This window comes from Puntigrus tetrazona, chromosome 25, assembly GCF_018831695.1.
Source record: "Puntigrus tetrazona isolate hp1 chromosome 25, ASM1883169v1, whole genome shotgun sequence".
NCBI classification, from domain to species: Eukaryota; Metazoa; Chordata; class Actinopteri; order Cypriniformes; family Cyprinidae; genus Puntigrus; species Puntigrus tetrazona.
The window spans coordinates 12,887,212-13,174,177 of NC_056723.1; the positions used below are offsets into that span (position 1 = coordinate 12,887,212).

Here is a 286,966-nt window from a genome sequence, read left to right on the forward strand (position 1 = left end):
CATTTTTTAGAAACGTGCTTAGTGTGCATCTCAAGACACTGGTGTGTTTCGGTACACTGTTAGACATCACCGTGACCTGTTCTAGATGTAGACGTTTTTAGCCCGATGTAAATAAAATAAACCGATACATGATCATTTGTGCGCGGGCAGCGTTCTGCGAGTTCCCGCTTTCAACGCAAACACGGGTTACGCTTCATTTTACGGCTTAATTTTAGGTAAGTACTTAGTAATATCAATGAACTACGCGCATGGTTAGAATTAGGGGGTCGTTTAAATAGCAAGTACAGGAAGGACGCCGTAAAACGAAGCGTAACCCAAACACGCTTGTTTGTATCTGCGCGAGGGCTCACGCGTCTCGCTGTCACGCACCTAGGCGCTCACCGACGCGCAGGAATTCTGGATCCCTCGCGCGCCCGTGACGTCGCGCGCGAAGCGTTGTGACTCCACACACACGCGCGCACGGGCGCACACACGCGCTCCAGATCCACGGGGCGAGCGACGCGGCAGCGCTCCTCCGGCGGCGGCGGCAGCATGTCTACGGTGATGAGCGGTCTGGTGAACATGGCGAGCCTCGCGGATTTCGAGCCGCTCGCGGCGGTGATTCCCGCCACCAAAGTTGAGATCACCGTGTCGTGCAGGTGAGCGGCGCGCTTCCGTGGTGATGGCAAACGCTCAGCGCGTGCAGGTCCGAGCGCGGGGCTGCATCAGCGTTTTCCACGATTTTCGAAATTACTTTTTTTATTTAAATGTCCGTTCTTGCTCGTGTTTCTTGCGAGGCTCCGCGTCTCTGGGGTGTTTGATTCATAATTTGATGCGTGCGGCGTTTGATTGCAAAACAAGCATCTCGCGCTGATCTTAAAACAAATGTCATGTCAGTCGTGCGTCAGTCATGAAGGCTCGTTTGAGTGATTTATGATAGGCTATGCAATAGATTAAACGTTTTCACCTTTCACGAAGTCTATATAGACTCGCTCTCTCTCTCTATATTGCCTAATGCCTATTAGAACTTCTTATTTTTCAGCATGATTGTATTCATATTGCATGCTGCATCAAAATGCATGGAGGCACTCGACGTGGGGTCTTATCCGTGGGTTACGCATCTTTTTGTGCTTTACAGTGTATTATCGACTAGTTACGATGTGGTTGTCATGTACAATAACGCAGCTGGGTGTAAGGTGGATGTTGAACGCATCGCCCAATGCAACGAGGATCCAATCTACACGTTACAGAATGCAATATGCAACGGATTTATGATGCATTCCATCAGACAGTTCTTCAGTATTGCACAAAGTTGCATCCGAGTTTATCGATTCAACTTCATTTTGACCTCAGAATTCAAATCAGACGCTTTGTCCGAAGCTCACAATGGACACGCATTGATATGTAAAAGCTCCCGAACAACTGTAGCAATTCGGTCTATTCACTGCTCATTATTAAAACGCATCTCCATTCACACCTGAGATAAGCGCCGAGAGAGCAGCGGTCTGCCGGGAATGTATGAGACGAAACCAAAAATCACATCCAGAACCGCATTCCGCACCTTACGATTTATTATTAGTCACGCGCGACTTTTGTCAAGCGCTGATTTGATTCAATATGTTTTCGCGTGCATTCGCGTGAAAGGTCATAAAACCCCCAGCTGTGTTTGGCAGATTTCATGTAAAACGCAGTGGCGATATTTCAGACTTTCTTTATACTCCTAATGCAAGGATGTGCATTTTAAATGATATATTTTCAACAACTATTATAAGCCGTTTAATATTTATTAGCGTTTCAAGATTGCCTTTTGTATTCATTTCACCCCGCAATTTTACAGTCATTCGATGTTTAACAATACGCTGAAAATCAGTTGTTGCAAAAAAAACGGTTTTTGTTATTCTTAATACATTCTTATTTGTTTTGTCAAAAGACTCGGTACTAAAAAAAACCGGAACCGATTTTTTTTTCAAGTACGGTATCCGGTCAACCCAAAGTGTGGTACCATGATTTCCGCGATGCAGAAAACGCGGCTTTAACTTTAAAACCTGAATGTAGCCTACAGTTTGCTATATGGACTAATATCTGTAAATATTCAGCCGCAAAAATCGATTCGAATCCTGCATGTTCTGCGAGACTCGGTGCGAATGAATCAATGGCGGGGACGCGCTCGTCTTAATGAGGATATAAATACAAAATAAAAGTTCGGTTTAGCCGTTGTGCCAGAAATATATTACTGTTATTTAGAATAATGTACGTGATAGGCTACTGCTACCACTACTGTAAAAAAAAAATCCCTTTATTTAACAAAAAATAAAATGTTTCTAAATTTATTTAGAACATACGTTTAACAATAATAAAATTTATTTCAGTACAGTAGATACGAAATGCCACAGTATTTTTACATTATTGTACATGAAAAGCGTCTTTTTTTAAAGTGTATGGCATTGTTTTACATCCTAGATTTATCACGCAAAATTACTTGAGTCGGGCCTTTGTAAAATGCCTAAATCAAGCCTCGGTAGTCGTGAAGGTGAAAACAAAAGCCAATCCTGGGTTCTGCGGCGAGGCTTTTGACAGCAGAGAGCGCTCGTATCGACTGATTGACTGTTTCGTCTGAGCGTATTGAAGCGGGACCCTCTGTGTCGGAGGCCGTGTCGATACACACCACCGGAGAAAGAGGCGAAGGACAGAATAGGCTTTCTCTGCCCTTTAAAAACAACGACAGGACGGCCTCGCCTGGCAGTCGAAATCAGAAATGCGATTAGCCGCAAGCCGTATTAGAATCGAAAAGATTTTCAGCAGAAACCCTGCGTTTATTCATTAAGAACGAATTAGGCGGGACTGCTGTGCGTCTAACTCAAACCCAGTTAATAGACATGAGAAATGTCAAACAGCGCGCAAATGCTGCAAAAACCTGAAAATAATAAGAAATATATGGAATTTTACATATTATATAGTAAAAGCGGTGCATTTTTGTTTGCTTTGCAATGTGTTGGAAATCAACTTACATCCTTTATAAAAATAGTTTCAATTATGATTATTTTTTTAATTACCACGGTTACTGTATTTTCTATGGTTTATGATTTTAAATTTTTTAAAATCAGTTTTGATTTATTTCATCAGTTTGATTTTCGATGCTCTCATAACGTCAGTCCATCCGCTGTTTCGGCGCCGTGATCTTTGACGGGCGATATCGTTTTGACTCGATGACTTTCTCCCCGTCCCACAAGGGACACGTCCTCGTCCGGTGCCACTAAACTTTATCACACTTTCGTGCTTTAATTACGTTCCTCGTGAATTATTCCTCTGTGTTTTCGGCGCCGTGATCTAAATACGAATGTGGAACGAGTCCGGGAAAGAGGGGGACGGGATGAAACATGAATTAAAACCAGAGGAGCACAGGGAGCGTCGGTGGGGCTTGTTTGTGGAAGTGGGAGGAGGGCTCCGCTGTGCTGGGATTTCTAATGGGAATGTGCTGTTTCGCGGGGGACGAACGTGTAAATGTTTAATGAGGATTCTCGTTCTGGAGCGGTTCCTGTGCTGCGGGCTACCTCTGCGTCGTAATGGCCGGCTTTGACTTTTTCAGGTGGCACTCAGATCCGCTGCGTAGGGAGGAGAAACTCGAGGATAACCTAGAAGGTGCTTGGGGCGTGCTGCATCATATAGTACATAAAAACAGTTTGCGCCGACGTAAATGAACCAAAACGACGTTATTGTTAATTTAGTACCGTCCTGAATAAGCAGTTTCACATAACAGATGTTCAAAATAATAACTAAATTTATGAACTGTTTTCCTGGCTTGAATCTATGCCATTTTTTATTATCCCTCTTATTTTGTTTCAATTATTCGTTTTTTGCAAGGGGTATGTAAACTTACGAGCACACCTGTACATATAATCTCTGTTTTTAATTTTCCCCAGTGCTTAATGATCTTTTTTTTTTTTTACGTGATTAACGTTTTCTGCATTCTGCAAGGGGTATGTGTGTTTGTGCTTATATATATATATATATATATATATATATATATAGAGAGAGAGAGAGAGAGAGAGAGAGAGAGAGATTTATTCATATATAATATCATGTTTTGATTGGTGACTTTGCTTAATCATTTTATAATAATTCAAGAAAGATGCATAAGATTATTATTCATAAGATTTGTAATATGCTATATACAAGTTTAGAGTGTGTCATATGTTTTGACTATTATTTATTATATTATCGATTCACAGACAGAGCGATATCACATTATTTTCCCCCTCGATTCTGTTGCTATTTTGCATTTATGTATTGCATTCATTTTTGTCCGTCCGTATGATTTCCAGCAGTTCCGTTTAATAAAGAACCGAATCTAAATCATCTCTGAAAACTACAAGTGCTTCTGTGATGCACGCTACTAAACGATCCCTGCTAGAAAGATGGAAAGGTGGAAAAATATCCCAGATATCGCTCTCTCTCTCTCTCTCCCCGAGACGCTTCGCCTCTCTCACGCAGTTTCAATCACGAATCGATTACGACGCTGCGATGTATTGAATCACAATGATGCATGTTGCGTCTTGGGTATAGTTGACGGCGTAATGTTCACGATGCTTGAAATGAACGAGTGCGACGCTATTTAACAGATGAGACATTCTCATCGAAAAGCTGGGTGTTCGTAAAAATACGAACGAATGCGATAAATGTAGTTCACGTCGAAATCCGAAGCGGTCTTCATTGACGTCTGTTTCTTCCACAGGAACCTCTTGGACAGAGACACCTTCTCAAAATCCGATCCAAGTAAGTATTTCGTCGTTACACCCTGTCACGTTATAAAAGCCTATACGTTTAGCCTGTCGGGCATCGAGACACGGACGCGAAGATGGGTTTCTATCCGACGGCACTAGAGCGAAATCACGATGCGGTTAGCGCTCATCAGCAGAGCTCCGATCGCCGCAGGGAGCGTCATTAGCGTGCGATATCTTACCTGGCCGCCTGTTAATTCTCGCGTCGTTTTATTAGAAAGCTTGATTGTGCATGAAACCCCCTGCCGTTTGCGCGTATTCTTTCCCACGCGATATCCGCGTCTTCACGCGTCGCGCGTTCACGTGGGTCGCCGCGGCATCGTGCAATCCAGATGTTGCGTTTGGCTAGCATTCGCAGCTTTAATGAACGTACAGATGCGTTTGACTGCAGGCCCTGCATTGTTCATTCTGCTGTATGGCTGATTACACTGACTGTTTCTGACACACACACACACACATTATATGCTCTAAAAGATTTTGTTTTGATTATTTCTCTACTAAGAAAATGATATTTTCCTTTCATTTGGAAAGGGAGGTAGGCTACTGTCTTTCCAGGTATCTGATCTCATTATATGTCGTTACCTGCATGCGACTTTTAAGAATGAATAATTACTTATCAAATAACTAAAATTTATGCCGATTTGCTCATGGTCGTGATGTCATGACCTTGCTGACTTCTGAAAGTCAATTACCCAAGTTTCTTTTATTTTTTTTATAGATTGCAGGTGTCTGAATTAGTACTCATTCTACTCAGGGGTTCCGTTCTCTGCAGGAAAGCTGATCTTGAGAGTTTCAGAACCCCAGATTTTATTTCAATTATGGAAGTCTTGGATGAGTAGGATAACAAGCTTTGAATGCGGTTTAAGTAATCCAGTCCCATGTGGCACTGATAGGACCGATGAAGGAAAAAAACACATATTCCATAAGTCGTGTTATCATCGAAAGAGCAGCATGATGGCGAAGGATGTCTCTTGTCAATGCTTTTCCGGGGAGTGCCGCCAAGTCTGTTGTTTTTACGCTATTGGGTTAAACCCGAAAAAATCCCACCTCATCAATTTTTCAATATGAAGAAGCAAAACGAACTGTTTTGTACAGCTAAAAATAGCCGGACACGGATGAGACCGGAAGCTATACCCATAGAATTTACCAGCGGAGGCACCTATTTTTACATCAGGAAAATGAACAAAAGAGCAGCTAATTTGGGATTCTTTTTTTTACACTAATTATGATCACTGGGAAACATTACAGGGCTATGTATTTTCACGCAGTTTCTTGGACAACTTTTTACCCTAGTGCTGTTTTAAATGAAAATGTTTTAATGACATAGCCAGATTAACTGCTGTAGCAAACTCGCTCGGTGGCTCACCCGGTACAGCAAACGGACGCCCAGTTTTCACGAGTTCGTATTATTTTTATAGGGACTTTCTGAAATGTCTGTAACATACTTTGGTTTCCCTCAATGGCCATGTAAAACAACACCCTTTTTACCTTTTCAAAAACTGTTCGCAGCGACCCCATTTGAGGAAACGTTTCCTTAAATGATAATGAGCTACTGTTTACTCCGCCCCTCCCTTTCTTGGGGCGTGTCAAACAAGACACGTGAATATATCTGTTTATGGCTCTGAGCTGGTCTCATTCATATAAGTGAAAACCAGCTGCAAGTTAAAACAGCTTAAACTGGTTATGCATAGCTTGAAGACCTAACCGTTATTCCCTTTTAAAGACTTGTAAAAGCTATGTTTGTTTTTATTACGCACCTAATACTACCCGAAAACGTACGCTAATCTTATTGTAAGTTATTTTCGAACACGATAGAGCGTTACGTGTTTAGCCTCACGTTTCTCAAGCATTTCGAATTCTGAAACCAAGGTATTCTTTGATTTTTGTTATCATTAATGCTCAGCAAACACGTAATCGCATACACAAGAGCAAACGGAGATATTAGATTTAACCTGAACTGTAAATGGGATATATTGTTACGGAACACAAATATGCATGTAGACTTGAATTAGTGCGTCAGTGCAGCAAGAAACGATTCTTCCCCTAAACACCAAATATATAGACTATAATATGATCAAGCGCTGTGGCCGCCACACACAGGCAGTGAGCGAAGAGTCTATATTTAGCCGTCTGGAGTCCCTGATTCCAGCGTCTTTTGGCCGGTGAATGTAGGGAGGAGTTCTAGCACTGCGTGACTGGCCCCATCACGTCAGCACAGCTCAGACTCAGCACATGTGCCGCTCCATATAAGAAGAATCGTCCTGCAGCACTGCTTATGATGAGGAGGAGGAGGAGGACGAAGGCCTTGGAATCTTGCGAAGAGCCGGGGCTTGTGTGAAATCATTCATTCACTCACTGGAAACAACCTTTGTCTTGAAAAATCTACAAGAACATTTTCTACAAACCTGTCAAATTAAATCGAACAATGTGTATACACTACCATTTAGTGGTTTTTAAGTTATCTAATGCATATTTGCAAATGCTTTTGCTGCATTAATAATGATTTTTAGATGAAATACATCAGGAGAAGATGCCACAAAACACATACCCGCATATGTCGACCCCAGCGGGTTTATGGAAATCTTTCAGCAGCATGAAGCTGGTTAAAACGTCTCAACCAGTAAGGCACTATACCCAAACTCCAGCGATCCATGGTTGGAGCCATTAGGTTTAAATGTCAAAAAAAGAGAAAGAAACTCTGCACAGCAGTGAACCTTCCCAGCTGTGGCTGTTCTTCCAAAATTTGTTGAAGAGCACAGCACCGACTCATCCAGGAAGTCCCACAAGAACCAAGGACAAATCCGATGTATCCATACACGACTCCACTATCGGAAAGATGGCAGAAAAAGATCACAACAATCAAAAACCCAGCCTGATCTCACTTCAGTTAATACATATTTTTCGAAGTAGCTAATTCGTACGCCCTCACTGGTACAAAATCATATGATTTGAGAGAAGTTGTACGAATTAGCCACCACGTAAGATATGTACGAATTGGTCATGAGACTTGGAAAACCCAGAAGACTCATCTGAATTATGCCACAAGGCACATAAATGACTCTCATACCTTTTGGGAGAACATTTTGTCGCCTGAGGTACATCGAACCTTCAGCCAGCATCCTTTCACCACCTCGAATTCGCTCTCGATTTATTCGATTCGATTTATTCTGAACTCAAAGCCCTCCACTCAGACAGCATGCTCTTTCTTTTATCTTGTACGTAAATGCGTATATAAATTTTGTTAGCTGCGTTAAGAGGGCATTTAGCGTTCGAAAACCTTACAGTGTGGTTGAACTAAAGCAGTTCTGCAAAAGAGAATGCACCAAAACGTTCCCGCGGCATCGAAAAACTAAACTAAACCAAACAATAAGAGTTTATATATCTCAATTCAGACTTCGCAGCTCTCAAATGCATGGCATGAAGAGATGTAAACTTGCAATTCTTAGAGAGTCAGTTGCGATCAATTTGCGTTCACACCAGTTGCGTTAACACCAGATGCGAAAGAGATTTACATGTTAAGTCAACGCAAAGACGTGATTAGACATCCTAAAGTGCGAATGAGGTTTCAAATCGAGCGTTTCAGGCATTTGTGTTGAACAATCTGACCTTTGGCGAAAACCTGTGCTGCGTTAACCAATCAGGAGCCGCTCTAGCGGTCACGTGATTAGGAAATGAAGACGAAAAAGTTTTGTGAAGGGAATTTCACGCGCAAATAAAGCGAGTAAACTCAAGCGTCCAACACGATGAAGTCAGAATTGAAGGTTATCATGCGATTATTACTTTTAAGTTTGATCGTGTTTATATCACACAATTCTAAGAAAAAAGTACAGGGAGAAAGGGATTTTTTAAAGGGATAGTTCACCCAGAAATTAAAATGTGATGTTTTTCCGCTTACCCCCAGGGCATCCTAGATGTAGGTGACTTTGTTACTTCAATACAACGCAAAGAAAGATGTTTAACTCAAAAAGTTGCAGTCCGTCAGTCAATGTTCCAAAGCTTTGAGAGTCAAACGAAACCAAATCGCACCCCGTGGCTCGTAACTATACATTGAGTTCTTTAGACGCAAAGCAAGAAACGAACAGGATTTTTATCGTTTTTTTTACCTCCACAGTGTCTGACTGTCCTAAACACATTCACAACATCCGTCGCGTGATGACATAACGTGCTTTGGCACATAAATATATACGTATAAACAGCCACTGATGTGGCATCTATGTATATATTCTATGTGTCAGAGTGTGTTACGTGTCACGCGCCGGATGTTGTGAATGTCATGGTGCATCAGAGGTAACCAGTTATATAAATATCGTTCGGTTTCTTGCTCAGAACGATCGTTTCATGTCTTAAGATCTAAATGTGTAATCACGAGCCGCGAGGTTTAATTTGGTGTTGACCGTGCATGTTTTTTTTGGTCTCTCGAAGCTTTGGAACGTTTGGTAGCCATTGACTACGACTAACAGACTGCAATGTCTTGAGTTAAACATCTTTGTGTTCTACTGAAGAAACAAAGTCACCGAAGTGCATCCTGGATGCCCTGGAGATAAGCAAATAAACATTACTTATTATTTTTGGGGTGAGCTACGCCTTTAAGGGGGAAAATAAGCATGTTTTGGTTTTTTTGCTTCAATATAAAAGTGTTTACCCGGTTTGTAAATTTAGTATAAGAAAAGTTTTGCCTTTGGCCAGTTTGCTCGGTTATGATCTAGAGACTGGTTGAGCCCCACTCCTAATTTCTTTGACAACAAACCATATCGGTATATAGTTGTGTACTGTATGTTATTATGTAGGTGTATTTTTGGAAAGTGTCCAGGTCACCATATGCGTCTACACACCCAGCTGACAGAATGAAAGCTAAAAGAGTTTTTCAGCGCATGCAGACAGCTGAGGCAGATTTCTCTATCTCTCTCTCTCTGTTTCTCTTACACACACACACACACACACACACGCACATTCGTCTCCCAGGACAGATACTGTATGAGTACAGGTGGTCATAAAAGTCACACACTGTAAACTCTACAGGCTCTGGGGTCCACACACCGATATAAAGGTGGAGATTAAGCACGCTTTGCCGGGCGATTATAGCCTTTTTTTTTTAATTAGGCATATTTTTAGACACAGTCTGATGGCAGGTATTGGCTCATGTTTAGAGGCCCCCGGGCAGCCAAACAGATGTTCAGAAACAGAATTATTTCAGCCGCCTGCCGTTGCTTGTGATATGAATTGGCGAGACTTCTGAGCATGTGTATGTGTGTGTGTGTGTGTGTGTGTGTGTGTTAAAGACACTCTTCTCTCCGCATGCGAGACAAATGAGTCAATAATTGTATCCTCAAGAGCTGCGCTCATCTCTCTTTGCCTTTTGTGCATATTTGATTTCTTAATTTGCTGAATTAACAAACCGAGGCTGCTATATTTTCACTCTTCTTTCCAGCAAGGTGGCGTTTCATGTCTCAAGGCGTTTTTCATGCATATTTTATATTCTTTTCCGTATAGTTTGTGTACTGTACACTCAGACTGTGGCGAACAGGGAGTGGAGAGAGGTATAGTATTTCCTGAATTTGCGTTTTTAGATCTGTATTTTTAACTTGCATTGCTTTTGTTCATGCTGGTAATATGCCTTTTGTGCCCTTTACTGATTAGTTTGGCAGGACAGAAGTCATCGATAACACGCTGAATCCTGACTTTGTGCACAAATTCATCCTCGATTACTTCTTCGAAGAGAGACAAAATTTACGCTTCGATCTGTAAGTACAATATGAGTTGTGTATGTATGAGTTCATTATCATGTTTTGAATCGTGTTTTTGTGTGTCAATAACTAAAAAAGCAAGATAACGCAGATTTGAATATTTAATGATCTCTATGTTGACCGTAAAGAATTGGACATGCAGAGACGACATACAGAGGAGCTGTTTTCCCAATGAACATGGGAGACCTTTTAATGCAGTTTTGTATGATTTCACACATACTCTGTCGCACACACACACACACACACACACACACACAGCCTGCAGGGTTTTGGCTTGTTTCCGCTCAGTGAAGCACATTTTATACAGCAGTATCCCAGAAATTACATTTATGCATTATTCACCTACATCGCACACGCACACACACACACACACACGCACAGTCAAACACATACTGCCAATCCTCCATTAGAGCGGCCCGCTCCATACGTACCACTGCAAATCATCTAGGGGCACATGATGCACATTATACACGAGTGCTTATTAACATAGGCTGAATAGAAAATCAGTGGTGTGTGTGTGTGTGTGTGTCGGTTGCTCATGTCATCATCTCCCTCTCTTGGTATTATCGTATTGAGGATATGACATTTTGATGGATATGTCAAATCCATCTGTGAGTGTGTGTACCTGTCAGCTTTACACCTGGTCCCTTCTTATTTTGTGTTTCTCTGAGATCCAGAGCTGTGTGTATATAAATGAATATATACACATATATAAATTCTAAATCACCATCACCTGCTTTCGAATGGAGAGGCATTTAATACACATAGCCAGAGTTCACGGACAAGCTAGGAAATATTGTGTGATAAATTTGCGATAATGAACGTGATATTGTGTAGCAGTGAACTATGGCTCTGTGTAATAAATGCTGTTTAACATGGCCATGTAACATTTATTTATTTTTTACCCCTAATACCTGTGTACTTACATAGTAACAAGATGTGTACGTAGTATATAACCACAGCGTAAGTACACATTGGTACATAGTATGTCCAATGTCTACTTACACTGTAGTCACAAACTATTCAGACACCTAGTTACTACGTAAGTACACAATATGAAGTGGGACCCCTAAAGCTCACTAGCAACCCCACGGCAAAACACCAACCCCCTGAGAACACCGTAGCAGCCGCATACAGTAGCAGCACCCTGCAACCTACCCACAGTGAGAAAATTGAATAATAATTGACACACGCGTATCCATAATTTATAAATTTGTTGGTGACACACACATTTCTCAATGTACTGAGCATAAATAATCCAAGGCAAGAGCCAGCACAAGCCGAAAAACCAAACCCCTGTGTGTTTTGTGGTAGATTGTTGGCTTATAGCCACACGCATGCAACACAAGCGAAGCAAAACGTGTAGTATACTGAGATCTGAACACGAATGTTCGGTCAGGTAAAAGCGTGTCTTGATCTTAGTGGTCTCTCCTGCGGTGGCTGGAAATATCTGCACATGTGCTGACGCTGCTCATTTTGCACAGCGGGAGGAAGAAAGAGACAGACAGACAAAGAGAGAGAGAGAGACGGCCAAGAGTGTAGATTCATGCTGAGAGGAAAATAACATGTATCCCAACACGACAGATTTTTCCTCAAACATGTAGGTTGTCGCCACCCACCGAGGTTTCATTTAAGCTGCCGGTGAACAACAGGCTCGCGCTCGTTCAGAATGTCACAAGAAAACAGAGGCGCCGACATATTTTAGCTCCTAGAGTGAAAGCTGCACAGAAAACAAGAAGTAATGCCTTAAAGGTAAAGCGCGCCTTTTTTAAAGGTGGTAAAATACTTTCTTCCGTCCTATTTCACAAAGCCAGCCTTAACAGTTAAATACAGTGGGGCAGTCTGCCAATAGCATGTCTGTCCATGTCATTCGTTTGTCCTTTATAGTTTTTCAAACATACATTAATCCAAATCACCTATTCAAAATATACACATTAGCATTAAGGTCCACCCTAATACCATCCCTGAAACTATCCCACAGTAGGGTGTAAGTGGATTGTATGATTTTACGGAAATGTAAAACAGTTCTGAATAACTACAGTATGCCAACATGTAGTAGTTACAGATAACGCTGAAAACCAGTTCCATGTTTCCTGAAGATATCTTCCGAGGGTTACATGTGCAGAGTGAAAAAGCAATGGTCCTAATACTGAACCTTGTGGTACTTCACACTGCACTATGCTGAGAATAGATGGCGGTCACTATTTGAACCATGCTCATACAATTCCAGTCGTGACGACGTCTTTTCAGAAGAATTTTGGTCATCATTATCACTTTGCACCAGCTTTTTTTTAATCCTTATTCGAAACGTTCACATTGGAAAATTTAAGTTCGTACAAGAAAAGTTCGAACATAACTAAGAAGGATAAGCATGTCAACAATTTGAGTTCGTCTCAGGTCTTGTTTCAGGTATTTACCCACTGAAAAAATATCTGGAGGTGCAAAAGTAATCATCTTTCCAGATTGAAGGATTCCCGAAGCACTTTTAGCGTCATTCACAGAATTTTCGTTTTATTTTCTAGGTATGACCTCGACTCAAAGAGTGAAAACCTGTCCAAACATGTAAGTGTTTTCCTGTAAATCTAACGTTTCTGGACACTGCGCGCATGGGTTTGCGTGTTGGGGTGGAAGGCTCGTTGTAGGTTTTACTTGTGTGTTTGCGGCCCTACGAACGCCTCGTTTGACCCTCATCGCAAAGGGTTTTATCGTGATTTATCCAAGCGTTTTAGGGTCAGAACCGAGGGTCGCTCTGTATCTCAGAATGCACCTGTGAGATTGATGTTCAGAGATGCTGGATACAGTCGTTCTGATCAGAGCTCTCGGGAGAATATCTGCCTTTTCCGGTCCTTCCTTTCCGAGCGCAAAAACTTTTTGCCGCACATTTCTCCCTCACACCCGATCTGATCTAGAATAAAGTCTTGTTCTCATCCATATTTACATTCCATCTTATTTCATGTTTATTCAGATTGAATTCATTTTTTTATTCCGCCACATTAGTCATATTTTCCGCACCTTTTACTTTTAAAATGCATTCTAGAATCAAATTATCATGAAAAACGAATCTTTTTTTCAACTTTTGTGCTAATGTAACTAAGCAGTCTTAATGTTATAAATATAATATTAACCATAAATGTACCCTGTATTTCATGGGAAATAAGTACCAGTTTCGATTTTTACATTGACTGTTTACTGAGATAACAAGCAAGTTGAACTTAGATGGCCTGAAATCATAAAGTGTGAATAATGATTTCATTCCTGCTGTCTGTGTGTGTTTACAGGACTTCCTGGGCCAGATGTACTGTACTCTCGGAGAGGTGGTGGGCTCTCAGGGTAGTCGTATGGAAAGATCGCTTGTGTAAGTGCTGCATTTTTGCCGAGCGATGTGTTGAAATACCATTTCAGTTGGTAACATGTATTTGTGTTTGCATGGGCAGTTGAGTTCAATTTTACTGCATATATATTTTTCAGTTGGCTAAACTGGAAAAAAGGCCGGTCTGATTATGTGAGAAATATTTTTTACAATAGAGCCCTGTTATAGAATCAAATTAATCTATTAAATACACTACTAAATCTGAAAACATTCGTGGTGCAGCAAACCAATTTTTATGAGGATCCTTAAAAATGAGTCGGATGAGTATATTTCAATCGAACTAGCGAAAGGCAAATGCAATCGTAAAATATACAAAATTTGACCATTTTAAAAACTTGATGCTTAGCCTTTGTCTCTTTGCCAGTCAGCCATACATAAGCATACGTATAGGGGCATCTCGTTTCCCTGTATATGATGTGTGTGTGGATGTTGTGTGTTTGTGTGTGTGCTGTTGGTGACATATTGGGCGGTAATATGGAATGATGAGTGTTATATAACCAGAGCTGCCTGCACTCGTTCATTCACTCAGACTTCTTTGAACATTCATTTAGTCATGTACCGCAGCAAATAAATACATTTAGACGCGTTTACAGTGAAAGCGCTAGCTCTGCGCTGAATCACTCATGGAAATCCGCACGAATTCGTTTCATTTCTGAGCATGTGTCCATTCACATTCACAGTGGCACATCTCTGTGTCCACTTCAAGCAGTTAGAGGGTCCGTTCACCCCCAAATTGAATCATTTGCTCATTTACTCAGCCTCATGTCATTCCGAATCCGTTTTTGAAACGCAAGTGAAGATACGGGAGATACAGATTTCTATTTACGCAATCCTGAAAGTCTACTGACGAAACGCGATCGCTTGACACGATGAACGGATTTCATTTAGCCTTCTGTTCGCATGCTGTGTAAACCATGAACGACACATCCATAGAGAGCTCGTTGGTGTTTCGAAGATGAATCGTGTTTCGATCTGACCAATCATAACGCTTCAGCCGCCATTTGTCCGACAAACAATTCAAACAGGAGAGCAGATTAACTTTGAAAACTTAAATTAAATACCTTCCGATGCTCATTTATGTTTATTTTATGCTTTAGGCACATGTAAAAAAAAAAAACGACTTTAATGTAGTCACGAGTCTGGTTTGTTTGTCAGACAAAATTGGTGATCAAACCTTTGGGTCAGTTAATATAGCTACTTACAGTTGTGCAAAAAAACATAAAACTGCATTTAATGTTTTCAGCGCTTACAGAAGTCAACAAACGTAGACATAAAAATGATATAATGTTATAATATTTGCTATGTTCCTGCTGCTATGTCTTGATGCCTCACATGTGATATCAGGTCAATTAAAAACGTAGCTTGATTGAAGTTTGAACTGCTTTTAAACACGATTAGCTTGTAGCTTTGAGGTAGCCTTATGCTCGCTCCCTCTATTTTTTATTGTAAGCAATTCCCGAGAGACGGCTGAACATTTCAGGTTAATTTAGGAGAGTGCCTCAAAGGACATGTGTAGATCCGGAGCAGATTAAAGACATGTCTTCAGTTTGCAGAGATCTGCTTCTCTAACCTCTATAACATAACCCACAACTACTTAGTGGAATTGAAACAAGCACTCAAGGCAGCGCATAAGTAAGGCAGAAGTTTGTTCTCTCATCAAATCATCTTCAAAATCTTTCATCGTTCATCTTTGTCAGGCACTTGCGCGGGATGCTGAAGTGTTGGCTCGATACAATTTAAATTCAATTCTGGCTTGGGCTCCTTGAGTGTAGGCTTATATAAGAGCACAGCAAACACTCATGCGTTCGCCTGTCTGCTTCTACAAATGCTCATTTATTTATGCAGCACAGATACATGCGTTCGTTACTGTTGAAAGGGGACAATCACTTATTGATGTTCACTCATTCATACAGCACGGGCTGAACATATGCATTTGCTAATTGCTCTTTTAGCAGGCACTTTTCTGCAAAACAGGGTTCTGTTGTTTAGTTCGCTTAAAACAGGAGCGGTCCTCCTCGAGCAGGGTGAGGTTAAGAGTCAAGGATGTCCTGTTTAGAGTCGTGCGTTCCTCAAGTGCTAGTTGTCAAGAACAATATTGTCTGGGCTTCTTTAGTAACACAGTGTTCCTTCTGACCTCAGAGGCATTCCTGGGAAGAACTGTGGAACTATTATTGTGAAAGCTGAAGAACTTGGAAATTGCAGGGTACTTTGACTTTGACTCTTCTTGTATTTTCTCTTCTCTCCTTGTCTCATCTTACCTCTTCTTGTCTCTGTTTTGTCTCATCTGTTCTCCCCTCTTCTCTCTCCTCTCCATGTGTAATGTTGGTTTGTATCTTTTTGCATGATCTATTGGGTTTTTTTTTTTCTCATTTGTCTAGTCTTGTCTTTTTCTTCTTATCTAGCATTTCTTATTTTTATTCTATTCTGGTCCCATTTGTCGTGTCTGCTCTTTCCATCGATTCTCTTCCCTTTATGTCTTGTCTCATGTCTTCTGCCCTGTCTCGTTTCTTTTCTTCTAACATCTCATGTCTCATGTCGTCTCCTCTCATCCTCTTCTCATCATATCTTGCATTGTCTCATTTCTTCTCATATTTAGTCTTTCTTTAACCTTAAGTTTTCTTGTCTCTTGTTTTGTGTCGTATAACGTCTTCTCTTCCTGTCTTGTTTCTTCTCATCTAATGTTCTTGTCTTCTTTTCTTGTTTCATTTGTCTCGTCTCTTCCTTTCTCATTTTTTTCATCAAGTCTTTTTTCGGTCTTACCTTTATTTCCTTCTTGCTTCGTCTCATCTCTTATTGAATTGCTTATGCGTTGTTTTTAATCAGGAGTCGGTCTTGATGCAGTTTTGTGGCAACAAACTAGACAAGAAAGATTTCTTCGGAAAGTCAGACCCTTTCCTCGTCTTTTACCGTAGCAATGAAGATGGAACGTAAGTGCTTATTTTTCTTCATATTTTCCCATTGAACACAGAAAATGTCTTTATTTCTTTATGTCGCTTTTCATATATTTTGAATGTAACATTCAACGTTTTTTACTCTAATAATGTGGTCGTGTTTGAGATGCACATTGGTCTCCAAGCCTGCTCTTGGTATTCCATGACACTTTTTGACTCGCAGTAAATGATGCATGTGTGATGTGACCTATTTGAGACCCTTTCACACTGACTGATTCTCACCTCCCATGCTGTGGTTCCTCATCTTTGACGTGTCCTGTTTCTCAGATTTACCATCTGTCATAAGACAGAGGTGGTGAAAAACACGCTGGACCCTGTGTGGCAGGCCTTCAAGATCCCAGTCAGAGCACTGTGTAACGGGGACTATGACAGGTGGGTCAAATATTACACCTCTGAACAGGACACTGACACGAGTGAGGAGTGTATTAGCGTTCATTTTTAGCTGATGTTTGGAACATTACAATTGAAATTACCTGTTTAAAATGTTACATTTTAAAAATGTACTGTATTTCTTTTTTGCAAAGTTGCATTTTCAGCATGATCTTCATTATCACGTCATCTTTTGGAAATCATTCTAAAATGCTGATTTCATTCTAAAATTTAAAAATATATACTTTTTTAACATGCATGTTTTTAAATACTGATTTATGACTAAGAACTAAGATGATTCATGATTAAAAATCCTGCTGACCCTCAAATTTAGGGCGGTGATGTGTATGTTTATGTTACAATTATAACATTTTATTTAAAAAATAAACTATTCTATTAGCCATTTTCTTGCAAGCTGCTTTAAATGCAAATGAGCTCCGCTCACCCCGCCCCTCTCTTTTAAGATATTTGCTTAAATAACATTAAAATTGACTGATCTATATAATACTGCATTCTTTCAACGGTTGACTGTCTTTTATTTTTTGCAGAGCAATAAAAATTGAGGTATATGACTGGGACAGAGATGGAGGGTAAGAAAGAAACAATCACTCTCTAATACTGGAGATAAGAATCATCAAGATAAGGCATGAGACTGTGTGTGTGTGTGTGTGTGTCTGTGTTTTCAGTCATGACTACATTGGCGAGTTCAGCACCAGCTACAGGGAGCTTTCTAAAGGCCACTCTCAGTTTACTGTGTGGGAGGTGAGCCCCTATCATGTCTTTTTCACACACGTCTGCCTAAAATATCGTAAATGTCTTTTATAAATATCTTCATGGGTGTGTAGTTGAGGCCTACGGAACAGCGATGAGAAGTAACTAAAAGCATCGAATCTACTTATCTGATTTGTAAAACAGTTCAATGTTTAAGCTAAATGTATAGCTACTTGAATATTTAAACTAAATATTTGCCTCTGAACTATGACTGCGTTTACGGTCTTGTGTAAATTATGTTTATGGCCTTTCTGTGACATTTTGTCCCCCATCCCTGTGAAATCTCATCCTTTTTCATCTTTTGTGTGACCTCCACTTCACTGAAGCGTAAATCAAACCCATAAGGGACGAGAACACTTATCAAAACCGGCCACGGCGCAAGTACTTTAGATACTAGCGAGAAGTCTAGGAAACGCAGTGAAATGTTCATCTCCATCAAGAGCTTCTGATGTTCTTCTTCTCTGTGGTTGAATTTCTAGCCACAGTCATACTGTAGAACATTCACCATGTGCACCTATCATGGCAAAATATAGGTAGAAGAAAAGAAAAGAAATAGAACAGAACAAAAGAAACTGAGATCAAGCAACATTTTAGCAACATCATGTGTCTGACATGGCTGTATTTCTGTAGGTGCTGAACCCCAAGAAAAAGAAAAAGAAGAAAAAATATCTAAACTCAGGAACCGTGAGTGAATTTTAAATCCTCTAGTTTAATTCATGGAAAAAAAAAAGTTCCAAAGAAAAACAAAAGAAAACAATACATGTTTGTTCTAACAAACAAACATCCTTATTGGTAAGACTTCTTATAGAAGGTCCTACATTATATCTTCATAAGCAATGCACAATGCCTTCATAAGCTGTGCATATAAATATTCATATATTTTGATGTAGCTCATCATTGGTCTGCCCTGATGCCTTGAATCGACTTGAGTTACATCATGACCACAGGCATGAATATTGATATGACATTTATGATTAAAGTATGCATTGCTTATTGAAAGTGTGATGATGCCCTTTAGGACACTACATAGGAAGTGTTACCAAACTTTCATGTTGACAGGTCACTCTGCTGTCCTGCTTCATTGATGTCGAGGTTACGTTCCTGGACTACATCAAAGGAGGGTCAGTACTTGTTTGTTTGTGTGTGTGCACTTTTACAATCCTTCTGATATATAATATATTTAATTAAAATATATGTATGCAACGACATCTCTACTATTGACGTAACCTCCATCCCCTTGGGTGGGAACAGAAACATTCAGGGGTTGCTACATATTCAGAAAAGGGCATTGAAATTGGTGAGTGAAATTTGCACACCTGGCCAGGCTCAGAAATCTGGGTGTATAAGAAGCCTGTGTGCAGTTGTGAATGCTATGCGTAGAACAGCAGTCTATTTATAACCACTCAAGGTAAAACAAAAATTGGACCTGAACAGAATTTATTACAACCTCATGGAATGAAAAGGTACTTAATGCAGCTCTATACCCTACTAGTCATCTACAGTAGTGTAAAAAAGTGTTCAGATCATCAAACTAATTTAAATAGTAATCAAAGATAACACTAGTAAATACAACATGCGGTTTTTATTGTGAAGGGAAAACATGACCCTGTGTGAAAAAGTATTTCTCCCCTAAACCTAAAAACTGATTTGGCCACCCTTAGCAGGAACAACTGCAATCAAGAGCTTGTCATAACTTACAATGAGTTACAACGCGTCGGAGGAATTTTGGCCCACTCATCTTTTGCAGAATTGTTGTAATTAAGTCACATAGGAGGGTTTTCAAAGATCAGTGTTCATGACTCCACCATAAGAAAGAAACTGGGAAAAAAACCACTGCTGAACAAAAAGAACATAAAGGCTTCTCTCAGTTTTGCCAGAAAACATCTTGATGATCCCCAAGACTTTGGTGAAAATACTCAGCGGACTGTCGAGATAAAAGTAGAATTTTTGGAAGATGTGTGTCCCATAACATCTGATGTAAAAGTAACACAGCATTTCAGGAAAAGAACATCATATCAACAGTAAAAAATGGTGGTAGTGTGATGGTCTGGGGCTGTTTTGCTGCTTCAGGACCTGGATGACTTGCTGTGATAAAAGGAACCATGAATTCTGTGGTCTACCAAAAAATCTTAAAGGACAATGTCCAGCCATCTGTTTGTGATCTCAAGCTTAAGCAAACTTGAGTTCTGCAGCACCATTGGCAAGTCTACCTCGGAATGGCTGAAGAAAAGCAAAATGAAGACTTTGGAGTGTTTCAGTCAAAGTCCTGACCTAAATCCTATTGAAAAGCTGTTACATGAGATTAAAAAGGCGGTTCATGCTCAAAAACCTTCCAATGTGGCTGAATTACAACAATTCTGCAAAAGATGAGTGGGCCAAAATTCCTTCACAGCGCTGTAACAGACTCATTGTAAGTTATGACAAACGCTTGATTGGAGTTGTTCCTGCTAAGGGTGGCCCAATCAGTTTAGGGGACAAGCACTTTTTCACACAGAGTTAGAATTATGTTTCCTTCACAATGAAAACCTTCATTTAAAAACTGCATTGTGTGTTTACTTGTGTTATCTTTGATTAGTTTTTTTTTTTTTGATGATCTGAAACTTTAAAGTGTGACAAACATGCAAAAATAAAAATAATCAAGAAGGGGCCCAACACTTTTTCACACCACTGTAAATGAATTTTTTGGTACACAAAACTGCAGATGAAACTAGTTCCATGTGTAGATTATAAAATCTGTTGGTATTGGGTACAGCCCAGCCTGCAGCTCTGCATATGTTTACATATGTGAGACACTTTTGCAAAGAAGCTGTCACACACCTGGTTGAGTGTGCCCTCACTCCCAAAACCTCAAATTTGATATGACTGAAAAAGAACTATTCAGATCGCCTTAAACTCTTTATGCAAGAGTTTCAAGATATATGTAAATAAGCATGCACTTAGCACAAGAAAGGCAAGACTGGGACTCCCTTATTGGGAGGGAGTGTTTGCTGGGTTACTGATGATCATTAAATAGGGTAGTGGGAAACCTCAGGACATACCTGAACCAGGGACTAAGAATTATGTGGAAGTCTGCCAGTCCGAACTCCAGGCAGATCTCATTAATGGAGAGGATGATCCCACTAAACTGACTGTAGGGACTCAAGCAGATCTCCTTGCAGGGCATGTAAGACCACCGAGAGAGCCCAAGAAAGTATATGATTCGCACTTGGAGGATTTAAACACCTTGCAATTCTGCGGAATCTCAAAATGATATTGTGCTTTCCTATTGATATGCCATCTTGCAAGTCAGTTAATATTAGGCAGTCTTATGAAAATGCCAGCTTCCCTCAGTGGGCCATGGGCCAGCCTCTGCGCCTTTCCAGAAGACATAAGGAGACAGTGACAATATGACAGGGAGGAACTTGATATGCATGTCTCAGAAAACAGCATGATGGGCCAACCAAGTGTCCAGTAAAAGTAAACTTCGGACAGGTTCTTCAAACAGGTATGCTATTTGTCATGCTTAGTCAGCAGGAACCAATTAACAAGCCTCAAGCACTCAGGGCAGGTTGGAAGATTTCACTCAAGCTCAATGCTCTTGGTCACCTTGGCATGCATGGCTGCCATTTCTGCCTTGGGCTTAGACTGAGCTTCCAAAAAACAAGAGGTCAGCTGAGACATCAAACATCAGATAGCTCAAGCCCACTCTCCAATGCTCTGAATGAGAAATTGAGCTCACAGTGGTCGCAAAACCATATGGAAGAGACACGTGTGAAGAGAGAAATGGGAGTCCATAGGGTCTGACCTTGCTGAAAATTTCACCTTGCATCTTCAGGCTCACACTCAGAGCACATTGTCAAGGCCTGTACCCGACACTAGAAAGAACTAGGACAGAAAACATCTGAGATGACTCTCAGTCTTTTGAGAAAGTATGTTCTCACAAGCAGAATAAGAACCATTATCTTATCATTACTTTATCTGTATTTTGAGGTGAGCAGAGTCTGCAAATTGTGTTATAGAATTTAATAGTGGTGAGAGTAGAATGCTGCTTTCAAAAGAAACTGCATCAGCTGCAAAGAACAAAATTAGATGAAGCAAACAGGCCACTTATATACCCTTATGTATGGGGCGTGGCTATGCATGCAAACGTCCCTTGCCAATTTCAGAATGTCTGAGGTGTTTGAGCTCCCAAGAGTAGCCCCTAGACTTTCGGGGGACTTGACTTGAACCATGTCTACAGACAATGGTCAGTGAAAATACCCGTTGTAGTTAGGGTAGAATTGAAAACAGCTGTCAAGTCGAACACTTTCTGCTCCCATTAGTGATGCTCATGTGGTGTTTGAATGCTCTGTCACTAGTAACGGTTTTTATATTGTTCTTAATACAATACCATCTGTTCAAGAATAAAGCATAATCATATACTAATTAAATACTGATAAAATGGGGGTATATATGCTTCTATGAGTGTTTAATGATGAATGTGACTTAGGGCTTGGCACCATTATTGTGACTAGCCGTATTATGTTGTGCCATGATATGGATTTTGTTATATCGTGAATACAGTTACATATTCAGGGATTTCGTTGGATGGACAGTCAAAGATATTTACTGTTCTAAAAAGCACAGATTTGTCAGCATTATTGGGATTAAAGATGCTTGAATAAACCGGAAAACACACATGGGAGCCGGTTGCTCGCAAATCGCTATCGCGGTACTTTGAGGCCGCACGTGATAGTCATGTGACAGTTCCAAAATTTCTAATCGACATGCTCTGCTTCAAGAATTTGTTTGATCAGTGCAGTGCCGTGGTAAGTTAAACGCAACTAATTTCTACATTTTCTGAGGAATATGCAAGTGGTGCACGCTGTGATGTTTTGGGTGGATGCTTGGACATTGCTATGCGGTTGCTAGGAAGTTGGGGTGGTGGTCTAGGTGGCTGCTCTGGTGTTTAAACACTAGTAGGGTATGCTGTCAGTTTACTTCAGTACAAGAGTTCCTACTACCGTAAAACCGTGACATCTGTTTATCATGCTGTAAATAAATGCATCATTTTGGAAACTCCAGAATACAGTATCTCACATATTTTGGTAACTGTGACGTCACCCGGGTTTTCCGTGCATATGAACATACTTGAACTCATCTATTGAGACTGGAAACACATTGCTGTGCCTCACCATCCATGAATAATTCCCTCTTCCTTCCCCTCTCCTCCTTTCCACGTCACACGCACATATTCACAGACAGCTCACTGCATTATGATGCCGTAATAAACCGAGCTATAAATAGAGCACTCTATTCTGAGAGACACAGAGACCCCAGGCACATGACCTGGCCTTCAAACAGTCCAGCAAACACTGGAAATAACCAATGAATAATTGGAAGGATCTGCAAAAAGACTACTGTGAAACATTCTTACAAAGAGTTAGTGAATCTAAATATATACGCGTTCTGTTCAACAGACAGAAAAATCAGGAAGCTGCGGAGAGAGTATTAGATAAACGCAGAGTTGCTCTGAGGGAATAACTTCTTCATTTCTGCCCGCAGATTAAATTGAGCCGAGACACAGTTTTACACAGTCAGCTCACTGGGGATATGAATGAAGCGCTTTATTATACTTTAATAAGCATCATATATTTTATGTTCGTAAGCTGGCTCACGTGCGCTAACGTCTTTTTTTTTGTTTGTTTTTTTTCCTCTGTTCACTTGCAGCACTCAAATTAATTTCACAGTGGCCATTGATTTTACTGCATCAAACGGTGAGCTTACACTGCTCTTCAAAAAAAATGCATCATCTTACATGTTATGATAATGGCTTATTTTCCCTGTGCTCATGTGAATTTACTAATAGTTATTTATTGTAACTATTAACAATGTGAACTATTCAGATGACTCAAAATACTCTTTTAAAGATAATGCATAGATAGTGTAAGAACGTGTACGGAAATGTGAAGAAACGTTGTATTGATTCATGCATTTTCTGCTTTATGTATGGCAGGCAACCCTTCCCAGCCTACCTCTCTACACTACATGAGCCCGTATCATCTGAATGCGTATGCTCTGGCCCTCAGAGCTGTGGGGGAGATTATTCAGGACTATGACAGTGATAAGCTGTTCCCTGCACTGGGGTTTGGTGCAAAACTGCCACCCGATGGCCGTGTGTCTCACGAATTCCCCCTGGTGAGGACGCTGCTTTTTAAATTTTGCTAAGCTGCTTGTTTTGTTTAGTGTTACGTTAACAATCTTATACCGGCAGGATGGAATATGCCGCGTGACTTTTGCCCAATATTTTGTTCTGTCAGCATTTCGGGTCCAGTCTGCAGATTTACATACACCCAAAAAGCTTTCTTTGTAAATATTTATATAGTCTGGTTCAGTCTTCAGTTTTTCTGCAGCTCCCTTTTAGAGATCCCCTGAAACCCTCCACCTCCCCCAGCACCACATGTCTAGATTTGCTGCAGGGATTTTTATTGATTGATAATGCATAGCACATCTAGTTTTACAAGACAAAATACATTAACGCTGTCTAAACTACCCTGCGAGTTGCCATGAAGGAAATAGCCTAAATGGTATTCTTAAATTGGGGTAAGAAAAGCGATTTAAGAAAAAACCAATTGAAATAATTCACTGCCCCAGCTATTATGTTAATCAGTGCTTTATCAACTTGTTTAGTGTATTCTGTTATACGTATTTACCGCTTTTGGAAACAGAATAATCGAACTTTGGATTTTTGCACTGCAAAGGCAATGCAAGAGTAATAAACAATGTGCACCAATGACATTGAAATGAGCTAGTTTAATTATTATCAGTCTCTTGTTGAACAAATAAATGCACTTTGTCTGTTCTTTGAGACATTTTTAACATTTTAGATGGCCCTCCTTAGTTACTGTTGCTATGTCCGACAAGTAACGCATCTATACATGACACCACGTTCTCACACAGTAAAAAATACACTGACCCTGAAAACACAAAAACATGGTGAATTCTGTCTTATGTTTCATCAGATCACCTGTCAATCAAACTCTTCGCGAACGGTTACTTCATCAAGTGTTTTGTCTAACGAAGTGATTCATTCATTCATAGAGGACATACCTGGTATGGCTTTACTCCTCCACCTCTAGCTCTTTCGGTTATGCTTCTGAACCTGTCCTCCAGCAGGACCCTTGGAGCCTACACTTGTGGTTTATTGCAGCCTTTTTCCCTTGTGTCGACTCATTTCATATTAGTCAGAATATCTCAACTGTGCTTTCATTTGATTCAAAAGGCAGTCAGGGCTGGGACAAGCGCAATGAAACAAATCTCAATTCCAGCCACTTCCTTTGTAATTAAGGAAGGAGATTGTATATGTGTGGTGTGTACATCTATTAAAAGTCTATTTTATTAACTTGTAGAAGTGCATTAGCATATAAATGACCCAAAAGCCAACAAACATGGACTAAATGCCAAAATGCACACAACTACAACTACGCCACTGGTAACCAAATAAGGGCCCCGCAGGGTGACTAACTGATAAATATGGATGAGACCGTTCATAAAGGAGATTGAAAAAGATTGATAGACATTAGCAAATGAAGATTACCCACAGCTGTCTCACATTTCTAAAGAGGACAGAAATGATTTTCTTTATTTGTTTCTCTTTTTTTGCCTCTTCCACACCCACGAAACCGTCACAGAGAATCTATCACATAATCCCATATACAGTGAGACACAGATCCTTCTTATTGGACCAAACAGATGCACTGCCTGCGGCTGCAGCTGCCCACACACACAAAACACACACACACACACACACACACACACACACACACTTCTCCTCAGGGCTGAACGCGGGAGACTCCATATGCACTCAGCAGAGCATTAAAGCTTTACTTGAGTGAATAGCGCTCTTTAAACGCGTCTCTTACTGCAGGACGCTTCTGGGATGTGAGCTCGGATGGCCAGATCAAACTTTTGATTCTTGTTGTTGCCATTTTGCTGTGACAATAATTGATCACTGTAAATACAGTATAGTCGTATAGGATTATTACTACCCATAATAATATCTACTATCGATAAGTTAGATGAAGAGTGAAAATACAAACTTTCATTTTACTTAAAATCTGTTCCATTACAGAAATAATCTTCTTTAAAAGAATGTACTTAACTCTGAACCGAATATATATTTTTTGGACATTTAATCGCACGCTAATCGAATCAAAGTTAAATGATAGTTTGGATATACTAAATGCAATAAGTTAAAGCGTGCTTCTTTGATCCGGTTACTTAAGTGACTTAAAGTACATCTTTATGTGTCATTTCATAATTACTTGCATAACAATAAGACTTTGATGTCATGTATTTTAACATACTGTATTTGTAATTACAAATTTGTACATTTAGTAAGTTATGTGAACTTTAAATGTAATATGAAATAATACTAATATGATTTACTTTACACGCTCTTTTGTATGTTAGTTGATTTATTAAAAACACAGTACACATTTTTTTCTAAAAGTGTGCTTAAAAAAGTTTACTCTTTACACTTAAGTTGCCTTCTTTCATTAATGTGCTTAATATAATAAATATCATTTATTTGCAATAAGGTTTGTATATCTGTATATCCATAAAATAAATGTTTTTACAATTTAATGTACACCTCAAGTGTACAGTCTACAGTATATTTGTGTCTTGCTCTACTTGTATATGAGAACGTGTTTATCACATGTACATATGTTTATTTTTATGTATACTTACAGAACGGGAACCCAGAAAACCCATATTGCAGTGGGATAGAGGGTGTTCTAGAGGCGTATTATCAGAGTCTGAAGTCTGTTCGTCTGTATGGACCAACATACTTCTCACCTGTTATTAATCATGTAGCAAGGTAAAGTGGCCAATTATATTTCAGCATACTTATAGATTATTTTTCACACTTGTTAAGTAGCTCTAAAAATCTCCTGTAAAGTTTACAGTTACAGTTACAGTTTTTTTGGTAAAACTGCATATAATAGAATGTTAAACCATTACTTTTTTCTTCATTATTTTTTTATCCCGGTGCCTCATTAAAGAACTGATTGTAGGCAACAGCCCAAAAAGAAACTCTACGACAAATAGTACACTATCATGGTACTTTTGACTTTTTGTAGATGGGCTTTTCTTTGTGACACTAGGATGGATTGAATTGTGATTCAGCCCCGTGTCCGTTTCATGAAGTGATCGGTTTGTTCCTTTGCAGATATGCGTCATTAGTAAAGGATGGCTCCGAATACTTTATCCTCCTCATCATCTCTGATGGGGTCATCTCAGACATGGCCCAGACGAAAGAATCCATTGTAAATGTAAGTATAAAAAAAGAAAAATCACAGTTCCCTGCAATCTTTATGCCGTTTGGAAGAATATGAGCAAGATTTTGACATAATGTCAACATTGTGTCCCCCTTTTAAGGTGATGAACTATTCCATAAATACATTTTATATATATATATATATATATATATATATATATATATATATATATATATATACACACATTATTCCACGATAATGTTGCTTTTTAGCATGTCAGCCCTGTTACCATGATGTTACTATGCCAACTATATAACCATGGTAACAGGGCTGACATTTGAGGATCATACCTGATTATCTACCTGCTAGAATGTTTCAAAACTTTATCACACCTTTATCAACTGTTTGCTTAGTAAACAATAGGCATTTATCATTCTAATCACTGGAAAGCCTGTTTATTGGATGAAAAATGAGACTATCGTTGAGCTGCAATAAAAGAGAAGAATTTACACCCACTCGCAAAGTTTGTTGATTCCTCATTGTGGATACTATTACAATATGATGAATACAATAGAAATAAAGTCCTAAACACAATACATTTGTCTTTCCTTTAAACACGTCAACGGGGGCGCTGAAATGTGATACATTGCGCAGAAAGTGACGGTGCAGAGTGTCTTCAAACCATGACAGGAGTCGTTCATAATGTGTCAGCTTGCAGATAGTCGAGCCGTCTACCCTCGAGCACGGCACATTTCCTGGGCTTAATGAATGGGCCTCATGTTTCAGATTTAAGAATTGCAAAGTTCAAACTTTAAATAAACGTAGAAGTTCAGTATAATGTATGCATGTGTCAGAATGCATAACAGGGTTGCAATTAACATTTACGGTATATAAAGTGTTTGTATATTTAGACAAAATTCACAAAAAAATGTGATTTGTGGCGGATCCCGCTATTTTTAGCTGTACGGAAAAGTTTGTTTTCTGCTTTATATTGAAAATATATAGCGTCTAACCAACCGGAAGCCTCGCCCAGCTCACGTCCACGTTTGGGAAAAAAGGTGGATAAAACATAAAAAAACTCAGGTGACAGGACTGAACGATTTAGCTTGACAATTTAGTTATGATTATGATTTAGTTATTATTCCTGCAAAAATGTAGAAAATCTTTCTGGAATGGAATGGGGAGAAATTATGCAGTAACAGGGTTGAACATAAAATGCAGGACGCAGCTAAATATATATTTTTTGCTCATTATTTATTTATTATTATTTCAAATAACCATTTTACAAGGATCAAAGGCCTTTAATTGTTTAATATTGGCCATTATTTAAAATTGTTTTTAAAAAAAAAACTGTGCCATAATTGAAAAAAGTGCCTCATATGCCTCCATGTGTTGTATTGCAATACTGCCATCACAAGTTTTGAGCGTGTTTTATAATACAAATGTGACCCTGGATATGAAAACCTAGCTAAAGTCATTTTTTGTGAATTACTGTTTTCTACATAAAAAACACGAGATGAAGAACGTTCAGTAAAATGTACCCTCACTATCTTTAACATCGTACGAGGAAGGCCAGGCAAAGACTAAAATCGTAGTGAAGTTAATGGTTGAAATTAAACTTTGATGCTTGTTATCTCATAATTAGATTTTGAGACTTTAGCCTGGATTTCAGAGAGAGTCACAAATGTTGAATTATAAGAGGAGGGTATTCCTGGGGGTCTTGTTTTAATGAACTGTTCCTTTCTGTTGAAGGCCTCCAGTCTTCCGATGTCAATTATCATCGTTGGAGTTGGGCCGGCAGAGTTTGACGGTAAGATGAGAGTGATATGGATGTCTTTGGGGATGTGATATGCTATCGGTCTAGTCCAACAGAGAACCATCAAACCGGATTAGATCAAAGGAGAAACCTGTTTCACACATGTTCCAGTGAGACCAATCAGTCTCCCAGAACGTCATTAGCAGCGCATGTGCCGTAAGAGCTTTGAAATTTCCATTGGCTTATCAGTTCGTTTCTTATATAGCCCTAGACCCCTCCTTTTATCTGAGAAATGTGATCCAGTTACTTAGTTTCTGTCATCTGTCATCCCTGCCTCATCTGCTGTAGCTTTCATATTTGGTTTGTTGGTATCAAATTTGCTTAGAGTGAATGACATACACATATTGTGCAAGTCAGATAGTGGTGCAATTCTGGCACGATGACTATGATTTTACAAATCTGCAGAACGTTGTGCTTTTTGCATTTTTTCCGTACATGCATTTTGGATCTATGATTATTGTGTGTCATAATAATTTATGACTTTGCAGGATTGTTGCAAAACGGTGTAAAACGTCCGCACACAACACATTTTGATTTGTAATGACGCGACGCAACACGACACTGTACATTTTTACGCCCGCTAGAGGGCGCTTAACATAAAAGCGCAAATATAAAATCGTCGTAGAAGGTACTTGCGCGAACGACAGATAGGGTCATTTTTTGTTGGAGGACAGGCTGGTTTTATTTGAGTTTTGAGTTTTTTTATTAAGTTGTGCTTTTATGTTACACGTCAAAAAGCAAACCTTGGTCTCTTCTGGGTTTGCAATTGGTATAAAGGTTGATTTTCCTCCCTGTAATGAAGATAAAACCTCATTTACATGCAGCTCCCCGTGGTCTCGTTATCTCACTGCAGTCATGATTTGCTCTTTGAACTCGTTTCATAGCTGCTACATTAAAGGGTGTATTTGAACTCGTATGAAATCCAATGATAGCGCACTTGACTATAACAGTCCATGACGAATGTGAGCACCGCATAATGGTTTTTCCTGTGCCCTTTGACAGAGATGATTGAACTAGATGGAGATGAGGTCAGGATATCATCCAGGGGTCGCTTCGCGGAGAGGGACATTGTGCAGGTGAGCTTTCTAGCCCTGTATATGTGTATATGTGACAGAATCAGTAAGGCATTTTTAATGTAATGTCCTTAATTATGGGTTTGTTTATTACAAACGCTTTACTTTTCAAGATGTTAACTGATGGGCTGGGGTGATGTGGATTACTTGTGGATTATTGTGATGTTTTATCAGCTGTTTGGACTCTCATTCTGACGGCACCCATTCACTGCAAAGGACAGTAATGGAATATTTTTTTTTTTCCAAATCTATTGTAGAAACACTCATCTACATCTTGAATGGCCTGAGGTTGGTCCTTTAGGGAAGGAGCATTCGACGGGAATATAATTTCCAATTTGTTATTTCTTAAAAGCCTTGAATGTGCTCTTTACAGGACGCCCGGGCTTAAAACTGTAGAATGTAGAGTCTCAGAGAAATTGACTAAACTATAATGTCCAAATATGTGCACGGCAGGTTGTAGGAGGTTAAATGTATTGGTACTGCGTTGGGAAGGCTATGGCCCACTATCACAAAAAGATGGTCTCCCCCTTAATCTACGAACAGAGGGCAATCAAAGGTTGCTGCATCTAAGTGACCTAGATGGATTGCAGCAATGTAAAATATACACTATACTATCAGACAACAGCCTGGCTGCAGCATTTTAAACCAGGCGTCCAATCAGTGCTTGGTTTGCAGAATTTTGAACCTCATAATACTCCTACTAGAGTGAGTTGTGGAGTAATGAATGCACTTCCAGTAAAGATGCTAGCAGGACCTCTATGGAGCTTGAATCATTATATCTAAAGCGGAGGTGCAATTGGGTGTCATCAGCGTATGAGTAAGATGATACTCTCCAAAAAAAAAAAACCCACAATGGCAGCAGATATAAAGAGAACAATGTTGGTGCAAGAATAGATCCCTGTGGAACACCACAGAAAAGTATTTTTACCAATGCATGCAGAGAACTTCCTGTTAGTTAGTTGAAGGTTGAGGAGATCCCCCTCACAATGTAAAGAGCTTTTACCGTCCAGAAAAGCTCTGTATAAATGGAAGGTATTATCATAATAACGGAAACCAACTTAGAACAGTGCCCTGAAGATTTTTCAGTCAGGAAGCAAGGATTGAAGACCAGAAACGAATGTAGTTGAGTGAAATACAACCTTTTCTGAAATTGTTGAAAGAACGGAACGATTACAAATTGGTCCGTAATGACCTAAAGTCAAACTGATAAATCTCTCCCGTTCCTCCTCAGTTCGTTCCCTTCCGAGACTACATCGATCGCAGGGGGAATCACATCCTCAGCATGGCCCGTCTGGCAAAAGACGTTCTTGCGGAAATCCCGGATCAGTTCCTCCAGTACATGAGGAGCCGAGGCATCAAACCTCAGCACTCGACCCACTCCACTTCCTCCAAGCCTCCGTCCGCACTCGTCCAGCCGCTGCAGACGCAGATCTGAGCCATCGCACAAACCGTACGTCTTCTCTTCGGGTTCACTGTCACTCTCAGGATCACACACGGCCTGTCTGAGTGAAACGCTGCCCTCCTGCACGCTGTCTTTCAGTACGTAGGGCGACGTTAGGGAGCTTTACAAGCGGCGTCGTCCTTCCTCGGGCGGCGCTGAGGTTTTAGGTGGTGTTTCAGACTGTTTTAAAGTATCGCGTGGCCTCTTCAGTCAAACATCAGATATGACTTCACAGTCTCTGTCTCACATAGCCTACTATCTCCCGTTCTCATGTCTGTCGAACTACTGCAGACGTTTACAATTGTACCGTTTTTTACAAATGGATGTTTTTTTTGTACCTCATGAAAACTCTGAGCTGCTTAAACAATGAAATTGACTCATTTTATTACATGACATTGTAAATAGAGCGAGTGTGATTTCAGAAAAAGCACGAATCCGCTCTCAGTGCAAACGTGAGAGAAAACTTTCACACGGATGCGCGAGGCCTTGGTTTTCATTCATTTCCATTATTTTACTATATCAGCGTTCTGCGCGTCCTGTGTAACTGTAAAGAATTTGTGCTTAGCTGCACTAGCGCAGAACAGAAATTTAACAGGAAAAGCCTTACTCTCCGTTAAAGGAACAGTTCACCCAAAATGAAAGATTTCGCATTATTTACCGAACCTCGAGAAATGACGAAACGCATATGATTCGATGGGTTTGTAAGCTGTCGTTATTACACGTGATCTTAAATTTTAAGCTTAATTAAATGCTATACACAAACGTACGACATTTAGTGTTATTTTTATTAGGTAGAAGAAAACTTCTCTGGATGTGTGTTTATTGGTGGAAAAAATTGGAATAGGAAGGGTTTGCCAAATAAATATCCACCAGAGAACTAATGCACTAACATTAGGGAAAGTTTAGAGAACACTTTTAAGGTGTTTTTATGTGGAGCTTTTGTAGCTACGGCCTCCAGTCACTTTCCTCGTATTGAAAAGAGCAGCACGAACCTTTTGCTAAATACCTCTTTTTTTTCCCCCACTTGAACGATATGAGAATTTCAGTTTTTTTAGGTGAACTGTTCCTGTAATGACAGAACTGTAGCTGCTCTCGATATCTATATCCAAGCACAGAAATGCAAGCACAGCCTCATACAGAAGTAGCATATGCGTTCAAGCATGCAAGCACACAAGTGGCGTGTTTTATTTGCGTTTGTAATGGTCAGTCTTATTTGCATGTAGTTTTGAGGCATGTTCTTGATTAGTTCTTTGGGTCACTCTACAATTGTGGCGACGGATGCTTTTGCTTTCCGACAAACTGCAATAATGCACCACTCTTTAGAAAGCCATTTGTTTTTTTTCCTCAATTTTAGAAATTGTTTTACATTTAAAATAATAACTGTAACTTATGTAGAAATGATCAGGGAAAATCTGTAAGGCATCTTTAAAAAAGATCAAATTTTTATTATTTTGCTTACCCCACTGGCAGATTATTTAGCTTTTTCTACTTAATTTTGATTTGTTTTTTTTTCAATAATTTTTACTTGCCTAGAAAATCCTCCTCGGTTTAAGAATTTTAAGAAACGAGACCAAAAATCTAGCATTTAAAAGCGTTTTAAATTTAAAAGCAAAGAAGAGCGAAGCCGATCAAATATTTATCATCGCCTCGACACGACAAAGAAGGCGAAAATAAAATTGTACGGTGTGTTTAATTTAGAATCGATGAGCTGGAAATGACATCACAATTGTAGACTGACCCGTCGGAAGATCATCATCGAGAACGAAATGATATAAAAATGTAAATTCTTTCCAATCCAATCCATCAAACCGAACAATGCTCAGTGACACCTGGTTAAACTGCCTTTAACAAAAATAAAAAGCTACCGACAGCACTTAACGTGTCTCTGGAGATCGCTCCAGTCGGTGTCAAGTGCTCAGATGTGCCCCTTCTGCTCCAAACCCTTCATATTTCAGCAAGAAAATACACGAGCGAGCCTTTACCCCAGCAACCCCCGAGAAAAAATAACTCCGACACAGGCACAGAGCTAAGACTTCATTTATTTAACATGACAGTGTGTCAACGTCAGGCTCACACCCACTCACGCTGCTTCTGTGCTGTATTATCTCTATAAATCATGCAGAAAACATGCATCAAAATTTAACCGCGTATGGGACGGGAACGCGTTTTTTTTTTCCATATGGTTTCAGGCATTGTCGCTTGCAGTCTTCCTCGTTTATGGTCGTATCGAACGGAACCTCTTCTGTAGATTATTTGTACATTGACTATAATAATCCATGAATGAAACAAATCGCAGCCGAGTGACTTAGAACTTCTCGTCGGTTTTAAAACGAACTACTTTGACTGCATGGCTAATGAATTGTTTACAAGTAACAGATATCGTGCATTTAATCTCAGGTGTGATGACCCTTATTTGTGAAAGTGGTGACAGGTGCCAGTTTGCTTAGTTAGGATCAGTTTACCTGCTCATTGCACCTCAAAGGGTTAGAGGTCGTGTTAGTTGGCTGTAGGTCGTTTAATGTACTTTTTTTCTTTAGTACAGCGCTGGCTGAACGGCATGAATTTTAGTCACCATTCCGGTGAGAATTCGTTTAAAACGAACTCATATAAACGCAGATATCGTTTACCTTCGTTATTTATTAATTCACCGCTTAATATTGCCTGCATCATGTTTGCATGAGCGGTATTTGAAACAAAATACTTATTTTGTAGATCGTTTGTTTTAGAAAATGAAGTCTGCCTTAACAGAGCATTTATTTGTGTTATGCCAAATTGACTATATTCCGTTTTTTTTTTTTCATTTCTTTCTTTTACAAACACTTTCCTTGTTTTGTGAACGAGACGCATGCAGGTGATGTTAAACCAGTGTAGTTTGGCATTAAATGCACTCACAGATAAATCAAGTGTAGCACTTATCAATGCAAGAACGGATCTGCTTAAAAATGCCGATTATTATCGAGATACCCAATATCCAGAACAAAGAAGGCCCAAATTTTGACCAAAGTCCAGTTTTATAATTATAGTTTCCATAATGAGCGGAGAAAGACTCGATAAACTCTGAATCGATGTGAAGATATGTTGTAATGATTATAATATCTGTTAATGATGCCCCATTCTTATTTTATAAATAAACATTAAAATGAAACACTCCATGATGCTGGGTCTTTTTTTTTCTGTGTGATTACATTCTTCATTAGACAGATGTCAACATTAGGGGGAAAAAAAAAATAATAATACATTTTCATAAAGATCCTGTATTGCCCTCTACTGTTCATACGGAGACTTACATGGTTGATCGTTTTGTAAACCCAAAACGGAAGTACTACAGATTAATATATTAAAAAAACTACAAACGGAGTGTTTGTGACTTGACAAATCTACCTCATAATCTTTTAAGGTGTTATGATAGGTATAGTCATTATATATGATAGGTATTGTCATATAGTCACTTACGATTTAACTTTGTTATACAGCTAGATGGTTTCTAGGGTGGTTTATGTGTGATTACTGGGCAGAGATATGGAAAAATAGATGATAAAGGTTGTCAGAAGAGGTAGTAGTTCATAGTAAATACTGTATAAATATTCACCATTTTCCAGGTCAACATGTGTAGCAGCTTTCCGTACCAAAGTGTTGGAACTATAATAATATCAGTATCATGAATTTGTCTATGTACAATATTTGTGCAGTAAAGTGTTGCAGCAGATTAGGATCTATGTTTCTGTAACACCTCTTTTGACTTAACCCAGCAAACCTGCCATACCTCATAGTTTCACTTCAACCGCGACTCTTAATCGTTTTTTAAACACTGTTTCTCTCAAGAATGAAACTATGCGAGATTCGTTCTGTACCCACGAGGTCAAGTCACGCACATGCTGCTTATAGATGTTCCAGGACATATTCCGAGTAGTAGTTTCCATGATGTCCTTTGTTGAACTTATAATGTAGTCTTACATTTTCTTAAAAGCATACGCACATATCTTTTCGTTTAGATTTTCTTTCGTTTCCAGGTAGAGTATCCTGTTTGTGGGAGTCGTCTATAGGTGCCTGATTTTCAGATATTATTCCATCCATGAATCTGTGAAGTGGACGTTTAAATTAGCCGTTTGTGCTGAGATGAATGTATTGCAAAATAACTATTGAAGTTCTCAAGAATCTCAAAAATCTGAAAAACGTATCTGGGGTCAAATTTCAAGATAAAAACCTGTCATTAGCAGCATGGCTATATTTGTAGCAAAAGCCAACAACACATTGGGTCATCGGATCAAATGTCATCCTAACAAAGCTTTATTCAGCTTTTAGCTGATGTATAAATCAAAATTTCCCCTTATAATTTGGTTTTTGTTTGGTTTTGTGGTCAAGGGTCACATATTACGCTTTTCAATCCAGCATGTTCTACCCATTTCCCATTACTATAATGCAATAAAATTCAATTCATAATACTGTGATGCATATCTACTGTCTTTTTTGTTTCAAAGTGAAATGTGGCCCAAACATTTACTTAAGATTGTGGCAAACAGCCAAAATATATACAGTAATCCAATCCTGGCTTCTTTTTGTTTAATAATAATACATAATTTTGAAACAAGGTGTAGATTATCATATGATATCTAACGGCATAGTCTATTGTCTGTAAATTAAGTTTCAAACACTTACTCAAATTCTTCTAATTTACTTTGTGGATCCTCTATCAGAACTGAGAGCAGCTTCACTCCTGTATCCCTCAGTTTATTTCCTCTGAGGTCCAGTGCTTTCAGCTGTGTCTGGTTAGAGTTGAGAGCTGATGCCAGAACAGCACACCCGTCTGCCGTGAGCCCACAGTATGTTACACTGCAAAGAGTTGTTCAGTTATTACAAGATTACTTTATATTACATATATTTTGTACAAGTAATCAAATATTCTGTAGTGTACAAATATATTGTTCAATCTGAAATCTAAGTTACAGTTCACATTAATATTTATCTTTCACTATTTGAATTCTCACTTCATTTAGTTTAAATCAAAATGACAAATTATTGGAAATATTTGAATACCTCAGTGACTGCAGTTGTGACAGAAGATGGCTTAGTGCCAACGATAGCTGCTTCAAACCTGAATCCAGAATTGCATTGGCACTGAGGTTGAGCTCTATCAAACCTGAGGGTTCTGATGTGCTTACATGACCCATCATCCAACAGCTTTTTTGAGTGAGATTGCAATTATTAAGCCTGAGAAAAGCACAAAAATAATGAATAAATGCTCCAAAATATCATTTGTTAATTGTGATGTACATTAAGTGATTAACGAGGAAACTGGAGACCTGTTACCATAATCTCTCTAGATGCACACGTGGGTCTCCAAACACAGGAAGCAGATGCTTCACTCCTGAGTCTGTGAGGTTGTTAATGCTGAGGTCCAACTCTCTCATGTGTGACGGGTTTGACTTCAGAGCAAGTGACAATGCAGAACATCCATTGGCTGTAATTTTACAGTCTGATAGACTGCAAATAGTAAAGTGGCAAATTATCATGAACTAGTGTCATGTGATAGACAACATGTGACATTATTTGATCAGATGAGACATCTATCACCATCATGTTATTACCCTGTACATGAATACAGATTGTAATACCTCAGTGTCTCAAGCTTGCAGGAAGGGCTCTTTAGACCAACGCAGAGCAGTTCCACTCCTGAATCCTGAAGGTCATTCGAACTTAAATCTAAATGTTTCATGCTTGTAGATGTGCACTGAAGCACTTGGGCCAGTGCCGCACAACTTTTTTTTGTAAGTTCACAGGCCATTAACCTGAAATAAAATGCCACTAATTTAAAATAGACATTTGATAAAAAGTAGTGTTATTTTAAGTGCAAAATTTTCACATTTGCAACTAAATCCCAAAGAAATTAATGATGGTTTATCACTGAACGTCCAAATGCAAATGAAGACTACCATGATGTTGTTTGTTTTCCACAACATATTGTACAGTATATATTATCACATACAGTGGTGACCAAAATTATTAGAACACCAGTATTAGTACCAGTACTAGTATTTGTTTTTTGCTGTGGTTTGTCAGTAGGAAATATCAAAATACATCAAAAATGTATTTTGCCATTAATTATAATAATTCAGTGAGATTTTGCACGAGGAGTCTGACAACAGCCAGTGCTCCACACAGAGATCTGATCTGATCATCATCCAGTCTGTTTGGAATGAAACACAACTAACAAAAAAGAAATCCAGAAAAACAGTGGCAATATTTCTAAGATGCTTCAAGAAAACCTACCTGCAAAGCTATAGTACAGATAAAAGTTTTAGGCATTTGTGTCAAAAATAATGTCTGAATAGATTTTCTATATCAATTAACTCCTATTAACATAATTTGACCATCCTTTGCAATTAAAGCAGCCTTTGCCAACTTGCGCACAGTTTTTAAGGTAGTCTGTCTCAGTTTGTTCTGTTTCTTAATGTCATTCCAGACAGATTATAGATGATGATGTGATCTGAGTGGAGTATTGAATTTTGTCAGACAAAAATTTATTAAAAACAATGCAGTTTTTTTTTTTAGCACAGTGGCTTGATCAACAAATTATCAGATGTCACCCAAGTTAAATATTTCCATCACAGATTAGTAGTAATGACTTTATGCATTTCTTCTCTAATAAAATAGATAACATTCAATAACAAATGTAGAAATTCAATAACAAATGTAGAAAAAAATGAAATCAGGTAGAGGTAGAGCTTTTTCACGTTTGGCTCCCAAACTCTGGAACAATATTTCTGATGTTTAATTCTAGATTAAAGATGGATCCAGCCATTAAAAAAACATCTGAGACCTGGAAAGTATTGATGTCAACCCCTCAGGAGTCCTCAGATAATGTTAATACTTTTTAATACTCGTTTGAATAACTGTCATTAACTAACTGCTTCATCTTACTGATCATTTCTACCATATGGACATCACCTTGACATAATACCATAATCATAAAATAAGCTATCACTAAATATAATCCATTTAATTTTCTGTGAAGCTGTTTTGCAGCAATCTGAATGGCACTATACAAATAAAAATGAACTGAATTGAATGTCATCACTGTGAGTAAACCCAAGAGGAAGTGTAAGTTATGTATTTTAGTGTTCATTTATTACATATTAGAACCCACCTTAGTGTTTCCAGTTTACATCTCTTATCTGTTAGCACATCAGAAAGCACTTTCACACCTGTATCATGTGGCATGTTGTGCGTCAAATCAAGTTCATTTAAGTGAGCTGGGTTTGACCTCAAAGCTGAAGCCAATGAAGCACAGCCGTTTTCACCGATTCTGCAATTGAAGAGTCTACAACCACGAGAAAGAAAAGAAAAATCACAAATAAACTTCATTTCAATTTTCGGTTTCAAAATTATTCTCCTGAGAAAAAGAAAGGAGTAATCTTAAAGTCTTCTAGAGATCTCTAAAGTGTATTTTAGCATATATTGGGATAGACTCCATGGACAGGTAGCCAGTCTAAGGCCAAATTATCTGTGCTATCTTTTTTGGATCGCTCTAAACTGTATGTCAAAATATTGTCCCATTTGTGCTTATTTTGTATCTTTGTAATTTGGCGGTTAACAATAGGCATTGGAAATTTTTGCTTCTTTTCTGTTTTTTCAACATTACATACCAAGTAATCACAGACTGCTTCCTACCTCAGAGTCTCTAGCTTACACTGAGAATTTCCCAGTCCGGCAGAAAGCTGTTTTATTCCTGAATCTTGAAGATTGTTGGAATTTAAATCCAGTTCTCTCAGACATGAGAGACTTGAACTGAGAACAGAGGCCAGACCTGAACAGCCTTTATCTGTCACATTACAGCACCTCAAACTAAATGGAAAAACATAATAAGGTTAGGTAAGTATGGAATATGGTGACTTAGTGTTTGCATACTTGGGTAGAGTACGTTCCTGGCATAACCAGTGAGATACCTACACAACTGATCGGGATGCTTTGATAACTGGCAGCAATCTCAACAATCCCTCATTTGTGGTCATGCTCGGATGAATGAGCTTTGACAAGTCAAACACATCCAGTTCTTCAGCAGATGTCAGCAGTATGTAAGCCAAAGCAGAAAAGCGTGAAGGAGAGAGCTTTCCACGACTAAACCCATGTGAGTTTATGAAGTCCTGCACTTCCTCAACCAGAGAATCATCTTTCAACTCACTCAGGCAATGGAAAAGACTTATTGCCTTCTCTGCTGAAGGGTTGTCCCTGATTTTTTCCTTGACATATTGAATTGTTTTCTTGCTGCTTTCAGTATCGCTTAACACCTCAGTCAGGAGTCCCTGAAGAAGAGTCTGGTTGGACTCTAGGGACAGTCCTAACAAGAAGCGAAGGAAAAGGTCCAGATGTCCACTGTCACTTGCTAAAGCATTATCCACAGCACACTTCAGAAATTCATGCACTGAGATTTTTTTTAAAGTTCTTATTATTTTACAATTTGTCATCTGATTGAGGACATTTCGTTTATTGTTGACAAACACAAGAAATGCATACAACGCAGCCAAAAACTCCTGTATACTTGCATGTATGAAACTGAAGACCTTCTCCTGAAGCAGACCTGCCTCTTCTCTGAAGATTTGGGTACAAACCCCTGAATACACAGATGCAGCATTGAGTTGAATGCCACATTCCCTCAAATCTTCTTCATAGAACACTAAATTACCAATTTCAAGCTGTTGGAATGCCAGTTTTCCAAGCAACAATATGGTCTGGTTATCCCACTTCAAAACGGCTTCAGAATTCTGATCATATTTGTGACTTCCATGCTTGATCTGGAACAGCAGGAAATGTGTGTACATTTGCGTGAGGGTCCTGGGAATTTCACCACTCTCTGAATCAAGAAACATTCTTTCAAGAACTGTACCTGATATCCAACAGAACACTGGGATGTGGCACATGATGTGAAGGACCTTTGAAGACTTCAAATGAGAGATTATCCTGGAGGACAAGTCTGGATCACTTATTTTTTTCCTGAAGTATTCTTCCTTGTGTGAGTCATTGAAACCTCGTACCTCAGTCACACGGTCAATGAAATCTGGCGGTATTTGACCTGCTGCACCTGGTCGCGAGGTTATCCAGACTAACGCAGAAGGAAGCAAGTTCTTGCAGATGAGGTTTGTCAGAAGGACACCGACTGAAACTGACTGGGTCACACTGGAGCAACTCTTGTTGTTTTGGAAATCCAAAGAAAATCGGCATTCATCAAGTCCATCCAAGATAAAGACTACTTTGTATTTATCCGAGTGTAACACTTCTGGATCTATTTTTAGATTGAAGAAGGACTCAAGAAAGTGTATCACACTAATTTTCTTTTCTTTAATTCCATTCATTTCACGAAAAGGGAGTGGAAATATCATGCAGATGTCCTGGTTGGCTCTGCCCTCAACCCAGTCCAGGGTGAACTTTTGCACAGACACTGTTTTACCGATGCCAGCGATTCCTTTGGTTAGCACAGTTCGGATTCGTTTAGCAGATTTGGGAGAAGCTTTAAAGATATCATTAGCCTTGATTGGTGTGTCCCATGTGGCTGGATGTTTAGATGCTGTCTCGATCTGTCTGATTTCATGTTCGCTGTTGTGCTCACTGCTTCCACCATCAGTGATGTAGAGCTCTGTATAGATATTGTTAAGCAGAGAGGGTCCGCTGTGCTCTTCATTCCCTTCAAATATACACTGACACCTGTTCCTCAACATCATTTTATACTGATATGTCCTCATTAGATCCTCTGTGAAGTTTGTCAGAAGATGTAGTTAGAATGAAAAACAACTGGATCTTGCTAGATATAAAAATATATACGACACTATTGAAATGAATACCATTTAGAACATTTGACCTTGATTCCTTTTGATGAATTCTGAAAGACAAAATACATATATAAGTGCATTTAAAGTTGCAAAACTGGTCTTTGTTGAAGGTAAAGTGTGTTTTTCATGCGCGCAAAGCAGCCGTATGTAAATGCAAGCATTTGTATTTATCTCATGGTGATGCATATAATAAAAGTTTTTAATTGTTTAACAAATTGTAAGCATACTTTAGTTTTGTACGGACTGATTCTCTGCTGAGATCTAAAGGATAATCCATCGACTGCTTAAACTCAAGCAACCTGAAATAAAGAAAGAAATAAAGAGTCTTTACGTCACTTGTTTGAGGCAGAATTAGTATATTTATAACAGAACTGTGAACTCACTTGTGTGCAGAGGTTTCTTTCATAAGGGATAACGGGGAAGACAGAGGTGGATTCCTCAGAGACGCATGACTTGGTCCTGGTAAAGCTGTATAATTTGGCTTTTTCAAGCTATAAATAAATTAATAAATATATATATAATTATGCATTTCTGTCCAAGCACTTTATATTGTGGGTTGAATAAAGCACATATGCAATCATGATTGAAAGATAAAAAATGAAAACAACCAAAACCTTATACAATGCCTTATAAAGTGCATTGTAGAAATCAGTGGAGCAAGCTATTGGTCTCTACAATCAGATCACGCTCAAGATGGTTCCTGATTCTCATGTCAAATTGGTAGCAAAATTGTTACCATATATTTTGTTTTTGTTTTAGGTTAATGAGTGAAACATCATGCTTCATGTTATTATTATTATTATTTTACATATTTTCATTAATCAAGTTCTACCAACTTGTTAAAATGTTTTCTGATTTTCTCAGGAGATTGGCCTGGTTCCTGTCTGCTTTTGTTGTATCGAAAGGACATGTGGTTTGAGCATTCTTCAGAATGTCATCTTTGGTGTTCCGCAGAATGAAAAACATGCAGGTTTGGGTTGACGTGACAAAAAATATTTCAAAGCACTATTCGTATTTGTTGATAAACTCTGTTGTTCTAAATCACTAAACGTATTCATTTTTGTGCATCTAGAGCAATGTGTATATTTGTGTATATGTTTGGGACAACAGGTTTCTTGTGATGCAAAAATGAAGCGTTAACTTTAGCTCTGGCAGGTCAGTTGAGTCAAGCTTGCGTCAGCTGATTCTCAGCTACCTATAGGAATACGACACCTATCACGGCATTAAGATCTTTCCGGTAATAATCAGCAGCTTTTCCACTTCCTCTGGAGCAAATTACCCTCCTCCATCCCCAGCTCCTCCTTTCGCACAGTCAGGAACTGTCTCTCTAATATTCCTTGCTTAATCAGACTCCTATATCTTGAATTATGTTACGTTTAAATATCATTAAGTGCATCAATGATATCTGCTCGTTCTGTTTGTTAACCCTAGGGGGGGGTTATTAATGCTGCTTTTCCTGTTCATTCGTGACATGCTGCATGGATGTTCAAGGAGTTTTTGCACAGAACAGAACCATTATGCCAAACCCAACTTTATGCTAGCATCTATCATCCTGTCTAAAGACTAAAATGAATATTTAAGTGCATCGAATGCTGTTACGTTATTGACACATTAATACACAGACCGTTGCTGAACACATACTTCATTTCTGTAGGCGTTTCTTCTCCGCTGATGTTGAAAGGATCATGCATTGACTGATCACTTTTCATCGACAAACCACTGGGCAGAGAGAAGTCAGAGTCCTCACGATTAATCAACCTAAAAGTAAGAAATTGTTTAACAGGGATAAGATTTTTTTGTTTGCGGTCCTTTCCACCAGTTTATCAACTCACCTGTGTTGAGAGGGTTTCTCTTTCAGGTTTGACCGAGGACACGTAGACTCATTACCCAAATACTCGTAACTCCTTCCCTTTGAAGCCGATTTATTCGGCTCGTTCGGGCTTTAAAATGAACGGTAATTGTAAAAATCCAATAGGAAGCTAGCATAATGCATTTTATATTTATGTTGACTTGAACTGAGTGCAAATACAATCCAACGAATAAACAAGGACACACACAAACCTTAAATCAGCCAGTTCAATAGCAGCGTGTCTGTTCATATTCGTGTTAGTGTTCGAACGACGTCAGTTCAACCAAACACTCTTCAGCCTGCAAAATCAGATTCACGCTGATGGAAATCAACATTAAAAGTTCAATGATAGGTGACAGAATTCTTACAGGGGTCAAATTTCATGTGCAAGTGTATTCAACCCCCAGGTTTGCACTCCTTATAACCTCCAGTAAATGTTTATAAGCTTCTGTCACCTTTACACTGGGATCCTGGCACATACCTCATCTGCAAAATTTCCCGGGTCACTGATTATCTTTGGTTTTAACACTGTTTATTCACTTTTTCTCTATCTTTATATTAGGAGGCCTTAACTGCTATGTACTTATATTTAAATGAATAATTTGGTACAATGCAGTTACTGTGTACATACATGTTTTGACATTGTACTTCTGTAATGAAATTGTTGATTCATCCATTACACCTTAACCCACCCTTAACCTACCCATACCACCAGAAACTGCCTCTAAACTTACCCGTATCCACCTCTACAGCAGCAAAAATGCATTACATTACAATAGAAACACAATAAATACATTGTACTTATTTGTAAGTACAGTACGTAGTAGTTAGCGCCACCAAAACATACTTTTTTGATTATCACCGTTGTTGAGATTGTCTGTTTGTGTTTAAGTTAAAGACACTTTTAAAAGATTGTGATATTTTGCTGTGAAGCAAACCTGTATATTATTTGCTATTCAACTTTAACACATAGACTAAATTAATGCGTGTGATCTAATTAATTTTTGTTATAGACTTTTCAGTGGAAAATTATAGCTGCATTAGGGCGCGAAAGCAAATAAACAAAGATAGAGAAAATATAATAAAAAAATATTCTGGTTTGTTGGAGGTTTAAATAATTTCACATAACATAACTAAAGCACACAATGTGCCTACAGGATGTTACATACATTGCATATATTAAAAAGTCAATATTTTATTACTTACCTCACAGTAAAATAAAACATTTTAGCTCCGGGTAGGTTAACGTTTCTCTGCTTTTCAGTCGTCTGTGAGTATTATTTTTCATTTCCCTTTCTTATATAAAAAGGAATGCAGTTCTGCCACATCAGGCAGCATGAACCGTAAAGAACAACAGGTTTTTTTTTTAAAGAAACAGTGCAAAAGCAACCCAATTGACTGACATTGACACTTTCAATGGCAATAACAGTAAAAAATTGAAATAATTTGCTCATATATTATTAAAAACAACAATAGCAATGATTATTGTATCGCATGTCATATTTTTTATTCGTAGTTAGGAAAAATCAATGAATATCAATGAAATATGCTAAATGAATACGTATTTTAATACAGAAAGTGAATATTGAAGATAATTTGCATTTGTGAATACGCTTTTGTGCCAATAAAATAATTACATTTGCTACATACTCTGTATTACAATCGCGAGGAAAATAATAATTATAAAACACACAACTGATACAGTTTTTGAAGCGACGAAAGTGGGTGCATTTTATAATAAAACCAAAAATGTTTTTTTTTTTAAGTGCAAATAAAAACAAAGGGGAAAAAATGAAAACGTGGGAAACCCTGATACTGACGAAGTGAAGTCGGTCGGACGTCACTTCCGCCTAATGGCCTGAAATGCAGGCGGCCATATTACGTTAGCAAACAGTCTCACGCGCAGCAGTGGGTTTGTTGACGCTGTGAAGCGCAGCAGTATTTTTTTTTTACGCAGGCTCTCTTGGTCTACCGCAGGTTTGTGTGACAATGAGCGGCGGCACGCCGTATATCGGGAGTAAGATCAGTCTGATCAGTAAAGCGGAGATCCGGTATGAAGGCATTCTCTACACCATCGACACAGAGAACTCCACCGTCGCGCTCGCCAAAGGTCAAAACACTCCTCAAACACGCCACACGCTTTTCACGGGCTTTGCTCCTCGTCAAGAGTTTGCGTTTCGCGTTGTACGCGCTAGTGTTTAGTAACGAGGTCGTGTCTCAATCGCGGCGAGCTGCCCTACGTAGGCGGCGGTGTCGCGCGCGGTAGCCGCGAGCAGCTTTGCGCTTCGTTAAACGTATGTTCAGTCGCGTGCGCCTTATTCACCTGCATAACGGCAAGATTAACGAGTCTGTTATGCTGCGAAGTGTGTTCACGTCGGCTTCTCTAGGATTTTACACAGCGTGTTAAACTTCAGCTGAGGGCTGCGTACCATTACGAGCTCGCCATGTTAACCAGTTTTTGACAAAGTACGAGTGTTATTGTTACTACTGCAAAATCATAGCGTGAACGTGGGATGCAGTTGATAAGTTGATGGCGGTGGTGAGTAACACAGTCACCACAGCTTCGTGATTCTATGTAGAGAAGAATAATTTACATTAACACTTATTTTAACCATATAGTAACTAAACTGTTAGTTAGTAATGTTTTAGTTGTGAACACCATCTCAAGTGCTTTTTGAGCACTATTCATTTATAGCACACAGTAAAGCTAAACCATATAAACAACTCTGTGTATCCGTATCAATGTTATAAACCGTAGCAACGTGATTCTGTGGCAATGTGGCGCACTGTGAGGATTATTAGCCCTGTTTTGTAAATGGTGAGGTCAGACAAGCTGTCTGATTTTTTTTAAGAGGATTGGAGACGGTTACCTTTTTTGTTCAATTCTAACCGCGGAGGAAGTTAAATCGCGTGTATGTAAAAATTGAAAACTTGCTCGTTTGATTCTTGTTGTAGTGCGCTCCTTTGGGACAGAAGACCGCCCCACGGACCGCCCCATCGCACCCAGGGATGAGACGTTTGAGTATATTATATTCAGAGGAAGTGACATCAAAGACCTGACAGTGTGTGAACCTCCCAAACCGACATGCTCTCTGCCTCAGGACCCCGCCATTGTTCAGGTACAGACTAGAACACGGACACTGTGGCTAATCGGTGCTCAATCGAGAAATAAAGCTTTATAATATGCTTATTTTTATCTGCCAGCAGTGTTTTTTAAGCACATGTAGACCAAAGTCCGGTGAGCCTTTCGACGCATCAAAAAAAGCCACAAATTTGGATCCACTCTTTTGCTTTGCCCGATCATTATAAAAGTTTTGGTATATAGTTTGGTCTTCTATTAGATGAAGACAGATGCGGTATAAGTTTAGTATTAAAAAAAACAGGGCTTGTAGTAATCGTACAAAATCTTAGTTGTCTTTTATTGTTTAGTCTGGCTTTGTTGATGTACCAAAGCAAAAGCCATGGAAAATGAATACTTCACTGCGTCAAAACCTTGAAATAAAGACATTATCGTGAAAAAAAAATAATCTCATGAAAAAGCACCAGAAGAGAAAAGAAAATGGTCTAATTGAAATATTTTCTTTTTGTTATAATGCTTATTTATTTTACAGTTATTTACGTCATGTGCTTTTTCAGGCAAGATTTTGGGATTTCTGTAATGTTAGATCTGTTCTCTGGGTTATTTCAACAGATTCCATTCATTTTTCGATAGTTATGTATTCTTTTTGCGTTGAATAGGGTGCTGCTGCTTTTTCAAAAAAAGTTGTTTTTTTAATTTAAATTCCATACCAAAAGCAAAGGAGAAAAAACGAAGAGAACGCGGTATCTACATTTAAAGCCATTCATGTCAGGATGAGTAGATTTATACAGTTTAAGAAGATTACTAAGATGAAAAAGTAATTTTTCATGGAACATTTTGGTGCTTTTTGTAACACCACCTGCAGTCAGACTTGATTAAAGCCACAACGATGCATGGAACACAATTGAACTGTTTATGAAACTAAAATGAGTTCACCAACACCGTGCAAGCTAAGAGCTGTCCAACGAACCTTAAAGATTGAATTGCTTAGAAGTCCTTTTTTGATGGAGCTAGTGCGGAGGCGCTTAAGTTTTGTTTTGTGGTTCTTGGCTTTCAGTTTGTCGATGTTCGTGAGCAGTGATCTCATGCTGTGTTCGTGTTTTAGTCCTCTATGGGATCTTCCACTGCCCCGCCATCATCCTTCCAGTCTGGGAACTCCTACGGCCTGTTCAACCGTCCTCAAGTCGCACCGTACGCCCAGTTCAACCCCAGCCCACTGGTCTCACCACAGTTTGGCACTGTTGGAGTCGGTAAGTCCCCTTCGCAGCCTTGTAATGGAGAAGATGAGGAACATTTTCATAATAACATGCACCTGGGTTCTGAGCAGAAGTCAAAGAACAGGATATTGGAGTCATTTGAAGACCTGATGTGTCTTGCCTGCTCTTCCTTTCCTCACAGGAAGCACAATGGGATTGTTTGGTAGTGACACTGGTATGACTGCAGCACTGTCTCAGAACAGTGCTGTTGCATCTGCTTTCAACAGTGACACTTTGAGTGCATTCGTAGCAGAAGGTAAACCCCTTCCTGGAGGCCAAATGATTTGGGTTCATCTGACTGCCAAATCAAATCAAAACGTTACGATTTCTTTTTATCAGTGTGAAAATAGTGACGTGTGTAGTGCTCGGCGAGATCCTAACAGTTTGGTGGTCTCTTGTGTCTCAGTTGTCCCTGTCTTTATAACGTTACGGCTTCACTTCTCAGTCATGGATGAATTTTTAAGGCACCTGCATGTGATAACTTTCTGATAACCTAAATAACTTTCAGGCCACATACACACTGCAGATATTTGAGAGTTGACAAAACATTACTGGAAAAATGGATACAAACTGTTTAACCCATTAATTGTCTAATAGTATTTTGCCCGCTCCTAGATTAAGTATTAAAACTTTTCACCTAGGTCCATCTCCACATCTGTGGGCACAGTTTAGCACATTTGGCCTTGGTGCAAAATGGGGACAAGTTTGCTCCTGTCCTAAATGTGTGCTTCAGGATGCCTGTAAGCATTGAGACTTTATCATGACACCACCTGCACTTTCCCTGAAACACTGCTGCTTTGCAACTTGAGAGGACGTGTGCCTTTTGATTCTGCAGACTTCTCACAATCGTAAATTCTCTAGGGATAGAGGTCGTCATAGAGAACCCTAAATAGAAAACTGCTCCAGCCTCATGCAGTAATGTTAACATCTTCGAGGATCTCTCTTTGAAGCTCCTGCTTTCCATCGTACCTCTTCCCAGGTTTCTCACATTTGCTTAGACCAGTGTTTCTCAGTCCTGTTCCTGGGCGCCCCACCCAGGGGTCCAGAGCTATCCACCATTAAGCTGGGTTAACCCCTATTGTTAGAGGTGTATTGTTGGTAATTCTTTTCAGTGCTTGGGTTTCCTGTGACGTCCCTTAGTTTAGGTAGCCATTCTTTTGGAGATACTGGTTCATTCGCCACTGTGACTTGTCCCTGGGGGCCAAAAGTCCAGAGTCAAAATTAAAACTACTTTAAGACTGGTTGTCAAGTTTTCTGTTGTCGCTTTAGAACTGAGCTGGTTTAAAGGAATAGTTCACCCAAAAATTAAAATGTTGTCATTTACTCACCCTCAAGTAGTTCCAAACCTGTTTGAATTTTTTTGTTCTCCCGAGTACAAAGGAAGATATTTTGGTTGTAACCAGGCTGTTTTGGTCATCATTGATTCCTATAGTGGGAAAAACAAGTACTATGGGAGTCAATGGTGACCCAAAAATCTGTGCCTTGCTTTGTGTTTGGAACTATCTGAGGGTGATTTTTAAAATGAATGAATTATTTTTGGGTGAACAATTCCTTTAAGCCCTCTACAACAACTGCTGTGTATGTGGCCACTTTGTTTTAAAACTTCTCCAAGAATTTTACATGAGAGTGTGTCTGGATTGTGGTGACCTCTGTTTAATCAATAAGTTACTTCATTAACACTTAACAAGATTTTGTCTTCTAACCAGCACTGAGTTCCTCACATCAGGGTGGCTACAGTTCTTAACCTTACAGTTAGAGACTTAACTTTCACCTCTGTTTTTCCACAGATCACGCCAATCTTGCTCTGGACTCTCTGAGAAAGAGCTCGCCGGTGGAAACTGCTGCCCCATCAGCACCTGCGGTCACCACCTCTGCTCCCACGGCTCGCAAGAGCCCCGTGGAGACTCGTGCAGCCTCCACCAATACACAAACACCTGTGGACCTCACAGAACAGACTAGGGGTGAGAAAGTCCAAATGCCATGAACATGCTGCTCAAGATAAAAGTTTTTTAGTTCAACGTTACCACTTCTCCAAAGCATGCTTAAAAGTTAGTTCTGTGGTTTAATTACTTCATGTCGTTTCAAAGAAGACCTTCATTTATCTTTGGAACATCAGTTATTCTGATGTCTTTCATACTTTTCTGGACCTTGACATTGAAAATTGTCAATGTGACAGTCACAAGCTTCCCAGTTTTCATCAGAAATATCTTAAATCGTGTTCTGAAAACAAACACAGTGAACTGCTCCCAGAATGTGACCGTGAAGTGCGATGACTACCACAATGAGGACAAATAGGAAGTCAGTTTGGGCATTCCCATGTCTGACTTCATCTCAAATGTGGCAATAGTGATTCACGTATTTAAGAATATTACTCGTAGCTTTTGGAGAAGGCGTTTAAATCCATGTCATTCAACTGAATGAGAAGGTTAGTCCTTTAGTGGTACTACAATAACATTTGGATCCCTGACGGCCACGTCTGCTCTACAGGTAGGTCGTTTTTAAGATGCGGCCAAGAGTCACTTGACAAATGTAATGGATTCTGTGTATTCTTTTAGGAATTTTATTAGGGCTTCTTGGAAAAGGAGCAATATTAAGAATAGAGAAACATGACACCGTATGAACAATTCTAGTGTTAAAACAGGTTCTGCTACAAGGATTTGGTACGGCTTAATGTGTCTTAAAGAGTTATACTCTCCCAGGCACGGATGTCCCGAAACCAAGCGTACCAGAGTCCAGTCAGTCCAGAGGAGGAAACAGGGACGCTTCTAAACGGCTTGCAGGTTACAACACGTCTGCTGAAAAGCCTTTCACCGCACTTATGTCGTGCTGTTGGATGCTAAAACTGCATGATTCTTTATAAAACTTCGCCCATCTCTTTTTCACACGCATCCACACAGCGGCTTTTAGCAAGCTCCTTTCTTATTGAGGAACTTCTAAACGGTGAATCTCATGCAACCCGATGAGCGTTTCACCCCAAGATTAAAAAGAAGAAGAAACCAGTTTTATTTTTGTGGACCGGTAGGCTTCACGTGCGGCTTTATTTTAACTTTAAAGTTGTATAGCTTGCTCTTTACCAGTGTGCTGATGTTAATAATAATTAAAACTGTAACAGGAGCTCCTAATTGTCAGGAAAATGTGCACGTGTGCATATTTTTTATTTTATTTTTGTGGAACGGTGACCTGAGTGTTTTCATGAGATTCACTCAATATGCTGAATCTGCTCATATCTGCTCTGTGTGAAATTTCATTTTGAATTTTAGGTCACTGTTTTCAAGTTGTGCTCGTTTACTTCAAGTTATAGCTTACCTTTTATTTACATTTTTTGTTTGATCATAGTAGACAACTGCTGTGTTGTGCGCACCAACCACTAAACTTAAAATTGCATCTGTGAGAGTAGACTTTTCGTATTTATATTATCAGCAATTGAATGTCACAGCATGTTGTAATGGTTAGAAATACGTGTAATTTCCGAGGTGTTTGTATCTAGAGCTATAATCGTGTGTTCGTTCTACCCAGCTGGTGGTCCTCCTGCTGCCCGCCGCGGTCGTGCTGGAGGTCATCGCGGCAGAGGACGGTTCCCCGTGAGGAGAGAAGGACCCATGAAGTTCGAGAAGGACTTTGACTTTGAGAGCGCCAATGCTCAGTTCAACAAAGACGAGATTGACAAAGAGTTCCAGAGCAAACTCAAACTGAAAGGTACAAACAGGACTGTGCAAAAAAAAAAATCGTACGTTTCTGTGTATTAACTGTACATGTTTGTTCAGATGAGAAGTCGGATAAGGCTTTGAATGGCGAGGATAAGGGTGATTCAGGGGTGGACACTCAGAACAGCGAAGGAAACGCTGACGAGGAAGATCCTCTCGGACCAAACTGCTACTACGACAAATCCAAATCCTTTTTTGACAACATCTCCTGTGACGACACAAGGTCAGATCTCTTCCAGAGCCGCTTTACTGTGAGCCTTTAAACTTTCGATTTGAACAAATTCGTAAATCGCCAAATCTCTTTAAACAGAAAGGAGAGGTCTGCGGTGTCCGGTTTCCCACGGTGAGTACAGCAGAAGCCAATGCTTATTAGAAGTAGCCTCGGTTGGGTAGAAACGTTGAAATTTAAAGAATTGCATCGTTCAGAGAGAGAAGGCAGACCTGGGCGGAGGAGAGGAGGATGAACGCAGAGACGTTCGGCATCCCGTTGCGGCGGGGCCGCGGAGGCTTCAGGGGTCGTGGTGGCATGGGCTTCAGAGGGGGCCGGGGCCGCGGAGCCGGGAGGGGCTCGTTCGGAGCTCACCCTGGCGGCAGTGGCTTCAGAGGAGGATACAGAGGAAGCCAAGGAGGAAGAGAGTTCTCCGATTTTGAATACAGGGTAACGAACGCGTCTCGTAATGATTATTAATCCACATTCATATTTCATAAATGCGCTTTATAATGTAAATGTATGGCGCCAGTAGTGTACAAATTATTACTAGAGGAATGCTCCACAGATGTTTTGTTTTTTTGCAGTACTACATTTTATAGTAAAGATGCAATCGAAAATGATAAAAGCCATGTCAGCGCAAGGATAGTATGTAAATAATGAATAAGAGTGGGCCAAAAACAGGTCCCTGGGGGACACCTTGCTTCATTTGTGTAGTAGGGGACCGAAAATTTCAGGTTTGGATTTTGGCCCAACTAATTTGAGCACTTACTTGCATCCCATTAATAAAACGTACAAAAAAAAGGTAATTTTTCCTAAAATTAAAAGGTATGGAATGTAAACTTTCGTTTTCTGTATTTTTATGCGTCTTGGGAAAACGTTTTATTACACACGTACTCTCTCTTCATTCGTTTCTCTAGAAGGATAACAAAATCGCCGCGTAGTGAGCAGACGAAGTGGATCCGGAAGCCCTGATTTGCGTGGGGAACTGCTTTTCGGGTCACGTGTTTTTTGCTGAGAACGAGGAGATAAACGCACGTGTTGTAAATCTGTCACCAGCACTGGGCTTCGACTGCTTGAAACCTGGATATTAACGAAAACACCTACTCCGTTTCTTCCCGAGGAGTGGAACATATGCTATTTTTGAATTGTTAATTTGATAATAACACCTCCGGATGGTTTCAAATACGTTATGATTTCCGAGGGACCCTTTCCTTAGTTTGTTGACCTTCAACGCTCGACCCGAATTTGATTTATACTGCTGCTTACAGCTTTACGGATTATAACCTCGAACAATGTATCGCGACGATTCTCGATCACTGAATGAGCTTTATTTTTGACCTGTTTGCTATAAAGTATCTTACAGTGTATTTAGCGTCAAAGTAGACTGCCTGGAACTCAGTTAAACATATTTTTCTAACGTAATTACATAATTTCCTTCAACGTCAAACATCACTATTCCTGTAGTGCGTAGTTATTTTCCCTCTTATTATACACACATATATATATAACTGGTACTTAGATTTCTTTGGATGTATCAGTCCCTTGTGAGAGGTCCGTAGTGAGGTTCCTCGTCGGGGCGAGCGCTTGAAGACGTGTCGGCATTGTTAGTTTCGCTAAAAGTGAAGATACGGAGAAATCGATTATAATAGCACAACTTGAAATGACACGACGTTATCAACCAGTGCAAAGCGACCTCGGCGATTGCGTTTCTATATATTCCGTGGGTTCGATTTATATTTGATGAGGTCCGCTTTGCAGTGTGTAGCACTTTGTAGCAGACGTCTACCGATAAGCGGACGTCCATCTTTATTAAGAAAATAGTGCTACCCCAGAAACCTATGCTGCGGTTACCGTGCCGACGCGTTCTTGCCACTTTTGAGCTTCTGCCGCTAAGGATTACATGCCTGTCGTCCAGCGAGCGTAAAACGGCGCCGAGCCTCGAGCCTTGGCTGGACGTTTGCGAGTTCCTAGGATGATTTTGGATCGTTCGGCAGCACTGCTTTCTGTCTTCGAGCGGAAACCGTTAAATGAAGCCGGAATGCGTACTGCAATGCAGACACCGTTCAGCTTTTTCCCCCCCATCTTCTCTTCGTTCAGCTGCTGTCTCGTAGTCACCGACTGCACTAGCATGATGTCGTAAGGTCGCGTGACCTCGTTGCACGTTGTGATGTCACAGCCACATCTACGCATCACTCTAGACGTCAGCTGCGTTTTTAATTGGCTATTTACCAAATTTACATTGCTCTCCCGGTACGTTTTTGCTGCGGAGGAACCAATTAGTATTCTTTTTATATTGATTTATGACTGAAGTCGAAGGTTTGATATTTTAAGCGACCGGGTTGATCGACTATCCATTCGCTTCGGATTTGATTGTGTAGCGCGTGGCTGTGACATCTCTGCGGGGAAAAAAAAAAATGTTGTTGTTCTCGTTTTACGTTTGTTAAGCTGTTCAGTTGATATCGAAATAAACTTTCAGATTATAGCATATATCAAAGTCCGAGTCTGTAAGATGTAAACATTTTGAGTTTCGGATCTTGTGTGGATATCCTTTTTGCACAGTTTCAAGCTCTTAAACTCAGAGATGCTTTATTCCAACAAAAACAAAATTACTTAATTTAAATCTGACTAAAGCGAATCTTCATTTAAAGCACGTGGACATTAATTATAATTAACTGGTCAATATGGAAAAAAAAAAAAAAAGACCCTGGAGCTCAAAATTTGTCTTAAGTAGCACAAAAAGGTATATTTGTAGCATTAGCCAATAATACATTGTATGGGTCAAAATGATTTAAAATTCTCACATAAATATCAAAATTTTTGTTTAGTAATACGCATAAGTCTTCATTTTGGCAACCTTTTTAAAAGGCTTTTTTTTATAAATACATTTGCACATCCTCAAATTCCAGATTTTCTCAGTTGTATCTCATCTAAATATTGTCCTATTTTCACAAACCATACATCAATGGAAAGATTATAAATCTCAGATTTGAGCAATTGGTATTGTGGTCCAGGGTCAAAAATAATAATATAGGTATTTCCTTTACCCAGGAATAATAAAACACCCATGTTGTCCTAAGTTATCACTTTTTTTTTTTTTTTTTTAATAGACATAAGTATTAGGAATGTTATGATATTAGTCTGTTGATTTGATTCCAGAGTTCTCTTTAAAGGCCGTGTGTTTGTTCGTTGTTGGAACCGAGATATTCACGTATAAATGGGAAGTTGCTGCATGCAGGTCTCATCACAAACCACCAATCTTGGCGACGTTTGTGAGGTGTTTGCCCGTTCTGGAACTGTCTTGTGATGAACACCAAATCCTTCCATCAGGGTTGACACAACACTTTCCTTGTGAACCCAGTATCTGTTCACTACATGTGAAGGGGTTTTTACTAGAATAAACTCTTTACTATCTGTGTGGTTTAATCTTTTGGGTTGAGTGTTTATTGTCCGTCCATTAGCCCTTAGGTTTTTTTTTTTTTTTTTTTTTTTTCTCCCAGGCATGAAAATATAGTTTGTTTACATTTCAATGCATCTAGTTCAACAAATTTAATTGTTCCAAACCGTTTTTTTTTTTTTTTTTTTTTAATTAAGAGAAATTTTTAATGTAGTGAAAATGCTGTTGAAATATAAACCTTTTATAATTACATTTGTAATGATAGTTAAGATTTAGTGTATTTAAAATGACACCGTGATACGGAAGTGAAATAAATTAGAAAACGTTCCAAAGTGTGTTGAAATGTTAAGAAACAATCTTTAGTTATGTTAATGTTTAGCTTTTTTTTTTTTAAATGTATGAATATGAAGTATACTAAAAGTGTACAAAAAAAATGCTTTTTTTAAAATTATGGCTAGTCTTTTAAAGTTGAAAATCTAAAAATGGTTTAACTATAATTAATGGATTTAAGTAAACTCCAACTCTATTTACACACTCCGTAAAATAAGGTAAAAAAGGTGAATGTTCTTAAATGGTGGACTAAATATTTTTGTGATTGTTTGGTTCCATCTAGTGGTGACGTTTTTAAAAAGGCATAGTACGTTTAAAATACGTCAGTTGATCAATATGTACCGTCAAATGTATTTCAAACAGTCAAATGTAATGAAAAACGCTTGGGTCTATATTACATAACAGCGCTACGTTACATCAGACCATCTCGGTGCAGTGTCATGGTGGGCGGGGTTACGCGGGATTCGCTGTCATTGATGTGGGCGTGTCGCAGTCGTGATGGGCGTGGCTGTCAGGATTTGTCATTGGACTTCCTCCTCACGCTTCTGAGCGCCGAATGAGTGCTTGAACGCTTGTGATTCACATCAGCAGCTTTGGGCCGAGGCACAGCGAGGTTTATTCCATCATGGGACTCACCGACGACCCGAACTACCGCAAGCTGGAGCAATGGTACAAGTCCAGCGCCGGAAACCTCAACATGAGGCAGATGTTCGACGCAGATCAGGACCGATTCAACAAGTTCAGGTGAAACGCGCTTCCGCTGCGCTCGTGAGCTCTGTCGCACGCTTACGCTGGCGTTTCGCCTCATCTTCCTCGGCTGCATCACGGTTTTCAGCGCCGTCAACCGTTTCCACGACTTGCATCTTTGGTCGTAAGGCCTATATGAGCGAGTCTCTTGTATGCAACACGATTCATGCACTGTTTTTTGTAAGATAGCATATTTATTTAACATCAGGGCGCATATTACCGTATATATGCGCATGTCGTTATATTCGGCGTTACGCGTGAGCTTTGATTTCCACGTTGATGTTGCAAGGTTATTGCCACATCAGGCCAATAGTCTCGAGCTCCGGGTTCCGCCCTCTGCACCTGCTTCATATCTTCATTTACACTCGTATTAACACACACCGATAGCGTGTTTAACCGTTTACGTTTGTTTTAAAACAAAAAACACGGGCATATTAGCGGCTAGACGAATAACAAGGTCACTGATCGTCGGGCATGTGTTTTTGAGCCCTGAACTCACTTTAACACAGCTCCTATATAGCACTATACTAATACGGGTCACTTTTGTGATCGTTTAATTAAATGCACTTTATCAGGCATTCCTCAAGTGCGGTCTCTTGAGAGAGCGTCACATCCCCTGTTGCGATGCTTTTGTATGTATATTTTGTATGTATATGTTGCATATTTACAATAGTCTGATCGTATGAGAGCGCATTAACCGCTGTGGGCTAAATTCTGATTAGTGCGAGTTCATATGTCTGTAGTAAAATGTATTTATTCTCAGAACAGTAATGGCCGACAGAGGGCGCTATAGCAGCATGTTGTACGTGCCCTTTTGCACACACTCTCTGACGCGCGCGCGCCCGCGCACACACCTCAGAGCTGAATCAGTGCGTGTGTTAATACTGAACTTGTAGTGTGTGTGTGTGTGTGTGAGTAGTAGCACGTTTTCTATCCGTTCACAATATTTAGGATTAAATTTTATTTAGGTAGAAATGTATAAGAATATTTATTCAACTCCAAACGTTATTGTTGTGTACGGTCTCATCGAAATGAGCACATGTTTGCTCTTGCTGACGTCATGAGCTATACATTTATTTTATATAGTTATAATAATATTAATGTACGTTTATGCAGTATTTATGAAGTAAATTTTAATGTATAAAATGTGTGTGTGTGTGTGTTGTACAATTCTTAAAAATTGTATGCAAATGTATAAATATACAAATATTATTTTTTTTTTTGTTAGTTACTACAATAAAACTGTTAATTTAGTTTTAGACACTAAATATTTGGTATAAAAATACATTAACCAAGATTTTAAAAGCGTGTGTGTGTGTGTGTGTGTGTGTTTGCTATTACATTTTTGTAAAGGATACATAAGGAATTTAAATTGCGAGTGGAAAATTAATAATGAAAAAAAAAAAAAATTATGTACAAAGTAACTTGGCATTGCTGCGATCCGATCCTCTCTGCTTAATATAACAGCGCTGTGATGTGCCTAATACGTTTTCTCAAATGGCTATTTTGGCTTTCCTCGTCTTCTTAACTCATTTCTCCAGTCTAAACATCGCTGAGGTCCTCTCACGCGTGTGTATGCTAGGCTTGAGTGATGTCCGACGTATCCGCGTTGTACGTGAAGCGAAATGAAAGACATCCAGCTTTTGCTTATCCCGACGTGTGTGATTTTTGTCTCGAGCAGTTTACAGCTGACCACGGATGACGGGGACATTCTGCTGGATTACTCTAAGAATCTCATCAGTGAAGAAGTCATGGGCGTGCTCTTCGACATGGTACGGTCTACCGTCTTCACGTCAGAAAACGTTTCTTCATAAAGTCAGAGTAGAGAGCGTTCCTGTTACTGTAATCTCTCAGCTAAGAGATTAGCCCTCGTCAGGAGCGCGTGTGTGTGTGTTTGTCCGTCTCCAGATGTTAATTGGCTTAGTGCATGTGTCCTTAAACCTGCTCCTGCTGAGAATAGAATGAGTGTGTCGGGTTAACCGTATCACTGGGACGCTCGAGGCCGTTTCAGCTTAAGTTCAAAGTATCCTACAGTTTTGATTTAATTGATAGCGCTTCTCTGCAGCAAATAGTATAATTATATACGTAATTATGACAACGCGAACATGGAAGCATGAGCAGTTGCGACGTTTAATTTTAAAACGACCTCTTGTAGTCCTTTCACTTTACGTCTTGCAGTGCCAAATTTCCAATTCCATATTTAACGCGCCTCGCTTCAGTACGCCCTTCAGCCAATCGCAGGCGAGGTTGTGAAACCGCATCACCGTGAGGCAGCGCGTTCCTCGCAGGAATCACGGCAGCGCGCAAAACACGATTGGTGTTTGCATAGTTCTTTGTTTTGTGTGTGTGTGTGTGTACAAAAGTCATTCTAACCGTTTTCCGTCTCATCGTGATTAGGCAAGATCGGTGGGCGTTGATGCTGCCAGAGACAAGATGTTTGCTGGAGAAAAGATCAACTTCACTGAGGTAATGATATCACGGGAACGAACTTGAGCTTGAGGTTAGGTTGAAATCGCGAGACCTGTTGTAATGCGCCTGTGTAAGTTCCGTCTTCTCTAAATTTCAACTTGCACATATCAGAAAGTCCTGTTAAAAAACCCTCAGTTTCCCCTTTCGACTGCTGTCTCTTTTGTAGCTCTTGATGAGTGATATTTAAACACCCCGAGCAGGCATAACCTTCAGAAATGATGACAAATCAAAACATCAATATATAAGGTGTGTGTGTGTGTAGGGTCGTGCTGTTCTCCACACCGCCCTGAGAAACCGCTCCAACACCCCCATCAGCGTGGACGGTAAAGACGTGATGCCGGATGTGAACAGAGTCCTGGAGCAGATGAAGGGCTTTTGCCATGTAAGTGAACATGCGTGTAACATTATAACAATGTCGCTTATAGAGCACTCGGTCCCACTTTTCAATTCAACTTACAATCATTCACGACTATTCCCTTACGTCTACCCGCGCTACCAAACGCACATACCACCTCAACAGCAGCAAAAGTGTTTTATGATATAATACAGATTGTACGTAGTTAATATAAAATGGGATACGTTTATTCTAACTCCCGGCAGCCAATCATAAAGCTAGGAGAAAGATGTCACTGTGACTGACCTCTTTAGCAGTATATGTTGTTCTCAAAGTTCAAATCAAAATACCCACACGAGGTTTTTCCCCGCATTTTAAGTTCTCATAAATCCAAATGAAATCAATTAAATTAGTTTACATTGTCATCTAAATCCAAATGAAATCAACGATATTAAAATATGGAGGAATAAACCTATTACTAAAAAAAATTCCATTACTCGTTCTTAAAGGTGACGTATCATGAAAATCTAAATGTTTTAAGTTCTAAAATCAGGTCTCCAGTGCATCTAGCGACCAAGGGGACTTTTAGTAAGCCTTCTTCTGCAAGCTTTGATGAAATGGTCGACTTTGCCAAGGGATCTCATTATAATAATACCTCCCCTTAATCTGTAAGTTTCCAACCAATGCTCAGTCTCGGTGTACCCTTTCTAACGCCACGGCGAAGGTTTGAGCAGAACGAGCGAACAGACACTCAGGAGACACGAGAGCGGTGGATTTATTTACACTCATATTGCTGCTGCCGCCAGGTCTAATACAAATTTGCAGTTTATCTCCCAGCTGTTTACCTTCACAGACGTAATTAACAGACTGTTTTTGTAATTCGTATTTTTAATGTCCTACTGTAAAGGAATATTCCTGAAAACTGCCTACGCGCGTTATTTTGCAGAGAGTGCGCAGCGGCGAGTGGAAAGGCTTCAGTGGTAAAGCCATCACTGACGTGGTGAACATCGGCATTGGCGGTTCTGACTTGGTGAGAGTTTCCTGAGATCCAGTGGATGTTTGCAAATCGTAATTGACCGGTAAAAAGATTCGGCTATTACTTGGGCTGATCCTTCTTGGAATAAACCTGAGTGGTCTGTTATAGTTGGTTCCAATAGCGGGTGTTGCCTCTTTCTGGATTGAAATGTCAGTTTGATAGACTCCGTCAGGATAAAATGAGAGCATTTAATCTTTTGTTCTTCAGGGTCCTCTGATGGTGACTGAAGCTCTGAAGCCGTACTCTAAAGGAGGACCCAACGTCTGGTTCGTTTCTAATATTGATGGGACACACATGGCCAAGACCCTCGCCCAGCTCAACGCTGAGACCACCCTCTTCATCATCGCATCCAAGGTAAAGAACGCTATTTACAGAAAACAGACCTGTATAGTACCCCAGTCTTCATTTACACTTGTTCACTTTGCATTTCCGGTTTTGTTTTTTTTTAGACATTCACCACTCAAGAGACCATCACTAACGCTGAGACGGCCAAAGAGTGGTTCCTCCAGGCCGCTAAAGATGTTAGTACCTTTACTGTCTTAACGAAGATTAAATTATGCGCTACGTTGTAGATGGTTGCCTGTTTTCTCATTCAGCGTCTTGTGTATTTTCAGAAATCTGCTGTGGCCAAACATTTTGTGGCTCTTTCCACTAACGCGGTAAGTTCAGGGATATGTCAGCTGTTTGATATTTATATTTTAAATACGTTTTGCTTAACATGAGTCCGTTTCTTCACCAGCCAAAAGTCAAGGACTTTGGTATCGACACCAACAACATGTTTGAGTTTTGGGATGTAAGTATTCCTTGCGTTATAATGTATTATTGCATGAGAATGGAAATCTTCATTTTGACTGGCTGAAAGTGTAAGAGACTGAATGCATGATTGCTAGTAATATCTGACTGAATTAGCATATCGCTTCTCGAAGCCCAGACTGTTTTTGTGATCCTGAATGCTCATGTTTTAGTGGGTCGTCGGGCGCTACTCGCTGTGGTCGGCTATCGGTTTGTCCATTGCACTGCACATAGGTACGTCTGCTGTATGAACATATCCCATAAGGCCTGAAACATGCTGTATGTGAACTCAAACGATTCTTGCTGTGCAACTTTGATTTGGTATGTTAATTAAATCATAATAGTCTTTTTTTTTTTATTTTAATCCATGTTCCTGGTTCTATTGTGAATGACTCAAAGTTATTCCCAGAAATATGGTTTGTTTGGCAAGAAGGTTCTGGTTCTGGAAAATTTATTTGGTAATCACATTTTGGCCAAACATTCACATTTATGTACTTGTGTAGAGATGTTTCTGGCCTAACATATGCCTGAACCAAATGTGAAAAGACGCATAATTTTTTTTTTTTACTTTTTTGGATTTGTTTTTGTTTGTTTTTTTTTGTCTGTAAATGTTTCAGTAACTTTATTTTTTTGTCATCTTACAGGTTTCGACAATTTCGAGCAGCTGTTAGCTGGTGCTCACTGGATGGTAAGCACAACGTTAGTATGCTAGTATACAAGATAAACATTACTGTAAGGTCCCTAGGAGCGTCTGAGAGTTTGTGTTTCCGGGTTTAATTTCTCTGTACTCCTTCTTTCAGGATAACCACTTCCGCTCGGCCCCTCTGGAGCAGAACGCCCCAGTCATCCTGGCCCTGCTCGGTGTCTGGTACGTCAACTTCTTCCAGGCCGAGACACATGCCCTGCTGCCCTACGACCAGTACATGCACCGCTTAGCTGCGTACTTCCAACAGGTCGGTCTGATGAAGTTTCAGGAAAGGCACTTGTTGAGACCTTTTGTTGAGTTGTTGATTATTTCTCAGGGAGACATGGAGTCCAACGGGAAGTATATCACCAAGTCTGGCACTCGTGTGAATTACCACACTGGGCCCATTGTATGGGGAGAACCGGGAACCAACGGACAGCACGCCTTCTACCAGCTTATTCACCAGGGTCTGTGGTCCTAACCCACCACTGTGGACTAGTTCCTAGTGTAACTGCCCATTTGTGATGCATTTATCACATAACAGATCTTTTTATCTGCAGGCACTCGCTTGATTCCGGCTGACTTCCTCATTCCTGCTCAGAGTCAGCATCCTATCAGAGATAATCTGCATCATAAGGTACACAGATGATCTGCATGGTTCACGACACACCCTTGTTTTCTGGTTCTCTTTGTCATGCCCCAGATGGAATTTGAACAGTGTTTGTCTAAGCGTTACTTCTCATTTCATAAATCTGGTAGATCCTGATGGCGAACTTCCTGGCGCAAACAGAGGCTCTGATGAGGGGAAAGACCTCTGAAGAGGCCAAGAAGGAGCTCCAGGGTGCTGGGATGTCTGGAGATGCACTGGAGAAACTCTTGCCCCATAAAGTGAGTGGTTGTTTACTTGACAACCATTTGTCGATACATCTTTTTGTATTTAAACTGGAACTGTAGGTTGGTGGTTAGTGGACATGCTTTGACAAATGCACTGCCATCGGCGTGTTACGGTCATGCAGGGTTTGGTTTGAATATACAAAATAATTGCCAAGGTGGCCTAAAGCAGGAGTAGCCAACCGTGCTTCTGGAGAGCTACCATCCTTCAGGCTTGGAGTTGCAGGAATGTAGTTCTCTTTAGGAGCAAGGCTTTCTACCCATGACAAAAAGAGCATTTCCCAACCCTGTTCTCGGAGGCGTTCTGTACAGTGCACATTTTTCAAACTCACCAAAAATGCATGGTAGATGCTGATATTTTTTTCCCTCGGTAGGGCACCATGGTGTGAAAACAACTATGGCCGCCATATTGAACAGTTGTTCCGAAGTGCTCAAAACTTGTGGAATCAAGTATTGCGAAGGGTACAATTTAGGGATACTTCGGGTCTCCATGATCCTTTGCGTACCTTCTTTACATAATGGCAGTGCCTCAGTGTGGCCACAGGATAATGTACTAGGGCACTAGTAGAAACAGTTGCGTGGATTATATAATATTTACAAATCCTCTCTTATGGCCTAATATATGCATGGTTTAGAATCCTGCCAGAAGTAGTTAATCCGGGTACTTTTTGCTTACGGTTTTATCACACTATAAGGTTGGTCCTAGTCCTGGATTTTTTACTTTGTGGCATGTTTTTCTGGTGTGTAATTTATACAAGAACGGACCATGAGTAAATTCGAGTGGTGATTTCATTTGTAGGTTTTCGAAGGGAACAAGCCAAGCAACTCGATCATCTTTAAAAAACTTACCCCTTTCATGCTTGGTGCACTCGTTGGTAAGTATCAAAACATGTTGTACCGCTTTTCTTTTTCTAGATTGTTGATTTTAGTTTTTTTTTTTAAACCCCACGCTCATGGACAATATGATGTATTTCAGCCATGTATGAACACAAGATCTTTGTGCAAGGTGTGATGTGGGATATCAACAGTTATGACCAATGGGGGTGAGTCCAGATTAAAGTCGTTAGCAGTTTCTACTGGGTCGAAACCAATTATGACTACCTTGTAAGACATTGGATGATTGAGGTGTACATTTACAGAGAATTTTTATCTGTACCATCAGAGTGGAGCTCGGCAAGCAGCTGGCCAAAAAGATCGAACCTGAGCTGCAGGATAACGCAGACGTTCATTCCCACGACTCCTCCACCAATGGACTCATCAGTTTCTTCAAGAAGAACCGCTCTTAAATGTTTCCTCCCCTTCTACCCTACCTCTGCTGGGCCCCCTCATCCAATGAGATTAGCGAATTATGTATTAACGCTTGGCATAGTTCAGACAGTAAGCCTAGACGAGGAGGATGAGCACTTTATGTCTGTCATCATCTAAAAGCCATGAGATTCTTGTGTGTTGTGTAAGATTTGACTCTATCATGTATCTGTGGACCAGTATGGACGACCTGTATCTGTTTGCACTGCACATTCTAGATGGATTTCATGTTCTCCTTTGGATCAAGGAACCACAATAAATATATTATTTGTCACCTTGCTCTCCTGGCTGCATATTCTTTTTGTTCAGCAAAATGTCTTTAACGATGACAGATTAAGTGTCTATTACATGGACCAGCACGCGTTCCAGAACCATAATTGGCAGCCTTTCTCTTCAACTGCAAGCCATGCCTCATGTTTCTGGTGCCTTTCGTGCAAATCAGGTTATTCTACCATTATTTGCCAATGTTACATCCACACAATGAGCAAAACGCTTTACTTTTTTGTTTTTTTTGTTATATGTTCCATAACCTGTTTTGGAAACGTGACCTGATTTGACACCACCTCTTGTTTTAGAAACTCATGTTTCAAACATTACTTGGGCTTAATATTTTGAGTTGAAGAGGGGAATTTCTCTCTAAGTTAGCAAACATATTAAATGTACAACTACTGTAGACTGTATGAACATAGATTTATGTGACATGAATGTTGGTCCAGAAAAAAACATTGAGCTAGACGTCACAGTTACCTGAAAGGGGTGCATTACCAAAATCACCTGATTCTTATTTGTGTACACAATTCATCTAGAATTACAAAAACTTGATACTAAAGCTTGGTGGTTGTGAAAGTAGATCTAAATGTTTCTTTAAATGCTGTCAGGCCAGGGGACCTTTGAGCCAACAAGTGCAATTTCACATTTTATCAGGTTAATGTGTCCAATTATGTTGTTAAAAGCACATTACATTTTACAGTTTCCGTTTGATTCGGTGTAGCTGTTTGTACCCTAAGATGAAATGGGGACTACAGCTTTATATAAGAAAATAGGTTTCATTTTATTTTAGTTATTTTAGTCATGTAGGTGCAAAGTTAAAGTGCCGTCAAAATAAAGTGTTACCAGAAAATGGTAACCTTCAACCCAATTTTTCTACAGCCGTAGGCACGTTTACACATGTCTAAATATACAACATATGATATGCACTGGTTGAGGGCGGGATTCGTTTCGGTGCGCAGCATAAAACCTGGAAGATTTACAAGATTCACGCACTCATCAAACCAGCTGAGCACAATAGACAGGTTGTAATCTCACACGCGCCTTTCTAGATCTCCTGATAGCATTGGCTGCTTCGTTCCTGTGCGTGGTGTAGACATGGAGGCGTTTGTAGAAGGCTGTCTGGGGTTTCTGTACGATCTGCTGGTGGTAGTCTGTGTTGGGCTGCTGCTTCTGCAGGTTGCTGAGGGCCGGACGGTGAGGTGGCTGGGGCTGCTCGTGGTTTCTGGAGTGACTTTGAGCTGTTTGGTCAATTCAAGCGCTCTTAAAGTAGGCATTGTGAGTGTGCTGTGTAGTGTCATCCACTATGTAGGGCGAGAAGGGGTCATGCTGCCTGCCCAAAACAAGGCTGTACTAATCACAGGTAAGACATTGTCCCATTTGCTTCTGTGCATAATTGGCTAAATGATGTGTTTGTGCATTTGTGTTTGTGCAAAGTATATTCTACTAGGGTGATTCTCATTAAACTTCTCGAAAACTAAATCGAGTTTGATATAAAATTGCAGTTTCTATAAAGTAATGAAGACTAACATTGTTAACAATTTAGGACATTGTTTTTTTTTACATTCCTCCCAACGTTTCCAGTCCTGAATTTCCAGTCAAATTTCAATACAGTAATGTTATCAGTACTGACAGTATACATAAATAATTTGAAAGAAATGCCTTTAAGCTGATTAAAAAATTATAATAATAATTAAAGCAGGTGGTAGAGTATTATAATAATAAGAATACCATCTAGGGGTAAATGTTCTTAATATCGCTGTACATACAGTATAATCAGTCCTTAAACTCTTCTTCTCAAATGAAATGTGAGCATGTTTGAAATCAGTATTTCTCTGCCACCCAACTAAACTTTGCACCTTGAACTTCTCTCAGTAAGGTTAACTGCACTGGTTCCTATAAATCACCGCTGCATTCTTTGATGTCACTTGACACAGACTGGCTTCTGTACAGATCAAAATTATACGAACTGCTGCGTTTCTACGTAGATGCTTTCAGTAATTTCCTTTGGCAGACGGCAACCCAATGCTACCCATTTGCATGGAATTGTGGAAAACGTAGCAGAACTGACCTTGTGTTTGTCTTACAGGTTGTGATTCGGGTTTTGGTCATGATCTGGCCAGGTTTTTAGACGTTGCAGGGATGAGGGTGTTTGCCGGGGTTCTGGATGAACTCGGTCCTGGAGCTCTGGAGCTAAAGAAAGCTGCATCTCCAAACCTCACTGTCCTACAGTTGGACATCACCAACAGCAGCCAGATCACACAGGCACACCGGTATATCCAGAGCCAAACAGGCAAAACAGGTAAGAAAACCTCACTGACTTACAGGTCAGTGTACCTTTTTTGGTCAGCCAAGAAGGGTTTAGCATACTATTTTGAATGTTCTAATGTTAGCTGCATTCCTTCTTATAGCGACATCCTCTTACATTTAAAAAATTTAGTTTAGTATTGCTCTATCCTAGTCTATTCTCTTCGGAGCTCAAAGTAAAAATACAAATATGAATATAACCCATCGATCTGCTTCAAAAGACATGTGTTAACGCCCCCAGAGGCAAGTTAGTTTTATGATGGATATATCCGGAGCTTCAAAATAATAGACACAAGCATTACCAAGCTTTGAAGAGCCAGAATAATAATAAAAAAAAAAACTAAAACCTCTGTGTTTGTCTGAAAGAAGACTTGGGGGTGATTTTTGGGTGTACTGGTCCTCCAATCACCCCCCTAACGCTATGTGGTTGCTACAAAACCCTGTAACAACCACATAGCAATGCCCTGGCATTAAGCTTTACTAACATTCATGCTATTTTTTGTCTTGTGCGCAGGACTCTGGGCACTGGTGAACAATGCTGGAGTGCTTGGATACATGTGTGATGGAGAAATTCAGCCAATTAAAATGTATAAAAAATACCTAGATGTGAATTTTATTGGTAGCGTAGAGATAACAAAAGTCTTTCTGCCTCTGATACGCCAATCAAAAGGACGACTCGTCAGTATATCAAGCATGGCAGGTAAAGTATTTGTAAGCATGCAGTTTTGTAGACCTCGGGTACTGAATAGTCTCTTACAAAAGATGTATCCTGATTCTATTAAGGAGTAAAAAAAAATACCAATGAACAGCTTTGAAATCAATCACTGATTTCCTTCAAGGAGAAGTTCCGATTCCTGGATTCGCGGGATATGGAGCGTCTAAAGCGGCACTGACCTCATTCTGTGGAGCGATCAGACAGGAACTCTTACGCTGGGGAGTCAAAGTCATCATCGTTCAACCTGGAGCTTTCAAAACAAGTGAGAATGAAGGCCCTTTCGCACCAATAGCCATATTAGCGCTAACACCGAAAGACGTTATGCAGTTTATTGTAAGCATGCTGTAGTTAATAAATGCTCAAACTCTTAAAAGTAGGCGTACTCTGACTGGCCATCAATGCTTTTATCATTCAGTGGCTAAAAAAGAAGTTATTACAATAATATCATTGCAAGGTTACACTTTATTTTGATAGTCCACTGTAGACATTACTGTAAGTAACTTACAGTCGCAGTTACAAACTAATCTAAACTCTCTAATTTGCAACTACATGTCTACTGTCTCCCAGAGTAGACTGTTTTATGGTAGGTTTAGGGTTAGTAGAATAAGTTGACAAGTTTTTGATAGTATGTTGTGGACCCATTGAAATAAAGTGATAGAAGATATTAAGCAGACAGTCTACTAATACTCTAATGACTGCTGGTTGACATGTAGTTACAAAGTTACTTACTGCTAGTAGAATATCTAAAGCGGACTATCGAAATAAGATGTTACCGGTTGCTATTGCTATAGTCGTTTAACGAGTTTCAGAACGTTGCAGTCATAAATGACTAGTCATCCAGTTTTTATTTGCATATTTGAAAATTGGTACGCTTGATTGAACCGTGAAGAAATGTGTGTGAGCCGAGGATCATCAGCATAACAGTGAAAGCACACTGTGGTTCCTGATGGTATCTTTTTAGGGTAACATGTAAAACAAGAAAAGCAATGGTCCTATACCGAGCCTTTTGGTCAGATAAGTAGGGTTTGAACCATGCTAAACTAAATGGCAGGCCAGAAGTTGGTGATATCTCTGTATAGAAACACTGCGTGCCTGTGCATGTTCCTATAGAGCAGATGTGGCGAACTCCAGTCCCAAAAAGCCCGAAACCCTGCAGAGTTCAGCTACAACCCTAATTAACCTCTTAAGACCCTGCGCACTCATACGAGAACATGAATTTTTAGCGAATTTCTCTGAGACTAGACGTGGGACATGCCAGTTTTAGATCTGGGTGTCCTGTAAAGATCACGTTCAGAGCTTTTCAGAGATACCGAGCGATTGGGTGTTTCCTTCTTTTTTTTAAATCAACATTTCATGAAAATGTTATGGGGTTTCAAATCAAATTACGAAATTTCTGTTACAAAACAGGATGTTGATTACCTATATTTCCTTATATGAGGACCCTAGGAGTAAAAGCATGTTTATTATGCATTTTGGGAGACCATATGATGTATGAATAGAGATACCATACGAATAGACAAATAAACTATACTTCGGTATTTTATGAAATTTTATATTATTCTGAAAATCTTACTTTTTTTCATGATGTATTGCCCCAAAAACACATTAACCCAGTGAGTTTTGCCACTGCTCATATCGCGAGTCTTTTTTTCCGCACGTTATTAAGAAAAATACATTGTTCGAATACTCCGTAACCATGTAATTTAAAAACAAGTAACTCCTGATTAGGAGCGTTTTAAAATGTGATACGTTTCTGGAATTGAATTGCCTGATCCGATTACCTGTAATCAGATACCTAGCAAAGTTGTTTAATTTCTATCTTACTCGACTAATAGCGCATCTACAAAAGCAGCAACCTTCGATTGAGAAGATCCTTCTGGAAGCTAACCAACACGTCGCTTAGCATTAGCGTCGCACCATTTGTTTTCTTAATCTCATGTGAACGGATACTATTAAAAGCGACTAAATTTGAGTAAATTAGCACTCACTGGATCGTTGGCCTACGAGTTCAAATTCTGTCCGAATTTATTTACGTTCAACGTCACATCTCGTCTGGTTTTGTGCTCAGTTTTATTAATGGCCGTCTTGTCCACAAAACTTCACGTTCCAGATATTCTGGGCAGCAGAGAGCAATGGGAGAGCGCCGAAGGGGACGTCCTCAGCGGTTTGTCTCCGGAAGCGATGGCGTCTTACGGAGAGGAGTACATCTGCTCGATGCAGCAGCGGCTGGTCCAGATGTCCTCATTATCAAGCCCAGACACGGGGCCCGTTCTGGAGGCTCTAAAACACGCGATACTGTCCCAGACGCCGAAACCCTTCTATTACCCAGGGGCCTCGGCGTGGGCTTTTCCATTACTCTACCGGCACTGTCCCACCTCGCTGTCTGACAGAATCTTCTCACAAATGTTTATAAGCAGCGATATAAAACCAGCAGAAGTCCTAGAGTCCTGATTTGTGCTTCTGTTTGGTGACGCCAACGGGGCCAGGAATGGCACACTTCACATTTACATACCTCTCTCGACTTTCTGAGAAAAACGCAGGGCGAGCGAACGCCACAGCGTCAGTGCTCACACGACATTTAACACGGTTCGAAAGAGACTGCATTGCGCTATTATTAACAATGGACCTTTTCATCGCCTGGCATTCGCTAGTAATGCTGCACTCTACTGTATGTAAAGCCTTCACTGCACTTCTTCGTCGTCGCATCCAGGTCAAATTTTTACTGTTGTTTTCTAAGTTGGCACATTCACACGGGAAAAAAAAAACACAAAACATGTTTAAACCAATCCACTTGTACCTTTTAACAATGCATGTAGTTGTCATTGCACATAAAAATAACCTAAAAAAAAATGTCCGCTGCATAAAAATAAACATCTATATACACGTATAGCGTGTGTGTGAATAAAATTTCTCAGTCCTGTGGTTTCAGGAACGCCTTTTTGGGTCGGTTAACTTCGTTGCAGTTGACGTCCTCTTCGCTCTTGGTAACCTCGGAGCGATTTCGTTTCTTGGCGAACTTATTTCTCATGCTCTCGACCAAGCTTTCGTATCTGAGGGAAAGAGCAAAATAACTTAACGTCGGGTTTCTGTACAACGACGTCACTTTGAGATCCCTTCCTCTCTCTCTTTCTCACCTTCTCGCCATGTCTTCATCGGTAATATCCTTTTCCATTCTGCTCACGTCATCGTCCTCTTCTTCGTCCTCTTCCTCTTTGCTCGCGTTCATTAGCAACATTAATTTCTGCAAGAGAATTGGGTTTAGCTGTAAATACGTTAAGCGCGCGAGATTACAGATATCAGGACGTGGCTTGATTCGCGACCTTAACCTAAATTAATCAATTTAGAAAAATGGAAGCAAACTTACGCTCTTGCATTTCATAAAAGTTCACAAAAGATGTACCTCGACGCCAGGATTGAAGCCTCGGAATGACATTCTGCCATAAACCAAATCCTCGCAGGGAGCGTAACTTCTCTCCTCAATTATATAGTTTCTAATAAAAATTAAAAAAAATCAGGTTTATCAGAGCTAGGTTTTTCCGAGCTATTTAACTAACGTTTTGGTGAATAAATGAGTACATTGAGTACAAATTAAAATAAATGAGTACATAAATATAATTCATAAATAATAAGTAACTTTTAATTTTTACATTTATTTTGAACAGAAAAATGCTTCATATTGTGGAAGCAGATTTCCACCAAATAAGAAATAAAAAAACTGATATAAAGCACCGGTAATTCAAAATTGATTAAGTTTAAATTATGAGAAAACTAATTACACAATTATGGGATAAAAATGTTTTTGACTCTTCTTATATTAATAACTTTGTTACAGTTTTTTTTACGATGACTTAGTATCTAACATATTTAACTTTTTGGACCTTTTCTCAAATATAAAGCATTTCTCCTTTTTGGCAGAAATGAGACTCCGTAGTTATTTGTGACACCACGCAGCCGTATAGTTTTCTGAGGCCACCGCATCTCACTCTTTGGCCTTGAACTCGGGCAGATCCAGGAACCAGTGCTCGTCGCTGATGATCCTCTTCTCCTCCTCGTCCAGCTGCTTCTTCGCCTCCGCGTCCAGACCTCTCTGCATGAACTACAGACGCACAGAGCTGCCGTCGGTGATTTACAAAACAACATTCCAGCGGGTATCTCAAAACAAAACATCCTTCTTACCTTCATCCGCAGGAGATTTTTGGACAGTTTCGCTGCGCCGTCCTTCGCCATTTTATACAGGAGCGAAACTGCGCGTTTTAATTGTATATTAACTGACCGTTTCCTATGTGTTCCACATGGACGGCACGAAGCTAAAATAAATACGGGGCCACGTGAAGTCTGCGCACGCGCCGTCGCAACACGTGCAAGGCTCGATTAGTCGAGCAACACAGATCGACCAGAAATGTGCAGTTTCAACATTCGCATTACAAATATAGTAGCGTAATGCTGTGTTTATGTAATAGTAGCTTAATACATTACGATGCGTTATACATTAACGCGGTAATATTTAGTAACAACGTTTTGTTGTTGTTGTTTGTATCGTTGTTCGATTGCTCGCGTCTGATAACACGCATTAACCCTATATTTTCCAACGACGCCAAACGGTTATTTGTCGAAGTGCATCACTAAACATATTCAGTAAGGATTTGATTCTGTTTATTTATTTTGGTAAGTTATTGGGTTGTGTTATACATAGTGGGCGTGAGTTATATCACTTTAGTCACTATATTGAACTAAAGAACTCTTTTATTTATTAAAACACATTTTTTAAGCACTTTGAAGTACAATTTAAACGGTGTTTACCAATGGCATTACCAATAATTACTGTAATTAAATATATTTTTTCCTGTAATTTAATTCCAGCAGCTTTTGACACAATTGCATTAAACACATCCGGACTATAAAACACTACTACTATATAAAACACCAGAATTTAATATCTAAGGTAAAATAGTTTTTAATGTTCTAAATACCAAATACTTTGGTCAGATATAATAATTGCAGAAGTATGATATTTGCAGTTATTTATTCGAAGGAACGGTGTTGTGTAAATCCTTGCATTGTTCAGCAGGTTGAGGTTGATGCAGGATTTAGAAAGTAATTACTACAGTAATTATATTACATTGCAGAATATAGTACCTGGAAATTAATTCCTTAGTTTTTTTAACTTTCACAGTTGAATATATCCAAGCCCTATTAGTATTTCTTCACAAAGTGACAGCCCTATAGGAGACAAGGAAAAGGGGGCCAGTGATCTCGGACAGAACGGACCCCTGGGTTGTCATGGAGAAAAAAAGGATCGTCTGAATCAAGTGTGACGCTTCGGAAAGATGACGTGAGTGGGACAGACACACACACGGATGAATGTTAACAATGTGAACACACAGTATGAAGTATTTAAAGTGTTTAGGTATTAAACTGTAATTCTAATTTTGTCCCAGAATGGAAAAAATGCACACCTGTATTGTTTGAAGTTTTTTTTTTTTTTTTTTTAATTCTGCGAATCATTGCAGCAGTTTAGTTTTATAGTCATTATAGTATTTCGACAAATTTTGGTTTATTTCTAGATTTCTTTTCTTTTTAGCTTTCATCACATTTTTTTCAAATAACGTCATTGTAGTATTTCAACTTATTTTGGTTATATTTTCTGGTTTTAGTTTTCAATTTCAAATAACGACAGCTCTGGTTTTACTGGCTTAAAGCTTAAAGCTGTAGCGACGTTGCTTTTCATTGTTGTACAGTTTTCCAGTGAGTTGTTATGAGTTGGTGGCTTGGTAGAGTGATCTGGTGGGTTCAAAGATTCTGGTTTCTTTCTGGTCCAAGTCAAAAGATCCCACACTGTAAGCTTAAGATGATCTTACAGTATGTCCATTGGACTTATGCATAAGCCTACGATGCTTTTGGGAAAGACCATCCTACATTGCAAATATATGGGAATTTTGGTATTTTATAATAAAAATTGGATCAAGTGATGAACTAACCTACTAAACACAACTACATCGCAGGTGTTGTTGATTATACAAACTCTTGCACCACCAGTTCTTTAAGGGACATCTCTGACACCTGTCCATTTGGAGAGTCTTGCACTCTGGTCAGCTCATCTTGTAAATGGGCCACAGGCAGTCCAAGACTGTAGCCCAAATCAATAAGAGCCTCCAGCAGGGGCCCTTGATACTGGCGGAGCTCATAGCGTCTGACTGTGGGCAGAGCTCTTCTGCCGGTTTGAAACGATGCATCAAAATCTTCTAGATCTCTTTGGCACACCAGTATGGCACACAGGGTTGGTACCATCAAAGTAGGGTTATGAGAAGACAGTTTTTCCTGAAGTATCAACACGTTCTTTAGGCCCTCAAGGGCCCGGGAGAAGCGCCCCCCGCGCAGGAGGTCATATGAAGATTTTAATTCCTTATGGGTGAAGAACGCCAGAAACGCCTGTGATTTTCGGACACAACGGAGCGAGTAGAGCTGAGTGAGATAGTCTCTGAGGGCCACGCGCCTCTCTGCGATGTTCTCCTCTGAGAAGTTGCCCGTCATTTTCTTCCTGGGCATCACAATGTCCTCCATCTCCTCGACGAAGTCCCGCAGGAGCTCCTGATGAAGGTGAAGGAAGTCTGAGTAGCGTCGCTCAATAGCTACTCGCTCACAGTCGTAAGTACCTGAGCGGATCGCCACAACCTGGTACACCTGAAGAACAGGAATAAACTGTGAACTTAATGTGGAGGAGGCGAGAAGCATTGCAGGTTGCGTTAGGTCTGGGATAAAGGCATGTACAGCTAACAGTTTTCCCAAAACATAAGCCGGGGGGCCCAATCCTGTTCTTTGAAGATCTCCCTTCCTGGAAATTTTAACTCCAATCCTGCTCAAACTTACCCAAACCAACTAATTACGATATTGAAGGAGCGATTACAGACAGATGTGTTGCATGAGGTTTAAAGCTGAACACTGAAGACATGTAGGAACAGGATTGGCGATACTCAAAATCTGATCAGGATTTGAATGATTATGATCTTGTCTTGGAGCATTTGGCTTCTGCCTTTGATATGAAGCAAGTTGAGGGAGTGCTACAACACTATCACCAGTTCCAGGACCGAGTTTTGACACCTCTGTTCTGAAACTAAAGAATAGGAGGGATTGGCTGGGGCCAGTTGCGTAAACTTACTCAAAATGTAAAGACTCTGTCTTAAGAACTAGTTTGACTAGCTGTTAACCAAGTGGTAATCAGTATCAGGTATTCAAATTAGACCAATATATTTTATATAACTGTATGACCAGTTTTAAAGGAAAAGGAAAAGTTCAGCAGCAGTTCCCAAAAAACTGAGGACTTGGTGACGCTTAGGAGGCGGAACAAGTTATTGCATTTTGATAAAAGATAATGATCTGTTGGAACAAGAATTTTTTTCACTGTAAGCTGCGACTTGCCACATATTTGGAGATTTTCCGATCGATGATTCGCGTGGTGGGGATGTCAAAGAGCAGTTTGACGCTTCTGAACTCCTGCTTAACGGCTCTCCAGTGCTGCTGCAGTTCTGCTGTTGTTAGACACGAGGCGCTGAAACCCACGTCTGCCTCTTCAGCTGTAACGAGACGTGAATAAAGCGAACACGCAATTCTACACGCGATCTCGCAATGTCGGTTGCAACTTAGGAATCGACTTAAACCGACCGTTGTCGCGTGACCTGTCCTGCTGAGCTGAAGAATCCTCGGGAGCTGAAGAAACATCTTCTTTAGCATCCGCTGCCTTGGTTTCATGCGGTTCTAGCTCTTCCTCCATTACAAAGTGCCTTAGCTTTAGCTTTCTGTAAATGAATGTATAACTGATATGTGCGGTTCACCTAGAGTTAACATGTAGTTATAAATTTTGGTACAGAAATATGGGAGATAAAGCAGTTTAAAGTTTAATTTCTGACCTAAATAGGCTATATATATATATAGCTTCCTCAATCACATTCAGTTGTGGCTAGACATGGACTATTCATGTAATGATTATAAATGATGCGGCTCAACCGCAATGTCATCTTGACAAGATATGTTTTTGAGAAAACATTATAAATTGCGGGAACTGAGCATTTCCCTAAACAAGCTACTTCTTCTTGAGCACTAGCAGACAACACCGAGCAGAGGATAATAATACGCGCTGGAAGCTTTTACAGCAGTTCTTTCCAGCGAAAATCAAACGAACAGAAATGTTAGCAGGTCCCCAAATTTCACGACATCAGTCGTATTGCCGTTCAGCGAAAAGCAAAAGGTCACACTTCCCCGGGAAGTACAACTATAATTAAACCTCTAAAGGAAATGACTCACAAACATGGCAAGGAGAATCTGATAGTGTGGTGCAGGAAACAGAAGACGTAATGGATGAAAACGTGACCTCGCACACACAAAATACCGACCCACCTGAGCAAACGGGAGTCCAATAATCTGAATGCGATGCTATGAAAACTTGAGCTTTGCTGTGTTTCTAGAAGCGGTCGTGTTCATGTTTTCTCTTTCTGTTTTTCGTGTAGACCTAACTGAACTTTGTTCATGAGGAAGTGAAACTAGAAAGAGGGAGTGTCTTTTTTCCTCACGTTACGCGTTCTGCCAATTATCATTGCTTTTCACGCAATTCTGTAGTGAAACATCTGCTGCATCTTCTGCTCCAGAACAAGCTGAAGTACCTTCCAGGGACGCTGGTCCATGATAGCAGGTATGTTTAAATGAAGAGCGTGTGTGAAATATTCCTCAGGCCGCTACACCATCAGCAGCTGTTTATATTATGGGTTTGTCCAATAGATGGTGCTGTACAGTTAAATTACATGACAGACTGCTCTGATAATCTCTCTATATCTCTCATAGAATACATATAAATTAGCAGCTGAAAGATAACATTATAGATTTATAATAATATATCTATTTTTCAATCTATCTATCTTAATATCTAAAAATTATTTTTTAATTTTTATTTAAACTAAACAGAAATAACATCACTTAAACAACCAAATCTTAAATATTAAAAAAAATACTATAAATAATATTAAAACAAATTATTAAATGAAAATGTACACGCATTAAATGGGTTCGAAACTTCAGTTGAAAGTCGTTTCTTTCAGTCCAATAGGCAGATTTTTGTGCTGACAGGTAATAAAAAAAAATCTTTATAAGCAGCAGACGTTTGCTCAAAAATATCTTCATGAAGTAAACGCATTAGTTCGTGAATTCCTCAAAAGCCGCCAAACACAAACACAGAAACGCGTTCCAGCAGTCTTGCCAATCCGGCCTCACAAATAGCTGTTCAACGAATATGCGCTTTTATGAATTTGGATTTGTGCCCTGGTCATCCATATGCAATATATGTCATTGAACAAAAAAAAAACAAATATGTCTAAATCGGAAGTGAGTGGCATGATGCAAACTAAAAGCAGAGAGCGATACTGTTTTTAACGTTTCAAACCTTTGCCCTTTGCCCTGACTTATTTCTCACACACTTCCCAAATCTTCGCTACCTCAGACAACAGGACGATTGGATCCAGTTTAAAAAAAAAAAAAACCCTGTGAGTGACGCATGGTTTGATATTTATTTGTTCCGATATTTTAAGCCTCCGAACACCTTGGGGGTCACCGTACTGCGTTTTTTGCTTTGCTTGACGGGTGTGTTTGTGAAAGTCCTGCGAGCGATACGGGGCAGATTGCGAGGCTGAACGCGTCTGAAAGGCTCATCACTGTATGGGACAAGGACGGCTCTGTGATCTCCGGCCCGTCTCATTCATACAGACATAAACACATAAACCCCGCTCTGCTCGGAGAACAATGACATCAAGCCAGTTATTTTAATACGCCCCATTGTGTCTGACGTGCCAGCCCGAGCCCTGGTATCTATTTATTAGTTTTGATACATACATATTCTATTGTTCGCAGCATAAGTCGTGTTTTGTTCGTCCAGGGGTGGTCTGGGGTCAGTGCGGTCCGTGCGGACCAGCTGTGAGATCTTAGACTGCTTCATTGTGGAGCTCAGAGCTGCACTGGAGATGTTAATAAGATGTGTCATCTGAAATGAACATTATTCATACTCCAGAACTGAGGCGTTTGTTTGTGCAAATAGTTATTTATTTAACCATTTTTGTTCTTCTATATATATATATATATATATATATATATATATATTGATATATATATATATATATATATATATATATATATAGATGTATCCTGAGTTCAAATGCAGCTATAAGCACTCAAAAGTCTCTTCAAGGTGAAATGACTGTGAGACAACAGCTAATTTATGATCTTCTGAGCTGATACACATGACTACATGCCAATGTGTCGCGCTGATAAGATTTCCTTCACGGCATTAATGAATTTTGATGCTTTGTTGCATTTACATGTGCCGTCTGCTCCTGGCGCGGACATATATACGTCCCTGAAAACAAATGGCTGTACGCGCGCATCTCTCCGATCCGCGAAATATCATAGCCGGGCCGTTTTGGGTCGCATGATTTATTGATTAACATTTGGCTTCAAAAATGACAAGAGGATGATGCATGGCTTTATCTGGCCATCGAAACACTATAAAGAGATGAATAGCCCGGAGACAAAATTGTAAAAGGTAAAGGGAAATAAATTAACATATCTGTGTTAGCAGACACTGATGGGAAGTGTATCAGCTGCCGAGCATTTGTCATGCTGAGGCTTTATGACTCTGCGGCACCATCATAAAAGTGTCATAACATTCCATTCAAACCTTTAACTAACACCAAAAATAGACTTTTACTCTCTCTCTCTCTCTCTCTCTCTCTCTCTCTCTCTTTTAAATACAATTTAACAGGCTTGTTTTGATACTGTACCTTTAAGGCTTTATTTAAATGTGTACATGTAAATGTTATTGGTTGATCTCCGTGCAGGTGTCAAACGCTTCTTGTCGCCAGGTTGTGTTCTTGGCTTCTTCCCAGCCCTGCGTTTCGAGCCTGTCCTTTCGGTTAAGACCGAAAAACGTCCCTATATGTGCCTACGTTTTAGGAAATGTACAAATTTAAATGCGACTCAAAATGCGGTTCCCGGCTGAAACGAACATCGGAGGAGATAAAACACCAGCAAATGTAATCCCTTTTCATCGGGGCGCCGTAAACAAGGCTTAGTTTAGGATGATTCTGAGGGCCCTTTAAAGTTACAAAAGCTGTTCGATCAAAAGCAGCGAGAGATTCCATTGGTTTTTGCTGTTTGATTAACATTAAAAAAGTCTGTCACTTTAAGAGAACGCGTGCAGTTTTGCCGTTAAAATAGTACGCTGAGGATTTAATATTCTGTAACTAACCTTACAGAATGGGCATTTCTCTTTCAGACGCAATATTTATGGGAGGAAAGTATTAAAACGAATCAGGTAGCGTGATTCGCTAACAATTGCGCTCATCGAATTACCGGTATTGGCGGCCATTATTAAACACCTCCTCAAAAAAAACAGTTGTCTTAAAGCAGGATGTGATTATCGCTGCTATTGGTATCGCCATAATCTGTCTAGAATTGCGCTCTAATGCTAATTTAGCCTTTTTAGTAAAAATCATGTAAACGTACAAATTGGATACAATTGGATAAAACTGAATGCGCCATTAGCACCGCTTACTCGACACTGTCAATAAAAAATGAGCCAAAAGTCATTTTACCAAATGCTTTTTTTCATGAGCCCGGGTTACCGCTTTTATCGAATTCTCAACACTCTTCATTGTTACAGTTCTGTAGCCGTATAGATTTAGACAGATGACGTAATCGAAATCAAGGGGCGGCTGACCATTCACAACCAGATCGCATTCTTCACCTCAAAAGACAGGAACTAATTAGTGGGCACTGTATTATCTGTCCAGTACAGTAGTCGACTGTGAGAGGCGGTCCGCTCTAGTGCGCCGAGCCGTCACGTTTTCTTCCACAGCATTAGTAGTTGTTTGGGTTTTCTGGGATAAAACCGAGAGCAGAGTGGGATGTCGAAAACCTACCGCTCCATGTTTCAAGGCCTGCGTTCTCTCAGAGGAAAACCAACAGCTGGGTCACCACAGAGATGCTGCGCGTATCAGAGTAGACGATTCTTTAGCAGATGGGGTTTGCACACTTGTTTTAGGGGTTTGGATGACTCTCAAGACATTTTGTAACTATATTTCATATTTTATGTTTAGGAAAATTGGTGACATACTAGGGAAGTCTGTTTCCATCGCCGAATAAAAAACCTTTTTCCTTACAGGCTTTATTCTCAGACTTGCGTGTTTATGCGGTCATGGTCAAAAGTATTGGCACCCTTATCAAAAAACCCCGTTTCGGTACTGATGTGTTGTTTGCTTTTGATTGATACAGTTCCACACGGAAACCAAAAAAAGGCACTGGACAAAATTATTGACAGCCTTAAATTAATATTTGGTAACACTCCCTTTGAAAAATAAAATAACTGAAATCAATTGCTTACCGAAGGAGTTTTGAACCTTCACCATGTTTGACTGTAGGGACTTTGTTCGTTTCTTTGAAGGCCTCATTTCTTTTTAGGTAAACAATTCCACGATGTCCTTCACCAAAAAGCTCTACTTTTGTCTAATCTGTGCTGTGTGGAACGTTAAAATGTACAGGAGCATCACGTGCTTGAAAAGCAATTATTAAATGTTTTTATTATTATACTATATAAATAAAAGTGATTGATTTTGCTCAGTGTGAAATTTTAGCAAGTTTGACTTTTTTGCTCAGCGTAAACAATAGCAATAAACACTTGAATACCCCAACATTTTCAACTGGAACAATTTTTTTTTACAGAATTGCAAGGGTGCTAATATTTTTGGCCATGACTGTATTCATTTCTTTTTGAAATTTCTTTTAATTACTATTATTAGGAAATTGCAGCTTCATGATATTAATAATAATTATAATTATTTTATGTATGTACGTATGTATGCGTGCGTGTGCGTTTTTCTTAAACTAGTTTTAGTCGTTAAACAATTTAGAATTTAAAATTCACATTGCATTTTAAGTGTTATTACAATGTAATGAAAATAATTAAAAAAATGTAACCATGGCAATTAGCTGGGTAATTAATGTTTTATCTGTGTATCTCAGGGAATCATGAATGTGGTTTCCAGAACATATCATTTTAAAAAGCTACAAGAAAGGTATTTTCTTGGCAAGCTGTATCGTAGCAATAAACAAAAGCCAAACTAAATTGTATTGTCGACAATCACTACCTACATCGATACCGATTAATTTGCATCTTTTTGGAATGCAGACATGTTCCCGTCGCATGCAAATATACGACAAAATAAGTTTGGATGTGGACGACTTCCTGCGTGAGTGGTAGCAGACTTACCGGCAAATGCTACTCACGACTGTCTCATCCATTTTTTTTCATTTATTGCAAATCAGTGAAAAACAACATTTGTTGACATATCGTCAAGAGTTTCAACGGGTGTCGATGAATATTATATAGCAAGGCTAGCAACATCTATTGGAAAAGCGTAGGGACGGAAATATGGAAATTCCACAAGCCTCAAAATCATAATAACTTTTTTTGGGGGGGAAATTCGAGATTCGTACGGGAGCTAAGTGAAACTGAAAGGCAGTCACACCGGCTTAGTGTGAAGCAGTATAAAAACGTAAAGGATCTCTCAAACACTGACTGGTCGCGCACATGCCGGGGCAGCGCTAGCCAAAGGCACTTTAAAATGCTTTATTAACATGTATAGAGGCAAATATCGTCTCTGTGAAGTAGAGGAGATCAGGTGTGCTGCGTATGATATGAGGCCGCAATGACAAGGCTTGATATTTATTCAGACAGGCAGGAGTCCCATCAGCCCCTGCAGCCAGGATCATCCACACATATATTACTGTCAATGCCAGGTACGCCCTGAAAACTACAAGCACCTTTTGTCATAGAGACCTGAAAACCTGGACTGTCCCTTCTGGGCACGCTGATACGAAGATGAGTTTTTATTGATAAAACGCGCATGATTTTTGTCGGCGTTCTTGAACATACGTGGTAAAAATCTTTTTTTTTTTTTTTTTTAATTGTAGAATGCTGACGGCCCAAAACAATGGGCGCTGTTGAATAAGGCGACACAAAATATGCAATTTCACGAGTCGGGATGTTGTGTTAAAATTGCCTGCCAAATTTTATTATCAGGAGATATGTGGTCATAATTCTGAGATATGTCTGGAGGAAGCATAAAGATGCATTGTGTTTGTCCTTGACCCCAGACTAAGACAAAAATGTAACAATAGACCGTAGACGACAAATTGAGCTAGATGTGAACGAGTCTGTGAGTGACAGATGTACAGTTCATTCAAAATGTTATCCTGCTATCTATCTATCTATATATCTATCTATCTATCTATCTATCTATCTATCTATCTATCTATCTATCTGTATGTCTGTCTATCATCTGTCTGTCTGTCTATCTATCATCTGTCTGTCTGTCTGTCTGTCTATCTATCATCTGTCTGTCTATCTATCTATCTATCTATCATCTGTCTATCTATCTATCTATCTATCTATCTATCTATCGTCTGTCTGTCTATCTATCTATCTATCTATCTATCTATCTATCTGTCTGTCTGTCTGTCTGTCTGTCTGTCTGTCTGTCTGTCTGTCTGTCTGTCTGTCTGTCTGTCTATCGTCTGTCTGTCTATCGTCTGTCTGTCTATCTATCTATCATCTGTCTGTCTGTCTGTCTATCTATCTATCATCTGTCTGTCTGTCTGTCTATCTATCTATCATCTGTCTGTCTATCTATCTATCATCTGTCTGTCTGTCCGTCTGTCTGTCTATCTATCATCTGTCTGTCTGTCTGTCTGTCTGTCTGTCTGTCTATCATCTGTCTGTCTGTCTATCTATCTATCATCTGTCTGTCTGTCTGTCTGTCTATCTATCTATCTATCTGTCTGTCTATCATCTGTCTGTCTGTCTGCCTATCTATCTATCATCTGTCTGTCTGTCTGCCTATCTATCTATCATCTGTCTGTCTGTCTGTCTATCTATCTGTCTATCTGTCTGTCTGTCTGTCTGCCTATCTATCTATCTATCTATCTGTCTATCTGTCTGTCTATCTATCTGTCTGTCTGTCTGTCTGTCTGTCTATCTATCTATCTATCTATCTATCTATCTATCTATCTATCTGTCTGTCTGTCTGTCTGTCTGTCTGTCTGTCTGTCTGTCTGTCTGTCTATCTATCATCTATCATCTATCATCTATCTATCTATCTATCTATCTATCCGTTCACCATCTACATATCTGTCTATCTATCTATCTAACCCATCAAATGGACAAAAGAGCACGTGTATCAGCATCCCACTGCTTAAATCTTTTCCTCCTCCATGTCAAGCCTGTCAAGAAGCGCTCAAACATCATCATTTTAGTGACAGATCTGCCCCGGCGCAGTTTGCCCCCTCCCAGGCTTCATGTCACCTCATGCGCCGCGACTGTTTGGTGTTTTGTGATTCTAATGTGGCCTGTGCCGGCGAGGCGCTGACCTGAGGTGATTATGACGCTGATGTGTGTGGATATAGACGCACACCGGAGAGGAGAGTTCTGACAGATTCATGTCCATTTCAGCTGTCCGCACCGCTCACATATGAATGCATACAACACGTCCCCTTCGCATGATTCACGAGGATGCACTTTGACCTTCTTAATGTGAAAAGTGTTTGCAAAAAGCATTACCGAGTGGTTATTTTACAATGCAAAACATAATTGTTCGAAGCACAAAGGACAATAAATGCAGCACACCAACGCACAATACGGTTCTGTTTGTTCTAAGCCCCTGCCGCTTTAAATGTTCAGACTCTTTAAATCTGAGTCAATGTTTTATCATTCATCACCTGAAAAAAAAGGAACATTTTCCAGTAAAAATTGAGTTTGCTTTTATTTTTGCTCGCTTTTTTCTAGTACTCAACATCATCTTCAAAAAAATCGAAACAAAAAAAACTTGCCAGTGGGGTATGAAAATAAACATAATTCAATATTTAAAAAAGATTTCAAGTTTCGCTTTCTCTTAGCCGTGTTACAAGCTGTTGGTGCATGGATAAGATCCCTGAAGTTGTAAAAGTCTCAAGACCAAAGAGAAATATTCTTTATATTAAAGTTATGATTTGTCCGCACCCTCTTAAACGGCTAACTTAATGTTACAAGACATAAGATAAAAATGAAAAACAACAAAAACAAACATTTCTCATTTACTTTTAGTTTAACTTTCTAAAATACTGTATATGCCGAAACACACTAAAATACTAAAACGATCGATTAACTTATTAGATTAACACGCTTGATTTGTTATACTTGGACAGTATAGCTACGCTAAATCCGACCTAAATGACCTCATAGCAATGACACTTGGGTACGAGGGCGGTTAATTACAGAAACACAGACACAAAGAGGCATGGGGCCATTCATCACTGCAATACATCCGCTCTCTGTGCATCACAACGCCGCTCATATCACACTTTATTAGGCCTCAGATGCACTGGCATTTACAAATGACTGCTGCCTATGGAAAACAGCACATTTGCCTATATTTCTGCATACATTTCTGGGGTTTGATTCAATGTCAAGGAGAGCGGCTCTCCATAGCTGTCGCATTCGCGGAGATTAGTCAGATAAGCGCCGTTTTATTCAGTTCGCTGCTCTTTGACACACGGCTTTAAACGCACATCATAGATCTCGAAGGAGTCGGGGAACGAAAACATATTTAGAGCATGTTTGAAATATCGTTCAAGGTTAACGGGGCTTTCAATAAAGAAGATCGGTTTGGAAACTGTCCAAAATTGTCTTTGAATAGCATTGCACAAACACAAATGTCCGTTTTTTGGGCGGACTGTCCCTTTAACGTCGTATTTTGAGTTTACAGTCATAAGGACATTCATCTTTTTTACAACATTTGTGGTACAATGCACGTTTATGAGTTATGTTTAGACGTTTGACGTCCAAGAGATCAACGAGAACCACGTAGAAACCATCGCAACTGTGCTGCCAAGACTCGCAAAGGTCACTCATGATCACCAAGTAAAAATCCAGTTAATATCGAAATATCATATTTGACCCTATTGCAGCGTTCAATTCTACTAGTTGCTTATTAGCATGCCTATTTATTAACATTTTTTTTGCTGTTAAAGCATGGCCATATTCTACATCCATGATCCCCAATATCGAAACTAGCAGTGAATTAGAAGTGTAATAAAAATGAAAATTTTTGTCTTAAAACACAACGCGACTGTCATTTTTAAAAATGGAAAACATTTAATAATTTAACAAACAAATAATTTAACTACTTAATAAGTCACTCCAGCTAAATGTCATTGACATAAAATGTAGAAAAAATAAAATGGAATGATAGTTAATATCAATCAAAGGGTCGAAGCTGCTCTACCGTAGTGCCACCATATTTGGGATACGGTCCCCTTCCGTGTGTCACAATCAAAAAATGGCAAACTCAGCTGTCCCGTGCATGTTATTCTATACAGCAGCACCGACTGATCCCATGGTCATCAAAGAGCCCACGCAGCGTTTATGATCAGATATGATCTGAGCCGTACGGATGCCTAACACAATGCCATAATCACAGTGTTATCAATAGTCGGGGGTTCGGGCTGGATACGTTTAAGCCCCGCTGGAGATTTGGCCGTTGCTCTGTTATTGAATATTTCCATTGTCAGGCCAACAAAAGTGTGATGATCGCAGGCAAAATGCTTACACAGGAAATTCTTTCTTTGCATTGTAAACAGTGGCTGATGTCAGCAGTTTTGAACAGAAATATGTGATGATTGGAAAAGCGCTGTTTTGTTCCTCTGTGATGAGTTCTTAGAAAAAGCTGTCCGGCCTGTGGACAGTTCGACGGCTCTTGTGTCATTCTCTGTTTTTCATGTCACCGTCCTTCCTTTAAAACATGAGAGAGAGAGAGTTACATATAGTTCTCAACCTAATTCAACGAAATAAGTTCTAATACAGCAAGATTCAATTACATAAGAATGATGTTTTTTTTTTACTTAATCTAACGTCTGTCTGAAATTCTTGTAATATTACTGTCACAACACAACGCAGTCCCTTTGACATCCCCTATATAATTGTAAAGGAAAATTATAACCAATTTTTAGAAACATTAAGATTTTTTCTTAATTACATTTAACCTAAAATTCTCAACTTTAACATACAGTTATTATCTTTTAATCATTCTGATAAAATCTTAGTTTTTTTGGAGTTTTATTCATGTTATACAGAATTTGTGTTACTATTTTACACATTAAAGGCAGTACAACAAATATTGCTTTAGGTATAAGTACAAAATTCGTAATATATGTATCATTGTTTTCCATTACAAAAAAATAATAAATATAACCCGGACATACATGTTTTGTGAGTTTCGTCGAAAGCTGGTACATACGCTATGAGAAATAATTTCTGTTTTTGATATTAGGATGAAGCCAAGCCACCATTTTGGCAGCATCCATGTATCTGGTAGATCTGGGGATGTAAAACATCATCTGAACCCTAGTCAGCCGTCAGGTCTTTATCCGCCTGCTTGCACCTCCGGTGCCTCCCATCTGCTTGAATCAGATATGTATCTGGAGAGCTCTGGACTCCCTTGAGCTTCATTCTAGCTGATTGCTCATTTTATAATGCTAATGGTGGCAGGCGGGATGGTGTTGGGTTCGCGTCAGCTGGTCTCTGAGCTGGGAAGAGTGTCTAATAGACTTTGACAGTTAAGAAGGCAGATCTTATTCACTGAGGGATTTGGTATGTTGTATTATTGTGGACATACTACTCAACGGATCTCAATGATGTTTTTGGATATACAGGATTTTTCCATATGGAGGAATAGAACTTGCTGGAACTGCTCTGCACGCTTTATATGCCTATTTAGTTTCTCGTTACAATTGAAATGAGGAATAAATCTTTGGAGAGACCAAGACTCAGTAGGGGTCAGCCACCTCTGATAGCAGATACAATTAAAAAAGTAGCCATATCGTAGCGCATTAGACATGTGAACAATGATCACGGTAATAATGACCACAACACTCACAAATTGCTAAAAGCACTTTTTTTCACCTATTAAACAGACTTTCAGAGTCCAGACGACAAACGCTTTGCTGACCATCTGTCCGTGTGGTTTTCAAACATGAGGTAGAGCTGATGAGTCGTACCTGCTCGATGAATGGCCTCTATTATTCTGTTTGGTTGTAGAAGTATCATCTTCCATTGGCAAAGATCGTTGCGTATTAACACAATGTGTTATTATTGGTAAGTTTATTGAAATGTAAATGCAGAGGACAAGGTGACCTAGATTTTTATCAGTAGAGAAAGGGCATGAATTCTGCTTGTGTGGAAGTAGGGAAAGAATCATTTCTTTGTTAAAGGTAAATCAGTAAAAGAGAAGACAGGCGCTTGAAGGTATAGACACTCATATGCTATGACTAAGTAAAATTACAAAAGCACACTCCTTTTAATCAAACGGGAAATGAAATAATTCATGCTTTGTTATAAGCCAAATGCACAGAAATGGAAAATGGCTTTGAGAACTTATGCAGTTGCCATAATATACAAGACATGATGCCACAACATAAAGTAACGTCACACATAACGGTTCCTCCAATGTAACAATATAAATGTATATTGGTAAAAAATAAAAATAAATAGTTTTAGTATGGTTAAGTGTTTACATTTACAACCTAAATACTGTACGCATAAAAGAACACAGAATTCAAGCACAAAATATATTAATGTGAAACACTGACTGATAAGTAGTTTTTGATAAGAAATAGGGATTCATTTATCCATGGTACAAACATACCTCATCACAAATCATTTCAGCAGATGTACTGGATGAATACCTTCAGTTATTAAAAAACAAACAAAACTTAATTGTAAAATAAATCGTAGCTGCATAACACTTAGAATGTTCCTCAGCAAAACAACAAAAAGCATCAAAATAATAAAAAAAATACAATCAACACTACTTCAATTGTGAAGATCTAACTAGGGAACATCAACCAACAGCAGAATTTGTATTGTTGTCACTACATAGGGTACACTTGTACAAAACCCTAAAGAAACAACAAATATATGAAATTGCATCACATTTGAATGTACAGGTTTGCACCCTGAAAGACGAAAATCAATTTGTAACTGTTGTTTTGTTGTCTTCTACCAGTTTCCGGAAATGAAAAGTTGCACCATTTTCGCTCAATCTCTCAAGCCAAGGTAAAGCTCTGTTGAGTTGTAATTTTTCCATGTTCTCCAGTTGCCCAGCAGAAATTGACAGGTGAGGTATGACACCATTTTGAATTACAGGTATTTCATTTGTTCTTGCACCCAAACCACTTGTGAGAGAGGTATATTGGCTCCAGAGGCCTAAGGAATTTCTGTTATGCACTTTACCCACAACATCTTTTGGGGAAGAGTCCTGAAATTGCTCAGAACTGGTTCTTAGGAATGGACCATCAACAGAAAGTCTGCGACCTCGTCTGGCTGGAGAACTGCTCCACATGTGAGTCCCCATATGAACCTAGATAGAAAACAAGAAAAATGCCAGTAGGTAATTGGTTGTGAGGTGTCTGGAATGCTACAACTGAACATATTTAACCACTTTTAACTGCTGTACCTTCAAATTTCCTTTCGTGGTAAATGCACGTCCACATATGTTGCAGGCAAAGGGTTTCTCACCAGTGTGGGTTCTTTCATGAATTTGCAGTGCACTTGAAGAAGAGAAGGTCTTCCCACAAGTGTGGCAGAAGTGCTGTTTAGCTGTTCGCCGAAGTGGTGTTGCTGTTAATGTTGGTGTAGAAAGTGCAGGCAATGTGGAAGCAGTTGAGCTAACTACACCTGTGTGTGAATCTTTAGGATGTTTTTTGATGAGGCCATTGTGGTCAATCCTTTTCGGGGGAATAATTGGTTCCATAGAGGGTAGAAACTGATTTGGTGGAAAAATCAGAATCTGATTTGCTGGCTGAAATAACTGTGAAGGTAACTCTCGCATTTGGTGGGTAAGCATGTGCTGTTTAAGGTTGCCTTTGGTTGAGAACCCTCTATTGCATGAAGTGCAGATGAATGGTCGCTCTTTGGTGTGACTTCGGTAATGAATATCCAGAGCACTTTGACAGGCAAATGTCTTGTTGCAGATATCACAAACATTGCTTTTTAGGGATCCTCGCTCATTAAATGGAAAAATCATGGTCAAGCTATCTTTTGGTGAATCCCCAGATGTTCCATCAAGTAATCTAGACACTGTAAGATTTGGATGTAGGCTTGAGATTTTTGATTCAGCAGAGTTCAGATTTCTGTCAGTTGTAGTGTATCCTTGCCTTTCAAAAACAGAGCCATTGGGGGAGGATGGGTTCCAGGAGGGTGTCGTCTCAGTGATGGCTGAAATCCTTTTCCCTGCACTCTCCTGGTCACTATCTAGTGAAGATAATCTCAGGGTTGAGCGTTCTCCATCCACTGATCCATTCCCCAAAGTCAATTTATTGACATTTGACAAATTTTCCACATTTAAACCCGCAATCTGACTCTCTGACCCAGTTGCCATGGCAAACTCAGAAGAAGCAGGTGAAGAACATAGACTGTCCGGTAAAGAGGCTGGGTATTTTGAATCAGATGCACCTTCCATAATATCCATGTACTCACTGGACAAGGTATCCTCTTCTAAAGTCCTATCATCTACTGAGTCAATATCCTGATCCATTGGTTCTGCACAGCTATCGTGCAATGGGACATTGGGAATGTGACCACCCATATGCATATGGATATGCTGCTGTAGAACCATTGCATTTGTAAACTTTTCTTGACATATGGGGCATGAGTGCTGTATTCTAAGAGGTGTCATGGAACGATGAATGCTGTAGTGTGTTTTGAGATTGCCCTTGGTTGTAAATGCCCGTCCACATATTCTGCATTTGAATGGCCTTTCTCCGGTATGTGTGCGGTAATGCATTTTAAGAGCACTTTGACAGCTAAGAACTCGGTGGCAGATTGCACACTCATTGGGGTCAGTAGACTTCTTGTCAATGTTCTCCACCAACTGCTCCAGCTTTGAAGTTTCAGATGCTCCAGGAGGATTCGGAAGACTTGCAAAAAGACACCTGTTTTCAAGCTGCTCTGATTTTAGCTCGGTTATTAATGTTGTATTGACCGAGGTATTAATAGCAATGTTATCTCTTGAACCTTCCCCTGAGGAGCTTAGTAAGGTAGCAACACTCAAGGGTTGTGTAACCTCATGAAATTTCTGATTTGAAATTAGGGGAGGGCTACGACTAAATCCCTCTGGATGTCCATTACTTGTCTCACACACCTCACTGACAACAGGACTATGATGTTTAGTTATTGATACCCCTTCGTCCTCTTTTTTAATGATGGGTAGAAGACTTGGCAAAGATGATGGCAGCCTAAAGCCAAGTGAGTTACCTACTAAAGATTTACTATCCAACCAGTTGAGAGCAGCCTTCTCAGGAGGCAGAGACATCCCATATGGAATACCTGTGTTGGTTGGGACGTTATCTAAATGCTCTGGAACTGGATAAGGATTCATTAGTATGTTAGGATACTTCTCCTTGTGACGCTGGAAATGGACTTTGAGATTTCCACGGGTGGAAAACCGATTTCCACATATGTTACATTTGTAGGGTCGCTCTCCAGTGTGAGAACGCAGGTGTATCTGCAAAGCACTGTCACTTCCAAATACTTTGGCACAGAACCTGCATTTGTGCTTGAATATACAATCTTCAGATGGTCTCTTGTGTTCACATACACTTACGTTGAGGGGTTTGACTTTCCTATGCTGGGCTAGGGCAGTCAAAGCATTCAGGTCCTCCACAATTGCCCCAATACTAGGCAAGGTGTTTGCAGACATATTAAAGCCGTTCGGTTTATGGGGCAATTCGAGTTTGTTTAGAAACCCATCTGTAATTGACGCAGGAGATTGTGCAGGATTTTTTAAATGAGTTGTGCCATCAGCTGTATCAATGACTGTGTTGCCATTCAAAGACTGATTACTACACAGATCACTACCGACCTTTGATGGGTTTCCTCTGTTTTCATCAATTATGTGGAAGTTTCCTTTATCACCCCTTAAGTCATCTTGTGTGTTTTGTGAAATAACTTGTTTAGACGGTTTAACATTAGCAGCTAGGTTTTCTACCAGCCCAGCAGCTGCTGTGAGTTGTTCAGAGAGGTGTGAACTTAGTTTTATCAGCGAACTGGTTTGAGACAGACCATTGTAGGTATTTGTGGCCACGGGAGTATCAGAATTTTGGGATGCTAATAGCATTATTTGGCGTCGAATTTCTTCAATTAGTTTTAACTGCTGCACCTGCTGTTCCTGCAGTGTTAACAGCTGCTCAATCAAACCAGATGCAGCCATTTTGCTGTCGCTACGATCTCTGCAGCTTGTCTTTGGATTTAAACTGGTTTCATGTGAGAACTGAGCAACAGCAACTTTAGTGTTTTCTAGGTTCTCAATGAAGACATTGCTATTAATGGCTGATAATTTACATAACTCAAGTAAGGTATTTTCTTGAGGTAATACAGTCGATAAATCTGTACTATCAACATAAACACTGTTTTCATTATCGTGATATAAACGAAACTTTTTGCCAATGTCATGACTACTGTTTTGAAACGCGTGTAAGGATTCTTCAGCTTCTACCGATGATCCATCATTTGAAAAGTCACAAAGTTCTTCTGTATAGTCGTTACTTGCCGCTCCATCCAAATTCTCCTCGGTGTTGAAGAATGGTGAATTAATTGTGAGGCCAGAAGGTGGAGAATCTAGGCTTTCGTTTTCACTTATTATTAGAACTAACTGATCTTTTGAACAGTGTTTTTGATGTTGGTATAGGTCTGTCGTACTGGAAAATTCAGCACAGCATTGTTCACAGATATGGACATCGTAGTTTGGAATGGGGTCATTCTCCATTGTATGATCTAAATTTTCAAGAAGATAAAAAGATACATTTTTTTTTTTTTAAACGAGATCATATTAGATAGCAACTCAATGTAAAAGACAACACACAGTAGCATGCATCTTTTTAACACATTTCATGACATAATGGGAAAATACAATTCTTTCTCTAAAATTGCTTTATAGTTTCCAAACCTAACATTTATATATTTTTGTATTGTATCAAGTATAACATTGATTATTTAGCAAAATATGGTTACCGTTTATAATAACTTATTTCCACTATAATGCAGATCATATAAAGTTGAACAGTGCGAACTATCTATTAGTAGGTTACAATAATAAGATCTGTTTTTCTATACACTATCTATACAACAATGAATTTTAAAAAATGTAAAATTTGCAACATTAAACTAGCCCCACTTAGTAGGGACAAGCTAGTTTGATACAAAATGACAAAATGTTCCTTTATAGATGTTGACACATAAAAAATGTATGACTATTTTTTCCAACATCAAAATTTTTATTTATATTTGTAAAAATGTAGATTTCAAAATGACAACGTCTTGTTTCCCTACCAGGTAGATAAAGTCACACATTATGTTACTTTTATTTCTTTTTCTTTTTTTTTTTTGTAATATGGTGAAATTCATGCCATAAGAGAACAGTGTTTAAAATGCGGGACAACTAGGTATTGACAAGTATTGACTATTTTCTGAGGCACACACACACACACACACACACACACACACACACACACAATATACAATAAAACGATTGGATTACAACTATTACAACTTTTCAATATTACAACTTTTCTTAACTAGTGTCATAATGGTATCTGGGAGTTGTGGATTGAGTTGTTGTAACAATGTAAAAAAAAAAAAAAAAAAAAAAAAAAAAGAGTTGTAGTAATTGCTTTGTATTACAATCCGCGGACAACAAAGAAATGTTGCACACATTAGGTACTTTTTTCAAAAGTGACTCAAAACTTACCGGTGAAAACATACTGTGGCTTAGCCTGTTTCCTCCGGGACATGCTGGAATAAAACCCGTTTTCTTCCTGAAGAATCCACAAGTGTCCTTACATTAAAAGCAATCAGTGACCGACCCAAAGCATCCTTGTCAGTGAGCCCCGGTCAGGGTGAACCTACCGCGGGACTGTTTACATAGGCGTCATAACTGAGAAATAATAAGTTGGCAGAGATGAAGTTGCGACAGGAATGCGCTAATCACAGTGATGTCAGCAAAGAATTAAATAAGTTAAATAAGCGAAAGCCGTTCATACATCACCGCTCTGTCGCTCACAATATCCAAATTAAACACACTCCCACAACTCAAAACATGACAACTCCAAGACCGCAAATCCATGAGGAAATTCTTTGACAGCGTTGAGAGAGTTCAGCCCCGCCCTTAGATGTTCCTATTGGCCAACACGGCTCGCGGCTAGGGCCACCGGCGATCCTATTGGTCAATGCGTTTCAGATAGGCGTAGCGTAGACTGTGCTCATTAAAGCGTGTATGAGAGCATGAATCAGTGGCTGCTAATGTAAAGGATTATTGTTTCACAGGCAGTAACACAAAACCGCAGTGATGTAACCTAGTAACACTTTATAATATATCTTAATAAGTCTAAACACATAAATGGCTAATGCTAAACATATACATAGTTAACGTACCTTTATATCCTTTCGTACTTTAATGCCATTAACTAATATCTGTTAAACATCGAAATGATGACCTTCATGGAATTTATTGTAAAGTGTTCCCTATATAGTAAAGAGTGATTAAATTTAAAAGAAATGCTTAATTTCCAGGAAAATCTATCTCTACTTCGAAATTCAACTGTAAACTGTTTATTTAAGTTTTTGTAATTACAGCACAACAAAGGTCTAACCATAAACCAGTCATCATTTACTCACCCTCGTGTCACCAAAACCCCCATGAATTCTTTCTGAATTCTTTCATAATTCATTAATGAACAGGCTTAGCCTCCAGTGCCTAAAAAGGACGCGACATCACAACAAAGTGTCATTAATGTCCTCAACAAGACAGTATGATAGGTCTTTTGAAAAAGTGTGACAACTTTGTGAGAGAAGTAGACCTTAATTCAGGTCGCTGTGTTCCCTCCAGTGATCCATTTAATCGGTGAAATGAACTCGAGAATCGGTTCGGTTGGTGAACGAATCATTGTAAACTCGTCGTGTTAACCGAATCAACAGAATCGATTCTTTTAGCGAACAACAATTAACGCTTGTGTCTTTCCCTCACACAAAGCTCACGGTTTGTTATACAGTTTTTTTTTTTACCTAGTTTTTAATTAGAGACTGAAAATTAAATAGATACAAGTATAAATCGTCCATTTATTTTTGAGCTTAATTATGCCTCCTGCTTTATTTATTCGCTTGAGATTTCTGTTCTGTTCGAAAATAAATGGTTTTGGATGGAAATAGTCTTTTGCAACATAAAATGGAAGGAAAACTGACAAAATAAAAAGGGAAATTGTATCATATTCATAATTCAGTGCCGCTAGCCAGCCTGCATTACAGACTACAATTATTTTTAGCATGTAGGCTAGTGACTTCAGTTGGCAACGCAAACACACATTCATTATTTCCAGCCCACTTTTGATTAACTCATTCACCTCTAAAACCACACACACGCACACACACACACACACACACACACACGCACAAGGCCCTTAAAAGTTGACTGTGTCCAGTACAAGTCATTATAATCAAATGCATTAATAGACGATGAGCCACGCTGCCTCAGAGAGCCTAATGATATATTTTGCATGGTTGTCTGTTTTTCGAAAAAAACATGATTTTATTAAATGCCACTGTGATGTAAACAAGCTATTTTTACCTGTCTCTTCTTCTTGCGTTGCTGCAAACAATGAAGTGTTGACCGAAGCCGGGTTACCTTATACGTGAGGAATTTTCCCTTCGCTCTTTGATGGTGCGTGAACGTGACTATTACCGTCCACCTGATCTTTTGATTCATGGTTCTTCCGTGCGGCACACAAATACATAAATACGTATGTCACGTTGGTTTTGTGTGAACAGGAGCACACCAGGTGCTCATCCTGCGCTCATATGAGTCATGTTTTACAGTCATTAGATATGAAGGGCTGTGCGGGAGCGCTATTATCCGTGGCCTAGGGTCCTTAGCAACAGACTTGATATGGACAAATGACACCTTCACTTCCTACAAAAACAAACACAGCGTGCCAGCACTGTCTGACACCAGTGTTTTTCACACTATACGTGCATAATTATCTCCCTGGACTTCCTGCTCGGGAAAAAAAAAGAGGATGTTTTCCTCAAAGCCACGGCCTGCTTTTACACATCATTTTGCGGTTTGGGGTTGAACTGTTTTACGATGCATTCCTTCATACTGCGACTTCATTTTCGAGAGTTCACTCAATTCAGTTCAGATCATTTTCAGCTGTTAAAAGCTTAATTGCAAAACATAGGTATGTTTTGTATGCGAGGACTGATGCCTGTCACTGCTGTTTTGTCCGGGGTTTCGTTAAAACCTTTTTTTCACTCGTTCTCGATATCCTGTGAAGACTGAGCTACTTAGACAGTCCGCAAAAGCACCGGACGAAAGATGGAATAGCACGTTCATTTTCATAGTGCCAACGGACAAGAGTGAAATACGTTCATTCCCTGCCTCTTCTTTTTCGTACGACAAACAATACAAGAATATGAACATTACCAGCATTACCGTTTAGATTTATTGCTGTTGCATCGCTTTAGCTTGGGAACCATATTCCGTGTTTATTAGTATTTAGAAAGCACCTATTAATGCAATCTTACCACCTGAACTACCATATAAACTATTAATAAGTTGACTTTCTTGAGGCAAAAGTCAAAGTCGATATAGAATATGTATTCCCTATAATATAAAACGTCACTGTATCTTGCTTTTAGGACTTTTTTGATGTCACTCTGAAGAGAAAAATCACTTTTCTCACCAATAAGATGAAACTGAGACCAAATGGACTCCTCAGACTGTTCTCCCATTCATTTCGGGCGCTCTAGACTCTTACTGTATGTCAACATTTGTCGACTTTTTTTTTTACGGGCTCGCAGATGAAAAACCCCAACCGAGGAGCCCCCGAGCCGCGAAAGAGGCCGCGTTTTTACTGCCCCAGCGTTGATCAAAGGCAGATACCTCATTGGTAAGGACGGCCTTGGGGATGAATTAAACCCGCGAGGTTTGCTCCGTTCATTTTTGTTTTTACGAGAGCGAGCGGCCATCACTGCTGGGTATTGTCTGACATCTGCATAAACGCAGCGCATATTTATGACGCGTCAGCTGCGTTCGTCAGGCCGGACCCTCACGGTGCGCTAAATCCAGACCCTAAAGCTGCCAGGCGCTGAGGGGGCGACTTCAGGACTGACAGGTCTGTGAGTGACAGAACGAATATTTCTTCGGGAATACTCAAAAACAAGCCTGCGTTTTTTTTTTTTTACTGCCTCCGCTGCCGTGATTGGAAAAAGGACCAGAGGGTGTATATTTAAGAGGAAAAAAAAAAAGCCGGATTGATTTTTTTATGTCAGACATTCTCTGGTCAAACTTTATAATACAATACACTCTTCCGCTTAATTTCGTCGTCTGCTAGACGGCGATGGCATTTAACACCAGATACTACTCTTATCTCCAAAAATATACATTTTCAAACGTTCTGAGGTAGACAGAAATCCACGCAAATAATTATTTCGACGCAGATGAATTTGGAACCTATCTGCCATCATTAAAATCCGGCGTGATTTTAAGAAACAAACAAACAAGGGAATGAACGTTCCTGCTTATATTCGACACGGACGCACTATTTTGGTCAAAAAATCTTAAAGGTTTCTTAAATATGTAAATATTCAAAATTGGTTAAAGGCTGAAAAAAGCACATCGATCGTACGCCATATATCTTGGCATTTTTCAATATTAAAAATGCCCAGAACGTGTACATTTCATATGACGTGACCGAATCATATCTGTGACTGAATGTGCAAAAAATGGCACTTTTTAACTGAAAAAGACGTGTCGCATCGAAAGGAAGTGACGAAATCATTGTTTTTTCAACTTTTTTTCTTAAGTGCATTAACTGGAATCCAATCCGATGAGATCCAGAGCCTTTCTGAGGCCGCTGAATGATCTCCGTGAGGCTCTCCGTGACGCTGAGTGATTCGTATGAGAGCGGCATGTGGTCATATTTCAGACGCTGAGATCACACACACACTGACTCACAGCCTCGGCTACGGTCGGCTTTCGTTCAGACTCAGGAGCACAAGTGCTGAGACGCACACACACACACACACACACACACACACACACACACACACACACACACACACACACACACACACACACACACACACACACACACACACACACACACACAGTTCCCAGAAGCTCTGAATCATCACAGCAACCATGATGGAGGCCAAATCAACACAGGTGTTCCCAGCCGTTAGATAATGTCTTGATAAATGTCTCCATAAACGATCTCTGTGTGACTAAGAACAGATATGCATGTACAGCAATGACAATAAAGTGAATAATTCCATATAAGAACAATCTCGCATGCAGGAAGAGACTGGGATGGATATGCCATACAGATATTTTTTTTTTAGCTTTTGACACTGGGTGTGTGTGTGTGTGTGTCACATTTTAAATAAATAAACTAATAAATAAGAAGCAGATTGACATTTGCCATCTGTACAGTGTAATTATTACAGCTGTTTATAACCGATCGCCACGTCACAGATACGGCAAGTCATTCAACCAATCGGAAACCGCTACCTTCGCGCTCCTCATTAAATATTCATTACGTTTCTTCCGTCGCGGAAACGTAAAGCGTTTGCGTTTGCCAGACGAAAACTGTGGGTTAAACGTGTCGCGCGGTGGCGGTTACTAAAAGTTCGGTTAACACTTAAAACGCGTATCATGTAGGCTACTCGTCGGATGCGATTGTCCCAATTGTTATGAATACCGCACACGAATAAGCGCGTTAACCCTATATGAATTCTTAAAATTCACTATTCTGGATTACAATACAGCCAACGCACATTTCTCAGACGCTCCTCCCGTGTTTCCCCTCAAACGTTCATCATAGGCTCGAGTAGCCCTTTATTTGTCCCCTGGCTGCGAGGGAGCTTTTCGATATTAAATTCATACAGTGTGTTTATGAGTAATGCTGAATCATGTAAGTCGAAGCAGGTCGTCTGGCTCCAGCTCACTGCAGCTTATTGTGCGATTTGTATTATCATACCTCTAGATATTATAACCCCGCGATATTTGAGCCCAGAGGCAGGTCTCTTTGTGTCTGCTCTCATTCTTTGAACTTTGTTGATGACACACCACATGTGGCATGGGTCCACACTCCCTCCTCTGTTTGGGATAAAATACAAGAACACATCCCGTCCCGGTTATGGCAGTATTATTGTGACTTTTTAGGCTTTGAGAGGAAGAGAAGAAGAAGTCCATCCACATTTTGGCTGCTACAACAGATGTGGATTTGAGAAATAACTAGATTTTGTTTTGTCTACATGCATCTAACTGTGAAATCATAAATTACATTAAAGCTCGTTTCGACTCTAGAAGCGTCTGAATAAGTCATGTCTACAGGCCTGGGGGTGAACGTATAATAATACAAATTCATAACTCTACTGCGCCATCTGCTGGGAAAAATCAGCAAGAACCAGCACTTTTTTTTTTATCATGTCCTGATACAGAAAACACACAACTTGAGATCAATTTTCTTAGAAAAAATTTATTAATGTTGGATGATAATTTAATGCTGGGCCGCTGTGTTAAGACTCACTGGAGAGATTATCAGGAAAGGCAAAAGGTTCAGGAGAAAAGGCACTTACGACAAACACATTTTTCAGAAACGAGGGAAGGAAAAGTGATCTTATGTTAACGAGCGGACACTATTGAATAAATTCCTTTCAGAAATGAAGATTCTAACACGTCTAATTCATGCAGAGAACAACGTGGCAAATAAATACATCGAAAGAGCACTCGCCTCTACTAATAACGTGATTGTTACCTGATGTTATCCGTCTAACGAACTACAGTTAGAAAAATAGCATAAATATATAAACCGGCCTTACACACGTACAAGACGGCAAATCCACAGAGTTCACGCACATCTCTATACATTATAAAACTCTTTATGAAAAATAACTCTTTATAAAACACACACGGTAAACTCAGAGCAGGATCTGCAAACAAATTAAGTGCTTCGAATCTCCTTCAGTCTATGACACATCCGGGCATTTCAAGCAAACGCCGCGTCTGCTAAACACCCTTTAGCTTAAAAAAAATCCGCGTAGTCTGGGCGAAGTCTGTCAGTTTGAAAGCAGTGTTTCTCCCAAAAATGAAATGACAATGTCGTTCTAATCCCATGCGAATTTAAGATATTTTGACGAATATTCATGCATCTCTTTTCAAAAGGAGCCCTGCACATGATTTCTAGAGAAACACGAGGAGATTTTATGGATTTAAAGGGGTCATATGGCGATGGCAAAGATATTATTTTGTGTATTTGGTGTGATGCAATGTGTTTACGCAGTTTAAGGTAAAAAAAAAAAAAAAAAAACATTATTTTCCACATACCATGTATTATTGTTGGTTCTTTCTTCTCAGATTTTTACAAAACTCATTGTGTGACGGAAATGTTACGCCCCTTACCATATTTGGAGACGCACGACATCTCCACGACAACAATGCTAAAGTATAAGAGTTAGGTCTTCTTTCTTTGCGCAAACATTTGGACGGGGTTATGCAAATTTTAGGAAGAAGTGGACGAATCTTAGCCGGATTTGTAACTTTATGGATTACTTTATATGAGCATAAGCAGCTTGTGACGCTCCGAAGACAAAGGAAAAGTTGAAGTCGCATCATATGACCCCTTTGAGAACGACCTCCTAAGACAAACTGCTGCCATATTGAACTTGTTTCCTCACTTTGCTCGAAGGGATAGTTCACCCAAAAATTAAACTTCTGTCATCATTTGTCATCGAAGTTTCTGTTGAACACAGAGTAAGATATTCTGAAGAGTGTTGGTAACCAAACAGTAGAAGATAGCCACTGACTGCCATAGTATGAAAACGCTACCAGTGTTTTACAGAATATACTCTTTCAGAATATACTCAGAAATAAACATGTAAGGACACCAGGGTGAGCAGATGATGACAGAATTTTCAGAATTATGGGTGATGTATTTTTTCAACATCGTTTTCACTGTTAAAGTGCCCCTATCATGGATTTTTGAAAATGAGCTTTCATGCAGTGTGTAACACAGCTCTAAGCGAATAAAAACATTAAATATGAAAGTGCATCGTGTATAAATCATTAAAAACAAATCATTTTTAAAACGAATCCCAAGCCCGTTGGCGTCAACGTGAAATACTAGCATATGGCCTGGTCGGTTGTTGTTTTTTTGGCGTCAAAATGGCAATTCATTCTTTGCCACTAGATGCCTTTGGAGCAGTAAAAATAACGTTTCTCCTGGTAACGCGGTACACAAAGCGTGCAGGCGTGATGAAATGAGACCGATCACGGTAGATTAGCCGTGGAAAAATGATTCATTAAATAAATCGTTCTTGTAAGGTACAAATAAATGCATATTATAAGACAATGAAAGTGTTTTTTTGACCTTGCATGCATGTCAGCCTGAACCTTTTATTACCCACAATAGAGGCACTTTAAAAATGATTATATAAAACCCAAGTTCAAATGATGCAAACTGGTGGCTTCAACAAAAATCAATTAAAACCTAGACGTGTGTAAGTTATTGTAAAAAAATGTTTTCTCTGTAGAATACAGGCTTGCCTATATTCTACGTAATCAAACATGATTATTGGAGCATCTGTCTGCTGATGCATGGACAGGACTTTTCGAGTCTGTAAATACATGATTTTGGGTGACTTATATTTTTAGGGGTGTGGACTCATTAGTGGGAGGAGCTTCGGTCGTTGGCCACATCCTGTAGGCGTCTGAGCAGAGCCGTCTGATTCTCCTGGCAGAGCCTTTTGGCGGGAGACTGCTGCTCTTCTTCCAGGGCGATACTTCGCTTCTTGGTGGGCGTCTCGCCTGTTCGGATCATGCTGTTAATTTCTCGCAGCCGCTGTGAGATGAAGTAAAAAAATAGTTTAAGAATTATGTTCAGATGAATCTGAACAGGGAATAATGTTTTTGGTCCTTTACGTTAGATGGGCTGGAGCTGACGTAGTAGAAGATCTTGTCTCGAGGAGAAATTGGGCTGCCGGTCTTGTGTGGAGAAATGTAGATGGAGTGATTGTGGGACAGGAGGACCCGACGTGGAGAGCCAATGCGGAGTGATGGATAGGGACAGAGGGGAGGAGCTTCACTCTGAAAACACACGCGGTTATAGATAAAAAATCTCAATCTGAATCATCACTGAACTTACTAGAGAAGGACAATTATCTTTTAAAGGAAGAGTCTACTTTTTTGGAAATGGGTTCATTCTTCAACTCCCCCAGAGTTAATAAGTTGAGTTTTACCATTTTTGAATCCCATTCAGACGATCTCCAGGTCTGGGCGATAGCATTTTTAGCATAGCTTAGCATAGATCATTAAATCCGATTAGACCAGTAGCATCCCGTTCAAAAATGACCAAAGAGTTTCTATATTTTTACTTTTTAAAACTCTCTCTTTTTTCTAGGTTGATATGATTATATGAGCCGATATGATAGTCCCATTCCGGAGTAATAATCAAGGAAGCAGCAGGCATAGTGGTATTGGTCTAACTGGATTCAATGATCTGTGGTAAAAACGTAATGCTAAAAGTATGCTAAAAACGTTATCGCCAGACCCGGAGATCGGCTGAATGGATTCAAAAACTTTGAGAATGATTGAGAATTTCGAGTTGCTTTACAGCATAATGTGAATCTGTCTCATATTTGAAGATGTTTACATCAGCGATTCTGTTATTTTCCTGCTTTTTACTGTGAAGCTGCTTTGTGTATGTGTTTTTTAAAAGGTGCTGCGGAAAGAAGGGTGACCACTGCAAAAGTTACCCGGTTTTTTGGCGAGTTGCTGGAGTAACGCAGAGCGAATGGTTTGATCTGTTTGATGTAGACGTGGTTGTAGAAACGGATGAGGTCTCCTCTCTCCTCCTCCTGCTCCTGGGGGCCCCCAGGGGCCCGGGTCGGGGTGGATGGGGCGCTGCTGGGCTGGGGAATGGGCAGGGTGCTGTTGGAGCGCATGGACACGGGACTGCTCTCGCCGCTGGCTAAAAAACAGAAAAACAGGAAGTCATTAAATATGCTACAAATGATTTCTACCTTCCCAGGGCTTGTAAAAGAGTCATATCAAAATTCACAATATATGATTATGCGGAACTATCAAAATTGTCAAAAACTTACCTTGTTCTTGTCCTCCCTCAGTGGGTGAACACTGTCTGTGGATGTTTTCATTGTTTGAATGGCGTCTCTTTCTTCCAGAGATCAGCACACTCCTGTACACCTGAGATGCAATCTTTATTAATATTTTCATCACATTAACTTCATCCTTACTGTACGCATGCATTAAATTACACTCACACTGCTGCTGGCCTGAGGTTGAGATCTGTAGCACTTCATGATGTTCTGAAAGGACTTATCCTCTTTCGTTACCTGGACAAAACAGTTAAAGCAGCCATTTTTCTTAATCTTTTGAAATCTTAATTTCAAGCATCAAACTGCACATTAACAAAAACTGCTACAAAAGACTGTCATTTAAATACCTTGGTCATGACGTAGATGGCACACATGAGGAGCTGGTCCAGATGTCGGTCCATCATGAGATCGGTGCAGTGCACTAGTGAATACTCGAAACATGTCCAGATTTTTCTGCGAAGATCTGTGCTGATGTCCAGTTTAGCACACAAGTCTCTGAGACGCACACTAGCAAGGTGATATACCTGATGGGGGAAAGAGGCATTGATTTTTCAATGGACAGTATAAGCAAGTTGATGGATATGACACTGTTAATGCATTTGGGTTTTGAAGAACTAGATCAGCTACACACACAAATGCATAAAACCCATAGCAGATGTAGACAGGTGGTGCTGGTGGAGGCGGAGGGTTTCAGTAGAACGGATCTTACTGTACCTTACGAAAGAACAGGCAGAGAGAGCCGGTCTTCTGTGCTCGTTTGGTGGGAGTTCCCTGCTGAGGGCTCTTCCTGTCCTGTTTGGCAGGGCTGGGGCTGTTCTGGACTGTGCCTGTGGGTGTTGCCGTCAGCTGCTGGGCGGTCAGGGTGCCCGTCAGAGCCTGGGCGCTGAGCGTTGGCAGAGCCGCCCCACTCTGACCCGTCACGCTCACCTGCACCGGGATGAATGTAATGCCACCGCTCTCATTTGCTATTCCTATAAACAAAGATGTGAAAATATCCAAATTGTTGGATCAGCAGCATATCTTACATGATATCTCATTAATATGAGTGTCGTTGTTGTTGTTGTTTTTACATGTCTTGCATTTTTAAAGAAGAAGATTCAATAGGTTTTTTTATGTGGCAATATCTACTGATTTATAAAGGTACTGATGATAAACTGATTGTTTTGTAGATAGCACCTTGAACAGGTATGGTGACTGTCTGGCCATTGTTTGCAGTGACGGTAGCTGTTGCCATCGTGACCACCGTCTGTCCAGCTGGAATGGGGCTGACCAGAGACGGCTGGGCCACTTTGACAGGTTGAGCAGGCTCAGATGTTGAATCTCCATCGACAAAGAGGCGGCGACAGGCCGTGCCAGTAGGGGGCGAGCTGTAGCGGTCGTGGAGAGATGTAGGAGATGGAGAAACTCCTGCTGGAGAAAAGGAAACGATATTACAGTATGATTCTTTTTATTAAATGTATAAAACTTAGTCACAGGGCTTGTTTTTTCAAAGTAAGCTACCTTTTCCTGCTCCTGTGATATTACTGCTGAACTCACTCTTGGGAGTATGTGTGCTGCTTCCTGAACTGTCCTCCAGGTGTTGAGGAGGCATTACCTGTAATTCATTTCACACTTAAGAATATTCTATTATGTGATGTTTTAAAGTATCCTAAAATGCGTTTCTTTTCCCAAAGGGATAGCAAACATCACTGATCATGTTTATGTGGTTATATGCAGTTGCATTGTTCTGACCTCCTGGCAGGCAGGAACACAGTTCTTGGCTTCTCGGATGCTCTCCCACAGCGGGGAGTTTCCTTTCCACGCCAAAGATTCCAATACCTGCTCCTCAACATGGTTCAGATGTTTCACTACCTCCCGGAAAAGACCCTCCTCCGCCCGTACCAACACTTCAATCACCTGCGAGCGAGATAAAGAGGCTTTAACTTTATGAATGAATGCATACAATTTTATGGTTGTTTTGTATCGCTAAATACCTTGTAAAAGTGATAAGCGGGAAGGTCAAAGATTTGCAAGACTCTGGGAAACTCTCCCGGTGGTCTATACGAGAAGATGACAATCTCCAGGCAGCAGACGATCAGTGACCGGTGAAATATATCTTGCTCTAGAATGCCCTGAGACACACAATATGATATTCATCTGACATAATTACCTAAAGTGTGCCTTATGGCTTAGTTAAGACTAGTTAAGTGATTTGTGTGAAGATGAAACCTACAGACAGGTCCATGTCTCCAAGTCTCTTCTTCTCCTGGTTGATGATCACCTCAAGTGATTTATAATAAAGTGCCTCGGCCAAGCAAAAATACTTCACTGCAACATCTGCGAAAACGGATGCCTCAATTTTTTAATCAATTATCAAATGATCATTGTTTGAATTTCACAATTTAAAGAAAAAGTATGAAAGTATGAACATGCACACCTCTTGCTAGAGTCTTGTTATCGTCTCCTGTTCCTTCATAATTCTGAAGAAAAATCTCTGACATTTCCTTCAGTCTGGCTGCTATGGACTCACTGGGGTCTCTTACACATGATCTGTTACACGCAAACAGAAAATACCAAAATAACAGCAAGTTTCACTGTGACTTTCATGGGTCACTGGAATCACTGCAATCACAATCACTTCAATCCCACTTCACTGCAAACTTTACTAACATGTATTACTGGAATCCCAGTGATTGTTATATTTTTTATGGATTCTCTGGATTCTCCAACAGTTTTATTGGACTTTAAAATTACAATGTTACTGAACTCTCTGTTTACTGGTCTCTCTCTAATCACAGTTTTATTGGACTCTCTGTTTACTGGCCTCTCTCAAATCACAGTTTTATTGGACTCGCTGTTTTACTGGCCTCTCAGAAATGGCCTTTCAATGGCCTCTCTGGAACCACAGTTTATATGGATTCTCTGGAATCACAGTTGTCCTGGACTCTCTGGAATCACATTTTACAGAAATATCTGCAATTATTGTTGGAATCACAGGACAATGGAATTAGTAAAAGAACATTCCAAGTGATTTCAGTAAACTGTAGTGCTTCCTGTAAACCAACAGTAAAGACAGGTACTTTGCTTCTTGAATTTGGGCGAATGCAGCAGATTGTGAGTAACACGGGAAGCTTGGGCTCACCTGAATAGGTCTCTGAGTCTCATGCTGGGTCTGTATTTGAATCCCGTAAGCAGTGTGTGCAGACGGCCCACGCTTTGCATTGCCATGGAAACGGGGGTACCCACACTGCTCTCTGGCACGTACCTTCTCCCTGTCAAAGGTGTGGACACTTTCAGAGCTGATGCCTGTGAAACAAACCAAATATTATATTGCTGTTCATTATTGGGAATTATGTTGATGTGCCTTTATGTCGCATACTGTCATCGAGTTCTGGAGGGGGTTGGTCAGTCGTTCCTGGTTCTCTATCCCTTCACACAAACAAGGTCCTGGGGTGCCGATGTCTTCTCTGGCCGCTTCTCCCAGAAATATCCTCTCGTCCAGAGAACCAGATGACAACACGTGTTCCTCATACACACGGTTCAGAGAAGCACTGAAGAAACAGAGAGAGCGACGACATTGTAAACTACAGGAGAAATGTTTCAGAAGCTTCATGCAGAGTTGGTGTTTAACTGAATAGAGACACTCACAGGCTGTCACCAAAATTCACCGGCTCCAAAAACCCTATCAGCGTGTCTTCTTTCCCCTTTAAAACCTGTGAGAGAGAAAAGATAGAATATACCAAATGTTCCAAACAATTCCATGTACCAAATACTTTTAATATTAGAAATAATAAATACAGTTTATTTTCTATAAGAAACAATGTTGGATGATATCATGTAAACTTTGAACAGCTGACTAGCCTAAAAAAGTGTATTATGTGTACAAGGGAACTATTATTTCCGTTATTTTTAAGCAGCCATCTTCAGTGTCACGCAATCCTTCAGAAAACATGTTCTTCAATATCTGAAGGATCGTGTGACACTGAAGACTAAACAGAGGAATAAATTAAAATATAAAAAAGAACGTATTCTTTTGAAATGTACGTAGTTGTTTATTGTTATTTAATTCAATGCATTCTTGGTGAGCCCAAAAGCAGTCTTCATCGTATGTCTAGTTCCAGTACCTTGCGCTCAAAGAGTTTCTTAATGAAGGGTTTCCAGAAATGCTCCTTTGCTCCTTTGGCCTCCAGCACCAGCCCATCATGAAGCTCACACAGCTTCTCTATGAAACATAATGAACCCGGGCCAGGCTTATAATCTTTACAGTTGAAGTCCTCAGGCAGCCCTGCGCACAAAACAACGTTTGATTGACCTTCTGAGATCTCCTACTGTCTGGACACAAATGCTTCAGTACTGTGTGGGGGACCTTTAAAAGCCGGGTTGAGCAGATCTTTCCGACTAGAGCACAGGAGAGCGTTGCAGTAAACCAGATCCAGAGCACACAGGAGCAGATGATAGGAGTTCACCAGATCATCACTGATCATTGGAAAATTTCCTACAGGAACAGAGGAGAGAACATGTTTTAGTAAAATATAAATAATTATATATGCTAGAGTGGTGGTTCTACAATGAATTCCTACAGCTTTTGACTGTAAACACCTTTTTGGTTCTGGTTGGGATTTTTTTCCTCCACTGAAACAAAACCATCTGGTAAAGAGCTGTTAACAATGGTGTTGAGGAGGAACGCTTTGCTGGTCACACAACATATATCAAGCAGACAGGTGGCCAACTTTACGGCAACAACAGGAAAAGTCTGCACAAAAATTAACGTGTGCTGTTAGGCCACAATGCCTGGATTGATCATTTCCTGTTTTATTCATTTTAAGTTACTGTAGCAGCCTGTACGATGCAAAGAATACATCGAGCCTGTGAAGCTACATGTGTACTCATAGAAAATCTTGAGTGTTTGATTGCTTTTCAGGTTTTTCTTGTCGCGGTTATAACATTGTTAAAGGGTTACAAGCGCATTTCTTACAAACGTTCTTCTAATCTTCTGTATTTTCACCCGAAACATATATATTTTATATATTGCCAGAACATTAAAATATTTATTTTTCTGATTAGATTATTATTTAAAGGATACAAAAAGTACAAATAATATCTTAAGGACACGTTGCTCTATTATTTTTATTAACAATAATTAATATCATTCATCGAGTAAGAATAATGGTAAATTCTATTGGCATGCATATTACAACGTGACTGTTCGTTAGCGTTTATACAGCACATAATAATTCCTTATTCTGCATGATTGCATTTTAGATCCCTTCCCATCGCTAAACTAAGCGACTACCTTTTACCAACCGTCAATAAGCAGCAAATCAGGAGTCTTACGAGAACGTTCTTCTAACATTTTCTCTCAACATTACGAAAATACACGTTAAATATGAATTAAGTAAAAGATTATTCCGTGAACATTACTAGCTTTGTCCAAATTATATTTTCTTATAAATTACATAGTCTAAAATCATGACTTGTATTTAATATTGACATATTGTCAGAATGCCCCGTTACAGAAATGTACGACTTTACATAATAATGGCGCGATTCATGAAGATTTGCGAATGAATTGTTCATACCGGCTTGGAAAATGACTCGAATGACTCACTGACAGAACTCAACTGATTGAATATTTTCTTGCGTGAGTTCACGTTTTCTATATGTTAATATGACCTACTACTTTTCCGTAATGTGGAAAATACAACCAGGGCAGACTGCATCCCACAGTGCAATGCATTCCGAGTCAATAACCTTCTGTTTGCGAATTCGAACTTAACTCTAGTCTCCCTACTGCTTTGACAGAACTGCTAAACCTGCAGGCCAGAAAACGAGTGCGCAATAAAACACAGCGTCAAGCTCAGCCGAATTAAGGTACTTACATGCATTTTCTCATTTCACTCCCCAGATAAAGCGACTCTGCATCTTTGACCAGCGGCAGGCTCTGAGTTGATCACAATGAGGGCTTTTGCTCCAGGATGGGACACAGAGGAACACGGCGGCCTGCTGGGCTCCACTCAAACACAGACAAGTCCCGACTTGTCATCTGGGCTGGTTGCTAAGTTAAGTGACGCATGAGACGCACGAGGAAATAATGCACTCAGCCGGCGTCCTCTTACGCTTTTTTTAGGTTTGACTTTAAATGTTTGTGGTATTTATAAAAAAAATATCATGAGCTCGGTTTGAGCTTCGTGCGTTGAGCTCGACGCGCAGCATAATAGGGCGTTAATAAGGAGACGGGAATAAGGACTCTAATGAATAATTCACGATTTTTGTTTTATTTTTAAAGTGTTTTAAAATGAATTTTATGATGCTATGAAAGCATTTAAGACCCTAGCCAGGGCACTAAACGCTATTTAAATATGCATATTTTCCAACAAATTATCTTTGCTAAAATGATGTCGAATATTTATTTATGCCAAATTACATCTGTAAAACAAACACTTTCAATATAGCATTAAATGAGAATAATGCAATGATTCGAATTTTTTAATTTTGACAGGGTCTTGAATGACGGATTATGCAATTGAAGCTGAAAACGCACTGGGAAATAAAAACAGCACGACCTGAAAAACGTGACACGATTCACCATTTTCTGCTTGATTCATTTGTGAGATCTTACTGCAGCATGTCCGATCCCACAGCTCGATACGAACATAAGATATGTGACATTAATGAGCCGAAATTAGCCCGCAGCGTCACGCCGGTGGCTCTGCAGATGAGGTGGGCTTGTGTTTACGTGTGTGTGTGTGTGAGGAAACGCTCCGTCCCCGCTGGCCTCTGACCCGAATCAAACATGCCTGCGCAAGCCCGCATAATGAGCACGGGTCACATGATCCGAGCTCTCAGCGCTCAGCCAATGAGGGCCCGCCCTTCCGTAAGTCACTCCGCACGGCTCGCGACCCGCTTAAGAGACACCAGAAGAGGAACAATCCTGAGAAACACTGCGACTCCTCCCTCCTCATTACGGCAGGAGCTTTCCTCTAATCTCCTTCTGTCCGGTCTTTCTACCCCCGACCACAGTTGCTCAGCAGTGACTTATTACAACTTAAAAGTCTAGCTTTTACGAAATCAATATCCGATGCACTATGCAGACATGATGGAACTTTTCCGCAGATCTCAATTTCATGCTGAAGTTATTATTCAATTCTGAGCTCCCGTAATGCATTTCTGTTAAAGAACTCCTCACCTTTAGCGTGTATGAACAGGATCCAGCAGAAGTTGAAGACCTCGGTGACGGTGCAGGGATGTCGTCTGAGGACACAGGAAAGATCTGAGTTAGAGCTGTGCGTCTCCATTATCCAAGAGCTTTTATGTAATACGAATCAAATCCATATGCATATATAAACCGATTGTTTGCACACTTCAGCAACCTGAAGCCCGAAGTACCTTTGTTTCCTGCCTCTGTGCGTTCTGGGTAATTCATCCGTGGGTGCCTTGAAGATGTCTTTAAACAAGGGCACGTATTTCTTAAAGATGACGGAGGTGACGGTGAAGTTCCTCTCCAGCTTCTCCGTGCTCTGCTGGAACTCTTTGGGCAGGTTGGCCATGTCCTGCCACTTCTTCATTTTATTGAAAAACTCAATCAGGCTGAAATAGACAATGAAGTTATTTAAACCTCAGCACAGCAAGCGTTGCATTTTTTTAAAAATGTTCACCAGTCACCTTTATGTATATTTAGCACTTTTAACGATACAAATTGTGTCAAAGCCGCTTTATTTTTTTCTAAAAAAAAAAAAAAAAATTCATAAAGTCATTTTCACGTCTGTTTATGATAATGATATTATTTTAAAATATTATCTTCACAAAAATCATGCATCGGTTTGTAAAAAGCATGTTATAATCTCACAGAAATAACATATATATATAATAATTAACACTAAACCAAAATCTAACCCTGACGTTAAAAAGTATATCAAAATATATATGTATATTTTTGAAATTATTAATTATGTACCCATTAACATTTTAATTTTTCTATGATTATTCAATAGCAACATTACACAACTGTATAGACTTCATCCATAATCTGCGGCTCACAAGCTATAAGAAGCTACACGTTTACCTCAAGAAGAAATGCAGCTCTGTATATCCCCAGCTAATCTTTAAGTTGTCTTGGGAACATCACAACATGTGTGTGCGTGCGTGTGTGTGTGCGTGTGTGTGTTCAGCTGTGTCTTTTGCATCTCTGTCTGCATTAAGGCCAGAAGAAGCGCGTCCGTTGACCGACCTCTGCTGTGAAGAGCGCAGGATCCTGGTCAGAGACACGTAGTTGCCCTCCGCTGTGCCTCTTCCTATAGTGGGCACCGATGAGCGGCACGCTACATACAGAGCACACGCCAGCCAGTGCAGTTCACTGCCCTGTCACACACACACACACACACACACACACACACACACACACACACACACAAACAGAAGATATAACACAATGGCTTCAGACAGAATTAGCCTGAACCATAAAGTAATATTCTCAGAATGCTGCAGAAAGGTTTTTGAGATCGCATCGGTATTAATGTACCACGAAAATCAAATCTTCGGATAGCTAAAGGAGACACTGGCATCTTGCTAAAAAACTAAAAACATGCAGTTAATCCTTTTTTTAAAAAAAGGAAATGAAATAGCGTAATAAAACAGTTATTGAATAATTGCTGACGAATGTGGCCATTTGTGCTAATAAAATAATTCAGATGTGCAATAATTAACATAAGCAACTGTAATGTAATCACGCTTCTTTTTAACAACTGTATCTGTTTACAAGTTGGGTTACACTATATTTTAAGGTGCCCTTGTTACAGAGTAATAACGCATTTAAGTGCTTTATTACACGTACTTACTGTAGGCTTGGGGTTTCTTGCATGTAGTTACGCGTAATTAACCGTAATAATGAAATTAAGAACGCGCAGCACGTGACAAGGACACGTTTAAAAATAAAACGTTACCTTAATTTGTATTTGAATTATGTAATTTAACCGGATGCTTCCAAACGCTGCTTATTAGCGCTACCGCGTACCGTGCTTTATGCAACATGGCATTAGACAGAAAATCGTGCTTTTTTATCATTTACTGTAAGAGCAGCGTACAGCAGGCTACATGTTTTTCTGCACAAGCACAAAACGACTGCGGCGCAGATGTACTGAAATACTAAAAAAAACGCCATTTGAGAACAACAGCTTGCTCTGTGCATTATTATAATCGTTCGGCTGCAAAGCTGTTCATTCAGATAAAGCCGCTGATGATGTCACACGCAATACGTAACGTGCGCATAAACACATTTTAACGTTCGCCACGTACTTTATTCGTCAAAACATAAAAATAACATACTAGCATGTCGATTCACATGGATATTATTCCGTGCATGCGTATGTTTATGAAACGCGCGCACCGGGGTCTGTGTTTCGAGCTTTCGCTTTACCTCCAGAGTGTAATTTTTGCTGATATTTTCATAACTCCTCCACGCTCCGTTACTCGACTCCTCATCCATATTCAGAGCTCGACACAGGTCTTCAAACGCATGTCTAGTTTTCACCAGCGTATCTTCTTCCTCGCTCATTTCTGCGGCTCCTCTCGCGTATCCGTGTAAATGTGCGGGCTACGTGTGTTTGCCTGCACCGCGGGAGGCGCGGAGAAGCAAACCGCTGCGAAGTGAACGGCGGCGAAACGAGAATGAAGTTATTTCATGACAGCGAGAGCGACTGTACAGTTCTGCACGGTGTAGCCATTTAAATGTCCTTTGACTGACAGCTCGCTTCTGCCGTGTTTGAGTTACGCCGAGCGCGCGCCGACGCGGACGCGATGGGAACGTACGTCGCGTTTCTGACGTAAGTATGAAAGCGAATGCGGATCTGTGCGTAGGGCCTGTCACACGGAAGTGGAGGTCCCGCCCACTTTCTGACTTCAATATGCCATTTCCCCTTGACTTAACTCGTAAATTACTGTTTTTTTTAGAGAATAAACCTGCCAGCCTGCATCGCATTTTAATAACATTTTAATACAGGTCAAAGAGTAAATCAGACTTTTGCTGTGTTAAATTTGGTTCAGTACTCCGTTTTCTTAACTGTATTACATTGTTATTCCCCATAGTGCGCCTATTCCATGTAAGATTTGTTCATGCATTCAGATTTTTACTTAATGGAATATGTGATATGTTAATGGCGAATGGTTACTTTATACAAGAATTTCAATGAAAACTCAACAGATGTTTTTGAGAACACTTCATTCTAGGCACTCGAAGACTTCACGCCATATAAACTTCATTTCCCGATAAGCCAGCCGCCGGAAATGTCGTTGGAGCGGAAGTGGGTGAGTTGTTTGTTAGCAACTGTCGCTGTGGTCTCCGTGTGATGCTTATACATCGGTGAGATCATGTTTGGGTTAAAATATTTATGTCTTGTGAAGCTCTAAAGTACGCGGTGCGCTTATAACATTGTTTTTCTGTGTTTTATAGGAAACTTAAATTTGCTAAAATACTGCATTTCCGTTACAAATGACTTAACGTGATAGAAAACATGTATCAGATCGTTCCGATGCAAGTATGAAGTACACAAGTATCAGATAGTACTTTGATATATAACATACTAAATGTTTACCATATTCGTATGTGGTAATATTTACATTCATGTCATAATACATGTCCGAGGTGAATATGGATACCGTTGCGTTATTTAGTGTGTAAAATTAAGTTTTAATAACATAATATACTATAATTCATATTTTTACGTGCATTTGCTGATTGATTTCAGTCTGAATGATGTTTGCTCGTGCCGATGAGACAGCTGGAGATTTTCCTGTGAAAGACATCACCGTCAACCCAAATGGAGCAGGCACATTGCCTGGTCAGTATTAAAGTATTATTATAACTGATAATAACTGCTTTAGTTAATGGCAGGTGAATAATCCTGTTTGAAACTAATTTCAGAGGCCCTGCTGTCTCAGAATGTCAGAGAGAGGCAGAATGTGTCCAAGTTCAGCAGGGAGGAGCTGGAGGACAAATTTCTACGGCTGCAGGAAGAAAACCTCACACTTAAGCAACATACATGCAAACAAGAAGACAAGATCCGCAGGTTCGATCGGTCGTTAGATCGCAAACGCGCAGATGATCTGTATTCTTTTCAAAAATGGATGCGGTGCAGTGAATGGCCAGACGTCTTCGGTGTTTCAGGATGGCCACCAAGCTGATCCGTCTGGTGAAGGACCGTAAGCAGAGCGAGGGCGGGCGAGATGTTGAGATGGAGGAGGTGATGGAGGAGCTGCAGGAGAAGGTTCAGGAGCTGGAGAAACAGAACGAAGGGCTCAGACGGCGTCTGTTGGCAGCCAAACAGCAGCTTCAGGTTCAGAACCGCCGGCACGCTCCCTACGGCCACGTCCAGCCCCGCATCAACTCCGGCCTGCGCAGACTCCGAGACGTCGTGCCCATCACAGCCTCACGACCTCACACTCCCAGAGCAGGTACACCTCTTCTGATCTGTTCTGAGTGTATCCTGTCATACTCTTTTCAGTGTTAAATTCTACTCTGTTCAACGTCTGTTTTGTTTTCTATTCTAGTTTAGTCTAGTGTCTAAATTCTTTTTGTTTGGACTCTATACTCATCTGTTATCTCTATACTATTCTGTTCTTTTTTCTTTTCTATTCTATTCTATTCTTTTTATTTTTAAATTCTCTTCTATTCTGCGCTACTATGCAAATTCTGTTCTCTATTCTTGTAATCTTTTTGTTCCGTTTTCTTTTCTATTCTGCAAATATTCTGTTCTATTGCAATTTCACACTGTTGCCTTCTGCAATTTCTATTCTATTCTGAATGTTTCCTATGCCGCATTTTGTTGTTTTACTGTACGTTGTTACATTCTATTCCATTCTATACTATGATATGAAAAATGTTTATTTTATTCTGCAATTTTACTATTCCTCACTATATTTTCATTTATAATTTATGCACTATTCTGTTCAGTTATATTATGTAATCGATTTTGCATTACGTTGTTTTATTTTAAATTCTATTCTATTCTATGCTAGTATCTAAATTCTGTCTGTAATCTTTTTTTGTTCTATTTTCTTTTCTGTTCTGCAAATATTCTGTTCTATTGCAATTTACACTATTACCTTCTGCAATTTATATTAGGTTTTATTCTATTCTATTCTATTCTATTTTGTCCTTTAATTTATGCTGCATTATATTATGCTACATTATGTTCACTGTTATATTCTACTCTGTCCAATTTTTATTCTGTTGTTGTCTTTGTTCTTTATTCTGTTCTATTCTATTACTCCAATGTTCTAAAATGTATTAAATTCTTTTGTATTCTTATATATCTAAATTCTGTCTTCTATTTTAATTCTATTTCATTCCCGTCTTTAGTGTTCTGTTTTGCTTTCTTTTCTATGCTATCAATTATTCTGTGTTCTATTGTCTTCAACAATCTTTAATCTATTCTATTCTATTCTGTTCTATTCTATTCTATTCTGTTTTGTTCTACAATTTAAAGGATACTACGTTTTGTGTTATCAAGTAATTCTAGCCAATTTAGTAATCACTTTGTTAGGGGGTTATCCATTTAGTGTTTTCTAGGATGCGTACCGGAGAAAATTATGAAGATATTTAAAATATGGGTGTGTTTGTTTTTTTGTTTTTTTTTTAATTCAAAGGTATCAGGCATGTTGAGGGAGACATGAGTGCAAAACCACCCCAAGGTCTGTTGCCCCGCTACGGACACAGTCTGCTGGACGAGGCCCGCGCCGAAATCCGCAACCTGTGAGTCCCGACAGACACGCAAGCACTCGCGGAGTGGATCACATCACATATGTTCACGTGTTTTCGTCCGTTTTATCTGATGACAGAGAGAATGTGATCGAGAGCCAGCACGCTCAGCTGGAGGAGACGGAGAGATCAGCAGAGACGCTGAGAGATCAGCTGAGGAGGAAAGAGAGAGAGTTTGAGGAATCACTCCTCCAGATGAGAGAGCATCAGGCCAGCGGACAGAGGTGCTCGTTTCAAACACCGAATCCAGATTAAATTGCAATCGGATATCGATACGACTGCAGCCGGCGAGTTGAGATGAGACGACGTGCGTGTGTTTTGCAGGTTAACGATAAAGGACAACGTGGAGATGATCAAACTGCAGAAGCTGCTGTCTGAGAAAGCTAACACACTCACAGTGCTGGAGGGCAGATTTCTACAGCAACAGGAGGTATGACTGACCGCCAGGCACTCGGTGACAAAAAGATTACAGTAGAGCCAATTACAGTTCATCCGTTATTAGAACGGCGGAGCGCGTTCTTCTGCTCTTTCTTGGATTTGAACATCTTTGCATGTTGCACGTGTAAGAATATGTGTGTGCCCACCAATGTTAAACACACTAAAGGCTTTTTTTTTTTTGATAGAAAGTATTATTTTCGTTTAGGAAAGAATTCAGTTAGTTGTTCAATAGTCATAGTAATGACGTTTACAATGTTACAAACGATCTCAAATACATTTCCCTTAAACATTATATTTATCAGAGAAACTGTGTGTTGCGTTTACTCAAAGTATTAAGTATTAAGCAGCAGAAAATGATTAATCGCAAATGCGTCTTGAGCAGTAAATCAGCATATTGGAATCATATTCTCATGATGCATACTTTTTTTAAAATGTGTTAAAATAAAAAGTTATTTTAAATGAATAAATCACTATATAACTGTATTATTAACATGTTGTTATTATTATTGCTGCGTTTATTTAATCAGATTAATATGTTTTCTTTCAAAAACGTTAGTAAATAAATCTGTCATCCAATTACAAATTGCAAGCCATTATTTAGAACCGTAATAAATCTATCATACATTGTAAATCTATTAAATCTGTTTGTTGCGCTTCAACATTACCGTCTCGTTTGGTGTGCCCTCTGCTGGTGGTCATGCCGATAGCAACTGCAGTGTTTAGAGAGAGTGTGTGTGTGTGTGTGTGTGTGTGTGTGTGTTTTTGTAGAGTATGAAGACTCTGAAGGCCAGTCATGATGCAGCTCTGGTGAAGGTGGACGAAGTGAGCCGACAGCTAAAGGAGGAGAGACTGAAGAGTTTACAGCTGGAGACACAAATTCAGACCAAAGCTCTGGACCAGAGACACGCACAAGAGGTACACATACTTTATATACAATATGATACATGCTTTTGAAATTGCAATAGCATTACGGCCAGTGTTACTACTTTAAACTAAAACTCTTAACTCCAATCATTTTTCGACAATGTAAATAAAGCTTAAATCAAATGTAAATATAAGTTGAACTACTAAAAAAGACTATCCTACGTTTTAAAAATATAAAATCTTTTCACGGTTTACTTAATTATTATTATTGTTTTTGTTTTCAGTTACAAGAGAGGGTCCAAGATTTGGAGAAGGAGAGAGACTTGCTTAAGGAAAACTGTGATAAATTAGTGAAAAGGTGAGAAGATAAAAGTTTGAATGAACTACATTAAATAGCAATAATAAGAAGGATAGAAATTACAGTTCAGAAAACTAAAAAGTATAGTACACCACTTCATTTTAAGGTGTTCTTGTTCTTCTTACTAGTGTAATTACAATTAATTATGCATAATTACATGAAAATAACCAACAAACTCTAATTCTATCCCTAACCATGTAGTACATTAATATACTCAGTACTTATATGTAGAATTTCACAGTAACAAAGACACCTTACATTAAAGTGTAACATAGTATTACTATTGTTATTGCTCATGCTTAGTGTTAAGGATGTCAACAAATCCCTATCATTGTGAAGGAGCGTTTTGCTCTGAGAACATCACTCAATTTCTGTTTTTCTGTTGCAACAGTGCATTCGATGTGAGTCAGGAGCAGAAATGGAAGACGAGAGAACAGCAGCTCAAGCTACAGGTGGCCCAGCTGGAGACGGCCTTAAAATCCGACCTCGCTGATAAAAACCAGATCCTGGATAAAATCAAGGCAGAGAGAGGTAACCACACGCACATGACCTTAAGTGCTTTAAAACCGCTGTTGTGTTAGCTTCACCGCTCTTTTATTTTCACTGAAGATTCGTATGAAAAGCTGATGCAAGAAAACAAGGAAGTTCAGCTGCGTTACCTCGAGCAGAAACAACAACTGGATGAAATTAAAGAGCGCATGAAGTTCTTTACTAAGGTAAAGTGCAATGTTTGTAGCAGTAGAGAGGAAATAGCCATTTAAAGGAGCGGTTCATCCAAAAAGAAAATGAACGTAGAATAACTTTTAAAAAAATAAACAAAAGATTTTCAGATGATTTCTTTTACATTGACGCCATTGATCTGATGCTGTTCTCAAGGAAAGTGAAATAGATGCAGCTGAACTCAGTGAAGCCCTGATGCTTATAAAGGTAAATTCAAAACTACCAAACTATATACAAATTGCTTAAAATAAATGTGTAAATTAACAACTTACTACCACTCAGATGTATACCATAAATCTCAAATGTAATTTGTGTATAGAAGTTGTCATTGTTTCTCCGGTCTCGTTTAGGTTCGGAGGAGTCAGAAGAGTGGAGAGCTTGGATTTCTGGAGAAGGTGGAGGAAGATGTAAAAGTGGACGTGGAGCGATCTTTGAGGGAATTGCAGGCCACTCATGCTGAGACCATCCAAGAGCTGGAGAAGACCAGGAACATGCTCATCATTCAACACAAGATCAATAAAGACTATCAGGTTAAACTAACAGACCTTAGATAATCATCACTATCCATTATGCAGAAGTCAATGTGAAATCGAATTTACCCTCTCCTCCATAATTTACGGCATCTTAGGATGAATCTAATAGGTGTTTATTTATGTTTTTGTAGGCTGAGGTTGAAGCTGTCAACCGTGTGATGGAAGATCTGAAACTTGAACAAGAACTGAAGTCAGAGAAGCTGGCTCAGCTTCTAGACGTGAGAGCTGCCAAGATAAAGAAACTGGAAGGTTTATCTTCATCCAACACATGATCTCCAGATTTCCGATGCTGCAGTCATGCTTGGTAAAACTAATTCTTCCTGTGTTTTTCCAGCCCAGCTGAAGGACATTGCATACGGAACCAAGACCCATGTGTTCAGACCTGATGTGACCAGCGATGACATTACAGATGACTTTGATGAAACCCTCCACTTGGCTCGAGGCGAGAACCTTCTGGAAATTCACTTGGAGAGAGCGCAGTTCTCTTCTGAAGCTGCAGAATGTCTAAAGGACAAAGATCCATGCACCTTCTGCACATACGCCTTCTATGACTTTGAGCTGCAGTCCACGGCTGTGGTTCGAGGCGCCCGTCCCACGTACAGCCTCACGTCTCAGTATCTCGTTAGGGTGGACGACCTCTTCTTGAACTATCTCCACACCAGCTCCGTTACTGTGGAGGTTCAGCTCGCTGAGGGCTTGAGTTTTCGCACGGTGGCTGCTGGTCAGCTCAGGTTAAATCAGTTGCTGGAACGAAATGGGAAGGTGTTTGGCACCATTCAGTTAGTTGGTGAGTATTCTGATGTTGGTGTGAAGGATGTTTTCCTGTAGATGTCGACTAGCATAGGTTTTTATATTTGATATCAGAGGATGTTTCGTGTTTTGTGGGTGTTTGGACTCCCCATCCCCACTGAAATGTTCTCCATCTGTTTGCAGGTTTAACAGATGAGATCCAGGTGTTTGGTACTCTAGAGTACTGGCTCAAACTCAGGGTTCCTATGGAACAAGCCATTCGCCTTTATAAGGAGCGAGTCAAAGCACTCGGTTACCTCAGCACAAGCATGAGGGACAGCCAGGTACTGTTTACAATTTACAATTTACCGTTTCCTGCTTTGAAACAGGCTCAAATTGCTTGATCTTTTTTCTCAACTGTTCAGATTTCTTCAGTTCCGGTCTCCAGTTCCTCATCACCGATGGTCGGTGATCTAAATGAACTGAACGTCACCATACACTCCTGCATTGGTCTGAGATCCAGAGGACTTCACACCCAACCTTGCCCCTACATCGTCTATAAACTCTACCATTTCCCTGACCATGATACACCAATCATATCCTCCACCAACGAGCCGCAGTTTGAAGATCACATGGTCTTCCCGGTGTCCATGAACTCTGACCTCGATGCATTCCTGAAGTCTGAGGCTCTGGTGTTGTATGTGTTTGATGATTTGGATGTTGAGAACCGGCTGTATCTGGGGAAGGCCCAAGTACCGCTCATCTCACTGGCTCACGATAAAAGCATCACTGGTGAGCATCAATGAGCAAAAATGTTTTGTTTTTTCCAATTATCGACTGATTGATTAAAGAATATATTTATATATATATATATATATATATATATATATATATATATATATATATATATATATATATATAGAGCATACAATTTTAGTTTTTTAGTACTTTACTGTTAAAAAAGCCAAAAATAAAAAAGCCTATGCATCTATTGTTATCTTTATAGTTCTCATTCTAAGAGTGAACAGGGTTTAACGCATGTTGCTTATTGCACAATGGTAAATAATTGTTTGGTTATGCTATTTGTGATGTCTGATGAAGGCATTATATGAATAGAATAGAACAGAACAGAATAGAAGGCATGGATATTGGCCAAAACAAACCACGTGTATTTTAACCAATGCACATTTTTTTTAAATTGACATAACTCCTATTTTGAGGCTAATATTTTGGAGAAAAGAGTAACATTTTGAGTATATTTATATTTTGATTTTTTTTAAGATTAACAACATTTATAATTATTGATTTGTTTGATTTTTTACCTATTACTATTTTTGTTTGATTTACCTGTACTATTTTTATAGTAGTTTGATTTACTGTTTATTTATTTGTTTGGCTTATAGACACCTTTCAATATTGCCATTTTTCCTGTTTTAGGTATGTTTGAGCTCACAGACCCTAAGGGACATCCAAGTGGCCAAATCAATGTAACTTTGAAATGGAAGTTCGTGTACCTCCCTCCAGCATCCTCGGCTGTCACCACGCAACAGATGGAGATCACCGGCAGAACCACACCGGAGAGACAGATGTCTCAAGACAAGGAGAAACAACCGATGACCAAAGACCCTCCACTAATACCTCAGCCCATTATCTCTGAGGTAATGGCATCCCACAACACCTCAGCCTCCAGGACCATGCAGTAGATAAATCAGTCCTGAGTGCTTTTTGTTGTTTCATCACTGTATAATACATTTTAATTAATTCATTTTTTCTTTGTACTATAGACTCCAATGCCCAAACCCAGACAGCGGACTCTACCAAAATCAATTACTAAAAGAGTTTCTTTCGTGGACGTTACAGAGCTTGAAAAACAGGTACAGTAGAAGAAAGGTCTCTTCTTGTTTAACTAGCGAAGTCACTATTGGAACTTCTGTATGTGGGGTTTTGATTATGTATTTTATGCATTGTATAAATAATCGCAAGATGGAGCAGACTTCAGTCTCTGATAATGAAGAGCCGTCATCATCTGCGATCCCCACACCAAAGGTACACAGCGCGAAAGTTACTGTTGAAATAAGAATACAAAAGGCGATGAATAAACAGTGTTGCATTCTGTGTTCCTCAGACCGTCATTGTGATGGAAGCAGGAGAGGCCACGGCAATCAGTGAGGAAGAGGATGAGGAGGAGTCTCATTTCTCCGAGGGTCAGGTGATCTCCGCCAGCTCTCAGTCTGATGAGTCTGAGATTTCTGAGGAGCTGCAAGAACCGCCAGCAGGTGTGTGTGACTTATGGAAATAAAAGTATATTTAGTATTAGTAATTCATCAATATATAAATCAATATACAGCTAGTCATATATGTTCAAAAAGACTAAATATTGACTTTGTTTTTATGAAGGTTCAAGTTTATTGTTCAACTCCTAAATAGATTATGACCGCAAACTTAAGATGCTCCTGGTATTAAAAAAAGTTAGTGTTTTTATTTGTGTTGTGGTAGGCAGGAAGGCCCCTGTGCTTTGGCCCTGAGTAGAACTTGTATTCAGTAGAGCCACATATAAATTTTTTGGCAAACCAATACTTAGTGCTGAGTGTTAGTATTCAGTTTTATATGAGGAAGCAGCTGTGCTATTGTTTTCCGAATGAGATGAGAATCATTAATATTTCATTCGCTGCTGCCAATAATCTGATGTGTTTCCTGTTGACAACCAACAACATAAATGTTAATGCGAGTTGACCTTGGCCAAGAGGCTGTCTTTAAAGTGCTGATGTCTAACATCTCTCTCTCTTACCTGCTGCGGGCCACTTGAGACCAGAGCCAGAGATGGACGACAAGAAAATAAACAACCCAAACCGCTCACGAACAACTTCCATATGAAATGAGACTAAGAATGATCCATCTAATGATCTCACAGAAACTGTTCTGCTCTGCTCTACAGATGCTCAGGGTGAGGACGATGATAGCGATGACTGCATCGTTCCAGCTCAGAGCTCACAGCAGAAAAAACAGGTGGGCCGTATCGCTTCGCATTTGTTCATGTTTATCAAATGAACCATGCTTCACCGATACATTAAATATATTTTTATCTAATGTGTGTTTTATATATATATATATATATATATATATATATATATATATATATATATATATGCTGGTGAGCATGAGACTTTCTATAAAAACATCAAAACTGTATACATGCATGTTAACATTTACATTTTGTATACATACAGACGTGGACAAAATTGTTGGTACCCTTTGGTCAATGAAAGAAAAAGTCACAATGGTCACAGAAATAACTGTTATCTGACAAAAGTAATAATAAATAAAAATTCTATAAATGTTAACCAATGAAAGTCAGACATTGTTTTTCAACCATGCTTCAACAGAATTATTTAAAAAAATAAACTCACAAAACAGGCATGGACAAAAATGATGGTACCCCTAGAAAACACTGAAAATAATGTGACCAAAGGGACATGTTAATTCAAGGTGTGTCCACTAATTAGCATCACAGGTGTCTACAACCTTGTAATCAGCCATTGGGCTATATATATGGCTCCAGGTAATCACTGTGATGTTTGGTGATATATGGTGTGTACCACACTGACATGGACCAGAGGAAGCAAAGGAAAGAGTTGTCTCAAGAGATCAGAAAGAAAATTATAGACAAGCATGTTAAAGGTAAAGGCTATAAGACCATCTCCAAGCAACTAGATGTTCCTGTGACTACAGTTGCACATATTATTCAGAAGTTTAAGATCCATGGGACTGTAGCCAACCTCCTGGACGTGGCACGCAGGAGGAAAATTGATGACAAATCTAAGAGACGGATAATCCGAATGGTAACAAAAGAGCCTAGAAAGACTTCTAAAGAGATTCAAGGTGAACTTCATGCTCAAGGAACATCAGTGTCAGATCGCACCATCCGTCGTTGTTTGAGCCAAAGTGGACTACATGGGAGACGACCAAGGAGGACACCATTGTTGAAAAAACGAATCATAAAAAGCAAGACTGGAATATGCCAAACTACATGTTGACAAGCCACAAAGCTTCTGGGAGAATGTCCTGTGGACAGATGAGACAAAAATCGAAGTTTTGCCAAGGCACATCAGCTGTATGTTCACAGACGAAAAAATGAAGCATATCAAGAAAAGAACACTGTCCCTACTGTGAAACATGGAGGAGGCTCTGTTATGTTCTGGGGCTGCTTTGCTGCGTCTGGCACAGGGTGTCTTGAATCTGTGCAGGGTACAATGAAATCTCAAGACTATCAAGGAATTCTAGAGAGAAATGTACTAGCCAGTGTCAGAAAGCTTGGTCTCAGTCGCAGGTCATGGGTCTTGCAACAGGACAATGACCAAAACACACCGCTAAAAACACCCAAGAATGGCTAAGAGGAAAAAATTGGACTATTGTAAAGTGGCCTTCTATGAGCCCTGACCTCAATCCTATTGAGCATCTTTGGAAGGAGCTGAAACATGCAGTCTGGAAAAGGCACCCTTCAAACCGGACACAACTGGAGCAGTTTGCTCATGAGGAGTGGGCCAAAATACCTGCTGAGAGGTGCAGAAGTCTCATTGACAGTTACAGGAAGCGTTTGATTGCAGTGATTGCCTCAAAAGGTTGCGCAACAAAATATTAAGTTAGGGTACCATCATTTTTGTCCAGGTCTGTTTCATGAGTTTATTTTTTTAATAATTCTGTTGAAGCATGGTTGAAAAACAATGTCTGACTTTCATTGGTTAACATTTATAGAATTTTATTTATTATTACTTTTGTCAGATTAAAGTTATTTCTGTGACCATTGTGACTTTTTTTCTTTCATTGACCAAAGGGTACCAACAATTTTGTCCACGTCTGTATATGAAATGCACAGCTTTTTTGCACAGCAATTTTTAATGTAACCAAGTAATACTCACAACGAATACATCTAATGCTATTATTATTTTTCTTATTTTATGTATTAGTTTCAGAGAAAATTGACGTCTTCAACAAAGGACGAAAATAAATCACAGGTTCTCAGGAGGATATAGCATTTTTGATAAATATTTTTTGCGTGATTTAATTTAGCCTACAACTTAGCGATGTACATTCAGAGATTTAAACGGTCAGCTTAGTGTTCTGTCCTAAGAGGGTTGTAGAAGCAAAAGAGATCTAACGACTGCTGTCAGCACAAACTTAATGGCCTAAACACTCCAACAATGTGGACAGCATGTTTGACAGATTGAATCAAATGATACACGGACAGACAAAGCATCTCCAACCCCCTTCATTATCAGAGAACTGTGCCCAGTAGGTTACACGTCTACATCAAGAAAGAGATATATTTTTTTTCTGCTGCCCATCATTTCAAACAGTGAAATATTCTTCAAAGATGTCCTGTCAGAAGTAGAGAGTGATTGGAGTCCCTGTAGATTCACAGCGAGTCTCATCATGTCAGTTGGTGTGAGGTTGTATGTCAGTTGTGATAAGTTCATGTGATGCCTTGCTCCACCAGCCGTCCGAGTGCATTCGTGTGGAGATCGTTTCTCTGAGTCTGAAGCCGGGCTCAAGAGTGGCGGAAGACGATGGTATCGTCCGATTGTTTGTGGAGTACTGTTTCCTAGGCCTGCCATCAGTTGAGACCCCGCTGTCCCTCAAGAAACCTCTGTCTGGACACAGCGTCTCCTACAACTTCAGCAATGGTGACCAACAGCATTCGTACTACTCTCCATGCAGTTGTAATCATTCCGATTTTTCTGCTTTAGTGTCTATGGCAGCTTATTGAATCTTATTCAAAGATGGTTGCATTGATGATGATGTCTCTGAACTTTCTTCTGACCAGTTTTATGGTCTACACCTCAAACCTTCTAAAGCCTCTGTAGACTGATAATTACACTTATCAGCTTTGGTCTACAACAGTGGTTCCTGGTCCTGGAAAGCCACCAACACTGGTTCACTTATCTGACACACATTTGAGGTCTATGCGTCTTCTCTAATGAGCTGATGAGTTGAATTCAGATGTGTTTTTATTAGAGAGACATCTAATGGCTTGTTTCCATTGAGCTGTACGGGTCAGTACAGTACGGTACAGTACAATTCGGTACGAAACATTGTAATCCAGTTTGCGTTTCCACTGCCATCGGTACCCTTACTTGATAGGCGTGGTGCATGAGAGAACGTAGTGATCGATGATAAAGCCAGCAAAGTCAGCGTTGTATTACGGTCAAGTTCAAAATAAATGTAAAAAATTATAACTTTGTCCTTAGCCAAAACTATGTGACCAGGAACAAATAAAAGATGCATGAGAATGCCTGTTAAATATAACGTTACCTAAAACAAATTGTATCTCATGTTTAATTACTACAGACACGTCAGAGCCAGCGGCAAATATCGGCGAGACTAGCTGAGCTTGAAGCTGCTCCCAGCAGATACATAAGCACTAAGCATCCGGTTATCGCCTGGAGCTACGAAATCTAATAGGTGCTATTTTTATAAATAAACAACAGATTTGAGCTTTTAACAACAACATTCTCACATGAAAAACTCTTAAAACTACACTTCATGACACCATAGCAGTCCACAAGAACCAGCATTGCATATTGAGAAATGACTATTGTCTATTGGCTAATTTCATTGACTGAAATAATACGCAGAACCAATCAGCTTCTGAAGTGAGTTTAGCGCCACCCTTTTGGTACCCTTTGCTTTGTTAGGGACCCTTAATGGAAAGGTACCAAAAAAGTGGTACATACGGTTCATTATATTGGTACCATTCACAATGGAAACAGACATAATTCCATACCGTACTCTACCGTACTGAACTATACCGAACTGTACCGCTCAGTGAAAACGAGCCATATAATGTGCTGTGTTGGGGGTTCTCCAAGAACAGGATTGGGATCCACTGGACTACAACAGGGGTGTCCAGTCATTCTCCTGGAGGGCCGCTATTCTGCAAAGTTTAGCTGTAATCACAATCAAACATACCTGAATACCTCGTTCACACCTGAACCAATCAAGTTCTTCTAGAAGCTTCCAGGGGCAGGTTTTTTTTTTGTTTAATGCCAAGCTCAAGGAACTCAAGGAAGGAGTAGTTTCAGTTTTTGACAATCTAGAAAACATGCATTCTCAGTTCCTGAAATGGAAGGGAGAGATAAGGGAGACATCCAAAACAAGTAGTGTTTGAGGTTTAAAGGAACAGGGTTGAAACACACTGGGGTAATCCAGAGTACATTTATCAGACAAATTAACTGCCCAGAATTTTGGGTTTTATACTTTTTAATACCTTGCTTGGCCACACAATTGGTTCTTATAGCTGTTTTATCTTACTAAACAATGGCAGATAAACATTCTTTATCAGTAATTCATCAAATTAAAGAAAGAAACCTAAACAGAACAATCTTCTGACAGTGATCCACGTGGATAAAGAGAGTAACCAGCCCAGAAGGCAAACTCTGAGGGCAGTGCTGGAGGGTCGGAACAAACATCTAGAGCAGTGAGACTCTTTCTGATCTATAATCAGTTTCTCTGTCATGTCAAGTATATAGTGTAGCATATGCTACACTGTGATATCTAACTCAAATAATCAGCTGACTCTTATTGGCTGTGACAGTATAAAGTTCACGGTGGTGAGCGACCCTCCTGAAGAGGAGGAGCAGGATGAGGAGTGTGAGGATGTGGGCGTGGCATACCTGCGTATCCTCGATATCATGGAGACATGCAGAGACATGAAGGACGTCAGCCTCAACAGTAAGTGTGTTTTAATTGCTATGACGAAATTGTAGTTTTCAAAAGTTTTCAAATTAGTGTGATTATTAGGGTGGTGCTTATTTATGTTGTCCTAAATATTGGATTACTTGGACACTTCCACAAATAGGGTATTAAATAGGACCTAGTTTTCGACAAGTTATCGAAGTTGATTGCCTACCTCAGAAAATCAAAAAGGGAGTTGCCTTTTTTCTTCAACCCTGTTACAAAATTTTGACAGACAGTTTAACCAGATGTTTTTTTTTTTTTAATCATGAACATTAGATAAACATGAAAAAGTGAAGGGAATGAATAAAAAAGATCAGAGTATCGTAGGTTTGCATATAACAGGGTTGCAAATATTGCTCGGCTTGTTTGGGAAGAACGTTTGTACAACATTGTTTGAATTTAAACATTCTTATAGTTTCATCATTTTTCATCAGTTGAAGAACAATATTTATAATAAAAATATTTTTAGTTTTAATGTAACTTTAGCAACAGGGTTGAACAGATGGGCTTATTGAATAGAACTTGTGTAAAGATTGACAGAATATAACGCCCTGCACCACAACAGAAAGGATGTAAAGTGTCACTTCCAGAGTGTCACAATTTAATTAAATATAACTTTTTTTGTTTAGTTTTTTTAATCTCAGTAACAGGATGGCATGCACATTTTTGCAAACACCAAAATTTGGGATTTTTGGTAATTGATCCAACGAACACGTTTTAATTTGAGGATTGGCTTCAAAATGTTTCTTTTTTTTCTGTCCCTCACTGTAGTTGTGGACGTTCAGGACAGCAGTGAAGTTGTTGGTCATCTAGTTGTGACCGTCGAAGCTCTGGAAGCTCTAACATCCATCATGAAAGATCCAGAGCGTGATCATCCTCTAACTACGCTTGCTTAATTTACCAAAACCAATATTAAATGTCCCCTAAATCATTTTTGTTTTTAATTAGATTCACTAAACGAAGTGAAATGTAATGCACGGGGGCGGTCGGTTTGGTTTTAAACGCTACAGACGGCGACAACATATGGGAACAAAACAGACCTTTATGTAAGCGCCATCACACGGCTTTGATCCCTTACGGTGTGAAATCATATCCTAATGTTTCTCTTTATGGCCTCCAGTGTTGCGTTTGATGGAGCGCTGATGTTTAGACCTTTAATAACTTTGCTTAATGAAAAGGCTGTTAAGCCTCATTAGGCAGCGCTGTGGCAGGCGGCGATATTTTATTGAAGGTGCGAAATGAAATCTAACTGGATTTAATGGGATTAAATCAAGCTCTTTAAAATGCTAATGCAGATTTTCACGCGTGTCGAGCCGCGGCGCTCGCGCAGACGCTCCTTCTGTTTTGCTGCGCGCGATTGAGTGTGAAATGTTACTGTTATCTGCTCTGCAGATCGTTTGATATTTCTGTATGGGTACAATTCGGATTTAGTATCTTTTGTAGAGATATAGACGCTTTATTTTGAAAGCACCGCAAAGCTTTGTAGACGGCCCTGTAAAATGATATTTGTAAATGTTTTATATTTATGAACGTTTCAGAGTAATGTATTAAAGAGTTTTAGTGTTACTTTATTTTGTTTTCTGGTTTTCTTAAAACTTCAGTTCGAGAATCTACATTTAGAATTTTTATTATGATTGACTTTCTTCTGCTGAACACAAAATGTGAACTTTTATAATGTTACTGCTCTGATCAGTCCCGTACAATAAGAAGGAACATGCGCTAAAAAAGTCAATAAAGTCCATAAGCAACAAAGCAACACACGCTAACAGCGAAAAATAATTTGTACCTTTCTCCAGAAACATATTGGCAGAGGTTTTAGTGAGTTTGACAGAGCTCTCAGCAAGGCTGAGCCATCTCGGCTGGCTAATGATCTCTCTAACGGGGGTTCATGTGTTCAGCCAAGCAGCATCATTAGCCGAGCACATGACTTGATCAATATCATCGGTCGATGCCGAGCCCTGCCGTCCAGTTCCGTCAGCTTTCCCTCTCTCACGCAAGTTCCTTCTCGCCGCTATCATGCAAATGACCCTGCCACCTGAAAAGAGGACAAGAAAAGGTGTCCCACGGGGGCTCATTAGCCATTCAGAGTTAAGATGTGGGGCGGGTCGTGTTGTCATGTGAAGATGATTGGAGCGCAGCCCTTTGACAGCTGTGACAGGCGGGTGGGTGGCCCCCGGCCTCCACCCCCCCTTTCCACTCTTGGCCCATCTGTCAAATCACCGCTGAGCACTCTGGGAAATGATACAGGGCCGCTCCTCAATTAGATGTGTTAGGACAAGAGGGAAGTGTCATTTTGGTGACATGGATAACCCGAGCCCACAAAGGCCACTTACGGCCGGCAGATACTAAATGAATCTAGAATGGAGCGAGTCGCAGAAATATCAATTTAACTGTCTCTCGGAGGGCACCTTGCACTTGCATTTTGTTAAACCTGAAGCTTTATAAGTGCTGCGTCGCAATAAAAGCGCTAACGTTGCGTGCTGGAGACTTTAACTTTAGCGCTTAAACACGGTTTGAGTCACACATTTTTGTAGCGAACTAAAACGGAACATTCCCATTATGTCAGTATTCTCAAGTTCGCGCTAGGCTAGTTAGCCTTTGATACGTTTGACTTTTTTCAACCATAAAATAGTGTTCAAAGAACGTCGCAGAAAGGTTTATTGGGTCAACCTTAAAAGCAACTTTGCCGGTTGACCAATGACAGACCTTAAAGATTTCTGTTCTGGGAATGTTTTGGAGACCAAAAATCGTTAGCCCTGATAAATGTTTAAATTTCAGGCCGTTAAATGTTACACAAGTAATTTTACACAAGCACTTGAACTAACTACCGTCCAAACGCGGCAAAACAAATCAAACGTCAGAGTGCCCTTGGATTAAATCAGTTTGCGTTTAACAAAAATCTAACCTAAATTTGCTAGTATAATATTAATGAAATAAAAGCTACTTAAGTGTACTTATGACAACACTTTCCTAACACACTTAAGTACTCTATAAAAAAGCGTTTTGCCATGTTAAACCTGTATTAATGTCTGAAGTTTTATTTTAAAGCACATTTCAGATCACTGTTTCAATCGAAAAGCACAAGTTTCATTTAATATACATTTAAACTATTTTATTTAATTGCAATTAACACACAACTTTTGCGAAGCTACAAGCGTTTCGCTGTGATACTCTCCAAAATGTCGGAAGACATAACTCTCAAAAAATGGACATAACGCGCAAAAAAACAAGCATTCTTGTAGCTTCGCAAAAACTGAAGTTAAGCCACTGATATCACATAGACTGTGTTAACAATATATTTGCTATGTTTCTGGACCTGGATCTTTTCAGGTTGTGTTGCTGTCTACGGAGGGTCAGATATCTCACCGATTTCATCAAAACTATCTTCATTTGGGTTCTGAAGATGCACAAAAGTCAATTCATTTAATTTGGGGTGAGCTAACCCTTCAATGTCATATTTAAAACTTTTCAAAATTCGCTTTTGAGGTAATTACAGCCCATGTAAGTATATTATTATTTATCAAGTATGTTTTGACTGTGTGTGATTGTTGCATTTTTCCTGACATCGATTAAAGTCAATTTACATGCTAGCGTTTCGCTGCAGATGCATATACAACGCCACGGTGGTTTGACTGGCGGTTGCTTTTCTTCTCAGGACTTTCTTAAACCTTTCATGAATTGCTAATGGTGCCATTGAAAGCTCAAACACACGGCCAGCGCTTTGCATGTCCGAGACAGACGGACCCACTCCGGTCACTGAGGCGTGATGTTTGCCCTCACCGCTGTCTCTCCAGCTCCTCACCTTTGACTCGGCTCTGTATTTAGTGGAAGTGCTCTGGTTCGGGACGGCTGTATGGCCGGGCCTTGTCTAAATGTGACTGGTCTGTCGGCGGGTTTCATTACATTCACTCAAGTTCCTGCCCAGCAGCCCGTTCCAGCGCCGCATGCCTGTCAACCGCATGATCAGGGGTGCATGAAGACAGGAGCCTCTATCGCACTTCCTCTTTTTTAATATAGGCAGATTTCTCTTGCTGTAGTGGAAGTGTATTTAGATGAGCAAGAGGGGATATAGAGAAAGAGGATGTTGTTTGCACCAGTTCCTAACAGGTTTTTGACGAACGGTGCTGGTCTGTGAGGGTCAGGGTGTTGTGCTGACCAGCCAGGACCAGCATGAGAGTGACCAAAACATACTGGTCATCATGGTCAATTCCAGTTAAAACTAGGTTCTAGGATTTATTTAATCAGGTTTGGTGGAAACGGGAATAAATCTAATATAATTTAACATAGTGAAACAATGAAAAAGTGCACCAGGAGTACCGTGGCAGAAGCCCAGAAGTTGTTTAGCCCAGAATTTTATGGATGGTCTTGGATGGCCAAAACAATACTGTGGCCAAATGATGGTAATAACATGATAATGACATTATAATAACACAGCTATTACCAGGTTTTTGGCATAGCTATGTCACATGTCTTGCATGCAGTGAACGAAATGCTGTGGTATATTTTCAAAAATGCATTATTTAAAAATAAACGTATTTGTATCCAAATATTGTAATACTACATACTCCATACGTTTTACCGTGGTATTTAAAAAAAGGTATTTCCATAATGCACACTTTAAAAATATGTTATTGCATGTTCATGTACGATATTCGATGCCATGGTCCAAAAACTGAATACGAAAAAGAAACCAAGAAGTATTGCGTTGCCATGGTACTACATGTGGTTTTGCTATCAAAGATGCCCAAAATTTGGTACTGAAGTATTACCCATAGTAAGCCTTCAAAAGCATATGATAATAATAGGAATGTATTATGAAATACAATATGTGTCATTACTGCGGTACATGCTCTAGACTCTAACCGAAGATGGCAATAATAATGGGAGGAGAAGAAAGCACCACTAGGTGGCGTTATGGCACCATTCTTTCCTCATTCAGTAGAGATCCTGTCCTCCTGTCTTCTACACTGAATGCTTTTTAATGGCATTTCTGTCACAAGACACATTGTAATGTCGGCACCTCTTGCCCGCTGAACTCTCCCCAAAACCTGTTCCCTGTCTTGGTTTACCGTAATAATTAGCCGCGCGAGGAGCGTCGCTTTGGTCAAGCCTCGCGCGCGGGGACTGTGACATTCCTCCGGTTAAGAGACGCACTCTCAGGTCATGTGCTCCTGACCTTGTGTTTTCATTGGCTCTCTATTAACAACGCTTTAATGTATGCGTGGCATGTCACCTCCGAAATTACATTTTCAAATCAGCCCTGTCATGCTCCATCTCACTGTTAATCGTTCACAGCGTTTAAGCTACTGTAACTCACTCTGCTTCCTTGTATAATATTTGTGTTGAGACCACGTGATCCACACACACACACACACACACACAACACAACACAACAAAACCCTTCACCGGCCTGTATTTAAGCTTATTGATTTAAACACAGACATAAAAAGACTCTTATCAAGAGCACTGTAAAAGCATTAGCATGTTATTGACTGCACTCGCGCTGTCAAAGCCATTAAACTCATTGGACTGTGTTCCTAATCTGTTTTTCACTCAATGCTTTTCTCACGTAGAAGTCATACAGTTAACGCCACAGACTGCAATACTGTTCAAGGGAAATTATTCACTTAACAGCTTAAAAAAAAAGCATCCCTTAGAGACCATTGGCAAAGAATTTATATATATATATATATATAAAATTGATGCTTTGCATCAAAAAGAAATAAGTCAGTATTTGCCTCGGTGTCATATGCTATTTATTCAACTGTTACTAAAATTTAAAACTTGTATTTTCTGATTCGAGTGATTTTATTACTTTATTACACATTAAATGGACAACATTTCTAACGCAAAATTCGCACTTTGGTCTTTAAAGCCGAACTCGGTTTAAAAATAAGCAGGCTTTTCGCTTTCCACATTGATTTTTACCGAAATTTCAGCCTTGTTTCCCAATTTTGGCACATTACTGTTAAACTGTAAACATTAAGGTTACACAAAACATTGAATGGATAACATTTATAAAATTAAGAATGAGTAACAGGGTCATCACTTTTATAGGGGTTAATGAACTCGTTTTAACCAAATGCTGGTTTATAGATAATGAACTAATAGCACATTTAACAGGGTTGAATAGTTAAACAATGAATTCGGTCTGCTTTTTGTAAAATGAGAAAAATGAGTGTTTTTTTACTACATAATGAACTATTTTTGGGGTATAATATCATGTTTTAATATCAATGTTCTGGTGGCACTTTAAAAGAAAGCGAAGCGATCTCACAGTAACAGGGCTGAACAGAAAATGTGGTACAGCTAAAATGTACTTTTTGGGGGATTAAAATAGAACTAATATCAAAACGCTAATATTGTGGAATGATTCTAATACAGCTCAGAATGTCAAGACCACACGCCACAGTATTTTCCACTGCAGGAATACTGTAGAAGTGGTACAGTTAGTGCTATTGTACTCACACATACGAATCTACATGCATGCGCGTGATTCTCTGTTATCGGTTTCAATAAAGCACGTTTGAGTGATGCATTCATCAGTGATCAAGAGCCATGGATCTGTACAGCTTTCATCGAGCTGGAGGTTACAGCTGTGTTAAAGCTCCTGAAGTCCCCACAGGTAGAGCACACACACACACACACAGAGACGGACAGACAGATCAATCTTTATATTAATGATCTCTACAGAGACAGATGAACTCTGCCCCCATCCACATTTAAATTACCTGCCCATTGTCTGCTGGCCGCTGCCGCCGCTGGCAATCATTTCTCAAACGCCACCTGGGCTGGTTTAACCTGAGATTAACACTTCAAGTGGCTGAAAATGTGTGTGTGTGTGTGTGTGTGTGATTTATGAACTGGAGATTTTGTTACAAAATATGTGTATGGATGTGTAAAGGTGAATAATGTAAATAAAAGGGGAGACCGGGCTTAGTTTTCATTTTTTGGGGGAAATATAGTTTTTTAAACTCCATTTTTATGTGCGTAAAAAAGGAAAAACTTGCCAACAAAATATAATAAATATCAATATATGCAGATTCATCACCAAATTTACGACTTTATGTAAAATCCCACAGTTCAAATTTAACGGGCATATCTTCAGTCCACCGCTTAGTTAGTTAGTTAGTTAATTTATGCAACAGGAAGTGACTCTGATGCTATTCTCATTTCACAATCAAAACAAATCATAGTTGTTTACACTGAATAATTTGATCATAACATTCAGAAGGTGTTCTTGTTCTGAAGGGCTAAAATGCTCCTTAACTATATCACTAGCTCTGTGAATGAATGACCGATAGTTAGCATTATTATAGTGCTTGTGACGGTTACGTGCGTGAATAAGTATGCCTTTTCACACCTTAAGAGAATAAGCAGAATAAATTAAGGAGTCGATTGCCTTTTGGGTTAGACATTAGACGTCTTTGCTCTGGACAAGAGGGTGTGAAATGTTAGTGATTAATTTCAGCTGAATGTGGACATGAATGTGTATGGCTTGCTTTGTTTAATGGTCCATTGATCTAACCTAGAACATTTTCTAGGATACGAGACCTTGAGAAGTTACAGCTGAATACAGTACAGCTTTGCTGAAAACATGGTTTAGTGTGATACTTTTTATAAATGCTTTTTAGAGACTTTTGTGTTTCTACGATTGAGCTTCACAGGGTTGATGTAAGTCAGCTAATTTGGAACAAAATGTTGGTTTATAGTTGATAAAAAAGGAAAAACAGACGTGTTTTGCACATCTTCAAATAGCAGGGTTGAATCCACACGAACACAATCAGCACTGCAATTTGTGTAAAATTAACGAAACAGAATTAAACTGGTAACACCACTTCCTGCCAACGAGAGAGTCATTCTATGGGTGTCACAATTATATGAAATGTTACTAGGAAGAAATCGTGCCACTATGGGGTTACAAACAAAACAAAAATTCTATTTTGAAACGCCTTTTGTTTGCTGTATCGAATGTTACAGGGTTGAATATCAGTGCGAATATGACGAGTAACAAGTCAGGGTTGTTCTGGTTTTTGTCAAGAACGATATTTTATAGTCATTTGCCCTGTAACAGAGTTGATCTTTTGAGATTAACGGGGTTGACACTGGTGAAAACATAAAAGCTAAAGCTGTTTCTTTTTGAAGCATGCTGCCAGAAGTACTTAAATTCAAATATTTTTTTTTATAACCATAGGAATGATCAAAAGCATCTTAAAGTGAAACCAATGTTTAATAGTTAAAAATCGCGCAGTAACAGGGTTGAATGGTATGCTATGCTATCAATTATATCAGCCAAATGCAACAATTTCCTGATGATTACCCATGTAATGTTAACTCTCATCCGACTGACACCTTGCACTGTCTCATATTGTCTGCCGACCTCTGACCCTTGAGACCCCGGCAGGCATCTGTGTGTGTATTTGTGCTCTCAGCACATTCCAGGAGTCCAGTAGCACCAGCCTTCCATTTCTAGCGACTAGGAGGCAAATGAGCTTCAGGTTTGATGGAGGTGCTGTAGGTTCAGCCTTCAGTTTGTCACTGTGTTTGTCTGCGCTGACAGCTTTATGTGATCAGGGCGATTCTGGGACGGGTGTCAGGTAGGTAGTGTATATGACAGCTTAACTGAGTAAATACAGTGATCTGTCTGCCAGCTGCCAAACACACTCCAAATCTACTGCCATCCACCACACCGGGCGATGGAGGATTGAGCGGCAGTGTTGAAATATTTCTCAGAGCAGCCTGTATGCTTGTCCAGACAGAAACTTGCTCTTAAAACAAACCATCCGAATGTATTTGTCATGTCTTACAGGTTCTGTTTCCTTCCTCTTCGTACAGAAGTAGCTACATGTGAAGTATGCTGGCAGACATGTGTTATTCAATTCAGCTTTGTGCGCGATGACGCCGGTGTTTGGAACGGGGTCACGTTACACTTTGTGCAATAATTCCCAGTTATACGAGGATAATCAAACACTTGTAAGTGTTGGAAAACTGGAAAAATGATATGTCTGTTGTTAAATGAAACTATAATATAAAATATATAGTATCTCTCATGCAATATAGGTTTATAAATCACGAAGCGAGAACTGTTTAATAAAAAGTAGCACTTAACCTTCTAATGATAATGAATAACGAAGCGAATGCATTTGTCTTTCTTTATTTAATAAATCTACACTTCTCATTAGATGTACAGCGGATGATATCGCGCTGCAGATAAGCGTTTGTTTTGGTTAGCCACCGCAGCTGAGGTGGATCGGCAGACTATATCCTTGGCTAGAATGATTGATTGAACCTTTTGTTTCCATTTACCCTTGAGGGCAGAGAGTCAGTATATCCATTATTTATGGCTGTCTTAGTGTGGTGGGCCGCCCGCTTGGCCCTTGTGTTCTTCCTGCCTTTATGACATAAACCTCTACTGAGAGAATGTTACAACAGAGAGAAAATATAGCAACAGAATCAATCAAACGTAACCCGGTCAGAGGTTGACTCCACACCTCACCTTCAGCACTACATGGGAATTTGCTTTATTTTTTGTTTTATTAACACTCTAAAGAGATAATTACTGAAAGTAATGATGGCAAATGACTACGACGCGGTTCGTAATGTTACTTTTTAAAGCACTCTGTATCTATGCTGTATGCAATCTTAGGACACAGGACTGGAATATGACGGTAAAAAAAAAAAAAATTCTTTGAGGTTTTCTATTGTGATTTCGCGGACCCATACCAAAAGTGCAACACTCTACCAGGTGCGTCACTGAGCAAGTTTACTACGTCAAAGAAGCCATAAATACAGCGTTATTGATTGTGCGATGCAAATGTCACCATCGTACGCTATGAAACTTTATTGTTTTTAAGTCGTAGTGTCATGCGGAGTAACTGAGCCTCATCTGTGCGCAAAGCCAGGCTCGCTGGCTGTTGCTCATTTGTTTTAGGCTCTCGTCTGACAGACACATGTGTTAATTGAGAGCGAGCGTTCGTTTGAGTCATCGGCTGAACTCTCTCTCTCATGTGCTGTGCGCATGTCTGTCTCGTCACTCTGACAGTTTTGACAGTCCTCCTGTCGAGATGTTGATGCCAGGGAATGTCAAACTAAAATTGCGACATGATTGGCACTCCACAAATACAGACAAGCTCGTGTGATGATACTCTCTGTAATTGATGTGTGTAGAGAAACAAGGATAAGCGATCTGAGTTGTCAGACATGTCAGACATTGTTAGACATGCCTGGTTCCATAAAACTACGTCGTTTGTTTGCGAGCTTTTTCGTGGGATTCGATACCTTAAAATTACCCTAGATAGGGGGCACTGTTCACTTCAATTTTTAACTTATAAAGTACACTTTAACCCGATAGCATTATTTATTCTACACTCTAAAAATGCTGGGTTATTTACAACCCAGTGCTGGGTAAAATAGGAAAAAATCAGCAATTGGGTTATTTGGTTATATATGTTTGCTGGGTCAAAACAACCCCGACTGCTGGGTTTGTCCTTATTTTACCCAACACTGGGTTGTATTTAACCCAGCATTTTGTATGTGTTATATTAAGCTTTTAACCACAAATAAAGTTAGCTTTAGCTCCATCCAAACTGCACTGACAGAACTCGCACACACTGTTAGCTAACCGTGTTTTTTCTCTACGGTCACGGGATTTTTGAATGATAAATTTGTGTGTTACTATAATTCATCAGACCGCTGATATTTATGAATCTTTGTTGCGGAATAACAGCCTATTTTCAATTTGGCGCACAAACGCAAATGATTCTGAATCGATCCGACCGTTTAAAAACCGGTTTAACACTTAGCGTGTCGTTTCGTATTGAAGGCGGCTTTTACGGAGCGTGAGTTTGTAAGTGCTTGAAAGACACCGATCGGTTGAGTTGCGAACTCCTCATCCTCGTGACATGTGAATGAAGCGGCAGGAGGGCCGAATGATATTCAGCCGTTCTGACCTCTGTGTCTGTCGGCTGACCTCTGCCGCGACGCTCTCAAACACAGTGCAGCTGCACTGTCCGCTCATGACAGCCCGGCGCTGACGACTCCTCGGGACGGCTGGAGATGCCAGGGCGCTCGGAAACGGGCTTTTGTCGCGGATGGAGATTGATATTCTGTGACTCTCTTGTTTTGTCGACCGGCCTGATGGTTTCCTGAATAGCAGTCCGCATGTCATTTGTACCGTGGGGAGTTTAATTAAGCAATTCAAGCATTGCATATAGTTCTTTTTTTTTTTTTGGCACTGCCAAATGTACAATAAATAAAGCAACATAATTTATTATTGCACACACACACACACACACACACACATATATGGGAAATGCATACATGGTGGAAAATCGTGCATGCACACAATAAAAATGTACACAATCAATAAACGTATAATTATATCCATGCGTAAACAATCACACAGCGCTGCATTAAACAAGCATAGGTTTGTGTTTATTAACATTTATTAACATTGTTCACTCCAGGTCAGAATGCGTTATAGAAATCCGCATTTGTCATTGATAGTCCATATTTAACCACCGTTGGATGCTATTGTTGGTTTCCGTGACGGTATCCAATGACAGCAAACTTTCAGAACCTCACGTCGTCCTTTTTTTGTGATTCTCCAGAAAAGGCTCCATAAACTTCTTTCACTCAACATCGCTAATGCTTGTTGGACTGAAACCTGAACAGATTTTCTTTCTCAAGCAGCAAAAGAGAAGAAGAGAGCTCTTCTATAGGCAGCATATGGCGAAGCGCGAGGCCAACAGTTGGTTCAGTGAAGATCTACAGAAGCGGACAAAGAGACGTCCACTGCTCACTGGCATTTTAAACAGGGGGCAGGAACTAGATGCTTTACTGCGGCCAGTCTGTTGATGATCGACCACCGAGAGACACTTTTGTCCGCGCCTCCTTCAGCATTCAGAGGCATGTTTCTAAATGTTTTACACCTCATATAATGCTTTGACTGTGTCCGGCACGCTTTGACACTGATGGAGTGTTGTTGAGTTTAGAGCGTCTGCTGTTGGTGGGGATTCATGTAATGCTGTGCTATTAAAGTCGACACGATACAATGTAAAGCATCAAAATATTCTGAAATAAATGACAAAACGTAGAACTGGACCTGATTTTGATGTTAAGTTAATGGTTGAAATTTGTGAAGGGGTGAAGAAAACTATATCAGTTAAACATTTTATGGTATATGTATATATATATCAGAATATGTCATTAACATGTAATTACTTATTTAAATGTGAGTTTCAATGCACAACTTATTTATATATTTTATAGTATTTTAGTTATATATTTTAGTTAAATGCTTCATAGTACATTTGAGTATACTTTAACCATATTCACAAACAATGGAAGCAAATAATGAAATTAAATATAAATCGAGATAAAAAACACTATCCGAAGTTATTTTGACGTTTGCCACCAGACTGATATCTGAGTCCCACACTAACACTCACCCAACAAGAAATACAAGTGAAAATGATATTTATATATTCATAAATACCCAAAACAAAAAGGTGTTGCCATAAAGACTTGGTTTATTTAAATGGCCCTTCTATGAACCCTAACCTGGAGTCTCAAAGTTGCATTTTTGTCTACACTAGAAGACAGGTATTGTCATCTGTCCATAAACACGACGTCTAAAGAGAGGGGTGATGACAGAGGACATCTTAAGACCAATCCGACCTCTGTTTTGTGTGAGCATGAGCAAGCGTTACTCAAAGCCTGTCAACGGCCTAACTGTGATGGTTCAAACATGTTTGGATGGGATGTGTGGTTCAAAGTAGGGTCACATGCTACAAAACGTTAAGAGTTGAGGTTAAAATGCTGAAGTTGACGAAATCTGTTGACGAATCCTCAATTGGACAGGTTTAGCAAGTCCAAAACGTAAAACTTCTATTGTTTTCCTTTAGTTTGCAATAATAAACTGCATCCTATTAATTATATTTTCTTATTGAATGAATGTGAATAAACTGTCCCGATCTCACGTCAATTTGCAGATAGTTTACGAGACGTCTAATTCACAGGGATTTTTGCTATAAATTGTACGCGTTCCCCGATTCGGGTGAATCCGTGCTCCTAGTCTACTCATCACTTGGCTGTAGACAAATCTCACGAAATTGTACGAGTGACGACAAATTATTACGAAGTAGCCACATACATACAAATTGGTCGTGAGATGGAATTGCAAACTCACGTTGGTAGACTATTCGATAGGAAAGCGGCGGAATTGAAATCTCAGATAAAGATCTCGACTCTCGCGACAGACCTTTGACTTCGTGTCTTTGTTTGGTCTAGTGACAGCACCTTTCACTATGGCCCACTCGCACCGTGAAGTCATGTGTGTGTGACCTTTGACCCATGACCCTGGTTGACACCTCCACACCCACCCAGGAAATGACCTTACACCGACCCCCCGACATAAAGCTCTGAATTACCCGAGTTAAAGATGGCCGTCATCAGTGTGGGCGAGCGATCTGGAGGAGCAGCGGCGGGGGGCTACGTGGGCTTATTTAAGATACGCCATTACATGATAATGGGCATTTGAACTAAACGATGAGGGGCTTTAGGGCAGGCAGGGGGCAGGAGATGAGAGCTGAGGCAGAGAAGCGCTGGTGGGCCACATTTGATAAATGAAGGGGGAATCAACACCCATCTGCTCCACCTTTTCTAGTGCATCACGCTAGCAGATTTGCTTTTTAGGTTTCCCGCACCATCCCACTCTTTTATCACTTTTTCTGTTACAAACAAAATTTTTTATTGACTTAAAAATGTGCGTTATCGCATTTTATTATTAGCATTTCAATGCATGCAGAACATTGCCGTTTAAGCATCTGACCAGACATGCAGAGCAAGTGGCTCAACCAATGGAGTAAATTTGTGGCGAGGCCTTCTGTTTGATTGACCAATGGGAGACAAGATTACACAGTTTGTAAACAATATTCATTTTACCATTCGTTCAGGAGATTATATTTTTTGCTTGTATCTCCTGACAAAATTTAATCTTTGGATCAGGGTCTCTTTTTTATAGATGTTTATCGGGAAAATATAGTTGTTTAATTTAGCAGCTATATATTTGATGAAACCAGTTTTAGATATTTCATGCAGTTGTGTACTTACGTAATCTCAAAACTTCTGTAGGATTTGTAAGTTCAAAGAAATTCCACATTTAAATAACGACCCGTCCCTGGTTAATGTCGCCTATCAATGATTGAGTTATTGAGTTATTTATTGCGCATTTGCATCATGATCATGATTACACATTGCAAAAAATCTCAAAAAACTTTTACGTTAACCAACTGAGACAAGAAGATATTTTAAGAAACACAGAAATAAAAGTAGAATAAATATTGGCGTGGCATTTCTGTCATGGAGAAAGCTTCGCGAAGACTCAGCCCTTGCATGTGTTTTGATAGACAGGTGAGCAAATATATATTTTTTATTGAGTCGTGTACAGGTGATTAGCTAATTAAATAGATATAAATGAGATTTTGCTTCCGTGAGCCTGATTTGCGAAAATCTCCAACGGTCAAACACAATTTGTCAGTAACTGATTGGTCAACAACAAAACCAGTTTAACTCTTTCCTGTCTCTTATCTTATTTACATCCACCTGACCTGTGGTGCATTTCCCAAAAGTATGTTTGTATGTCCTACGTTAAAACGCACCCCAGGTCCAGCTCAGTGAGATTTGCCATAGCCCTCCTCCTCCCCAGCACCACCTGTCTAGATCTGAGAGCTTTTGAGGGTCGTCATGATTAAAAAGTACTGATGCAACCAAACCATTTATATAATTTTACAAAAGTTAAGTTAAGAACAGTTAATCTACTGAAAAAATTTGACTTGGTAATCTTTATTTAAATTCTGAACTTCTCAGACTAGTTTAATGGCTTGGCCCGAGTTGACTTAACCACCAATAGTTTGCCGTGAGCGAGAAGGAGGAAACATAGATTACGTTACATCGATTTTATACAACCAAATAGAAATAGAAACTTTGAAACATCAATATAATGTCAAATGTATAATGTATAATGTTGAACCCAGACCAAACTGCAGTGTTCATTTTGGTTATAGAATAATGAATTTGGCCACGGCTGTTTAGAGCACATGCTAACCGCTAGTCTACAGCTCCAACAAACCTGACTTATATACTTTTTACATAGTAATAGCTTGGGAGAAGAAGAAGAATTCATCGAAATATGTTTAAACAGCAAAAATATGAACCACTCAAGATCTACGTAAGTCTACGTTCAGCCAATCGCGCAACACCTGTGAGCCGCACCAGCACGCCGCGTGTCATGGCCGCGCACACCGTGTCATGGGACTGCAGATGGAATTTTATCGGTTTTCGGCGAGCACGGTTTGACTTTAACCAAAGTGGACATGTGTGTGGAAACAATAATGTTAGGAGCTCTTAATTTCCCCCGGAAACACCATCAATTATTCATGCTGATGCAGTCGGCGCTACGGCTGGCGTCTTCGCTCCGTGAACCGCTGTTAATTACAACCTACAAGACTGTTACAGTTAATTTCAAGGCAAGCATATTGTCTCTTGGAGGCTGGCGAGCGGGTCATAAATTATCCTGAAGGTGAAGGAGAACTCGAGGGAAACAGTTATGAAAATTTCATCAATCTCGGCCGCACACCACAGCTGGTCCTGTCAGCGGCCGCATTGTGGAGGAGCAGCGCCGGGTGGAGGGTCAAAGCTGGGGAGCGGCGTGGGCCGAGGGGGGCCTGTCACATCCTGCTACCGCTCTCTGTCACAGAGCAAACACACACACTGGTTATTATTGTAGCGCCGGGCAGAGAGCCACGCAGGCAATCTTCAGCCTGTCCTACTCTATTAATTTACTTAAAGCGTGCTCTGTGGTCGAGACCTCTTCCTTTCATCAGCTTGAGTGAACGTGTGTGTGTGTGTGTTTGTATGTGGGAAATCATTACCAGCTTGGGTACTCACTTTGCGCCATATCATACTTCAGCACAAAGCTTCCGCGTGAAGTTATAAGTGTCTGTTCGTGGTGTTAAAAAGAGTGGAGAGAAAAGGAAAACACTCGGATCAAGGAATGTTGCAAGCCAGACTCAAACCTGCATTGTCCATATAAACACCACACTAACACACACACTCTTTCTTTTTTTCCTTTTCTTTTTTTTTTTTTTTTTTTTTTCATTCTTTCGTTCTTTAGTTTTTTCATTGCCTCATTATTATTGTTTCCTTTTTTACATTTACATTTTTCCACATTTATTTGCTGTTATTGTCTTTTCCTTTCTTTCATTCAAGCAATTTGTTTTTGCCATCATTCATTCTTTTGTTAACTGTTCATTCGTATTCATTTTTCATTTCTTTATTCTTACATTTTTTGACAATAATTACTTTCATCTTCAAGACCATTTCTTTATCTTGTATTTATTATTAATCCTTATTTTAATTCTTTTAAATTGTATTAATATTACCTATTAGAACGCAAACTAAAAATTCACCACCATTACCAAGGATAACTGTAACCATTTTTAAATGTATAACGCATGTATATGTTACATAATGTGGTACGTAATGCGTTGAATAACGAGCGTCAGCAATAATCTTTAGAATCGATTTGTTCATTAATTCATCTGTAGTTTTGTTCATATTACACTTCTTTTGTTTTCAAGTTTTGTTTCATTCTTTCTTTGCCTCTCATGTTTATTCATTCTTTCTTTTTCCATGCATTCTTCCTTTCATGTGTAAGTTTTCTTTCTTTTTCTTTCTTTCTTTCTTCCCTCCCCCCCCGACAGCTGCGGCACCCATCCGCAGTCATACATCAGCGCTCTCGCTCGTCCTCACCGCAGCCGCAGACGGACACTGAGGTGTGCGAGCGGCCCGTCTCGTCAGGTGTGAACACCGTCTTCCATCCCTCAATCTGTCAATTAGTGCGGCTGCAGATCAGAGGAGAGGGAGTGCGGGTCTTTGATAGTAGGCAGAACGGCCCGTCACACAAGAGAACGGGGCGGAACAGAGCTGACAAGGCTATTTTTTACTCTTTTGCGAGGGATTTTTGGAACGTTTTCCGGTAGCGAATACCTCTGAGTTTGTTTGAGTTTTTCAGATAACCCGATGGCGCGATTACAGCGCCGTTCTGTTTGTACCGTCGAAGTCTGACATGGTGAAAGCGTCTAAAAGCTGTCTATAAGGTACCCATGTGCGATGTGTGATTTGGCGAATGACCTTCTGTGTTCTGGGTCTTAGCGAAAGCCGTCTCCTCCATAAGACTGGCACGTTTTGGCACCTCGGACAGACGCATAAACAGATGCAGTCTCTGTTAGTAATGACAGGTGATTATATGTGGCAGCAGTGCCAAGGCAATTAAACGGCGGGCTGACGGCACCATTTGGCGCGCTGTTATCCCAGCGTTAAGGCTAATTGTGGCAGCACTTTCACTCCTGCCAGGACACTGCTTCGAACATCGTTAATTTTACACCAATACATGTCGTCTGGAGATGAATGCCGGCTCTCGGAGGGCTCCTCAATTCGGGGTGGGATCAGACACGGTGAAGTAATTACCCAGCGTTTCATGATTATAATCAGTCAAACTGTTCTCTGTGGCGATGCTCGCGTTTGCGATGCAGTTCGAAAATATTAGAAAAAACGATTGAGTTTTGAGGCGTCAATCACGCAGGGCGAAAGTTAAAAGTCCTACCTGGTCTCATGGCATAATAATACCTGGGGACAATTTTTAGCGAGAAGCGAAATATGTACCAATAAGTACATATTACAAGAGTAATGAACACTAGAGTCAGTAAAACTCTGATGCATTTTATTCCTTTTTACACTAATCTACTTATTGGTACGCATTTCGTGCCTAAGCTAAAAAGTGTCCCCTAGGTAGGTTTACGCCATGAGGAAAAATCAGGGTTAAATTCAAATTGGTTCCAAACGATTGTCTCAATAATATCTAATCGTCAAGAAGTCATAATACTAAAAATGACATTCAACCTTCATGTCAGATTTTTGATCTATATTGATTAATGGTATATATAATATGAATTAAATATGACACGACTGTAATATTACAGTAGAGTACATTTTTTATTGCATGTATTACGTCGATTTAATTTCCAGCGATTATCATAGGTTTGACTGCACAGACACTATTTAAGCCGAACTGAACTGGACAATGATCTCTAAATTTAATGATCAAAAGCCTTTAATTAAAGAAATAGTTTAAACTTGTCATTATACTGATACTCTACTCTCCAGACAATCTGTATTGTAAAAAGAGCTACGCACATAAAGGTGACTTGACTTGATTAACACACTAAACGTCATTTTAACATTAGCGTGTTATTCAAAATTACATTTAAAGTTAATATATTTTAAACGTACCAAATTGCAGCTTGTCCTTATGAATGTACAATTGCAAATATATTTGAATACATGATCTACAAGTTTCAATGGACATTACATTACAATATATTCCAGTTTTGCTCTGAACCTTTTAATTTGATGTAGGAAGTTAATATCCTACATTTGTCATCGCACTTTAACTATATTTCACATGTGAAGCAGTAAAGATGTACCTAAGTGGGTCACAAAAACACTGAAGCAAAATATGCATTTAATCTATAATAAAGATTCATTTAATTAAGTGTCCGGAAACATTTAAGCGTATTTTTTTCAAACGCTAGCTAGCTACAACTAGCAGTAAGAATGCCAATGCGTTAGAGAAAATATTGGTATTTAAACACATTTGTATGTAAAGGATACATTTTAAATGATAAAACGATAGCTGTGTGTTCAAACAGTTGAACGTCTGCCACGGATTTGATACTTAATACATCCTTTTTTTTTCTTTTTTTTTTAACGGACAATATTAGAAATGTAGATCTTTTAGCAGTGACTTAAGTGTCCAAATATTTGTACATCACAGACTGAATAGTCAGCTGTTGAAATGCAATCATGCAGGCCTAAATATACATGACCGATTTATTTAAAAGGACCTAAGCTGGCGTTGTAGTGCAGTTGTAGTAGTCATCTTCAGTCTGCTTTGCCAGATTACAGTAAAGCATCTCCGCCGGCGTAATGAGCTCTTGAGCCCATCAGCACCGAATGTTTAAATGGCTCTCGCTCGGGCCGCTGACCTGCCCAACACATGATCTCATTGGCCGTCACAGAATGCGGCACGCTGTTATTCTTTAATTACCGAGGTCTTAGCTGCGAACAGCCACCGCTAACGACGTTTAATCAACCAGGATTTGACACAGAATGATGGTCCAGTGTGGAATTTCGCAGCCGTGTACTCGCAACCCCTCGCAGGCAGATTTTATCCAGAGCTTTAGGCTACATGTGTCGGCGGAATTCAATTTGGATCGGAAACAATAATGCGATTAGGAAGCTATGTGACCCAGGGCGTTTAACTACGGCTACTTTTGACACAGAAACTGCTTTGAAACAGGCTCTCGCTTACTTTGGTTGTCTGCTAGCCGTGTATAGAAACGCACCGCAAGAGAATCCTGTCTTTTATCCGGCCTTAAAAATGTCTACAAGGCGTGCTGATGGCATGGATGAAACAAAATGGCCGCCTCCTTTGTCTTGCTAATGCTAATTTCCTTGCTTGCTTTATAGATGTCTTTTATCGATTAATCAAAAGCTTCTCGCCGGTAAAAAGCCTACGGTTCTTCTCTATAAAGTAAGTGTCTTTTAAATGTGAATGAATTGCGTTTATTGCGGTGCGGCGCTGTTTGTGTTTGCATTGGCAGAGGAGAAGGGTGTCAGATGGACTGTAATTAGGAGTCAGTGAACAGACTGTCCTCTCGCCGGGCTCGGTGCGTTTGATGCTGTCGGGACGCAGTGCTGTCAGTTTGGCCAAATCCAACAAATTTTAAATATTGGGTCAAAGACACTTCCTGTGAGCTTCCTTAATCTGCTTGCACGTGCGTGCCAAAGTCATTAACACACACTTTAACAGTTCCAAATGAGCATATGATTTTAGGGAAATATGGCATGTTTGCGTAGCATGAATGTCTGATGGTTTGAGGCACAGTTTGGGGGCAATTGCTACATTTCTTGAATCGCAAGTGATGACATATATATATATATATATATATATATATATATATATATATATATATATATATATATATATATATATTCGTATTCATGTCTTATATCCTGCTCTTGTGATGGCTTTGAAACGTGTTTCTCTTTTATCCATGCTTTAACCAAAATTCAACCAACTAGTAGTTACCAAATAATTTAATTGTGTTCAATTGACAAGTACAAATATAGCTCTACGAAATATCCACGGCTGTTCTATTTTTCACGCACGTAAACAAACAATACTCCATTAAGCCATTTACAGTACTTCCATAATAGAGCTGGCTTAGAGTCAAAAGCGATAAAAAAAAAGCAGCTGGCGTTTTGGTTAATCCTTTTCGTGCTTAAAAATATAAATGACAGGGTCGTGAGATCTCTTTCCACTGACAATCCTATTTTTTTTTATACGTTCAGTAATAAAGTTCTCATGTCTTCTCATGCAAACAGATTTTTTTTGGCTGCTGCATTTTGTGCTCGACTACATATTAATAAAACAACATAAAATTACATTATGCCATAATTCTTTCTAACTCTATAGACATTACAGTCATTAACACTGAAAATCAGTGCACTAAATATAGCTCTGACTGTACTGTCACACAAAGTCGGTTTGTTAAATCGGTCTAGACAGATTTCATTCTTCATGTGAGTCTTTCACGTCACAGAAGCCAACTGATCGCCATTTACATTTCTCTACATCCATCGTTTGATATGAAACACTCAAACTGATGCGCCTGAACTGCTGTCATACATCTGCCCCATCTTCATGTGTAAAGATAATATGACAGCTGTTTCAGAGGAAAAAAACGAAGGCGGCTATTAAAGGGTGTTAAACAGTGAGAGACTTCATGATGGAGGCATTTAAACTTTTTGAATCCCCTTATATCTGAGACGCTCAAAGAAAAAGGGGCTGTCAAAGAAAGCAAGATACATTGTTGCTGTTGAATACTCCATGAACACCCCAAAAATTTACATTTGACCCTTTTTTTTGGTCAATTGGTTTACAAGCAATTGAATTTTTGTGTCATTATTTAGTCACCATCATATAATTCCAAACCAAAAAAGCATCATTTGGAAAAAAAACAACTTTGCATCAATCTTAAAACCCTATTATATTTTCCTTTATAGTAATCGCGCGGCTTCTAAAGACTTGGACTGTATATCTTTTCCCTTCGGGATCAACCGACATCCAACACCTTTGTAAAGACTGCCGCTTATTGGAACAAAACTGAAAGAAAAGAAACGAAGGTGTGACAAGCAACTTTAAATAACGCTGGTTAATGTGTTGATACAGAAGTGCAGCAGGGGCTGTAAACACTGTAATTATAGTGAAGTTAGTAAGTTAATTAGCGAACGTTGAGGAGCCCCACTGGAGAGGGACATAATAGAGTAATAAAATGGCTCCCCATTACCTTACCTGACGATTATGAGCCTTTATACACATCTGCACAGTGTAATTAAATCTAGATCCAACAGCACAGGAAGTGTAATGTAAAATCTGAACAGTGCTATAAAAGGACGACAACTAATGAAATCTTTTTTTGAAATGAAACTCTGATTGGTCGACCTGTGTTTGAAATGTCCTATACCGACAGGACTAACAAAGAGCAAAGTCAGCCGCGCAATGGGTGAATTATTATGGCTTCGTGTGTCAGAGCATTAACCGCTTGGCCAAAACTCTGACTACTTATTTGCTTTGGTTTATCTCGAACAGCATTCAAGGTTTTTCGAGTGAAAAGGTGCCCACTAAGACGTCAACTGATCACTGGCATGCCTCTGGGTTTGGTGCTCGGCCCTTTTCTTTTCTCAATACACACAACTTCACTGGGCCCCAAACACAAAGGCAGACGGTTTATCCTATTCGTGAAGATCATAATCACCTCTGCCTGTCATTCCACAATGTTTGATGAGACATTAGTTTTTCAGACTCTTTAGGTTTTCATATTTTTCAAATAACTCAACTATAAACCGACCAGCCCACAGATGAATCACATCATTAAATATTACGAAAGACACAGTATTACAAAAATGACACTGACACATATGGCTTCCGCAAAAGCATATATCATCACGTCCACAATCTTAGATTTATACTTTATAGCTAAAATAAATTTCTCCATGGAGAAACTGAATGATTTTTTTTTTTACATCCGCAACCCTGCTGTTGTGCTCTTTGACCGTCAGGGTTCACCATATTCTACTTTCGCGGGATAACCCTTTAGACCTTTTGATATTACACATGTCTGGAGTTTGCAAAACACAAGCCTTTACTCTTTTATTGAAATGATGGCTATTACGTCCATTCAACTGAGGTCAGACACTCACCGTTATTGAATGAGGTTTGATTCTTCCCCAATGAGAATCCAATGGCATTGATCACTGTGTAATATGAGCTCATTAGCACACTGACTCAGGATCACTGTGTTTGGGAAACGAAGAAGCTGCTCATCTTGACCTTAGCTAACGTCTCCAATCGATTAACTCAGACTGGGAAAATAAGCCGCGGAGAGGTGAACACTGCTTTGCCTGAAACATGATTACAGTACTTTGGCCTCTTGGTTTTTAGCATTAGAGTAGAGTAACTTAATTAGCGCTTACTGATAGTATTAATAATGACCCGGGGCGACTGATTTACATTGATTCTTGTTGCGCGTGTTTCAAGAGCCGTATGGCACCACACACTTGATGTGTTTAAATTATATGAAAGTGCAAGCTAAATTACTGTACTTGGAGATGATGGGAGGTAATATTGTTAATGACTTGGGTGAAAGATTTGATTAGATTCTTTAGGCATTTCAATTGAGTGTTATAGACCCCGGGCAAGCATGCCTACTGCCGAATTTGGAGAAGGTCCCTCAAAATGTAGCTGCTGGGTTTTGCTGAAGGTAAATGGTTTTGTAAACATTAAGGCGATCGCTAGCGTTAGCTTAGTTGTTACACCTCGCATGCCTTGTTACGGTTCTTTGGCTTCAGTTTGAATTGTGAAGTTGGGGAGAAGGGTAAACTGTGTCACTTCATAAATCTAACAAACTTTGTTTTTAGAAACGTCCACCTGTGATTGGTTTAAAAAAAAAGGTAGCTTTGGTGTAATCAGCATTGCAAAACCATTTCACTGCAATCGAATCCCAAAAATAGTAAACCGTTTCTCAGCAAATAACAAAAATAAATAGTTGCATTTTGCCTTAGAGACAACTTGACTAAAACAGAATAGTAAAAACTCCTCTATATCGTCCGCGTAGCAATTATAAAAGCCATCTTTTTTTCTTCTTGAACCTCAGCTGTATACTCTAAACGACTGTTGACACCATGGAGCAGCATCTAATATAAATGGTTAATGGGTTGTGATGACCAACTACATGGTTGAAAGACCATGTAATCTCTCTTCAATTACGGAAAAGCACACACAGCTTTCTCTCTCACTCTCTTCCAGCTGACACTGAAGGGCTGTGATGTGTAAAAAATGGAGATCTGTGGTAGAGAGGCTCTTGGAGGCGCTAGGCATCTGTCTGGTTATTTGTGTTTTAGCACCATGTGTCAGTTTAAACCCCTCCAACACACACCAAACACACCTCTCAGATACTTCAGCTTAATTAGTGCTAAGGCAAGTATCATTATTGCTCAAACCTCTGACCTTTAGTATTCAAATTTGGCATGCAAATCATGTTGCGCCATTTGCGCTTGGATATGATAGTTAAAATCACGCAGCTTGCGTGTGCCATTAATTTTGTAAGTGGTCTTAATGACACTTTTGACTGTCAGATGGCAAAACGGGTGAAAAAAAAAATCATAAAGACGTGATGGATTAGACTGTGGAAAAGACTTGTAGCATACTTTAAATCTTAAAAGCAAGGCCAAATGAATACGCTTCATTTATTGCTTACTTTTGACATTTTTCTTCTAGTCTTTGTTGGACGCAAAATGTAAAAAGCCCCCATTGTCTAAAATTAGACCCACGAGCTTGAGAGAAAAGAAACATTGATGCTTTAGGCCTGTTTTGATAAGGACTCTTAGTTTTTAACTTGCTTTTCATATTGATTTGATTAAAGGGATTATATAGTTTAATGAGTTTTCTGCTTGAGTGCTCTGAGAGATGAAGAACCCACTCGCGGTCTTTCACTCTCTTCGGTTGATAGGATTGAACATTTCAAGCACACTTCACACAATCAATGTAATCTCTATCATATAGTACTAGAACGCACACGCGCGCACACGCACACACACACACACACACACACACACACACAATTATTATACACAGAATAATAATAGTTAATCGTTACAATGAGATTGGCTGACAAGGCTAAAAAATACATTAAAGACCTTGAAAAAATATCTCTCAAAACAGTACTTTAAAAACAAACAAAAACAGCTTTTGTTCTTTGATCTCTCCACGTCTCTGTCCATTCATTCATCCATCCATCCATCCATCCATCCATCCATTCGTCCATCCATCCATCCATCCATCCATTCATCCATCCATCCATCCATCCATCCATCCATCCATCCATCCATCCATCCATCCATCCATATCTATCTGTCTACCTGCTCACCCATCTATCTTTTAGTCCATCCTTATCTGTTGGTCAAACCAACATCTGTCCATCCATTCATATCTTTCTCTATCTATCTATCTATATCTATCTATCTATCTATCTATCTATCTATCTATCTATCTATCTATCTATCTATCTATCATTCTATCATTCTATTGTTCCGTTTTCAAGTCTTTTTTTAAAAAATATGTTTAAATGAAAGACAAGAACACAGATTTCCAGTCTTACATATTCTGTCTCTATTACGCGTAGAAAGGAGAAAGCCATTTTTTAACAACCACATTAAACCGATGGCAATACAAAGAGCAGCTTTTTACCTTTTCATAATCTCGGACATCTTTATTGACCCTTTGATTCTGTGACTGAGGTCAAGCGGATAAACAAGCTCTAATTGCTTATAAAGAGATTTCTAAGGTCATGCGCGAAGGTTGCATATTTTGCATCCGTCTAAACACAGCGCACTGTACTCTGCCTGACCCATGCAGGGCGATGCTGTTTTTACTGTACCTCCCGTGGGCCAGCAGAAAGCAAGCAGACTGACTAATGCTTTTATTAGCTTTCAGACCACCGGCACAAATGATGACCGATCTAATCTCATCAGCTCGTTTAAGAGTATGAGAAATGAGACGTTTGCAGGTATATACAAAGTCCTAATGTCAGTGTTCCGGGCCTTGCGTCGCCTCTGGGCTTTTCCCGCCCTGGAAAGAATGATGTGAATATTATTCCTCTCTGAGTGGCATTAGAAGCCCACATCGTTTCTTCGACAACTTTATGAAAGCAGAAGGGGTCGTGGCTCATATTCAGCGATGATTGACAATTATGGCCACATAATTCTCCTCCTGTCAGTTGTGCACGCCGGCCCCCTTTCTCTCCATCGGAGTGACACGTCCCTTAGATAGAGGAGGATAAATATGTCATAAATCAAGCCAAAGGCTTACGGGCCCCCACTGGGATAATCTGCCATGATGCACCAGTCTAGTATTCATCATTAGATTGGGAACTAGAAAAAGGTCACGGTACCAGGTAATTTCCTCTCCCTCTTCTCTCTCTCGCTCAAACCGCGGACACGCGGCGTGCGAAGAGCCCGCTCATCTCAGCCAATAAGAGTGCATTAAGATGAGATCTCCTTATCATTTCCCCCTGCCCCCTACCATATTCACAGATAACCGCATTTCACATCGCTTGTTCCTTTTTTTCACCCGCTTCCCTTTGTGTCTGTCAACCGTTGATTTATTAGCATCTCCTAGCGCCGCGCCGCTAGCTTAAGTTCGGTTAGCATCGGCGGTCCTGTCAGCTGTTGAGTTAATTACCGCTCTTAATGAAGGACTGCTGCTTGGGTGGACATGACATGTGAGGCGTGTCGTCAGAGGAAAACAAACAAACGGAAAAATTTCATTAGCGCAAAGTGACAGCTTCTTCTTTTCTTTTTTTTCTAGCCGCTCAGACCGAAGCGCACTCTTATGCATATAATGAACCGCTCCGGTGATTTTTATTTATTTATTTATTTTTTATTTTTTTTTTTGAGTACTACCAGGCTCACTTCTTAAGAGTCAACAGTAATGATAAGAAAGCGACTGGCGCTGCGCGTGTTACGGCAAACACATCAATTATTCATCTTTGTTAGCCTTATTATCTTTCCGGCGCCGACGTTAAGCGCCACGCCGTATTTGATGGGGGATAATGATCAATGCTTCTTGAAGACCGGGAATGAAGTAAGGTGTATGACAGCGCTGATTATATTTACACGGCTCTTCTCTAAATATAGTGGCGCTGCGGTCCCGCTAGCGCTGGCGTTGAGTCGTCGGTTCACGAGGTGACAGCAGTGTTAGCGTAATGAGAGAGCTGTTGTATTCGGGACTCGTGGGAAGGCCTGTGAGCTTCGTGTGGGTTTGTTAAGTACACATTTGTAGTGTGACTGGCTCAAATGATGCCACGCACAACAGAAACAATGAAACCAGAAGAATATCCACAGAAGGGAACTCCCTACGGGTGACAGCATTAATTTAATTAACATCGACTAATGGTTAGCTTGCAAGAGTAAAAGTCGAGGCCCCGAACTTCCACTACTATTGTTTTAAAATCATGGCTTCTTGCGGTTCATGAAAAAGCAGCAATAGTAGTATGACAAAAATCACCAATGGGCCCTTTTTCGCATTTTTCCGGTGGCCTCAGAAGCAGAAGTCTTCAAAGCTGAGTAAACTTGATGACAATGACAAAAAAATTATATATAGTAAAATATATCGAGTGATTGATTCTCTTAGTCAGAAGAGAGATAGAACTCAAATTTGCCCTCACTTTCTTTGTTGTTGTATTAGAAAAACTTCACAGCGACAATAAATGGTTTCCAGTACAAGGCAACGAAACACAAAGCATATTTGTTAGAAATGCAGATTATATTTTTGTGGGTATTTCTCATCACAGTATGTTAAAAAGAACAATAATCATTCAAATGAAATTCATTAGCCAGCTCACTATTTACATGTGATAGTCTACAGTCAATATATAATATATATCTGTAAACAAATGAATAAAGAACATACCAGAAAGTACTATAGTTTCCAGTTGATAATCATTTATTAAATAAAATGTTTTACAAATGATTTAATAAAAAAAATGTGTGTTATCAGTTACCAAGGCTGTTGTTATGGAATCGATCGTGGAAATGAAACTGAAATGACTGAATTAGCCTAATTAGCACAGATATCCGTCTGCCATTCATTTTATGGTCATTCTAGTGATTTGAAGCGAGCGAGGGAATTTAGCGCTGTTAACCTCGTTACAGTCTCTGAAAGTTATGCTCACGGAAAGTACCGAGCGTGCTCGACAAGTTTTAATTTTCCCTCTTATTTTCGGGGGCCTTACGCCAGTCGATAGGCTTCGCGGATGTTCATTTGTTTCGCCTCGCGCTCCCGCCCCTTTCGTTTCCCCATTTTCGTAATTCTCTTATTTTTCGATTTTCTTTATTTCTTGTCTGGCTAAATCACATCACCCCTCCCCTCCCTCCGCTTTGATAAATAATTTGCGGCGGTGCGCGGAGCCGTCAGTCATGTGGGCTAGCGTGGCGTGGGCTCTGCCGTGATGCGATAACCGCTCGCATCTCTTGGCTGCGGCATGGAGATTTATTGAGCCGCGATAAGTGAAGAGCTAGCCATCACGCTCAGCCAAATAGACTCCCCTATGCGTTTATTCTTATTGCGACGAGAGATGCAAAATGTCTCCCCAGAGGGCCCGACGGCTGCCAAAGAGGCCTGGCAGGCTGTACGTGTCATTACTTTCTATTAGATAAAGAAGGAAATGCGGCTCGCTGGGACTTGGGCGATGATGGCAGTCGTTTGTATGAGTGACAGAGCATCACTCACCGGCAGACCCGGAGACGACTGCCAGGCGCTGCGTCCTGTCTGGTGCTGTCATATTTTTCTCCCCTTGTTTAAGATGTTTTTGTCTTCGCAGAGTTTTGAAGTCATTAAGGAGCTGTGAGCTCTCGAGCTGTTGTTGTCCTATCGGAGGATGTCAGAGGAACTGGCTCCGGGACAGATCCGCCGAGGCCTCGGCAAACGCAATATTTACACACTCTAAGATTTCTAATAAGCGTGTGATAAATGGAGAATTATACTTCCCATATTCAGACAATCAATCTGACACATGCATAAACATTTCCTAATAATAGTTTCCCCCGAAAGACGCCAACGATGGTTTCGGTTCTCGACGCGGAGATAAAAGAGACACGCATGTTGAAGATATCGTTACGATCTTAATATTCGCAGCGAATTAGTTTCATTGGTCGCTGTTGGTATTCGCACGCAAAGTATACAAGCGCGACTGAAATGAAAACAAAATACTGTAAAAATAATCATAAAAAAGTGTTACGGTTGTATGCAAAAATGTATTCTATATTTGATAAAACAATAATAAAATATTTTAGCTATAATTTCTAATAAACGCAACTAAAAAGGGTATATATAAGAATTATAAAAGAATAAAAAAATTATAAAAAATGCTGAACACAACAAAACTATTACACATGTTAAAATAAAATAATATTTTTCATTGATTTAATTAATAAAACACATTTTAGGTGTATAAATTAGTGTCACCATTAGTGTCACCGGAGAATTGCAAAATATTTTAACATCTCAAAAAAAGATATTTTGCTAAATGGTGGTCATGGCACAAATCGTATCTCATCGATTTTATAGGAATGTCAACCTGACCTGCATATCTGAAAGTTCTAACAGTTTTGAAACTATTTAGCTTGCTATTGATCAAATTATGTATATTTTGATTGCATGCCCCCACGGTGATTGGACACGGTCTTTTAAGGCAATTTTTTCCAATTCACCTTCCCCTAATATGTGCAGTTGTTTCTGCTCATCCACCCCGAGCATGTCAAATCCCTTCTCATCAAATATTCACACCACCAACGTCTGTAATGATTTCCTGTCGCTTTGTATTTTTTGCATCCTGTGATTTGCCTTCGTTCTCCTCTGCGTCACATTCGACTGAGGTCAGCTAATGTGATAGATGGGTTTTAGATCTTTGCTACAATGGTAAAGATGATGTTCTCAAAGTGTCACAGATGCGTCGACTGAGTACATGCCTTTACGGTGGATGAAATTAGCGATCATAAAAAGCCAAAGAATTTGCAGCAGCTGACTAACCAAATGTCAACCGCAGAGTAACCTAATTTAGTTAAGCCACAAAATGAATTTCATTCAACAAACTCTTTAAGTCTCGGGAACCATGCAAAAAGCATTTAATATATCTCCAGCATGTTTTCAAAAATCAAACATATTTTCACCCCTAATGCATGTTGTAACATTTGTCAAAAGCTTAGGCTTAGGCATCAATCATTTTTTACTGAATACTGTCTAGAAATGATTATCTTAAAGTCTAAATAATACAACATCAATGTCTGTCAAAAAATAACTTCCACAAGAGGTCCAGGGAGTACTTACGTTTCGTTAATAATCCATACAACATGTCCTCCAACAATTATGCCTGAAATACTTCCCATACTACAATTGTGCCCCTATACGACACATTGTCATATTATTGTTTTATACCAATTTGTCTAATTTGGGCCTTGTGTGGCTCGGTTTGTAGAGCATTACGTTATACGATGAGACGTGATCGTGCGATAACGGGTTCGAACCCAGACAACTTGAGTGCTCATAAAACGTAATAGTTCATGATTTTGTCCATGCGAGACTTTGAAACTATGGGGCAATCCTAACTGTCTGGCGCTTCTGACTCACAACATTTTAGCAAGTTACGTTTTCTCATTAAAACAATCTGCTACTATTCAAACGTGGGTTTTGAGCAGTCAAGAGCAGTGATGTTGTCGTTCGTCGTTGCTCCGATCACAAATGCAGACATGGTGTTATGTTTATGTTATGTTTAAAAAATCGGTACTTAGTCTGGATGCAACAAATGCCTCATTTGTAATGTGTTTTATTGTTTGTGTCATAGCTCCGGGACACGACATCGCATTATGGTAAGGGGCGTATTATTCTGCCGAACACTCGAGGTATTCGGCCAATCGCAACACGCTTGGGTAACTGGCCAATCGGAGCACACCTCACTTTTTTAAAACAGTGAGCTTTGCACAAACTGAGAAACCACACAAACATATTGCATTACACCAAATACCCTTGCAACGGGGCCATATGATGTATGATGCTCAGCAATTACAAATGTCTGATTTGTTTCATTTTCCAACATATATTGACTAATAGTTTTTGTTCTCAAAGATTTTAGCTAAATTTCATCTCGGGATCACACATCTACTCCTCAACACATTTGGGTGCATTCAGTGGGTAATGACTCAGGCTTTGTTGACCCTTCTTGATTCGGTTCATCGCCCTCTCTTCCTATGGTGATGTGCCTCAGGGTATGTTCAGTCTTATGTCTGTTAAAAACAGATAAATGTGTCCACACATCAACGTGTGTAATCCAACTCCAGCGTGCTCTGTCTGCTTTATTGGCAGGTGATTGAAGCCGTGTCAGGTCATAATTCAACCAGGCTAAGATCCAGAGCCATTCCCACTGCTTCGGTCTGACAAAGCTGTAGTTTAGCGTGATTTGGCTTGTTGTAAAAGTCAATGGTCCACTACTTGGTTTTAAAGGTTCAGTGAGTTCTCGGTTATTTCAGCTGTCAATATTTCAGAGCTGCAGATGTTAATGGCGCTCAGCAAGGTTGGCTTTTAATAGTCCTGGCACATTTTTGCGCGTCTCAAACAATACGCATGACTCTACCTGTTCGGTCATTTGTTCGCTTCAGTTTCGTGGAAAATCAGTGACTTTGCATATCTTTGTTAATGTGGGAATAACTAACGAGTAACTTGTAATTTTAGATGGTATGTTAATTCATTGTTAGTACTTGAGAGGCGAGGAGCTCCGGTTTGAATCCTGTGTAGCTATAGATCAACAAATCTTTGCTTAAAATCTGAGTATTAAGAAAAGTTGATTGCATCGACATATCAGTTTTGCATTTGTTTAGGAATGGATTTGGTGTATGGCATAATTCCAACATGATATAACATAAAATGTGCCAGGGTTCATATACTGAACCTGTGTTTTAGCACCACTCAGTGAACATTTGTCTTTGAAACCGCTGCGAAATGTGCAATACGGCACATAAGGTACATATTTTTATGACACCAGCTTGTTTTAAAAGCATGGTAGCAGTGAAAATATAAAGATATAAGCCGATATTAATGTTTTTCGGACACTTCTGAATTCTGTTATCAATAATGGTTGAGCCATTATTTGAGGCCATCTCAGCTGATACTATTAGGCAGAAAAAAAATCATATTTATCTGCATTAATATAATTAAGCCAATAGCAGAACATTTATATTGTCATGATTGTCTAAATCTGTCTAAAACTAGACCAAAGCTTAAAGAAAATATTAACTACATTAATACACTATTATTTGATTTTATTGTATTGTACTTTGAAACTGCCTGATCCAAAGAGAAATATCATACAGTCGATTAAACAAAACTATTTTCTATGTCTGTGAGGATTTTGCCTTTTTTGTTGCCTTTAGAGGTGCATGATGGGATAGACTTTATTTAAGAAGGCCTAAGCGAGACTCTCTCTCTCTCTCTCTGTGTCCATCTCTTCGCGAAAGTCTAGTTATTTGTGCAATCTGTTGAGTACAGTCTGCCAAACTGCATTTGTGCTTTATAATAATAATATTCATAAATATGAATGTGCCTGGAGATGGCCATGCTTCTCTGACACATTTCTGAGCATCCCTGAGAGATGATTTTTACAATACCATCTTCTCACATTTATTACCCTCTGTCGAGCGCTTTCAAACAGTCCTGAATCATGAGCAGCGGTGTACTTTGATGCCACTGGAGAAAGCCATAGATGGATTTGAAAGGAATCTATTTGGCACTTCAGCTCTTTTGTCAGTCTTTTCCTCAAGAAAAAAAAAAAAGAGAGAGAATGGGATCTCTTTGTATTTCCCCTCTCTTGTTCTCCAGCCTCGGTTTTTCACTCTTCCACCTCCCTTTGCTTTGTCCAGGGGAATCATTACTGTTTTGCTGAATATTTCATACACTTCAATACCTCTCTTCTCATTCACCTGACAAACACCCTCCCTCACCTGCCCTCGAGTTCAGGAAATAAATAAAACACATCCCGCGGTGGATACACCCCGAACCTGTCCGTCAGTCTAAGTACCACCATCTCCTTCAGACTGGGACAGAGTTCACCGAAGCGAAGTGGATTACATTTGTTTTCTCAGATGATACTGTACCAAAAGAGCTATTTTAATACTTATAGCATAAGCACTTTGTCTGGATACACTGGTTTACTACCATCAGAAATCATGTTTCCTTTCCTTTCCTTTCCTTTCCTTTCCTTTCCTTTCCTTTCCAAACCAAACCAAACCAAACCAAACCAAACCAAACTAAACTAACCAAACTACACCTTGCCTTGCCAATCAAACCACACTAAAACAAACTAAACCTTTCCCTTCCTTTCCATCCTATCCTATCCTATCCTATCCTATCCTATCCTGTCCTGTCCTGTCCTGGATCTTATCTTATCCTATCCAAACTAAACCAAACTTCTTCAAATTTTTTTCCAAAGTAAACCAAAAGGAATCCTTTTACATTTGATCAAACAGAATATATGTGATCAGTCAAAGTGTGAATATCTAATAAAACAAACCTTTCCTTTCCTTTCCTTTCCTTTCCTTTCCTTTCCTTTCCTTTCCTTTCCTTTCCTTTCTTTTCCTTTCCTTTCTTATCCAATCTTATCATTTCCTGTCCTGTCCTATCTTATCCTATCCAAACTAAACCAAACTTCTTCAAATCTTTCCCAAAGTAAACCAAAAGGAATCCTTTTACGTTTGATCAAACAGAATATATGTGATCAGTCAAAGTGTGAATACCTTATACCTAGAATCTAGTCAAAGGGAATTCAGGGCTTTCCAACTGAATGTCTTCATATTTAATTTAAGTGCGTTGAGATGGTGTTTCTACAGCTGTAGGTCTGGCTAAAGCATAGCCTAAGGGCTGTGTGCTCCTTTTAAAATCTGTAGAGATTTCCCATCTCCTATCCTGATCTTCAGGCTGATGCTTTTGTTTAGATGCCCTTGGTTGTACATGTGTACCTCTGTGATTGAGGTAAACGTCAATACACACGAACAAACTTTGACTCAGAACACAAGGAAATGCTTAAGCCTTTTTGCTCAGCAGCGACTTTTCTCAGCTCTCTATTGTAGTTCTCGTGTCTAACATTTCTTTTAGTTTCATACCAAGATAGCGAACTGATTTTGACAGTGTTTGCATGTTAACCTGTTTGTGAGTATAATTCCTCAAGACGTTGTGATTGGGTGTGTGGATGGGGGATTTGGCTCGAAGAACAAAACCGGTATAAACTACAATCATACCAAGCCTCTCTCTCCAAATGAAAGCGTATTTGCTCTCAGTTCTAACCTATCCTAACGCTAGTGAAGTATGGAGTGCCACAAGGCTCTATCTTCAGCTTTGACCTGTCAGTCAAACTCTTACCTATACTGACGTCCTGGGCCAAGGGAGCCAAGCAGTTATTTTAAACAGTCTTTCAGATGTCTAAACCACAGAAAACCTGTATTTCTACAGCGCTGCAGAAATAAGAATCCTATAAGCAATGATCTTAACGAAAAGAGATCTCGCTCTCTCTCTCTCTCTCTCTCTATATATATTTTTTTTTTTTTTCATGTCTATTATGAATTATACTGTATATTGTAAACAATGCCACGCCATCAGACACAGATGCGGGTGTATGTGTGTGTGAGTGTTTTGTGCATAAATTATTGCGTTAGTCAGAGCTGAGCTCACCGGCTCCCTGCGCTGCTGGTCTGGTGTTTCATTAGAGAGTGCGTGTGAGCTGGCAAAGTGAAAGAACCAAGAATGATTTTCCAGCAATCCTCGCACCTCACCCTTAGCCCAGTGAGGGACACATGTTGTGGGTCACCGAGAGAGTTGTGGCAATCTCGTCCCGGTGCTATTTAAACAGGCTGGTGAAACAAGTAACCCCCAGCTCTCCGAATAAATTCACTTTACTGATGACTCTAATGATCATTTTCCTTAAATAGTATGACCGTTTTAGACTTGTAATAATTCATTCATAACAAGACCTAGCGTGGGCCTTGGGTATTGGTTAATAATAAATAATATATAATGACGGCATAGTACAATTTTCCAAGATTTGACCCTCATATTAGACATAATAAATTATTTTTAATAAAAATCAACCCCTGGGACAAAAAAGTGTCAAAGTTGAAGTTGCATCCATTTATGTCCGGTTAGTGTTGAGAGTTGTTTGATAAAGATTTGCGACGAAACCCATGGAAACTGCAATGTCACTGTGAATAACTGACGAAAACATGATTTCAAGCCATTTAATCATTTTGGATGTGGATTTAACCGTTTGACCCCGTATCCCACGTGCTGTTTGCTTTCCCCTTATTTTAAACGATCGTCTGTTCATCCGTGTAAGATATGTTTATACCAAACCCCAGATCCCAACAACTGTATATTTTCTTTCAATATAACACATACCGAGTCCATCCTGAAGTCAGGGTGAGCGACACTCCGGGGAATTCTTAGAGGTCGACATTTTAATACTGGTAATTACGTTCCAATCTTCCTGTGAATCCACCTGTAAAATTGTATTAGCCATGCGATTTCCCATGGTCCTGTGGGGGAGCGGCCCAGTGCGGAAGTCCTATTCTGGATGTTTGATTATTTAATCAGTGAGTGATCTTAGGTCTCACACATTTCTCAAGGTCATGGGAGTTTCCACAAAGACTTGTGTGTGAATCTTACAGGGCTCTGAGGATGATGATGATGATGATGATGACGACGAGGTGGTGGTGGGGGTTGTTTTAGGTGGTCCCTGGTGCATTATGATTCATGAACAGAAATATGGACAGACAGTATTGAGTACTTGGGGATTGGAAGGATTTATATAAAAATAAAAAATCATTTTAATTATTGTGGAAAAAAGTTATGTTTGACAGGATTTTTACATTAATATATATGTGCTGTTAAACGTAACATCACTTAGTAAAAAAAATAAGAATCTTCAAACCGGCTTCATTTTAGCAATTTTTATTATTATTTTTGTTTTTAGCCATTGCCTAAAAATCCATATTCATCGTGTTTTTAAATGACATTTTTAAAGTTTAAACATATGAAAGGAAAACTGGCTTATTGCATGCACAAAACAGATATAAAGCAAATGAGACAAAGTTTGTTTGAATATTGACTTTGAGGATTGAAGATTTATCACTGTATTACTCATTCACTCACACATCTCTGGGCTTTGGCCGGCAGCCATTATGTTGAAACTAACGCCGCCATGTTAGATGACTGCTGGCGCATTTTCTCAGATGCAGGTGAAGTCGTGTCTTATTAGTTTGCACGGCGGGTCTAAATTTTGGTCTAGAATGATGATATGGTAGAGCAGTGAGAACATTCGGGGCAGTTGTTTTCAGGGTGATGCTACTGCGCTGATGATCTTATCAGCTCATCAGAGGCACAAAACATGATCTGTGTGCAAAACGAAGACTGTGACATCTATTCACATATATCCCGTCAAGGGCAAAGCAAATTTTTGGAAAGAAATGTGAGTTTTTACACACTTGAGCTTTGAGGGCTGTTGACCAGGATGTTGTTATGGCGCAGTGAGAGGTTGTTAGCAAGCAATGTTAGTTTTCTATGAGGTTGATGTTTTAAGTAGCATTCATAATTGTTTTGAGTTTAATCACCTGCGAGTCATTTGCTGTGAGCTATCATTCCCATGAGCTATCTGGGTGGTTCAAAAAACCTATTTCAAAATCTTTTTCCTACATTATGTGCAGAATTTCAGTCAAACTTCACCATAGCATCTTTTGAAGAATTTCAGAAACTGCTTGCATTGCTTGCTTGCTTCTTGCGTCAGACCAAGGCTGCGTCTCAATACCAGTTTTACTTGATCTTAGACACTATACATCATGACATACTCATAGATCAATTACTACATGGGCATTCAAGGGCAGGCTTTGAGATGGTCTGTCCGATTGCTACCGCTTTATTTAAAGTATGGCAAGCTTGGAGAGTAAAGTGTGGAGTTCCCCAAGGATCTGTTCTAGGCCCTCTGCTATTTTCAATATACGTGAGCAGAGAGGTCATTGGCTACTGATACAGTAAAGAACCAATCAGCTGCGCCTTGCGATAATAACATAAGGTCAGACTAAGTTAGACCTAACTGGACTGTGCCATCTAGAGTTTCATGCCATCTGTATTTCCTCCACAGTCAAAAATATGGGCGATATATTGGACAATGATTTGTCTTTTAAAAATCACGTATGTTGCAATAACAGTTCTTTCATTTTAGAATTATTGCCAAGCTACGAAACATGTTTCAGGATTCATTTCCTGTTAAGCTGCATTGCACGAATTGCGTCTTAAAACACATTTGCAGAATGACTGCTGGTTTGAGCTCAGACTAAGCAACTGTTCAGGACCATTTTAGGACCGGCTTAAACCGGGTCAATCCAGCAGCCGTGCTTCAAAACATATCTCTATTAAACTAGAGTGGACTTTTTAAATCCTCTACAGGAGAGAGCGGGTTTCAGCGCCTTAGCCAACGATTTTTTTATTTTTATTTCTGAAATTCTTGTTAAATGAGTTTAATTGCGTTTGTTGCAATATTGTAAACCATTGACCCAAATATTTAAAATGTGTAATTATTATATTTAGTCCATGTGTTTATCTATTGATCATTGCTCTTGCCTCTAGTAATTATCCGTGTAATTTTTCATCTCCAGTTCATTTTAAGCCAGCAGTATAATAATTTTAAAACAATACTTTTATTAGAGGATACTATTCAGTAACGTGTAACCATCATGGATCACGGACGATGCACTTAGACTGTTCATAGTTAAATCTTTCTTTCGCTAGACAATATTTGTCATACACCTTCGGCTTTACAACTTTGCAGATTGTTTACATCCACAGTTTTGCATGGCTTTGCATGTTTAGGCATGTTGGAAAATTTGAATTGTTGACCGTTCCAGCATGTATGCGTTGTTTACTGAGCAGTATAATGAGGTGTCTATGTACGGATGTCTATGCTTGTGTGGTTACTAGCATATTCAGAGTGGCTGTTAGCATGCTGTGCAGTGGTTAGCATGTTGAGTGGGTATTAGCATAATGTGATTGTTAGCATCTCTGATTGATTGCTGGGTGTTTACGTCCGCTTCCCAGTGATGACTTTAAAGAAATTAAACCGTTCAGTCAGATTTAGCCCTAAATCTAACACAGAACATCCCTCAAGAGCCCACGAATGTCATTATATCTTGAGCAACAACAATCCCAGCGAAACATAGCATCCTGGTATATGCTGGACAGGTATGTTTTGAAGCTGGGATGCTGGTTTAAGATGGTCCTCTGCTGGTTTATGCTGGTTTATGCAGCTCAATGCTGTTTTTTTCAGCAGGGATGGCTGTCGAGTGGAACGTAAACACTCTCCATTCGCTTTAATACTTACTCAAGACAACAATCTATTACCATAATTGTTCTGTAACTCCTGTGACAAGGCCTTGTGGGAAAAGGGTGAGGAATTTTTACACTGAATGGAGAGAGACCTCAGCCTGTCCTCCTTCTCCCCCCCAATCCAGACGAGGCTCCATTGTGTGGCGTGAAAGCGTTTCCCTCAGAACGCTAGCATGAAATCAGCGCGGCCTCCCTATCCGCGCCGCACGTCCTCTAGAGACACGCAAACAAGCACAAAAGGGTTAACCTTTAACGCGCACTCAGATAGTTGTGGTTTAAGTACAGAAACTACGTTTGACCTGACCGCAGATGCAGATCCGCAAACAGCAAGATAAATGAAAATGCCCAACCCCTCAGGCTTCTATAATATTCTGGTCTCTAGTTTTATCGTATGTCGTAGGACAGCTTTCCCCAACAAGCCATACGTTTTGAGGTATAGTTCGTATTTAGCTACAGTTTAGCATACGTTGCTAGTATGAGGAAAAGTAATTGCGACGCTTTTCTCTATGGTCTTTATTTACGATTTTACGGCCTTGAAGGAGATAGCAGAGCATATTTTAAACTGGGAGCCCTTGGCTGCCTGCAGATGGCGCTCTAAAGCAGAGCTGCTCATCTGTGTGACAGGGTTGCAATCCTGAAACAGCAATGAGAAACTTAAAAAAATCATCTCAAGTGACAAAAACGATATCTGTCAAATCAACGTGACCCATGAAGAGAATACGATGTCCACTGAGAGAGGCACTGGACAACCTTTATAAATGTTTGGTGTGCTTTTTGTGATTCTTATTGCATGTTGTTTTTGATTCCCACTAATCATAATTAACAAAAGAGGGAAAACGAGAAAGAATCAGTTCGTCATGACAATTGTGATTTCATTTTAATATTCAAAATATATGTCTTTGCACAATATTTCAAGTAGGTACAGTTCCATTTACAAAACCATTTCAAATATTTATTTTGTTTTACCCTATTTAAAATATCCAGACAAAACGTGACATATAAAAATGCAGCGTGGCGAACAATGACGGCTTTTTTAAAATCCAAGGCATCTGGAAAAACGACGACGACAATCAAATGAATAAAATCACTTTTTAAGACAAGCGTCAATCCTGGTGTGATATTATTGCGGATCTGTAAAACGGATGTAAAATAAGACGAGGATGTGGATGCAGCACTTACACAACTCATAATTCATACGAACAAAATGAATGTGTGTGTGTGTGTGTGTGTGTGTTAGAGGTCTTTTCAAATTCCCATATAGGCACTATTTCCTCCATGAATTATTATAACTCTCAGCGACTAATTCTGTAATCATACAATCTATTGATTTATCGTTCTTTCCTTTAAATAGTTTGCGTCCGAATCTTCAGTGTAAGACTGTTAAACCGGGCCTACGGATAAAAACACAGGAATTACGAAACGATTCTAACAAATTAAACACAACGAAATGTACGTTCACAAGTATAAAATATATTTCTAATATAATCTCATATTAATTGAAGAGCTAATAGACAGCTTCGATCTATTATAAATTCAGGGCATCCTTTACGCAGAAACGGGATATTTCTCAATAAGTGTTACGCTCCCGGGAGGAAGGTGAAAAATATTGGAAAAACACGCGAAAAAAACAGTCTGATTTGTTTCATAGGCTGGGAGTCCTCTGCTCTGCATGCCTCGCGTGCATGTGACTGTTTGAGGTGCTTTGGTGTTTAAGTCCGAGGTAATGGCTGGTTAAAGCCATCTGATGGGCCATTTTGGTCCAGTTTTGAACGTGAAGGGGGTTCCTGACTGTCTGAGCGTCACAGTTCCTCTGAATCCACGAGGACTTTTTGGGACTGTCCGGCGCCGTCGCGGTTTCAGCCAAAGACCAGATTTTTGGTTTCTGAGGCGGACCGGCGTTATCCGAGGGCTCTTGCGCTGCCGGACTCTTTTTGATTCGGTCCTCCTCCTCTCCCTCATCCGAGTTTGCGTCTCTTCTGTCTTTTACAATATCGCTCATAAATCTCTTCTCTGCCCCCGCGTCGTCATATTCCTCAGAATCCGAAACTTTAGACACCGATTTTTCGTCGTCCTGATAATCACAATCCTGCTTGTCTTCGATGTTTTCCGTGTCGATGTTCTCCAGGTCTATTTCCTCGTCCTCGTCCCTCTTGTCTCCGTCCTCGTTGTCACTCGTGTACACGTTTCCGTCCTCGTCGGTTCTCGTTTTGGGAACCCAAGTCATTTTATTCTCTTTTTTCAGTCTTCTGCGGGCGTTGGCGAACCAGGTGGACACCTGAGTGAGGGTCATCTTGGTGATGATGGCCAGCATGATTTTTTCTCCTTTGGTGGGGTAGGGGTTTTTCCGGTGTTCGCTGAGCCAGGCCTTCAGGGTGCTGGTGCTCTCGCGGGTGGCGTTCTTGGGTCGGGACGGATCTCCGAACTGATACTGGTGTCCGTACGGGTAGAAGGATGCGTGAGGAAAGCCTGCATGCTGAATCCCTGGACTGTCTTTAAACTCGTACTGGGAGCCCTTAAACAAAAGAAAAGCAAGTATATATGAGCATGGGTGCTGCTGAGAGAAAGGTAGAGGAAGATATAAATAAAACTAAGAAAACCACATTTATATATATATATATATATATATATATATATATATATATATATATATATATATATATATATATATATAAATGTGGTTTTCTTAGTTTTATTATATTTTATTTATATTATATATATATATATATATATATATATATATATATATATATATTATTATTTCCTTACCAGATTCGAGCCTTAAAATCTATAAAATACATTTTTAAACTTTGCTAAATTTTTACATTTTAACTTTTAATATTTTAGACTTAAATAAAACAGTCTAACCATGTTTGTTTTTTAATTTCCTAAGAGTTCTTGTATCGCTTCTGAACATTAAAGAAAAACAATACATGACAGAATTTTAGCTCCAATAACATTTGTAAAAATCCATTAATTTGCCCAAATAAATCATTCGCATTGACAAACGTTTAATGTTTAATAGTAAGACTAAATAAATGTCGCCATAGCAACATTTTCCGATTTCAAGAGATTCTAATTTTCTCAAAAAAAAAAAAAAAATACCCTTAACTTACAGGAGGAAAGAAAAAAAATAGCCTAGGTTATTTTTCATTATAAGTTCTCCAGAGTAGCTTATTCGGTTTCTGCGTTTTCTTAAGCACCGGCAAACGTGAAACAAACACTAAAGAAAATGAAAAAGTTACTTTCCGTAACATTTCATTTAGCGGGTCCTTACATACGAACAGGCTATAACGCGAACGGTATTTCCAAAATGCTTTCAAACGATTAGACCATCGCGTCGCTCGACTTTTAACGTTAGTTCTCCGTGAACTCACCAGCTGGTTGAGCACGGAGAGGTCGCTGGAGTAGGGCAGGAACGCGCTGTATCCCTGCGCGCTGGCGAACGGAGCTCCGTACATGCTGGAGAGGACGCTGGAGAGCGAGCCCGACGCGCTGAGCTCCGCGCCGACGCGCCGCTCCGTGGAGTACAGCGGTCTGATGTACTTATAGCCGAGCTGCGGGAGAGACATGCTGCTGCCAAAGGTCCGAGCGACGGAAAAAACGATCACAGATCTCGCCTTTGACACCGAGGATCGGGTGGAAACTCGCGGAGAGCCTCGCTGAGAGTTAAAGCCGCTCTCCGCTCCGAGGTGGACTGAGGTCACATTCAGATTGAGTGAGATTGTTCGCAACACTCGCGTGATTGACATTTCTAGTGTCTCTCAGGCCCCTCCCATCTCTGAAAACTCTCTCTCTCTCTCTCTCTCTCTCTCTCTCTCTCTCTCACACACACACACACACACACACACACAAAGTCAGTCGTCCGATACATTTCAGATTTTTTTTCTTATGATTGTTAAATCACATCGAACTTCATTATCTGAATGGCCTGTTGTCCAAAACTGCGCATAAGAGAGAAATTAATTTATAGCATATTTGCGTAACACGTGCCAGGAATCACCAAATCGTCGAAAAACAAACAAAAAATAAATAAATAGCCTACAATTGCAAGCAATTTGGTTATCGTGCCAATAAAATGTTAGATATGCGGCAATGGTGTTGTTAAAATAACAAAAACGACAGCTTTTTGTCGTGTTAATAAAAAAAATAATATTTCTACAAACTGCGATGGATTAAACAAGATCTCCTGTTAACGTTAAGGGGGAATCGGAGAGACAAAAGATGCAATATTGAAATTCCGGGAAAAGATTAAATAAATCCTGAAGAGACATATTGATGCTTTATTGTCCTCGGAAAACAGTATGTACTGCTGAGATTACATCTCCATCGGTTTATTACGAACACATCGCAAATCTTATTTCACAGAATCTAATCCGCATTATAAAAGAGTTTTTATCCGGCGACGCAGATGATAATATCACTATTCATCGACGTGCGCTTAAATTACCACAGAAGAAGAAGAAGAAAAAAAAAACCGTTACATTTTGAAGCGTTTACTATAGATTCTAAAGTAAGAGAAATTAGAAATAAAATTAAAAAAGCTAACAAATCATTCCACTTTCACTGTAGCCTATTTGAAAAACAAACTCGTAGTTTGTTAATTTCTAAGAGCAACAAATAAACTGCAAAATGCGTTTGCTAGATTTTTATATTAACTCCGCGTCCTGCAAAATTAGTTAAAATAAAAACAAATAGGCTAAAATAAAATTTTATAATAAAATAAAATAAATTAAATTAAATTAAAACAAATTAACGAATATAAAAATCCATATCGTTTCGAAATAGGTGGGTTAATATTTTATTTTATTTTTTATTATAATTATTTTTTTTTTAATTTATTTTTTAGGGCTAACTAGACCTAGCGTCCCAAAATCAAGGACCCGAATTAGCACCCGGTCTTTGACAAATGTTGATTTGGCCGTTCCTCGAGGCTGAAGGGGGAAAAAAAAGCGCACGTCGACACTCTCGGGACTTTATCGACTTCAGGAGCTCGCCGTCAGCTGAACCGTTCGCTGCGGATCTGACCGTGAGTCTTTACGAGCGGTTCGTGACCGCGGGGCTTCTGACGCGTCGCTTGTTTTGGCGAGATTAGACGCGGCGCGCGCGACCTGTCACAGCGGCGGTTTCCGCGCTTTCCGTGCTTTATTTTAGCAGGCGAACGGCCGCAATCTCGAGGAATCAAAGACTCCTTACGGCGGTCGAACGGCTTCACAGCCGGTTATTCTTAAGTAATAGATACACTGCGCTCCAAACCCCATTCAAAACCCCTTCGTACCGACAGGAGCGGGGTCACGGGTTAACGTAACGCACGCCCGCGCAGTTTGTTTTCCTGCGAAGTTTAGATAAGTGGCTGACCGACGAAGCTTGTAATTACGATATTCCAAAAAAACCGGTCCCGGATCAGTATATAAATCTCTCCATCCAATTACAAGATGTAATATTTCTGCACTCAAGCTGGTAATGAGCTCTAATGCCTGTGCTGGAGTTAATCCCCCTCGGATGCGGCACAGATCAGATGTTGCCTCTGTAATTAGACTGGCAGAAAATCATTATTTCATGTTCAAATAGAAAATGAGGTTGGTGGGGAAGTTAATTTCTCTCTGCTCCGTCAAGCATGGACAAGAATTTAATGATTTAATTACAGTTGTAAGCTCTTTAGATCAGACTTAAATGGAGCCGAGGGTTTCTTTTTACCCTTTTTTCTTCCCCCCCCCCCCTTCGCCACAGTTGCGTAAAAGGCTACGGCGACTCAAAGCTTTGACACGAGCTCGGAGAGAGAGGTCTTTGCGAGCGCTTCTTTACGGCGACGTCAATCCTTGTTTGACGACTTAAGTGATACCTCGAGCTTCACCCGTGATGACAATTAAAGGAAACGGGACCGGTCTAACCAAACAGTGAATCGACGTTGATGCGACGCGCGCGTTTGCGACGCGGAAATCGCTGGCGCGCGCGCGCGGTGCGCGCCTACAACGCGACGTCGGTGAATGCCAAAGTCGCTTACCATCAATGCCGTGAGATTTCGTTTCCATTTGCGCTATTCATATGCACTTTTTGGATATGTTTATCGGAATGCTCTGTTCCGCGTGATGGAGGTGAACGGAGAACCGCCGAGCTTCAAAACGACTAAAAAGAAAAATACAATGCGGCTTGTGCATAAAAATCGTGAGTCGTCGTTTGCAGTGTTTTTTTTTTTTTTTTTTTTTCCTTTCAAAACATTCAAACCGAGCTGAAATAATATGCATATCAGACGAACTCGTCTTACGCCTCTATAACCGATTTAACCGTTTTCTTCCCCGCGCTATCAAATGCAGGCCCTCTGTGACTTCACTTCCGGTGTATAATGCTGACATTGTCCCCAGTCCAGTGCGAATGTGCAAGAATAGATTTTAGTATTCAGAAGCTTTATGTGTCACTCAGCATGACAGAACCCCCAAACCCCCAATCGCTGCTCCATATTCAGAATGACCCCTCATTTTCCTCCAGCTTGCATAGCAAAATCCGTTTTTAAGAAATAAATGATTATTAAAAAATATGCATATCAACTTGTCAACTACGTTGATTGCATTTCAGGTATACCTACCATATGAAACAACACTTCATTAAGATGTTCTACTTATTTTTATAATAACAATAAATTATGCATGCAGGTAAACCTAATACGAGCTCTATATAATCCTAACCCTATAGTTAATTAGATGTAGTCTAACCCTTATTATTCTATACATTTATTCATTGCTCTTGTTGCCTGTCTCCCTTTGTGCGTTTGCACGTGAAAGTGTGTATCGGTCAAAGTAAATTACCTTAAGCTTTATTTTTGCATTTTCTGAAGCGAAAGAGACAATTTCGCCGCACAAAACCGACCACCACGTTCCCATCCACCTCATTTTGCGACGTCGAAGAGTTTCGTTCGCCCGCTGCAGGCGAGTTGTCCGAATAGCAAAGTACAGTAAACCGCGAAACTGTAAACCCCCGGTCGTCCCGATTCACGATTGAAAGTGATTTCAGACAGAACGCTAACAGAAAACAGCTTGGTCTGAAAGTGACTTCGTCGTGCAACGCTACACACTACTGCCGGATGACAGCGGACTGGTTTTGCATGTGAATTCTCACAGAAATGTGCCGGTGTGGCCTTGACGAACAAGTTTTCGGCAAAGAACACACTCGACGCAGCTGGCTAACGCATGGCGGTCGTGCATGCTAACGAACACCAGTGCTCAAAGTTTCCTTCAAATGTTTGCACAAACAAAGTGGTTGTGTCAATATTCAGATAGCTAGCAATAAATATGTTAAACGGACCAGGGGTGCATTTACTTTGACATACAATGACATAACCACCATAGTACAAGGATTTGTTGGAGAAACCAACCAGTCAGAACAGTGTAGTTCCAACCACTTGGTTGGTTGTTGGAAACATGGTTCAGGAAGCACCGAATCAGTGAATTGTACTTGTAGCATAGCTTCAATCGACAATCAACTGACTTGCGGGAAACAGTGTTTCACGTGTTTGCATACTTGCAAACGTTCCTTGTACTGGTCAAGAGTGAAAGCAATGCCTTGCTTTAGCAAAACCGGCAAACACGCTGCCGTTTGGATATTAAAACGTTACGATCACTAATCACCGCAGACTGCCGTGCTATAGTCCGGGCCCTTTCGAAGCACCCGAAACACAATACGACATCCACCTCAATAGACACCGAACACGCATTGTAATGTAAAACATGCCGGGGAGGAAAAAGGCAATTATTATTTTAAGAGAATGATTACGATCTGAAACGAAAGGACCTCGGTGGTCCGTTGTTTCTACGAGGGAAAAGATTAATCTTCTCCAATCTGTGGACAGGATAATCAGGACCGTCCCTCACACCTGGTCTTCCCGTCCGTGATGGAGAGAGTGGAGTAATTAATGACTCTCGCCCCACGGCTGGCAGTAATGGATTGGCTGCTATCAGGACTGGCCATCCGTTAGTTCGTGGGAAAATATCACAGCGTCGCACTTCGATGGGATCGAGAGGGTCTTCATCAAATAGGGTTTTTCGAGAGAAGTCCTCTGGATGGCGAGGGCTCCTCGGGGGCGGGTTATGTTGGTCAGAGAGCCCTTGACAGCTAATTTCATCTGTAAATGTCTTTGTGTGTTACGGTTCTATTTTATATAGGTTCAGTTCAAGTTGGGCTCCATGTACAGCATTATAACCGATATTACATGACAATGGAAAGCCAGTAAACTTGGTCGCATTTGCATGAAGCGCATAAAGAGATCGGGTGCCATAAAAAACGATTTAGGCGACTGTACAGCTTTTTTTTTAATGGATCAATTAATATTAGCTTTTCAGTAAAAAAGAAAAGCTTTTTAGAGCCTTCATTATTGGCCCATAGACTTCCATTATGGGTCAAATGATATTTTTATGGTAAATGACAGGATGCTAGAGATCTTGTTGATAGAGCTCAAGTTTTATTGAACCTGGAACATTTCTTTGACTCGCATTCAGCATATCTATTATTCGAAATCCGATATATAATAATATCAACACGCAGACCTCACGCATCACGAGGCCCGCTAAATCGATTATTAATGTTAAATTATGCTTGAAAACTCAAGAATTTTTCCATTTTACTCCGATATAGACTATACGTCTTCTCTCAAACTCTCATAAACACGTACACAGCGAGGCGGAAGTATTAGCATAAATACATTAGAATATGAATAAGTGTGAGCACGCCATTCTCCCTCAATAATGATTAATATTCATTCACGTCGCAGTCTTCAGATCAGGCTCACTACCCAACAATCCACAACTATTAATATTTAAATGCTGGTTTTATTTAACAGCGATACTCTGCATGAGGGTGTTTATGGGTATGATGCGAGAGATCTTGATAAGTTTCTCCTGAGAGCTGCACTTGAGCGGATACATTCAACCCGCCAGTGTCATCTGCAAAATCCAATTTAACACAAAGCAGTCTTATTTACAGAGAAGCCAAAGATAAACATAGCTGAATGACTTTTGTCCAAAACCATTATGCTCATAAATTTAGCAGCCGAACCTTTTTTCTCGCTTTCTTACTTCTTGAGAATTCGTTTTTTTTGTGCGTGTTCGGAGCCTGCCCTAGTTGTGGCCTGCTGGGACCTTTTCTACCAACACCTTTTTTGACCGGCACTCCGCGAACTACAGAATATATCACCATTGACAAAGAAACAAAGACACAGATTGAGCAAACTGGTGACCCAGCAGTTCTAGAACGTTCTTATTGGCAGAAACATGTCTAAAAGGTAACTTCTCGAGAGGGAAAGGCATGCATTCTTCATGAGCAAGATGAAAATATTGAGAATTGCGTTGAGCTCAAAAAAAGATTGCTCGCGAAATCAAGAAAAATGTCGAATCGGTTGCTTATAAAGTTCCATTTTAGTTAGAATTCTGCCTCAAGCCCAATGTGGACAAGCGTTTGTGTGAAAGGGGTTTGAAAAAGCCAGATCTTCATACCCTTAAAATTGTACAAACACAATTGCATTGGCAATAACTTGGTTACCGCTTAACGTGGGACAAAAATGAAGCGCTCGAATTCGTGCGGGCTATTAAATGGAGTATGCTTTGAAAGGGTACGTGTTCAACCGTACAGATGCTCTAGCACATGCAGAAAAAGAAATGAAGTATACTTTTTAGATAGCAATTGCCTATTAATGTACGCACTTAGAACGCTTAGGCAGCGGAAACAGAGCTATCATCTGTCGTCATGCACCTCTTTACTCTCGCATTGAGCTGATTAGCTGATTTCTTTTTGTATGCCAACAGGACGCCAGCAATGCCTTCCCTGTCATGTAGAGTCTAGCTAACAGGCTCTATAAGAATATCATAATGTTTTGTGCACAAGACGGACGAATGGCCACAATTACCATTTTACACCTCACTTCATGATGATTGGTCCGTAGATCCGACCAGCTCTAGCTGCTGATATGGATTCGCCGGGGCCCCTTCCCCAGCGCATTTACATACAAATTGAGGATTTTATATTTATTTATTCTTATTAATCAGCCCCATGGCAGGAATCACGCAGTGGTGCTCCATCAGTGTTTAAATACATCTCTGTGACATTTGTCCCCTGCTTTAGCATGATAGGGCCGAGCGGGTGGATAATGTAGCCGTGATTACTTTTTCCATTGAGAGGACAAACGCTTTCATTTTTCCTGTCATCTCGAATAAGTGTTAAAGAGGGTTTAGGGCCTTCAATGTGTGCTCAGTATGCAAAAGGAGTGGAACACGGAGATGGGTGTATTAAATAACCATTAGCAGCCAGGCTCGGATCCATTATGACAACCCGCCTCTTGAATGCATCACGGTGATTTGGGTTGAGAGGAATCCACGCTTGGGGCTTGCAGTCCACTTTCTCTCTCTCTTTTTTTTTGATGCAGCGTTAATGTATCATCGCTTAAACAGCCGGCATTGGTATGGTAATTTTGTGTGGCATAGATAAGGGTGAGCTTGTGATAACTGGGGTCTCGGTTTTACGGAGATGGCCAGTTGGAGGAGAATCTAAATCTGTGGGTCTGTGTCTTTGTAATTTGATGTGTGGTTTTTTGAATTGACTGATCAGTAGTTCGTAAAGTGAGGTCAACATCTTACTTTACCAAAGGTGTTTGGTTGCGAATAGAAGATTAAAGCACACTATTACTTCATTCTGCATATGCAGTTTATAGGAAAACATCATACTGCACTCATGTTAACGCTATTCTGGCATTATGTTTTGAACTGGGATTAAATAAATAAATACCTTTTTACTTTACTTTTTCTCGAAATAATTAATCTGGTGCACAACTCAAACTAGTTCACGACTCTATTCTGATCGTACTGAGGCCAAAATGGTGGTCACCAACCAGTCACAGGACCTTGGTAGGACCTCTCCGAACATATGCATCATCTGGAAAGAACATCGGGCCACCTGGTCTTACGTGGTACAGCATCATGGTAGCAAGGTCAAGGTTAAAGGTTCAAGCAGAGAATTTCATGGAACGAAATCTTTGAATTCAAAATTTGAATTCATAAAAGCGCCGATTTCATTCACCAACACTTTTAACCCCAAACATCGCAAAAACATCTAATAGATTTTGTAATAACCTCAAGATTGAGCAAATTGAAAAAGGCATTTAAACAACAAAGTAAAGATTAGAATTTAACTAACAAGGTTTTTCAAAAGTCAAAATTTAAGTGTAAAATGAGCTGAACAAGCATGATGTCTGAAAAGCAAAGTGTGTCAAGACAAAGGCTTGTTTGAAAGTTTTGAAGACTTTAAAGTGTGTAGCTCGGAAAGCTTAAGTTTTAAAAGTAGCTTCCTCGATACAGACGAAGTGACAAAAGAAGGGAACAGAACAAAGAAGCTAGAACTGCATCAGGATCACAACCAGTTAAATGAGCAGTCACTCCAGGAATGTGAGGTGGGCTTGTCAGAGCCAGGTGCTTTGGTCTAAGGGTCAACTGAGAACAGCAAACCTTGTTTGTGTTTTTAACACATCACAGAAAGACCTCTTTGACCCAACTTCCCTCCATTTTTGAAAGGAAACAGCTCTCAAATACATTGATGTGTAAAACCGCAATAAGGAAAGCAGTGGCATCCTGTAACTTGCTGTCACAGTTTTTTTCTTTTACTTTTGTGTGTCGTGTTAATAAATTCCGCAAGCATTCCAAAGTAGCTGTCAACTCTTAATTGTACTTATGAAATACAAACTCTATTGCAGTAGTAGATAATGCAGCTACTTTAGACAGTAAACTGCTTTCGAGCTATAATTTATTTCCGTTTGTTGCAGACATGGAAACTAAAATGATATTTGCACATATCTTATATCCTGGAATGCAATGCACTTTTCAGAGAAGACAAAAATTTAATTATATGAGGATCAAGATCAGTAGTTCCATTTACACCTATTAATTTTACATACATTTTTACCATTGGCTTTCAAAACTATTCTGGCCACGCATCCCGCACTCCAAGCAATTCATTCCAAAGGGAGCCGAGCTACATGCTTGCCGAAAGAAGTGGGAATGGCAATGGGAGTATTCAAAGGCATTCAAAAGTAGAGAAAATGACCACGATTTGACGGCATGACCGTGAAGGGTCAGTGATTATGCCATTTAAAGTCTGAAGTTGTTTGTTGACATAGGTCGACATAGATTGCACCTGGTTTTAACATCAAATGCCTACCAAATTTGTAATGCCTTTTGCTTGTCTGCTGATCTGGGAGGGAACTACACACATCACTTGCTATGGCAGTGTTTAACTACATATTAATGGTTTAGTGCTTGCATATATTTCCATGTTTTCATTAAAGAGTTCCCTTTTAAATATATTCATTTTCAACAAAGCTTAAAAATGGTGTGCCACAGGGCTCGGTACTTGGTCTCCTTTTCTTGTGACACATATGTGTACTCTTATCCCCGATACGCAGCTCCAACTGTTTTTATATTATCAGGAAGAGCTACAATGTGATGATCACATGTGTACCTAATCAACACGAAAAACGGTTTGAGTGATCAGATCCCAAACCCATTGTATCACACGTCAGATGCACATATTTAGCACCATCCTTTTATCATGTTATCTGAGATAGACTTTGGTAGCACGAATAAACACACATTTGGTTTAATGCGTTAAGAGATAACTGTAGTGCCAAACATTTGCTGCTTCAACTAACCAATTCCACATTCATGTGCAACAATTTCCACTCTAATCCTATTCCTAATCTCAGCTATCCTAAAGTAGAAAATCTCTGATCTAAGTGAAAGCCCTGTCTCTAGCAGCTCCCTCATTTGTAGGGCCAAATGTGAGGATCTGTGCCTATTGAGAGTCAAGGTGGTCTAATCCTATTAAGAGAGATAGTGAAAGGAAGAGATCCTTTTGAAAATGGCAGCAAAAAGAGCAGCACAGAAGTCTGCTACCATCACGTATCTGATGGGTTTAAATCCAACAGAGAAATCTCACTTTATGAGAAGAATAAGAAGTCATACTTCACTGTGCTTAACCAGTACAGAAATTTGGTTTAAAATGTTGCATCATGAAACCACAGTCATAAAATAATACGCCCTCCTAGAGAATTTGAGTGAATATATTCACTGCGCTATAGCTACCGTTTCAAAAAACAAAGGCTTAATTGAATTCAAAGGAGATTTGCTCTTGGCCTCCTGCAGTTTAGCTGAACCTCAGTGGTGCTACGGTAACCCAAACCTGAGCAGTCCCCCGGACCAGATGCCCATGTGGCCGGATCTCAGCCGCCCCTGTTGGCCTGGAAAAGGTAAAATCTTCAAAGGCGTTGGTTCGACTCCTTCATTATGGCTCCAGAAGGAGTCTCAGATAGAGCTAATCATCAAATGAACTTCTATTATATGACCTCCTGAAGTGCACCCCCATTGGTTAAACTCAAGGTATGCTGCATCGTCTAGAATATCAGCAACTTTCAAACATTTTTGTTACAAACTATTTCTCTACATGCTGAACAAAAGCTTGAATGCAGTCGAGTATAGAGGCAGATGGACAACAGAGGTGGTGCGTATATCCGATGTTAACACAGTGGCATCCTGCCCATTTCTTTGGTCTACTCACCACACAAAGACCTGCCTCTCAGTTCGACAGTTTATTATTTAAATCCTGTGAGGATTTGTTTTTGCAGTTTTATTATGTTGGCTGAGAGACAGTAGCTTACTATGTGTGCATGGCAGTGTCTGTAATTGCTACTTTGTAAATCTGCTTGACATATTTCCACTCGGATCAAATATTCTGGATGAACCGGATGCAAATGATGGATTTTTCATTTTTTGTGCTCTTGTCATAGCATATTGCTTCAAATTAGTGACACTTAATTGTTTCACTAGCACTCAAATCAACAAACTCTGGGCATCAACTCTGCGTAGTGTGGCAAGCAGTGTTAAGCGTAAATTTTTTTATATTATTATTGAGCATATTTTTCTTCGTATCTATGTTTAATAGTTTTGTGAAAATTACCAAATTTGGATTAATTATGTTTATGTGCTTTGATCCTATAAAAGTACTAGCATTAGACAGTGTTATTATTGGTAGACAAGACTTTGAAACAAAATGTTTAACAGTCGTTTAATTCAGCGCCAATGACTCTTCTAGGTTTTCAATCAACGAACAGGATGTAATTCATATGCCTGGTAAAACCACGCACAGATGAGTCTTGTCACTTCCTCTCAGCAGTCTTACTCAAGTAGGAAACTGTCTAACCCTCTGCGGTCCCAGGTTGGACAAATTAAAGCTGATTAGCGAGATGTCGGGTTTGTGTTTTTGCCCTTAAGCTAAAGAGTCGCTATGACAGCGATACCTCATCCCTTATCAACATTGTTTCTTTTTGTTGTTCAAACCACCTCCTCTGGTCAGCGTGGGCATGGTGGGGAAGACTGAGACTAACAGAGCTGTCCTTTGAATCGGTCCTGTCTCGCCAGCGGCGGTGTACATAAATTGAGTTTTGGAACACAGGTGCCCACACTGAGTGTGTATCGATGGCCTGTTACCCAGGGTGCTCAAATTGAAGTGGGAGGGTTGTGATTAGAGAACGGCTCTTTTGTTGCTCCTTAAAAAGACAACAAGGGGGAGGTAACACAGTGCCGGGCCTTGGCCTAAGGCTCAGAACAGCATGGCGGCATAGACTAGTAGGAGATTATGAAGATGGAGAGGCGTGACTGCGGAGGGGCGGGATTAAATCAAGAGGGTCTCCTGTGAGCTAACAGCCCATGGCGAAATCTCGCGGCTAACATGCTCAACTTCATGCACTCTGTAATTACCCACACTGTCTGTCTTATGGACTCGGTTTGTTCCCAATGAAAAGTTGAAAATGTTTCCTGGCGCTGTGCTCTGTTGCACTGATTCGAAACACAAAGAGTTGGAGGAGAAGTGCGCATGGGGTGCAGGTAGTTCTCAGCTGTGCTATACTAATCACTCTACATTTGACCCCGGGCTAAATCAGCAAGCTGATCCATTCATCAAAGTTCCAACCAAGATGGGAGCAGCCTAGCGCTACGGGACGTCCCAACATGTGACAGCTGAGGCTTCCTAACAGTGTTCACTCAGTGAAAGCCCATTCTCCTGAACATACAGTTGACCAGATTCGCACACCTACACACATACACACACACACACACACTAGGTCATTCTTTTCTAGGCAACCTCAATTGTTATGCTCAAACCTTGTTGTCCCCAAAGTGGAGGGGGGTCAGGATTTACATGAACGCACCCAACTGGATCATGCTGTCCGCCTACTCGGGTTAAAGTACATGCTCTCCTATTGGCTGACAGTCCAAAAAGTACCCCCTCTTCGTCTAGTTCCCATTCCTGATCTCAAAAAAGTGACTTAACCCAATGTTGAGACCTTTACCAACACAAGTAACCCAAGACCCCCTACACTGGGTACACGATTCATACAAACACCCTCAGGGTTCCTCATTTAGATGGCTCTCAGGGGGGTTCTTGCTCCAGTGGCTCATACCCACCCACAGAGGGTCAGAAAAGGGCTTCACGCTTCTACCCAGAATATACGCTGTCCTGCCACCTCCACAGCATCATCTGCTGCTGCCATTAGCCTAATGACTATAGAAGAGCTACAAAGTAGACTGTGACTAATTCTGCTCCACTATTCAGCTGAGGGTGCAAATGACCATTTTTACATCCATATGGGTCGACATCTGTTGAATTTTTTAAATATATATATCTGTGTGTGTGTTAAACAAAGGGAAAAGGCCTCAATGGAACCATAACAAGTTAAATGATCAAATAATAGCACTGAATGCTTAAGTGTTTGGGAAATGATTACTTGCAAGTCTTCAGGAAGGCTTTGGGTCAATAGATGCTAAACAATTTCCATTTCCTAGTCCATTCCCTAAGAAATGCAAGTAAGAGGGCAAATTTAAGAAAGAGATAAATTTGACTTCTTAATTGCTGGTCAAAGTAATAAAGATCAATCTCAAATAAGGTTAAAACTCAAAACTTCTCAAAGCACAATGCCCCATTCAAACTCACATTTTCTCCCTTTTAACATGAGAGAATTATCATATTAAATGGTTTTAAAGACGTCGAAGTTCTCAGAGCAAGTCCTTTATTGAAATGGTGACTCTGAAATAGAAGGATGCATTCATCTGGTTTGTAACGCCTTTTGAAGTTGCTTTTCAGGTCATTAGCCCATTTCCCATTCAGCAAGAGCCCGCATGATACCCATTTTGGCACAACAAAGGCTGTTAATGAGTTAACGCCTCTGGTCCATTCTCTGTTTTCATACAGGCTGCTCCGAGGGGCCCGTAGGCTGGGCCTCTATTGGCTGTCTGTCTTTTTATTGGCTATCATAACAACTCCCAGCTGTGGGAGGGGATGCTAGGGGTTTGAAGTTAACACAGACTGAGAGAGGTCATGCCAAAGTTGAGAGGTCAATGCATTGTTGTGCTGCCAGTGAGAAGTGTATTTAAGAGCCCATAAACAGTATTCAGCTCATTTGGCTAAGTAGCCGTCCCCACTAGTCTTTTGTGTCGGAGCATTCAGGTAGCCAATTACACCCAGAGCTCCTCAATAGAGTTAATTTTTAGTCTGCTTTGTGGTTAAGAGTCGCTTGATAGGCAAAATGGGCCAGTAATTGATGATCATTAAAGGTTGTAAAGCTGTTTGGGGTTTGGAGAAAGTGATCTGTGAATGAAGAAAGACATAACCGCTCTTCTCAGGAGGCCATTGTCAAAGCACAAATGAATGAAACCAAGGCTGGCCTGACCTTCAGTTCGTGAAGGCATAATGAGCTGGAAAGGACACAAATGCTGCAAAGTAAGAAACGTATACTTAAGGAAACCATTAAGCATTTTATTAATTCTAATGGCTGATTGCATTATTCACAGTGATGATTCACCCATATGGACGAATCCTAATAGATTCCAACTCAAAAGAAAAGCCGAGACTGAGAGATAACCATGACTTCAGAGACTTTCAAACAAAATAGTGTCAGTACTATGGTTGAGTGATATCAGAAGTACCACTTTACTTTGATAAATACAGCATATTTGGATTTCCATATTTATAAAGCAATGCATTTGTAGACTACTTGAGTATTTAGTGATCTGCCTTGATGCCTACATTGACAAAGAGAGTTTGACACTCCAATAAACATCAAAGTACCACAATTAAGCACGCACAAGTATGGGGTAAAACAGTGTGTTGCTATGATAAAATGTAAGTATATTTATTATCTCTGTTGACATTTCCTATTAAATTATTATTTATTTGAAATATCCAGTAGCATTTAGCCTTTAGCCATTTAGCACTTAGCATACTATCCTACATTCACATTTTTCTAGAAAAATTTGAAAATACATGTTTGTGTTTGGGTCTTCTATCCACACTGAGACAATGTTTTCGCCCAGAGAAATAAACGATTGTCCCTACGTTTTTGTTTTGTATTAAATTTTTGCAGATAATTTACTTGGAATTTCTGTCCTGTGGTAATTATGCATTAGACCAATACATGAAATTGCATTTGAGTGGGAGAAAACAGTTTCTTCTTTTTTTTTTTTTTTTTTTTTGTTTTGGAATTTGGAAATGTCACCCGGTACACACACACACACACACACACACACGCACACACACACACACACACACACACACACACACACACACACACACACACACACACATTCAGGTCAGTTAAGCTCAATTATTTTCCACAAGAGTCTTCTCTCATCTATATTCCACTCTTCACCACCTTTCCTTTCTTCCATTGTGCGTTTCTGTCCAGGAGAACATGATCTCTCTCTACGGCAGCCTGTGAGGCATATCGTTCTTGCTCATCATCAAATTCACTCCCACATCTGCACCAGCCGGAAAACAAACATTTTCCGAGCGAAACAAGTCATTTAGCATGGGTGTAATTGATACAACAGGGTTGCAACTACATAACTACGCTCCAATCAGCACGAATCAAATGCGTTCGAGTATGTTTTCTGGCCCTCGTTCTTTCTATTCTCATTTCAGACATATCTCTCTCTGGTTCCATGCGGGCCCTGCACCGGGGTGGGCTTGAAAAACTAGCTGAGGTGCAAAAGATCTAACCTCTGCCCCGACACGCAAAACGCCATATTAATCACAAGCAAACAGCTACGTTTTTACCATTATGAGCTGACAGAGGCAGTATCTATTTCCACACTCTCCCTACTCGCCTCTCACCTCTTTAAAAAAAATCAATGAAATGAACTTAGAGAAGGTATCACTTCATCTAAACACATTAATCAAAAACTGTTATCAGCGTACGGGCAGCTGATTAATGTCTTCGATAAAGGAAGAAGAAGTTAATCACAGATCAGCTTTGACCGATCACGCTTTTTATTAAAAAAAAACATTCTGGATAAAAAGTGTGATTATTTTTACACCCCAGTGATAGGGTTTTGTGGAGGGTTACCTGGGCATCGATATGCAAATTTTTTTTTTTTTTTGAAATGTCACACTCAAAACAGGACAGGAGAGGTGTTAGTGAATTAATAGTAAAAATTAACTTGCTAAAAACTAAAAAGTGGCTCGGATATTGTAATTTAAAAATAAATAATCACTTTACTAAAAAGTAACCTTCTACTGAACTGCTAACTGGAGACTCGCTTGGACCGAATCATTTGAATCAGTCAGTTGTTCACTCGTGTCTAATTCATAAATGAATCGTCCAGTGTGATTATGAACCGTTTTGACAGGTCCACTGAAAAGAATCAGCGCTGCTGAGTCTCGGGAACGGGTTACGATTTCTTCAGTTCAAAGTAACGAGGAAACATGCGTTAATGTGATCCAGAAGTTTGCGACTGATTTTACTTCCAAGAGGAACAGAGTATTGAGTGAGTAATCCAGAGGGCAGGGCTTATTTTTCTACTGCAAATTGATTGGATGCAGTAAAGTAGGCGTTTCGTTCAGGTGGCAGTCGGAGGGGCGTGGTTAATTATGTCACGCTCACGTTTTAGAGGGGAGGAGCATTTTCAGATTTGGATTAAACATTACGAAGGCAAACATATATATATTTTTTTTTGTAGATCGACTTGCGCAAGTGAATTGTTCACCACAAAAATAGAAATGCGCGCTAATTAAAAAAAAAATTGACTTTTTTAGAAATGCTTTCCATGAAAATGTAATCAGTTACTTTTTTTATAGAGTGACGCCATATTGCAACGCTGTTACTTTTTCTCGCGCTTTTGTCTGTGAGCGCTTCTGCGAAGCGCATGCACAGGAAGAAATTGGATTTTAATTACTCTCTGTGTACTTTTTCTCTGCGTTCTCGTACAAAAGCGCACCTGGAAATCTAGGGCAACACTCCCACGTCCAGTTTACGCTTTCTGTCTGATTTATCCGATACGCGGGCGACTATGGAGCGTGCTGGTATTGTGTTACACTTGTGAGTCAGTGCTGTAAAGCTGCTCCACAAAGCGTCGCTTAATCATTAATCATCTTCGCACTGCTAATATCTATATTATAAAGGAATAACCACGTTGACTCACCTGCTTCAGCCTTAGAGCTTCAAAGTAAGACTTATCGGTATCTGTTTGGAGATGCAAGAGACTGTTGTTGGCGTAGTTAGGAACACCACCCAAACACAAGGCTCGGCTCAGATATACAGGACCCGGCAGATATGTTTGTTAGTCTCAAGTGGTTTTGGTTCACCTGACAGATGGAAGATTGAGCGCTTGTTGAGGGAATGACTCAGGTACAACGTGACTCTTTGAATCGATAAACTCTTGCTTTTACGCTTTTGTGCGGCTCTGGGGTTATTTGCCAACACGTTCGTTTGCCATTGATGACAATAACAGTTTCCCGGTCACCGCGGAGACCTTCGCTTTTGATGGGAATTGAGATTTTTTTTTTAAAATTGTATAAATTAGTGCATCTATAGCTGAAAAGATATCACAAAATATGTGACCCAGACAAGCGTTTGGTGAGACTCGCACTCATCTCGGCGCTTGAGGACACGTCTTCCGCGCAGCCGGGACGTGGGACTGAAAGACTTGTAGCTCTCCGGCAAACATCTGATGACACACTGGGCGTTTCTCTAATGGCTGTGTCAAGGTTGTCCCCGTGACCCGAAGGGGGCCGGTCTGCTTCAAACCCACTGTAATTATCCAAACAAAGACCAGGCCTAATCGTCCTGTAAAACAATCCTTCTGCCATTGAGCAGCAGCAGATCTTTTCTCTGGGCAGGGGTGATCCATCTCTGCGGTGTCTCTGGGACAGAAGGAGGGCTCTGACGGCTTAAGCCCTGATATATAGTCGTGTATTGTGTTGTGCTTTGCAGACGGGAACACAAAGGAAAAGTTAACCTGGATGACTCCATTGTGGCTCTTCTCTCGGCTCCGTGGAGGATTCGGTGATAAAAACGCACTCTTAGTGACGCACAACGCACCAGACATGAAACTGGACGCCGACGCTGAATCCGTTACCGATGTCTGTCTGATGACACAAAGAAAGCGTGTAACTTTAGAGAAAACGATGGGGGTTGGTGAGCGAATGAAACTGCTTGCGCCGGAAGAGCACTTCAAGACACTTTTGAAGATCTTTTATGCGTGTGCAGTTCACAATTACAAGATTTTTTGTTGTAATTGCCCAATCAAATTCTCAAAAAAGTCCACATTCACTCAATAATTTCCCATTTTTGTGCTTTCAGGTCCTATTATGGCTGTTAAATGAACAAACCGCTGTAGGGTCATTACTAGATAACTCTGTCGTTTGTAGGTAAGAGGAAGGTAAGAGGAAACGTAAATGTCTGAGTTCTATTTTAAGCCAAAAACATATTCCTTTACCAGCGTCCGCGGTCCGTTTTCCTTTTTCTCTACACCTGAAGCACCCGAGGACACATTCTGACACCAGATCGTAATTCTAACCAGCGACAGATGCGAAGATGTCCCAGTCCCACTGTTAGCGTAACGTTATTTTGTCATATTGGAATTTTTGAAGAAAGATTTTCCTTTTTCATATTCAGACATAAGATACATAAAAAAACATTATAATACAGTTTTCCCAGATGGTAGGAAACCAGGCTGTATCCAGTCACTAAACATTGCTAGACTTGGATGAATCTTTAGCGGTATCTCTTTTTTTCTCTCGCTCCAGAGAGAGCTGTGAGTGTGCTCATAGCTTTCTCATGTCATCTGCGAGAGTTGGTCTGACAGTGAGAAATACTGCAGCTAGCGTCCAAACAAAGACAGAGGCCTGAGATACAACCGATGGACAGAAGCATTACGGCGTGTTGTGTTCCTCTAGGCCTTGTGTTAATTGGGGTGTATATAAAGAGAAAGCTGGAGCGACTGGTTTGGTATTTCTGACAAGTAAATGCCAGATTAACAGCCGTGATGTTTGCGCATGTTTTCGTTCAGCTGCTCATGTGAATACACCATGCTGAGCCAAGCTGCATATACATCTGAATATATATAGATATATATATATATATATAGAGAGAGAGAAAGCACATTAACTTGAAGTAAAGGGTTTCCTTTAAGTTTTTGGAGAATAAAGTGTCACGATTTGCTTGAAATAATGTTACACATTCAGTGTCACACTATATTTATGTACAAAGCATGCTTATTCTGACTTGTACATATTAAAATGCACAAAAGAATAAGTAAGCATATATTGCATTTTTTTTCCCCACTTAAGAAATTAAGATCCACTCGAGTTTTATTTGAAATATAATTAAAGTACCGCTGACTGCACAGACAGCTATATATGGTATTGAATTATATTGAATATAATTCAATTGCATTTAAATATCAAGCATCTGCAATGACGAAGCAGTTTAAGTTCAGTAACAAATATCAAAATAAGTGCGCTCCAAAAGTCACGAAGCGCGCTCTCTTTATTTCACTTTCATTGAAATGTTTTATATTATGTCGCATATCAGTACAATATTTGTCTTCGTACAAGAACCTAAAATGAATACATTGTTACCAGAGGAATAAGTCTTAGCTTGCATGCTGAAGGGCACAAGGGTGAGTAAATGATGACAGCGTTCATTTAATCACTCATTTGATGAACACTTGACCGTCACTGGGCAGTGGTTTGTGATGAATGCGTATCAGGATGAGGGGGGTGGAGTTCCAGCGGACCGCTGGACGTCTCTGAACCGATGTTTCTGTTGCTCTGAGAGCGAGACAGCAGGGCAGACAGCTGCGCGTAACACTGGGCCCGCCTCCCCCTAGGCCAGCTGCCAGCTGAGTGGAGCAAAACAGCCGTCAGTCACTGCGGGCAACCAATAGAGCAGCAGAGAGTTGTTATAAACACGCTTCTGTAAATGTGAGAAACTGAATAGTAAATACGTGCCAGAATGAGATCTGTGTTCGGTAAAAATATCCTTGCTGCCACTCCAGTAATGAGCTGCCATCTTCCCGTGGTAGTCCCTTATATTGACTTTGGCATCTGAAGAAAGAAATAAAAACTGCTTCTGATTGTACAGCAACACAGCAACAAAAAATATTTGAATCACTGGTGTTATTAATAACTCCTGCTATTAATGTCACCTGTATTACACTGTGATGCATTTTCATAAATACACACACACACACACACCTGTTAAAAAGATTGCATGATTTACAGTGAGGTTTATTGAATTTAATTTCAGTCTGTTCTTTACACACAGCTGTCACGTCACTTCAGAAGGCTTGTGATACAGCATACGAGTTATATTAATGACGTTCATTATGCTTCTTCTCGTCGGTTTTGCTCCGATCCCTTTTCACAAAATGCTTGAACATTTGCAAACAGTTCATTTTGCTTTTTGTTAGACCGATTCATACAAAACGTGTCATGTGCCGTGAGCAGGTTGGTGGAAGAGCAGCGCAATAAACTTGAAAATGTTTTTGATAAAAAGTTGGCTGTCCATGCAGATGAAATGCATGCATGCATTAATTAATTCATTCATTTGTTCATTCACTCACTCACTCACATGCTCGTTCACTCACTCATTCACTCACTCACTCGTTCACTCATTCACTCACTCACTTGTTCACTCATTCACTCACTCACTCGTTCACTCACTCATTCACTTACTTGTTCCCTCACTCACTCATTCACATGCTCATTCACTCAATCGTTCACCCACTCATTTACTCACTCACTTGTTCACTCACTCACTAATTCACTCACTTACCCACTCACTCTTTTATTCACTCTTTTACTCACCCACTCATTCACATGCTCGTTCACTCACTCATTCACTCACTCACTCACTGACTCACTTGTTCACTCATTCACTCACTTGTTCACTCGTTCACTCACTTGTTCACTCGTTCACTCACTCACTCGTTCACTCACTCACTTGTTCATTCATTCTTTTACTCGCCCACTCATTCAAATGCTTGTTCACTCACTCATTTACTCACTCATTTACTCACTCATTTACTCACTCATTCACTCACTCATTCTCTCACCCACTCACTCGTTCTCACTCACTCATTCACCCACTCGTTCACTCACTCAATCATTCACTAACTCGTTCACTCACTCACTCATTTACTAACTCGTTCACTCACTTACTCACACAGACTCTTTTACTCACCCACTCATTTACTCACTCATTCTCTCACCCACTCACTCATTCACTTACTCACCCACTCATTCACTCACTCATTCTCTCACCTATTCTCACTCACTCACTCACTCACTCACTCATTAATTTATTTACTCGTTCACTCATTCACTTACGATACAAAAAGAGGTAGAGCGATTTGTAGTTTTAAAATATAGCATATTAAATCTAAACGATAAGTACAGATGTTAATGAAACTGAATCTAACAGTTAAAAAAATAATAATTACCTTGTAATTCACAATGTGAGTTAATTTCACACAATTTAGTAAATTTGCAGCTGCTCAAAAAAACCCTCAGAACAGTAAGATAAAATGTTGCAGTTAACATTTTTTTTTGGTTTTTCATTTAGTGCCAGAAACAAGGTCCCATAATATTCTACGTAAATTTTTTTCGGCGTGTTTCTGCTGCACAGGCAGCCAACTTTTATAAAAATCCTATTTTGCAAGTGGTGAAGTAAGGTCACGTTTGAAAAATTTTGCTGATATTTCTGCTGATATATTAGCGAACAAAAAAAATGGTCTGGGGTGAGGAGTGGGGCGGGGCCAAGAGCCACGGGGCCCGGGGCGAGTCTATGAATGTTAATGAGCCCAATGAAGGAGCTCAGCAAGGACAACAAGAGGAGTGACGACGGTAGAAGACGAGACATTGATTGTTTTGTTTACTTTTTCATCCAGAACAAGGTCCGCTGTCAGCTCACACTTTCAAAAGCATTCTAAACCCCTCTGAATTTGAACCCATTGCGAAATCTGCATAATCTGCAAACGACTGACTGGAAATGCTGTTACCTTGCATTCCGCCCTGTTTTTCGAAGCTAGGAATAAAATGCGATTACATTTTTCCCACAAACACTCTCGGTAATGACGTTTGCTAACACATAAACAGAGGTGTGAGTGTGTGGGAGGTCAAGGTTAGGCTACTGCCGCTTAAAAATAACAAACGCGCCGTCATCTCTGCCAACAGAGAGTAGTTAAAAATATTACACCCAAGCGCTCTCCCTTTTCAGTCATCCCTTCTTTCTCTTGTTCTGTAGCACATGGTGATAATCACACTGGCCTTGTAGCAGCCATATGGACTCGGGCCGGTCTGGGGCCCGCTGGAACGCCGCGGCCGTTAATTAGAGACTGAATACCGAGCCGCCGAGCGCTGATCTCCATCCCTTTGCGGCTGGACACGCCGAGCGGCCTTTCGAGCAGCTCTGACCTCCAGGGATTCGGGGGGGAAACGGAGGGGTAATTATTTGAGATAACAGTGAAAAGAAGAGGCGAGGACCGTGCATTTGAAAAGAGGCCGCATAAAGAGAGGGAAAGCAGGGGCAGGACAGAGAGGGGGCCCAATGCACTAAAGGTCAACATCTCTTATTTTTATGTAGAGTGTCAACAGCCTGTTATGCCTTTTTAAAATCATGAATGACATATTCTGTTGCCGGAGAGTCAGTTTTAGAGATCAGTGCTTTGCCTGATGCGTGTGAATGACAAGCCGGCTCTTTTTAGTCATCGAAGCATTGTTGACGACATTTAAAGCAGCATACTGCATGTTTTCAACATCAAACGGTTATTAGGCTTCATCATTTTAATGTATGGATGCATGTATGGATGAATGAACAAACAAACAAGCAAATGTAATGTATCATTTTTTTTTAATTTAATAATCAATCAATATCAATTGATTCATTTTAATATTCTTTGATTTATACACCTCTACTACATCATTTAAGTAAATGTTGTTTTTGCATATTATTTATTGGTCATGAAAATTATTATTATTATTATTATTATTATCTAATAAATAAGGTTTTTAATTCATTTTTATTTGGTAATGAAAACCGAATGTGAGTATTTAAATGTATTTAATTATGCTCTTTGTGCAAAATATAGTTACTTATGAAATAAATAAATGAACGGACAAGGAATACTGGTTTGAGTGTTTTGAATCCACGTTTAATAATCTATATTATTGTTTTAATTTTATTTTAAACTAAAATGAGCTAACATAAAATAACTTTAATTTGCTTTTATTAATAACAAAAAGTTATTATAATAACCCAACTTAATTTTAGCTAATTATAATGACTTCAGCAAAAGCCAATTATGCAGTTTAAGACTCATTATATTAAAATATAATATAGCTTGTACATTTCAGTACTTGACAGTATTTGCTAGTGTTGCAGAAAGTTACTTTTAAAAGTAATGCATTACAATATTTTCTTATTCTCTAAAAAAAAGTACCATTACATTGCTTAGTTACTTTTTTTATGAAAAGCGATGCGTTACGTTACTTTTAAGTTACTTTTTAAAATCTTTTACGGTAACACTTTCCACGAAGCCCTTATTTACAATACATTATAAAGGTGTTCTTAAGGCATTATAATGAATGCATAATGCATTATAAATAACAACTGTTTTAATGTGGTGTAATATTTGCTTATTTTGTGGTTATAGCTTTTAAGAGTGCGATCGTTTATAACACAATACAAAATAACTAAACGATGTCGAGGTATCATATAGTCAACAGGTTAAACTTACTTCACTCTCAAACCCTCAAGATCAGCGTTTAGGGACGTCTCCCAAGTCGCTCATTCTATTGAATGATATATATATATATATATATATATATATATATATATATATATATATATATATATATATATATATCAGCTACTGAAGCAGAGTATGTTTTACACCATGACCACTATTAGAGAACATGCTGGAAGATCTTTTTCAAAAACAACAGCACTTTTCAGCTCAAATCCCGAGCCAGAGTCAGGAAAAGCGCGGTGCAGCTCCCGCAGTGCCTAAATATCGACGACGGACACGAATTGATAACAATAAACTAATAAAACCGCAGTTTCAATAAAGAGCAAGACGTTAACTCTGATTTTCAACAATCCAGTCACGACTGCATCCGAGCTGTTTAACGGAGTTATATGATTAGGCGCGTGTCTGGAGAAATGCTGTGTGCTTTAATAGAGTTACGCGGAGGTCTTAAGCTGTACGCCGCTAAGAGAGGCTTATGTTTCCAGGCGCAAAGCAGTAATCCTATAACGCCGTTCAACTATATTGCTTAAGGCACTGCAAGCAGTCAGTTGGTAACTATGTTAAACTATCTGCAGCTCCCTAACCACTCGCGCAGATCTCGCTACGATAAGATAACGCATTATTCACCCGGAGTGCTATAGAAATCATTAGCGCAGCGGTTCGAACGCTTCAAATAGATTCAGAGCGCTTATATAAAAACACTCCGGTCGAACTATGGTGCGGTAATGGAATCAGGTGGTAATACATGGGTGCATCTAAGTGGTCCAGCACAGGGGTAGAATTTTTATAAAAATTAAAATTTTTTACTTTTTACTTACTTTTCGGTCTACTTTAACGTGACTTAATTTAGTTATTTAAAAAGGGTATACTATGCAAAGGTCAACTATTATTATGTATTTTTTTTAACTATGTAGAGTTTAACAGATTTTCAAAATGTATTGTATTGGAGATATCATCAGTCTGACGGGAGACTCCGTAACACACACCTGAAAGAGCCTGAGATATACCGATTAATAAAGGCCCACGCTGAAAGTCCATACAGTGAGAGTGAGTGGGGTCCGATGCTATTTTCATTGCGTGAACCGATCCAGTTCAACACAAAGGTTTGAAACAACATAACGTTGAGGAGCTGGTGATAGAACTTCAGGTTTTGAAGCGTCTCTTTAAATGGGCTGTTTAAAGAGCCACACACCTTTAGTTTAGTGACTGAATTTGAGTTTTTTTTGGACTAAAGTGCGCTGATAAGAGGAGGGTTTTGTCTGTATTCGACACACGTCGTCAAATATCCATAATCGTGTCAGTCTGGGAAAACCTGCGAGATGTTTTCAGCCAGGGGTGTTTATCTTCAGGCCATCAGATCTGTCTGGATTTATACTACTGCTTCAGTGCTTGCCAACTGGCGGGCCTGTTCTTGCTGAGAGCAAAGGGAGACATTTCTGAACCATAGAAACGATCAAGTGAATGATAGTTAATGGGCAGGAAAACACTTTCCGTCACTTTCCTTGTTGGTGTCACATCAAAGGTCAAACCAAAATCCCTCTCTCACTTGAGAAAACACAGATGGTACGTCACATCTAAAGATATGAAAAAGGAAACGCTTAATGCAGTCTAGTAATTTGTTGATGCCGTGTTAAAATGTTAGGAAACTTTAAAAACCAATTACATTTTAAACTATGAAATACATCTAAATTGCACATTTTAGCAACAGTAAAAATGTACAAAAATGTACGTTTTATGCTTGTAAATGTTACGTATTCATACTTACGAATAAACAGGCTGGTAATAAACAGTTAAGCAGTCTTCAGACTAATTTTTTTTTTTATCTCAAACCAATTAAAAATTAGTAAAAAAGTCTATACAATCCATAAAAATTAAAATTGAATTACTTTCATGGCATGTTATGTACCCATCAACTAAAAAAAAAAATTAGATTAACGATTCTTTGCATAAATGCAGTGAATATCTTAAGGATTATTTTCTGACAAACAAACATGTAAATGACTGAACGAACGATTTTTAAAAGTTTTTTTTAACAACCACTATACTATTTAAGAACAATCAATATTTACTGAGACTTATTAATGAGATTTATCTATTTATATATTAATGAGATAAGTCTAGATTTATTGATTTTTAAATGTCATGTGGTGTAACCACCAAAGTAAAAGGCATTAACATTTTTTACTTTATATCTTGTTATATATATATATATATATATATATATATATATATATATATATATATGAATATATAATATTTGTACTAAATTTAATTACTCTAAAATGTCATGTGGTGTTACCATAATAGTTTCTCATTGCCTTTGCTTATTTATTTATTTTAAATGAATGAATATGACTAAGCCCAATATGACATTTCACTGGTCTGCTCAACTGTAATGTCATTCTGTGAAGAGAGTTTGGCCAAAAAAAAAAAAAAAAAAAAAAAAACAAAAAGGACAACCCTCTCTCTGTCTCTCAGCGTAGGTTCCAAGTGAGCTGTAGGTGGTGATGGGAAACCATGGAGTATCCATTTCCACACGCCATATGGAAACTCTGTGGTTTGTTCAGAGGAGGTGGGATCTAATATTGACCTGGACCATATGTGTTTTAGTGAATTACAAACACAACAGGGCCGAGTGGCCACCTAACACACAACATATGGGCATCTATTCTGTGTTAGGGGCTTTTACAAACAAGACCCCCCTACCACAGACACATGCGTATGCGCTGTCCAAGATCTCAAGGGACTGCTCTTTTGAATCACTCTATTGACACACGACCTAGTTAGCTTCATTAGCGGGAGCTAGTGATAGCTCACAGTGTGAGACCGTCGCCGGAGTTTTCTCCCCTAAAAACCAATTATCGTTTGCGACTGCAGAGCAACTTCAGCTTTGCATCACTGATCATATCTGTATCCGTTAGCTGGATTTACTCTATACTACAACGGAGCAATAAATTTGACTAATTAATTGGTTCGAGATCAAATTATTGTCAGGCTGTTTCTGTAAACAACAAAAATGGTGTCTGACAACTACTTCTCAATTTAGCACTACATTTTTTCGTCATTTCCAGATGTTTTAATCAATTGCAAGTTCGTGCAACATTCGTGCATGCACACTCTTCAAAAACGGCACTTCCATTCTCTCGACAAACTAAAATTTGAAGATGTAATTGGTAAATATGACGACTGACATTGAATGCATTGCATGTTAGCTTGCTCATGTTGCTCGAGAGCAAGTCCGAGTTATACTATAAGAAACTTTGCAGCTGTAGTTCCAACCTCGTAAGTTTGCGATGCTGCTTTTGATTGGTTATTAGAATTGCGGGGAGACATTAAACTATGTTAGTAGCAATAGAACATGCCACTATTGTCAGGAAAAGAAATGCGTCAGGAAGGACTGACTAAAAGATTTGTTGCCAAAAGGGTCTGTCAAAAGGAATTAAATAAAATAAAAAAAACATTTGACCAACTATAATATTATTTAACAAAAATCTAAATTGAATGCTTTTAAAATGTCATGTGGTGCAACCATCAAGCATTCACAGTTTCTTTAACCTTTACATATTGTATAAAAAGTTTACTTAAATTGTATATTGTTCAATTATTGTTTATACATATAAATGAATGGTTTTAATTTGGGGGGGGATTACCAACTACTATACTATTTAAAAATAGTCTAAATTTTATTAATCTAAAATGTCTTGCTGTGTTGCCATCAAGTAAAACGCATTAACATATTTTCTTGAAGTACACAATTATTTACTTAAAGTACATAACCTTCAAGTACCGTGTACACGTTAATAAGTAATAATAAAATTGTATATTTTTCTAAATAAAATTAATTGTTAATTAATTATTGTCATTAAGTGTTTTTTGGAGGTTGAACCACATGGCGTTTTAAAAATTGAACTGACCACAAAACATTTCGGTCTTCAGTGGCTCTCTATATAATTTACTTGTTGCACAACATAACTTCACCCCAAAACGTTATGAGAAGTTAGCTACCTGTTATCCTCTACACATATTTATGTACAGAGGCAAAGGTTGGACCACAAAAGACGCACAGCAACCGACTCGTAGAAAGTTGCGACCACACATCTTTAGGTGTAGTTCATCAGAAATATTCAGAAACACTAAACTTACTGTAGTTATTGATTAGCAGCTGGATGATTTTGTCGTGTCCGTGTAGAGAAGCCAGGTGGAGCGGCGTGTAACCCTACGAAAACACACAATGAAACTATAAGTCCTGAAATGTCAGTTTATAGCATCGTACACGCAAGCAAATATCAAAATATCATTAGCGTGGGAGGACAGTAATGTGACAGCAATTCTTGTTCTCCTGTTGTGCCTGTCACTCGATTGCGATAGGCTATTAAAAACAGCTGGACGTCATTTCACACACCACTGTGTGCAGGCGACGTTTCGCATTTATGCAGTTAACCAGACAGCGGGACCCGCTGAGACAATCGCTCCAGTACATCCCGCACATTAACACTGGACTAACCCTCTCCAGGATCCCGTCAGTCACCCACCGCTGACTCGAACAGCTGCAGCCTGACGCCGCTTCCTATCGAAACCTAGAAGGATCTCATAGTGGTAGCGAAGGCGACGTGAGAAGATGATGGATGTGTAAAATGCGACTGCGGTTTAGTGCTGATCTGAGCTCAGGATGGCGGGCACATTAATGCTCCACAGGGGACTTTATCATCTAAAGACCCTTCTGAAAACGGATTGACTCCATCTATACCTGACATCTCTTTGGTGTCCGTTTGTTTTACAGTTACCATTTCCACGCTCATAACGCTAACGGGCCGTGTGATTGCCGGAAAAACGAGGGTGAGCGACCGTATTTGAGAATTTCGAACATTAAAACGAACACAAAAATGTCCATAACAGCACGAAGCTGAAATACAGGTGCAAGTGCCGGTAACATTTTATTGTAGGGTCTATTGATTTTGTATTAGCATGCATATTTAGTCATTTATTAGCCAATTATTAAGCAGTGCCTTATTCTACATGACGTTATTCTGCATCCCTAATCCTAACCATCACCTAAACCTAAAAACTACCTTATTAGCTATTAATAGGAACTTATTAAGGAAAAAGTCACAGCTAACAAATTATTAAAATGATACATTTTATATTTATATTATAGCATATTTATTAGCATATCCAGAATTGGATTTATCTGAATGCTCCAATTTTTGTGCATGTAAACATACCTGGTGTTAGCCTAACGACATGCTAACGTCAGACTCTACTGGAATCAGTTGTGAATAAAGTCTCCAGTTAACTTTTTGCGAAAGGAACTTGTTGTAAAATGTGTCAAGTAGACCCCAAAGGGTCCATTACAGTTGCCATTAAAACCATGACAGCTGCCATTATAACCTATTACAAATTCTGTAATGGTGTCTGTTGTTTATTTTGTTTTTTTTTTTCAGTAGGGTAACCGCATAAAATGGAGTGAAAACATGCTAAATTTCCAGGTAACGTTATCACTATTTCATTCCTTCAGGTAAAGTAGTTTAGAATCAATCCAGGATCGCTGGTTCATGTGTTTGTAGCATAGCATAGCCGTGTTGCTAGCAGCACAGCGCTACCGTAATGTAGTTCTGCTGCCCTTAAAGGTTAAAGTAGACTTCCCTCTGCTCTACTCCTCATTATTACACTAGTCCTAGCACTGACATTTTTGCAAAGGTCACAGCCGCTTTCATGTGCTCTGTTTCACGTCAGCTTCAGTATAAGCAAAGGCCCTGGAGAGACTGTCCAGGGTGCCAAAGGAGCCAATGGAGATCAGTGAGTTTGGTTTTAACGAGACTGATTAACACACTGACACAGAACATGGACAATTAATGTCATGACCCTCGTGAAAAAGATATGCGCTTAATTGTATTGAATGCGCACTTGCAGTGTCATATTATTAAAATAAAACCTTGTTAATGTCACAGTAAATGTTTTCATTTTAAGTACCTTTTAATCACAGAGTTTATAATATTTTATGCATTTTAAAGAAGTACATTTATTTCAGTGATTTATTATTTTTACATGTAATATATTTTAAATGCAATTGCAATACATCAAGCGCTCTTTGACAGCTGACCGATGACCAAGTGAGTATTATTGTTCATGTATTTATCATTTATTGTTTGAACACTGTAACAAAATAGACCGAATGAAGATTTGTTGCGATATATTAAAAGGGATATGATCTATAACGTTTTAATGCTTGACAGAAAAAAAGCTACTCTAACCAGTTCTTCAGATTTAAGAATTGATACCGTTTTTTTTTTTTTAAATTAAATGTATTCAAATTCAGAAATCCTTTTTCCAGCCCTGATCACATCCCAACTTCTACTTTATACCTTCGTTGGCTTTTAAAGCATATACTACCAACTGCATTATAGTACGCCATTTAAAACATATCAACCATGCAGACAATAATAGCAATGAGCTCCACAAAATGAAATGATAAAAAAATCATATTCAGCTCAGCAAAGACCATACTATTGCGCATACTTCCCGTATTACTCTGAATGGTTATGGCATTAAACCCCCATTGCTTCTGAGGTTCGTAACTTAATCTCATAGTATCTCCATTTTGAATGTTTAATAAAACCTATTTGTTCAACGCTAGGCAAGAAAAAGGGATTTGGTCCCATAGCGTGCCAGTTCTTAACCGTCCCACAATCCTCTGATAGCTGGACGGCCAATGAGCGTGTGACGTGACCGCGTTCAGAATCGCAAGCACATTTCTTCTAAATCCCGCTTCATTTCACAGGTGCATTGAAATCAAACTCACCCCCTTCAGAAAGAAAGAAGAAAAGAGGGCCGTCGTCAAGACCAGAGCCGGCTCCCATTCGCCCGGGCGAAAGCCAGAGAAGATTACAGAAACAGAATGAGCATGGCACAAGATGGGTCAAGAACTTAATTTCACACCGACAGCACGGGCAATTTGGCTTTGGAAACATTTCCCTCATACGAAGAGCATACATCTAAAGTCTACAAAACCTATTGAGCCGCCTACAGAATTTCAAAGCATCATGGGTGCACTTCCAACCTCAAGACTGCTCTGAAATGTAGATATGTTTCCAAGTTTTACGGGAACATTACAAGTTGTGCCAAAATCTACGGTGTACATTTACAGTCCGCTCATCAGAACAAGCATTTTCTAAATAAAACTAGACGCACACTTACATGCTGAAAAAAGCCAGGTGTTCGCATTGAAAAGAAACAAGAATATTATACATTTAGTACAAACCTCATGTGAAAATTTCCAAAACGAAAGGAATTGACCATTCCACCGATCGGATGTCAATTTAGATTTACTGTATAATGAAGGAATTAACGTTAGAAGATGTTTTTCTATTTCAAAACCTCATATGTATGTAATCGGAGAGCATTTAGTCAAACTTTTCAATCTCTCAAAAGGGAACGCCTCGCGCGTTTGCGAATCCTAGTGAGGCGCGTTCAGACCCTGACAGCGCTGCATGGATTATTGATTTTTTTTTTATTCCATTTCTGCCCGGAGGAGCCTGCACTTGAAGAGCACCATTAGCCCCATAACGATTAGAGAGCAAAAGTTAATTATGTAATTATGATGGCAATAAAACGCGCGCGTGTGCTTGACTGTGCTCGCGAAGGCTTTAAACATTATCTTCAATGAGCGCGTCGCTGCAGACAGAACGAAGAGGGAGATTAGAGCGGAAAAAGTGAGAGGAAAATAAGTAATCGAGTAATCGCTACACTTTCTCTCTTTGGATTTTAGAACTGTATTTTTATTCAAATAAACAAACAAATAAATCTGCGCCTCTGCTATGATGCAGACGCTTACATTTTTTGAAAATTAATTAGACATTTTTAAAAAGAGCTGTAACTTAAAACTGTAGAAATTAATAAATAAATGTGAAATATTATGTAAAAATCAAGTACTTTGGATTTATCAAAAATGTGGTTCTTATATTGTTTAATAGAATGTAAACCATTCTATTATATTTATTTTAGATTTTATTTTAAAGTTGGTTGAAAGTAACCTGTTTCTACTAGGATTTGCAATGTATTTAATTTTAAATCTATATCTTTCTGCATTTGGTACATTGACCTTGCTGTCAAACTTTTTCAAATATTAATTATATTGTAAACTGACAATTACAAACTTGGTAATTTTTTTAACTATTTTTGTTACATTTTCAAACATTACTTTTTATTTTTTTACTAATATTACTTTAATACATATAAAAATAAAATATTTAAAATATTTATTTATAGTACTTCACATACTTACAGTAATAAGTTACTTAATTCATAATAATAATACAACCTTAATTTAAAATTTAAAATTTGAATAAAATGTAAAAAAAAGAAAAAGAAAAAAAATTGCTCATTTTAAATTTGATGCCTGCTACGGGTCTCAAAAACTTGACATGGGGACAAAGGGCTGAAAAACAAAACCTTTTGAAAAGATTCAGCTTTTATCATCAAATTCAAAAGATTCAGAGCCTGTGGTCTTAGACTACACATGATTTGTTTCACTCAACACATGATTCTGTCATTGACGTTACTAAATGGGCCCAGGAATACTTACAGAAACCCCTGTCAGTAAACACAATCTGTCGTGCCATCTGCAGATGTCAGAGGTGTACACAAATCAATTAATTGAGTAAAAGTACATATAATAAAATATTACTCCAGTAAAAGTGCCTTTTTCAGTTTTACTCGAGTGAAAGTACAAAAGATGCACTTTAAAAGTGGAAAATCGTTAGACATTCTTGTTGGAAATCACAGGTGCCATGTTCTTCGGCCTAAAAATGTGGGAGAAACTTCCAGCGTGTTATCACCATCATTCAGTTCAAAGGTCGGCATCTCTTGGCAGCTTCATGTTTTGGTAGGCAGTATGAATGCTGAAAGGTATATAATGGTTTTATTTTCAACATATGCTCCCCTCCAGAAGACATCTATTTCAGGGAACAACACTAAACCACATACTGCAGCTATTACAACACCACGGCTTCATAGTAGAAGAGTCCGGTGCTGAATCGGCATGCCGCCGTCCAGATCTTTCACCAACAGAGTACGTTTGCCACATAATTAAATCAAAAATACCTCAAAGACAACCACAAACTCTCCAGCAGCTAGAAACCTATATCAGACAAGAATGGGACCAAATTCCAACACCAAAACTCCAGAAACTCAAAACCCTGATGCCCAGATGTCTTCAAACTGATTTGAAAAGAATCACGTCATGTCATGCCCTCGTCCCTACTATTTTGAGACCCGTAGTTGGCATCAAATTCGAAATTAGCCCATATTAGCCATAATGCTTCCTCCTTTTGATCAACTTCAAATATTTTTTTTAACAGCCAATTTGCAAAGGCTTGAATTGGACTCTTTGAACTGCAGCGGGATCTGATCTGGAATGACCTTCCGAGAGGATCCACGATGCTGTGGGTGACAGAGAGAAAATAGATCTCCAAATAAAGAGAGGGCTGCCGCCAGAGGCACAATGATCCTGTCAGGATTTCCTTTGCACTCCACCAAGCCTCAATACGACGAGATAAGATACAGCGCATTATAATATGCATGAACCGAGGGGAAGGCCGAAGCCTTCACTGCCCGACCGTTAGCCGATCTGGAATAAATAAACATGAGGTCGTGTTTATGCAAACGCGCTCACCTTAAAATCCGAGCCCTCGCTGCGAGTGTGTTTGATTAATAGTCAAATTTAGCTTATTAGCCACGTCGAATCGCACAGGCGAGGAAGTTTGTGACCTAAGGGCTGGTATTAAAGAGAAATTAGGCTTTAATTATACGCAAAAACACACGCATTATACGGGCGGGCTGAGGTGTTAACGCGCGTGTGTGTGTTGTGCGCGCGGAGGACCCCCGCAGAGGTGTAAATGTGAGCGTGTCAGTGGGGCGCTGGCTCCTGTCAGCTCTCACCGCTCTCTGGTTGACGTCCGCTCCAGAGCGCGCCATCATGTCCGCCGTCTCCGCACGGCCCTGCTTGGCCGCCCAGTGGAGCGCCGTCTGCAACGCAACACACAGCAGCTGTCAATCACCACGCCGCTGTCAATCACACGCACGTGATGCGCTCCTGGGCTTCGGGAGAGCCACCGCAAACACTGGACTCGCCCGAGCGGCCCGCTTTTACTCATTCACAAATATCAGATTGACTCTGAGCTCTGCATGAGTGGTTTTGACGGTTTCCTTAAAGGAACAATTCACCCCAGAAAGTATATTATTATTTACTCGGCCTCATCTTGTTCCAAAATGTTTTCTGTGGAACACCCGAAGAGAGACTTTTTGTAGAAACAGACCAGACTTTTAGCAGTTATTCACTGAAAATCTTGGCTACACTTTAATTTAAGGCGTTCTTGTTACAGTGTAATATTAATTACTACATGTACTTACTATATGGTTAAAGTTAGGATTAGGATTTGGTTTAGGGTTACTTGCATGTAATTATGCATCATTTATTGTTATTATAATAGTGAGTATGTATAGTGTGTGACAAGGACACCTTAAAATAAATTGAGAAAGATCTTCTTCTCTGTGTAAAATTTTTTTTGCAAAGCACATTTTTGTATGCCTATAACGCATGTATGCCTATATCTGTAAGTATATATGATTATGTATCACCCCTACTACATATATAGCATTTTGTATAATAATAATAATAATAATAATAATAATAATAATAATAATAATTTATTTATTTATTTGTTTGTTCCAACTGAGCAACAGGCATTCAAATATAGACAAAATGTTGTTATTATTATTATTATTTATTATTATTATTATTATTATTATTATTATTATATTTTTATATGAAAAAAACACCAGTGTGAGTAAAGCTACACATTGTTACAATTGTGTGTGTAAATTAATCTAAATTCAGTTCGCATAAATATTAATGTCATTCAAATATATATTTTTTTAATATACATTTAAAAAAAATTATTTTCTTATTGATTGATTTGATGATTTTAGAAAAGCATGCACTTAAAAGCTATAATTTATTCAGAGCAGAATAGCTTTTCAATCTCTTCACCACAAACGCACATCTCACACAAAATTAAAAAAAATCATTATTATAAGCTTACCATTTCGTTCCGAACATGTCTAAATGCCACATGCTGCTTAAATAAGATGCTGACTTTAGTAAGGCCAGAGACCTTTCTCTGTCAGAAACACTGATATCGTTGTTTTGGTAGAGCGGCGTTACTCATCTATTCTGTGACATTTCGACATTTTTAAATGTGTTATAAAAGTCCAAATACCAAAGTCCAAAAATTTTGGGTCACTGTAAGCCCATTACTGAAGCACCTATAAAAGCTATGTTTGGGTTGATTTGCATAAGCAGATTTGGCCCCATATGAATGAATGAGAATGGGCTTGAGTCATTTGCATAGCAGCTAATTCAGCACAATGCTAGCTCACTGAAGCCAAACTCAAGGACGCCAACCCCACTGACGTTCAACTGTGCTTCCCGTCAGACTCCTGGTGAAGAATACACAATGTGCTTCTCATTTCAAACTTATGGCATGTTTTATATATATATATATATATATATATATATATATATATATATATATATATATATATATAATGTAATGTATTTACGTCCATTATCGCTATGACTGATGTTTATGGTTCTCCAAACACAAATGTCTTCTAGACTACACAGAATCTCTAATTCTGCATGGATACAGAAGAACGTACAGGCTACTTACGAACTTCAGGACCGAGAGAGGAGTTCCAAGTGTTATTTTTTGAATTCATCGAGATTCCCGGAGCGAGGCAGAGAAAGAAAGCAAGAAAGCTACATCAGTAATAGGATAACACAACTCTTTTGGGCCTCGTCGCTCTCCGTAGCGGCCATTGTGTTTCGCGGCATCGGCGTGTTTGGCCAAAAGCTCCCGAGCGTTTCTCCAGTCCCCATCCACATTCACATCAAAGCCGGTGAGCAGCCCTGCTTTTGTCAAACTCTCCTCCCCGATTTTCTGTCACCAAGTTTTATCTCTTCCAAATCAGCGGCAGCCTTTAACCTATCCTGAGCCGATTAGCTGAATGCTTGATTTGAGCATTAGAGAAACTATAGCAACCTGTAATCTGCCAGAGAGCGAATCAAAAAGGCCTATGTATCTTGTCACGCAAGAGTTGGCAGCCCACCTTGACCCCATAAGCCGTCTCTTACAGAGCCCTCGCTGGGCCGACAGGCCCCCGCTTCATTCACACTCACACACACACACACACACACACAATCCACAGAGAAATGTCCTCCTCTCTGAGGTCTGCGCCCGTCCTGAGGAGCTACAATCTGCCCAGGTCTATGATCGTTTAGCAAACAACGCGCAGCGCAACAATATCCCCCGAGCGGTCTGCAGAAAAGCAAAAGCCAGAGCATTAAAACGTCAAATTTCCAAAATCGGCAGGCCTGAAAGATACATAAGTGTGAACTAAACGTCCGTGTTGTTTGTTAAAAATGCTTCGATTTACATAAAACGCAATTAGCTGAACTAATGAGAGTGTTATTGAACCACATACTTAGCAAAGTTAAAGTTTAAAGCAGAATGTACAGGCATGCATTTATGACGAGCTAAAAATGTCATTTTTATATTTCATGTCATGTCAAAACGAAGTTGCGATGTGGTATATACTATATATTAATTCAACGCATTAGAGTTAAACTTATAATCATGAAGCATTTAACATGCTTTAGTGCAGTAAATTATTATTATTGCTAAAATATGCTTTTTAAAAATCGTTAGTATCTGTAAGTACCTCCCCCACAACACACACACACACATGAAGAAATATGACTGACAAGATATAATTTTGAGGTGTTTGCTAAGGCACTTAAACAAACCCTAAAACAAAGCGTTAAAAATAATAATGTCAAATCCAGTGTTTATCATCTACATCAGATGTTAATTAATTGAACAGCATATTAATTTATATGTGTGGGGCAAACTCGGGTCGATTTAGTCTGTGTGTGTGTGTGTGTGTGAGAGAGAGAGAGAGAGAGGTTTAGTGTGTGCCAGATGGAGGCTCTGTCTTTTATTGGCAGTGTGAAAGGACAGCTTATAGTGCTCCTCTGTGGTCGGGCTCAATAGAGAGGGTGAGAGCAGACCCTCACACACACACTTTCACTCAAAGCCTGATGCTTGTCACCATATGGAGCTGTTTAAAAACGGCCATAGCCCCACACAAAAGAGCAACATTAACAGCCTCTTACAATGACTGCTGGGATAACACTGAATTATTGCACAGGGAGAGCAGTCTCTCACACACACACACACACACACACAGACCTTTTATGACCTTATCACTCAAATCCGAGGTTTGATAATGCTAAAAGCTTTGAATATTTTCAATTTCAGACAGAATTGAAGGGGTTGTTCTCAGCTGGTTTTGCTTCAGGACCCAGGTTTTATATTAAACATTAAGTAACGATCCAACACAATATCACAATCATTTATTGCATAAAAGAAATACAAACCGTATAAGTATACTATACTATACTATACTTATTAATATTTTTATTTAGCAATGTTTGTGCCTATACTATCCGTGACCATGCCATAAGTGCCATGCCTCGGTAGTTACTGCATTCACTCATAATAATTAAACACAAAAACAACTATTCATAATAATTAAATCATCAAAATTGAATAACCATTTTACTCAGTAAGTACTCAGTTAGCATCACTTCGGTTCCCTCTACTCCCGTAGAGTATCGAGCGTTTTTCTTTGCAACACGCTGACATTAAACTCTATCGAATTCGATTGTGAGTCAAGTGTGTCTGTAACAATTAAAAAAGAAACATTGCTGACTTTTTTAAGGTATATTTTACCGCTCATCATCGAAAACTGTAAAATCCCACCACCTTTACGCTGCAGCACTGTGAAATTCTTTTTTTGTAAATATACAAAAGGCCAATAAAGAGATGTAAAGAGCCTTCCTTCTCCTAAAACTTATCCATGAATTTAATCCTTTTACGCCACAGCAGCTCAATCCTCCGCTCCTATTGGCTGAGAGATGCAGAGAGGTGCATGTCTGCCCCGAGGCGGCTGGAGCGGTGCCTGTTTGTTGAACTAATAATTGCCGTGTCATTACACTATAATTAGACACAATGATCATTCGGCTGCCTGTGAGTATAGAGACAGCCGCATACCAGACACACAAATTAACATGAATTAAATACCTCATCATTGCAATTATTAATGTTGAACAAGAGTGCTCAACTCCTGCATGAAGACGCCTGAAGGTGTAAACCACCATGACCATGTTTTCATACATTAACACTGGTTTCTCTCATTATTAGATCTTGAAAATGCAGGCAGAGCCTTTTAATGTAAGTTGAATTAATAAAGATCAATGAAAACTGCAGTGATATATGCACACTGCGTTACTGTTTGTCAGTTCTGTAAGAATGAACTCAATTGTGTTCATTTGAAATATAAAAGGGTATCGCAAAAATAGATTTTAGAAATTGAAAATAACCATGCAAATATAGCTTCGATCTCAGTCTGTGCAGGTTTGATGCTTTTATTTTCATAGGACAGCAAGTTGAGAGAAAGCAGTACAGTGAGTGGTACGGTTTTATACAGTACGGTATGGTAGGGTACACAATTATGTCAATTATGGTTATTTGGTTATTATTCCATCTTAAGCCTCTTTAGCCATAAGTCAGGACTCCACTGTTGACAGAAGTTTCACCACGCTTTTTCAAACTTTTTTTTTATGGTGTTAGCACAGCAAAAGCTAATTGAATTGAATTATTTGCTCAAGTAGGTTACAATGTCAATGCAAAGATGCTAATAAATATGACGCTTTGAACGGGCGATATTCGTCCCTATTGCGTCTTTCACTTCAGTTAAAAAACCAACTTGAGCAGGAAATTTGCATGATGGGTTGGAGAGTGTTTCTTTTTTATTTGCTTAAAAAAAATTTAAAAAAGGCTCACAAGAAATCTAGAGCGAGTAACGCCATGTGAATATTCGTTTCACTTTTGGTGTGAACAAAGGATTAGGAATCGTTATATTTGGGGATCCTTGCATTACAAAGTTTGACACCTATGTTAGGGTACTGTGGGTGGTCACCAGGGCACTGGAGGTATTCTGGTAGGTTTTAGTATGCTGCTATGTTGTTGCTAGCGTAGTCTTTGTGGTTGCTTACTGGCCTAAATCAAAAGAGGCCACCCAAAAGTCTCTATGATACTCTGCTCCCTAGATATGACCCGGGTCCCTACTCTACCATGGGAACGATTGCCTTAGCAAACACAGCTAAAAAACACGAAATAACAAAAAACGACTCTTAGAGAGCATACTTACCCCCTGGAAATCCAATGAAGTCATTGAATACAACAGTGATTGAACACAACATGGATCAGACATTGTCTTGATGCAAATGATATACTGTACAATGGACTCTAAGCAAGTGTCCTTTACATTCTAGTCAAGAGAGCTAATGAGATCTAATGAAATAACTACTCTAAAGAGAATACCTAATCCATTCTACCTTCATCAGCACATCACAAGGCTAAAGTTGGCCAGCCCAAGAGGAGAGGAGCATTGTTGTGAAGCTCAGGCTAAGGGAAGGACCAAATCTAGGTACATAGATTAGCATCCACAGAGGGGATTATGGACACCTACTCCTATTTCAAAGCCTCCTGTTTTTTGAAGTTTTGGGGGTGGTTGGCTTTAAGCTGAGAAATTGTGAGTCTAAGGGCTAAACTCTCATTTGATTCCTCTGGGATCTCCTCAGCTTAAATCCCAGATCCTGGTCTCATCTTCCCTTGTTATTCGATCGCCTTAAGATCAGTGTCCAACCTGGCTACAGCTCCTTCTCATTTCCACCCCCTTCATTAATTTCTCTTAAGAAGATTAGCAAGCCCTTGGATGTTATTGTTTGCAAATCTGATTTCCCTGGTGTCATATTCTAGTAAACAACAGCATTGCGATGGATGCAGCTGACCAGTGGGATTCTCTAGTCATACATGCATATCATTCATCTAAACACCCCCTACTGGCTGTCTTTTTTTGACTTCTTTTCCGTGGCTGTCAGCACTGAATTATCTAGATGAACAGGCTATTAACAAAAAGTTGCTAACCTTTTTGAAGTTGTTCACATTCTACTACAAAACAATTCAAAATCAAATTTTACAAAATATGGTTAATTTATAACAGAGGGTTATGTTTAGAAGTGAAGTTAGAGGTACAGTTTTAAGCTTACTTTTATTTTTATTACATTTTCACATAGCACAAATTTGTACGAAACCATCACCTCAAAACATACTATTCCACTTCTTTATTTAGTGACTTCAGGTTTACTATTAAAAATTAAATGAATTTGACCTCAAGCTAGTTAATATGAAACACTAACTAGCTTTTACTCCCTTAACACCAATAGTTATGTTTTACTTTTAATTGTGAAAGCTACTCTGTTTGAGAACAAACTGGTACCTTACTAAAATGCGTAGTTTCGGTATTTTGAGCACCACAACACTGCCTATAGCAACCACCTCAAACAACCTTAGATAACAATTAATGTTCTTCTGGAAACAACAGATAGCTTAGGGTAAAACTAAGAAAGACAGGACAAGATTGCACAAGTTCTTTCTAGTGGCATGAATCAGAAGCAAAGAGGACAGGGATGAAGGGGTATAGGTAGTACTTACGGTGACAAAGTCCTGGGAATAGAAAGAGCAAATAAATCTAATGAGATTGTAGACATCACGGACACATAAATCAAACACGGTCAAATGATGTACCCCACAAAGTCACACACTGCAATTTCAATGGAGCAGCGTTCCTACAGGGATTCACAAGGGACTCAAGGTAACTGTTTGATTGGGAACGAGGAGGCACTAATTAATTTGAGAAGCTGTTATCTTGCTCTGTATCTGCGTCTATGAGAGGGGTTTGAACCATTTGGCTGTGATGCTTCAAACACAAAGAGCTTCATTTCCCCTAGAGACGCCAATGCCAAGTTCAGCCCACAAACCCTTTTCAATCCTGCCAAGCAATTCCAGCCATGCCATTAATTCCACAAAGCCAAATGTAATTGATTGATAAGGGCCTGAGATTAACCTTTCCTATGAGTTTTTGTCTCTCAATCGTGATGGCCACATAAGATGCTGTCTATCCCATCAACACTATCGCTTTTATCTGATTCTGGTTAAGAGCATTGGCCATTACTGTTGACCTGGGGGGACTGGATGAGCGAAAAAGGTCCACTAAAAATGTCCATCTTTGACTGCCACATCTGAAGTCCGATCTGATGAGAATGTCCCATCTTATCTTCAAAGACAATGAAGATGCATTTGAACCGGTTCCTTGTTTGAAAAATGTATTGTGGGATACAGAGGAAAACCTTGCGTGCTCTTTGGAAATGTCCTGTTGTTGTCTAAGTTAGCATCACTTACACAAAAGAACATTTTGCTGTTATCAGCACTAGCATGCTAGCGGACACATGATTTAAAGTGTTCTTTTTGGCGGCAGCAGGTCCACAAACTTGCACTAGGCTGAAACAGTATCCCGCTGGACCACATTCACTCTAGATGCGACTTAAGATTGCGAAATCCATTTGACTTTGAAAACTAGTGGAAAGAACAATGTTTTTTGTTGACATTGAGAAAAAAAATGAAGCCAGGTATGCTTTAAAAACAAAATGTACTTAGATTTTATAATTAGGGTAGTTTGTAGGAATGTTTGGGCCATGATTTACTAGTGATTATTTAGTAATTAACATGCAACTCAACTACAGTTTAGACCAGTTCAGTAAATGATAAATGGACGGGGAAACAATATAGTTGGAATCACATTCAAAAACCATTTTTTTCAGCTTACAAATAATCAGCTGCAATTTAAAGTAGCAGAAATGCACACGCTTACAGACGACATTGTTCGCTGGTGTGGACACTAATGACGAACGTCCTTGGTGTGAATGGGCCTTTAGACTCAGGGTAAGTAACGTTAAATAACTATTGGTTCTTGCACTGCAAGTCTGTAAACACATAGTGATGCTTTAGGACTTAGTTCAAGAGTAACTGCTTTAAAGTAATTCGTAGATCCCATTAATATCTGACGACTGGTCAAAGAAGAGCAAAATAAGTAGCTATTAGCATTAGCAGTAGCTACAGAGGTGGTAAGCGTTCTTAGCAGCGCCAGCCGTTCCCTGTCATCCTCACTCACCGCGTAAATTCACTAAACTTCATGGAAATTTAATAAGAGCTGCTGCTTTGGGCCTCACTCCCGTAGAGCCGCGACCCGCTGCTGCTGCCAGGCACATATGTGATGATTTACAACCAGACACATGTCTGCCACCTTCCTTTCCTTTTCCTCTTCTCTGTTTTCTGTGTCCAGCCATCTCCCTTGTTTCGGAAGTGTGCGTAAATGGCAGAATACACAGCCTTGGGGCCAAAGGCTTCTGAAGTTAAGCCAATACAGGCTGCGCTTGCATCCAGGGGACAAACAATATCTGGAAGTCGTCAGCGTGTTTTATTTTCTTTTCTCTTCACCTTTAAAGAAGACCCGCTCTGTTCCTCTAACACTATCAGGCAACAGAAACGCTCCTGGTCAAACAACAATCAGTTCCTGTCCGAGTTCTTTCATCCTGCCCTAAATCTTCAAAAGAGACACATTCTGGTACTGTGCAGTAACGTAATCCTCATCCTAATTAGCTTGACCCTTACAACTCAGGAAACACAATCGCTGCAACCCTCTAGTCACTACACAAATTACTAGGAACCTGTAAAACAATTGGCACTACACACAAAATATTAAGTAATGTTTCGGTAACACTTTATTTCGATATTCCAATTTCGATATTGTATATTATCTAGTAGTCATTAGAGCATTAGCTGACGTCTGGTTAATAACTTCTAACAATTTATTTCGATGGTTTCACAACATGCTACATTCTGACAATTAGAAACATTGCTTTGTCAACATATTCTACTAACTCTAAATCTACCCTCAGAGTTAGTAGACGTGTAGTTGAAAATGAATTAGAAATAGTTGACATATAGTGAGTATGTCTAGAGGGGACTACCAAAATAAAGTGTAACCATATAAAGTTTATTTACAAAGAAAAAAATGCAATAGTGAAGTCTCACCTTTTTGGAGACAAGTGTAGGGTCCTGTTTAAGAAGCAGGTACAGGGTAGTAGCGTTTCCTAGCGCCGCACAACGCAGCCACTCTTTCTCGATGGGGTCCATTTGCACCCGATGAAACAGTGACTACAAACAAGACATGGGAGACATACAACCTGACAAGGGAGCATGAAAGAATAGGTTTCACCTACTTTGTCTCTGAGGCAGGAAGACAGGGATGATAAAAGAAACTGAAGTATAAAACTATTTATATACGAGATGGAATAGAGTTCTAAAACCTAACGTAACATTGTCTAAACAAATGTGGCATTAAACTCTGTGTTATCACCGAGTTTCTAAATTGTGGTTTTAATGTTAAAAGTTACAAGTCTCATAAAAACAAAAACTTATGGTATTGATAAGCAAACATTTACTTTGGGAGCATATAATATGCGATCTGCACATGCTTATGATACAAAACCCATATCCTACCCATTCTGGAGCATACACATGCCAAAGTCTTTTTTGTACATCTATATCACTAGTTTTTGATTTTACTTGATGTACTGTTTGCCATTGAGCTATTACTGGCTACTTTGTCACATTTTAAAGGGTTATTTTATCATCCAACATCCGAGTCTGATAGCCCCTCCCCTTCTACTATGCAAGTATGATTTATTATTTTTATTTATTTATTTATCTATCTATCACTTTTTGGTTAAATAAGTACACAATCTTTCATTTGAAGATTTATTTTTGGATTTTTCAGGTGTGAATGCTCTACTTACATATTTTGTTATATATGACGCATTCATCAACAGGAAAAATAACTGTAGCATTCAGAAAAATTGCAGTGCATAGAACATAGTACTAGTATTCCTGCACTGTGAAAATCAGTTATAACACTAGCCTTCAGCTCCTACTTGTTTTGACCTCTCTTCGTTTCTAATCTGAGGTCGGTTCCAGGCAGCCTCCCTCTAAACAGAACCAGACAGAGTTTCTTGTCACACTGATCAATGACCTGTGACCAAGTCTGGGGCCCTGCAGACGCCCGTGGCCAGCACAAGGGCCCCGTTGTTCCATCTGACAGAACGCGTCAGGGATCCAATACCCAGATAATACGATCCAAGGGAAGGCCGTGGATCCCGACACCGCTAATCCTCATGTTTAGCACCTGTTTATGATATGACAAATTGAAACCCCCGCCGTGAAGGTCCTGACATTATTGCATTTCTGTTAAAAACATTGATTCAATATGGCAACTGAGCGGCTGCCGATTGGGACCAGGGGCTGAGCGTGGATACTGACATATGTATCTTATAAGAGCTAAAACATTACACAGATCTGAAGTTTAAAATAAACAAATACTTCACAGGGCGATATTTAAAACAAACAAACCAGAAAAGGAAAACTAGAAGAGGAAAAAGAGGGCTGGGATCCTGTGGCCTTGCCCTGCTTTGACCTCTGACCCCGTGTTAAAGGCAGAGCGTGCAGAAAGACAGAGGAAAGCGTCTACAGATCAAAAAGAGCTGACAGATGAAGGTGAGAGGTCTGCGTGACCTTGACTCTTAAACTCCAGCAGCGTCTCCAGACCAGAAAACACTAATGTGAGCCCCATTCATTTGTCTGCTGCTAACACCCGATGCCAGCTAATTAAAGACAGCTCGTTAGAACACAACGAGATACAGCAACACCCATACCGCACAATCACATCAAAATTGAAGGAGCATTCAAACATGCGCAAAATGTTACGTGTTACTTCTTCGATAATGAAAATGCTGCAGTAATTCAATCAAAGAGAAACAACATGGTCCCTGCAAATACATCATAAGCACACTCCCATGATGCCTTGTGCTGAGGAAATTCCTGCTGTGAGAGGGCAGACCCCAATAACAAGATCTATAAAAATAACTGTGACATCCTGTTGCTATGGTCAACAAACAGCCAGATGATTGATGAAGACAAACTGCTGCAGTGATGGACGTTGCGAGGTATCTCTCTAAGGCTGACCGTCTTGCTCCAGCTCTTACGGACACATGAAAGGATCCAAACTCTCACTCTCAGACGGATCATATGTCAGGGCTACGTTTTCCCACTCCAGGTGTTTTTTTAGTTGTTTACATGCCTCAAGTCTCTAAGAGACCATTATCGTTTGACAGCCATGCAAACATCTCTAAAACAGCCATTAAACGCATTAATATGTCTGTAATATACGCACTTACAACAAACGATGGATTCACTAACTGTAGCATAACTACATCCTGTCAAATATTACAAATAAATACTTTACTTTAAGATAGCACAGTGCTATCAGATAGGACAATAAAGAGGGATTCAATCTCACACAACCTTAATATGTATCAACGAGGCTATCGTTTCTGACATATTTTATTTGACAGAAATGTTACTTTAAGAAAGAAAAGGCCAGATATTTTATAGAACAACAACTGTTTATAGAACAACCGATTCCCACTGTTAACTAGTCGCTTGTAAGCATGAATATTATTAACACATTGGCTGTTTATCAGTGCTTATGAAGCACATATTCTGCATTATCATATTCTACATCCCTAAACCTACCCAATACTTAAACTTACCAACTACCTTACAAATTATTAATAAGCAGCAAATTTGAAGTGTATTGAGGTAAAAGTTAATGGGGTCATATGATGCCATTTCAAATTTACCCTACTCTTTGGGGTGTTACAAGCTGTTAGTGAACAGATAAAAAAAATGTAAAGTCTCAAAACAGATACACTCCAAAATGGGGAACGACACAGGGATAAGTAAAAATGACTATTTTGGGGTGGAGTAACCCTTTAATGGTTTGTTTTGGAATGTTTTGTAATGGTTTATTCATATTTTGAAATAAAGACCACAGCAATGCCTTAAGCCTTTGCGTGTTCTGCATGACATGGTGATTTTTTTGTTCACATATATGTGGTCTATTTAAAAAAATGCAATATTTTGGCTAACAATTACAATATGCTAAATCACGAGCGAGTTGGAGGTGAGTCAGGTTTACTCTTGAACATGGGAAGTGCCGTGTTGGCGCTACAAATGCAATGGCCTGGTGAACTCATCTCAGCGTGGTCTCACTGAAGGTGCCTGTTCAGACATTGAATGCTAACATGGAAATGGCCGATCTGGGGTGTTCACTCTGTTAGCATTGGCAGAATGAGACAGCTAGGTCAGTGTCCCACTCGCTGGGAGAGAGATACAATATCAGCAAGTTTTTGTGCCCTTTGTGTGGGCACCGGGGATGGAGGAGAAACATGCTGTAGCTATTGCTACACACAGCCAGTGTTGTGAGTCAGCTACTGGTTCATTAGCTTGGTTTAGCTAAACTAAAAAAGCATAGCATGGGTGTAAATGTACCACAAAAAAAAAAAAAAAAAAAACGTTAAAATGCACATTAACAAATTGGTTATCTTTGTCATATTTTGTGATGATTTTTTTTTGTTGTTGTTTTTTTTTCCAACGGGTGTGCTTTTGGAGATTTCTTTATGAACGAAGTAGGTAAGGTTGAGGTCAGGACTCAAGCCCTGCTGAGAATTTATCACCCCAACATAAAATTAACAAGAGAAAGGAGCTGTAATTGGCAGGCCAGTTGGTACCCAGCCAATAAAGTTTACAGCAAAGTTAAAATGAAAGTTTACAAGAGACAAACTCCCCTCGTTTATACTGAAATTAATGTCTCTGGTTGTTTATGGCTCTGTTGCCTTCTGACATCCATTTTGAAAGAAATGCTTCCAGCAGCAAGTTTATGATGTAGTTTATTACGTGGCCTCAAAACTCATGGGCATAAATTGTAAATACTCTGTATTTGATTCTCTGTATTGCCTGATTATGGAAGCCTGAAGACAGAGATTTGCCTGTTAACACAAGCCCAAAGCATACTTAAGTATGCTGCAGTCTCTAGTAGTTTGTTGTTGTTCCGTTTTTTCCATTGCTTGTCTGACAACCAGCGTCGCCCCCTTGTGGATCAACCAATTGCGCACGAAAAAAAAATCTGCGAATACAGTGTTTGGGTTTTAAACAAATACCTCACTATATATATATATATATATATATATATATATATATATATATATATATATATATTAGTGACCTTTACTCGCCTTCACATGATTGTAAACCAAAATTATCTAAAAAGACATGTATGCTATATTCTAAGGTTTGTTTCATACAGATTAATGAATGAGTAAATCTTTTCTTGCATACAAAGTTTGTTCAGTTCTATAACAATTGTTTATTTTGACATTTGCGTGTCAGGGAGTGGGAGAGAAATGTCAGGGGCAGTCGTTTAGTTTGTCATCCCTCTTCCATTCTTAATTGGTGAGTGTGACAGGCCTGTGACAGAAGAGAGAGATTTCAACATAAACAGTCTATAAGAGTGGCAGTCAGACTGAAATCAAGTTGTCTGGAGTTGGCTAGTGAGACACAGCCTTTGCGTTATGGAAATACTGTCAGACTGAAAATGCAATGCGAACATGTCTCTGTAGCTGGACCTTGTAGCAAACAACTGTTACACAGTCACCAGCAAAACCAGCCTCCTACACACACTCACTCTCACCTGATTACTGATCACCCACACCTGCACCCACTTACCTGCACCACATTTAAGCATACTCCACTTACTCACTTATTGGCAGGTCTTAAGGTTGCAAGCTACTCTCTGGTCTCTGCCTACCTGTTTGCCTTTGGTCTGCCTGTCCACCGTCTGCCTGCTAAGGAAGGAAAGATTTTTCAGATAAGACTCTTTATACGTCTTCTGTTAATGTTTGAGTTGCTATTTACCTGGAAGCCTGATCCTTGAGCTGTGAACAAAACCCTCACTTGTTTGCCTGAACCCTCGTATCTGCCTTTCTGACCATAGTATGACAGATGGCTAGCCCCGTACAAACAAGTGACATGGATTCACAAACCAAAACCTTCACTGCATTCGCGCACACCTTACAAAAAGCTCTGCCCTCTCTGACTCCTCCCTCCGCCAGTCCCATTGCCTGACCTGGAAACTTCTTGGGTGAGGCAGCTTCATGCAGCGGATTCCTGTTACAATGTTCCCTTTATTTAGAGATAAAACCCCCATCACTTCCCAGCTGAGCGATGCAAAGTTGCCTTTATTATCTCTTACTTTCTGGCCGAGCACTACAGTGGATGGAAGCTCTATGGAATATGGATAGCCCTTATGTGGAACTCCCTTGAAAGTTTTGTGGAACACTTCCAGGAGGTTTTCAGTCTGTCTACCACCAAAGTCTCTGTGTATGATGAATTGCTGCAATTACAACAAGCAGATTCATCCATCCGGACTGAACCCCTCTGTTTGTCAACACATGTCTATCTATGATGACAGGGTGGGTCTTGAGAGTTTCCTCCGCAAAACAGGTCATATATCCCAACAGATGTCTGCTTGTCACTTAGAGACTGTAACCACTATGGTAAGGTCCCACCGTATCACCCAGGGCCTCTGTCTCTATTGTTTGTCTCGCGACCACGCTCTCCACACCTGCCCAGTCTGTCCTCCACACCTAGCGATGAGTACTGTCCATAAAACTCCTACCATATTCAGTGTGCCTCACATCAATGCTCTCCTAATGTATCACAACCAGTCTTTCCCAGTCAAGGTGCTCATTGACTCTGGAGATTCTGAAAATTTTATCTGGTCCAGTAGTCTTACTGAATTCTCTATTCCCCATTATGCCAACCAAATCAGCTATCATGCCGCTGGGCAGAGGTTTGGTGTGCCACCGCACCCCAGACGTGGTACTACACATCAGATGCCTCCACTCTGAGCCTATCTCTTTACTGGTATAGGAGGAAGCAGTCGTGGACATTGTTTACGGGCGTCCCTGGCTGGCTCGCCATTGACCCACAATTGATTGGGAATCAGGAGAGAACCTCCGATGGAGTGAGAGCCGTGTGCAAAAGTGTTTGAACAAACTGCCCAAGTCAAGATCCTTTCCGTCTCCATTATCCCTCTGTTCCACCACCATTGAAGGCCCTGATTCACTGCCAATTCCACCCATTCCACCCAAATATTACCTGTTTTCTGGTGTGTTTAGCAAAACTGCAGCCACTCATTTACCATCTAACTGGATATGGGACTGTGCAGTTGACCTGCTGCCTGCTACTATCTGTCAGTCCCGGAGAGGGCTGCCATGGAGGAGTATGTTAAGGAGGTTCTTCAACAGGGGTTCATCCGACCATCCATCACTCCTACCTCATCCAGCTTCTTCTTTGTCGCCAAGAAGGATGGAGGGTTAAAACCCTGTATTGACTATGGTATGGTGACGATGGTAAAGTTAACAACCAGATGGTAAAGTTTGTCTATCCACTCCCTCTCATTCCTGCTTTCCTGAAAACTTTTCAGCAAACCCAACTTGAGAAGTGCCTATAACCTCATCTGCAATAGTGATGAGTGGAAAATATTGGGTAAAGCCATACGGGCTCTCCAATTCTCCTTCCATATTTCAAAATTCATAAACAAAATCTTCGGGGACATGCTTCACTGATTCGACCTCGTCTACATTGATGAAATTCTCATATACTCACCTAACATTTCCAAACACCACAGACATCTAGGTACTCCAACATCTTTGTCAGCACCATTCCTGCCAATTTCACAAAACCACCATCAATTTCCTGGTCTACAACATCCCCACAGGTGTTCAAATGACCCCAAAAAGATTGATGTGATGCATAACAGGCCACCGCCTACCACGGTCAAGGAGCTACAGAGATTCCTTGGAATTGCAAACTTACTCACTTCATCACAGTCAAGTAGGCCTTCTGTACCTCTCCCGTGCTGATCCATCCTGACACTAGTCTCTGCTTTGTGGTGGAAGTAAATGTCGCTACAGTTGATAAGTTGATTTCCCCTACGAGGTCTACCTACCGCCCTAGAGACTGCAGAGGCTCTCTTCCAACACGTCTTTGGGAACTTCCCAATTCACCTCCAGAGTCTGACGGTTCTTCCGCCTCTTATGTGTCTTTGTCAGTCTATCCTCTGGTTATCATCCTCAGACCAACGGCCAGACCGAAAATTCAAGAAATTGGTCGGGACCAAGGAATGCTTAGAAGTCCCAGCAGTAGATTACTAGTTCTGGGGGAGTGTGAGGGTATGAGATTCAGCTCACGCCCATCTCCAGCAGGCATTGCGGATAAAAGTTCTACGCTGACACTCACCGATCCACCAATCCCGTCTACCAACCTGGTGATTGCATCTAGCTATCAACCTGGAATATTCATCTCCAACTACCCTCAGTAAATAGGTTATTTCCCCATCTCAAAACGCATCAATAAAGTTATCTACCAAATGCAATTACCTGATCACTACCAAATCTCACCCACCTTCCACATCTCCTTACTAAAGCTCTTCACTAACCCTCTTCTCCCTTCCTCCGCAGAGCACGAAGGTACTCCCTCCTCCACCCGAAGTTGAGTTCAGTGAGACCATTTACAGAGTCAAAAAAGTTCTTGACTCCCGGCAAGCCGGGCAGACGGATACAGTATCTCAAAGACTGGGAGGGGTACGGTCCTGAGAAGAGGTCCTGGGCAGACAATGATGACATTCTTGACCCATCCCTCATTTCCATTTGGCCAATGAATGCTGTGATGGAGTCCAGACTTTCTGTTTTAAATCTGTCCCGGTAAAACTAATGTATTTAGTCTTATGGGTTATTGCTGTTGTTGTAGATTATGGCTGATTACTGCAAAAGTATTACAGGAACTCGCTGCTGCAAATACATACTCAGATTTGCTACTGTGAGTATTTAAGACATACTGCTGCTGCACATTTAGCCTATATAACAATCTATAGCAGATCTATACAGGTGGAACTAGGGAGGAGGAGGGTTTCAGAGGAACTCTGCTCAAGTGAATGCTAACTTTCCATTTAAATGTAAAGCAGCAAGCTAAAACGTTCTAAAAGTGACAAATTTGAGAGGCAAATTTGTTTTAAATTGAGAGCCAAGTTATTAGCAAATTAGCTATGGCATAAGCAAAATATAATTAGATTTTGGTCTGTTTTGCACACAGCATGATCACATGGCCTAAAAAAATATGGAATATAGCACAAAAGTCATAAAAGCTAATTTTATTCAGCTCTTATGGTGCTTTTGTGGTTGGTTTTTAAAGCTTGACACATCCAGGTCACTGTAAGTGTGTGTTGAAGTGTAAACACTCAAAAGCTTTCTGTAACTAAGACATAATAACATCACAAAAGTAAAAACAGGACAGCAATTAATCAGACATATCTGTGAGACTCACTACAATGAAATGCCATCTTTCTGAAATGCTGTAAAAATGCTTTAGAAATAAGCTATATGGGCATGTTGAGGGTTTCTCAGCTGGCCGTGCTGTGTTGTATCTCGCTGGGTGTGTATTAATGAGCTTTTCCCTTCATCAATGACACTCAGGGTCGTGTGGCTGACGGCAAAGTTCACAGCCCTGTTTACAGCTCAGGTGAGAGATGCTCGGGGAAGAGGTGTCACCTCCACGATAATTAAAAAACGCAAGCGTTCACTGAGGGGGCTGTCCTTCAACCGCCTGCATGCTGTTCTGGGAGAAGACTGTTTGTATACTCTGCAAGGAAATGCTTTGAGAAAAAATGCCTGAAATAGAGCTCAGCCATCTTCCCAAAACACTGTGTGGTATGGTTTATTGATTTATGGTACTAGCAGTCTTGCTGCGTTATATACAATACAGAGTGATGTAATACAATGTAACAAACACATTTGATGATATACACACACACACACACACATATATATATATATATATATATATATATATATATATATATATATATATATATATATATATATATATATAGGTTGTAATGTTTCTTTAGAACATGGAACACTTATTCAAAACTACCACTTTTTTCCTCAATAAATTCCTAATTTGCTGCTTATTAATAATTAGGTAGTTGTCACGTTTAGGTAGGATTATGGATGTAGAATAAGACACTGATATGTGCTTAATTACTACTAATAAATGTCTAATATTCTAGTAATATGCATGCTAAAAAGTTAAGTTAAGAGACCCTAAAATAAAACAAGGTGAAAATAAAATCAAATTTTACCTTTTATAACAGGGTTGGCTAAACTAATAAATAAATAAATAAATGCCAACTGAAGTGTACATAAAAATAATAATAGCAATTTTATCACTGGAGTTACTAGACCTAAAAATGCCACATAAATAATTAAATACCACTCATTGATTAATTGAAATACCATAACTGAAGATGCAGTGACGCTCCGAGTGTCTTCTTCAGGTCCTTCTTGTTCATCACTCTGTACAACACATAAAAAAAACAGGTAATTCAAAACGCAATATTATAGTATCTACCAGTCTGACATTTATTATTGCTGTTTGTTAGTAAAACATAACTATTGCTGTGATTATGTGAACAAAAATATAATCAATTGCTGAATGTGAACTCCTGATTAATCACTTATATTTTTATAAGCGATTACACTATATATGTATACACTGTTGCTGTTTACATATACACCACATCCACACACCTCTATTTCTAGTAGGATAGTAAAATGAGAACAGAATATGAAAAAGAAGAAAAAACAGAATACATAATGCCTAAACAAAATGGCCATATTTTAGCACAAAGTCGTTCTCCCCTTCTCCACACAAACAGCCAGTCTATCTCTCTTTCTCTTGTCAAACAGTGGTGAAATGTGGAGCTCTGACAGCTAGAAAGGCCTGCAGTTTCACACCGCTCTACTGTCAGACAGAGAGTCCTCTCTGAATCTGAAACGCACTCCACTTCATTTGAAAAAAAAGTGTACGTTTCAGTATTTATATCCCCCCCCCACATACACACACACTTTCTTTTTTTCCAAAGGGCTATCTCAAATTAGTTTGTATGAGGTTTGCACTTTTAAGGTCGTCCTGATTCTGAATTTTTAATCTTTAAATTGAATTTTGTACAATTTTTTTGCAACTTCTTTAAAAATGCACCATTTGTATAAGGAAAAACATCTACTCCTAAACCTACACATGCATGAAGCAAAAGGAGATTCTAAAAATCGCAGCATTCAAGTTGAAATAATTAATTATCTTAACATTCAAAATGGTATTATACGTTTTTTTTGTGATTTGAGCTGTTTATACACATATCAGAAGGTGTCTTATTCCTTATAGTGTTTCTATCATGTGATTAATATGACATCAGGCATGAACAAAAAGAAAAGTAATTCCGTGATTAAAAGCCCAGAGCTAAACTTGGGAATAGTACATTTTTATTCATAATCTATGAGATTTAGCGGCCCATTTGCATATCTAAATGATTTACATATGGTACAGAGACCCTCTAGTCATAAATAATTTAATATCACAACATTTCCTGAAGGAGCAGCTCATCAGGGCCACATTTAACTTTAATTACTCTTTTAAAATCACAGTTATGATTCAATAACTCGCTCGCAAAACTAAATGTACCTCAACAGATTACTGGGATGGAAATAATAGCAGTGGACAAAAATCAGACAGAGGAGAGGGGGAGAAAGAGAGAAGGATGGATAGAAGAGATGCCAGTGAAGGAACTCCACATATGTGTACCCTTGCATCTTCAAAAAAATATCTATATAGAAAATTAAATACTTTAAGCTTGAAAAATTCTACCCTGAACAATACCATTACAAGCCTCACGTAACAACAAAACGACACCCCCCAAAGCATCTGAGAGCGATAATCAGGTCCCCAAAATGCAATGTGATTCATCTTATACTAATTAAAAACCTTGCACAGCAACATTAACATATTAATTGAGGTTCAAGCATAGGGCTGTTATGATGAGGAAATTCAAATGAGTCTTTCAGGAACAGAATAGAAATTGTGGAAACAGAGGGGTGAAGATAACACACACACACATACTGCTCTTGTACAAATGGCCTTATCTCCAACAGAGGCTCATATGTGTGTGATCTGACACATCACCCACTTCCATTATCAGACGGCATTTAGAAATGAAAAACCCATTTACTCCCATTTACATCCGTCTGCCTGTGGGAGAAAGATCTCTTGCCCCACAATGTTCCCCGGTATTGTCAAAGTGACAGGATGGTGCGCAAGGTCATCTGAAACCTCTTACTGTGCTTGTTTGAAGAGGCAAGCAACAACGGCTTACTGGCTAGTCGTTTAAGAAAGGCCATTTTCTCATTTGGTAATGTGTTATCTCTTACATATATAAATATATGTGTGTGCGTGTGCATTGAAGGTTGCATGGCAAAACACTGATGTTTTAGTTAAGGGAAAATGACTAGGCTCCACCTGACACCAACAGTTTTATGGAGTCGTACTGTTGATTTAGGCCATTGATCTGTAATATAAAAAAAAAACATTGTAACTTCTTTCTACCAGGAGCGGCAGTGAGGTCAGGCTTGGATAAGCGTGAAATCACAGGATAAAGGAAGAATATCTGTTGTTTCAGCCTTGATTACTACCACAGCTGCCCTAATATTTTCTTTCAGAAGGAAGTCAGTGGGGATGTCGCTGCAATACAAGATGTTTTCCTTGTAAAGCCTGCGATACATTGTATGATTTTGTTTTGGAATTTCTTTAACATCTAGTCATCCCAGCGATTCCATGTTGACAAAGTCGGCCAAACACCAGACAGGACATTCTGTATTTGCATTCTCAAGCAAAAGTGGATAAAGTTCACTTTAGTAATGAACAACGTGTTTTGTATCTTCACTGGTGGCTAAGATTTACCACAAAGAGCATTGCTATTGGTCAACGTGTCGACAATCGAAGACTCATGATTGTGCCCTACAACAATAGAAATCCTTCATGATCCCAAAAATTTGTCTCGGATGGCAAAATTATACAGTTTTCACCAGGCTTAAGGCATCAGTGGAAGGTCAAATGCGGGGAGATTTATAGGTGGCGAATAGTTCGTAATTTAATGGATACTTTCCATTCTAATAATGCGATTCTGAAGATTTCTGCATGATTTAAAATTTTGTATCAGACAGACAATGTCTTTAATGTTGATACATGTCTGCATGTTGGTATCTGAAGCTAAATTAATATATATGAAACCACTTTGGGGTGGAATTATGGCAAACGGGGTTGATGGTAACAGGGTTGACAGTTTTACAGTTCACTTCATTATGAGGCATACCGAGTCTACTGTGTGTTTATTAAAAATGTGTCGCACCTTACTTTAAGGTCCAATTCTCACCATTAACAAACCATTAACTATGACTTTTCTTAGTTGTTAATAATAGGCATGCTAATAAGCAACTGGTAAATAGTGAGAATTAGGATGTATCTAGGGAGTTAGGATGATTCTAAGACTGTTGATAAAAGTTAATGCTGATATGCAATCCAACCCTAAACCTACCTAGTGTTAACAAATGCCAAACCGATACAAAAATGAACTTGTGGATGCGACCGTGCCATTTTACACCGATTGCAACTCTTTTGTTAAACCATAGTTACACAGGATTCAAACCAGAGCTCCCCACCTCTCAAGTACGTCTCTGAATCTGTGAGCTACCAAACAGACCTCCCGTCTTTAAAACCCACTGATATGAAGCTGGATATGTGTGACGCTAACATTCAAATCATCGGTTTTCAAATATACCAGCATATTACTATTGTTTTAAAGTCATAACATACTATTCTTGAAGTGATGTTGCGAAAATTACACTTTATTAATCGAAACTCTGTGTAAATCTGTGTGAAAAGGAATGAAAGGAAGTTGTACTGCCTCTAGTGTTTATACATATTTTGTGTCTCGCTAAAAAGTGAACCAAGGTGCGTTAATGACACGAGATCAAGTAGGCAAAATTCGTCTGAATTTACATTAATGGTACTGTTCATTTTCAATGATAACATACGTCATGCCATGGATACTTTTAAAGAACTGGACCGAACTCATATTGAACTCAGATCACTCAATGAGAGTGTGTGACACCAAGTAAAAGTGGATAAAGACACCATAGAAGGCAACAAAACGAAACCATGCTTAAACCTGTAAACCTGCTGTGTATGTCAACTCAAATCAAGAGGTCTAAAAACATGCTAAGATCTGACACAGGAGGGCAGGCCGGGCTGACCTCATCAGCGGGGTGACCATCCTCACTGTACGGCTAAGACATTCACTGAGCCAGAAGAAGCAGGAGCCTCTAAGAGGATTACAAAAGACAAGCTGAGAAAACATGATGAGCCAAAGCCAGAGATGCACTTGAGTATGTAATGATGAGCATATGCTGTTTGATCAAATGAAACTCTGAGCTACTAAAGAAAACCGGATTGGTAATTTCTTAATATGTGCTTGCCTAATACAAACTTGCAAGAACTTGTGTGGCTTTCAGAGAGTTGCAAGGATTGCCTGATTTTCAACCAACGACAATTTTATGGAAATTGCTGACAATTGCGTAATGAGTTAAATACGCAACCTAAAGCTCACACTGCGATCACATTTTAGCCATGATTTGGTTATCGAGGCGAATTTTGAAAATCGTAAAACCAGAGACACACTGCAACCCAGTTGTCCCAGACAAAAAATGGCATTGTTTTATTTTTCTATAGTAACGTTTATCACAGCCTACGAGTCATTATTTGTCATCATCGTACAGTCTATACACACGTCGTAACCAAGTTTTTAACGCATCTTGACTGTCAGGATGTTATTAATGACAACTGAGATCCCACAGTGCGACATGAACATTATGTTTGAATAGTCTGACAAGCAACGATCGTAAAAAAGACTATTCAAAATCAAGAGAAGAACCAATGTGTAGCTAATGTCAATGAGATATATGTCAAGTTAAGATATCTCAACCTATTAGCAACCCACAGTCTTGCGGTGTGAAATGTGTTTCGACCGTAAATGATATAGGCGACGACCTACAGCCAATGAGAGAGAAAACAGGCAAGGGTAACTCTTGTGCTTGTTTTTCATTGAAAAACATAAAGTGACTATAAAAATCGAAACAGATGCTTGAAAATCTAAATACCATTTAACGGAAATTTGCGCTACCTTTGTTTACAACTGTATTTGTGCCTTTCCATAAGCGCCACCTACTGTCAGGCAATGAATTAGCATTTTCATGAATTTTCACTGATACGGAGAAACAAATCAGATGCAAACACCTGTCATGTACTGAGCGAGCAGCAGCAGAAACTAGATTGTAACCCAGACAGTCTCACAGCGTGAGAAGAGCAGCGATCCGACGAATCATGAAGTGTAGAATCAAAAAGACATTGTATGAGTGTTTACTAACTTTGCATGAGATGGCCGCTTCACTGAGCAAAGATAGGGTGTCACTCTTTAAGGACAGCAGGTCGCTGCCGCTGAGTTCAGTGCCATCGCTGGGACTCGCGTTGCGACTGAAATCACTGTGCATCATGTCCTCGAGCGTCACGGATAAATTGATGTCCTCCGCCTGGTCTGATGAGACCTGAAATACACAAATACACATTCAAAATGTCAGCGAAGTCAGAGAAATTACACAATGAATTCATTTTTAGCAAATTAAATGCGATATACTCTATCCAAACTTAAAAGCCAGCATGAAATGAGCACTCTTGTATCTTGAGAGTTGTGGTGGTTTTAGTAGTTCAGGTAGAGTTCAGGTTGAGGTTCCACCAGAAAGGAACAGAGAGAGTGAAGGTTTTGGAAGCTTTCTTTCTTTCTTTCTGTCTTTCTCCACCACTCTCCACTTTCGAATGTAAGCTTACATGCATTTCCGCAATGAACTTTGTCAAAACACTGCTCAACAAACAATGGAAGGTCTTACATTTTCAACATTATCTTTCTTGATAATCCATTACACTCTAATACAAATGTTACATTCAAAGGTATTGTTTTCCCCTGAGAAACTGTGCGTTTGTTCACAAACCATTCGTGTTCCTCAAAGAAACATTCTATTCTCTCACAAAATATTTGCATGCTTTTGCAAAACCCTCACATTTCCCCTGAGAAATGTGTTTGCTCACAAAAACGCAGAAATGCAGTACTTTTGCAAATATTTGGTCCGTTTTTTAAGCTAAACACCAACATTTGGCAAAGGAGCACAAGCGCATTGATATATAAATATGCATTAAAATGCTGTTCATCAAAATGATGGACACTATTTTGAATTATTTAGTCTAGCTGCTTACCTTGAATTATCTAGTCTAGGGCGCTAACTGTTCAAATGAAAATGTTCGAAAATCAATTCAAACAAGAATAGTGCAGAACCAACGTGATTCCCAAAACACATCGACGCAGATCCTCAACATGAAACAAACCTCAGCGATCGGTTTCAATAGAACACGAAGTCTTTCAGCTCTCCATGACATCTCTTTAAATTCCCTTGTGCGAAGCTATTTATCATATAAAACAATTCTTTTGCAGACACGATGCGAGTTACATTCGTTTGTGCCATGGAAGAGAATGAAAAGACTCGCCTTACTTGTTGCATGCAATTAAAGCCCAACAAAAAGACACAGGAAACAGTTTAATATCTCATAGAGACTGTAATTACCCGGTGAGAGTCCCGCGGGACCTCATTACCGAAACACTCTCATCACACAAACTGCTTATAAAAACACTCTCCTCCAGCAGTAAAGCGCACACACTCAAACCATTCAATAAAAGAGACACATCAATCAGTTCAGCGCAGGTAATTACTCTTGAGAAACAGCACTGCTGCATCTTTACATAATTATGACACCAATTTACACTATAAAATGGCCTAACGCTCTCACTGACAGCAATCAGAATAAAGTTGATTGATAATCGCGAATAAAGTAACTATGAGAGCACTGTCGGAGAAATGTCACATTTTGTCTCCCACCAAAAAAAAAGAAGCAAACTTTTGTTTTTTGCGAATATATATATTATATAAAGGTTTACACTTTTTTTTTTTTGAAGCAAAACAACTTATTTCAAAATTGCTGAAAAAAGGAAATTAGTTTGAGCACCAAATTATTAGAATATTAGAATGATTATGAAGGATAATGTAACACAACAGCGAATTAATTACTATTAATTTTAAATGAATTGTAACTTTATTTTTGACTGTGATAATAGTTTACAGCAAGCGCGGTCTGCCAAAACAAAAAAAACTAAACAAAAACAAAAAATACCCTGCATTTTTTGTTAGGGAATTAATACACAACAGACAATACTAAACAAGAACGCAGGTGAGAATAATAGGGAACTAGTAAAAAGTAACAAAATAGGCCAAAAATGTAAAATTGAAAACGAAAAACTAATTTGTTTTCTTGTTCCTTTTCCTTGGTTGGGTAAACACTGCAGATTCCACTCCAAACGTCATGCTCGATGCGTCCTTACCTGACAATGCTTTCTCGCATTTTGGCCGTTCATTTACAAACAATGTGCGATTTTTGAAAGCAATACCGTTCCAAAAAAGCGATTTCGCGAAAACCTAACTCACATTTTTCACGTTCGCGCTCCACAAATGTGTTTCCTCACGAAGTGACATCGCCACCTACTGGTCTGGCGGGAATAATACAGTGTTTTTACTCGTTTTGACATATCCCAGTGAACGGTAATAGTTTCGACCTTGTCGTCTGTAAGCGAAACTTACCAAAAGTCACAGGAGAAACATTTCAGTTGTTAACAAACCCTCGGTTTAACAGTTCAATTTTACATCCACGTGTAGAGATTCGGTTTTCACGCGGTCTGTGAAATAAGTTAAAGCACTGATTAATGTGGCCCCCGATTGCAGGGACAAAAGGGTAATAGCTTTTTTTTTTACAGCAGCTCCATTTGTCTCCAAAACATGCAAATGTGTCGCCTGCACGCTCCTCTTCATCTTCATACTATTTGGCTCATCCAAGCAGCACGTGCGCGGCTGAGATAAATTACATCTAACATCACCGGAAAAAACGTTAGTCTCTTTATTGCCGTCCTTTAACAGACCTGTCAAAAAGCCTCTAAAAACTCTGCGGACACGTCGAGTCTGAGGCCTAATTAACTTTGTGCAAGTATGCATGTACCGGCGAGAAGGAAACTAAAGCTTCACTTTGCTGGTTTTGATCAGTATCACGGAGCGAGCAGAAGTGCGAACGACAACCGGAACATTGTCATAACGACTATCTCCGACGATCACGTAGCGCTACACTTCTAAAGACTCTTCACACGCTTTAAGATCCAAGAGTCAACCGAATTGCTCGAATGAGAACAGGGGAGAGATAAACTTGGGGGGAGGATGTCGAAACGTAAAATAACAAGAGAATCTCGTGTCAACAGTGCCGCTTACGTCTGCGACAAATCAAAGGGAATAAACAACGCTCTGATTCGCGCGCGCCTTGACAGGCCGAGCCGAGAGCCAAAGAGAAGCCGTTTCTGACAGGCGACAACTCCGGGGTGAGCCTCCGAGTTACCAAACTCAACTTTTTTTATAATCGCGACGCTAAATGTGCGATGACATCGCAGCGTGAGTCTGGCACATTGAGAGCAGTTTTACCCCGAGCTCCGCCGAAATGCTCGCGCGCGTTTTAGAAACAACCGACATCGCAGCTGAAAGGCTGTCATAATAGCACGTCATGTCCTTTAGACGCCGCGCCCCGCTAGCAGTCTACCGCTAAACGCCCTACAGAGACACACAATCACTCCTAAACCCTTTAAAAGGTAACACGTTGCGCTTTTAAAGCATTCGTTTTTTTTCCCCAAAGTCCACTTACGAGCTTAGCAGAGGTCTCTTGCAACAGCGAGGTCGTAATTTAGCTATAGAAGTGAAGGAAACAGTTGGCTGTCGTTGACATCCGAGTTTAAATGACCTCTTTAGTGACTGGTTATCCTCCAGCACAGTTCACATTGTCACTGAACGGCGCTGGATACTGAATAAATGTTGGTATGTACATTTTTGCGAGCATATGCTAACGGGCTAACGGTTGAGATCGGCATGAAGATTACTATTTTTGTAGTTCACTCTCAACAAACTTGTCACTTGTAGTTCCATTCTTAAATATTTTCATTAAACTGTAACAAAAATGGATGTCCTATATGTATATACTTCTATTTACCAGTTACAGAATATAATGAATAGTTAGACAATATAGACCAGTAGCACTGAATATGGTAATTCTACAACTACTGGCATGTAATGCTTCAAGAAGGACTGACACAATGAACTGCCCTCTCAGTAAAGCATAGACAAGCCTCTTATCCTTTAATTAGGTCTCTCTCACACACGCACACACACACACACACACACACCACAAAAGAGTGAATCAACTCTCACTAGAATGGTTCAATTGCTGCTTAAAAAAAACTAATGAACTGCTCATATAAATACATTCCAAAAAATATGTTCTCGTAAATCTGCAGTTATACATGAAAATAGATTTATTTTGTAAAAATCTACGTTGGGGTAACGTTATTACATTGCCAACATTATTAAGTAATCCGAGTTACGTTCAAGTAACAAAAAATGTAAGCTTTACTTTTAAATGTATAAGAAAAGATTGCTCATCGCTCTTTTGTTGACTTTGTTCGCTTCTACGTTCTTAATTTATAAGACTCTTCGGGTAAAAGTGTCTGCTAAAAAAAAATAAGCAAACTCAGATCAGGATGCAAAAGTAACACAATACAGTACTTTGCATAAAACGTAATGTGATTGGCCGTATACCTCAAGTGTGCGACGGAAATTAAAAGTTACATAAACATTTGGGCGGTTTTTTCTCAATTCTCAAGCAGGCTAATCATGGAGATCTTTCATGGTGTCTACATCTTTATTCTTTTACCGATTTGGTGTTATCAGATACATCAACAGCGCTACATCATCTGTTTATCTATTCTTTAAGAATTCATTTTTAAAACATTCATACGATATGATAAGCAATAAGTCTAAAAGTAGACAAAAATGAATTCAATCACGCGGTCCATCAAAAGCGAGAGCTTGAGTTAAAACGTCGCATCCCTTCTGAGCACTTGGCAACGTAAATTGTTTATCAGACACTAATGCAGGCGTTTAATCCAATTTGCATTCATATTAGTTACCGGGTATCTCCATCCGAGGGGAATTACTTCTTTAGTGGCCCTCCGAGAGTCCAAAATAACTTCATGCATAATATTGGTATCTTTATATTTCTCATTTGAGAAGCCAATTGCTTTCAAATACACTCTGCTCTCACAAGTGATTGGTGAAGTCATTTGGAGAGGCTTCAGTTGGACACACACACACACACACACACACACACACACACACGGGTTATGGAGCCCGTCATAGACTAGCAGTCACCAAATTAATCCTCCGACTGCATTGCGTCTTTGCGCCTGTTGAATCTGCCAGGGTCTGGGTGTAAATGTGCAAATTCAAACTGTTGATTGTTGTGGTGTACTATTTATATATATAGTCATAAGTGCATATATATAAATAAATGTAAATATTAGATTTGCACCCTAGATAAGATAAGCTCAGATAACAAGCACAAGGAAAAGAATTAGGAGTTGTGAAAATTTAAATATTATGAGGGGAAAAATAGGGAATATGTTAAATCACATTAAATTAAAACTAAATAAAATCAATTAAAAGTAAACAAGCAAACAAACAAACAAACAGACAAATAAATAAATAAAGTCTGTAAATTAAAAAAGGACAAGTAACAGTATTAATTTAGTATCACTGAGATACTATCATAGGTAATTTTTACTATTATAGGACATTTATTTATTTACAGGAATTTTGCATTGTCATCTATTGCTGAAACTAACTAGTATTTTATTTTAGTGTTCTTTTTTATTTCTTTTTTTTTCTCTTTAGTGCCCTGTGGTCAATTATGCTTTTAACCGTTGCTTTATTTATAAATAAATATATATTTTTGTTTGTTTTGACCTAATTTTTATTATTATCATTATAATTGTTGTTTACTTATTTTTAATTTTAGTTTCAGTGATTTTTAATATACTAATAATCTGTGTGTGTGTGTTACTATATATATATATATATATATATATATATATATATATATATATATATATATATATATATATAGTAACGCCTTGAATTAAATGCAAAATTTTGAATGATAGATGGAAATAATATTTTCTCGTGAAACTTACTTCAGTCATTTTGTTTTATTTACAAAGTTTTTTTTTTTTTTTATATAGTGTATCTGACTTATAAACACCACTAATGAATTGACTGTGCTTATTTGGAAAATATTTCCTAATAAAAGAAGATTTTTCCCACATATCCCTTTACCTCAACGGCTTCTGAATGAAGGTTTTAAACAATAGAAGATGAGATGACTTCACCCAGACAATAGTGTGACTGGGGTATAAAATACAATGTTTACAGACAAAATCCATACTTCGGAGACACTGAGAAATGCGGGGTTGCCAGAGGTAAACACAAAAATGAGCTGAAGACAATGAGACGCTTTTGACAGTAAACTGTAGGTTGCATACAAAGAGACAGGGGTCAAGTTGAAATTGTCCATCACCCAGACAAGCAGAACTCATTTGGATGCAAACGAGTGCCTACAATATTCAAATATTCAATATATATTCAGAGCTCGGGAGAGCGCTGGACTCGCTACAGAAACGCTTCACGGCCGTGTTTATGAGTTCAGAGTGCAGACACTGTATTCAGATTTCTCTTTACTGTCCTTTTATTAACTAAAATGAAGAAACGGCAGTGTCAAACTCAGGAAAACACGAAAGTATAGAACTGTGCCAGATATTAGCCCGCTGCATCACGACTGTGACAGAGCAATTATTCAGCAGTTTTCCCTTTGCGCGTGTGGCAAAAAGCGCAGGCCAACGCGTGACTCACGGAATCACACGACACGAGCAAAAACGTCAATACATCATTTTCTTCCTCTTGTGAAAAACGCATACGGAAATGTCTGACTTAGTGAGCAAGTGTCTTAAAAAATGAACGTGGTACTTTCATTGTAAACTAAAACTAAAATTGCGCAACCCGTGTTACACCCAATACCGGCCTAATAAGCCCCATAATGCTTAAAAATGTTGTCTAGCTATGCGCTAAAGGCCACGATATCAGCGATCAAGGTTGTAAACGCTTGGCAGTGACCCACAGGAATGCCCCGATAAATCCAGACCTGATCCGAACCCATCCGCCACCGGAGCGTCGCCCCATAAGTCGCAGCACGCCAGACACCTTCCACTTCCTAAACACATCGCAGCCACCTGATGCCAGCCATCATCTTCAGCCCGGGATCAATTGAAATCCTGTGTCATTGGAAACTCTGTACGGATGAGCTAATGAAATAAACACAATTGGATAGCAGAGAGTGTGGGTCAGGCCAGAGTAAGTGCCTATTTACCTGAATGAGAGGCTGCTGTAATGTATTGAAGTGGATATCGCATTAACCTGCCAAAGCCTTTTTAAATGGGGTCCAGGGCTTAAACTGATTTATCTATTGGCTCCCCAAGGGGCACTTTAGAGTGTGCAGCCCATCCAGCCAAGCCATCAATCTAGCCCCGCGCAGCCGATATCATTACCGCGCCGCACACACACTAACAGGTGTGCATCCGAGCAAACGGAGCTCCATAAATGCGCCGAAAGAGAAACAAGAATTACGCAACAAAGCCAAAAAGTGGCACGGTATAACACGGCGTTATTGAGGTGTTGATGCTACGGGGGTCACTGCTGCGGATTTAACAGCGGGGTTCGATCCGTTAGGGATTTGATCGGATTGGATTGGGAAGAGTGGGCTATACTTAGCAGAATGGAGTCCAGCGCTTGGAGGGGAGGGGGAGAAATAAGGGCGATTCATGACGGAAATGAAAGGGGTTCCACTACTCTCCCTCCTGTTGTTGCAAAGATATTATTCGTATTGATTAATCCATTTACTCATTCATTCATTTTGGTTTACATTTATTATTTTATTTAAAATAATGAGCTCCACACTACAGTTCTTAAATTAGAGCATTTTTATTGCTTTGGTGGAGAGGCTTAATTTACGTAAACCTTAGAAAACGCACAATAACGTTGCTTTTTTGATTCGCCGCTCCGCTTTTGCCGTGGATAAATTACGCTCCTATTTATTTATTGGTTTCTTCAAAAGATCATTTATGTTCTGCAAATCTTATAAATAAATAAACGGGTTTGGAATGACTTAAGGTTAGCGAATGACACCATTTTCATTTTTTCAAATTTAGTAGCGATTTATGAGCATTTTAGTAATAGCTTTTGAATCTGAATTAGATCAAAAAAGTGCTTTGATTTTTTTCTTTGGACAATCAGTTAATTTCTAAATTACGTGAACACACAAGTCTTAAATATTTATTTCATCGGGTTACCAAAACGGTATCAAATATTTAAAGAACAAATACGGATAAGCGCGATTTAATGGATTCAATCTAAATTTTTTTTACCTGCCTGGAAAGAGCTGACGTGTTTAGGAACCCTGTCATAAATAATATTTTTAGTTTATGAGCAGTGTAAAAATGTTCTTATTCTAAACAAAACTTTCAAAGCTTTTCATTACGACATTCGCTGAACTTCCAGTTGTCTCTGTTGAAATCTTGACAAGATAAAACCGGCACCCATCTAAGAAGGAAATTAATAATTTGCATGCATTAAACGAAAGAAATGCGGACCTTATCAAGAGAACCGTTTCTTTTGTGAGAAGAAAAACATTTGTGATGAACAAAATGCGTAAGGGAAGCAGAGCGTGATCAGAGATAACATTTACACAAAGAACAAAGACTGTATGTGAGAGCGAGACTCTACTGTACGCATACAGCGGAACAAAGAGACGCGCTCAAAGTCAGCATGGATACCAATCACAGAAACAAATACAAAATACAAGTCATCCATTAAATACAGTCATTTGTTTTGAGCGTTGCGTCTTAGCGTGGCGATCCGTCCGAGTTGGATTGGTATGATTATCGAATCAGAATAATATAATTTTGATTCCGTAATGTTTGTGTTTTATAAGCAAGGATGACATGCACTGCTGTTACAAATCGAGGCCTCGGTGTTTACTGGCTTTGCTGAGTGGCTCCACATCGTTTTATATTAAAATCAAACGAGCAAGCCCCGCCCAGATTTAAAAAGTGACTCAAAAGTAACCAACGCATCGCTTTCCATTAAACGTCACCGAGTAATGTAATTATTATTCCTTTTTATAGGGAGTAATGCGATATTGTCGCGCAGACTTGGAACTTGGAGACATGGAAAAAAGCAGCTTGGACATTCTGCTAAACGTTTCTTTTCGTATCCCACAGAAGAAAGAAGCGAAGTGAGGTTACGAAAGGCATTGTCTCCGCTCACCTCTTCAGGCTGGGTGACCACCACGGCCGGCATCCCATCTTCTGGATCGTAATCACAGCTCCTCTGTGTCACGAAAGTCTCACGATCCGGCTGTGGATTCTCCTGATCAGACCTCTTGTCCTCCGGGACCCGTTCGGATTCTTGTCCTTGGAGTTTCTCAGTAGGATCCAGCCCCCGACCTTGACTTTGACCGGCCGTGGACTCATCGGTGAAGGCCTGAGTTGGTTTTGGTGTGGTGGTCTGAACGTCTGGCTCTAGTCCCTCTTGAGTGAGGTACTTTAACTCCTCGCGGATGTGCTGGCCTGATCCTGGCGTGTGCGATGAAGATGGGATAAACTCCTGAATGTAATCAGACTCCTAAAAACACAAAACAGAGAATATGCATAATGCATTTTCAGATATGTCAATGCGTTGAACATGAACTGAAAAAATAGTTGCAGGATATAATAATTAAATGTCAATATGCTTTATTTTCATATCATAAATCACTGGGCATTAATTACCAAGGTTATTAAAACAATTAAAAAATAAGCTAAGTATTAAAATATATATATATATATATATATATATATATATATATATATATATATATATATATATATATATATTTTTTTTTTTTTTTTTTTTTTTTATTTATTTTTTTTTTTTATATATTACTTTTATGGCGTAATATTGATATAAGATGCTTATTTATGAATAATAAAACACTAAATATCTAATATATTTTAATATATTTAATAAGTTATTTTAAAATGGCCCATTTGATGTATAATGTTCAATTTTATTCTGAAAGCAATAAACTAAAATATTTCTTTATAAAACGGACTAGTTTTAGCTAAACGAGTTAGCTAGTTTTGAATATATTTAAAATATGCATTAATAAAACATAAAAGACTTAATAAAAAGTCTTGTTTTGTAAAATCACACACAGTCAGTGTAGATAATGAATTAACAAAACGACCACAAGCGTGATGGGTAACCTAACATTCCATAAAATCCTGACATATTCAATAAATAAATATTTAGCAATATTATCTAGGCTCTCCGGAGCGACAGCTTAATTTAATCTAAATACGCAACCCGTTCTGGCATGTTTATTGCTCAAGTCACACCGAGCCGTCATTAAACAAACATTATCGCACTAACTTCCTCTTATCTTTACCGTAACTGCATCATGTGCCGTTTTTTTGCTAATCTAAAACGGGTTGACAAGCACAAATACCCTTTAGCCGAGGAATAACATTTCACTCAACGCCGGCATGATTACTCTTCATTAGGCCGTAATGTGACAGTTTGACAAGTGCAGTGGCTGTTTTAGTCACCTGCTGATGCGCGTACACGGCCCAGTGGAGATGAGACCTCTCTGGAAGTGGCCATTAAGCACAGTTCATCTGTCAGACTTCAGTCCATACTCAACCTCCACTACACTTCATTTGGAAAGAGGAATCCCAGCGGGCTTTGTGTCATTTATAGCAGCACTCATGTTCATTAAGACCTCAGCGGTGGCCATGTATATTTCAGTGCTGCATGTCGGGGCTCGTAACGACTTTCTTTTTTTGCAAAAACTACATTTTTATTTGCATATCCAAACAAAAGCCTTGTCCGAACGGCGTTAGCTTTCCCCCATAATGCCAGAAATCAATCAAACTAGCAGCGAAGCTCCCTTCAATGAGACGTCGCATTAAAATATCCCAGCTTTCCGCGTGTCACAGCTGTTCTAGCCTCCATTTCCACCGGCGTGTCGTGGATTTCATTAGACAAGAATGTCTTGGTAAAATGTCCCCCCGTTCAAGTCGGTTTAAGCAGTCAGCTCCAATGGGTATTCATTACACACGGATTGGTAACTGGCGAGGAATTGTTTTCCTATGCATAATGGTCGGATGTGTAATCCAAGCCGTTTGCAATTAATTAAGAAACACTGTGTGCATGCGGCCACTTGTACTTCGGCTCTCTCTGGACAACGGCTGATTCGTCTTGGACTCCAGAAAATCTAAAGCATTTGATGTTTCCGAATACTCGAGCGGTGAAGTCATCCCGCTGTTAAACTTTACGGCAATCTAATTAACTTTAAGATTTGGCATCGCAACAGCAGGCTTCGGTTTGAAGTCAAGCCGAACGAAACGTAGACCAAACATTCCCTTTGAGGGGCTTTATTTTGGTTATAGGACAAAAAACGGAATGAAAGAAACGAAACGAATCTTCCAGCTTCAAAACTCAAAACACGCACAAAACCGAAATCCCAAAGTAGAACACACAACTAAACAAACACGCAAAAAACGCAACACCAGTACAAAACTTTAAAAAAATCAACAGGAAAAGAAAAACTAAACACAAAGACAAACTGAAATCCAAGTAAATAACACAACAAATAACCCCAAAATACAACACGACAAAACAACCCCAAACAAAACAACAATGCAAAACCAAAAGTAAAACACAAAATGAAAAAAAAAAACAAACAAACACAACAAAGCCTGAGAAATCTAAACAAAAAACAACACAGATCAACAACTAAACCCACAATACAAAACACAAAACAATAAAGAAGGGGGAAACAAATAAAACGAAAACCACAAAACGAAACGCAAAAACCAAATAAACAACAAAACAAACAAATTGGCTCAAAAGAACTCTCGGAATTAGTGATATTTGTCTGCATGGAAAAGCAGTTCAGTCGTAAAATCGATTTAACGTCACATTTTTGAATGGAAGAAATACAATTACGGAAAACAGCTGCGCATTTCTGCTTTAAAGCCGAATTTCGTCAACCAAGCCGCAAGCGATCGGTAATCGACAGTGTCTTACAAACATCCGCAGAGCTCGACTTGAGCTACAGTCCTTTAAGCACAGAACGCGTTTCGGCTAAAAACAAAACTTCATCAACGCTCCGTGAAGTTTATCGTAACAGAGAGAAATCAGAGCCGTTGTCGCACCGCTACGACAAGCCTCTGAAAAAATGTGCCACACCGTTTCAACCCCCTCCCGCAGCTGCTGCGACGCTTAAGCTAATCCACTTCTAGCTTCGGTGCGTCCATTTCCGTCTACCGACACGCGATATCCACAACAGAGTCTGAATGCCACGAGGATCGAAGCCACAGGATCCACCTGGGGTCAAAACGCAGGATGGCAAAAGGACACGAATTCGCAAAAAACGACAACTGGCTTACGGGATAAACGTAAAGCTGCGGGGGCAAACAGAAACAAGCGGGCCAGGGCTAATCTTCGCCGGCACTAAAGCTCGGTTTAAGCTGAGGAATTCCTTGAAGGTCGGAGAAAGGAATTCCGTATGAACAAGCAATCGGTAAACGCGATATCAATGACACGATGGAGCGATGTTTGGTTGAAACGGTCGACCGCTGGGACAGGTTTCCTCACATCACAGCTGTTATCACTTCTTTTTATGGCCGAACCGTAGATGCATCACCGCGTTTTTTTTTTTTTACTGAAAGCACTAAATTTATCCGCATTCCCGAGAGGGATGCAAGAGCAAAGAGCAAACTTCACGAGCAAATGAGCGACGGCGTAATGAAGTCATATCACCGTAAAACCGACTGTGATGCATCGAATCTGATAACGTTTTGCGGAAAGAGAACGTCATTCATGCGCCGTTATCGTCAATCAATGTTCATTTAGCCGCTGGAGCTATCGACTCTTTCTAAATAAAAGTATGATCTTCCGAGACAAAACGATTAGACACTGTAAAAAGTGAAAATGTGCAACTATTTCCACCTGATCTGGTCTGTTGCTTTTGCTGGTTTAACCCATCGTGGTAAAGGTGATTCTGGCATATTAAATATTATTTTGAACTTAATACCCTACATAAATCGTATGTTTACATGTCAGGACTTTTTTACAGTAACAGAATACAGAATATTTACTTTGCATTATATATATATATATATATATATATATATATATATATATATATATATATATATATATATATATATACACACAAGAAAAAGCTTTACTGAATGATAACACAAATTATATTAAACTATCACCAAAAACAATGCTTTTATTTGTACTAGGGATATTTTTTCTCGAAAATATTGACTGAATAACTGCCACTAAACCTATTATTGACTGTCTTTGCTGCATAAAAAAATTGGAATTTCATTCTTTTAAAAAAACTTTGTGTCTGTCCCTATGTTCTAGTCAACTCTGTTACCTCCATTATAAAAAGGCAAAACAATCAAAACAATGCGATTTGTATATATATATATATATATATATATATATATATATATATATATATATATATATATATATATATATATACACTTTTGGGATGAGAGGTTTCAAATAATTAATAAGCTAATAAACATCTAATTTCAAAAGATTTTTCAGCTATAGGACTGCTTTTTGCTACTCATGGATTGGGTGTTGTGTCGTAAAGTTATAAAGTGGGGCGAAAGGCTCGTTGCGTTAACCAGTACCTAAATCAGAATAATATCATCTCAAAAAACATTGCAATAATTATATGTATTGTTTCCAGTCGAGACTTGAAGAAACTTGTTCATGCCTTTACCGCCAACAGGGTGGATTACTGCAACGGTCTCCTCGCCCCTTCCTAAGGAGACCATTAGACAGCACATCACAGCAGCCCTGCGACATTCAAGATAGATTTTAAAGCACTTTTACTCATTTAGAAATCACTCCACGGCCAAGGACCTAAATACACTGCAGATACGCTCACTGAACATAAACCTAACAGAGGATCATTAGGATCTTAACAAAGTTAGAACCGTGTTAAAACACCAGTCACATTTAAATCGGTTTAAAACTCATCTGTTTAGCTGTGTATAAACATTTGCTATTTTTAACTATTTTATTTAAATTTTAAATCAATTACGAAATCATTTTATAGGTTTTATTTTATTTTTTATGGCTGGGATAATTTTTTTACATTTTTTTATTTTATGATTATTTTATTTCCTTTTACGCAAACCACTTTGAATTGCCATTGCGTATGAAAATTGCTTCATAAATTAATTCGCTTTGCCTTGCCTGTTCAACCTTCTGCATTCCAAACAGTGTTTACTATCCCTTTTAGTGTCCATTAAGTGTCCAAAGACTACCTTTTCCTTAAACGCATGTTCCCCTCGATCCACGAAACCTAGATTAAAAAACACAAACATACAAATCAGGGCGAGCAAAACTATAACAAACACATCTAAAGATAATGAAATGTCCCAAATGAGACATTCGGCGACAGGTGCCTGCAAAATGTGAAGATCTGCATTAGCAAGCCTGCAACTAGTGCATTCGCAATGTCTTACACAAATTTGTTATTAATAATTTCATCCATTAAATGTGAAAGAGTACCTTTTCAAACATTATATGGAATGCTAGCCTAATGCATCGTCTTCTTTAAAAGTGCAGTATGCTGGGTTAAAGGTCTGATGTATAAATCGAGAACACCTGCTTTTTATATATAGACTTCAGATGCACTTCTCGCATAGAGCCATGCTGCATTAAGCAAGCGCTTAAGTCTATTAATAGAGCTCGCAAATCAGATTAGTCACCTCTCTGCGTGTTTAAATTGTTCAAGGAATTCAAGCGATACTTTTATGTTTCGTTAAGAGATAAGAGATGTCTAGATAAATAGTTTAGGCGAGCACCTTTAATGTGATAACCTGGCCTACACCTACACGCTCAGGTGCTCGCGCATAAAGAGTTTCTACGGGCGCCTGCTCGGGTTTTTACCTGCACCGGACTGCGCGTCGCGTCGCTCGCGCGCAGCGTAAGCGTCGTCTGCGGTCGAGGGGTCGTAACGTTCCCTCTCTGCTCCAGCCCGGTTCGCGGAAGTCATGTTAAAAGTGCAGGGATTCCCGAGCGCGTCGAGCCAGAGCCGCGGATCTCGCCGCCGGAGGATTACTCACGTGCGTCGCGACGCGACGGAAACGCAACGCTCCGGTCACGAGCAACAAAGCGGCATTTAAACAGCCCGTTTAAAAGAAACGCCATAAAATAAACTTTTATAGGCGGTGCTGCGCGGCGTGTGGATCCCTCCAGCACGTTTGGAAAGCTGAACAGATTCAACGCTTTTTTATTTTGTGTATATACATTTTTTTTTTTTTTCAAATAGACTGGAATAGCTAAACGTTAAATACTCTATATTCAATACTCTGCCAATAAGGCATTCGTTTGAAACTCCTTGTAACAATCAAATATAAATTATAACAGGCGAATTACGGGGTATATAGCCTGTATTATGGAAAATAAACAAACGCGCTCTGTGGGGGCGTTCACGCGAGACAAATTCTCGCGCCAAAAACAGTCCGACTCAACGCAACAGATTATATATATATATATATATATATATATATATATATATATATATATATATATATATATATATATATTTTGTTTTTTATGTACAGAGTTGGTTCAAAGACCGTTCAACTACAAATACTGGTTCTCTGAATAATTTGTTAGTTGCGACTGTCAAAGCCTTTAGACAAAGTCCGTCGCACATTTACTTAGAGGGTTAAAACATGACTGAAGGCGCACTGTTGTTTTTAACTTGACGCGACATCTTAAAAAAAAGCGCTCGTAGTAAAATAAACAGAGGTAGAAAAAACACACTAGACGCAAGGTGCGCGTCGAACATTTAAAAGAAAGTAAGAAAAAAAAGGAAGGCAAGAACGCGGCGTGTGTACGGCTCTTAAGTCAAGACCAAATGAAGAGGAGAACTTGTGAATTTGAGAGGGCGCTAAAAAGGACGCGCGCGAGTGAGAGAGAGAGAGAGAGAGAGAGAGAGAGAGAGAGAGAGAGAGAGATGGAAAACTCAGCTTGAGCTCTTCTTTCACTCTCCTTGAGGAAGCGCGCGGAACTCGAGACGCTCTTCTGCCCAATTTACCGAAGACACCGGTCATGCGAGCGACGTCGCTTAATTTCCTGATCTCGGGAGTCGATCGGCTTTGAACCTTCGATTTTCTCTTCGATGGCGCCCAGGACGAGCGCGTCGACTCTCGGGCTCGCGAGGAGACTGTAGCGGTGATCTGGTCATGGCGTTTCCTCAGGGATACTTGTATCAGTCGTCGCTGTCTCTGTACTCGTGTCCTCCTCCGTACGGCTCCAGTGCGATCACCGGACCGCGGACGGATGATCTGGGACGGTCCTCTAGCGGATCCGCTTTCGCCCCGTACGCGTCCACAGCCTTCACAAACACCACAGCCTTCAACTCACTCCAGTACAGCCCCGAACCCACAGCCCCCTTCACTTCCTACGGGGTGAGTTTCGTTCATAATAAAGCCCAGTTTATTTATTTTCGAGCGGACTGGAGGTTTATTACGATTATTATATCACGGCATCACGGTTGTCAGCGTGCCGGTGCCCGCAGTGGGAACTTTTGCGTTATTGTCTCTATTCGCAGACTTTGTTTTTTTCTGCCTGATCGAACAGTTTTAATGACTAATAATTTGCCAGATATAGGTTATGAGACATATCAATTAGGCTACGTCTGTGTTAAGCACGTTGACTAAGTTTATGGTCAAGAAACTTTGCGCGCATAAACTATTTGAAATACAGAGAACGAATGGTGTCGCGGAATTTACACTACATTCTTCAGGATATTAATTTTATTACATTTTACTGTGTGTGGTGAGCTTTCATATAAACTTAGCCTACACCAGATCAGCATAAATCGGAAAGCCATTATTGACTAATATACAGTTAATAACGAAATATTCCCTAACCGCGTTTAACAGTAGTAGTCTATGCAGCGGACACGGTTAAGAAAACAACGGATCCTCGTGAAAAACAGATCTGCTCTGCTTTTCCTCCCTAAATTGTAATCTTTATTAATTCATTGCCTAGGGCTCCCCATATGACACCTCTCCAGGCATGACTGGCTCTATAGGCTATCACCCTTACGCCGGTCCCCTGGGCCCGTACCCGTTTGGAGACCCCGCTTACCGGAAGAACGCCACACGAGACGCCACCGCCACCCTGAAGGCCTGGCTCAGCGAACACCGGAAAAACCCCTACCCCACCAAAGGAGAAAAAATCATGCTGGCCATCATCACCAAGATGACCCTCACTCAGGTGTCCACCTGGTTCGCCAACGCCCGCAGAAGACTGAAAAAAGAGAATAAAATGACTTGGACGCCACGGAACCGGAGCGAGGACGAAGATGAGGAGGACAGCATCGATTTGGAGAAAAACGACGAGGACGACGAGCCGCTCAAAACAGCCGAAACGACACAGACGACCAAAGATTTAGGTGCTCGTTTTTTTTCTCCCTTGTCGTGTCATGTGCGCGGGCTGATTGCGTTATTATTACAGTTCTCATATTTCATTAACGTTTTAATTTTAAATAAATATGTTATGTTCGTTACAAATAACGTATACAATTATATATATATATATATATATATATATATATATATATATATATATATATATATATATATATATATATATATATCTTATAGCTAATGCAAAAGCATTCCTGCGCAATGCATAGCCTCCAACTTATGTTTCATAATAATAATAATAGCCTAAGAAGAAGAAAAGTTATTCTAAAATCCAGGAGCCTTCGAGTCGTGAATATTAATAATCATTTATCCTATTAAATAAATATATATTTTTAAACAAATAAATAAAAGATGACCTTGACAAACCGTCATGAGGGTCTATGATATAATAAAATATAATTTACTCTTTTATGTTTTTCATGTCACACGATAACGAACTATCCCCCTGCAGATCGAGCAGATGTAGAGGGCAAACGTTTAATAAAAACATATTAACGATATTTCAAAAGAAAAAAAAGGGGGAATTACGTGCAGCTTTTTTTTTCTCCTGACGAATTGTCTTTTTCGGTGGGTTTAGAGAGAAAGAATAAAAAAGCTTAGTTCGTTTAATAATAACCAATGCCGTTAACCTATACAACGCTGTATCTTTTTCGCTCATTTGCAAATACCTCAGGCCTGCGTCCCGTGCTCTTCCTAACGCTAATAAGCCTGTTATCGTTCGATCGCAGTTGTCGACGACTGCTCGGAAAGACGCGCGGAGGATCAGGACGCGGCGGACAGCGTCGTCATCGACGGCGGAGAAGAAGAAGAGGAGCACCGGACAGACTCCCCGGCGCCCGCGACCTCCTCTCCCCGAGACGACACCGAGAACCGCAAACCCACGTCCGTCATTCACTCCGCGAACCCGACCCCCAAACCCAAACTCTGGTCGCTGGCCGAAATCGCGACGTCGGATAAGAGGAGCGGCGAAGCGTCCCGGCCACCGGGAGCGTTATCTCCCGCCGGGTCGCCGCCGCAGTGCCCCTTCCCCCCCAGACACTTATACTACGCGTCTCCTTTCTACGCGGGCTTCACGAACTACGGCGCTTTCGGAAACCTGAGCGCCTCGAGCCCGGCGCATCTGAGCGGGATTAACCAGGCCGCGTTACACAGGGCGAGAGACGGCAAACTGACTCTGGAGATGTGCAAAGAACTCGCCTTCGAGCACAAGAGGGCGAATATTTAAGTGTTTCTGTTTATCATCTCTTTACCGAAACGTAGGACGAACGGCAACTGTACTGAACTTTCCACGAAGCATAAAACGTTTTTATATACATATATATAAAGAACATCCTTTTCTTAACACGTTTATTGTGAGCTATCCGTGCAAGAGGCCAAAGCACTTAAAATGATTTCCTTAATGGACCTTCACTCTTCACTGCTGTCTACTCGGACCATTTTTTCAAGCAGTTTGGCAATGCTTATTCTAGAATCGGTGGTTTTGTTTGTGGATAGTAATCATGCACAGGTTAAACTTAAAAAACAAACAAAAAAAATATATATACACACGCATAAATCGAACCCGTTTTGTTAAGAAATGTCGAAATACGTGAGAGTTTTATTATGCTTGAAGAGGAACTATATTGGGGTTCTCTGCCTGGTCTGAAGACACCAGTCAAAGGAAATTTAGCGCCTTTATAGTTACTGCAACCGAGATATTCTTTACACGTATTTTGACCCAATGTGGATTATTTTATCATCTGTTCTTTGCCAGAACGGTGTGCAGTGCCTTCCTGATTTGCTCACAACTGTTCTACACCTAAAGAAAACGCTCGATAACTGCAACACTCGCCTCCTGGGCATAATACGCCGGATAAATTGTAAATTTAAATAGCACAAGTCAACATTTATCGCAGGGGGATTATAGGACAGTGCACTTAAGTGGAGGAGATATTAAATTCACGCTCCATAAAGCATCTTCTCATGAAACGCGTGTTGCTTTTTTTTTTTTTTTTTTTTTTCCTGCGGTGCGCGGAAACAGCGAGGGGCTAAAAATGTTCAAAGAGCACTTTAAAAGGTATTAAACGTGTAAATTCGAAATTTAGTAAACTCTTTGCAAGAAAGACGGGATTACCACAGATCCTCCATTCCTGCTCGAATAGCGGAGTCCGGCATCAACAAACATCAGAGAAAGCGACTCGGGGCCCCCGTGGCTTACAGGGGTAATACAACGTTCTCGTACACAAAACCGTGAAAAGAGGCCGCGAGGACTTGAAAAGCTCTCTAATCCCTCCGGTAAATTCTAAAGTTCGGGTATATGTTTATACTCGGCGCAACGCTATTTCACAATTCACTGAATTCAAAGCTTTGTGAGCGAAGAAGCCCCGGCGAAGCTATCCAAACTATCCAATCATCTTGTGACCAATGTCACATTCAACGCAGCCATTTTATCTTTTTTATTGCCAAACAAGGGGGTTCGGGGGCTGCTAGAAATGAGTTTTCTAGACGCGCAGACACAAAATATCTCTAGTAATCGCTGTAAAATGGGCTCTGAATGCAGCCGATGCATCCGTTCCCAAATATCTTTCCTCTAGTTCTGCTGTCGTGAGTGCGTTTTAATGCACAACTTTAAAACCCTCTTCGACTTGGCGAGGTTTGGAAACCCCAACTGGGCATCACGGGCAATTAAAGGCGCGATGACTTCGAACCCGGTTTGCAGATAAAACGATAAAATAAACCGAAGCAAAATGATACGTGCCAAACATAATGAAATGTTTGGCAAAGTGTCACACTTTTCCGTATGTTTCAATTGTGGACAGTTAGAGAGAGAGGAGTGTGAAAAGCTCTATTCCACACCCCAATCGATATAGGCGGGCCGTTTTTGAAGCGCGCACGCTTTCGCTCTTAACTAAAGACTATGTAAGGCTTTTAAAAGCATTGATTTGGAGCAGATCGATGGGGTCTGAAGGAGTGTTTTCCTGCATAGTGAGAAGGCACTAACAGGCCTCTGATGAGCCAGACAGCTCGAGCCAAACTGTGGGTCACTTACTTGCTTGATTGAGTTAAATCACAGAATTTCAAATCAGAAACTGTTTTTTTTTATATATTTACCTGGGTGTTGACATATATTGAATGCTTTAGGTTTGATAGAGCATCTGAAATATTTCGAATGTGTCATATAACGCATATAAGTGGTTCTGAACTGGTGGGTCGTGACCCAAAAAACGGGTCGCAGGACCAACAGAAGTGGAAAAAAGGCTAATGTGAATTTAAACGAAACTGGCCAGCTGAGGACATGAATAAGTCCCCTATGTTGTGTGCACTTCCCAATCAAATTCATTTGTCATTTGGTATAAATTAGTCAAACGATACAGATGGTAATAAAATCACTTGCATTTATAATAAATGGTTCGTACAATTGGGTCCAATACATCATTTTTGATTCGAAGGACCTTCTTCGTGCTGTACATAAACGATTTTTGGTATGACATCTCTTAAAGATCAAGCTCGCAGATACCTATTTGTAGCGAACAGTTTTAAAAATAATTAGTAGAACGTTTTTCTCCGCAAAGAAAAAGTTCAAGGTTCTGCAGATCCCAGGAAAGAACCTACATTTTTAGGATCCAGAGCAAAGCCAGCTGAGGAGCGCCGATCCTGTGATTTAAGGCTGAATTATCCGTGCAGTTATTATTCATTCTCCTAACAAGCACGCCATCCAGTGTATTATTGTATTACGCGCTGACAGTCCTCCAGGCCTTTGGCAAATAGATTTCATTTAGGGTTCAAAACGGCCAAAGACGCTGATGGCTCAATTTACTTAATAATAGATGGGAGGCAGTCTCTAAAATAATATTGACTTAAACACTCCCGCATGCTGAGCAGGCTCAGGCGGGCATTAAGAGAGGAGGCGTTTTAAACAGACAGCTGTGCTACAGCCTCAGGGCTCCTCTTTAATTGAAAGGATCATTAGGAGCCTCGGCGTCCCTTAGCAACTACAGTCCTCGCCGCGTCGCAAATAAAGCGCATCGCTCGCCGCAAAGCCACAAACGAAGCACAAGCCCGCTGTCATCGCACGCCACATTCAATAACGCGCGGATAATCGCGCGCTGATGGACGATTGGCTAATTACCAATTGTCTTTGGACGCCGAGGCTTGTTTGGTTATTTACGCGAAAGACCGTGGATGATTTAGCACACCTGGAGACGGAAAACAACGCGCCCTTGTTTATCGTAATGGGAAGGAATACCAATTCTGAGGATTTGAGAAGCGAGCCAGCAGATTACTAAAGTGAAACACTGCCGGAAAGCTCGAAAGGGAGGTCGGGGCTAGGTGTCACGCTCGCAGGGGTGGACGCGAAAGGGAGTATCTGAAAAATATGAGAAAAATTTTGATTTTCAAGGAAAATTAAGTTCACTTAGTCAATGTTAAAGCACGCCATCGTCGCACTTTGTAGAGTAAATTGTCGCAATCGTCCTTTAAATGGCCTACCGTGGGCTTTTTTATGCAACAACAATGTAAACCGTATATGTTTCATTTGAAAAACGAAGATAAAGCAAACTTTAATAAGTTTAAAGATTCGAACCATGCCATCCACCCTCATGAAATCGTGACAATCTGTGGTTTATGAAAAATGCTCAACCTTTTCTCTTGTGTAGTTCAGCCTTTCTGTTAAAAATCTGCCTTTTTCTAATGCATCCGAGTGTTTTTATTTACTTTGCTCTACAACGCTGGGATGACACGATGACGTTTGGAGGACGAAACCTACTAAATGCACGCGCTAATCCAATTCGTGCACTTTTGAACTACAAGCCTGATCTTCCAGTTCCTTAGATATATGCCTTTTTGACGACATCCTGTTGTGAGACAACCAGCCCCGGTCTGTTCTACTCGTAATCAGCTTGTGTGTTCTTTTCCGTCTTATTGCATTATTTCATGTAGGTGCAGGTACACTCTTTAAACAGCACTGAGCTGAAATCGCATTAATATAAAGTGCACGAAAAGTGCATCCGAGATCCGATTAGCGCATCTTAACACCGCGAGGAACGCACCGAGCGTTTGCAGCGACGCGCCAACTTTGTAAACCAATGCATTCATCTCATCTGTTAGAGCATTTAGTTAAGCTGAAGGAAAGAGAATGTTATCCGGAAAGCCGGAACAAAGTTTGAAAGGCAGCGCTCGCAGGTTTAATATCGCTATATCACAAGCACTCCCGCATTACATCTGTAAAGCAACGCGTTCAGCGAGAACAATTGACAGAGTGCCTCTGTATTCACAAGGGTTGAGTTATCATATTAAAAATACATTTATTCTAAGTCAATTTTTGAGATTGTTTGGCAGTGCTGGAAACAATAACATCATGGAGGACTCCATATTCCTGCCAGCACCCTGGGGTAGCACTATATTTCTTTTTGATGTGATTAAAACACAATGATGAATATGGTTTGCTTTGTAGTTGAATAATGGCCGGGAAAGCGAGACTGCGCTAGTGAATGGATTCCTTCATCCGAAATGGAAAGGCACAAATATATGATTACGTTTTTATCTATTCTGAAAGCGCTTTAGGTGATTTGCTGTAAATACTGCGGATAAAAGTTTTACATATATTTGAGGTTGCAGGTATTACCGGCAGCGGCTCATCCATTTTAATATCGGCCCAGCTGTTTTTATTATAACAATTTTTCTTTTCTTTTTTTTTTTTTACTTATAGGCAATGGATAGATGATTTTTTTTACTGAATGGAGGCAGCCTTCTCCAAACATCTCGATTCGAGTTACAGTCACACACAGGGGCTACTTAGCAAACAAACCAGGCAGGAAACCGCCATGAATTAATAATCAAAAAGCGTTTGGGAGCCGTCAGAGCGATGTTGCCAAGCTTGTGACAACTTTGCCAGATGCCGCGTGCATGAAAACATAGGAATTGCAGAAAGCAGCCCTGTCACCTCTACCCTTGTGAACCTTGACGGAAAACAAAGATCTGGCAACCTCAGAGACTGACTTCACACCGAACACCGAGCGAAGGAAACCGAATATAAGAATCAGGTTTTATCCTGTTTTATATGGAAATGTGCGAGTAAATATATTTAAATAAAACACATTTGTGTCATAAATAGTCATAAGTAGCATGCGTATATTTGTATAAATAGCCAACAATAATTTGCATGAGTCAAAACATAATATTATGCCAAAAAAAAAAATCTAATAAAGATCATGTTCCATTAAGATATTCTGTAAATTTTCTACTGTAAATATGCAAAAGCATTTTTGGGGGGAATATGCACGCAAGCTTAATTTGTACAACTTTAAAGGTGATTTAATCGGTATTTTGATTCGTTTTGCACCCTCAGATTCCAGATTTTTAAATATTGTCCTATCATAACAAACCGTACGTCAATGGAAATCGTATTGATTCAGCCTTCAGACGAAGTCCCAGTTTCACAAAATGGACTCCTCGGGTCTAGAAGGCTTTGTGGTCCAGGGTCACGTAAACCATGTTCATCTGAAAATATGAAGAGATGTTTCATGCTAATCTTAAAATCTGTTAACGTTTGTGCAAAAAAATTGCTGCCACAAATCTCTGATGTTTTCTAGGCATTGGCATTTGTGCTAACCCCAACCCTAACACGTCGTTACAGTTATAGCTTATGTGTGCAACTTAAAATAGCTCATTGTCATTTATAACTTTAATACACCCGCATTTTAGCAACCAAAAACAATAATTGGTGGTTTCTGCCAAAAATCTTTGACTAAACAAGTTAGCTCTTCTCCTTTTAAGGTCAATTACATTCACATCTAAACTACAGCAAGTGAGTATGTCAGCAGTGTGGAAGCGCTCCACCATGGACAAAACTGATGCTATAGAGTAGCAATAAGCACATTTTGTTCAGCTAAAATCTATATTGGTTTCGACAAACAAAACAAAACAAACAAAAACAGTACATCACTGTTCATCTCTATTTGGCAACTGCCCCACTTAAAGACTCTAAAACGTTACAAAGTCATTTTTTCGTGTCTGTTTGCGTGTAGGATAATATTTCCGCCTGTTGGCTGTTGTCGCGGTAGGCGTCTGTGGTCATGTCTGCGACTATCTCCTGCTGAGAGAAGCTTGAGGACCAACAGCTGTCAGGATCTGTTCTTTGCCAGCCTGCCCTCCCATAATTCCATCTCGGAGTCATTTTTCACCCCAATAATTCATCTCGACTGCCTCTAATCTGTACCAACTGCATCCTAGTGTTCTGATGCGTCACCTCCAGCAATCCACATACCGAATGCGGACTCAACCTGCAGCGAACAGTTTCGGTGTTGGTTGGCGACATCACATCCCAAACATACACTATTATCACAGACATACCCCCTATGACGCCCCTCCATCCCGCTCTCTCCGGGATCTGGCAGTGACATATGTTATCACACCACTGTTTTTCCAGTAACCCGCCAGTCGCTCATACACCAGAGATCTTGCCCTGCAGTCGCCTGAGCCACTGAGAAGATGCTAACGTGCACTATAAATCACACAAGATATAGGCAGAACATCAAATACACACATAAAACCTCTTCAATAGATGCAATTCTTAGCAATTAAAACTTTTCTCAGAAGACACAAAGTCACGCACGTTTAAAAAGATATAAAGACGAGTAAATATGACTTTCTTTTTTGGCTGAATTATCCATTATTTGTTTTCTAAACCATCGTCTTGGGAGAGACTATACGAAAACAAAGGTTGCTGATGAACACAAACCAAATTAGAAGTGTTACTTGGCTAACTGGCAAGGACAATAGATATATGACAGCAGAAATGTTTGGCACATTACGTGAAGAAAAAAAAAATCTAAAGTAATATTTTTAGTATGCTCTGGCAAGAGTAATTAGTTACATTGCTTTTACTTTATGCCCCTAGTTACATCTTTTACTTTACACCCCACAAAAGATGTAATCTTTTAAAATATTAGAAAATTTTTGCCAAACTTATCTGCTGCTCTGGTGACTTCATGTGTTCATGAGTCATAATCACTAGCACGTAACCCTATATTCAAACCCTAACTCTAACTGTAAACATACAGTAAGTACACATAGTTAATTAATATGACTCAGTACTTAAATATATAATTGCAAAAAAGTAAAACCAATTAAACCAGTAAAACCAATGATGACAGTGGCTTTTAGGTGTTGCATAAATGTTATTAATAGTAAATAAAATATTACATTTATTAAAGCATTTTATCAAAATAAATAGAATAAGTTAATAAGAAAGTGTTTAATTTTCTAAAAATAGTTTTAATTATAGTAATACATTTTATATCGGGATCCGAGGGACATTGGTAGGTAGCATGTAATGTTACTATCTGCTCTGGTGACTTCATGTGTTCATGATGTACTTAACTACTAGTTGCTAGCTGCATAACAGTGATCAGATGTACTTAAAAGCTGCTATCTGCGTTGTTATCTAAGAGCGTGAATACATGCAGACTTTGGCAGTTTACCATCTTGTTGAGTGGCAACTGATCACAATCTATTATACATTTGGCTTCCAACTGATTCCATCTGCATTGCTAGTGGACACCTGCCACAGGACGGACAGTTCGCAGCTCTTCCCTTTCATTCCGCTTTTCACATCTGTCTGTTTTTTAAAAATTTAAAGTGACAGCAAGAGCGTGTGGGTGTTACCTAGTAACAGCTCCCTCGACTCCCGGTATTTACATCTAAAAAGTGAATCCTTGATGAGATGAGGAATATCAAAGGCAACCAAAGAAGTGTGGAGTTTTTAATAATGTACCACCTGTTCTAAGCAGAGGCGTCAGTATGTCATGGGAGTTTTTAAAGCTTATAAATTCAGAATGAGGCGAGGTAGACATCTATCATCATGAATATGCGGCTGCGCTGTTCAAACCATCGTGGTTTTAGGGCAAGGCAATTTGAAGCGTGTGGATATAACCAGAAATGCATTTCTTGACTTTGTTTGAAAGGCAGGCCTTTGAGAAATAATGATAGGTCACCGTTTATGCATGCCTCTGCGTCTTTTCAATTTGAGACCATCTTTTGTGTATTGTGTGTTGTACCTTCTAACCCTTGGCATTTTAAGCGTCTAGCTGTGCCGTGTTGCTAGTCTGTCAATGGGGGTGGTGAATATACCACCCTCTTTTACTAAAGATCACACAGTAGGTACCAAGTGCCATGGGCGGCAACGAGGGGGTCCACTATAAGGTACATGGCATTTGTGGTTTTTGCTGGTTGCTGCTGATAGTTGCGCCTTCAGCTGAACAGTACACCATTATCTAAAGGACGCTCAGAGTCTGAAAGATAAGATAAAGAATGAAATGGAAATAAGCATCTACTGCACATAAAACAAAGAACTGTACATATGTCGATTAACTGTCAAGTCCAAAAACTGAGACACATATTCCCATACTCGAGATGTCCTAGATAAGAAACAATGACCAACGCTATGCCTCTCTGGGCTCAATTAGTTTTGTCTGATGGGTTGATCTGTCCGGCAGTTCAGATGCAAATAGACCAGAGCAGACAAGCCCAGACCCGGCACAGGTGTTACTTAGCATGGGGTCTGTCATCTACATCAAAAGGACACCTTTGACACTCCACATAACTTACAGATCCTTCTGCTGCCACCAGAAAGGAAGAACAAAAGAATAGGCTTGAAAGAGGAATCAATAGGCATATGGCAATTAATAAAACATTTTCCCACTGAATTCACTACAGAAGGGATTTCTTTGTTCTATTTTCACAAAAGAATGAGACTAGACAGAGCAGATCACTAAATGTTGTTTAAAATATCGCTCTTCAGTCAAATTCTTGTCGGTGCCAAAAGGAGGGCTCGCATGGACTTTCTTGTGCATTGAGCGCCCAGATTGTAACAGTAATTCTCAGGAAGATTTTATGTAAATAGAACATCACTTAATTGATCAGTGGATGCAGGTGGCTCCTGCTTTGGAGAGCATAATGAGCATTGTATTACCCTAATGAATGGTGTAATGGTGTAAAGGGTATAAATCAAGCGCAATGTTTCACCTGCAGTAGATTAAGAGTCATATTCGGAAACATCAGAGTGACAGTTACTGGAATGGCAAGAGCAAGTGTACGACTATTGAGAGTGAAACATTGTACTTCACCATGTACAAGTGCCCTAACCTCCACCTCCTTGCTCTTAAAGGGGTAGTTCACCCCAAAAAATTATATTCTGTCATTAATTACTCTCTTATGTCATTCCAAATCTGTAAGACCTTTGTTAATCTTCAGAACACAAATGAAGATATTTTCGATTAATTCTGAGCGCTCTCTGACCCTCCTATACACAGCAATGTACTGAACACGATCAATGCACAGAAACATTAAACAATTAATCTCCCCCACGTCTCCCTTGCACTATTTTGCAGAGTATCCATTGAACATAAACAGCTTATGATGCGTGGTGTCGGCGCTTCCACGCGGATACATTGTTTTCATTCAAATCAAAGTGTAAACAACATAAAAAACGCATGGTGCAGCTGGCACAGAACAACACACAGTGTTTACATTCAGAAGATACTCTCCGAAATGGGTGATGCAGAGGAGACAATTGTTGAATATAGTCAATAATTTGTATTCCGGAGTATTACGGGTTCAGAAAGACATGAGGGTTAATAATTCATGACAATTCTTTTATTTTTGGGTGAACTATGCCTTTAATGGTGGTTCAGCAGATAGGCAATTACCTGGACCTGTAATTGGTCTGTAATACTTAAACCTCTCAGGAACATTGCTGTGGATCATAGTCATTCAAGTCTACAAGGTAGAACATTTGACAATGCCTGGATCCAGGATATCCTTGAGTAAATAAGGGTTGGCCTTTGTGTCTTTGTGTTTATGTTTTATTTGGAGCCAGAGCTTTCAGAATATATTCCACAAAGAGATGTAGCAGATGTAGACCCACCTCCCAACGGCACACATGCAATTGGCTTGTTTTACTTGACATGTTGGTCAGAAGGGAATGATTCTGAGTTATAATAACATTTAACTTAACCAGACTGAGTAGTGAATGGATACTTCTGATATACCGCAGTCATATAGCTTTCTCAGACCTGTTAAAACCAAGTTAACATTCAAGAGCAATTAAACAAGCTTTAAACTACTCGTAATTCATATGCCACTCAACCCTTCTACAAGTACACAGACACATACACACATCACTACCCTGTCCTCTTATCCAGTGAGAGTCTTGACTGTGGGGAAACAGCTTAGGATAAAGTTAATCATGCATATAATTGGGTTTTGACTCTTGTGTCAGCAGGGGCCTGACCTGCCAGTATCAGGATGAGCAGCCCATCACCTGAGTGATTAACACATGTAAATGAACACAGCCCATAATTATAAGCCACGTTTACCTCCTCTCGAGATGATGAGTTTGGACTCTCTGCAGATAGACATAACTCACGGATACATATCGAACCAGAGTTTGAAGAAGAAGAGGGATTAATTTAGGGTTGCCAGGGCATGCCCTCGGTGGGAGAGAGAGCCCACGCTAGCGGAACAAATAAAACTTACAAAACAATGTGGGAAACGGCTGGAAAATGTCAAGGCCAAGCATCTCAGAGGAAGAGAAATCAATATAGCATGTGCTTTCTGGACAAGGCCACTCTGTCGCAGCTTTCATATTCGAACACAGGCCTCACAAACAGTTTAATTATGAATCACAAGCTTGAGCCATACAGGACCATGACAGGTTCAGGCGCCCAACACAATGCCTGCTGCATAATTTAAGACCCCAACGATAGATGGTGAGAGAGCCTCCAATACATGAATTCAGGGCATCAGGTGTAGCATGGGATTGCTGTGTGGTGGCCCCTTTGTGTTTATTTGCCATTATTTGCCGTCTTCTTCTTACCCAAGGAATAAGATTAAGAATCATTTACTAAAAATTGTATGATTCTTTGAGTTTGATATTTTTCACGGTGATGACTTGAAAGGTAGTACTCGAAACACGCTGCGCTTAACCGGCAGTCTACATGGCGTAGAACTCCCTCTGATAGCCCTTTTACTGCTGCTACAGTCAAAGCAACAACTTAAAAACAGATCTATGATTTTTGTGAGGAGTTTTCCACCATTTTGCGACCAAGAGCGATATGTGCCAAGTTAAGAAATTGTTTAAATGACACATGTTCGCAATCATTTCAGAATGACTGACATTGGTAGGCATTAGCGTGAACCAGTTTATGACCCAAGAACTGGCATGACACGACAGGACTGGACAGTTTCGATCTACAAACATGATCATACTGCAAACAAAAACCTATCAAAAACCATAAAAAAAGAAGAAGATTGTAATGCTGTATTATTCTCAAATACAAGCATTAAGAGCCTTCATCTTGTAGTAATTGCCAACAGCATTGCTACAGCCTTTATGAGATGCTAATCCAGCCACCCTCTTGTCAGGGACAGAGCATGAGGAGCGGCAAAAGCAGTTTGTTGTCCTGTTCCCGTCTGGCAAGCTTGACATTTTCCCCTTCTGCTTTTGTCCCCTGCGCTCTCGGAGGGCCTGGCTCCCCTGGCCCTCCTCGAGGCGTGTATTAAGTATGAGTCTTTCTCGGCACTCTCGGATAATCTCATCAGAGAGCGGGATGCTGGGGGTGTATGTAAATCCACATCTGTTATGTCCTCTGCAGGGAGAAAAAGCCGCTGGAATGCTCATTGAACCTGGTCTCCCGACCCTCTTCCACACAGCGAGTGGAGACCGTGACCTCAGTTTAGATGCAAACACAAGAGTCCATGCTGCACCTGTCTCTTAAGACAATACATATGACAGAGCGTCTGATGGGTAACATATTGAAAATCTTAAGATAAGATCACCTTGTGTACATGGATGTGCTTAAAAGGATAATTCACTCAAAAATAATAATAATAATAAAAATATTTCTTCTATGGAATTCAAAAGTATCTGTAGAAAGTATCTGTGGCATCTGTAGAACATCTGAACTTTTTTGAACAATGGAATCCAAAGGTTTCAAGTTCCAGATTGAATGTAAGAATATAAATTACTCCAGTGGTTTAATCTAGTCAAAACACCGACGATCTCATGTACAAACATGCTAAAATCCAGTATGGTGACACATCAGTAACACCAATCTTCACTGGTTCTTCCATTCCAAGTCCAATCGCATGCATGTTGCGCAAGTTTATGTTTCACATTTTTACATCTGTTCATATTGTTCCATCCAAAGGACCTAAACTGTAAATTTTAGTTACAATATGAAGGATATGCACACTAGTGGGGCAAAAAAAAAAAATCAATTTCTGACTTAAAAGAAGCCTCTCGTTCGCATTCAGAATCACTTTGATTTAAAGAATTCCACTGTTAGTGTATGCCTGTCATTCTGCGGTGTTCGGCAAACACTCACCACTCTAGATTAAAACATTAAACCGCAATTTACATTTCAGAAAGGAGCAGCAGAAAGACTACCTCTCCTTTGACTTCATTCTTTCCTCAAACATGAAATAATGATTTTCTGCCAGTCTAATTACAGAGGCAACATCTGATCTGTGCCGCATCCGAGGGGGATTAACTCCAGCACAGGCATTAGAGCTCATTACCAGCTTGAGTGCAGAAATATTACATCTTGTAATTGGATGGAGAGATTTATATACTGATCAGATGGGGTTTCTCTAATAATATTGCGATTAGAGGCTTAGGTTGGACCGGGGGTTTATCACTCAGAGCAGGGATAGGAAAAGGAGGATTTTATTAACCTTTGACCCGTAGTGAAGATGCTCACCTTATAGTCAGTTTAAGAAAAAAAAAAGATAATCGGCCAAGTTAACCCAAAGTGAATTGAATTTAACCAAACAATTTAGCTCTTGTCTAGCTTGATGATGATATCATTCCCTTTAATTGGTAAGGTCCCACCCCCAGCAGAAAAAAAACTCTAGACGTTTAAGTCAAAAACTCTAGACAATTTAATTCAAGAAGTTCTCTATCCAAAACCTGCTAAGACAACAAACCCAAATGCACAAAATGACTGACAAGCAGAAGCATCCGTGTCTGGCTAGTCCTCTAATTGGCTAAAAACGCTTTGGCTCCTCCTCTGACTCCTTTCGCGACTTTTTTATAAATTAGTTTTCTTAGTTCGGCGAAAACAGTCATTTGCTCTGGAATTATCCCAGAGGTTGTGACCGAATAACAGGCATGAAAACCACGTACGTCCTGTGAAACAAACATTTTTCTAACGACCCACTGTAAAAGAATAGGGCTTTATATTCTTTCTTCTAAAGAAACACAAAAAAGCACTCTAACCTTTAAATCTTAATAGGAGTCAATACATTTAGTGTGCTATGTGTAGGTTTGGTAAACTCACAACTTTTCCTGAGCTGTAGCGATTCGTTTCTTGGCTTTTCCGTGTCACAATAGTTGATCAAACGTTGCAAAAAATAAAGAAAACGTCTGGAAGGCGGAAAGAGCAAGAGCAGAGGAGACCTCGTTGTCTTAATACAAACAGGATTACTGAAATGAGTCGTTATGACCTTATGGGCCTTCCATCCACTTGTGTTTTGTAAAAAAAAGATGCTTGGACATCATGTTTTTACATTAGAAAGAAAACAGTAGTTGGATTGATCGGCACGAATAAATGATGGCATTTCATTTTAGCGAACAAGCCAGTTTTTTCTAGTTTGACAAAACGAAGCCTTGCGACGTCAATCGTGTCTGAACTCTGACGCGCGGCTTTCTCTAACAAAACGATCTTCTTAAAAACTTTAAAAACCTAGGGAGAAAAAAAGCCGCCTCTCAAAGTTACGCTTTCAGCTCAAAAAAGGTTAAACTGAGGTAATGGAAGCATTCAAAGTCGCGCGCCGGTACTTCAGATGGCGCGAAATCAAAGTTTCTATTGATTCAAGTCCCATCCGCGCTGCGCGGGAAAAGCGACAGTACGGCCGCGAAAATCAGAGGGAGAAGGCTGACGTGATTTAGTGACGGCTCTCGCTAGTCCCCGTGAGAAGCGCCGGAGAGACACATCAAACCCGCTTGAAGAGCAGTCGCCGAGCTGAGAGGGTGACAGCAGAGCCGCTATTGATTTCTGCCGGTGTAAAAGCACTCAGGGGAAACATTTCAACCCGCCAACGAGCTCAAACGTCTCCGAGCGTTATGACAGATGCGTCTGACGTCACACAAACACGAATTTTTCAGCAGCGCCGTCTGATCTAAAAATCACGACAGTGGTTTTAAATGTAGTTAAATGTAGATTTTTCTTCTTCTTCTAAGAACTGTTTGCGTTTTTAACACATTTCCAACCCAACAGAGGCGCACAAATAAAAGCCCCGCACCTCAACGAACAGTTTTGAGGGTAAAGGAAAGGAAACGTACGTTCTGCCAAATTGAAACAATGCATACAATCCATTTTAATCCATTTTCTATAATTCCGAATGTGACAACCTTCACCCAGCTATGCAGTTCATCCGAATAACCTGAAAATGTGAAAATGTCAACACATCTCCCGTATTGACGATAAATAAGTAACTTCGTGCGAATTCAATTCAAATCCTCCTGAGATCTTCGCTGGAAATGAACGAGCCCATTAATTACCACCACAGTGTATGCAGACAAGAGCAAAAGCACTTAACCCATAAATGTATGCATTTTTTTTTTTTTTTTGTCCTTGACTAGAAAGCGTACAACTGCGAAATGGCGTTTGAGGGACGGTATATGTGATGTTATTGGGCCTGTAAATACAGATCTGTGATAGAGCAATGAGAGCGTTCATAAAAGTTCAAGTTTATAATGGTTTATAATAACCATTTAAGGCAGCTGACCCCAAAGTGAACTATTCCTCATGAAAGAAAATCGTCTTGTGTTGTTCCAAACATATATGAACACACACCACTGTATGTAGTACTATTCAACATTTAAATTAGATCATAAAAGTACACTAAAGTTGTCCTATAGGTGTTGTTTTTTGGTTTTTTGATCCACGTCAAATGACTACTGATGTCAGTAACAAATATCAGTGACGTCAAACTAAATCTCTTCTTTTATGAGCAGAGCTGATGGCCGCTAAAGCGTTAATCAATTAACTCTTCATTAGAGACTGAGCTCAGTCAACGCACGAATACAGCCGGACACTTTATCAAACGGATCGATTATTACAAGCGCGCTCTTAGCTTGCTTCAGCTTTACATTATTTGCTTTTTTAGACAAATTAGTCTAATTAAGCGCATGTTTAGTTTAAGCGTATATTCTGGCGACTCGATGCATAGCTGCAATTCCCTGCGCACGTTGGGTTCAGGTTGAAAGGCGGGTTTGGTTGTCGGGCGGGTATGTGGCGCTCTCTAGCGGCAATCAACACGCGCGACGCAGATTCGCACCGTTTACGTACCTTTCGCTTTGAAACGTTTCAATTGCGACGCGCGCGCACGCACGCCCCCGCGCGCGCACGCACACGCGCAAAGTCAAAGCAAAAACCAAACAAACAACAAAAATAAAGCTAGCGTAATTTATTCGCCTCACGTTGTTCTAAACCCGTATTAGCTTCTTTCTATTTTCGGTAACCAAATACTGAAAGGTTGTAAACAAAACAATTAGATGTTAGCTATTGTATGATCACTAAAGTTAAAACTAGCTAATGTTTTGACATATTACGTTACTGTATTTATCTCTCTCTCTCTCTCTCTATATATATATATATGTTCTTTTACCTGCTAGTGTATACATTCACCTCAAATTGTGAAGTAGATGTGTTTTATAATGATGAACAATTTTTTTTATTTTATTATTTTTTCCCAGACTTAAAAAATGGGAACGTTGTATTTCAGGGTTGCCTTTTTTATTTGTTCCTCGTGTTTGTGTATACTGTATATACTCAACAGAAAACGCACGGTACACTGGTAAATGTGGGTAAAAGCTTCTAAAGCAGCTGTGACTTTTATTTTGTACAGGGTCATTTCACATGTATTTTACAGTCTTTATTACAAAATTATTTACACAAATCAAACTATTATCGATCCACTGTAGATTTGAGGCACAAATGAATGAATTGTGTACATAAAGCAATCCGACGCTTTCCAGCAAAAACAGCCTGACCGCCCATTAAATTACGTATTATTATCTGAACCATTCCAGCGGACGTTTAATTAATACATTTTTAAGAAATACTGCTGAAAGGTGCATCTGTGCAACCAAAATAAACGTATTCTACATCGACCTGCAGTCATTAACAACCAGCTTCATTATAATCACTAAGAGAGTCTTTGGGAAAGTAGATCAGGAAACAAATACGGACACAGTCAGTGATTTCATGCATAGAAAAAGACGCCCACATAAAAGATAAAAATAAAAAAAAGACCAAAACATCAATGTGTGCCGCTAAAAATATTTGATTAAATAGATTCACAGTGTAAAACATCAGACGATTCTGAAGATTTCATTCTTTTTCGAGGTCGACACACGGGCTATAAAAGCCAATGAGTTCTAAGTGGCCGGTTAGGATGGTTGAACTTGTAAATGCAAATTAAAAGTCACGTGCTATTACATGAAAAGCCTGTTCACTTCAAACTCAACATGCAAGATTGTGAATTGTTTGCAGCGTCCATGCCGAATTATCCTGTGAAAATGCGTTATGAATGCTATCGGCCGGTTAAAAAAAAAAAAAAAGCATTTAAGGTAGTAGTTAGTAAATAAACGTCTTTAAATTCACCCATTCGAACACAAACGGAATAAAACGCGGATGAAAAAAAAGCTACAAAACTGACCTAATGACCATAGCCGTGTAAATAAATTAAAAAGACGTTAGTCAGGGTAGACGCTCCGTTTAATATAGAACCTAATGGAAGAAGTTTTGTGAAAATTACAACAGGACAACATTGAACAGACCTTCACGGAGTTAAACGTAACGTCTACCCTGACCGTAAGCTTCCCCTTTACTGGAGCACGCACAAAAAAAAATACACATTTTCTCACTATATAACCACCGGTACAAGTTCAGAATAAGAGATGAATTAAATATTTCTGTTTTAAATGACAACACTAGAGAAACAAGATCGTGTGACGACGCGCAGAACAGTTTGTCGCGAGAACAGACGCTAGGATCTACGCCGCTTTCCTTTTAAACGGCCTTCAGAAACTCTAAAATGCTGTGACGGCATTTAAGCGTAAAAAAAAAACACCTCGTCTCTTTTCGGGCGCATGAGCCAGCCGACTTAAAAGGCAGATTCAAATGCTAAATAGCGGCAAAATCGCGTGGATATTCGCTGGCGAAAAGAAAGAAACTCAAACTTCACAACACGGATCAAGCCCGCCATTTTGTCTCCAGAGTCGAACTGTTAGTATGCAACATGATATTAAAACATTAATGTTTTATTTCTACAAAGAAGAACTCGGGAACCAAAACCAATGTTTTTTTTACGTATATGAACAGCTGTCCGGACCATGCTTTTGTTTAGGTACTTACTTTTAAAAAAATTTGTCTATGGAAGACACGTGAATAAAAGGTACACGTGTCTTTTTGTTTTATTTGATGCTTGCCGAAACTTTACTATAATTCACTGAGGCAGTAGTGGCACCGCGTATTATTTAAAATGACAACGAACCGAAATGTTTGATGGTACGCGGGTTGTTGCATCGATTATGATGGCATGGCTGTATGGCATGGCGCATACCATGCGCATCCATGCGTGTTTTTTTTTTTTTGCTCGATTCAAAATGGGAGAGGCTCCCGCCTCTGCAAGCGTCTCTCAGCTGCGGCCGCCAGCCTTCTGCGCCTCAAGGTCACCGAATCCGAGTCTTCATCCTCCACGGAGGGCACGGCATCATCAGCAGGAGCGGAAAACACATCCCCTTCATCGGATTTTTTGTGTAGATAACGTCTAACAAAAAGAGATGAGAGCGTTATATTAAAACTCAACCGGACCTAAAACAAAGCCTTGGGGCACTCCCACTGATAAATGAAGATACAGTAAAGATTTCTGGCATATTACAGATTGGAGGTCATTTATTTTCCAATATATATATATTATTCCAAACATATCTTTAAACACTTGTTAAGAAGCGATAGGGAGACTCACCTGCGAGCTCTTTGAAGAAGCTCCTCCTTCCTCTGCATCAGCATCCTCTGCCTCTCGTCTGCGGACTTGGAAAAGCGGCTCCCGCGCACCTCAAAGTCTTCCGCCTCGGGGGCCGCGACCTCTGAACCGCCGCTGGCCCCCGCCGAATCTTCAGCAGCAGGGTTTACTTGTATGGGCGAGCGCTCCACCGGCTAAAAAGAGTTTGAAATCGGTTCATATTAAAGCACCGTATTATTCGATCAGCTGATAAACAGCTTTCGGTAGGCTCACCTGCGTTGGGAACGGGACCTGGATCCTGCCCTCCAGGATGTTATCGGTGGTGACCTCCACGGAGCGAGTGAGCTGCAAATCCTGCAGGATCAGATGGTAAGGGACCTGCGGGAACATTTCCTGGATCTGATGGGCCTGTGGAATTCGAGGAAAGTCAGTTTTAGAACGTGGAAACACGCGGAGAACAGATGAGGCTGTCTGTAAACGCGCTGGACGCCAGCGGTAGGACTCACCATGGCATTGAGCTGCGAGTTGTTGGCCTGCGCGATACCCAGGATGTTGGTGGTATGCATGACCTCCACAGAGAAACTTGGCAGCCAACTGGCGATCCGGGACCCTGAGGTTAAACGAGTAGATATTAACAGATCGCGTTTTGCTGTAATTACCACAAGCCTGTTCGTTTTGGAGGTTATTAAAAAAAAAAAAAAAAAAAAAAAAGATATATTTGGTGTATCCAGTATCCAATCTTCAATGCTCTTAAAAATCTTCTTTATGGCTTTTTAAATATATGACTATTATTTATGTTTCTTATGTTAATCCTCATCAAATATCCATATATAGGTTATTTACTCATTGCTGTTACTCGTTTACGTTTGTTTGATTTATGTTCATATTTATATGTGTTATACGCATATATCTTTATTGGTGCTTGTTAGATGTTTGATCTTTTTCACAAACAGTGTTTTTGTAATATGTAAGATATTTGCTGTATTTGTTCTAAAGGTGTGAAATCCTTGTCTTGCAACCCTTTTGACTGGTCATGATGCAAGACATCTGACTGGTCATGATGACTTTGCTTGACCTGACCTATGGTTGATACAACAGCATATGACACAATAGATGAGTGATTATACTCTGAACTTTAGTGTAAATATCGAATAAAAGTAGAATTAAACTTCAAACTTAAACTTACATCTTAAGGTGAGACACTGCAGGTGAACAGGGTAAAAATGAACGAATAGTTATCATCTTACCCAGCTGACTGATTACACTGATAATTGCAATCATTAGTTGTATTACAAGTTTTCTAAAAAGTTAGATTTAAATATGCAAATGAGCCTTTATTTAATGGCATTTGCGCTATAAAACTATTATCATTATTATTATAATTTTTTTTTACATATTAGTCAAATGTCTTAGAGGAAATTTTGGTGGGTTTCTCATTTAGTCGCTCCATAATTCAGAAAATATTTAGAACAGACAGAAAATAATATCAAGCGAATTATTATATGAACAAACTCGTCTGTAAAAAGCTTCGGGATAAAGGCATGAATAAACATGAATGCTACTAAAGTGGAGATTTACGGTGGCTCAGTCTAAGTGAAAAAAATTATTGTGACAAAACGGCCTTTAAAGTGCTAAACTATAAAGTGTTATTAAAAAGGTGTTTATAACTTTTCGGGGGTCGGATCGACACGCTCACCGTCGAAGTGGAAGAAGTGGTTGTGCTGATTGAGGTGCTGCCGGGCCTCTGTTCCCGGTCCAGCGGCCATGTTTTCATCCAGTGGCTCCCTCTGGCCCTCCTCTCTTTCCCTTCCACCTTCACTGATGTTCAGCGACATGCGGCACGTGGGACAGGAAGTGTCCTGCTCCAGCCAAGAGCGGAGACAGGAGCTGGACGTAAACAATTAACGGTCAAATTAACATTCACGCATCGCGACGCTAGAGCGCTGGTGGTGGCCGGTTATTGCTCACTTGTGGAAAAGATGGCCACAGGGCAGCTTGCGCGCCGTAGTCATCGAATCCCAGCAGATGGCGCAATCATCGTTATTGGCCACCAGCTCGTCAGGCGTCGCTACAGCAAACCTGCGCACAACGAGAGACGCTCACGTCAAACACACGAGGCCTGGCTTTCATCAGCCAACGGAGCAGTCTGCTCACTTCTGATTCATTCGAGCGTAGACTGTGTTTAAGCTGTGTGAAAATTGATTGTTTTCATACATATTGTGTAATATAAGTACACGTACAAAGCAGCTTATCAAAGGTTAAATCTTTTTTCTAATGTAAGATGCGATATCCTATGCAAACTTCTGGTTTCTAGCCACGAGCTGTTGCCATTACACCACAAGTTATCTCTACTTCGGCATCTTTGCTTAGCAGTTGTGCAATGCAACTCGGTGCAGTAGTTCAGTTAAGTCCGCAAGCATCGGGGCTCCTCACCTGGACTCCATATTGTCGATAACACGCAAGTAGTTTTTATGGCGGCGAATTCTTCTCTGCACCTCGTGAAAGAGATAGCGCAGCTGCATGAAGATTACGAGACTGGCCATGGACAACCAGATGTTCCCAAAGAGCTGCAAGAGAGTGTGAAACAACAACGCATGATCATACAGATCCTCTGAACTACGGTTGTGCCCACAGACGGTGGTATCAATGATAATTAATGCCTACTATTTTTAATTATTGTTAAGGCAAAAGCTGCGATTGGCACGCATATCTTGCCAGTGAATTTTCATTATAATAAAGTATATAAATGCAATGCAAACTGACATCGGTGGTCCAATATTTCGCATTTTTCAAACATCGCCATCGGTTTTTCTATTTGGCCCGATGTGTCGGGTTTTTATTTTGACACGGGAGAAAACGCCAGCACCCGAGCACACAGCCTCACATTCTCCTCACAACTTATAATTTGCGATTCCAAATTATCATGCATTTGCCCAATATCATATTCGTGCCATTTTCGCTGTTTAGTGCATAAAATGAGTATTCCCTGGGTCTTATTTAAAAAAGTGTTTCCAATGCACACAAACTTCCCAAAATACTTCCTTTTTAGTTATATTTTTATGAAATATTCATGAAAAAAAATACATCGTCATTTAAAGTATGTAATGTACCTAATTTCTTTAAAAAAGTCACTTTAAAAATAAATTCAGTCAGACAAAAAAAACAAACAAAAAAAACATTGGACTGGTAATGAAATGAAATGTGATCATTTTGCATATCACGGCCACACAGGCTTGAGTTACGAGAATTACGAGCCACAAATCACGCGTCAAATAAACAAATTCATGGGTGTTTCCCTCACCAGCATATGGATGTGATGCATCAGGTCTAGGCAGAGGATGGCTAACTCCATGACGAAGTCTGTGTAGTAGATATATGAGCTCTTGTTCTCCCAGGTTCCCTCATGGTTCAGGTCCCACAAGTGAATGGAATACCTGTAAACAGCAGACCAACACCTTCAGATTCACGCTTCCGCTGCCTCTCGACGAAGAAATCCGAGGGCACTCTCAAACCGAGCACACACGCACCGTATGATGACGTGTCCCGTGCGCACCGTCACCAGCAAACACTGCAGGACGGAGAGAAAGGTTTGGGCTTGATTTGCAACGCATTTGACAAAAAAAAAGAGGCGAGAATAACAATTTGAAATTTTTCTCTTACCAGTCACTTAGAAAGGTTTCTTACCTCGGCCGCCATGAAAGCGACGGTGTGCATGCCGTGAAGATGCCCGACTAGAGCGCAGAGCACAGCAAGACCGCCGCAGCACGTCAAAACGGACACCAGCAGAGCCAGCACTCGCACGTGACTGCTCATCGGGGTCGTGGGAGAAAACGACAGCTGACAAAAACAATCACGCGATACATAAACTTGTGCTGGCAAACCATTAATTGCATCCAAAATAAGAGTTTTTGTTTGCATAATACTTGTGTATACATACATTTATTATATTTTACATTTTATATATATATATATATATATAGAAATGTAATTAAATCAATTAATATTTTGAGCAGAGAAGAAAACAAACATACATGTCTTAACCATATTCAGAATCTTCAAAAGATCAAGCTAATTTGCAGTAAAAAAAAAATCTGTAATACACTGGCAGTTAAAGCAAAGTTTGTCAAAACAGGAAATTATGAAAGCATGTAACGTGAAGTATATGGCTTCCTGAATTAATCTGTCTAATAGCACTACTATAAATACGAGTGAACGTCAGTGTTTATTGATGTGGTGAAGACGTTTCGCTCACATATTCAAAGCGGTCCTTGCAGAGCTGCACCATCAGATGAAGGAAGATGAGCATGGAGAACCACAGACACCACAGCACCACCTCTTCCACCCGCTGCACGTTCAGCACGCCGAAGATGAAGATGAACTTGTAGAAGATGAAGTTCCAGAACTTATCTTTCAGATGCTGCCGGACAGAGAAGGACGCAAGGAGCAGATATCATTATTACAGCGGAAATCTTCAGCGCACACTCTACGAAAAAATGTGCAAATGCAATTAAACGTTGAGACTTTTCTGGAAAAAAAAAAGTCTTCTCTGTTCACCAAGGATACGTTTATCTGATCAAGAATACAGTGAAAAAATTTAATTGTGAAATATTATTTCAATTTATAATAACCGAGTTAATGAAAAATGCAATGTATTTCTATGATCAAAGCTGAATCCTGTATCAGATTATCTTAAAAAAATAAATAAATAAAAATTGCTGATTTGCTCCTTATGGAATTTTTTTCATTTTTGTAGAAACCATAATTTATAACAAATCTATCATTTTATCTTTTTTTTTTTTTTTACTAGTAGTCAATGAAGATTGGGGATTGTCGCAATATTTACTTTACATTCAGTAAAAAAAAAAAAAAAGTGAATACAAAGTCATGTCAAAGGAATAAGCAACGGTATACATTAATTTAATAAATACATGGAAGGTATATGGAACTGACAACATGTCTAGGTGTGTTCTTTTAAATGTATTATTCAAACATATCGTATATGCATATATATATACGCTATGGTTATTTGCAGCGGTGCATGACTCCTACTTGCTTCTCGCTGACTCTCAGAGGCCCGAACACAATGCACTGGATCACTTTAGCTATTAACATGAGGATGCAGCACGCCGTGTTCACCATCACCTGCGGGAACAGGACAAGCTTCTTTAACAAAAGAAAGACATGAATCTGCACCTAGTCTTTAAATCTCACGCACCCAGACGAAGAGGCTGTCCGTGATGAGGTACAGCAGCACACTGGTGATCACGCTCCCGAAGTTGTCCAGCTGGTCCAGCTTGATCTCCTCATCGGCTGTGCTGTGAGAGTCCTCTGTCAGCGCCGAGGAGTACTCCGAGTCCCTGACTGTGCTGTAGGCACTTAATATGGTCCCGGCCAGCAGAACTGTGCTCAGGGCTGTGTATGTCTGCAAACTGGGCCAGGGGAAGCGCTCCAGAAACAGCAGAGGCATCCTGACAGCTTCTCAGCTACGACTTCACAGTTAACTGTCCAAACCAAAGCGAGCTTTCCTCTTCTGTTCTTACCGGTCCCGGTGCAGAAGAAACCAGGTGTGTCCTTTTATCGATGACAAGTCCTTCACGATGGCGTAAATACAAACAAGTACTAGGATGTGTTCTAAAAGTCCAAACAGAAAGTCTGTGTTTATATGTATATAACGTTACAGACGCCGCTCTTGCAGCTACGTGTCCTTTTCTGTTTACGTGCAACGAGGCTCTAGAAACAAACTCGAAAAGACATTATATCGTTATGCATTACGTCTAAACCCCACAACGGCGAGTACAGTTCAATTCTTTTGATTCCTAAAATCGATGTTTACATTTAAAGAGAATATGATTATTTTACATTAGCATGGAAGCTAATCTGCTTCTGCTACGTAATGGTTAAAACGCGACAAACAGTGCCATAAACTTCCTCGGACGGTCTTTAAATGCGTCCCGGGTTGCTCGGCGATCAGTGTAATATCTGCTTGATTTAAATAAAACGGTGAAATATCATGTTTATACGTGTTGTTCTGGCTGTTTCTGGCACTTTCTGTCCCCCATACCTGTTTCCGTCGCCTCTGACGTAATTCTGTTAACTTCCGGTGATTATGTGACAAAGGGCGGGCCTTCTCGTGTAAACACGTATGAAAAATTTAAACAGCTCATGCTATATTAGTCTTACGAAACATTGCCGTGATGTATTAGTGGGACTAAAATAGCTCTGTGGTACTTACACAGATAATGGAAAGTTTAATTAGGAGTTAATCGTGTGTGCATATATATAAATAATATAGCACAATGAGTATGAAGATTGAGATTGTCACAAAATTTATTTTATGTTCTGTAAAAATTCATAAATACAAAGACATTTCAAAAGACTAAGCAACAGTAAAAGTTCTACTGAAATGCCAAACAGGTAACAGGTCTTTAAAGTGAACACACAAACATGGGATTGTGCTTTATATGCGCAACGCTGCATATTTTCGTCCTAATAATTCATTCTTAAGCTTTTTACGATCATCAACGATTTCAAGAATAGATTTTACATGTACAAATCAAATTATTTCAAAAGGATAATAAGGCCTGTCTGGTTAAGGCACATACTGAATCACAAACTATGACTGGTAAATAGTTTACATTCACATTTGATATGTTCAGTCAAAATGAAAAACTAATAAAATAAAAATGAAAAATAAAAATAAAAATAAGCTGATTAAATGCATCCTCTGTTAGGCTGAAAACTTTATGTACATGGTATTGCTCACAGAAAATCTACATGTGCAGTAATGCAAGATGCTGAGACCAAAACAGATCACACGAGACGTCCAGTTCTCAGATTATCAGTTCAGTAGCAGTACCGACTTCCTATGCATGATGCACCATTTCCATTGATCTTCTAATCGGTGGGACATTTTGTCTGGGAGTGAAGCTACGGCACACCGTTGGCATTCCCTGAATCTGGAGTCTCGAACAAGTCTCTTACAATGATTTCACTTACTGCAAAGGAAATAAAGCAAAAAATTTAATACAAGTTGCTTAGTCTCTCTCTCTCTCACTCACAGCTTCAACTAGTTCCTGTAATAGGCTACCACTTGTTTCTTTGACTTTCCAATAACCAAGCAAATCTATTAATACACTTTAAACACACACAACGTTATTTACAACATGACATCCATTAAAGCTTATGAAATGGGAAATGGGTAAGTGTATGAAAGAGTTTGAGCTATAAATATATCTAAGCCAGAAAAGGTAATTGTGCATTTGGACAAGAATCTGTTTGATGAAAGCTGAAAGACAACACACACACACACACACACACACACACACCCTGGCAGTGAAGGGAGCATGATGCCGGACAACAGCACTCACTCAACAGGGGTATTCCAGTCCACTGCACCTGTCCTCTCTAACATGGATAAGTGCTGAGACATAGTAACAGTGGGCCAGGTAAAAAATGAGAGCTAAAAAAAAAAGTCTGTTCTAGGGTTTGGCTAATTATGATTTAAATGTACGATATAAATGTAATAATTTATATAAACCCTATGTTTCTATATTTAATAATAATAATATATATATATATATATATATAAATAAAACAAAAAATGTTTATTTGGTTTATATTTATTCTATGCTGTTCTATTCATAGTGAAAAAACACAAGAAATGGGCAGCTTCATTAACAAAGATCAAGTTCAGTCAAGGCCATGTGTTTCTTCCACGTGTCTACTTTCAGCAACACCTAAGTAATGTAAGACTGTCACAATACAGCTGCATACAACTAGCAGTGGATTAGCCTTCAAGGTATATTTAGCTCTTTCGGTGACTCCATGCAATGCCAGTATCCTCTTTCCCAACGCACTGCGGGACAGTGGACTATAATTAGGCCTAAACTAAACAGGCTTCCAGACACTAGGGGTGGCAGCTGCTAGTTTTTCTTGAAAGTAAACAAAAAGCTTGGTTAGCATATGCCACAAAGCTAGCGCATATTTTGGTATTGCAGCTTGGGGTTGAGTTGTTGACCCAGCATGAGACACAGTAGATGTGTAACAGATGTGTAAACAGATACAATCACAGTAATATTTCTTTGGCATGATTACCAAGTTTAAAAGAAAAATGTGGAGCTTATATGTGTTGCTTCAGCAGTAAAATTGTCTAAATCTTGTTTTTAGCATTGGGATTACCATTTTAGGTGGTTTAGAAGACAACATACTGTTAATTATTATGGCTAGTTATTTTATTTATTGGAGAATCCTTTGTTTTATCAAACTGGTGGACCCCAATGTCCACTTTCTTGCAGAAGTTAGCTCCAACCTGCCTGTAAATTTGTAGTAATCCTGAATATCTAGATTAGCTTGTTCAGGTTTGTTTAATTAGGGTTGTAAACTCTTCAGGACTACATAGGGGTTGAGGACCCCCATCCATAGACTAGTTTTGCTTGTCAAAACAATTGCCTGTGGTAATAAACATGATCCATTTATCTTCATTGCTTTAAAATGGTTCTCCTTGGAATCTTACCATCATCGAGAGTGATATCCTGTAGGCCTATGGACCTGAAGGCTAGCTCTTTCTCTTCCTCTGGTTCCTGTTTAATGTTGAGTTGTTCTCCACCTTGTGACATACTGTAACTTTTGCTGGACTCTTGAAGTGATTGGCCTTGAAGTGGTTGGGGGTCCATCAAGCCATCTCTGTCAGATGGTGAGTTAGAAGGCACTTTGGCAAGAGTAGGCTGATGGGAAAGAGGAAGCACCTGGGAAGACGAGGACTGCGGGTCCACTGCTTGCAGACCAGATGTATTCACATTTGGGTTAGTTATCATGGGTGTACTGGACACTGAGGCAGGTCCAAGGTTGTGGAGATTATGACTGTGTTCTGAAGGTATGCCTTGGTATCCTTTGACCAGTTGAGACCTTGGTTGCTCTGCTAAGATTTGGAGTGTCTTGCAGCTTTGTAGTGAACCACTAGCCACTGGAAGACTAGGTTGTCCTTTGTAAAACGGAACCTGTTGAGTTTTTTGGAACAAAGAGTTGCTGAAATCCGCTAAGGAGGGGTGGAACATAGGGTGCAAGTCTGCTCCAGCATTGAGGCTTCTGTCTGCTGGATGAGAGTGGCTCAGATACAGAGGATCCTGAGGTGAGTAACTGAGATGGCTTGACGATGGAGCACAGACTGCGCCTTCAGATAGTAGCCACTGCTCAAGAGGCTGGACATCGTCCGAAGCAACTGGGTCTCCAGTAGTGGTGAGACCTGCTAGGGAGGTGGTAGGATGCTGCCCTGCAAGGTCATCGGTGTTAAAGTCCGTCCTGATGCCAACCTCCTGCTTGACTTGCGCTGCTTGGATAAAGGACGTTGAGCAAAATGTAGATTAGCTTCACAAATATTTTTAATTTCTGAAAACATTTGAAAATTGATATAAGTAACAGCTCAGTATTATACAAAAACAAATCCAAACAAGTGTCCAAATACTTGGTCCTAATCCTGGAGAGCCAACATCCTGCGGTGATTAGCTCTAACCATCTTGCTAAACACACTTGCTTGTTAGTTTCTAAAGTCTAAAGACCCTGTTTAGCTGCTTCAGGTGTGTTTGATTAGTTAAACTCTGCAGGGTGGCTGCCTTCCAGAAGCAGAGTTGGCTACTTCTGCTCTATGCAACACACCCTTAACCCTGCCAAGTAATGGATTTTTTTTTACCAGTTACCTGGCTGATACAATGCTTCAGAACATCTGCATACACCTAATATGTTCAGGTTTGTCTGAAAGTTCAGTGAAAGTTCAGCACTTTCACATGCTGTTTAGCGATCCAATTACAAGTGCTCAGTCAAGGAACTTTACTAAATATAAATTTAAAAACTCCTGTGATCAATTGTTTTTGGATTATTCCTGAGACACTTATTTCATGACACTTTACATCACTTTCACATTATATACTTTCACAAATACTACTGAATTAGCAAAAGCATATTATGTGGTGTACAACTGAATGGGAAAGAAACCAAATGAAAAGGCTAGAAAAGGCAGCTGCAATTCCTAGCGCTGGGTCTGAGTCCACCTCGTTGAGTCCAAGTCAAGTCCTAGTTTTTAACCAATAGAATTGAAGTGGGAAACATGTATCTTAATTTCATGATAATTTTTTTAATCTTTATAAGTAACACATGACATACATTTCTGTTCTACATTCACAATTGCAGTTCGAGTCTAAGCCCCAAGTCAAAGTACCCCAACTTTAGTGATTCCTAGTGTAGTTTGTGTGTTTTGGTGCAATAGCAACCATCTTTGAATCACTTGTTTTGGTCTGCTTTCTTGCAACATTACATATTGATTTATTTTTTAATGCAGAGTACATTACATATTGATTTATTTTTTTAATGCAAGTACACATAAGTTAAGCCACGTAAATATATAGTGGGACCACATTTTCTTATAATTGATTCTTGGCAGACTGTACAAACCCTCACAGTGACTGAATGAGCCTTGATGAACCACTTGGGTATTGTTGCATCTTCAAAATACATGTTTTAACTGCAGTTGGTCTTTGATATATCATTTGTATATCTATTGATATGCTGGAACAGACAGGTACCTGAAAGATAGGTGAAGAACTGTGAGGCACTTCTCTTCCTCTTGCCATTACTAACATAGAACTGCACCTGGGTGGAGGAAGCCGTGGTTTTCTTGTAGTATGGAGGAATCTTTACCACAATGCTTGTCTAAACAGGAATGGGAACACAAGAGAACTTCAGAAACACCTGTAATTACAGACTTCAATGGGAAGTGTATTCAACATAAGTTACAATGTTAAATAAATTGAGGGATTTCAGGGTTTTATTACAAAATGAATTACATATTGTGCTTACATTTTGACTCTTTTCTTGTACAGCCCTCACATCGACCTCCCATTGTGTTTTACCATCTGGAATGGAAAAAAAAGGACAACAAAGGCTCTTTTGTTATTTCATAAACTGTCATCCAAAATTTATTGCATGACTACTGATCTAAAACTGCTCCTAATTACAGCAGAGGAAGTAGCTGTGAGAATAGTTATTGTAATAAGATGATTTCACTTGCCAGAGCCCTTGTCTAGAAAGACAACTGTTGACTCTGTTGGACTGATGTTTTGACCTGTTATGAGCATCTCTTCTCCTCCACTCATAGAACCACAGGCAGGACTAAAGCTCTCGATTTGTGGAAGTTCCTGAGCTAATCGTTGAGCTAGTCAATAGAGAAAGGAAATGTTGTTCAGTGGGCTATGCTCTACCAAAATTGTTTACACAAAAAACACATAATGACAAAAAGAACTCACAGCATTCTATAGGTATGGATGCCACTTGCAGTGACAGCACTTTTCCATTGTGTTGAGGGATATGAACACGAAACACAGCACGCACTCGTGTGTTTTTACGCCCGATATCCGTCTCTCCTTTCCGCAGCTCGATGTCTGAATTCCGTAGCTTCAGGATTCCAGCACAGTCAATGCTTTCAAGGAAAGATGATACAAGTCAGTTCAATTGTGTTTATTTAATAAAATTGCTGTTATCTATGGAAATGAAGCCAGAGTGACATAAGTGGCACTGTTTACTGCCAGTGGCCTAGAGCAACTATAAAACCATTTCAAATTTATTTTACTTTGTATATTCATTCATGAGACAGGTGTTCACTGAATATCATCGAAATTAAAAAAAAAAAAAAAAAACATCTATTAAAAGTCTCAAGTGACTGCCAAGTAATGAATGATATTCAGCAAAATGGCGCTACGATGAATGTGCTGAATAAAGCTGTTGTTTTCTTTCTGTGCAAAACTATTCCTGAGTTCATACTGTTACGGTTGAAAATGCCAGTTAATAAGGTGTGCACCAAGATAAAAAAAATGTATGTTATGCGATCTCATATCGGCTTCCATGATGCAATCCATGTAAAATAAATCAACTTTAATTATTGTACTGATAAAACTACATTTACAACACTGAGTGTAAATCAATATAAACATTTATTAAAAGTAGTATTGGTTTCTTAAATAGTAAAACGGAGAAGACTGCACCTTTAAAACTGTTCTGATTTCACGAATTTTCTATTTAGCGCTGACATCTTCTTGATATAAAGACTGAATTGTCAGCCATGTCAATACATCATTTATGCAAAAAAGCTGTGTCTACAATGCATGCAGGGTAGGGTGCATGTAAATCAGAGGTTTGCTCGACAGGTACCTGGCACACATATTGGTTTCAGGCAGGAGAGGAATTTCGAGAACTTTGGTGCAGGATACGACTGTCTCCTGACTCGGCGTCGCAACGGTTTTTCCAGTGATCCTGTGCACTTGATAAAATGGGTGTGGCCTGATGTAACGCTCATCTGCTGTTCCGATGAACATCTGCAGGCTGATGGGTTTTTCATTATACCCTATTAGCTATAGATGCAAGAAGAAACAATATGATTAAACACGTAGCCGGTTATTTCAACTGGATGGTTCCTAGTGTATCTGCCTTGCCATCATTCAAAACTTTAATGCTCCATTGCTCTTAAAGTATTCAAAGTAGCCCATATCAGACAGACACTTCAAACCAACATTCAAAGTTTGACGGTCTTCCCTTTTCTAGTTTTACATGTGATTATCTCTGAAAAGCTCGCAACATCTGTTCCTTTAATGTCAGGAATGGTTGGGTCATAGGTAGCTAGGGTAAACAAACAGTGCGACACATGTAACATTAGCTTGTACCCTGTTAAAAATACCACAAGCTGACTGGATCAAAAGTTCTGTCCATAAGACTGGCTGATATTAATCATGTGAATCACATATCTCTCCTACTGTCATAATTCTAGTATCATTAATCCAGTAATATCTAATACGGCTTTAAAAAACTGAAGTGTACAATAATGCTAATTAAAATTATAATATTAACAATCTGGTACTTTTGTCTTGTACTAGAGCAGATGTCAGATGAGCAACAAACCTTTAGGTATGGAACCCTTTCTCAATTTACCAGAACAATGAAAACTGCTGTGCAAGTTCAGTGAAGTGTTCAAAACACACACAATGCACTCTGTATGCTGTGTGCCAAACGAAAACAACATCGAAAAGTAGGTAATGATGGATGAAACACTCCATTAATAATTAACAATAATAAATAAATCACATGTAATAAATTCCACATATGGAATATTAAAAATGACTGTTTTGCAAACAGGTTTTCACTCCTTTTATTTCCTCCACAATAAAAGGTGGCCAGGCCCCAAACATCAACCACCGTCAGCTGTGGGGGAAATCATAAAAACCTAATCTGATATCTGGTGTTAAGTCTGACCTTTACAACGGGGTGCCTTCCACAGTCTGATTTAATGGCCCCTCGACTGCCCTCCGTCTCATAATGGGCTCTGTGGTGAGATTTAGGTTGGATCTCCATTTTTAACTCACATTGGCCACACTGACTGGGCAGAGGAGAGTCCAGTGGAGGTAAAGATGTGGACCTGAGTAAGAAAAAGAAACAGCAGTGGCTGTAACAAGTGTGGCTGTTGTTTTTGAGCATTGGCCAATGAAACAGAACACCAATTGTTATAGCCCTAACAGGTTCATAAATGATGAAACAACAAGGCCTAAAACTATTATGTAAGTCATGGGTCTTCAAACTCATGCACAGTTAACTGTGTCCTGCACAGTTCAGCTCTTTAATACACCAGCCTGAAAGTTTCTAGCATATCTCAAGACTTTGATTAGCTGGTTCAGGTGTGTTTAATTAGGGTTGTAGCTAAACTATGCAAGACATCGGCCCTGCAAGACAGAGTTTGGAGACTTCTGTTGTAACTGGCACTTGTTCAAATCTAAAAGGTGAACAATTGAGTCCAATATGTGCATGCAGTTTACCTGTATAAAGGAGTGCTGACTTGCTTGGGTCTAACCCAAGGGTGTGTTGGGACGGCTAAGAAATGTTCCACTATATCCTCTTTCTTTAAACTGGGGAGGGACACGGCTATGCCTGAGTTTAGTGATGGAAGACCTAGATCTTGAAGACTTGAGTCCTCTGGCAACAGAGCCACTTGGTGCTGGTTGTGGTTGGTCTGATACGTTCTTCTTGTTTTGGATGGGATGTCTACATCCAGTGGAGGGGTCTGGTAGGGGGCAAATGTGGCACCACCCAACCATGTCTCCTCAGTGACACTTCCCCGAGGAGAGTGAGATGGTGTTGCATTGGGGGAAAGGTGCGGAGATGCCAAACCTGGAATGACCTCTGCACTGGAATGTCGCCTTTTTCCACATGGCGAGGTTGGCCGAGAAGAGGGCCGTGAGGATGAGGAGTGTGGACGAGGACTGAGCCACGTTTCCTCGGTGATACTGGTTCGGGGTGACTGATACGACGACAGTGACTGGGCGTAATGATATTGCAGAGGTTGCTGATTATGTTGTTGGTAACGGCACCAAGGGTCATCTCCATAAGCAGCCAAAGGAGAACCAAACGGGGACACAATCGGAGACACTTGAGGAGATGCCTGGGGAGAAGTAAGTGGGGATGGCAGAGGAGACGCCAGGGGCGACACTAGAGGAGAAACCAGCCGAACTTGAGCGGCTGCCTCATTCAGTTCTGCCTCCACGTCATCGTAGATGTGCGAGAAGGATTCACAGGACGAGGCGTCAGACAACCAGCTGCGGGATGACAAACTACTGCAGGGGCTGGGACACAGAGAGGATGTGTCCCTGTAGGATGCATCCAATGGCAGAAAGAGCTGGTCCCTCGATAGAGATCCAGCCCCGGCTTCCCCACATGCACCTGCCAACTCATCCAATTGGTTCGTGCCAAGGTCCTGGTGGCAGTTGCCTGGGATTGAGGTGATTTGGATGCTAGGACAGTCAAATACCCTGCTGGGAGATTCCATGGGTTGGAGGGAACCAGGGTGAGGTGTGCCATAAGATGGGTTCGAATAGCTGTCTAGCTGTTCTGGGGGATGGTGAGTCCCAGGAGGAAAGAGAGGGCAGTAGTTGGCATCGTCGTCTGATCTGGATTCTAAGGTAACAGGGAAAAAGTTATTTTTGACATATGACCACTTAATATGCTTATCCTGGTTTATGCCATAATACTTTCTATGCAGGCTGCCAGATTAGCGGCACCAACAGGAACAAGCGCATATGACAACACATAAAATTAATTACATAGTGTTTTTTCACCAACTGGCAACCCGGGGTGCTAAAATACAACTGGGCAATCTGGCAGTGGCCGGTTTCACAAACCAAAACACAGACCGACATTCTGGCCTGGAATGGACATTTTCCAAAGAGAATAATCGACTGTAGCATTGTTTATATCTGCGATCATATTATGGCATTTTTATCCTTTTGTAGAGTCAAAAACTTACATACAGCATCTTTATGGTGGGAATATAATACTTTGGCACAGATTTTTGCTTTGATCTGCAGTCTGGATCAGAGCCAGTCAGCCTTTTTTTGTAGCATATGGTGGGCACAGATTCTGATTAGGCCTACACCAAGTGATTTATGTCTCATCATTTTTGTAATTAAGTTGGGAATTGACTGACAGGCGATCTGACCAACCATAACACCCAATCTGAAAAATATCTCAAAGAGGAAAGTTTTTTTGTTTGTTTGTTTTTGTGTTAAAGGGTTTGTATTTCTAAAATAGCTTATTATATTAGGACATGAGCCATAGTGATCTGTAGAGGAGATCTCCAGACTGCCCTACTCAGATGAATGGTTTTTATTTTGTAATTCTTTATTTTTTTTAAACTATTGCACGTCAAGCAGTGTCTACTTTATTTAACATTATTCTGAAGCCTACTCTATCAACATGCTATGTGCACTATATTTCACTACTATATATGCACTTCTTTTTTTTTGTTTATATTGAAAGATTATCGAAACAAATCGTTATTATGTACATTGATAATGTATAAAGCAATTATAACGTCAGTCCTGTTAATTTATATCTGTAAAAACAAATTAAATAAATATAATTAGTAACTTTAAGCTATTAAGTCAGTGATGTCCTAAAATTTATTATATATATATGTGTGTGTGTGTGTGTGTGTTACCAAGAGCATGAAGAAATCTCCACCATACTCCAACAAAGCGAGGCCCCATAGGTTACGTACTTGGCATACTGTGGGCACTTGAGCAAATGCATTTCGAAAGATGCTCTTATGGCTCATTTAGACACATGAGCAAAACTGACAGCTGCCAGAAGTGCAACAGTAGCTAACCATAAATATCACACTCACACACAGATCCACGAGCCGGGGACGCTGTCACACTGATAAGACTATCTTTCTAACACAACGCTGCAGACCTTCACTGCACTCAAGCTTCAATTGTCCAGCAATAAAATCTCGAAAGGTGATTTTCTGGGATCTCGTGGGTATTTACCTACAGATGGATTACAGTGGGCAGAGTAACTTGCATTAATTACAACAGCAGCTTACAGCGGGAGGGGGGAAAGTACAGTAACACACTTACAGTGTCAATAACAATAACAAACAGGCCTATGCGAAGCCAATCATAGCAGTTTTACTTCTACTGTCGTATACACGAAAACAGCAAAACTGTATGCACGCACGCTTTTGAAAAATATATCGCATGATTAGACTGTGACCTTCCTCTTTACGCGCTACACGAACTTCTACATTTGATGCGGAAAGATGAGGAAGTGACTTTTATTATTTAGAAACAGTTTCACTTATTCACAACAAACAGCTCCAAACATGGCCACTTCTGTAAAACATTCTTGACCCAGAGGAGACGCAACTGCATCGCTCCCGTTTCGAGCGCGCACGCTCCATTGATTATAACCGTCGCGTCTCGTACGGGTGGAAGTATCGCACAAACCTGTACGGCCCAGCGTAGACGGATAACCGCTCTCCCCAAACATCAGTCTGAAGTCCAGCTCCTCTCTGTAGTTAGTAGCCATCGCATTAGAGATCCTCTTTTCTTCTTTTAAACGACGAAAACCGACAAGTCCATGCGTGCGCAAACGCGACTACAAAACCCCAACTTTCCTCGAGCGTCACTTTTGGTTGACAAAACAGAGACGGTGTCAAAACCCGGAACACACCGTCCAAAACGTCCCCCCCGCTCCGAAGTCGGTCAAATTGAGCCTTTGATGCCGTTTCTTCTCGGACTTTGTTGACTTCCCGCCGCGTTTAATAATCCCATGCTGGGTTCGGCGCTGATCTGGAGTCTCGCGCACATGTAGACGGCTGTAGTAAAGTTACATGTAACGCCGCGACTCCAGACGTGACGTCACGGCATTTGACAGACTCCAAACACTGGTAAAACGCGCGCGCACGCACCACGTAACTAAACCGGTGCGCGAGACGACGAGAGCAGGCTACGGCTCGGATCAAGGATTTTGATATTTGTGAGTCACCGTAAAGTACGTTGAAGTGGAAAAAAAAATATATATAGACAAATAAATAACTAAAACGCAGAGTTAAAATGGTTTATTTCACAATAATGCTAAAAACAAAAAAGAAAGAGGGGGAAAAAAAAATTACAACTAAAAATAAATAAAGTTTTATGATACTACTTGTACTTCCTTGTACTGCAAGTACTCGGAGATAGACTGCACCCTTCTGGTGAAGGGTGGAAATCTGTCAAAACTCGTAAAAGTGTTTCCTTATAAAACTCATTATTATTCTTCCAGGCAGAAATAGCGGTATTAAGCAAATAATCAAGCAGCGCTGGTGCGCGATAAGACAGATGGCACTCGGGACACCGGATTTAACAAACTTAAAAGCAAATACAATGTTGTTTGTCGCTTTAATGAAAGGGAATGAGAGTCTTTAACAGCGAGTTCAGATGGTGTTCGGCCGATGTTAACATGCGGTCTGACCACAGACACCATTCACAACTTTCGTCCTGCATACCATTTCCTCTTCCTCTTCCTTCGCTTCGCTTACATGTCTCTTTCGTGCGGCTGACTCGTCGTCCCTCTTGCGTTTATTTACCAATCCGCCGCGCTCCTCTCCGATCCGTCCCTCCGGAAGCCCCAGAGTCCGTAAGCACACTATAGCCGCGGCCTGCTCGGCGAACTTCTTCGACTTTTCCCTGAAGAGAAACGAAGCAAGAGACGGAAGAGTCACGCAGCTGTTCTCCCTGCGTTACTGCGGCGTGTAACTGCCTCGCAAAACCAAACCTACCACAGAGCAGAGCGGTACTTCTTATCGTCTACTATAACTGTAGACTGAAAAGCTCGATCTTGGGGTCGCTGCTCCTGAGAAGTGAACAAACCGAGTTTAAATAGCCTGTCACGGGTAAATGAATACATAAAGTATCTTGATGTAATGTTCGTCCGTATATGAAAGATTATCGTCTGCTTTTAAATGAGCAAAGTCAAACCTAAAACAAATATTATCTGATTATTTAGGTACTTTCCCGTATATTAGCTCGTTATATGCAGTAACTTGTATGCAAATGAACTTACCTACATATAAATATTTTATTAAACAAATCAAGAATAATCTAATTTGTATTGTTTTTTTGTTTTTTTAAGAAGCCCTGCTATGGGGAATAAATTTGCCTCAGAACTAAAGCAACTAAATGACATTAATTTCACTATATTAAATTAGCTATTTATGATGCAATTAGTAACTGTAATTAATTACTTTCAAAAGTCTAGGACTAGGTTTAAGCCTGGTCTGTGAAACCGAAGTCAGTTAGTTAAGTGAGGCCTAGAGCGGTCGAAACATTCATCCGATACAAATCTGACGAGGTGGTGAACTAAAACGGTTTTGTTGCTGGTTTATCTCATTTTACTGCTGGTCTCGTCTCGTTGTAAATCATCTGAACCGATGTCTAGATGAGAACTGACCGTCTCGTACACGGGTTGCTCAAGCTTCTCCTTGCGGCTCCACTCCAGCAGGTACATCTTCGGCGTGATCTGAGGAGGGTAATCTCTTCTGGAGAACACAGACGCACTGCGGTAAATATCAACGCGCCGAATACCTATCCGTTCGAACAGGTTAACGGAGGTCGCCGCACCTTTCGAAGCGGACGGGCATCGTGACGACGTCCTCCACCAGTCGTGGGAGCTGCGGCGGATCACCGTTGGTCTGCAGAGCGGCTTTCCTGGCGTCCAGCTCAGCTCTGGTCTTGTTGTAGAAGTCAGTCATGCCAAACACCTCACTGCAAACGTCACGAAAACATATTTAAAATCAAATAAACTTTTTTTTTTTATTATAATTTTTGTCCCGCTTTATATCAGGTGTCCTTAGTACTAATATACCTATATGTAGTTACAGCTGTAGTTAATTTCTGTACTTACAGTTATACTGTTGACGCATCCCTTACACCTAACCATATACCGCCAAACCTGTCCCTTATCATACCCGTATATAGCTTACCCATATCCATCCATCCATCCATCCATCCATCCATCCATCCATCCATCCATCCATCCATCCATCCATCCATCCATCCGTAACGTTACCATATTTCTTCGTTGGTCTGAGCCGCATGCAACCGTTTTCCAAACGGAGACTCGACTCTGTCTCTGAGCATCTGGCATAAGCAGTATTTGGTGTTAAACGGGTTATTGTCGTAACGGACGGCCTGCGGGTAAACATAGGGGAGAAAAAAAATATAAATCAAATTTTGCAATTTTATTTATAATATAACATACACGTGCAAGCATTGCAAAGTTAAAGTATGTCCATGGAAGACTAATTTGCCATTTCGTCTTATAGGTTTACTTTTAAAGAATGTTTTACATTATAATCTTACAATATTATTGTATTTCATTATGTTTATATGTTATTTTTATGACATGGTATATTGTAACTTTTGTCATGAATTATTGGCGACTTGTTAGCTATATTTCATGCATTAACATTAACTAAAAATGAGCAATGCATTGGTTTTCGTTAATTAATAAAAATGCAAGCTCGGGTCCACTAACAGACACGACTTTGCATTTTAATAATATATTAGTAAATGCCGAAATCAACATTAGCCATGATTAATAAATGCTTCTACAATTGTCTAACATTTATAACTCTTTGTAAAGTGTCACTGACTTTATATTACCCCAGACCTTTGCGGATATCGTGTCACTCACGTATCTGACGTACTCCTCCATCACCTCCTCCACAGACAGCGCCCCCTGCCGGCGGAAGATGGAGGGGTTCCACATGGCGGCCCGGGCCAGCATGACGGACGAGGCTCCCGTCGCCTCTCGAAACCTCTCGATGTCTTCAAACGTCTTCACCACGTCTGAAGAGCCTCCGCTGAAAACCAGCAGAGAAGAAAAAAGGGTTAAATACGCAACTTCACCGCGCACTTCAATTCACGGACGTTGAGTCGCTGCGGCATAAATGTAATGTACGGCGAAGACTGACTTGGCGATGACAGGAACAGACACACTCTCAGCCACGGTCTGGATGTAATCACAATGGACCGGATGCCGCGGTCGCTCTTCTTTCATCCTGACGACAAAAACAACACATAAAGGACGCGTTGCAAAATCGGAATCGACCTATAAACCAGACTTTCAAGGAAAACGTCTCACCTGCCGTGCACCGCTATCGCCGCCACTCCTGTTCTTTCAATTCTCTTCACTAAATTCACCGTGTCCTCAAGCTGAGAGAGCATATCAATTGAGCTACGCAGTAATTGCTAGAAGAACGTGACTTTTATTTTGCATATATCTCCAAAAAAAAAAAAAAAAAAAAAAAAACTAATTTCACTTACTGTAGGAAGGATTCTGATTTTACACGTGACAGGTTTAGAAATGCCGTTCACTAGCGTGCTTAGTATCTACAAAAGACAAATGGTTCAGAAATGAAGGCTGGGAATTGTTTTAAACAAACGAAAAACGAAAAAACGAAAAAAACTTACAGCTTCAATTTTTTCAGGCTCAGAGAGAAGCGCAGAACCCATTCCTCCCTGTGCGAAATAAATAAATGCACAATGCACGGTGTATAATAATGATAAAACGCTTAATTAATTTAAAATAAAGGTCTGTTTACAAAATACGCATCTCACTCGTATATTTATAACGTATATATTAATACATGAACGCATGATACTAAAAGCATCTCACTCGTATGTTTGTTTATTTTTAATAAGATTTTAAGGTCTTTTTTTTTTTAACCCCACTGCATGTCGGAACCAGATCTGTACCTTTGTGGAGTATTCTTTGGGACAGCCCATATTCACATCCACAGCCGCCACATCGTTCTCCCTGTTCAGGAGGAAAGCGGACACGCCGAACCCAAGTTTAAATTCATTTAGAGCTCATTTCTGAGAAACGCGTTGTGACAGTAAGAAGTGACAACTCACACAAGTTTAGCCACAGCCAGCGCTCTCTCCGGATCGGCCGTTCCCTGAGAAGTAATTAATAATAAGCTGATGACGACATGCTCAATCAGACTCGTACTCAAACTGCATTCAACCTTAGCGCGTAACACACGGATATAAACCGTAACACGGCCGATTTGAGATGCACTGACCATCTGGAAGACCACACGGCCCTCCTCTTTACTGCAGGTGCGAAACATCACGCGTTCATCTGGCGCCACAAAATCAACAGTCTCCAAAACATCTGAAGACACACGAGAAGATGACCATATGATGATCACATCCTATATCATCAGCACAGGCTGAAGGTGCACATTCACACATTTACGCTAAAAGAGTATAAACTATATCATCCGGATGATAGAAAGCATGTAGTAGATGTTTTTTTAGCAGTATCGATCATTTAGAGGCATTTATAGGGTTGATCCACAATTCAGTCCAATTTCTCCTCACTTACAGTTATACAGCTGTATAATACAAAATAACGTATTTATGAAACGGACGTACCGTTTACCACTCTCTCACACTGGGCCATTTTGATGTCAATCAGCTCCTGAAACACACAAGGGCCACGAGACCATGCGAACATTTAGCAGATTTCAAAGCAAGTGCGTTAGATTGAGTGAAATGGTGTTAATGTTCATCTCACCTCACAGTACACAATATCGGCCCCGTAGTCCAGGGCCAGCAGCCTCATGGGCAGAGAGCCCACCCGCACCATGGGAGCCAGAACGGTCTTCTGAGCAAAACACAACCTGCCCACGCTGCTCGCCATCATCATCCTCAGCACCACTTTCACCACCCATCCACCAACAGCTGTTTATGAAGGCCAATGAAAATACTCATACACAACACAAACTCTCAGGGTCTCGTGTAAATGTTCTGTTTAATTTAAGTACGTGAATCATGACTATCATACACAACAGGCTTTTTATATGACACCGTCACATTTGTTACGCGCTTATTTTTAATATTATATTACTGATAACACTACCCTTGCGAAAACTAACCATGGCTTTACCACAAATAAAACATGGCTACCGTATTTAAACCATTGTAGCCACAGAGTAAAAAATAGTTTTGCTAACCTAGCCATAGTTCAGATGTAAAACCGTGTTTATACAAACGATAATCAACACGCCAAAACAGCACGGTTACTACATTACACTAATTTTCATGAAGGTAACACGATCAGCTACTTCCGGTATTGCGAGTAAATATAACGAGTAAGAAGAACGGTAAACGTGAGTGACATTACCGGAGTTTTGAAGATATTTACGCGATAGCACAGCAGTACTTACACGGATCAACCCAAACTTCATCACAGCTGCGGCAACACGCGTGCACAACACACGCTTCCGGCTCTGACGCCATCGCCGCGCGACGCGAGGATCATTTTCAGAAAATTATAATTCGCGAAACGCAGATTCAAGGGCTTCGCATTCGAACGCGTATTTTACAATTTAATCACGTATTCTATTTTTCCACGCGTGTCGATGCTACCGTAGCCACCGTAGAGTTCACGTAGCCCTCCGCAGTCTTCAAGAGTCGTATTTTTGCGCCCGTACGCAGTGGCGCCGTGGCTTAGTTGGTTAAAGCGCCTGTCTAGTAAACAGGAGATCCTGGGTTCGAATCCCAGCGGTGCCTTTTGCGCGCGGCATCGTTTATTTACGCGACAAAACTGGTATATCGTGCAGAACTGGTAACCAATCTTGCTCATGTTATTGCTGTTGGAACTTTACAAATGGAAAAAAAAACTCTTTGTTCCGCTCAACTCTAAGTCTTTTAACAGCCAATGAAAGAAGCCTCGAAGTGACTGGCTTTCCAATATACAGAGTACTGAGCACTGACTTGGTTTTGTCATTAACAAAGAACAATCTATAAATATAAAGAATGAAATTGAATTTCAATACCTTGTAAATCATTTTAAGGAATTCATTCTGTAATAAAATATGCATGCAGATAGCAATATAAATTGACACTAAAGACTGAAATTGTGAAGCGTGAGCGTTGTTAGAAGCACTTTATATGTATTTACATCAGTGAGGCATGCAGTGCCTGTAGAAATTGTTATGTGGTTGGAAAAGCATCGCAGGTGAAGTATCATACAAAAGAGAGGATTCTGTACATGTATCGACAATTGAACCCCAGTAGCAAATTACAGGGTTTGAAAACAGGAGAAATAACACACTAATCAAAAAGTGAGCGATACCCAGTTTCATATACAATCCTGAAACAGTACGTTTGAAGCATACAAATATAGTCCCCATTTAAACAAATGAGGCGGTTATTGTTTCATTTCTTTTTTTTACTACTACTACAAGCATGGGGGTTGTGGATTTTAAGCGAAGAGCTGCCGAATTAAAGTAGTACAAATTCAGAGAGGTCCAGAAGCTTTGCTTGTGAAGGAAGATCTGTCAGTCCATTCTGCCACTTCAATAGGATCGAATTGTGGGAAAACGACAAAAAACACTCTTTGTCCCAGATACGTAGCCCACTCTGTAACAAAATGACATACACGCATATATTTACTTCACAAATCCAGTAATAATTCATGGCCATAAAACTGAAATATCCTGTTGTCATTTACTCATCCATATGTCACGCCAGACCAAAACAGAATCGTGTGCAGCTATTCCAAGTACCAAAATCATCTAAATCTCGAAGGATTATTACACACGTAGATTTTAAATATTAACCTACTGAAAAAATATAAATGCAGCTGAATGGAAAAAAGCAGTATGAACATTCTATAGAAAATATAAATTATAACTATTAATTGCTCATCCAGTTTCCTTACCGGTGAACTCATATATGCATTTTGGCTTGTCTTTCCAGTAAACACCCAGAAAATAAACAGGCACTCCGGTGAGCATAATGACCAGCCCCACTCCACACACCAGTGGCTCCGAGTGCAAACTGAAGCCCAGCAGCAGAGCCCAGAAGAGCAGGTAACACACCGGCACTAGGAGACTCACCTGACAAGAGAAAAACCTTTAAACTCTCATATTCTATTGGATACCCCCCGGATGCACTGTACTGTATAATGCACCGTAAAATGCATTTTGTTTTATATGATGTAGAACAGGTTCATGAATAAGCTGCTTGTAACCATTTAAATAATTGAATACCTTGATGGGCCTGTATAAATTTGGCTTCTTCCATCTGTAGTAGAGCAGGCCAGCAATGGTTACTCCGTACGAGAGGTAGTTGATGAAAGAGACATAGTTTATAAGGTTGTGGGTTTCTCCGATGCATAAGATCACAATTGTGGCAGTGCACTGATATACAAGATAAAGGTAAAGAAAGAATCAAGTTAAACGGAACAAGCTACATTCTGAGAAGCGACACAAATGACTTTTAGCTACAACCTGAATTCCAGAAATGTTTAAAATAATCTCATGAGCCAATACTGTATTCACAATAGAACGTAGATAACATGTTTATTGTATAATTTTATTGGTCTAGCATCTCCTCTTCTTTTCAAAACAGTCTGAAGTACTTTCTGAGTTTCGGTGTTGGTTTTTGGTCCTATTCCTCCCTGAATATATATAGCAGCTCTTTGGGGTTGTCTATCTAGCATCTCCTCTACCTTCTGGGTTTCTGATAGTTAGAATTTGGTCCTATTCCTCCCTGAATATATATAGGTTTGCAGCTGCTGAAGAGTTTGGGGTTGTCTTTGATGTTTTTTCTTTTTAAATTAAATAATATGATGTGGCAAATGTTTTCTATAGGCAACAGGTCAATTCATCAGCGCCAGACTCGTCTATCATGAAGCCGTGGTGTTATAATAGCTGCAGTATGTAGTTTTACATTGTCCTGCTGAAATACACAAGGCCCTTTCACTGAACGTTGTCTGGATAGGAGCATACGTTGCTCTAATGGTGTGAGAGTGATTCAATGTCGCGAATAAAAGCTCATTTCAGCCTTGACAGCGGTATAATCTCTGAATTATGTTCGTCTTATAAATGTGTGATATTCGCCTCAGTTTGCGTCTTCCATTTAAGTTAAAAAGTTTAGCAGAGAATTCGCATGATGTGTTTTCATGCAACCGATCAGTGCAGAGCTCATTGACACACGCCCAGTTGAATAAATGGAAGAAAGCATTATTGTAACATTTGTTATGCTATCTGTGTTCTATTGTGAATAAGATATAGGCTCGCGTGGTTTGAAAGTCTTTCAGTTTTCATTTTATTCAAATCGAAAAAAAAAAGAACGTCCCAACATTTCCGAAATTCGGGCTGAATGACAAAAACTGAAGATCACATACACAGACTAGCAGAGCCGGAATTGGCGTGCAGTGCTTGAAGTGGATCATAGCAAGAAGACTGGGTAAATGTCCTTCTCGTGCACCAGAGAAACACAACCTGCGTGTATTTAAACAAATGCCCAAGTAAACAGAAAACATATAACAAGATTTACTGTCGTAATGGCGCCGCTATATTCTCCCTATACAAAACGTATGCGAGTTGCATAGGGTCTCCGAACCACTAGGGGTCCCTAGTACTGGGACGATTTTGCACAAACTATTTTCCGGTACCATTTAAAAAGGTTGCATTCGCACCGACGGTGAGTACTAAGCCAGTCGACATAAGCCAACAAAAAATGCTAGAGAACAAAGTCTTCAGGTAAATGCTTTTCATGAAATAGATAAGTTGACACAATGTTTACATACAGCATATGCTTTACAACAAAGTCTTCAGGTTAAATTCATGACAGGTGAAGTTGACACAATGTTTACACAGCATATGTTTACACGGCGTTTTAATTCAGCCAATCAGCTTACACTTACGTCACTGATAGGCCATGACTGCCCTGTTTATGTTTAAACGGATACATTTGGGAAATTAAACAAATGCTTGCGAGTGTATTACATCTGCATTTGGTCTTAAAGTTGTTATTCAATGTTAGTTAAACATCAGACGAAAATGTGAGAATCTCCTCAATTTCTTGTCTTCAAATGGTCCAAAATGCAGCTGCTTGTTTTCTCACGGGTTGCCATGAACGTGTTAATATCACTCCAATTCTACACACTTTACATTGGCTGTAAAGCCCCGGCAACACAGGGGTGATTGAGCTTTCCTAAGCTGCGGAAAAACCTACCATTACGTGTTAGAACTGCTTCTACATATCAATTGAAATCCATGCTTTAAACTTATCTTTTCTCTGGTGCTTTTGATCTTTTTGTATATTTGTGTTCCCTGTTGTTGTTGTTTTTTTTAAGTCACATCACTTTGGCCAACAAAGGTTGATTTTAAATGTGCTTCATAAACGAAAATTGATTTGATTTGACTGACTGAACTTAACTGTATCAATGTTCAATTGATTCGAACTGAATAAGACACTATTTTCTTCTGTTTAGTTCAACTGAACATTTTTTTTTTCATAATTGATGGAATTTACACAGTTATTGATCTTTATCTACTGACTGGAGCTGAATAATGACACTATTGTCCTATTAGGGACTTGGATTTATCTCAAATTTGAAATATTTTGCACCACTGAGTCTCTTATTTTCCCGTGAAGCTGTTTTAAAATCATCTTGTATTAAAACAGTCTTGTAAAAAGCCCTATATAAATAATCTAGACAAAAAGTCCAACCAGAGTTGGAAAACCTGCATCTTAATCTTGACTTTTATTAATATAGCTGACAGATCTAGAGACACCTTTAAAATGACCGAAGTTATTCTTTGTTAATGTTCAGAGTATTATAATTCAAAGTACTGGATTTATCCAATGTTCAGAGTATTATAATTCAAAGTACTGGATGAAAAAGTGACCCATTTCCTCATGAGGGACGTTAAAATGAACTAGAAATGCTCTCACCTGGAGGAGGTGAAGAGGTAACCATTGATGCCCCCAAAAGTGGAGAGTGCCACAGAGATCGGCATGAGGGTGGAAAACATCCCAAGAAGCTTTTCACCGAAAGTCTAAGGCAAATTAAACAGAATTAAACATTTGAGTTGAGTAGCTTTACCGTAGGGCTGGACAATATTGCTGAAAGATATCATTATTTGAGTGTTGATAAGCTGGTGCTTTTAATGAACGAAATGTTTTAAGACGCGAAGAGTCAAAAGATTGTACTTACAACAGCCACTGCGTTGGAAGACAGAAGTTCTTCAGGAGACATGGAGGAGAAATACGCAATGTTTGTGAGGGTGTATACAAATGTGACAAGTGGAATGGAGATGTATATGGCTCGTGGCAGATTCCTGAAGAAGCCAAAAAAAAAAGTTTCTGGTTAAAAGGGTAATATTTATGCAGTAGATAACAATTGTAGGTTCGCAGTCAAACAAATAACGTATCTGTGCCTGAAATTTCAGTATGCAGTGTATAAATAGGAGCATTTTCTTTAGGAAATACACAATATAGTCCAAAATAACTATTTATGTAACGCTGAAAAAGAACAAGAAGAAATGAATCGTAATCGCATGCAACTCAACTATAACACTGGACAAGGAATGAGAAGAAACCAATAAAACAGACAGATAATGATTAAAGGTCAGGTGTGAACTAATTAGGACCCAAGGGAACTAAGGCACAACATGAACAGAACACAAAACCAAACCTAACAGAAAATACACTGTATAATTGTTCCGGCAGATTTTGTACAAGTGGTATCAGACTAACCTCCTCGGATCCACCACTTCCTCCGTAACATAGTTGAGAAAGTTCCATCCGCTGAAGGCAAAGGAGGCATGAAGAAAAGCTAAAGCAATCTGTCCTATGGAGGGAGCTTTATTAAACATGAACGCCACCTGTGGAGTCAGACTCTCATAGTTACCTGAGGAGACAGAAACGGCTTCGTTAACTGGAGAATTGCCAATATTTCTAGATTAACATGCACCAAAATGAGGCAACTGGACACAACCCGACCTCAAGGCAATTCAGCACTTTTAAAGGAGGTGGCATTTGTCAATTTTGGGAATTTGTAGGAATGGGAACAACCCATAAACCTACCCTCAAGTAAAAAGAGTGAGGTCAAATTAGACACCTTGTAAAATAAGTACAGATTGGTTGAGATAAAATTGAAAGATCTCGTTGGTTTAGATTACAAATGTGAACCTGGACCACAAAACCAGTCATGTAGGTCAATTTTTTTGAAGGTTTTCTATTGATGTATTGATGTTAGGATAGGACTATTTACATATCTGGAATCTGAGAGTGCAAAAAAATAAAATGTGAGAA

The 286,966-nt window shown here is 39.7% G+C and overlaps 17 protein-coding genes and 1 non-coding gene across 41 annotated transcripts in view; 7 read left to right on the forward strand and 11 right to left on the reverse strand.

Annotated features, from left to right (window-relative positions):
- Positions 1-325: 325 nt before the first annotated feature.
- cpne8 (copine VIII) lies at positions 326-34,683 on the forward strand. 6 transcript variants are annotated; one of them, XM_043228119.1, is made up of 20 exons: positions 341-638; positions 4,712-4,752; positions 10,248-10,294; positions 10,395-10,498; positions 13,024-13,063; positions 13,780-13,856; positions 16,011-16,074; positions 16,695-16,798; positions 17,090-17,194; positions 17,740-17,781; positions 17,878-17,953; positions 18,593-18,646; positions 19,022-19,083; positions 23,651-23,697; positions 23,937-24,118; positions 26,674-26,801; positions 27,153-27,255; positions 28,954-29,011; positions 30,020-30,093; positions 31,322-34,683. In XM_043228119.1, exons 1-20 carry the CDS (start codon positions 532-534, stop codon positions 31,523-31,525), a joined length of 1,719 nt encoding a protein of 572 aa, XP_043084054.1. In that variant the 5' UTR covers positions 341-531; the 3' UTR covers positions 31,526-34,683. The 6 variants fall into 6 exon arrangements, 5 of the variants coding, with proteins under 5 accessions (XP_043084059.1, XP_043084057.1, XP_043084058.1 ...); XM_043228121.1 differs by lacking the exons at positions 341-638; positions 4,712-4,752; positions 10,248-10,294; ... (1 more) ...; positions 13,024-13,063; positions 16,011-16,074; XM_043228122.1 differs by lacking the exons at positions 19,022-19,083; positions 23,651-23,697; positions 23,937-24,118; ... (3 more) ...; positions 30,020-30,093; positions 31,322-34,683 and adding an exon at positions 18,771-19,011 and having other exon boundaries at positions 338-638.
- LOC122330784 (NACHT, LRR and PYD domains-containing protein 12-like) lies at positions 33,553-44,494 on the reverse strand. Of its 2 annotated transcripts, none has more exons than XM_043228066.1 (15): positions 44,408-44,494; positions 43,414-43,519; positions 43,185-43,292; positions 42,994-43,110; positions 41,736-41,843; positions 41,580-41,651; positions 41,365-41,402; positions 39,479-41,273; positions 39,200-39,373; positions 38,676-38,849; positions 37,144-37,317; positions 36,839-37,012; positions 36,566-36,739; positions 36,188-36,361; positions 33,553-35,609 (listed from the first exon to the last, which is right to left on the reverse strand). In XM_043228066.1, the coding sequence occupies exons 2-15, from the start codon at positions 43,449-43,451 to the stop codon at positions 35,492-35,494; spliced, it is 3,438 nt and encodes a 1,145-aa protein (XP_043084001.1). In that variant the 5' UTR covers positions 43,452-43,519; positions 44,408-44,494; the 3' UTR covers positions 33,553-35,491. The 2 variants fall into 2 exon arrangements, with proteins under 2 accessions (XP_043084001.1, XP_043084000.1); XM_043228065.1 differs by having other exon boundaries at positions 43,414-43,500; positions 44,408-44,484.
- A 548-nt stretch (positions 44,495-45,042) lies between these two features.
- Positions 45,043-53,938, forward strand: lsm14aa (LSM14A mRNA processing body assembly factor a). 3 transcript variants are annotated; one of them, XM_043228130.1, is made up of 11 exons: positions 45,043-45,311; positions 46,157-46,320; positions 47,386-47,530; positions 47,679-47,792; positions 49,324-49,497; positions 50,236-50,316; positions 51,053-51,232; positions 51,301-51,463; positions 51,551-51,583; positions 51,667-51,898; positions 52,369-53,938. In XM_043228130.1, exons 1-11 carry the CDS (start codon positions 45,191-45,193, stop codon positions 52,390-52,392), a joined length of 1,431 nt encoding a protein of 476 aa, XP_043084065.1. In that variant the 5' UTR covers positions 45,043-45,190; the 3' UTR covers positions 52,393-53,938. The 3 variants fall into 3 exon arrangements, with proteins under 3 accessions (XP_043084065.1, XP_043084066.1, XP_043084067.1); XM_043228131.1 differs by lacking the exon at positions 50,236-50,316; XM_043228132.1 differs by lacking the exon at positions 47,679-47,792.
- A 1,752-nt stretch (positions 53,939-55,690) lies between these two features.
- On the forward strand, positions 55,691-63,708 carry gpia (glucose-6-phosphate isomerase a). Of its 2 annotated transcripts, XM_043228125.1 has the most exons (18): positions 55,693-55,919; positions 57,604-57,694; positions 58,320-58,388; positions 58,654-58,773; positions 59,672-59,755; positions 59,969-60,115; positions 60,211-60,282; positions 60,376-60,420; positions 60,501-60,554; positions 60,727-60,787; positions 61,198-61,241; positions 61,354-61,506; positions 61,576-61,705; positions 61,799-61,875; positions 61,998-62,126; positions 62,929-63,004; positions 63,106-63,172; positions 63,292-63,708. In XM_043228125.1, exons 1-18 carry the CDS (start codon positions 55,801-55,803, stop codon positions 63,413-63,415), a joined length of 1,662 nt encoding a protein of 553 aa, XP_043084060.1. In that variant the 5' UTR covers positions 55,693-55,800; the 3' UTR covers positions 63,416-63,708. The 2 variants fall into 2 exon arrangements, with proteins under 2 accessions (XP_043084061.1, XP_043084060.1); XM_043228126.1 differs by lacking the exon at positions 59,672-59,755 and having other exon boundaries at positions 55,691-55,919.
- Positions 63,709-64,689: 981 nt separating this feature from the next.
- Positions 64,690-69,610, forward strand: hsd17b2 (hydroxysteroid (17-beta) dehydrogenase 2). The gene is made up of 5 exons (XM_043228142.1): positions 64,690-65,064; positions 65,791-66,003; positions 66,523-66,708; positions 66,848-66,985; positions 68,834-69,610. Exons 1-5 carry the CDS (start codon positions 64,800-64,802, stop codon positions 69,172-69,174), a joined length of 1,143 nt encoding a protein of 380 aa, XP_043084077.1. The 5' UTR covers positions 64,690-64,799; the 3' UTR covers positions 69,175-69,610.
- Positions 69,500-71,106, reverse strand: mphosph6 (M-phase phosphoprotein 6). Its single transcript, XM_043228164.1, has 5 exons — positions 70,900-71,106; positions 70,707-70,819; positions 70,124-70,214; positions 69,858-69,964; positions 69,500-69,773 (listed from the first exon to the last, which is right to left on the reverse strand). Exons 1-5 carry the CDS (start codon positions 70,948-70,950, stop codon positions 69,635-69,637), a joined length of 501 nt encoding a protein of 166 aa, XP_043084099.1. The 5' UTR covers positions 70,951-71,106; the 3' UTR covers positions 69,500-69,634.
- Positions 71,107-72,427: 1,321 nt separating this feature from the next.
- On the reverse strand, positions 72,428-75,685 carry snx20 (sorting nexin 20). Of its 3 annotated transcripts, XM_043228150.1 has the most exons (4): positions 75,115-75,679; positions 74,383-74,516; positions 74,140-74,294; positions 72,428-73,404 (listed from the first exon to the last, which is right to left on the reverse strand). In XM_043228150.1, exons 2-4 carry the CDS (start codon positions 74,489-74,491, stop codon positions 72,736-72,738), a joined length of 933 nt encoding a protein of 310 aa, XP_043084085.1. In that variant the 5' UTR covers positions 74,492-74,516; positions 75,115-75,679; the 3' UTR covers positions 72,428-72,735. The 3 variants fall into 3 exon arrangements, with proteins under 3 accessions (XP_043084085.1, XP_043084084.1, XP_043084086.1); XM_043228149.1 differs by having other exon boundaries at positions 74,140-74,516; positions 75,115-75,685; XM_043228151.1 differs by lacking the exon at positions 75,115-75,679 and having other exon boundaries at positions 74,383-74,759.
- A 10,249-nt stretch (positions 75,686-85,934) lies between these two features.
- Positions 85,935-94,443, reverse strand: sall1b (spalt-like transcription factor 1b). 2 transcript variants are annotated; one of them, XM_043228064.1, is made up of 4 exons: positions 91,888-94,443; positions 91,596-91,781; positions 87,306-90,622; positions 85,935-87,209 (listed from the first exon to the last, which is right to left on the reverse strand). In XM_043228064.1, the coding sequence occupies exons 2-4, from the start codon at positions 91,636-91,638 to the stop codon at positions 86,820-86,822; spliced, it is 3,750 nt and encodes a 1,249-aa protein (XP_043083999.1). In that variant the 5' UTR covers positions 91,639-91,781; positions 91,888-94,443; the 3' UTR covers positions 85,935-86,819. The 2 variants fall into 2 exon arrangements, with proteins under 2 accessions (XP_043083999.1, XP_043083998.1); XM_043228063.1 differs by having other exon boundaries at positions 91,596-94,443.
- A 2,917-nt stretch (positions 94,444-97,360) lies between these two features.
- rbl2 (retinoblastoma-like 2 (p130)) lies at positions 97,361-110,714 on the reverse strand. 4 transcript variants are annotated; one of them, XM_043228067.1, is made up of 22 exons: positions 110,406-110,714; positions 109,221-109,351; positions 108,380-108,580; positions 108,180-108,244; positions 105,360-105,488; positions 105,118-105,278; positions 104,642-104,706; positions 104,373-104,544; positions 104,136-104,299; positions 103,431-103,543; positions 103,227-103,330; positions 102,988-103,125; positions 102,746-102,910; positions 102,515-102,608; positions 102,191-102,424; positions 101,729-101,985; positions 101,362-101,538; positions 101,180-101,251; positions 101,003-101,102; positions 100,655-100,869; positions 99,822-99,986; positions 97,361-99,741 (listed from the first exon to the last, which is right to left on the reverse strand). In XM_043228067.1, exons 1-22 carry the CDS (start codon positions 110,541-110,543, stop codon positions 99,568-99,570), a joined length of 3,234 nt encoding a protein of 1,077 aa, XP_043084002.1. In that variant the 5' UTR covers positions 110,544-110,714; the 3' UTR covers positions 97,361-99,567. The 4 variants fall into 4 exon arrangements, with proteins under 4 accessions (XP_043084002.1, XP_043084003.1, XP_043084004.1 ...); XM_043228068.1 differs by having other exon boundaries at positions 102,191-102,421; positions 110,406-110,713; XM_043228069.1 differs by lacking the exons at positions 109,221-109,351; positions 110,406-110,714 and adding an exon at positions 109,056-109,188.
- A 444-nt stretch (positions 110,715-111,158) lies between these two features.
- On the forward strand, positions 111,159-126,691 carry rpgrip1l (RPGRIP1 like). 4 transcript variants are annotated; one of them, XM_043228060.1, is made up of 26 exons: positions 111,159-111,292; positions 111,733-111,825; positions 111,909-112,053; positions 112,152-112,438; positions 113,633-113,738; positions 113,825-113,968; positions 114,069-114,174; positions 114,951-115,097; positions 115,331-115,404; positions 115,796-115,935; positions 116,014-116,120; positions 116,281-116,331; positions 116,475-116,654; positions 116,789-116,906; positions 116,992-117,444; positions 117,591-117,730; positions 117,812-118,178; positions 118,824-119,044; positions 119,171-119,260; positions 119,370-119,432; positions 119,512-119,662; positions 120,322-120,392; positions 122,881-123,067; positions 124,776-124,860; positions 124,978-125,114; positions 125,892-126,691. In XM_043228060.1, the coding sequence occupies exons 2-26, from the start codon at positions 111,738-111,740 to the stop codon at positions 126,014-126,016; spliced, it is 3,783 nt and encodes a 1,260-aa protein (XP_043083995.1). In that variant the 5' UTR covers positions 111,159-111,292; positions 111,733-111,737; the 3' UTR covers positions 126,017-126,691. The 4 variants fall into 4 exon arrangements, with proteins under 4 accessions (XP_043083995.1, XP_043083994.1, XP_043083996.1 ...); XM_043228059.1 differs by having other exon boundaries at positions 111,272-111,347; XM_043228061.1 differs by lacking the exon at positions 119,370-119,432 and having other exon boundaries at positions 111,272-111,347.
- A 36,933-nt stretch (positions 126,692-163,624) lies between these two features.
- Positions 163,625-166,541, reverse strand: irx3b (iroquois homeobox 3b). The gene is made up of 2 exons (XM_043228141.1): positions 166,152-166,541; positions 163,625-165,289 (listed from the first exon to the last, which is right to left on the reverse strand). Exons 1-2 carry the CDS (start codon positions 166,524-166,526, stop codon positions 164,420-164,422), a joined length of 1,245 nt encoding a protein of 414 aa, XP_043084076.1. The 5' UTR covers positions 166,527-166,541; the 3' UTR covers positions 163,625-164,419.
- An 18,038-nt stretch (positions 166,542-184,579) lies between these two features.
- On the reverse strand, positions 184,580-237,531 carry LOC122330809 (ankyrin repeat domain-containing protein SOWAHC). 4 transcript variants are annotated; one of them, XM_043228137.1, is made up of 11 exons: positions 236,929-237,531; positions 236,301-236,338; positions 231,220-231,576; positions 222,244-222,420; positions 217,225-217,284; positions 208,007-208,129; positions 200,618-200,620; positions 198,825-198,911; positions 193,032-193,104; positions 185,089-185,184; positions 184,580-184,979 (listed from the first exon to the last, which is right to left on the reverse strand). In XM_043228137.1, the coding sequence occupies exons 1-11, from the start codon at positions 237,032-237,034 to the stop codon at positions 184,813-184,815; spliced, it is 1,287 nt and encodes a 428-aa protein (XP_043084072.1). In that variant the 5' UTR covers positions 237,035-237,531; the 3' UTR covers positions 184,580-184,812. The 4 variants fall into 4 exon arrangements, with proteins under 4 accessions (XP_043084072.1, XP_043084073.1, XP_043084074.1 ...); XM_043228138.1 differs by lacking the exon at positions 200,618-200,620; XM_043228139.1 differs by lacking the exons at positions 198,825-198,911; positions 200,618-200,620.
- A 25-nt stretch (positions 237,532-237,556) lies between these two features.
- Positions 237,557-242,907, forward strand: irx5b (iroquois homeobox 5b). Its single transcript, XM_043228143.1, has 3 exons — positions 237,557-238,457; positions 239,044-239,449; positions 240,212-242,907. The coding sequence occupies exons 1-3, from the start codon at positions 238,233-238,235 to the stop codon at positions 240,706-240,708; spliced, it is 1,128 nt and encodes a 375-aa protein (XP_043084078.1). The 5' UTR covers positions 237,557-238,232; the 3' UTR covers positions 240,709-242,907.
- Positions 242,908-257,927: 15,020 nt separating this feature from the next.
- Positions 257,928-264,584, reverse strand: amfra (autocrine motility factor receptor a). Its single transcript, XM_043228109.1, has 13 exons — positions 263,710-264,584; positions 263,544-263,636; positions 262,747-262,911; positions 262,179-262,331; positions 262,022-262,062; positions 261,796-261,928; positions 260,928-261,061; positions 260,463-260,573; positions 260,191-260,381; positions 259,001-259,104; positions 258,768-258,902; positions 258,498-258,688; positions 257,928-258,299 (listed from the first exon to the last, which is right to left on the reverse strand). The coding sequence occupies exons 1-13, from the start codon at positions 263,959-263,961 to the stop codon at positions 258,131-258,133; spliced, it is 1,872 nt and encodes a 623-aa protein (XP_043084044.1). The 5' UTR covers positions 263,962-264,584; the 3' UTR covers positions 257,928-258,130.
- Positions 264,585-264,803: 219 nt separating this feature from the next.
- nfatc3b (nuclear factor of activated T cells 3b) lies at positions 264,804-275,755 on the reverse strand. 2 transcript variants are annotated; one of them, XM_043228090.1, is made up of 10 exons: positions 275,309-275,755; positions 272,342-273,476; positions 271,785-271,947; positions 270,690-270,889; positions 269,789-269,961; positions 269,554-269,697; positions 269,343-269,398; positions 269,069-269,195; positions 267,007-267,819; positions 264,804-265,489 (listed from the first exon to the last, which is right to left on the reverse strand). In XM_043228090.1, the coding sequence occupies exons 1-10, from the start codon at positions 275,388-275,390 to the stop codon at positions 265,422-265,424; spliced, it is 2,961 nt and encodes a 986-aa protein (XP_043084025.1). In that variant the 5' UTR covers positions 275,391-275,755; the 3' UTR covers positions 264,804-265,421. The 2 variants fall into 2 exon arrangements, with proteins under 2 accessions (XP_043084025.1, XP_043084024.1); XM_043228089.1 differs by having other exon boundaries at positions 267,007-267,822.
- Positions 275,756-275,981: 226 nt separating this feature from the next.
- On the reverse strand, positions 275,982-281,248 carry dus2 (dihydrouridine synthase 2). 2 transcript variants are annotated; one of them, XM_043228127.1, is made up of 16 exons: positions 281,080-281,248; positions 280,428-280,594; positions 280,286-280,331; positions 279,931-280,022; positions 279,761-279,804; positions 279,602-279,662; positions 279,317-279,364; positions 279,170-279,235; positions 278,988-279,058; positions 278,818-278,904; positions 278,538-278,706; positions 277,911-278,032; positions 277,463-277,606; positions 277,293-277,380; positions 276,622-276,695; positions 275,982-276,529 (listed from the first exon to the last, which is right to left on the reverse strand). In XM_043228127.1, exons 1-16 carry the CDS (start codon positions 281,150-281,152, stop codon positions 276,298-276,300), a joined length of 1,584 nt encoding a protein of 527 aa, XP_043084062.1. In that variant the 5' UTR covers positions 281,153-281,248; the 3' UTR covers positions 275,982-276,297. The 2 variants fall into 2 exon arrangements, with proteins under 2 accessions (XP_043084062.1, XP_043084063.1); XM_043228128.1 differs by having other exon boundaries at positions 281,037-281,102.
- A 103-nt stretch (positions 281,249-281,351) lies between these two features.
- Positions 281,352-281,425, forward strand: trnat-agu. The gene has a single exon. It is a non-coding gene; the product is annotated as a tRNA-Thr (tRNA).
- Positions 281,426-281,786: 361 nt separating this feature from the next.
- The window catches only part of slc7a10b (solute carrier family 7 member 10b), a 9,375-nt gene continuing 4,195 nt past the window's right edge, over positions 281,787-286,966 (reverse strand). The window contains exons 5-11 of the mRNA XM_043228129.1: positions 286,409-286,562; positions 285,867-285,990; positions 285,605-285,708; positions 284,049-284,145; positions 282,910-283,059; positions 282,579-282,756; positions 281,787-282,277 (exon numbers count right to left, since the gene is read on the reverse strand). Of these exons, the coding sequence (XP_043084064.1) occupies positions 282,156-282,277; positions 282,579-282,756; positions 282,910-283,059; positions 284,049-284,145; positions 285,605-285,708; positions 285,867-285,990; positions 286,409-286,562 (929 nt within the window). The 3' untranslated portion in view covers positions 281,787-282,155. The remainder of the gene's footprint in view (positions 282,278-282,578; positions 282,757-282,909; positions 283,060-284,048; positions 284,146-285,604; positions 285,709-285,866; positions 285,991-286,408; positions 286,563-286,966) is intronic.

What these genes read in the sequence shown, in the direction of transcription:
- cpne8 (XM_043228119.1), top strand. Translation starts at nt 532, where the DNA reads ATGTCTACGGTGATGAGCGGTCTGGTGAACATGGCGAGCCTCGCGGAT. An exon ending in GACTGGGACAGAGATGGAGG is followed by an intron (nt 17,782 to 17,877) that starts GTAAGAAAGAAA and finishes CTGTGTTTTCAG; the next exon opens with TCATGACTACATTGGCGAGT. An exon ending in GTTATTAATCATGTAGCAAG is followed by an intron (nt 26,802 to 27,152) that starts GTAAAGTGGCCA and finishes GTTCCTTTGCAG; the next exon opens with ATATGCGTCATTAGTAAAGG.
- LOC122330784 (XM_043228066.1), bottom strand. Translation starts at nt 43,451, where the DNA reads ATGAACAGACACGCTGCTATTGAACTGGCTGATTTAAG. An exon ending in AAAGCATCCCGATCAGTTGT is followed by an intron (nt 39,374 to 39,478) that starts GTAGGTATCTCA and finishes TTTTCCATTTAG; the next exon opens with TTTGAGGTGCTGTAATGTGA. An exon ending in GTGCATCTAGAGAGATTATG is followed by an intron (nt 36,740 to 36,838) that starts GTAACAGGTCTC and finishes TGCTTTTCTCAG; the next exon opens with GCTTAATAATTGCAATCTCA.
- lsm14aa (XM_043228130.1), top strand. Translation starts at nt 45,191, where the DNA reads ATGAGCGGCGGCACGCCGTATATCGGGAGTAAGATCAGTCTGATCAGT. An exon ending in AGGACCCCGCCATTGTTCAG is followed by an intron (nt 46,321 to 47,385) that starts GTACAGACTAGA and finishes TTCGTGTTTTAG; the next exon opens with TCCTCTATGGGATCTTCCAC. An exon ending in CGCTTCTAAACGGCTTGCAG is followed by an intron (nt 50,317 to 51,052) that starts GTTACAACACGT and finishes CGTTCTACCCAG; the next exon opens with CTGGTGGTCCTCCTGCTGCC.
- gpia (XM_043228125.1), top strand. Translation starts at nt 55,801, where the DNA reads ATGGGACTCACCGACGACCCGAACTACCGCAAGCTGGAGCAATGGTAC. An exon ending in GACCGATTCAACAAGTTCAG is followed by an intron (nt 55,920 to 57,603) that starts GTGAAACGCGCT and finishes TGTCTCGAGCAG; the next exon opens with TTTACAGCTGACCACGGATG. An exon ending in ACATGTTTGAGTTTTGGGAT is followed by an intron (nt 60,555 to 60,726) that starts GTAAGTATTCCT and finishes CTCATGTTTTAG; the next exon opens with TGGGTCGTCGGGCGCTACTC.
- hsd17b2 (XM_043228142.1), top strand. Translation starts at nt 64,800, where the DNA reads ATGGAGGCGTTTGTAGAAGGCTGTCTGGGGTTTCTGTACGATCTGCTG. An exon ending in CAGTATATCAAGCATGGCAG is followed by an intron (nt 66,709 to 66,847) that starts GTAAAGTATTTG and finishes ATTTCCTTCAAG; the next exon opens with GAGAAGTTCCGATTCCTGGA. An exon ending in ACCTGGAGCTTTCAAAACAA is followed by an intron (nt 66,986 to 68,833) that starts GTGAGAATGAAG and finishes TTCACGTTCCAG; the next exon opens with ATATTCTGGGCAGCAGAGAG.
- mphosph6 (XM_043228164.1), bottom strand. Translation starts at nt 70,950, where the DNA reads ATGGCGAAGGACGGCGCAGCGAAACTGTCCAAAAATCTCCTGCGGATG. An exon ending in AAAATCTCCTGCGGATGAAG is followed by an intron (nt 70,820 to 70,899) that starts GTAAGAAGGATG and finishes GTGCGTCTGTAG; the next exon opens with TTCATGCAGAGAGGTCTGGA. An exon ending in CCCGAGTTCAAGGCCAAAGA is followed by an intron (nt 70,215 to 70,706) that starts GTGAGATGCGGT and finishes AATTTTTATTAG; the next exon opens with AAACTATATAATTGAGGAGA.
- snx20 (XM_043228149.1), bottom strand. Translation starts at nt 74,469, where the DNA reads ATGAAACCAAGGCAGCGGATGCTAAAGAAGATGTTTCTTCAGCTCCCG. An exon ending in GGAAAATCTCCAAATATGTG is followed by an intron (nt 73,405 to 74,139) that starts GCAAGTCGCAGC and finishes CCTGTTCTTCAG; the next exon opens with GTGTACCAGGTTGTGGCGAT.
- sall1b (XM_043228064.1), bottom strand. Translation starts at nt 91,638, where the DNA reads ATGTCCCGGAGGAAACAGGCTAAGCCACAGTATGTTTTCACCG. An exon ending in GCCACAGTATGTTTTCACCG is followed by an intron (nt 90,623 to 91,595) that starts GTAAGTTTTGAG and finishes TTGAAAATTTAG; the next exon opens with ATCATACAATGGAGAATGAC. An exon ending in CCACGAAAGGAAATTTGAAG is followed by an intron (nt 87,210 to 87,305) that starts GTACAGCAGTTA and finishes TTTTCTATCTAG; the next exon opens with GTTCATATGGGGACTCACAT.
- rbl2 (XM_043228067.1), bottom strand. Translation starts at nt 110,543, where the DNA reads ATGAGCGAGGAAGAAGATACGCTGGTGAAAACTAGACATGCGTTTGAA. An exon ending in CACAGAGGCAGGAAACAAAG is followed by an intron (nt 108,245 to 108,379) that starts GTACTTCGGGCT and finishes CTGTGTCCTCAG; the next exon opens with ACGACATCCCTGCACCGTCA. An exon ending in GTGTTCCTGCCTGCCAGGAG is followed by an intron (nt 102,609 to 102,745) that starts GTCAGAACAATG and finishes AATGAATTACAG; the next exon opens with GTAATGCCTCCTCAACACCT.
- rpgrip1l (XM_043228060.1), top strand. Translation starts at nt 111,738, where the DNA reads ATGATGTTTGCTCGTGCCGATGAGACAGCTGGAGATTTTCCTGTGAAA. An exon ending in GATTTCTACAGCAACAGGAG is followed by an intron (nt 114,175 to 114,950) that starts GTATGACTGACC and finishes GTGTTTTTGTAG; the next exon opens with AGTATGAAGACTCTGAAGGC. An exon ending in CTCAGCCCATTATCTCTGAG is followed by an intron (nt 119,045 to 119,170) that starts GTAATGGCATCC and finishes TTTGTACTATAG; the next exon opens with ACTCCAATGCCCAAACCCAG.
- irx3b (XM_043228141.1), bottom strand. Translation starts at nt 166,526, where the DNA reads ATGTCAATCACGCGAGTGTTGCGAACAATCTCACTCAATCTGAATGTG. An exon ending in TCTCCGTGCTCAACCAGCTG is followed by an intron (nt 165,290 to 166,151) that starts GTGAGTTCACGG and finishes CTTTTGTTTAAG; the next exon opens with GGCTCCCAGTACGAGTTTAA.
- LOC122330809 (XM_043228137.1), bottom strand. Translation starts at nt 237,034, where the DNA reads ATGACTTCCGCGAACCGGGCTGGAGCAGAGAGGGAACGTTACGACCCC. An exon ending in CGGACGTCAACCAGAGAGCG is followed by an intron (nt 193,105 to 198,824) that starts GTGAGAGCTGAC and finishes GTGTTTTCGTAG; the next exon opens with GGTTACACGCCGCTCCACCT. An exon ending in CGAACACAGATCTCATTCTG is followed by an intron (nt 184,980 to 185,088) that starts GCACGTATTTAC and finishes TGCTCCACTCAG; the next exon opens with CTGGCAGCTGGCCTAGGGGG.
- irx5b (XM_043228143.1), top strand. Translation starts at nt 238,233, where the DNA reads ATGGCGTTTCCTCAGGGATACTTGTATCAGTCGTCGCTGTCTCTGTAC. An exon ending in CCCCCTTCACTTCCTACGGG is followed by an intron (nt 238,458 to 239,043) that starts GTGAGTTTCGTT and finishes TTCATTGCCTAG; the next exon opens with GGCTCCCCATATGACACCTC. An exon ending in ACAGACGACCAAAGATTTAG is followed by an intron (nt 239,450 to 240,211) that starts GTGCTCGTTTTT and finishes GTTCGATCGCAG; the next exon opens with TTGTCGACGACTGCTCGGAA.
- amfra (XM_043228109.1), bottom strand. Translation starts at nt 263,961, where the DNA reads ATGCCTCTGCTGTTTCTGGAGCGCTTCCCCTGGCCCAGTTTGCAGACA. An exon ending in TGCATCACATCCATATGCTG is followed by an intron (nt 261,062 to 261,795) that starts GTGAGGGAAACA and finishes ACTCTCTTGCAG; the next exon opens with CTCTTTGGGAACATCTGGTT. An exon ending in CCACTTCTTCCACTTCGACG is followed by an intron (nt 259,105 to 260,190) that starts GTGAGCGTGTCG and finishes GTTTAACCTCAG; the next exon opens with GGTCCCGGATCGCCAGTTGG.
- nfatc3b (XM_043228089.1), bottom strand. Translation starts at nt 275,390, where the DNA reads ATGGCTACTAACTACAGAGAGGAGCTGGACTTCAGACTGATGTTTGGG. An exon ending in ATCCATACCTATAGAATGCT is followed by an intron (nt 269,698 to 269,788) that starts GTGAGTTCTTTT and finishes TCTATTGACTAG; the next exon opens with CTCAACGATTAGCTCAGGAA. An exon ending in GGATATCACTCTCGATGATG is followed by an intron (nt 265,490 to 267,006) that starts GTAAGATTCCAA and finishes TTTCCTTTGCAG; the next exon opens with TAAGTGAAATCATTGTAAGA.
- dus2 (XM_043228127.1), bottom strand. Translation starts at nt 281,152, where the DNA reads ATGGCGTCAGAGCCGGAAGCGTGTGTTGTGCACGCGTGTTGCCGCAGC. An exon ending in GTGTGAGAGAGTGGTAAACG is followed by an intron (nt 280,023 to 280,285) that starts GTACGTCCGTTT and finishes GTGTGTCTTCAG; the next exon opens with ATGTTTTGGAGACTGTTGAT. An exon ending in AGCCTGAAAAAATTGAAGCT is followed by an intron (nt 279,236 to 279,316) that starts GTAAGTTTTTTT and finishes TGTCTTTTGTAG; the next exon opens with ATACTAAGCACGCTAGTGAA.